Source organism: Budorcas taxicolor, chromosome 19 (genome assembly GCF_023091745.1).
Source record: "Budorcas taxicolor isolate Tak-1 chromosome 19, Takin1.1, whole genome shotgun sequence".
NCBI lineage: Eukaryota > Metazoa > Chordata > Mammalia > Artiodactyla > Bovidae > Budorcas > Budorcas taxicolor.
The window spans coordinates 14,470,677-14,758,037 of record NC_068928.1 but is presented as its reverse complement, the minus strand read 5'-3'; the positions used below and the strand labels follow the sequence as shown (position 1 = coordinate 14,758,037).

Here is a 287,361-nt window from a genome sequence, read left to right as displayed (position 1 = left end):
TAGGAGAAAATATTTCCAAATGATATGACTGATAAAGTGTTACTATCCAAAATATTAAGATAGCTCATACAACTTCACATCAAAAAGCAAGCAACATGATTTAAAAATGTGCAGAAGACCTGAATAGACATTTTTCAAATAAAAAAAAAAACAAAACAGATGGCCAACAGGCACATGGAAAGAGGTTCAACACTGTTAATCATTAGAGAAACACAATTTAAAACCACAATGAGATATCACCTTATACTGCCAGAGTGGCTACCATGAAAAAGAACACAAATAAAAAATGTTGGCAAGCATGTGAAAAACAGTAAGGAGCTTTCTCAAAAGACTAACAAGAGAACTCCCACATCACTAAAAAGAGAATCCACTCCTGGGGATATATCCAAAAAGTGAAAAACTAATTTGAAAAGACATATGAATCGCAATGTTCATAGCAGCATTATTTACAACTGCCAAAATACAGAAGCAACCTAAGTGTCCATCAACAATGACTGGATAAAGAAGATGTGCTATATATATACAATGGGATACTACTCAGGCATAAAAAATGAAACCTTGCCTTTTGGAACAACATGTATAAAATAAGTCAGACAGAAAGACAAACACTGTATGATATCACTTACATGTAGAATCTAAAATATAAAGCAAACTAATGAAAACTAGTAACAAACTAGTAACCAAAAAGGAACAGACCCACAGATACAGTGGGGAGAAGGAAGCGGGGGAAGGCAAAATAGAGTAGGGGATTAAGAGCTGGAGACTACTATGCATAAAATAAATAGGCTCCAGGGATATTACTGTACAACACAAGGAATACAGCCAATATTTTATAAAAACTATAAACGAGGTATAACCTCTAAAAACTGTGAATCATATACTTACCCAGCAGGGGAGATATCATGATCACGAAGGTGGTTTTCCCAGGGCAAGGCTCACCCATTGCACTCCGGGTGTGCTGACCCCTGCAATTTCCCCAAGCGTGGGGAACTTGGCTGCGTAATTTGTAGTAGGGAGGAGCTGCGTTCATGCTTCCTCCTGGTAGGTTTTGAAATACAAATGTTTGGGAATTTCCCAGTGGTTCAGCATTTAAGAATCTGTGCTTCCAGTGCAGGGGGCACAGGTTCAATCCTTGGTTCTGGAACTAAGACCCCATATGCCACGTGGTACAGCCGAAAAACAAAACAAAAACCAAGACACTGTGAATCACTGTGTTGTATAGTAAAACTTATATAATATTGTAAATCAACTATTTACATATATACATAAACATTTTAAAAAGGAAGTAATTACTGACAGGTTTGTATTTAGTACCATTTTGCCATTGCCTGCTGTTTTGTAGCTCATCTGTTTCTTTTTTCTGCTCTCACTCACTTGCTTTGATGACCTTCTGTAGTAGATGCTCAGATTCGTATCCCTTTGTCTTTTGGAGTGGAAATGGCAACCTACTCCAGTATTCTTGCCTGGAGAATTCCATGGACAGGGGAGCCTGGCAGGCTACAGTCCATGGGGTGGCAAAGAGTGAGACACGACTGAGCAGCTATCATTTATACTTTCATATGTTTTCCTATTACAGATCTTCCTTGACTTGTGATGGTTTTATGTCCCAATAAACTCATCAGAAGTTGAAAATATTTTAAGTCAAACCTGCATGTAATACAACTAACCTACTGAACATCATAGCTCAGTCTAGCCTACCTTAAATCAGCTCAGAACACTTACATTGGCCTACAGTTAGGCAAACTCATTTAACACAAAGCTTATTTTTAAATTAAAATGCTGAATATATCATTTAATGTATTGATCACTGTACTGAAAGTGAAAAACAAGATGGTTGTATGGATACTCACCATCAAAGCCACAGCTGAAAACGCAGCGGGCCTGAAGAATGTTTGAAACATTGAACTAAAATTAATTGCTGGATGATATTGATGCTACAGTGACAGGGTCATCAATTCTCTCTTGATGAGGCTGGAGGACAGCTGGCAGGAGGCACTGGGGCATCTGCACTAGCTGATGGTCTGGCAGGCACAATATTCTTTAGGGAGATTTCAAGCTGTGATTGTAGTCTGTTTGGCCTGCAACATTCTCTTGTGTGCAGAATAAGACAGTTCAAACACCAGTTTTCAAACAATGCTAATATCATCCAGGCTTCCCTGTTACGGCAACAATAAATGGCAAGTATATGCTTTTTTGAGCAGGCTCTGGGAGTTGGTGATGGACAGGGAAGCCTGGCGTGCCACAGTCCATGGGGTGGCAAAGAGTCGGACACGACTGAGTGACTGAACTGAACTGAACTGAACCTATAGGCTTTCTTATATTCCTGCGTGCTCTAGGGTTTTCCAAGTGGTAGGTTAAGAAAGGCTTTAACTTGAACCTTACAACATCTCTATCCCAAAGCAGCATTATACAGTCTTTGAAAGCCTTGAATCCTGGCATTGTCTTGGACTTTTGAGGAATGTACGTATGCTCTGGCATATGTTTTCGGAACAAGTTGATTTCATCAACATTACATACGTGTTCTGGCCAATACTTCTCCACAATTATTCCACGCAGCTCTTCCTTAAACACTTTGGTATCAGCAACCTGCTGCCTCACCACCAATCTTCACATTATGAAAATAACAACGCCGCTTGAAACATTGGACATTTACTCACTATAAACACTCGCGTATGTGTAAGATCGTCAGCACACTCTTTAAGTGTATAGAAAAAACTTGCCTCAGTAGACTACGTGGTGTGCACTTCTGTATCTGGTCTTCCACTCTAGTCTTGAGAAATTTTCCATATCATCGATTAGCCCAGGTAATCTCTTCGCGAAGACAGTGGATTTAACAAATGCTGACAATTTCACTGCATCACCGATTCACTTATCATTTAAGACGGTCGAGATCATCAATTGCGAAAGTCCTAACTCACACGTGATGGCCATTACTGACTTGCCACTTTCATGCGGGGAAATTGGGTTTCATCTCAAGAATAATTGCTTTCCTCTTCTTCACATCAGAAGCAGGGAGCGACACAGCACACTATAGAGCATTGGTTGTTTACCCTCCTGATCACACGGCTGACTGGGAGCTGTGGCTCACTGCCAGTGCCCGGCATCATATGAAAACAATATCGCATATGGCTAGCTCAAGAAAAGATCAAAATTCAAAATTCGAAGTATAGTTTCTACTGAATGCGAATTACTTCCGTACCACCGTAAAGTCAAGAAATCCTAAGTCGAACCATTTTAAGACAGATCATTTGTACTAATTAGCACCCTTTCATTTCCGCTTACGTCCCTGTCACATTTCTTGTACCACCAGTCTAGTGGTGATGAACTTCTTTACCTTTTGTTTGTCTGGAAGATTCTCCATATCATCTTCAATTCCGCATGTTAAAGTGACTATTCTGCTGAGTTCTTAAGGATGCCAGCTGGGCAACTAGAAAAGTCATAACTTCTCCAAGTGAACAGTGTGAAAGTAGTCCAAGAAGATTCAGAGAATTTTGTGGGGAGGGGGAACAAGTTTTGGATTCTTCATTTCCTTATAAAGACTGTAAACGTCATCAATTATAATCTTTTCTAAGTTATAAAGGTTTTCTGGGTACGTCTTGGAAATTTCCATTGTTGTGAAAATAAAAGTATTGAAATGTTTCGTATCTTAAAAGTGGAAGAAAACTTATCCATGAACTATGCACAGAGTAAATAAACTACTCTGTGCACAGAGTAATTAACAAATTAATTTTCCTAATAACTTTTCAAGGGGCTTCACAGAGGGCTCAGTGGTAAAGAATCTGCCTGCCAAGCAGGAGATGCAGGTTTCATCCCTGGATTGGGAAGATCCCCTGGAGAAGGAAATGGCAACCCACTCCAGTATTCTTGCCTGGGAAGTCCCACAGACAGAGGAGCCTGGTGGGCTACAGTTCATGGGGTTGCAGAAGTATCAGGCACAATTTAGAGACTCAACAACAACAAAAAGTCTTGAGTAACATCTATGAAAACCATTTAGAAAGAAATAAATTGAAAATTATTTTAGACTTTCCAAGATCCTATCAAGCTGTTTTCCTAGCAAAGTTTTTCAGAGGCATATTTTCACATTATTTGAGAACAACATTGACGACATAATGAAAAACATCTTTGTAGCCTGGTCTACTTTTCATGATTCAGATGAGCCTTGCACAAAATTTTCTTGGGCTCCAAAATCACTGCAGATAGTGACTGCAGCCATGAGATTAAAAGATGCTTGCTCCTTGGAAGAAAAGCTATAACAAACCAAGACAGCATATTAAAAAGCTTTGCCGACAAAGGTCCATCTAGTCAAAGCTATGGTTTTTCCAGTAGTCATGTATGGATGTGAGAATTGGACCATAAAGAAAGCTGAGCGCTGAAGAATTGATGCTCTTGAACTGCGGTGTTGGAGAAGACTCTTGAGTCCCTTGGACTGCAAGGAGATCCAACCAGTCCATCCTAAAGGAGATCAGTCCTGAATATTCTTTGGAAGGATTGGTGCTGAAGCTAAATACTTTGGTTGCCTGATGCAAAGAGCTGACTCATGAGAAAAGAACATGTTGCTGGGAAAGACTGAAGGCAGGACGAGAAGGGGACGACAGAGGATGAGATGATTGAATGGCATCACCAAGTCGACAGACATGAGTTTGAGCAAACTCCGAGAGATGGTAAAGGACAGGGAAGCCAGCATGCTGCAATCTGTGGGGCTGCAAAGAGTTGGAAATGACTGAGCGACTGAACTGAACTGGACGATATTTAAACAACCTTTTGTCATTCCTCAGAAAGTAATCCATGCTGATTGCTCAAGAGGTGTTGAAAAATCTCAGAATCAAATTTATCACTCAAAGTTCCAAGTCTCTTCAAGACTATAAAAAGGGCCTTCTTTAAGTCGTTCATTGTTTGACTGGTTATGAGGGTGTAGGACTTAGGGTAAATTGCAGATAAGCTTGAATCATGAAGAAGTCTGGCACTGCCTTCAGTTAATGTAGAAGATTCTTCACTCCAGTAGATCTTTGTCATGACACACAGTTTCCCAGTGTAGCCACCAATTTTTACCAGTTTCTTCTTTAAAGTTAAGGCAGTTTGTATAGAATAACCTTTTAGTTCCTCATTCAGTTCCCTGAGGAAGGTGTATAAGACAGGTGGCCGGTCCTGGGAAATTAGAAGTGCATCACAGATGATGCTCTGGTTCTCTTGCAAGTCCAGATCCAAAGACCAGCTCTTAGAAAAGATCAATGTACCTTGACGAACAGAGCCCATCTCTTTACGTATCATCTGTGCAAGTCCTTCATGTTGTGAGAACAGTCTCTTGCAGAGGATTTCTGGAATATACGTCACCTTTTCTGATGGCACTAGGAATGAAAATAATTATAATAAATTTTTCAACACTGGAAGCTTCCAATTCCAACCATGACAAAGTAGCTTGCCCCAGACCAACCCCTCCCACCAAACACAACTATAAAAGTTGTATAAAATATAAAAACAGAAATTTAAAGAACTAGAGAGCAACCAACACAAGCAGGGCTTAAAGGGTCACAATATTCGATGGAAGCACAGGAAGAAGCACCACATTCATCCCAGCTTTCTGCCCGAGGGTATTTTCCATATCATGTCATGGGTAAATACAGGCCAAGCACAAATCTCCAGTTTTACTAGGCTGAGGAAAAAGAGACTGGCATTCGGGGCTACCAGAGGAACTATAATTCGAGAGGGAAAATCTAAGATGAAACTGCAGAAAAGCAGCCAAACTCCACATACACATTCCCTTCAACTCACTTGGTAGATACAGGGTGAGATGCAGAAAACCCAGAAGAAAATGTCAACTGGGAGGATAAAAGGAGCTGAACCTGAGTTGTATCAACCTCATGGTGGTGGGGTGACTCAGACCGGAATTCAAGTCCCGGAAGGCCTGTGGTAAACACCTCAGACTTTGAGTTGAGACTCAAGAAGAGCCATGACCTAATAATGGTAAGGGCAAAATTTAAAGATATTCTTTCTAGAAAAGCATAAAACAGATCTTAAAACAAAAAATCAAGGTTATCACTGGTACTCTATCTACCTGCAGAAAGAAATAGAATCGCCTTTGGAGGAATGTAGCATCTTCCAAAGCCTCTATAGTTTTTTTTTTTAAATTTTAATTGGAGGATAATTGCTTTACAACGTTGTGTTGGTTTCTGCCATACAACAACATGAGTCAGCCATAAGTATATACATGTCCCCTCCCTCCTGAACCTCCCTGCCAGCTCCACCCCATCCCACCCCCCTGGGTTGCCACAGAGCACTGAGTTGAGCTCCCTGGGTTATACAGCAACTTCCTACTTGCTGTCTGTTGCACGTACGGTAATATACATGTTTCAGTGCTAGTCTCTCAATTTGTCCCACCCTCTCTTTCCCCTACTGTGTCTAGGAAGATGCCACGTACCACTGGGCAACTAAGCCGGTGTGCCACAACCACTGAGCCCAGCCGCACGCTGGAGCCCCTGCTGCAACTGAGCCTGTGCTCCACAACCAGAGAAGCCACTGCAACAAACAGCCCCTACACTGCAGCTAGAGAGCAGCCCCTGCTCGCAGCGACTAGAGAAAGCTCATGTGTAGCAAGAGAGACCCAGCACAGCCATAAATAAACAAAGAAAAATGAAAGAAAAATAAAAGAGCAGTCGGGGGATAAAAGCCCTCTATCAACTTCTCCCTAAGGAGAGGATGAACTGGGACACACATCTAGGGCCTCAACTTTTCTGGCTACACCTTGAGGCACTGGCTCCTCCCTTCCCTTAATCAGGGCACTGGCGGGACTCGGCTTACTCTAGTGTTCCGGGGAACACTAGGAACCAAGCGTTAGCGGCTTAAATGAGCACAGAGCTTTGAGAGGCACCCAGAATGTCTGGCTGAACGACTTAGTGAGTTCATCTCCTATTTGAGGTCAGTCTGTGAAAACGGTCACTTTATATAATGTGCAGAAACCAATACAGTCAAGAAAAAAGAAGAAACAGGGTTGATTATGCTCGAAATTAAAGAACAAAACTCATCTCCAGAAACCTTTTCCTAATGAAGTGGAGCCAAGTGATTTACCCAACAGGGAATTCAAAATAATGACCTTAATGATATTTTCTTAGGTCAGGAAAGCAATGTTATGAACAAATTATTTAAAATAAATTTTAACAAGGTGGTGTGAAATCAATATATAAAATCAGTTGCATTTCTACACACTAGTGACAAATAAGAAAAAAATGTAACTTTTAAAGTAAAACATTGAGAATTCCCTGGTGGTACAGTGGTTAGGACTTGGTACCTCCATTCATTCCTGAGGGCACAAATTCAGTTCTGGGTCAGAGAACTAAGAACCCGCAAGCTAAGCAGTGCAGCCAAACAAAAAGATACCATCAATTACAACAAGAAAACATTTTAAAAACCTATGTTCAATTGTACAAAGACCAATTGATATAAATAATGTCACTATGCCACTTCTGAAATCTATATATTCAGTGTAACTGCGATCAAAATCTTTAAAGGGCTTTTTGTGGCACTTAAACAGTTCTAAAATTTGTTTCATAGATTAAATGATTTAAATTGCCAAGACACTCTCAAAGAAAAAGAGTAATGGTAAGGAGGCTTGCCCTGCTAAGTACTTAGAACAATATTACAATATTAAGACAGTATAGTGTATATAAGGACAGACAAATTGACCAAATGAACATAATAGGGATTCTAGAAACATAGCTGTACATATACCAAGTAATATTGCTGGAGATGGCACGGCAAATTGGCGGGTGAAAATGGGAACAGTTCAGTAACTGGAGCTGGGTAATGTGGTTACTGGGCTTCCCTGGGGGCTCAGTGCTAAAGAACCTGCCGACCAAGCCAGGAGAACATTGGTTTGATCCCTAGGTTGGGAAGATCCCCCTGGAAAAGGAAATGGCAACCCACTCCAGTATTCTTGCCTAGGAAATCCCATGGACAGAGCAGCCTGGTGGGCTATAGTCCAGGGAGGTCACAAAGAGTTAGACATGACTTAGTGAATGAAAACCAACAATGCGGTTATCCACACGGAATAAAATGAAATACCACCTTTACATCACTACTGAGATAGACTGAGGCTTTAAATGTTAAACATAAAGTGCAAAACCCTAAAACTTTTAGAAGAAAATGAAAGGAAATACGGTTATACTGGTTAGAGAGGATCTCATACACAAGGCAGAAAGAGCAGTGAAACAGAAAATTTAAATATTGGTAACTTGGTAACTTTAAATATTGGTAACTTAATATTAAATTAAGTCATAATCAGCAAAAGTATCAAGCTGCTGATAATCATCATATGCCTCAAGGAGTCAGACACGACTGAAGCGACTTAGCAGCAGCAGCAGCCTCAAGCAAAGAGAAAACAAAAGCTACAAACTTGGAGAAGATTTCTGTAACCTGTAATACCTATGATCAGAAGAGGATCTGGATTCTAGAATCTCCTACATATCAATAGGAAAAAGACAAAAGCCTACAGCAAAATGGGCAACCGACAGAATAAGCAAGCATTTCATAGGCAATAAAATACATACAGACAGTAAGCACACGAAGAGATGCTCAACCAAATTAACAGCCAGGGAAATGCAGATGTTAACAGATATTGTTTTACACTTATTTGAGTGGGAAAAAGGAGGATGAAAAGAAAGATGAAGAGAAGCTGACAACTGGAGAAGACGTGCCATTTCTAACATGCTGGTGGGAGTAAAGTGACTCATCTACTTTGGAAAACAATCTGGCATAATCTCACTGCTTGGATATTCATCTACTTCCTGACCTAGCAATTCTACTCCTGGGTGTGCACCCGAGAATAACTTTCACAAATATGCAACAGAAGACTGAACAAAAATATTCACGGTAACACTGTGTATACAGCAGAAAACAACAAACATGTTGCCCATAAACAATAACAACAGAAACAGATAAATCAGAGATTCTGAGTATTGTTGATCTTTCTTCAATAATGGAATATAGCCATGTATGAAGCTGGGTCTCAATATAGACTTCCTACTGACATGATGGATTTCTTTTTTGTTTAAACTAAGTTGACTTGGGTTTCTCTTACTTCCAATGAAAGGAGTTCCTATTACATCAAGAAAAAGTCTAATCAAAATCTGAAATATTACATTTTAATATAGTCCATGCTAAAAACACCAAAGCATTCCCTGAATGCCAAAATATACTTTGACGATAAGTTTCAAGAAAGAGCTGATTTGAAGAAAAGGAGATTTGAAAAGACATACAAGTCCAAAGAAACCCTAATTAAATTACCTCTAAAGTGATATCTCTGCTGCTGACTTTCTAAATTCTTACCTTTATCAACAGACCAATCATGGGGAATTGGTGATAACATACTTCGTTGAAGGTTCATCTCTTCAAACAACCTGGAAAAATCTTAAAAAACAAAAACTACTTTATTCATTTGTCACAACTAAATGCTTAGTATGTCAACTAAATGCTTTGTATATCTAAAGTCTGCTTAGAAATGACCCCATTTTCCCAATAGAAATATTGTTAAATATTGTGGATAGATTCCCAGGTCAGACAAAAGTTATAAATTTATTCCTTGAGGCTGCTGAAACATACTATGTTGAATATTAATAAGAAAGTGCATGAATAGTAATCAAATATATTACCATATAACGGCGCTCATTTTTAAAGCAATTAAAATTAGAAGACATGATGGCTAGTGAAGGAGAGATTCTAAGAATGAGGCTTGCAATTTCAGAGATTTTTAAGTTGCTAGTGCTGGTCCAATTTCACTGGAGGCTTTTTTCTTTTCCAAAAATCAGATAAAACACCAACATTATCCTTTTCTTCTCAGTCCAATTTAGGGTTATATGTTGGTCCACACATGGAAGAAACAGGAGAGGAAGAGGGAAGAGGTTTTAAAGGAAAGTGTAAAGAAAGATGAAGAGCAAGTACATAAAAGAGGCAAGTGTTCCTGAGAGAAAGAAATGGTCAGTTACCGAAACTGAGCTCCACAGGAACAGGGAGAAGGAATTCATAGGCTTTCCTTGAAAGTGAGTAGACGTGATAGGGAAGAAAAATTACACTAGGTAGTGCTATGGAGAGGAGATACTGTACTTTTGTGGATGGAGTAACTACCTTCTAAACAGGTAGAGATAGCAAACTATTGCTTGTATCTACCAAAGATTAGTAAATTAGGTGTTGAAATCTGAGGACTATTGCTCTTGCCCCCAATCTCAGAGAACAAAAAATCTTGCTGCCGCAGCCAAATGCACCATTATTTCCAATCCCCCTTCCTCACCTGGTTCAGGATCCATCATTAATTGCACCCACTCCTCCACGGACAGCTGCGTCACCTGATTGTCTCTCACATGCCAGGAGTCCGGCTTTTTGGCAAACACTGCACAACAGAATGGCTCTATTTTGAGCATACAGACATATCCACAGAGACTTTCTTCATCGTATACCTCAAGGAATTTGCATAAATAATTTATCTTCTTCTTCTCCATACAGAAGTGGTAGACAGGCAACTTGCTGATGCATTTTTCTATTTCTCTTTCTAACTTGTCAAGGTCACTCTTCTCTGCTTTAAAGCCAATTACTTCTTGTTTTTCTTCACTTAAACCAATAAACAAATATCCCCCACGAGTATTTGCAAATGCTGAAACATTTTGAGGGAGAATCTCTTTAATCCGTTGCAACAGCTTTTGTGTGGAGAAGTCTTTAATCTCCACATATGTGGATTCGGTAAAGGTGAGTTTTTCTCTGTACCTGAGTTGCGTCCTATTAAAAAAGTCAGAAGCCAAGGCTTTTGTGCTACTTTCTTCTCTTTCTTCTCGGCACCTCTTTGAAGGTGACTTTAACGTTAAAGAAAATCTCTCTCTAGTTTCTATTTTATCTTTGAGGAATTCCAGTGCCACGATAGCATTCATGACATTTACAGAGGTTATATCTCTTTTATACAAATTGGAACTCAAGGTGGCAATCTTCATCCCAGGGATTTTGGAGCTCCACGATTTGACAAAAATCAGAAAATATTTACCTTGTTTCATAAAGTCAAAGTATTTATGAACAATTGGAACCATATCGGCTAAAGAATGTTCCAAATCTAACCCTATTCCATCTTTTTCATAACTATAATCTTCATTCTCAATTTCAATCTTGCTCATTCCCCCTCCAGAATTCAGCAAAGTAATCACACATTTTGAGAGGCTTTCATTCTGCTTTTTTCTCAGTTGAGAATCTCTCATTTTTTTTCTATTCTTCTCCCCCAAAGTGACTTTTCCCACATCTAGAACCAGCTCCGGGTAGTTAGTGTCCGAAACAATACAGACGGTCATTTTCTCAGGAGCCATTCAATTTCCAAGCAGAAATTCTTTCCTGTAAAACAGACAGCCATTTACAATAGGACCTGAACAGAAGAGATAGCAGATTCTGTATTGTGAGGCAAACCCAGCAAAATTCTTTCTTTTGCTTTATCCTATATCTCACTGAATAGCATGGTAAGGATACAAAGTATGTTTTTTTTTTTTAACATATTTTGAACTAAGGTGATAATTTCTACTCCTCTAAAATTTTTCAATATTTTACCATAGTTTTATATGACCCTCTTCTCATTGTTTGACTCTCATTTTTATCTGTTTATATTATATCCTTTCTAATTCCATATATATATATATATATATATATATATATAACTTATTTCGCTCTTCTTTTCTTAAATAAGGCCCTGAGGAGAGCCTATCCATATTTCTGATCTCAGTGAACCAAGTTTTAGCTTTATATATTATATATATTTTAATTTTTTAAATGATTTCAACTTTATCTTAATTATCTTATTGAGGAATCCTTTGGGGAAATTATCTCTGGGAATATAAAGACATGTAGCAATATACCATTTTTTTCTTTTTTTTTAGTCCTAAAGCGACATTGCTTTACAATGTTGCCTTGGTGCAATATGCCATTTTAGTAATTTTTCCTTCCTGCAAGGATGAATCAGATTCACAAATTTTGGCCATTGATCTTAAGCAAGGTGGGTCAAGATTTTCTATTTTCTATCCATTTTCTATCAGATATCACATAGCCACATATTTTCAATGAGGTAAAATTCTTATATAGAAAAACATTAGCTTTAGTATAACTATATACATAACACATAAGCTCTGTTCCTTTAAGGTCTGTTGGGATTACGGCTTTGCTATATGGCCTAGAGATAGCTGAATGTAAAGTTTATCACAGGTAGGAATCACGACACTGGGAAAGGATATAAAGGGTCCGAATACTCCTATCCATTGCTGGACCAATATCCTGAGGAGGCTCAGCTATAGGTTGTAGACACCACCTCAGTCTCCATAAACTTTTGATCATATGTAAATAAATGTATGGATTGAACATTTGTGTCCCTCCAAAATTCGTACGCTGAAACCCTGCCCTACCGTGCTGAAGGTATTAGAAAGTGGGGCCTTTGAAGGGTAATTAGGATCAGATGAGATCAAAAGGTTCGAGCACTCGTGAATAAAATTAATGCCTTTATAAGACTCCCAAAACAGCTTGCTTCTCTTCTCTGCTCTCTACCGTGTCATGAAAAGTCAGTAGTCTGCAACCAGAAAAGGACCCTCTTTTCAACAAGACTAGAGCCTGACCACACTGGCACCTTGATCCTGGACTTCTCAGCCTCCAGAACTGTGAGAAATAAATTTCGGTTGTTTATAGGCCACCCAGTCTAGGACAGTTTTGTTGTAGCAGCCAGAGCTGAGACATCGAAAATAACTCTGGGTCTGCTTTGGACACCGAAAATAACTGTTTGTGCTATGTGCTGAGTCGCTCAGTTGTGTCCAACTCTTTGCAACCCCATGGACCCCAACCTCTGTCCATGGGGATTCTCCAGGCAAGAATACTGGAGTGGGTTGCCATGCCTTCCTCCAGGAAGGATCTTCCCAACCCAGGGATGGAACCCAGGTCTCTCACATTGCAGGCAGATTCTTTACTGTTCGAGTCACCAGGGAGGCCACCAGGAAGTTTACAGTGGTTGTTTTCTAACGACAGGAAATCAGGTGGGGGCTCCTAATCAGAACACGAAGAGGAGAGGTCTGGGGCTGGTTCCTGCCGCGGACTCTGAACCTCCGGGGTGCAGAGCACTCTTCATGCTCTGGAATGTCTTCCATGAAATTTTCTGAGCCCTTCCAGTGCCTGGGACCAGCCAGGGCCAGCAGTGTCATCCTGGAAGGTTACCCAAGCTTGGACAACACTGTAAGGTTTCAGGCCCAACTTTCCTCCTTTTGGAGTTCTCAATGGCCTCTACCCAAGGAGCCCTGGGACTCATGCCAACTTGTTGTCCTGGGACCTCATGACTGGATCCTGGTTCCAGAGAATAGCCTGGTACTATAAACTGAATGTTTGTGTGCCCCTAAAATTCACAAGTTGAAACGTAATCCCCAGTATGATGATGTTTGGGGTGTGATGTGGTGCCTTCATAAATAAGATTAGTATCCTTACAAAAGGTTCCCCAGAGAGCTGCCTGACCCCTTATACCATGTAAAGACAGAGAAAGTGAAAGTGAAGTCACTCAGTCGTGTCCGACTCTTTGCAACCCCAAGGACTGTAGCCCACCAGGCTCCTCGTCCATGGGCTTCTCCATACAAGAGTACTGGAGTGGGTTGCCATTTCCTTCTCCAGGGGATCTTCCCGACCCAGGGATCTAACCCAGGTCTCCCGCATTGCAGACAGACGCTTTAACCTCTGAGCCACCAGGGAAGTCCAAGGACAGAGAAAGGACAGTCATTTAAGAACCAAGAAGCCGCCCTCATTAGACACCAAATCTGCTGCACCAACTTCCATAACTGTAAGAAATAAACTTCTATCGTTTATAAGCCACCCAGTCTATGACATTTTGTGATAGCAGCATGAACAAATTAAGATACCTGACAAGGGGATCACCTCACTGGTTGAAACAGTATTTCTTGCACAGGATTGAGACCGGACAGCCAGAATGGTGCTAATGTTCTGATTTTAGTTGAGAAATTATTTTTATTGGCAAGAATCCCCCCCACACAAAAAAAATTTAGCCAGGCAGAATTCACCAGTGAAGCCATCTTCATTTCATCTTTTTTTGACCCTCATTTCTTATTTTTTTTTTAGGAATATATTATGTCTTTATTGATTATTCTGTTGAAGCGTTGAATGAGATCCTTTAACTTACATTCCTCCAGTTATCCTTTTGCTTTTTTTTTTTTCCTACTTCCTTCCTTCCTTTCTTTTTAAATTGTAGTTGATTTACAATGTGATAGTTTCAGGTGTATAGCAAAGTAATTCAGTTATACATACATATGTGTGTGTGTGTGTGTGTGTGTGTGTGTGTGTGTGTGTGTGTGTGTGTAAATCTAGTCTTCTTCAGATTCTTTTTCACTGTGGGATATTAACAGATATTGAATACAGTTTCCTGTGCTATACAGTAAGCCCTTGTCGGCTATCTATTTTATATATAATAGTGTGTATATGTTAATCCTAATTTATCCCTCCCCCTGCCTTTTCCCTTTGGTAACCATAAGTTTGCTTTCTATGTCTATTTCTGCTTTGTAAATAAGTTCATTTGAATCGTTTTTTTTAAGACTTCACATATAAATGGTATTAGTCTTTCTCTCTCTGACTTACTTCACTTAGGATGATAATTTCTAAGTCCATCCATGTTTCTGCAAATGGCATTATTTCATTCCTTTTTATGGCTGAGTAATATCCCATTTTGTGTACAAGTGTATATATTATTATGACACATCTTGTTTATCCATTCACCTGTCAATGGACATTTAGGTCGCTACCACGCCTTGGTTATTGTAAGTAGAGTTGCTATGAACACTGAGGTGCATGTATCTTTTTGAATTCGTTTTCCCTAGAAAACTGCCTGGGAGTGGGACTGTGGATCATATGGATACTGCTCTCCATAGCTGCTGCCTTAATTTACATTCCCACCGTCAGTGTATGAGGGTTCCTTTTTCTCCATATCCTCCCCAGCATTTATTGTTTGTAGACTTTTTGATGATGGTCAGATCTGACCAGTGTGAGGTGATACCTCATTTTAGTTTTGATTTGCATTTTTCTCTTATAATTAGCAACGTTGAGCATCTTTTCATGTACCTATTGGCTATCTACCTTGGATAAATGTCTATTTAGGTCTCCTGACTACTTTTTGATTGTTTTGTTGTTGTTTTTTTTACATTTGGGTTATATAACCTGTTTGTATACTTGAAAATTAAACCCTTGTCAGTCACATTGCTTGCAAATATTTTCTCCCATTCTATGGGTTGTCTTTTCATTTTGTTTATGGTTTCCTTTGCTGTGCAAAGTATTTTAAGTTTAGTTAGGTCTATTTGTTTATTTTCCCTTTTATTTCCATAACCCTGAGACAGATCCAAAAACACGTTGCTGCAATTTATGTTGAAGATGTTCTGCCTATGTTTTCCTCATTTCCTATTTTAATGCTTTTCTTTGTGTTTTTTTCCCCATAGTTTACCTTAGGGTTCACTCTTGGTGTTGAATTTTCTATGAGTTTGAAAAAATGTATAATAACATGTATCCATCATTATACTATCATACAGAACATTTTCACTGCCCCCCAAATCCTCTGTGCTCCATCTGTTCTCCTCTCTGCAACCCTCAATCCCTGACAACTACTGATCTTTTTACTGTCTTAGGTTGCCATTCCCATAATGTCATATAATTGGAGTCACACAGTATACAGTCTTTTCAATTAACTTCATTCACTTGATAGTATGCATTTAAGGTTCTTTTGTGTCTTTTCATGGCTTGATAACTCACTTTTTAAAAAAAAATCTTTTAATTTTGTATTGTGGTATGGCCAATTAACAATGTTGTGATAGCTTCAGGTGAACAGCAAAGGGACTCAGCCATACACATACATGTATCTGTTCTTCCCTAAACTCCCCTCCCATCCAGGCTTACTTATTTTTAACACTGAATAATTTTCCATTGCCTGAACACACCACAGTTTATTTATCCATTCACCTACTGAAGGATGCTTTCCAGGTGGTGCTAGTGGTAAAGAACCTGCCGGCCAAAGCAGGAGACATGAAGAGATGTGGGTTTGATCCCTGGGTCAGGAACATCTACTGGAGAAGGAAGTGGCAACCCACTCCAGTATTCGTGCCTGGAGAATCCCATGGACGGAGGAGCATGGTGGGTTATAATCCATGGGGTCACAAAGAGTCAGACACGACTGAAGCGACTGAGCACTGAAGGGTATCTAACTGCTTCCCAGTTTGGGCAGTTATGAATAGGGCTGCTAAATCATCTATGTGCAGGTTTTTGTGGAGACATAAAATTTCCTTTGGAAAAATACCAAGGATCAAAATTGCTGGATTATACAGTAAGAGTACATGTAGTTTTGTAAGAAATTGCCAAGCTGTCTTCCAAAGTAGCTGTGCCATTTTACATTCCCATCAGCAATGAATATGCGTTCCTGTTATTTCACATCCTTGCCAACATTTGGTGTTCTCTGTGTTCTGGATTTTAGCCATTCTAATAGATAAGTGGTAGAATCTTGTTTTAATTGGCATTTCCCTGATGACATATGGTGTGGATCATTTTTTCATATGCTTATCTGCCATCTGTATATCTTCTTTGGTGAATGATTGTTAAGATTTTTTAGCTCATTTAAAAAATAGAGTTATTTTCTTATTGTTGAATTTTAAGAGTTCTTTGCATATTTTGGATAGCAATACAATAACTATGTCTCTTGGAAGTATTTTTTCTTAGTCTGTGCCTTGTCTTATTCTCTTGACATTTTCTTTTCAGAGCAGAAGTTTTTTTTAATGTTAATGAAGTCCAGTTTATCAATTCTTTACTTCGTGGACCATGTCCTTGGTGTTGTATCTAAAAAGTCATTGTCAGCCAAGGTGACTGAGGTTTCCTCCTAGATTATTTTCTAGGTTTTATCGTTTTGAATTCTACGTTTGTTAATACATCCCATGATCCACTTTGAGTTAATGTTTGTGAAGTGTATACGGTTACCTTGTCTACACGCTTTTTTAAAAATTTCCCATGTGGATGTTCAGTAGTTCTACCACCATTTGTTGAAAAGACTATCTTTACTCCATTGTATTGCCTTTGCTGTTTTGTCAAAGATCAGCTGGCCATATTGATGCAGGTCTATTTCTGAGTTCTCTATTCTGTTTCACTGATCTCTTTCTATTCTTTCATCAGTACCATGCTGCCTTAACCAGTGTAGCTTTATTGAAGTTAAAGTACCTTCTTGAAGTTGGGGAGTATCAGTCCTCCAACTTTGTTCTTCTCCTTTAATATCGTGTTGGCTCTTTGAGGTTCTGTTTTTCTCTCCATATAAACTATAGAATCAGTTTGTTGGTATCCACAAAGTAACTTGCTGCGATTTTGATTGGGATTGCATTGAATCTTATAGATCAAGTTAGGAAGAACTGAGATCATGACAATATGAAACCTATTTACAGATATGGAATCTCTATTTAGCTCTACTTTGATTTCTTTCATCACTGTTGTGTGGTTTCCCCTGGACATATCTTTTACATATTTTTAAAGATTTATACCTAAGCATTTCATTTTGGGTGGTGCTAATGTAGGTGGTATTGTGTTTTTAATTTAAAATTCCACTGTTCACTCCAAGTATATAGGAAAATGACTGACATTTGTATATTAACCTTGTGTCTAGTCAAGGCTATGGTTTTTCCAGTGGTCATGTATGGATGTGAGTTGGACTGTGAAGAAAGCTGAGTGCTGAACAATTGATGCTTTTGAACTGTGGTGTTGGAGAGGACCTCCTGAGAGTCCCTTGGACTGTAAGGAGATCCAACCAGTCCATTCTGAAAGAGATCAGCCCTGGGATTTCTTTGGAGGGAATGATGCTGAAGCTGAAACTTCAATACTTTGGCCACCTCATGCGAAGAGTTGACTCATTGGAAAGGACTCTGATGCTGGGAGGGATTGGGGGCAGGAGGAGAAGGGGACAACAGAGGATGAGATGGCTGGATGGCATTACGGACTTGATGGACGTAAGTCTGAGTGAACTCCAGGAGTTGGTGATGGACAGGGAGGCCTGATGTGCTGCGATTCATGGGGTCGCAAAGAGTCGGATACAACTGAGCGACTGAACTGAACTGATCCTGAAAACTTGCTATAACTGTTTATAGTTTCAGTAGTTTTTGTTTTATTATATATTCTTTTAATTTTAGGCATACATATGTCATCTGTGAACAAATACAATTTTATTTCTTTTTCCCAATCTGTATACCTTTATTCTTTCTTTAATTATTATTATTGTTTTAGTACCAAAGAATGCTCAAACTACTGCACAATTGCACTCATCTCACATGCTAGTAAAGTAATGCTCAAAATTCTCCAAGCCAGGCTTCAGCAATATGTGAACCATGAACTTCCTGATGTTCAGGCTGGCTTTAGAAAAGGCAGAGGAACCAGAGATCAAATTACCAACATCCGTTGGATCATGGAAAAAGCAAGAGAGTTCCAGAAAAACATCTATTTCTGCTTTATTGACTATGCCAAAGCCTTTGACTGTGTGGATCACAATAAACTGTGGAAAATTCTGAGAGATGGGAATAGCAGACCACCTGACCTGCCTCTTGGGAAATCTGTATGCAGGTCAGAAAGCAACAGTTAGAACTGGACGTGGAACAACAGACTGGTTCCAAATAGGAAAAGGAGTACGTCAAGGCTGTATATTGTCACCCTGCTTATTTAACTTCTATGCAGAGTACATCATGAGAAATGCTGGGCTGGAAGAAACACAAGTTGGAATCAAGATTGCTGGGAGAAATATCAATAACCTCAGATATGCAGATGACACCACCCTTATGGCAGAAAGTGAAGAGGAACTAAAAAAAGCCTCTTGATGAAAGTGAAAGAGGAGAGTGAAAAAGTTGGCTTAAAGCTCAACATTCAGAAAACGAAGATCATGGCATCCGGTCCCATCACTTCATGAGAAATAGATGGGGAAACAGTGGAAACAGTGTCAGACTTTATTTCTGGGGGCTCCAAAATCACTGCAGATGGTGACTGCAGCCATGAAATAAAAGACGCTTACTCCTTGGAAGGAAAGTTATGACCAACCTAGATAGCATATTCAAAAGCAGAGACATTACTTTGCTGACTAAGGTCCGTCTAGTCAAGCCTATGGTTTTTCCAGTAGTCATGTACGGATGTGAGAGTTGGACTGTGAAGAAGGCTGAGTGCCAAAGAATTGATGCTTTTGAACTGTGGTGTTGGAGAAGACTCTTGAGAGTCCCTTGGGCTGCAAGGAGATCCAACCAGTCCATTCTGAAGGAGATCAGCCCTGGGATTTCTTTGGAGGGAATGATGCTAAAGCTGACACTCCAGTACTTTGGCCATTTCATTCGAAGAGTTGACTCATTGGGAAAGACTGATGATGGGAGGGATTGGGGGCAGGAGGAGAAGGGGAGGACAGAGGATGAGATGGCTGGACGGTATCACTGACTCGATGGATGTGAGTCTGAGTGAACTCTGGGAGTTGGTGATGGACAGGGAGGCCTGGTGTGCTGCGATTCATGGGGTCGCAGAGTCGGACACGACTGAGCGACTGAACTGAACTGAAGGACCTCCAATATAATGTTGAAAAATGTAGTGAGAAGGGGTATCTTTACCTCAACTTAATTTTGGTGGGAAAATTTCAAATTTCTCACCATTAAGTAGGATGTTAGCTGTAGGTTTTTTTGCAGGTCTTCTTTATCAATTTGAGGTAGTTCCCCTCTATTCCTAGTTTGCAGAGAGTTTTTTTAATCATAAATGGGTGTTGGGACTTTAACTATGTGTCTCTAACCCAGAGGGTTTGATGAAGAGTTTATTTTTAAATAATGTTATTTATTTGGCGCTGTGCTGGGTCTTCATTGCTGTGTGGGCATTTCTCTAGTTGCGGCGAGCAGGGGCTACTCTTTAGTTGCAGTGTGCGTGCTTCTCATTGCAATGGCTTCTCTTGTTGCAGAGCACAGGTCCTAGGGCACTCAGGCTTCAGTAGTTGCAGCTCCCAGTTTCTAGAGCACAGGCTCAATAGTTGGGGTGCATGGGCTTAGCTCCTCTGCAGCATGTGGGATCTTCCCAGATCAGGGATCGAACCCGTGTCTCTTGCATTGGCAGGCAAATTCTTCTCCACTGGGAGCCACCAGGGAAACCCTTATATATAACATTTTTAAATGATGACAATCTGTCTTAAATTCATTCCAATTTAACTTCAGTCACATAGAAAAACTCTACCTCTTTATAACTCCTCCCTCCCTCACTTTATGTTACTGATGTCACAAACTGTATCTTTATATACTATGTACTGATAACTTAGATTTATATTACTTATGCATTTTTCTTTTAAATCCTGTAGAAAATAAAAAGTTACAAACCAAAATTATAATAATACTTTTGTAGTATTTGTCTATATATATATATATATATATATTTTTTTTTTTTTTACCAATAACTGTTATTAGAATTACTATCTGACATCCTTTCACTTTAACTTGAAGAATTCCCTTCAGCGTTCCCTTTATGGCCAGCGTAGTGGAAATAAATTCCTCTAGCTTTTGTTTGGGACTATCTTAATTTCTCCTTTATTTTCAAAAGACAGTTTTTCCAGAGATAGAATTTTCAGTTGACAGTGGTTTTTATAACATTTTAAATATATATCATCCCACTGCCTTCTAGCCTCCAAGGTTTTCTGCTGAGAAACTGGCTATTAATCTTACTGAAGATCCCTTGTGATATGACAAGTTGCTTCTCTCTTGCTACTTTCAAGATTCACTTTGCTTCGGCTTTGATAGCTTCATCATAAGATGTCTTGGTGTGAATCTCTTTGCGTTTATCCTACTTGGGAGTTTATTGAGTTTCTTCTGTAGATTCGCATATTTCACCAAATTTAGGAAGTTTTCAGTCATTATTTCTTCAAATAATCTCTCTTCTCCTTCTGGACTCCCATAATGTGTATTGCTGTGTGTGATAATATACCACAAGTCCCCAAAGCTTCGTTTGCTTCTCTTCATTCTTTTCTTTCTGCTCTTCGACTGGATAATCTCAATTGTCCTGTCTTAAAATTCATTGATTTTTTTTCATGCCTTCTCAAGTCTACTGTTGAATTCCTCTACTTTTTCAATTCAGTTATTGTATTTTTCAGCTCCAGATTTGTCTTCTTTTTATAATATCTATTATTTTTGTTGATATTCCTACTTCGTAAATATACTGTTTGCCTGACTTAATTAGTTCTTTGCCCATTTTTTCATTTAGCTCTTTGAGCATACTTAACCTAGCTGTTTTAAAGCCTTCATCTAGTATGTCTAATATCTGAGTTTCCTCAGGGAAAAGTTCTGCCATTCTACCTTGTTATTTTGCATGGGCCATGTTTTCCTGTTTCTCTGTATGCCTTACAAGTTTTTGTTGAAAATCAGATATCTGAAAAAACAGCCCCCTCTCCCAGTCTTTGCAGACTGCCTCCATGCCAGGGCAGTCTTTCACTGATCAGCTGAGCATGGTCTGAGCATAGTGAGTCTGTCTCACATGAGAGGTTAAGAAATTCTCAGGTCTTTTACTGATCACAAGTCCTACCTGAGCTTTATTCAATTTCTCCATATACATAGTTGCTTTGCAATACCTTCATTTCCCCAAAATCTCACCCCAGCTCCTTCTCCAGGCTTTAGATGGTTATTGTATGTCTTCAACTGTAATCTTTCATCCTAGACATCTATATGTTTATAATCTCCTTGAAGATTTCACAGAGTGGCTGCCACTTTTTCCCACCTGAGGTCTGAATGAGGTGATATGAACACCATTCCTCAGGCAGTCTTTAAGACAGGTTATAATATCACAAGTAGGGCCTGTTCTGGCACCACCATGTCAAGGAGGGCAGTGGGGTCTGAGTTGCTACCTCATCCAGACCAAGATCTTGCCAAGCCAGGGAGCGTTTGAGCCAAGGGCAAGCAAAAATGTCATGCAATTTCCTACAGTTTTGAATGTTGTGTTTTCTTGATATATCCACTTGACTACCTTTGACCACTTACTATTTTTCAGTTCAGTTCAGTTTAGTCGCTCAGTCATGTCTGACTCTTTGCGACCCCATGAACCACAGCACACCAGGCCTCCCTGTCCATCACCAACTCCTGGAGTCCACTCAAACCCATGTCCATTGAGTCAGTGATGCCATCCAACATCTCATCCTATGTCGTCCCCTTCTCCTCCCACCCTCAATCTTTCCCAGCATCAGAGTCTTTTCCAGTGAATCAGCTCTTTGCATCAGGTGGCCAAAGTACTGGAGTTTCAGCTTCAACATCAGTCATTCCAATGAACACCCAGGACTGATCTCCTTTAGGATGGAGTGGTTGGATCTCCCTGCAGTCCAAGGGACTCTCAAGGGTCTTCTCCAACACCACAGTTCAAAAGTATCAATTCTTCGGTGCTCAGCCTTCTTCACAGTCCAACTCTCACATCCATACATGACCACTGGAAAAACCATAGCCTTGATTAGACAGACCTTTGTTGGCAAAGTAATGTCTCTGCTTTTGAATATGTTGTCTAGGTTGGTCATAACTTTCCTTCCAAGGAGTAAGCGTCTTTTAATTTCATGGCTGCAATCACCAATGCAGTGATTTTGGAGCCCAGACTAGTGAGTCATCTGGTTTCTTGGTTTTTTAATTTTTTCCTATGTTTTCATGGGGAGTCAAAGCTTCCTTATCCACCTTTTTGCTAACATCATTCCTGTAATCATTTCTTTTTAAAAAAAAATTTTACTTATTCTATTTATTTGGTCATGCCAGATCTTAGTTGCAGCATGTGGCATCTTCCTTGTGGCATGTGGGATCTTTCAATTGTGGCATGCAAACTCTTAGTTGCAGCATGTGAGATTTTAGTTCCCTGACCAAGGATCAAATCTGGGCCCCCTGCATTAGGAACACTGAGTCTCAGTTACTGGAAAATCAGGGAAGTCCTTTCTCCTGCTATCATTTTTTAATACTGAATCTGACTTGTAATATTTTGTTTAAGATTTGTATTTATGATCATGAATGAGACTGTCCAAAAATTGTCCTTTCTCATATTATTGTTGACAGATGTTGGTGTCAAGGTTATAGTTCAGTTCAGTTGCTCAGTCATGTTCGACTCTTTGTCACCCCATGGACTGCAGCACGCTAGGCTTCCCTCTCCATCACCAACTCCTGGAGCTTGCTCAAACTCATGACCATTGAGTCAGTGATGCCATCCAATGATCTCATCCTCTGTTCCCTTCTCTTCCTGCCTTCTATCTTTCCTAGCATCAGGGTCTTTTCCATTGAGGCAGTTCTTCGCATCAGGTGGCCAAAGTATTGGAGTTTCAACTTCAGCATCCATCCTTCCAATGAATATTCAGGATTGATTTCCTTTAGGATTGTCTGGTTTGATCTCCTTGCAGTCCAAGGGACTCTCAAGAGGCGTCTCCAACACCACAGTTCGTAAATATCAATTCTTCAGTGCTCAGCTTTGTTTATGGTCCAGCTGTAGCATCCATACATGACTACTGGAAAAAATCATAGTTTTGACTATATGGACCATTGTCAATAAAATAATGTCTCTGCTTTTTAATATGCTGTCTGGGTTTGTCATAGCTTTTCTTCCAACAAGCAAGCATCTTTTAATTTCATGGCTGCAGTCACCATTTGCAGTGATTTTGGAGCCCAGGAAAATAAAGTCTGTCACTGTTTGCATTGTTTCCCCATCTATTTGCCATGAAGTGATCGGATTGGATGCCAAGATATTGGCTTTTTGAATGTTGAGTTTCAAGCCAGCTTTTTCACTCTCTTTCACTTTCTTCAAGAGGCTCTTTAATTCTTCTCTTTCTGCCATAAGGGTGGTGTCATCTGCATATCTGAGGTTATTGATATTTCTCCCAGCAATCTTGATTCCAGCTTGTGCTTCATCTAGCCCAGCGTTTCTCATGATGTACTCGGCATATAAGTTAAGTAAGCAGGGTGACAATATACAGCCTTGACGTACTCCTTTCCCAATTTGGAATCAGTTCATTGTTTCATGTCTGGTTCCAATTGTTGCTTCTTGATATGCATACAGATTTCTCTGGAGGCAGGTGTGGTGGTCTGATATTCCCAACTCTCGAAGAGTTTTCCACAATTTGTTGTGATCCACATGGTCAAAGGTTTTGGTGTAGTCAATAAAGCAGAAATAGCTGTTTTTCTGGAACTCTCTTGCTTTTTCGATGATCCAACGGATGATGGCAATTTCTCCGGTTCCTCTGCCTTTTCTAAATTCAGCTTGAGCATCTGGAAGTTCTTGGTTCACACACTGTTGAAGCCTCATTGGGAGAATTTTGAGCATTACATTGCTAGTGTGTGAGATAAGTGCAACTGTGTGGTAGTTTGAACATTCTTTGGCATTGCCTTTCTTAGGGATTGGAATGAAAACTATCCTTTTCCAGTCCTGTGGCCACAGCTGAGTTTTCCAAATTTGCTGGCATATTGAGTACAGTATTTTAACAGCATCATCTTTTAGTATTTGAAATAACTCAGCTGGAATTTCATCACCTCCACTAACTTTGTTCGTAGGGATGCTTCCTAAAGGTCCACTTGACTCTGTATCCCAAGATGTCTGGCTCTAGGTAGTGATCACACCATCGTGGTTTTCTGGGTCATAAAGAACTTTTTTGTATAGTTATAGTAGCTACATAATATAAATTAGAAGATGTAAGCTGTTTTTCTGTTCTTTTAACACTTTACCCAACATGATGAGCTTTTTCCAATGGAAGAGTTTGTATAGTCTGGTCCATACTAAACTTGACAAACAGTTTTGAATCTTGTTTTTCCAGTGTAATAATATGTTATATATAATCATTTTTGTAAAATAATGATTAGCTATTTTTAAAACCTTACTAACTGCTTCATAACTTCATATATATTATTACATATATTATATTATTAGCATAGTATTATTTATTTTTCTATAGCTGGGAATGGAAATAGCTTTTTTAAAGATTTTTTTGGGGGGCAGATGTGGAACATTTTTAAAGTCTTTATTGAATTTGTTACAATATTGCTTCTGTTTTATGTTTTGCTTTTTTTGGCCATGAGGCATTATCTTAGCTCTCTAACCAGAAATTGAACCTGAACCACCTGCATTAAAAGGCAAAGTCTTAACCACTGGGCCACTAAGGAAGTACCTTGAAGTTGCTTTTAATTGTTCAATAAATTATCCTAGGATCACAGATCAGTTATACTGAGGCTTGGATAGGCTAATTACATCTTCTACTTTGCAGTGAGTAATTACATCTTCTACTTTGCAGTGAGTCTAAGAGTCTCCTGACAAAGTACTTCAATTCAGTATACAAATATGGTTCAAACATATGTAAAGACTTTTTAGGATGGGGAATGGAGACCAGAACAGAAAATCAGCAATTTCTCTTCTGTGGTAGAAATGGAGGATTTTTCCTTAGGGGAAAAATCATGTTAAGTGAAGAAAGTGTCTAGATCTGTGGAAAGAAAGGTTGGCTCTAAAACATGAGGTTACACTTGGTCTTAGGTACATAAATAAGTGAAAATTATAAAACTCTATGTAAGTAGATGAAGTATATACAGACACAGAGATTTCTAAAAGTTGAATCAGTAGATCTAGTGATGAAACATTTAAAGATCTAAATATATATTGTCAAATGGTTTCCTGAAGAATGGTATGAGATTTTTTTTTAGTGAAAAAATATAGTGTTTATTAGGAGGAAAATAAACAGGCACATGCATGGGCAGACAGACTCAGAGAGTCACACCCTCATGGTAGTCTGAATCACTTATATGGAGATCTTTCGTGTGAACAAGTTGCAAAAGAAAAGCATAGTGGAGGGTTTTACATGGGACAGATTGAAAGACCCTTTGGGCTCTTGCACCGTTGGAAATCTTGTTTCCACCAGGCCCTAGTGGACAGCATCAGCTGTCACTCAAGCATTATTTGAACCTGAATGACCTGGGGGATCCTTAAGTTGAGGGTGGCCCTTGTCACTCAGTTTGAGGGGACCCATAAGGCAGTGAGCAGACTGAGTTTATGCTCTGCATGTCTTGAATAGAAAGCAAAGTAGAAAGCAAGAGGAAAAGGACAAGAGCAAAAGTCAGGGGCCTCAAGCCGCAGCTGGGCAAAGGCTGCGGTTTACCTTGAATTCCTGGGTTTCTGCACCGAATATGATCTTGGGTGGCCTTGGCCTACAGCAGCTTTGAGCAGGATTTCAGTTCCCAGCCAGAGACTGAAGTCACGCCATGGCAATGAGAGCACTGAAACCCAGCCACTAGACCACCAGGGACCAGTGGCTAGTGACGAGGCCCTGGTCCGTCAGCTGTGAATAAACGAATTTCCAAGAGAAATGGGAAGTAGTGAAACAAGTAAAGCATTTATTAGGGAGCAAAAGAGCGCATGGGAATAGGCACATACAGACAGACTCAGAGACAGAGAGTTATCCAGATTTTTCTTTAGCAACTTCATCTTCGGGAGGATTACTGGACTCTGCCCTGTACCTTTGGAGGGAGAAGGCTGTGGTTCCAAGTCTGCTGGAAGGCAGCATCATGTCCCAAAACTCAGAGCTGAAGCAGATGGAAGATGCCTTTCTAAGAGCTGAGGACCCAGTAATCCATTCAAATAGGACTCCTCAGCCCAGGTGCCGAGAAGAAAAGCTTTTGAACACGACCCTGAAGGAAGGAGGGAGTGTAAGTGAAAGTGACTCAGTCGTGTCCAACTCTGCCACCCCATGGACTATACAGTCCATGGCATTCTCCAGGCCAGAATGCAGCCCTTCCCTTCTCCAGGAGATCTTCCCAACCCAGGGATTGAACCCAGGTCTCTCGCATCACAGGTGGATTTTTCACCAGCTGAGCTACTGGGGAAGCCCTGAAGCAAGGAACATTTCCCCCAAAGAGACACTAACAGAGTAAGTATCCTCTCTTGGTAGATAAACAACGATAAAGCCAGCTAAACAAAGTCATTTAATTATAACCCTTAATAGAAGTCTTAATATTGCATAAACAGATAACCAGCAAAGACCTACTGTATTTGTACGTACAGGGAACTCTGCTCACTATTCTGTAATAACCTAAATGGGAAAAGAATTTGAAAAAGAATACATACATGTATAAGGGAGTCACTTTGCTGTACACCTGAAACTAACACAATATTGTCGATTAATTATACTCAAATACAGAAGAAAAATTTTTAAATAAAATCATTAAAATAAATTAATAAAAGAAAAAGAAAAGAGCAGAGAGAGAGATGTATGCCTGCCATCCTATGCTTTCTCCATACTATTGCAGTACAACGAGTATTCTTTAGACCCAGTTTCTTCGTATTTCTTAGACATGACGGCTGCCTCAAACACAGGTCCACATCTCCTGTGGACCTGCTGACCTGACAGAAAAGATTCTGCATCTCTATCCCAAAGGGAGAATCAGTTCTACTCATGCCCAAGAACAGAGTCCCAGTCCTAGCATCTTCTGTAATACAAGCCCTGCCAAGAAGTCCCTGCCTCCCAGTCTTCTTGTAGCTTCTGCATCTAGAGTCCTCTCACCTTTCCTCCCAACCTTAACACCCTCTGCATCAGGCCCTACCACTGGTGAACCCTTCTGGTTCACTCACCATAGGTACTGTCTCACCCCCAAAGTGCTTGAGGAGGATGCCTTCTCATCCTGCTGGGCAACCTGGAACCCACAGAAGCTGGAACTGAGACACCATATAGAGAAAGGACCCAGGGCTTGTGGGTGAGCATGACATCCTGGCCGTGCCAGTCCAACTCTGTAACTATGGAGAACTCTCTACAGTTCAAAACCACTGCCCTTAGGTGGTGGAACATAGTCCTTAAGTATGCTGGGAACTGAAACCTATCAAATCCTAAGAGCCTAAAAATCATTGACCTCACCTGGAACCTTGGATCTAGTTTTACAGGTGAGTTGTTTTAAAAATCTTCCACACTTCAGACTTTGGGGAAAATTCTACCTGACCTGGATTGAGGATTTAACCTGAGTTGATGGCTATTTTTAATGGGCAATGGGATGGCATTCACATCTCCTTAGTAATGCCAGAATGCAGGTTGGTGGTAACTGCACAGAAAGGTGGGCCAGAAGTGACAGGAACTAACTCCTGAGAAATAAAAACCAAGCTACCAAATACACACACATACACACACACACAAAGCACAGACCACAAGCATATGGTGCATTCTTTGGCCTTCTCCTTTAGCACTTTGCCTTTAGTTTAAAAGGGTGTGGTTCTTCTTCTCCCCACTCCCTTATAGATTATAAACTCTGGCAAAGCACTAAGGGCTTGGTTTCTCTTTCTAGATTTAGAAGACAGTTCACCAGTGACTGCCAGCCACATTTTTACCCACAGAACCCTAACTGCCCTTAGGCCTGACCTGTCCCTTGCCCTTCCCCCCTCCCTGTGATATGCTGCTGCTAAGACCCCAACTTTCTCTCCCTAGGCCCATGCAGGGGAAGACATCCAGCCCTGACCTCAAGCTCCCAAGTGTCCGGATCCCAAGTCCTCAACAATCTGTAGGGTTTTGGTAGATGTTGCTACCGAGGCGGAGAAGGCAATGGCAACCCACTCCGGTACTCTTGCCTGGAGAATCCCAGGGAGGGGGGAGCCTCGTAAGCTGCCGTCTATGGGGTCGCACAGAGTCGGACACGACTGAAGCGACTTAGCAGCCTCAGCAGCTACCGAGACAGGAGTCACGGAGCCAAGACTCAAACGCGAGGGAACAGCGGGCCGGGGTCTGCCCGGAAGCGGGCTGGGTGGGGTTGTGCCGCTTTGGGCAGAAATGAGAGTAACATGGAGCCCGTGTACCAGCGCAGGTACCTGCCGGAGGTCTGTTAGGCCCGGGGCGGTGGGGGTGGGGGCTGGGGGTGGAGTGGGGTGGGGTGGGGCACAGCAGGAAGTGAAATGCTGGCCAGCGAGGGAAGTTTCACGTGCTGCTCCCCATCACTCGAATTACTGCCAAAATCACACCCCCTCACCCCACCCCCACCCCCACCACGGTGGTGGTAAAAATTGTCTTTCTCTAAAAGAAAGGTGCCAAAAAGGGTTGGGGGCTGCTCGATTAGACTTAGGATAAGAAGGTGAGGTTCAAATATGTGGCAGTAATGAAAGTGAAAGTCATTCAGTCATGGACTGACGTTGCCACCCATGGACTACACAGTCCATGGAATTTTCTAGGCCAGAATACTGGAGTGGGTAGCCTATCCCTTCTCCAGGGGATCTTCCCAACCCAGATATCGAACCCAGGCCTCCACAGTGAAGTCGCTCAGTCGTATCTGACTCTTTGCGACCCCATGGACTGTAGCCTACCAGGCTTCTCAGTCCATGGTATTTTCCAGGCAAGAGTACTGGAGTGGGTTGCCATTTCCTTCTTCAGAGGATCTTCCCGACCCAAGGATAGGACCCAGGTCTCCTGCATTGTAGGCAGACGCTTTACCCTCTGAGCCACCAGGGAAGCCCAGCCTCCATAAGGGAAGCTCAAGAATACTGGAGTGGGTACCCTATCCCTTCTCCAGGGGATCTTCCCAACCCAAGGATCGAACCCAGGTCTCCACAGGGAAGCCCAAGAATACTGGAGGGGGTAGCCTATCCCTGCTCCTGGATCTTCCCAACCCAGGAATCGAATCGGGGTCTCCTGCATTGCAGGCGGATTCTTTACCAACTGAGCCACCACGGTAGCCCGTCTGGCAACTGCGGGGGCGGGGGAGGGCGTGGGAGGGGGCGACAAACTTACCCAGGTGCGCTGCTCAGAAGTTTCCAGGATCCTTGTTGTCCCCAGTTTGAAAGGCGAGCTGGTAAACGCTAGGCGAGCTGGCACATCCAGCCAATGGTCACGACGACGCCTCCGCCCCTCGAAACTTTGCGAGCGAAGCGCCTGGGCTTTAAACACGTGATTGTCTGAGTTGGGGCGGGAGATTTCTCCTTCTGTGCCTGCTTATCTGTACTTTCTAAGATACTCTGCACGATAGGGCTAAAAGAAGGAAGCTCACCTAAAACAAAGAAAACGAAACTGGCGAGGTGCCCTTTCTGGTCCCGGTCGCGGTTCTTCCGGGCTCGGCGCCCCATCCGCCAGCGGCCCTTCCCGCCTGTTAGCGCGGCAGCCAATCAGCTTGTCAGGCAGTGTCCCCCACGCGCCGAGAGCCACCCTGAGCGTTTTGCTCGACTGTCCTTTATTTGGCTCATTCATCACAGCCGAAGGGGTATCGGGCTTTCTACTCAGGACTCTCCAGCTGTACTCGCCTTGTTCCAACTGCACCGCTATCCCCTGGACTTAAAGCCCAGTCGCCGCTGGGAACCGGTTAAGAGCCCTCTGTGCACCTAAACGAGGGTGGCGCGAAGATCCGGAGGCAGATTCGGACACACTCCCGGATCATCTGGGATGGTCGGTCCGAAGCCGGAGCCATTGGCTTCTCTCAAAGGTATACGATTTTCTTGATACTTTTCTTAGGCCCGCTTTTTTATGGTAATTATGGTAATAGATGTTTCTGCAGCTCAGCCCGTCTAAGACCTGTGATCGGAACCCGGAGACCTTGAAACTCTTGGAAGCCGCGTTTTAAAACCGGGAGAGAGAAAGAAAGAGATGAAGGAGAGGGAGGGAAGAAGGGAGGGAGGTAGGAATGCCTAAGGAACCCCCGAGTTAGTGGCGTCTCCTACCATCAGCCGCAGACCGAACCTTCGGAGGATTCCACCCCCAACCTTCAAGCCAGTTGAAAATGAAGGGAACAACATATCCCCTGTCCGGATTCCAGGCTCTTAGGATCTGTGAGTATGGTTATTTTATGCAACTGAGTTTGGGGATAATTTGTTATGCACCTTAGTAAGGAACAATAGTATGTGTGTTCTCAGGCTTCTTTTCCCAGTTTTCTAAGGATTTTCCAACGTTTGCTATTTTCAGACTTTTTTTTCTTTTTTCATTTGTGCTGCAAATATCTGTAGATCAGTTTGGAGACAATGACATCTCTATGAGATTACATTTTCTGTAATCTGTAATCTATAATCCCCAACTTCCTCTCCCTATGCTCTTGAAGACGCTTCCCAGTCCAAGCAGGGGAAGACGTCCAGCCCTGACCTGATACATGACATATCCCATACTTAATTACATTTTCTTTAATGTCTCACAATAAAGTTATATACAATTTTCCTGAAGGATTTCGCACCTTTTGTCAGATAGTCCTATGTCCCCAATTTTTGAGGCAGTTTTAGATAGTATCTTTAAAAAATAATTTTGGGGGACATCCCTTGTGGCACAGTGGCTAAGAATCCACCTGCCAGTGCAGGGGACAATCCTTGGTCTGGGAAGTTCCCACATGCCACAGAGCAACTAAGCCTTTGGGCCACAACTGCGGAGCCTGCACTGTAGTCAGGGAGTTGCAACTACTGAGCCGGCTTGCCTAGAGCCCCGTGCTCTGCAACTAGAGAAGCCACCACAATGAGAAGACTGTGCATCCAATGAAAAGTAGCCCCCTACTTGCCTCAACTAGAGAAAAACCTGTGTGCAACAACAAAGACCCAGCTCAGTCAAAACTAAATTGAAAAATTTTTTCTATCTGTTTGATAATATAAGCACAAGTACTTTGCATGCATAGATTTCTGCAACCAGCCAATTGACACACTTCCTTATTATTCTAATGATTTTTCTGCACTTTTAAAAAACATAGGCTTCCCTGATGGCTCAGTGGTAGAGAATCCACCTTGCAATGCAATGGACGCAGGTTCAATCCCTGGTCTGGGAAGATCCCACATGCCTCAAAGCAAATAAGGCCACACGCCACAACTACTGAGCCTGTATTCCAGAGCCCACGAGCCGCAACTACTGAAGCCCGTGGATTCTGGAGCCTGTGTTCCACAACAAGAAAAGCCACTGCAACGAGAAGCCCTCGGCACTGCAATGAAAGAGTAACCCCTGCTCACTGCAACTAGAGAAAGTCCATGCAGCAACAAAGACCCGGTACAGCCAAAAAGAAATAAATAAAACATAGTTGATCAGGGAATTCCCTGGCGATCTAGTGGTTAGGACTCAGTGGTTTCATTTATTGCTAAGGCCCAGGTTCAATCCCTAGTTGGGAAACTAAGACCCTGCAAGCCAAGCAACTCAGCTAAAACACCAAAAGAACCCAGGAAACAAGTCATATCACCTTCTTTTCAGTACCTATTTTCTATTTTTCCTGCTCAACTGGATTAGCTAGAACCTCTTGGGAAGCAATGAATAAGTGTTGATAATAGGCACTCTTCCTGTGTTCACTGTTTTAAGGGGATATCTCAGTAGTTTCTCAGCATGAAAACTATTTGCTGTGTGTTTTCTCATAAACTCCTTTTATCACTTCCCAAAAGTTTGGTCATAGTTCTAATTGGCTAAGAGGCTTTATCACGAATGAATATCCAAAATTTATTATATATAAATTTATTATATATTTATTATATATTTATATATCAAGTGATTTTTCTCATTTGATCTTCTAATCTGTCAAGTTACAAACTGATTGATTTTCTAGTGCTAAAATGAACATTAAATTCCTCATTTAGATACAGTGCTGTGTGTCAATTATATCTCAGTAAAACTAGAAGAAAAAAATAAATGAATTCCTGATTCAAATCACCTTGGCCATGATGTTTTATCATTTTTAGATATTGTTGGATTTGGTTTGCTAAAATTTTATTTAGAATTTTTTTCATCTAGACATTGAGTGATGATGATCTGCAATTTTCCTCTCAGATTTTACTTGTCCAATTGATTATCAAGATTATGCTAGCCAGTGTTCATAGCAGCAATATGTACAATAGCCAAGAGGTAGAAGCAACCCAAGTATCCCATCGATAGATGGATGGATAAAGAAAATGTGGCATATATATGTATATATATGAATACTACTCACTCATTTTTTAAAAAGGATGAAATAATGCCATTTACAGCAACGCAGATGGACCTAGAGATTATCATGTTAAGTGAAGTAAGTCAGACAGAGAAAGACAAATATATGATATCACTTATATGTGGAATCTAAAAAGTTAACACATGTAAACTTGTCTACAAAACAGAAACGGGCTTATAGACATAGAAAGCAATGTTACAGTTTCCAAAGAGGAAATGGGTAGGAGAGGGATAAATTAGGAGTTGGAGATTAATTACACACTTCTATATATAAAGGGGCTTCCCTGATAGCTCAGTTGGTAAAGAATCTGCCTGCAATGCAGGAGACCCCAGTTCGATTCCTGGGTTGGGAAGACCCGCTGGAGAAGGGATAGGCTACCCACTCTAGTATTCTTTGGCTTCCCTTGTGGCTCAGCTGGCAAAGAATCTACCCCCAGTGAGGGAGATCTGGGTTTGATCCCTGGGTTGGGAAGATCCCCTGGAGAAGGGAAAGGCTACCTACTCCAGTATTCTGGCCTGGAGAATTCCATGGACTGTATAGTACATAGGGTTGCAAAGAGTGGGACATGACTGAGCGACTTTCACTTTCACTTTCTATATCTAAAATAGATAAACAACCTGGACCTACCGTATAAGCACAAGAAACTATATTCAATATATATAATAGAAAAGAATATATATATATATATACATATATAAATATACATCTTCAGTATTCTTGCCTGGAGTATCCCCATGGACAGAGGAGCCTGGAGAGCTACAGTCCATGGGGTCGCAAAGAGTCCAAATAAATTGGGAGTTGGGGATTAATTTCACATTCCTATAATAAAATAGATAAACAACATGACCGAGCGACTAAGCACAGCACAGCATACATGTACATATATAACTGAATCAATTTGCTGAACAGAAGAAACTAGCACAACATTGTAAACCAACTGTACTTCAATTAAAAGAAGAAAAATGTAAATCCAGGAAACTGCTAGAAGAAATATGCAAAATAAAGGGATTTAAAAACAAGAGTATGGTAGCATCATAAAGTTATTTAGGCAGTGTTTCCTCTTCTGTTCTTGTGAGTAGTTTGTGTAATACTGAAACTCCCTCTCCTTTAAACTTGTATTTTAGAACTTGCTGTGATAGTTACTAAGCTTTTCTGGATTTTTCCAATATATGCATGTGTGTGTGCTAAGTTGCTTCAGTTGTGTCTAACTCTTTGTGACTCCATGAACTGGGGAACTAGAAAACCATTCCAGATTAAAGGAGATTAAGAAACATAAATATAATGTGTGTTCCTAGATTGTATCCCAGACCAGATTTTTTTCTTTTGCCATAAAATTCAAATAAGGTCTATAGATTAGGTCATAGTAGTGTATCAGTTTTAATTTACTGGTTTTGATTATTGTACTGTGAATGTCCTTATTCTTAAGAAATACCCACCAAAGTACTAGTGAAAATGAAAGTGTTAGTCACTCAGTGTCTGACTTTGTGACCCCATGGACTGTAGCCTGCCAGGCTCCTCTGTCCATGGAATTCTCCAGGCAAGAATACTGGAGTGGGTTGCCATTCCCTTCTCCAAGGGATTTTCCAGACCCAGTGATCAAACTCAAGTCTCCTGCTTTGTAGGTGGATTCTTTACTGTTTGAGCCATGAGGGAAGGAGTATGATGTCTGCAACTTACTCTCAAATATTTCACGGGGAAAAAAATGGCAGTAGAAGGAGGATAAGGAGAAAAAAGCCATCAGGATAACCCGTGGTCAAAGGATTCTGGGCACAGTGCTATCTAATATGTAATTTAAAATATTTCCCTCTAACTCTAAGCGAGTCTTTACTATGTTTTGCTAAAATCGGGGTCTGATATTTCATGTAACTTGGGAAACAGAGGAAGAGATCTTTTTCTTCTTGGGATACAGAGCAGCATGGAAGGGGCAAAGCTTGCAAGAGTTGTTGGGTCAATCAAGGAGGTAACCAGCAGAGGTCTTGACATAGCAGTTCAGAGTAAAAAGTGAGAGGAGAGGACTTGAAGAGATCTGCGGAGCATGGAAGCATTTCTGGCACTCTCAGAAAACTTAATGCAAGGAAACTAGAGAAAAGACAACATTTTCTGTATTTACACATAATGAGAGCTCAGACAATATCAGATGGGTCTTAAAAATCTCAATGTCACTGATAACTAGAGAACTTATGGTCATTCAGATTGCAAATGGGTGGGGTTTTTCCTGCTAAAAAGAAAAGAAATTGAACAAAATATTTTGAGCCTCCCTCCATTCCTCTTGTGTTGACTGTAGAAGAAAGAAAAAGCGTGAAAACAGGTGCTATAGAATTTTTGGTTATATAGATTCTCCAGTGCAGAAAGGCAACTGTATCCTGGTCTTTAGAACTACGTGAAATACACTGTAAATGCGGTTGCTGCCGTGAACCACAGAATAGATCAGAAGTATATTTGGGTAAGGCCATTTGCAGCAACATGGATGGACCTAGAGAGTGTCATACTGAGTGAAATAAACCAGACAGAGAAGGAGAAATATCATATGACATCCCTTATATGTGGACTCTAAAAAAAAAAAAATGATACAAATGAACTTACTTACAAAACAGAGACTCACAGACTTAGAAAAGGAACTCATGGTTGCCGAGGGAAAGGGATAGTTAAGGACTTTGGGAAGGACATGTACACACTGCTATATTTAAAATGGATAACCAACAAAGACCTGTTGTATAACACATGGAACTCTGCTCAATGTAATTGAATGGGAGTGGGGTTTGGGGGAGAATGGATACATGCATATGTGTGGCTGAGTCCCTTCACGGTTCACCCGAAACTATCACAACATTGCCAATCAACTATAGCCCAACACAAAATGTTTTGGATGTTAAGAAAATAAAAATAAAATAACTATATTTAGGGAGTGAAATCATTACAGTCTTGTGCATAAGAGAATAAAAGGAAGTTGTAGGAAGGTGGAGTGTTGTGGACGTGGGGATGCACCACCCGTGTCCCCTTCCTGCCCAGACTTGGAAGAAGGCAGATGGCAGACCAGCCTCTAAATGTCAGCTCCTTCAGGGCTCACCTCAACTGCAATGAGCTGCCTTGCTTGGAGTCACAGACCACTCCCAGACCCACAGCTCACAACTGACAACTGGAAAAATGTTATAGACAGTATCAAACCTCAGCCATTCAGCTCAACGCAGGACAGCTCCGCTGGGCACAATTCACTGCACAGCATCCTGCCAAATGGCTGAGGTTCATGGAGGGCTACATCTCATTCAGCGTCCTTCTCTACCCGAGTCTACTTCCTCCTGTTCTTTTCAGGGGGTTTGCTCTGTTGTAAACATCTTGCACCTGATAGAGCAGCTCAGCATCTGCTTCCAGAGAACTTCAACCTGCAAGAGAGTGTGAGAGGATACAGCAGAGTCTGCTACATGGTGCAGCGGATGTAAGTTGATATATGAATAAAGACACTTCACTACCTAGGATGAGTAGGAGGGACAAGGAGATGAGAGTGAGGTTGGCATGTGTTTGGGTTCTGAGGGTGGTTCTGATGCTTTTACAGAAACCTCAAATTAACAATGGCTTAAATAATTTAGAAATTTATTTCTCATGAAAGTGAAAATGTTAGTTGCTCAGTCACGTCAGACCTTCTTTGTGACCTCACAGGCTGTAGCCCACCAGGCTTTTCTGAGAGTGGGATTCTCCAGGCAAGGATACTGGAGTGGGTTGACATTTCCTCCTTCAGGGGATCTTCCCAACCCAGGGATTGAACCCGGGTCTCCCACATTGCAGGCAGATTCTTTACCACGTGAGCCAGCAGGGAAGACCAACAAGAAGGAGGCAGAGCTGGGATTTGGACCCAGGAAGCTGGCCCCTGAGGCTTCGCTCTTACCAGTTTTGCTATACTGCCTCCTATTTCTCATAGAGAAGTAAAAAATGATGTGTTACTCCTCTGTTGTTTGTTGTTGTTCAGTTGCTAAGTTGTGTCTGACTCTTTTGCCACCCCATGGACTGTAGCCCACCAGGTTCCTCTGTCCATGGGATTCTCCAGGTGAGAATGCTGGCATGGGCTGCCATTTCCTTCTTCAGGGGATCTTCCCAATCCAGGGAGCAAGCCTGTGTCTCCAGCATTGGCAGGCAGATTCTTTACCACTGAGCCACCAGGGAAGCCCATTATTCCTCTGAGAAGGTCATCAAAGTCCAAGACCCCTTCCATTTCGTTGCTCTGCCTCACTTGACATGCTTCACATACTCATCAGTATAGGCCAGGTCATGGTGCAGAAAAAAACCCATTCCCAAACCTCAGTGGCTCACAACAAACATTTTCTCACTTACACTGTAGGTCTGTTGGGGATTCACCTTGGCTCTGCTCCATATTCTTCTCACATGGGGATCAGGCTGCTAGAAAACCCCCTATCTGAGACATCACCACAACGCAGAAGGGATCATGACAATTAAGCAAAACACAAGCAATAACGGTCTTCAGAGATAATACCACACCTGTCTGTGATTTTTGTCCCAGTCTGAAATACAGTTCAGAAAACTCAAGTTTTATAGCTAATCAATGAATATAGTAAAGTTGCAGGATATAAAATTAACACACAGAAATCCCTTGCATTCCTATACACTAACAATGAGAGAACAGAAAGAGAAATTAAGGAAACAATTCCACTGACCACTGCAACGAAAAGAATAAAATACTTAGGAATAAATCTACCTAAAGAAACAAAAGACCCACATATAGAAAACTATAAAACACTGATGAAAGATTTTCAAAGTGACACAAATAGATGGAGAAATATACCATGTTCATGGATTGGAAGAATCAATACAGTGAAAATGAGTATACTACCCAAAGCAATCTATAGATTCAATGCAATCCCTATCAAGCTACCAATAGCATTTTTCAGAGAACTAGAACAAATAACTTCACAATCTGTATGGAAATTTTTAAAAAAAGCCTCTAATAGACAAAGCAATTTGAGAAAGAAGAATGGAACTGGAGGAATCAACCTGCCTGACTTCAAACTATACTGCAAAGCTACAGTCATCAGGACAGTATGGTACTGGCACAAAGACAGAAAAATAGATCAATGGAACAAAATAGAAAGCCCATAGATAAATCCACATACCTATGGACACCTTATCTTTGACAAAGGAGGCAAGAATATACAATGGAGAAAAGACAATCTCTTTAACAAGTGGTGCTGGGAAAACTGGTCAACCACTTGTAAAAGAATGAAACTAGAACACTTTCTAACACCATATACAAAAATAAACTCAAAATGGATTAAAGATCTAAAGGTAAGACCAGAAACTATAAAACTCCTGGAGGAAAACATAGGCAAAATGCTCTCTGATATAAATCACAGCAGGCTCCTCTATGACCCACCTCCCAGAGTAATGGAAATAAGAGCAAAAATAAACAAATGGGACCTAATTAAAAGCTTTTGCACAATGAAGGAAACTATAAGCAAGGTGAAAAGACAGCCTTCAGAATGGGAGAAAATAATAGCAAACGAAGCTACTGACAAAGAATTAATCTCAAAAATATACGAGCAGCTCCTGCAGCTCAATTCCAGAAAAATAAACAACCCAATCACAAAATGGCCCAAAGAACTAAACAGACAATTCTCCAAGAAGACATACAGATGGCTAACAAACACATGAAAATATGCTCAACATCACTCATTATCAGAGAAATGCAAATCAAAACCACAATAAGGTGTCATCTCATGCCCGTCAGAATGGCTGCTATCAAAAGTCTACAAACAATAAATGCTGGAGAATAAATGGTGGGAATGCAAACAGTACAGCAACTATAGAGAATAGTGTGGAGATTCCTTAAAAAACTGGAAATAGAACTGCCATAAGACCCAGCAATCCCCCTGCTGGGCATACACACCAAGGAAACCAGAATTGAAAGAGACACATGTACCCCAATGTTCATCGCAGCACTGTTTATAATAGCCAGGACATGGAAGCAACCTAGAGGTCCATCAGCAGATGAATGGATAAGAAAGCTGCGGTACATATACACAATGGAGTATTACTCAGCCATTAAAAGAATGCATTTGAAACAGTTCTAATGAGGTGGATGAAACTGGAGCCTATCATACAGCATGAAGTAAGCCAGAAAGAAAAACACCAATACAGTATATTAACACATATATATGGAATTTAGAAAGATGGTAACAATCACCCTATATGCGAGACAGCAAAAGAGACACAGATATAAAGAACAGACTTTTGCACTCTGTGGGAGAAGGTGAGGGTGGGATGATTTGAGAGAATAACATTGAATCATGTATATTATCATATGTGAAACAGATTGCCAGTCCAGGTTCGATGCATGAGACAGGGTGCTCAGGGCCAGTGCACTGGGATGACCCTGAGGGATGGGATGGGGAGGGAGGTGGGAGGAGGGTTCAGGATGGGGAACACATGTACACCTGTGGCTGATTCATGTCAATGTATGGCAAAAACCACTACAATATTATAAAGTAATTAGACTCCAATTAAAATAAATAAATTTTTTAAAAATTCTTTTCAGTAATACAAGAGTATGTCCAAAAATTACATATACAGAGGCCAAATAGTTTTAATTTGGTTCTCTGAACCACAGCTACTCCCACTTGACTTTTGAGTTCATTCTCTTCCTCAGTGGCCAAAGCGATGTACAGTGCATGTCTGAAGGGCCATAAGTCGGGCTGCTCTGGTCAGTAAAATTTAAGTTCACCTTCTGACTTCCTCAATATGTGCAGATTCTTCCATCATTTCTCTTTTTAATTGCAAATCTTTCAATAGAAAGCACTGATGATTAAAATATCCAATCCTCGATGGGGTGTTGGCTCCTAGTCTAGATTCAGATTGTGTCCCTAGGCCTCCTTTATATTCACCTAATCATTCATGTTGAGGGAAAACTAATCAGATCTCATGAACAGACTCAGAGGTTATGTTAATGAGGAAACACACTATAGGCCATATATTTTACCCAGTTGTTACACAAGCATTATACATATGCTTTTTAAATTTTTTTTTTGGCCACACCATGCAGTATGTTGGAGAAGGCAACAGCGACCTACTCCAGTACTCTTGCCTGGAAAATCCCATGGATGGAGGAGCCTGGTAGGCTGCAGTACTTGGGGTGGTGAAGTCGGACACGACTTCGAGACTTCACTTTCACTTTTCACTTTCATGCATTGGAGAAGGAAATGGCAACCCACTCCAGTGTTCTTGCCTGGAGAATCCCAGGGATGGGGGAGCCTGGTGGGCTGCCATCTATGGGGTCGCACAGAGTCGGACACGACTGAAGCGACTTAGCAGCAGCAGTAGCAGCATGCAGTATGTGGAACTTCCTGATCAGGAATCAGACTCAAGCCCCCGGTAATAGAAGCACAGAGTTTTAACCACTAGACCATCAGGGGCTTCCCAGGTGGTTTAGCGGGTTAAGAACCCACCTGCCAATGCAGGAGATGTAAGAGATACAGGTTCAATCCCTGGGTCAGGAAGATCCCCTGGAGGACAGCATGGCAATCCACTCAGGTATTCTGGCCTGGAGAATACCAATGAATAGAGGAGTTTCGTGGGCTACAGTTCATAGGGTCACAAAGAACTGGACACGACTGAGCAACTGACACACACACACCATCAAGGAAGCCCCTATGTGTGCTTTTTTCTTTTTAAAATTTATTTATGTGTGTGCTTCTTTATAGCTTTTTAAAAAAGAAAAAAAATTTTTTTGATTGCACTGGGTCTTGGTTGCCGTGTGCAGCTATCTCTGGTTGTGGTGAGCAGGGGCTACTTTCTGTTGCAGAGCATGGGCTTCTCATTGCGGTGGCTTCTCTTGTGGAGCATGGGCTCTAGGGCACGTGGGGCTCAGTAGCTGTGGCACTCGAGCTTAGTTTTCTGCACACCATGTGGGATCGTCCAAACCAGGAATTGAACCTGTGCCCCCTACAGATTCTTAGCCACTGGACCCCCAGGGAAGTCCCCCTACATGTGCTTTTAGTCATAGATTTAAAGCAAACAGTGTCACACTTCATGAGTAGTTTTACTCTGTGACAATTTCACTAGATAATTTTCTCTTTCCATCCAGAACATCAGGGCAGAAGTATGGCTAGCACAATAACTTTCATAAATACAGAGCTCAGTTAACAGAACTGGAACATTGTTCTCTCTAAAATTACCCTGATTCTACCAAACACAGCCCATCGAAAGTAATTTGTTTGCAAAATAAGCCTGGTCAATTGACCACACTCAGAGTCTCACCACGCAATGCTGCTGCTGCTGCTAAGTTGCTTCAGTCGTGTCTGACTCTGTGCAGCCCCATGGACTGCAGCCTACCAGGCTCCTCCATCCATGGGATTTTCTAGGCAAGAGTACTGGAGTGGGTTGCCATTGCCTTCTCCTAACACCACGCAATGAGACTCCTCCAAACTGACTGAGGGAGAACTCCTTGGGAGTGTCAGACAGAATTCCCCAAAGCCCCCTGGAAGCCAGCAAAGCCATGCCAAAGGCGTGCTCTCAGGCTATACTTGGTGGGTCTCTCAGTTCAGTTCAGTTCAGTCCAGTCAGTCGTGTCTGACTCTTTGCGACCCCATGAATCGCAGCACGCCAGGCCTCCCTGTCCATCACCATCTCCCAGAGTTCCCCAAAATATTAAGATTCCTACACATGCCCAGAGATAGTCTCTATCACCACCTGAGAAGGCTGCTCAGAACTTAAGGGTCTCTAACTTCCGGAGGGACCAGGTAGAGATGAAAAATGCTTTAATTCTACCCACAGATGTAGTTTACCAAATGGCTATAAATCATACCCAACTTGAGCAAAAAGGCGTCTTCATATCTGAAAAACACAGATCGAAAAGAGTAACATTCCAGACAAAACCCATAAATTATAATCATATTTACCAGGTCATTCAGTAACCAGTCTTTCTGTTAACTTTTTAGGAAGCCATCAGGTCTTCTATTAGGATTCTTCAAGTTCTTACCCAGTTCAGCAGTATCCCGTGAAAGTCGCTTAGTTGTGCCCGACTCTTTGCAACCCCATAGTCCATGGAATTCTCCAGACCAGAATACTGGAGTGGGTAGCCTATCCCTTCTCCAGGGGATCTTCCCAACCCAGGGACTGAACCCAGGTCTCCCGCATTGCAGGCGGATTCTTTACCAGCTGAGCCACAAGGGAAGCCCAAGAATACTGGAGTGAGTAGCCTATCCCTTCTCCACTGGATCTTCCCAACCCAGGAATCGAACCAGGGTCTCCTGCATTGAAGGTGGATTCTTTACCAACTGAGCTATCAGTTCAGCAGTGTAAGATGAAATTTATCAGAGACCAGTTATGGTCAAGAGGCCCTTCCTACGAATCTTCTTGAAGATGAAGCACTTAAGCTAAAACATCAGAGTGAAGTGAAGTCACTCGGTCGTGTCCGACTCTTGGCAACCCCGTGAACTGTAGCCCACCAGGCTCCTCCGTCCTTGGGATTCTCCAGGCAAGAATACTGGAGTGGGTTGCCATTTCCTTCTCCAGGGGAACTTCCCAACCCAGGGATCAAACCCAGGTCTCCCGCATTGCAGGCAGACGCTTTAACCTCTGAGCTACCAGGGAAGCCAAACATCAGAGTACAGCAATAATAAGTGTCAAAAATCTTTTAAAAAGGCACAAACACTTGATTACAATGCGATGGATTAAGAAACTTCATTATAAGAATTATGACTGATTATAATCTTAACCCTTGAGAATCTTAATCTCTGGCAAAAAAAACAAACAAACCAAGAACCAAGTAATCTGCATTTCCTGATTGGAAAACTTAATGTTTAGTCTTCCTCTCCTAAGCAAACAAAGGTAGATAAACTTAGACTTGCCCAGCAATTAATATTTCAATATTTTATCCTGTTTGAAATGACTCATGAATTCTCTTCTTTCAACTTCATTTTCAAAGTCACCAAAATCTAGGGAGACTATTTCAGATAGACATTCCCCAAACATAATTATTTCTACAGAGTTTACCTAAAAGCTCTTTTTCTCTCCTTTACCCTTCAGTTCCGTTCCGTTCAGTTCAGTTCAGTCGCTCAGTCGTGCCCAACTCTTTGCGACCCCATGAATCGCAGCACACCAGGCCTCCCTATCCATCACCAACTCCCGGAGTTTACCCAAGCTCATGTGTATCGAGTCAGTGATGCCATCCAGCCATCTCATCCTCTGTTGTCCCCTTCTCCTCCTGCCCCCAATCCCTCCCAGCATCAGAGTCTTTTCCAATGAGTCAACTCTTCACATGAGGTGGCCAAAGTATTGGAGTTTCAGCTTCAGCATCAGTCATTCCAATGAACACCAGGACTGATATCCTTTAGAATGAACTGGTTGGATCTCCTTGCAGTCCAAGGGACTCTCAAGAGTCTTCTCCAACACCACAGTTCAAAAGCATCAATTCTTCGGCACTCAGGTTTCTTCACAGTCCAGCTCTCACATCCATACATGACCACAGAAAAAACCATAGCCTTGACTAGACAGACATTTGTTGGCAAAGTAATGTCTCTGCTTTTGAATATGCTATCTAGGTTGGTCGTAACTTTCCTTCCAAGGAGTAAGTGTCTTTTTAATTTCATGGCTGCAATCACCATCTGCAGTGATTTTGGAGCCCCCAAAAAATAAAGTCTGACACTGTTTCCACTGTTTCCCCATCTATTTCCCATTAGAGGTCATGTAAGATTAAAGTTCCAGAGAGCCCAGATAGATTATTTACATCTCAGAGGCACAAGAGTAATACCAAATCCTTCTTGAAAGATAGCTTTGCCAATTACAAAAGGCTCACTCTGATACAATAGCAGAGCCATTAGAGGCCATTGCTCTCCAGATTGCTTGGTGGCCCCCCTTCAGCAAGGACCAACACCCCAGGATTACCACTACAACTTCCAGGCCCCACAGTCTCATGGACAGTCCCTGCAGCTTTCCATTCCCCATCCTGTCTTTTCCAACATCTTGGCACTAGTGGGAGTTTCTTCGGTTCCTTGGTTGGCTCCACCAGTTACTGGACTGCACCCTCAGGCCTACAATGCCTGTGCTTGCCCAGCTTCAAGACTGAAGAAACAGCCTGGAGTCAGCAACAGAGACACCAATGGTTTAATGGATGGGGAAGTTTACAGGTCTGAAGCAAGTTTCTGGAGAGATATCCCACTGTGTGGTGCAGTGGACAGTGGGCAGGACATGGTGACAGGCTTTGCTCCAGAATTAGATTTTTAAAGAGTTACTTTCTCAGACATTGCAACTCAAATCCAAGGACCTTACAAAACCAATTTTATTAGAAACAGCATTTACAAGGATAACTATTTGGTGCAGTGTTGTAGGTGATTTCACGCAGTCGGAAAGAAAGAACATTTTTTCCTTATTTTGCTGAAGTTAGAAGAGCCCACAGTTTCAAGTCAAGAGGGTGGAATTTCATGTGCGAGCACAGACAGGAGAAAGAAAAATTCACAACTTATAATATGGGAGAAGGGGAGTAGTATAGGACTAGTAATAAGTGGAATATTAGTCATGTAATGTTTTAAATTTCCATTAGTTGTGCAAATATTTTGTGGTTATTTTTGGACCAGAAACATTTTTCAAATGTTTTGTATAGACAGAAAATAAGAAATGCATTAGCGTTATTAAGTGGCAGGGCTTCCCTGGTGGCTTAGGTGGTGAAGAATCTGCCTGTGATGCGGGAGGCCTGGGTTCGATCCCTGGGTCGGAAAGATCCCCTGGAGAAGGGAATAGCTACCCACTCCAGTATTCTTGCCTGGAGAATTCCATGGTTAGAGGAGCCTAGTGAGCTATAGTCCATGGGATTGCAAAGAGTCGGACATGACTGAGCCAGCTAATACTAACACTATTAAGTATCAGTGTTTTAGTTAGAAGAATAATTTTGTGGCTATGTTAGTCTGCCCAGGATGTAATAAGAAAATGCCACAGACTGGGTGGCTTAAAGAACAGAAATTTATTTCACAAAGTTCTAGATGCTGAGAATCGAAGATCATGGTGTCAGTAGGAGTTGTTTCATCCTGGAGCCTCTTCTCTTGACTTGGAAGTGGCCACCATCTCTCTCTGTGTTCACATGACCTCATGTTTGTGTATGGACAGAGAAAGAGACAGAAAGAGCTCTTGGGTGTCTCTTCCCATAAGGTCTCCAATTGTAGGAGATCAAGACCCCCTCCTATGACCTCATTTAACCTTAATGACTTCCTTACAAATCTACAAATACATCCACACTAAACGTTAGGGCTTCAACCTATGAATTTTGGAGGGACACAAACATTCAGTCCATAAGACTGGCCCACCAAAATATAAAAGTAAAGGGGGAAATTACAGTTCAAGAGTATACTTGATTTAAAATTTAAGTTGAGATGTTATAGAACATTAAGTAGAGCAGAGTTGAGAAGTTGATATGTAAAGACTGTATTTTCCCTAGTTCTGTTTACTTAATGACCTGTGTGCACATTTAGAAGCAGATTTTGGTCTCTAATGCTCTCACTTAAAGAGAAAATGGCATTAGTTTTGTTTTGTATTGGCTTATAATTTCTTTGTAAAGTGACAATCAATGCTTACTATCATGATTAAAGCTTGATCTGGGATATTCTGAGGACAAAAAAAGTGGAACTTACAATTTTAAAAGATTAAATAATTGTACAGTGCTCTCTGTTCTGCCAAAAATTATTAAGACCCACTCGGTTACTGTCTGAACTATCTTGGGAATCTCCCAAATCCTGGATCAATGTGACATACAGAAATGTCAAGAATTCTGGAAACAAGAATTCTGCTTCTAATTTGGCCAAGTAGTCCCAACCAGACCACCCTTCTGCAGATTAACTATAGATCCTGGACAAATTTTTTTTAATACATTATAAGGGTCCAGACTTGGAAGAAACAATGGCCACAGGACGAATGTATTATTTTTATGGCTTTTAGCCATAGGGTAGGTCACAGTCTGTGCTGTGCAGGGTGATTAAAGCTCCTTTAGAAAACCACTATCCTTCTGGTTGGAAGTATCAGGGGCAGAGTTTGGGACAATAGCTGCCAGAAGGAATTTGGGGAGGAATCCCTAAAAGGAGAGAGCCAGAGAGGGAAGTTCCAGATTCTGTATGTCAGCTCTGCCCAAATCTCTAGCTGACCCGTGAACGGAAAAGCCAAGTTTCTTCCAATACCAATCAGATTGCCACCCATGGATACTGACAGAGCAAATCGCCTCATCCTGTTTTGGTTTGGAATTCTTCTTAAACATTATGCTGCCACAGAATATGTAGCTCTTGATTCGCTCTTGATGCCAGACAGACAAGAATGTTGTGTAAGATAGCTGGCTTCATGGTGCTTGGATGGATCCCAAACACAATGCTCCTTTCCAGACCTGAGAATCTTCGGACACTGTCCAACACCATGTGATCACCCCCCAGGTCATTCGCATCGGTGAGACACACTATCCTTTTCTTCCTCATTGCTTGCAAGAGCTTCTGCCGGTATTCCTCCACATCTTCTGTGGTGCTGACAAGCACAGCAACATCCTTGGGAGAATAGCCCCTTTCAAAGAGAAGCTTGCACGTGTCTGCCACATGAGTCACTATTGCATTCGGAGTTAAGATCCTCTTAATATTTAAGGTTCCCTGCACATCCCTAGCCCATTTAGCTTCAAGACACATCTTCAGGGGCTCATGGGGGATGTTACATGGAGGATTTTTCCTGACCTTCTGCAATACATGTTGTAGGTATTCAGCTATTTGACCTGCATTGCGTACCACTCTGGTGAGCTCTTCCCTTGGATACTGGGCTGAGAGAGCAGGGAGGCCAATGCACTCCACGTGGCTGGTCTGAAAGTAGTCCAGAAAGATCCAGAGAATTCGTGGGCAATCCACGTCTCTCTGAGTGATGGTTTTCGCCTTTCTATACCAATCCCCATCTTCAGTGCGGAAATTCTGAGCTTCATCGATGATGATGTGTTGAATGTGTCTAAAGTCTTGTTTCATGAAGCTCTTCCGGGTCACTGCCTGGCAGATATTTTTGCCCCTGTGAAAATTAAAAAGACACATCCCGGTTTTCTTTTGAGTCAGTAAAGGAGGAAAATGATCATACTCCTACAAACATGTGGAGAGGAAATGGCAACCCGCTCCAGTGTTCTTTCCTGGAGAATCCCAGGAACGGGGGAGCCTGGTGGGCTGCCATCTATAGGGTTACTTCAGTTGTCTCCGACTCTGTGCAACACCATAGACGGCAGCCCACCAGGCACCCCCGTCCCTGGGATTCTCCAGGCAAGAACACTGGAGTGGGTTGCCATTTCCTTCTCCAATGCATGAAAGTGAAAAGTGAAAGTGAAGTTGCTCAGTCGTGTCCAACTCAGCTACCCCATGGACTGCAGCCTACCAGGCTCCTCTGTCCATGGGATTTTCCAGGCAAGAGTACTGGAGTGGGGTGCCATTGCCTTCTCTGTAACTTAGCAGCAGCAGCTAAAAACATGGTATTGTTGCCACAGATCATTTTACCATCTTACTCTCAAGAAACAAGGTGATTCAGGTTGTCTGGGATGTGGAGTGAATTTAGATAGAACCTTATTTGCTGACAATAAGACCCAGCTGCTTGAACTTCACTGGCCGTCCAATGGTTAGAACTCGGCCCTTTTGATGTGATGGGCCTGGGTTCAATCCCCTTAAGCCGTGTGATACAGCCAAAAAAAAAAAAAGATCCAACTGGTTACCTGATAAAATTCCTCAATGGCTGGTTCTCACAAATGTAGAGAATTTCATTTGTCTCACAGTGAAACGTGTGCCTGATCTTCTCCATGATCTTTATGGCCATGATCGTCTTCCCTGAGCCAGGTAAGCCATGGATAAACAACTCTTTGCTCTTGCGGAGGTTTTTTGAGAAGATCTTATACTGCTTGGCTGTGAGCAAATTTAAAACCTCACAGCCGAGCTGGTCACTCAAGAGAGACCGGAAGCCAAGCAAAACGATCACAAGGGACTGCAGCAAAGCTTCCATTTGCTGAATGTCTGCGAGGTGATAGGAACTGGGGTAATCAATCACAGAGCCTGAACCCGCCGAGGACTGTGCACTGCTCTCGGGACTCAGGTGGAGGACCTTGGTCGTGATACACAGATTTCCAGTGTAGCCTCCCATGTTCACCAGCTTCTGCTTCAGAGTGAAGGCGGTGCGAGTGCAATAGGACTGCCCCTCTGCGTCTTGCTCCCTGAGGATGGTGTAGAGAATGGGCGACTTGTTCTGCGCTATCAGCAGAGCATCACAGATGACTCCTTGCTTCTCTTCCAAGTTCAGGTCCACAGCCCAGCTTGTAGAAAGGATTAAAATTCCCTGGGAGACTGGGTCTATTTGCTTATTTATTAATTCCTCCAAACCTTCATTCTGCAAGAACAGTTCCTCCTGGAGAGATTCAGGGGTGTATTTCAGACGTTCTGATGTCACTAGATATGGAAAAGATTATACGTTTAAGGGCAAAGGTCACACTTTTATGATTAACTGTAATTAATCAAAATTGCTAAATACTTATACTTAAGTTGTAATCTTATTATTATAAATCACATATTTTATATACATTCTTTTGCCAATATTATTATATTACAGTGAAGAAAAAGAAGCCTTGACAGTCTGGCACACTTCATCTGAGCCTATGTGCTTATTATGTTTATGACCCTGGTAAATTTCTTAACCTAAGACTGTTCCCTCATCTGTAAAACAAACAGAAATCCACATTTACAAAAACAGCACATCTCTTACAGTGAGGAATGAATGAAATGGCATAGTGTGCTCACTGTAGCTGGTTGAGAAGTTATTCTTTCCCTTGCTACTCTTAAAGCACCTGAATCTCAAAATGCCCCTGAACAGTCCCCACTGATGGAAGTAGGAAGAGCCCTTCCAAGAAGAAGGTGGTCATTAAATATCAGTGGAGAAGATGGAGCCATGAGAACTTTGCTAGCAGAAAACTCCATGCAGCTCTGCACTGGGAGACCCTGAGATTAGACTCTGAGATAACTCTGCTGAAGCATCACTCACCCACAGATCCATATAAGACTGCATCCATAGCAAAGAGTCTTCCTTTGACATAAGGGAGCAAGGAGCAATGTTGTGACATGACAATAAACTTTGCCTGGTAGGGTTTTAAACTTATGTTGATAATCATCTGTTCCAAAGAGGTGGGGGGAGGAATGAAGAGACTGTTGTTATTTTGTGGTGGTGGCATCAGATCACATTCTAGAACCTGGATCTGTAGTGTTGATTTCCAGTGAAATTACCCATATTTCATTGGTGGTTGTTTATTGTTCCTTGCCACAACTAAAGAAAAGCCTAAACAGCAACAAGACCCATCACAGCTAAAACTAAATAAATAGAAATTTAAAAGATGGGGGGAAACATGCATCTTTGGATGCATTTAAGAAGGATATAAGGATACATTTTAACATGCAGCTTTAGAAACCAAACCAAAAGAAGTATAAAATAAGAAAACACATCATTTGTTGATTATACCCGGGAATTGACATGCATCTATGGTTCTCACAATTTTGCAAAGCAGATATACTGATTGTTCTCTTTTTCATATGAGTAAATGGGAACTCAAACAGGTCAAGTGCCTGGCCCATGGTCACATCACTGGGAAGTGGCAGAGCCAAAGGCTGGACCCAGGGGTGTCTCAGACACCAGACTCTCTCGCTGTCTCTACTGCACAGCCCTACAAGCCACTCAGACTACCCCTGCTGCTAAGTGGAGCATGTCACTAAAGCATTTGATGTTCATAGCACCTCCTCATCAAATAGCTCTTATTTTTCTTTAATTACATAAAGGGATATGCTTCCCAAGGAAATTATGTGGAGACAATGTGTCCCTTCCATTTCTTTGATATTCTACATGGCACTTAATGATAGGGGCCAGACTAGGTACCAATAAAATGTCAACCACTCCGTGTGCACCAGAGTAGTTACCACTCTCCATGTGACTTGGGGCCTCTGTGCCTTTGTGTAGGTGTGCCCTGAGACTCGAATGCCCTCCTCTACTTTTGAAAGTGAAAGTGAAAGTGAAAGTCGCTCAGTCGTGTCCAACTCTGCAACCCCATGGACTGTACTGTCCATAGAATTCTCCAGGCCAGAATACTGGAGTGGGTAGCTGTTCCCTGCTGGGGGCCAGCGTGAGGAACTCCGCCCATGGCAAAGGTCATGAGGAAGGAGGCTTGGCATATGCAAAGGCGTGATCAAGCCTCAGGATACCCCCTGTTCCTGAGCATCTACCCCAAAACCAGAGTCTGTTTTATGCTCTCACCTACACCTCTGACTTTACGGGGGGCTCTCCCCCATAACCATTTCTCTCGGAGAAGGAGTAAACGTGCAGCTCCAAGGCAATAAAAATTCCTGGGCGTGACAAGAGTGTTTCAGCTTACAGACACCTCTGAAGGTTATCTAGCCAGCCTGTATAGGTTCGTCAGGCCACATGTGATTGTTTACAGCCTCCCAACCTGAGAGGCAAGAGATGTTTTAGACTTACTAAAGGCAAATTCTTTTGGGGAGTTAGAAATTATTAGTATAGTGGGTTGGTTAGGAATTATATTGGTGAAGGGTTTTTCATTTGTTGTGTCAATAATTGCTGCTAATTCCCTGCTCTGGGTGGGACAAGGGTGTCTCATGTCAAACCTCTCTGCTGACAGACTAGCTTGTGTGACAGGATTATCCATACTCCTGCCACATGATTGTTTACTACCTCTTAACCATAAACAGCACAGAGAGTTTTGGAGTATTTTGAGAGTCTTAATTAGCATAGGGCTTTTTCTTCTTGTTGAGTCAATGATTGCCGCCAGGCCTCCATATCCTTAGGCACCTGGGAATATATTAATCAGTGTATTTGGAATATAGAAAAGGAAATATAGTAGTTTTTGATGTTAGCAATACTAGACTTTTTGAATTAATGGATTTTCTCTTTTGTAATAGATCACTGTGCTTTGTTATAAATCACTGTGTCCTTGTTATGTAAAAATGTAACTTTATCACTATCTTAAGACTAAATAGATCTTAAGGGGAACATTGGTGAAAGGATTTTCATTTGTTGGGCTGATGTTTGCTGCTAAATCTCCATGTTCCCTACCCTTTTAATGAATATAACTAACATATAGGAGAAATAAATATTAACCTTTAAGATTAATCATGTTAACCTTGGGTTAAATAGATTCCTTTCTTGATTGTAACTCACTACACCCTCACCCTGTAGGAATGTAACTTTATTTGGAGGGTGGTGCCTGGCTTAAGAAAAAACACCCTTGGAAGAAATAAGTTTTTTGGTTATCAGAAAGAAAGGATCATAAAATGTCAGCAGGTCTCTCTCATGGCCAGAAGATGATGTAATATTCCTAAGACCTTTTTTATACCTTTATGTGAAGCACCTGATTTTGATAAAGGTCAGGACTGCTGACCTCCGTGTGACTCTGTATTCATCCCTATGTGTAACAAAAGGTATATAAGCAAACCCAAAAATAAAGAAATCGGATCAGTTTCCGGAAAGACTGATTCCCCCATGTCGCTTCCTTCTTGCTCCCGTTTCTCTGGCTGAATTCCCATCTGGATTCAGCCTCCTTTTCTCCACTATCTCCTACTACACTATCCGTTTCTAATCTCTCTCTATATCTGTAATTAAATATATACTTTTCCAAAGACGCAGACGCTGTCCCCAACTTTGAATTCCCTGGATCCACCAGGGCTGGACCCCGGCAGTTCCCTTCTCCAAGGGATCTTCCCAACCCAGGGATCGAACCCAGGTCTCCCATATTGCAGGTGGATTCCTCGGTGGGGGCGCTAGATCCCACATGGTACAACAAAGGTGGAAGAATCTGTGTGCCACATCTAAGACCTGGCTGGATCTTAGAAAAAGCAAGGGAATTCCAAAAAAAACCTCTACTTTTGACATTTTAGTCCTTCCAGTCCTTCCAGAACCCCCATGTTTGTTCTCTCCTCAGGGTTCTTACAGAACTTCATATCCATACTAAGCACTAATCTCACCATGGATCTAGGGAAATCTTTTGTGTTTGTGTATGTGTGTGAATGTGTTTTTTTTTAGTTTATATTAGGGAGTCCCTAGTGGCCCGGTGGGTAAGACTGGGCACTCCCAATGTAGGAGGCCCAGGTTCAATCCCTGGTTGGGGAACTAGATCCTGCAAGCAAGCATAAGACAACTAAAAGTCCACATGCTGCAACCCAGTGCAGCTTAAATAAATAAAATTTAAAACTAAATGTATTAATTTATTTTTGATTGCATTGGGTCTTCATTGCTGTGCACAGGTTTTTCCTAGTTGCAGAGGCTACTCTCTAGCTGTGGTATGCTGGCTTCTTATCTTGATGGCGTCTCTAGTTGCAGAGCACAGGCTCTAGGCACACGGGCTTCAGCAATTGTGCCAGGCTCAGTTGCTCCGTGGCATGTGGAATCTTCCCAGACAAGGGATCGAACCCAAGTCCTCTGTGTCATCGGTGAATTCTTAATCACTGCACCACTGGGAAGTCCAATAAGTAAATATTTTTAAGAGTACTTTATATTAGAGTTGATTAACAATGTGTTAGCTTCAGGTACACAGCAAAGTGATTCTTTTACACAAATATACACATGTCTAGTGTCTATTCTTTTTCAAAACCTTCTCCCATTTAGGCTGTTGCACAATATTAAGCAGAGTTCCCTGTGCTGTGCAGTAGATGGTCTAGGGAAATCGTTAAACACGGATCCCTGAAGTGTCTGGACTGATGGTTTTTCCAACTACAAGAAATCAGGTGAGGGCACCTAACAGTTTCAAGACACCAGGATGGAGATTGTTCGGGGCTGGCCGGATCTGATCCAGTACTCTAACCCCTGACTTTCTCAGTACCCATAACGCCAGGCACAGACAAAATTCCAGACAGTCATTACATTTCTTTCAAGAGACATTTATAGTGTTTAATCTGAAGCTAAACTATTGTCAATCAGTAGTGGATTTCCCTATCCATAGTATCTGGACTCCCACTGCAAAACTGAAACTGAACTGATTATTTACCACGTTGAGATCAGAATCTAATAATAGCAGACTCTGAAAATGAAATTTTGCTTTAAAAAATAGTTCTAACTAGGTGATGCATCCCCGTAGTCCAAATACCAAAACACTTCTACTCCTGTTTGCTCTTTTCCTCCCTCTTCAACTCCATCCTGCTCCCCTAACACAGACCTTTTTTTTTTGCTGGTTCCTCACCTATTCTTCCAAAACTTCTTCATGCAAATACAAGTAAATATTTCCCCCTTTTGTTCAGCCCTCACGTCTTTTTGCCCAGCAATATGTGTGGGAGATCTTTCTATACAAGTGCCAAGAACTTCCTTATTTTTTTTCCACATTTGTCTAACGTGCCATCTTATGAATGTGACATAAGTCCCTGTTGATGGGTTCTTGCGTGTTTGCTCCAACTTTTTAAAAATAAATATTTATTTACCTAGCTGTGAAGGGTCCTAGATGCAGAATGTGGGACCTTTCATTGCAAACCATGGATTCTCCAATTGCTCCGTGGCATGTGAAATCCTGGTTCCCGGACCAGAGATGGAACTTGCAACCCCAGTGCTACAAGGCAGGCTCTCAACCACTGGACCACCAAGGAAATCCCTGTCTCAACTTTTTGCTATTACAAGAATATTATAATGAGTGCACTCTCATTCACTCGATCCTTAGTCATGTCTGACTCTCTGAGACCCTGTGGACTGTAGTCCGCCAGGCTCCTCTGTCTATGGGATTTCCCAGGCAAGAATTCTGGAGTGTGTTGCCATTTCCTCCTACAGGGGATCTTCCCTACACAGAGATCAAACCACGTCTTCTGCATTGGTAGGCAGATTCTTTACCACTGAGCCACCTGGGAAGCCCATTACAATGAGTAACCTTGTACATAGACTTGGACATTTAGTGTGCACACAGGTATACATAAAGTATAAACTCCCAGGAACTCCCTGGCAGTCCAGTGATTAAGACTCAGCACTTTTCACTGCCGAGGGCCTGGATTTGATCCCCTAGTCAGGGAACTAAGATCCCACAAGCCATGTGGTATGGCCATAATAATAATAATTTAAAAAGTCCCAGCAGTGGGATTACTAGGTAAATGGGTAAATACATCCATCCTTCTGGTAGATGTTGCCAAATTGTCCTCCATAGTTGTACCAATAGGTATTCCTGCCAGTAATGAATGGGAAGACTTGCATAGCATAGCATAGCATACAAATGCTGTGTAATAGCAGTATAGCATACAAGTGATAATATCAGATTTTTTTTTTACAATCCAGTAGATACAAATGATAGCTTGTTTAAATTTACATCTCTTATTTTGATTACTGTTAGGCATCTTTTCAAATGTTTGAAAGCCATTTGAATTTTATTTGTTCTGAACTACGTTGATTTTTCTGTTAAGTTGTTCTTTATCCTTATCAACTTTTGGAAGCTCTTTATATATGAGAGACACTGGCCCTCTGTAATATCAGTTGCAAATATTTTTCCTAGCTGGTCAATGGCCCTTTGACTTTGTACTTGGTTGTTTTAGCCATGCACACTGCTTATTTTTTTAATGTAATCATTTGTATCAGTATATTTTCATGGCTTCTGGATTTTGAATCTTGATTGTTCTAGTCCTCATGCCAAGAGCATAAAGGCATTTACAAATGTATTCTTCTAGAACACTTATGGCTTTGATTTTTTTTTTAAATTCTTCATTGATTTAGAGTTTATGTTGGTATATAGTATAAATCGTGAATATATCTTTTTAAAAATAAATCACCACCCAGTTATCCCAATGTCTCTATTGAAGCATCCCCATTCTTCTCCCTTAGTTGAGAGACCAGTTCCATCACGAACTAAATTCTGATATGTGTTTACATCTATTTTCAGATCTTCTATTCTGTACCCTTGATCTAATTATATGCCAGTATAACTCTGTTTCTATTTGAGACTTTATAGTGATTTCATATCAGGAGTGCCCTTCTTTATTCTCTTCTTTTTCAGATTTTTATTTCCTGGGTCTTCTTACTCATTTTTTCACTGGAACTTTAAGTTCCAGTGAAGTTAAGTTAACCTCTTGGTTATTTTAAAATTGATATCTCACTAAGTTTATAAAATAACAGAGAAAATTGACAGCTTTCTTCCCTTCAAAAATATAACATGTGTTTCCATTTTATTTTTCTTCTGTGTCCTTTAATATTGTTTAAAATTTTTTCTCAGATCAGCTTATCTTAGATATTTGAACTTTTTGTTGCTATTGAAAATTGGGCATTTTCTTTGATTGTTTGTTATATTAGGAAACTGAATTTTTGCATATTAATTTTGACATGTGCTTCATATAATGCTATTAATATAACTATTGGTATTCAGTCCAAATTCTTCTATTGTTTATAACAGTTTTTCATTGGATTCTCTTGAATATGGTCCTATGTTCCTCAGTTTTTATCCCTTTAATTTCTTTCTCTTATTTAATGGCACTGGCTAATTAATACTGCACAAAAATTGCAGTAGTGCACATGATGCTTTTGTTCCCAAATTTAATGGAATGCTTCTCATATCTCCCTATTAACATAATGGTCTTTGGGGGATATTGATAGATATAGATATCAATACAATGTTAAAGAAATATCTATGGGTTCCTATTTTATTGTCTTCTAAAAATTAAAATGTATATTCATGCTTTTCAAATGCTTTTTCAGTATATAAGAGGACAATCGTAAAATTTTCTGTATGAAGAAATGGTGGATTATAATAATTACTCTCTTAATGTTGATCCATCGTTTCATTTCTGGAGTTCTGTCTTTGCATTTTCATTCATAAGGAAGATTAGTCTGAGTTTTCCTTTTGTATGCTATCTCTGTCAAGTTTTGCAATTACTGTTACTCCAATTTAAAATAACCTGGGAATTTTCCTCTTTTACATGACTCTGGAATAATTTGAATAGTGTCTGTTCTTCAAATGTTTGGTATGATTCCCGGAAAACTTATTTTTTATACCAGAATAATAGGTTATCACTCTATGAGCATAAAGCCCAGTGTTTTGTTTTTAGATATGGTTTATTCGATGTTAATAAGCTCTACTAAAATAGAATTTATTGAATTTTTAAAAAATAATTATCAATGCTTATGTTTATTCTTAGTTTAGTACTGTTTATTGTGGACGATTAGTAAAATATAAATTAATATGCAAATGAATACAAAGAGCTCAATTAGGTAAGGTGAAAAAGAAATCTTAATTGGAACGTCATTATCTATTAACTTAATGGTCCTCGATAGACATTTCCACATACATAGGATGCTTCCCTGGTGGCTCAGTGGTAAAGAATCTGCCAGCCAATGCAAGAGACTCAGGTTCTATCCCTGGGTCAGGAAGATTCCCTGGAAGAGGAAATGACAACCCATTCTAGTATTCTTGCCTGGAGAATCCCATGGACAGAGGAGCCTGGCAGGCTACTGTCTGTGAAGTGGCAAAAAAGTTGGACACGACTTAGCGACTAAACAACAAAAGGACATTTATGTATCAGATTCTAATGCCAGATAAGCCATTAACTTTCTGCATATAGCTGATCAAGTGGTTTTTCCTCTCCAGAAGTATAGAAAGAGGACAGCAATGGACTCGCAGGTAAAGCCTAACGTGTTGGGAGCGAGGAATAAGAACAGATGCTATCCTTGGTCCTGAAACACGATTTTGCGCTGTTCTAAACCCAAACATTTGCCTGGAAAATCCCATGGATGGGAGGAACCTGGTAGGCTGCAGTCCATGGGGTCGCTAAGAGTCGGACACCACTGAGCCATTTCATTTCCACTTTTCCTTTCATGCATTGGAGAAAGCACTGGCAACCCACTCCAGTGTTCTTGCCTGGAGAATCCCAGGGACAGGGGAGCCTGGTGGGCTGCACAGAGTCGGACACAGCAGCAGCAGCAAACCCAAACATGCTTATGCATGTTGTAATTGATCTTCATTGTATTTGTTTTGTGTTCCATCTTGATTTAAATCTTATATGTTCATATTCATAACTGGCACTCCTCTGGTAAATTTGGTAGAGGAGGGTGGTTTTTTTGCTGTTAGTTCAATGTGTACCTCTAATTCAACCAGATCAAAAGTTCCCAGTATGGATGAGGGTCAGAATACTGTGAATAGCTTGAAAAAATGAACATTATAAGGTTCTGTCTTCAGATATTTTAATTTATGAAATCTGGAGTGTGGAACCAGGTATCCGTACTTTTAAAATTAACCAGAAATACTGATGATCAGTCCTATTTCAGAAAAAGACCAAAATGTCTTTAAGGGTAATAATGTTCCTGGATTCTATACGTGATACTGCCTCAGTGCAGTATCATGAGGGTTCATCTCTAAACTACTTATCATCAATATGTTTGTAGCACTATTACCTTGTACACATGGGCTTTGCAGAGTGTACTTCCAGGACTTTAACAAACATAACAGTTTATCTCCCTTCTACTAACACAGAAACTGGCTGATGTCAAGTAGGCAAACCATTGTTGCTACCTGGAAATAAGAGTTGTTGGAGCTCCTTCTTATGTTCCAGACCTTTCTTGGAGTACACTGGTCTGCTCTGAGGAGGGCTGTTAGACAGACTCAGCTGAGATTCAAAGTCTTTGCACAGCTGTGTAAGATCTTAACAAAGAAAGGAAATTCATGTTATTCTGACATAGTTCATCTCTTCACCACTGAAAAAGACTTTATATGAGTGGGTGTATCGTATGGCTCTCTAGGCATGACTTGAGACATAATAGCAAGATAACACCCCATTCACCCTGTATGGACAAGTGCCTTTATTGAATATGAAAGTTCCCAAATCTATCATAGAGAGATGTTATCTGGAAGTTTGAATGTGTATCCATTCAATATAAGTCTCCACTCTCTGTATCTCAATAGCATTTTGTTTTTATTTCTTCTATGGTACATAGCACATTCTTTTAGTACACTTTTCTGTGGTGTAAATATTCCCACCATGGACAATTTTAAGCTACCAATATGATGTCACTAAATGGAGAGTCGGGGAAACATGCATCATAACATATCATTTTAGAGTAATTCTATCATGCAGACAGAGAAGGCAATGGCACCCCACTCCAGTACTCTCGCCTGGAAAATCCCATGGACAGAGGAGCCTGGTAGGCTGCATTCCATGGAGTTGCTAACAGTCAGACATGACTGAGCGACTTCACTTTCACTTTTCACTTTCATGCATTGGGGAAGGAAATAGCAACCCACTCCAGTGTTCTTGCCTGGAGAATCCCAGGCACAGGGGTGCCTGGTGGACTGCCGTCTATGGGGTCGCACAGAGTCGGACACAATTGAAGTGACTTAGCAGCAGCAGCAGCAGCAGCATGCAGATACAATAGATGTAAATAGCCTTGCACGCATCATCTTAAAATGTAGTGTTATAAGTAATTGGGTTTTTTATTTACTACATTTGTTTTAAATATAATTGATGGAACTGTATAACTTGATTTTTAATAATGACTGTTTAACAACTGGCTCACAACAATCCTGAAAATTTAATAAATCTTAATAAACAGAAAGAGTCAGTTCCAATACACCACTGCAAGGCAATCATACCCCCCCCCCCAAATTTTCTTTTCATCTGATGTGGGAAATTGCCCATTATAAGACACTGGACTCAGGTTTCTCATCACCCTGCCAAATTTTCTCCTGTTTGGAAAGTAGGATACTTGAAGATTAAAAAAACACAGAGTTTAATGGATGTGAGAAGTCAAAGTCATGGCAAATATTTTTAATTGGAGTTTCTGAAGAGGCAGAAAAGACAGGAAGGGAGTTTTTTTCATCTTACCTGGATCTGTATCCATCATCATGCTTAGCCATTCCTCAGCTGTCAGGCTGCAAACATCCTTACCCTTCACCATCCAGGAACTGGGAACGCCCGAGAACACTGCACCACAGAATCGCTTCACTCCGATTACACAAGCATAGCCATATAGCTCTCCCTTGGCTAACACATCCAAGATTTTGACTGTGAAATCTATCTGGCATTGAGATTGGCAAAAATGGACACAAGATAATTTTTGTATTGCTTCTTCTATTTTCTTTTTCAAAGAGTCACGGTCAACATTTTCTTTAGCACATCCTAGAACTTTCCTACTTTTATCTTCCACGCCAATAACAAGATAGCCTCCTTCAGTGTTCGCAAATGCAGGGATATACTCTAAAATTGTGTCTTTCGTATATTGTTCAATGTGTTTTGTAGCGAACTGCTTAAACTCTATGAATTGAGACTCGGGAAAAGGCATGACTTCACCATGTTCAAAATGGTCTTTTTGAAAAACACAGTACGTAGGATCCACGTCACGGAGGTCTGGATGTATAACCTTGAAAATTTCACCAAAAGGTTCTTTCCCTGAGGTTCTTTTTGCATTTGTTTTCTTGGTTTTCAGGAAATGGAATGCTTTTCCTGAATCCATGAGAAACACAGAAGTGCCGGATCTACAGTATAACGAAGAACTCAGGCTACAAATGCGGGGCTTAACAGAAGTGTTTTCAAGAAAAGTGTCGCTGCTCCAAGACTTCACAAAAATGTAGTAACAACTCCCTTGTTGCTTTGTCTCGAAGAAAGCTTGCAGATTTGAAAACAGAATAAGTGTTCTCAAAGCTTCTTCTAAATCCAGTCCCATCTCCACAAGATTTTCATCGTTGTTTGCCATTTCCAGTTGAATCACTCCTCCTCCTGAGTTTAATAAAGCACATGCAGCCTGGCTCACTTTCATCTTCTCTTTCTCTCTCTGAGCTTTCTGCAGCCTTTTTCTGTTACTTTCACCAAGAGTTACTCTTCCCACATTGATGACCAAGTCTGAGTAAGATGATTCTACCACCAAACGTGAATAATGTCTCTCCATGTTTATTCTGCAACTGAAAACATTAAAACACATATCTCATATTGGTGAAGAATTAGATTGCATAGTACACAAAAATGCATTTAATAATTTATTTTAAAGTATGTATAACAGACAGAGAAGGCAATGGCACCCCACTCCAGTACTCTTGCTTGGAAAATTTCATAGACGGAGGAGCCTGGTAGGCTGCAGTCCATGGGGTTGCTAAGAGTCGGACATGACTGAGCGACTTCACTTTCACTTTTCCCTTTCATGCATTGGAGAAGGAAATGGCAACCCACTCCAGTGTTCTTGCCTGGAGAATCCCAGGGAAGTGGGAGTCTGGTGGGCTGCCGTCTATGGGGTCACACAGAATCGGACACGACTGAAGCGACTTGGCAGCAACAGCAGCAGCATGTATAACGGAATCACTTTGTGAAGCATCTATACTTCAATAAAATAAAACTTTTTTAAAGTTTACACTGAGCTGAAAAAGAAAAAAAGAGTGACAGAGAATGGGAGATGAGAAGCGGTGAGAGGAGACTTGAGAGTTAGGAAAGGGCTTACGACAGTAGAAAGCCCGAGAAGGCTTTTGAGGAAGGGAGTGACATGAGCACACAGACATTGTAAAAGACACATTTCTGAGGAACAGATCCATGGTTTCCAAGGGTTATGGGGAGGGAAGGGGCCACTACAAGGGATAACACAGTGGAGTTTGTTGGGGTGATGAAACTGTTCTGTATCCTGATTGCGGTTCTAATTATATGAATCCATGTGCTAAAAATCATAGAACTGCACACCCCAGAAGTAAATTTTATTGCATGATTAATTTTTAAGAGCAGAGGGCACATTATTTACAGATGGAGAACTAGTTAGAGAGGAGTAAACCAGTAGGGACAGTTTCACAGTAACCTGAATGAGAGAGAGAGATGATGGTAGCCTGCGCCACAGTAGGTAGGGCCTGTGAGAATGAAGAAGTGTAAATTCTGAGAGACATTTAGAAAGTATTGATAAAAATTAACACGTCTCTGTATTGACCAGCTAGAGATCAGGAGAAAGGATTAAAATTTAGTAACTGGATTTTTGGCTTGGGCAATTGAGTGGTTAGCAGTACCACTTATTGGCAAAAAAAAAAAAAAAAAATCAATGATTATTGAAGGTGGGTGATTGATAAATGGAGATTCACTCTCCTATTCTCGCATTCTCGCCACCTCTGTGTATATTTGAAAAGTGTCTAAATAAGTTTTAAAATTGATTTCATCCATTAGCTGGGTGGTGGACAAGCTGGTGTTCATTATATTGTTCTCTATTTTTTTCCTGTAAATTTGAAATTACTCATGACATAAAAAAGAAAACTTTTACCTCCAAAAATTTTTAAAGGAGAGTAGGGCATATGAAGGCAATGGCACCCCACTCCAGTCCTCTTGCCTGGAAAATCCCATGGACGGAGGAGCCGGGTGGGCTGCAGTCCATGCTAAGGGTTGGACATGACTGAGCGACTTCACTTTCACTTTTCACTTTCATGCATTGGAGAAGGAAATGGCAACCCACTTCAGTGTTCTTGCCTGGAGAATCCCAAGGACCGGGGAGCCTGGTGGGCTGCCATCTGTGGGGTCGCACAGAGTTGGACACGACTGAAGTGACTTAACAGCAGCAGCAGCAGGGCATATGAATTTGAAGTAACAGAGTAGTTGAACTTTTGGACTATGCATTCTAAGAAAACAAAGATGGCCAGGGCAAAGGGTGGATCTGAGAAATGGGGGAAAAGAAGGATAATGGATTCTAAGACTTTATGATGCCAAAAAACGTATATTTGGGAGTGATTGAGCAAATCAACAAAACTCAACACTACCATAGTGAGGAGAGAGCTCTTAAGACTCAGGGTTGTGTTGCAACCTAGACAGTAATTTTTTTTCTTTTGCTTGATTATCTACTGAAGCATGACATTGAAATATTTCATTTATTAATTTTTTTAGCACAGGAAACATTTAATGGGCACTCACCAAGGGCACACTAACTGCTGTGAAAGACACATATGACTATTGGAGATTTATGGTTTAGGGTCCATCAAATTACCATGATGTGGTTTAAATGGTATGTGGAGAAAAATTCATAGCCTTAAATGTCTGTCATGGTAAGAGAGAATTTAAATAAAATGATTTGCATCAACATTTAAAGAATTTAGGAAAAAGAACCAGGTCACAAAAGAACAGGAATAACAGATGGACAGGCAGAAGAAAGTTGGAAAATTAAAAAGTAATTATTTGATTAATTAACAAGATTGAGAGTTTTTTTTATTTGTTTTGCTTTTTGCTTGTTTGATTTTTGTTTTTTAGATAAACCACTAGCATCTTGTTTATTTAAATTTTATTCAAGTATAGTTGATTTACAATGTTGTGTAAGTTTCAGGTGTACAGCAAAGTGACTCACTTATACATATACAGATATTATTCTTTTTCAGATTCTTTTCCCATATAGGGTATTACAGAATATTGAGTAGAGTTCCCTGTGCTAAACACTAGGTCCTTGTCAATTATCTATTCTATATATAGTAGCGTGTATATGTTAATTCCAAGCTCCTAGCATCTTTATTATTTAAAAAGTTCTCTGAACAAATAGAAGGGTTGTTGATACAGGTGTGGCAAGGAAATAGAATTCTGAGCAGTAAATTATTGGAAGGCCAGGTCATTCACAATCTTACTCATTTGTCTGATAGGTTCCTTGTGATATATTTTATATTTATAAATATCTTATTCTATATTTTATAACCTTTAAGGTGTTCTTGTCAGGTTATTTACACAAAATGCTACTGGAGGCATTTGGACTTCAAAGTTTTAATGTTTATTCATATGGATATTTGCTCTCAAGTATTGTGTTTGTATGTGTGCTCAGTTGGGTCCAATTCTTTGTGACCCCATGGACTGCAGCCAGGCTCCTCTGTCCATGGAGTTTTCCAGGCAAGAATACTGGAGTGAGTTGCCATGTCCTACTCCAGGGGATCTTCCACACTCGGGGAAATTGAACCCGTGTCTCCTGCATTGGCAGGCAGATTCGTCACCACTGAGCCACCTGGGAAGCCTACTAATATCAGCAACTGATATCATATCAGCAACTGCCTTCTATTATCTAGTAAGCCTGGATTATTTTATATGCAATAGAAAGCTTGAGAACTCCTTATATTTTCTTCTCCCTTTAAGACCCGAAAGAAAAGCAATAACAGGAAATGTCTGGTAGATTTCTTTTTAAATAGGCAGAAAAGCAAAATTGGTTTGATTTAAAAATTGAGAGCTCAGAAAAGTCAATAACAGAACAAAAGCATCAGAGGAGTTATAACAAGGAAAAATTTTAAGTGCCTGGCTCCACTGTGGGCTTCCCTTGTGGCTCAGACGGGCCTGGCTCCATTGTGTTTACTGGTGAGCTTTTTTAAATTTCAAAATCATATAATTTCTACATTATTAGATATAAAGTGTTTGACACATGAAAAACTATGGCCTGCTACAAAATTCAGTATTGTCATATTTCATGAACATTATGACACTCAATAATTCTTTCACCTATTTTTCCTTTATCTCTTATGATCTTAATGATATTAAAGATTTTTTTAAACATTGTAAGCATGAGATGAAGAGTTTTGCATTCTGCTTTTATCATTAACACGTCTGTAAACCTTTGAAGTCATTATATTTCTAATTATATGTTTTAAAGACAACAAAACTTTCCATCAAGTACATACAATATTAATGAACTGGACATTTTTCTATTGTTAAACATTTCTCTTACTTCCAATTCTTAATAATAAGCAATACTGCATTTACTTAACAGCTGTTTAGTGGACATCTCTTATTTGCCAGTCACTGTGCTAAATCCAGAGTAGACAGTGGTGAACAAAACAAACCTGGTCCCTGCTCTCAAGATGCCCATTGCTTACAGAAGCTCACTGTTGAATTAGTGACAGTTCAGAATGCTGGGGATGCTTAGAATGGAAACTGTCCTTATATGGCAGTTGGAAGGGGGGTGGGTTCAGAGAAGGCTTTCTAGAAAAAGTAATATTTTGAATTAAGATCTGAAGAATGTAAATGAGGTGAAGAGTTAATTAGGTGAAGAAGGGTGGAAAAAACTTTCGAGAAGGAAGTAGGAAGGAATATATCAGGTTAAAGGACGGACTGTCTGAAACACTAAGATTGAGGGACAGAGAGGGAGGAAATGAGACTAGACAGGTGACCAAGAGTCACCTGTATATTGGCTGGCAGGCCCCTTTAAGGATTCAGACTTGATCCTGAAGGTAATGGGAAGCCACTGGAGGATTTTAAGCAGGAAGGCATAGCATCAGATGTACTGTGTGTGTGTATATATATATACTTTTTTTTTTTTTTTTACAAAGTTCCTTCTAGCTTCAGTGTGGAGAATGAATTAGAAGAGACTAGAGTAATTGTGGAAGAGAACTTTGGGGATGCTATTTCAATAGTCCAATGAGAAAAGATGGTGGTGTGTACCACTAGTGACTGTGGATATGAAGAGAAATAAACAGAGTTGAGAGATATTTAGAAATAAATTGAAGGACCTGGTATTTGATGGAAACTCAAGTCCATTATTTGAACTGTTTTTCTTCCTCCCTAACCCAATAGATAGAAACCAAAACTAGCCACTCACTGTGAGTTTATGACAAATTGCTTCTCAACCTAGATTAAAACAGGGAGCAACATGCAAAAACCTGCACACAGATGTTTTTAGCAGCTTTATTCATAACTTCCCAAACTTGGAACCAGTCAACATCCTTTAGCACATGAATGAGTAAACAAACTCTAGTATACCCAGACAGTGGTATATTATCTACGCTAAAAAGAAATGAGCCATCAAGTCAGGAAAGACAAAAAGGAAATTCAAATGCATATTACAAAGTGACGGAAGACAATGTGAAAGGACATACTGTATGATTTTAACTATATGACATTCTGGAAAAGGCAAAACTGTAGAGACAGTGAAAATATCAGTGGTTGTCAGGAGTTGTGGGAAGGGAAGGATAAGCAGGTGGAGAACAGAGGATTTCTGAGGCAGTGGGAATACTGTATAACAGTATAGTTGTGGCTGCGTGTCATGTCATTATACATTTGTCCAAACCACAGAATGTACACCAAGGGTGAACCATAAAGTAAGCTATGGACTTTGAGTGATCATGATCTTTCAATATAAGTTCATCAATTGTAACAAATGTACCACTGTGTTGCCGGGGGGTGGGTGTTGATGATGCGAAGGTAATGCCAGTGTAGGGGCAAGGGATATATGGGAAATGTCTGTACTTTCCTCTCAATTTTGCTGTGAGCGATGGATTTCCATGGAAGTCCAGTGGTGGTGAAGACTCCATGCTTCCAATACCCAAAAAAGTTGAGTACCTGTCCTCAAAAACCTGCACATGAATGTTCATAGTAGCTTTGCTCATGATTACAAAAATTTAGAAGCAACCAAGATGTTTTTCAACTGATGAATGGGTAAACAATGTATGTAAGGAGGTAAGAACAGTCTTTTTTTTTTTTTAAGCACTATTTGTAACACCAAGTTTTGGAAGTAGCCTGTCTATCAAAAATAGAATAAGGAAATAAAACATGGTAATTTTACTGAAAATAATGTTGTGAACCACTTTAAGAGAATAAACTAAAACACACAGAATGACATAGATGTCAGAAACAAAATACAGAGTTTAAAAAAGCAAGTTGCAGGGGGGCGGTCCTAAGATGGCGGAGAAACAGGACGGGAAGACCACTTTCTTCCCCACAAATTCATCAAAAGAACATTTAAACGCTGAGTAAATGCCAGAAAACAACTTCTGAATGCCGGCAGAGGACATCAGGCACCCAGAAAAGCAGCCCAGGGTCTTCGAAAGGAGGTAGGAAAAAATATAAAAGACAAAAAAAGAGACAAAAAGGGTAGGGATGGAGCTCCTTCCCGGGAAGGGAGTCTTAAAAAGAGAGAAGTTTCCAAACACCAGGAAACACTCTCACGGCTGAGTCTGTGGCGAGCCTTGGAAGCACAGACGGCAACATAACTGGGAGGGAAAATAAATAAATAATTAAAACCAACAGATTACGTGCCCAACGGTAACTCCCCCAGCGGAAAACCAGCGCAAATGGCCGCACCCGCCACTAGCAAGCGGGGGCTGGGCAGGGAGGCGCGGGCTGCCATGCTTAGATAAGGACCGGCCGGAATGCCGCAGGGCAATCAGAGCGAACTAACTTGGGCTAGCAAACCAGGCTGGGGGATAGCTACCACGCGAAAAGCCCTAACCTAAGATACCGCCAGGCCCAGGCACAGAACAAAGGACTGAACAGAGCTAGCCTGCTGCAGACCGTCCCGTTTTAGCACTTTCGTTTCAGCTCCTCCACCCTCCCCTCCTCACCACTCTACGTGTTCTTCGAGTGCGCGCGCATTTGTGTGTGTGTGTGTGTGTGCGTGCATGTAGATTTGAAAATTATAGTCTAGGAAGGGAAGTAGAGCCTCTGCATGTGGGCCCAAGGGGAAGAATAGAAGGGGGAAGGTTGTGAGCACCCGGGGCTGAGAAAATTGCACCCTACAAAACAAAACAGACCCTAGAGAGAGGAGACCCACAACCCCAGGCATTATGATATCTTGTATTTCCCAGGGCGAGACTCAACGCAGAGAACCATAAAGCCCACATCCTGTTCATGATTCAGTTACTTCCTTTGACTTCTTCTTTCCATCGTGTCAGTACTGTAGGCACAGTCTCTGGTAATTTGTCCTTATTTAATTGGGGTCTAAAAAATCATGTTAGGGCTTCCCTCATGGCTCAGTGGTAAAGAATCTGCCGGCCAGTGCAGAAGACACGGGTTAAATCCCTGATCCAGAAAGTTCACACGTGCCACAGAGCAGCTAAACCCATGTGCCAAAACTACTGAGCCTATGTTCTAGAACCCAGGAGGTGCAACCACTGAGCCCACACTGCAACAGATAGGGACAGAATGAAGGGACAAAATAGGTGATTAACTAGTCAATTCCACTAGGGGGTTGTAAATGAAAGAATATGGGAGACTCATAAGTTGATGATTACTCAAGAGAGCAGGTGAGTTTAACCATAAGACCAAGCAGGTTTGCTTAACAATGAACTCATGCAAGAGAAGCAAGGGACATGCCCCCAAACAATAAAACAGCGGTGGCAAGGAGACCCACATCCTGCCCTGTGAGTTCAGGACACTAATGATCCCTAGCACATTCTTTCTGCACACATGAAAAACCAGGAATGTGTAGACCTAGCCTGACCAGGCAGGAACAAGGAAACTCCCCTGCTCAACCTGGAGAAGGAACTAATGATAAAAATATGACGCCTACTCAGGAAAGACAGAGAAGGTGTTCTGTCCTTCCCCACTTTTCCTTTGATTATAAAACTGTAGCCCAGTAAGTTCTCAGGGTGCGGCATTTATTGCTCCCCCTCTTCTGAGCCTCCAAAGCGCCTTTCTAATAAATCACTTCTTATGTACCACTTTGCTCTCCCTGAACTCTTCTCTGCACTGAGAACATAAAGGAGTGTGGTATGGGAGCTCTTCAGCGCCCCGCCTAAAATGTTTCACCGATCAGTTTCACAACTCCTGAAACCTGCATGCCCTAGGGTCCATGCTGTACACCAAAGAGAAGCCACCGCCACGGAGAAGCCTGCGCACTGCAAGGACGAGTAGCGCCCGCCCGCTGCAACTAGAGAAAGCCCTCACAGCACAGCCAAAAATTAAATAAATACGTAAATTCTAAGAGATCACCTACGACTGCAGTGATAAAAGCATATTTATATTGTAAAGATGAGTGCGGCAACTGATTTCTAGGAAACACTCAGAACATCTGTAGGTGTTGCCTATGTCTAGTAAAATATAAACCTACTATCACAGGTGACTTTTTTCCTATTACAGATTGGCAAATATTTTTCAAACATCCACTTGCTGTATTATTCATAATCATACATTCGTTTGTTCCCCATCTCCAAAAAAGATTAGAAAAAGCAATTTGTTAAAGTTGGGCAAGTTAATTTCCCAGTGCTTTTGATAAATGTTGGTAAACAAAATAATCAAACTTTTGAACACACTTGCAAAAAATAACCTGGAAAATTCAATGAGGTCCGAGCTTCTGGGCTAATACATTTAAGTTTTTCCTGAAAACAAAAGTGTGTATATATCATGAAAAACAAAACCCTTTTCGTAGAGATCAACCAATTGGGTACCTGACAGAAAATCCTGACAGTCACCCCTTCCCGCCAAAGCTCTAGCTCCTCCCTGATCTATCTGAGAGTTTGCTTCCAGATAGTTGGTTATCTGTCCACCCCACAATCCTCTCCACCACTGTCTCAGACCTCAGGGTGTCTGGCTGGAATCCTGCATCCCATATCCCAGGCCGGAGCTAGAAGGTAAGTCCCATCAAAGGACCAGTTCTCTTCACTGTCTATTTCACTTAAGAAAAAGGTGGGCATAACATGTTCACCACAGTTTCTCTTGTCTAAAGTAGATCTGAAAGGGTCTCTAGCCACAGGGTGAATTTATATATGTGTGTGTGTGTGTGTGTGTGTATATATATATATATATATATTTTTTTTTTTTTTTTGAAAAGGAAATGGCAACCCACTCCAGTATTCTTGCCTGGAGAATCCCACGGACAGAGGAGCCTGGTGGGCTACAGTCCATGGGGTCGCAAAGAGTCAGACACGACTGAGCAACTAACACACACATACATTTATTAATTGTAGGACAATTACTTTACAATATTGTGATGGCTTTTGCCATACACCAACATGAATGAGCCATACGTATACATATGTCCCCTTCTTCTTATAGCCTCTTCCCACAGCCCTCCCCTTCCCATCCCTCTATGTTATCACAGAGCACTGGCTTTGGGTTCCACAGGGTGGATTTTTATCTTAGCATTCTTTGGTCTTTTTTCCAGCCCATCTTTTCTGTTGAACAGGCATGGCTCCAGTCTCTCCAGGTAGTCTCAGGGTTGGGGTGCTGAAGAGAAAAATATCTGAGTTCTGACCTGTTCATGGATCCTCAGCTTCACAAAAGCAAGCCCAGGAGAAATGCCAAGCTTTTATTTTCTTAAAAAAGGAAACTAGAATGTTCTCATCATTTTAAAGTTCCCACTATTTTAATGTTCCCGCCATTTTAAAGTTTCAGTTTCCTGAAACCTGTCTTTTAGGTTTCGATTTCTCAAAAAACTAATTAGATGGCATTTGACTCTTTATGGCTGCCTTCCCAACCTCAAGAAAGAGAGCCGACTGTTGGCTGTCAGTCAACAGGACTTTGTCTTTTTAATAAGTAAGAGAAAGTGTGTTACTTCTGCGTTGAAACTTTAAACATCTAGGAGAGCAATGCTACAGAAAAATCTGTTGGATACAGATCAAACTATTATTAAGGATTTCACCCTAGGGAATGGAATCAGAAAGGAAGAGGGAGAGGGAGGGAGGAAATGTTATTTTGTACACTATGCCTGTATTATTTGAGAAATGTTTAATGCAATAGAAAAGAAAACAGTGCTAGAGCCAGACAGAGAATTAAGCAGTACACCTCATTGACTTTCTTACTTAATTTTTCTAGTAGCCTCTATAAGTAAGCTCAACAATTGCAGTTGAAACCAGTTGAAATTGTTGCTGGATTTCCTGTTCCTGAATTGACTAATACTGTTAGTTTTGTATTGAGTAAGTTGTAAGTTTCTCCTACTTAGCACATTGATCGGCAACCTCTCCCATAGCTTACGGAAATCAGAGTCCCCTGGGATTATTTTTTTGGTTTCTTTTGGGTAGCCATCTTTACAGGTTGCAAAAATTATTACAATATGAATTTAGCGATCACTCCTAATATTCAGAAAAAGTGTTGTGCACTAGAGGGAACTGAGTTTAGGATGTGAGGAGGCAGTGTTCTCTGACCATCTCAGTCTATCAATAACCAATGTAGTTCTTCAGCAATAATCATCAGGAACCTCTGAAAAAAAAATTAAAAGTGATTACTTACAGACTCTGGACGTTACACAACAGGCCGGGGCGCACAGCGAGATCAGGAGTAGAAATGAGCACACTGGCCTGGTGTTCGGCTCTCTCTGGGGGTGGAAGATGAGGGTTTAGGGTTTGGCAGGTTCCCAATTGGTGAACTTGAAACATGGGGGCGGAATTTAAAGTGTGGGGAGTAGGGGGCGGAGAAAAAAAATAAAACAACCGGAAACCCAGGGGGAATTCCCTGGCAGTCTAGAGGTTGGGACTTGGCACTTTCCCGGCTGAGGATGCAGGTTTAATCCCTGGTGTGGAAACTAAAATCCCACAAGCTGCTTGGGCACAGCACCCAAAGACAAAAAAAACAAACAAAAAAGCCTAGCAATGCTTCAAACTGTCGCTAATGAAATCAACTAAAATCTCAAAAGCAGAAGAACCTGACTGGCAATTGTGTTTATTCAAGCTAATCATCCTTGAAGTAAGGAAAGAAAAAAAAATGTTTCAGCTGTCAGGTTCTACACTACAACAAAATTAGTTCCCAATCTTGGCTTCTCATCAGAATCTTTCAGCACATTTTTTTTAAAAATGCAGATTCCAACAATTTACAAATAAAATAATTTTTTTATTTTAAAAAGAAAGAGGGGGATATAAAAAACAAACAAACAAAAATAAAGCAGATTCATGGAGAATTAAATAGTCAGTCAGTCAGTTCAGTTGCTCAGTCGTGTCCGACTCTTTGTGACCCCATGAATCACAGCACGCCAGGCCTCCCTGTCCATCACCAACTCCCAGAGTTCACCCAACTCACGTCCATCAAGTCGGTGAAGCCATCCAGCCATCTCATCCTCTGTCGTCCCCTTCTCCTCCTGCCCTCAATCCCTCCCAGCATCAGGGTCTTTTCCAATGAGTCAACTCTTCTGATGAGGTGGCCAAAGCATTGGAATTTCAGCCTCAGCAAGTCCTTCCAATGAACACCCAGGACTGGTCTCCTTTAGGATGGACTGGTTGGACCTCCTTGCAGTCCAAGGGACTCTCAAGAGTCTTCTCCAACACCACAGTTCAAAAGCATCAATTCTTTGGTGCTCAGCTTTCTTCACAGTCCAACTCTCACATCCATACATGACCATTGGAAAAACCATAGCCTTGACTAGATGGACCTTTGTTAGCAAAGTAATGTCTCTGCTTTTGAATATGCTATCTAGGTTGGTCATAACTTTTCTTCCAAGGAGTAAGCGTCTTTTAATTTCATGGCTGCAGTCACCATCTGCAGTGATTTTGGAGCCCAAAACAATAAAGTCTCACAGTTTCCACTGTTTCCCCATCTCTTTCCCAGGAAGTGATGGGACCAGAATTCCATGATCTTTGTTTTCTGAATGTTGAGCTTTAAGCCAACTTTTTCACTCTCCTCTCTCACTTTTATCAAGAGGCTTTTTAGTTCCTCTTCACTTTCTGCCATAAGGGTGGTGTCATCTGCATATCTGAGGTGATTGATATTTCTCCCAGCAATCTTGATTCCAACTTGTGCTTCTTCCAGCCCAGCGTTTTTCATGATGTACTCTGCATATCAGTTAAATAAGCAGTTTTAAGATCCCCAGGTAATTCTATGGTCTGCAAGGTTCAGGAACTCCTGGACTGCCATATTTCCTGTCTCTTGTCACAATCTCTTGGCTCACTATTGATGGTGAATTGTCCTAGAAATTGCTAGTGTTATAGATTGCCACACAAAGCCAGTTGGTACCAAATCTAGTTGAATGTGGTGAGCATCATCACTTCAGGACATTGCCTACATGTGGCAGAGGAGGTAATGATCTGATTGTAAAAAACCAATGCAACCTACCAAGTACCCCAGAAACAGCAAGCATCACTAAAATATTAAAATAAATACTTAAGAAGCATCCAGTGAGAAAAACTCAGCAATGACCAGGAGATGTCTTAATAGCTTCCATAGGGGCTTGCTAGGTGGCTCAGACAGTAAAGAATCCACCTGCAATGCAGGAGACCTGGGTTCCATCCCTGGGTCGGGAAGACCCCCTGGAGGAGGAAATGGCTACCCACTCCAGTAATCTTGCCTGGAGAATCCCATGAACAGAGGAGTCTGATGGGCTACAGTCCATGGGGTCACAAAGAGTTGGACACGACTGAGCAACTAACACTTTTCACAGAGGATTTAGCATTGTGCCTGCATTTCATAGTACCTCTGTGTTGAGGCTTGGAGCAGGCTGCCCCATGACATGCCACAGTGGTATACTGATTGTTTGGGGTTAAAGTTACTAGAGAAAGAGCTGGTGAGGGAAAGATTGATATTAAAACAATAACACTCTGACCTCCCCTTCATTCCCCCCAAAAGTAGAAAATAAATCACCCATGTGAAACGATCCCCCTATGCCAGGAGTATAGAGAGTATGCTTATCACCAGCTAAGGAATTCAAGGCTAAGAAAGCCAAATAAACAGACTCTCTTCCCTCATGAGTCTACTACCCCAAGCACAAACCCCTTTCTAAAATCTTCATAAATAATTCTGTATCTAAGAATGTTATATGAACAGACTGCTTTGGTCACTTGGTCTGGGTAGGGTTAGGGCATAGGGGTAGAATTTCTATGACCTCTGTGTATATTAATTTTTTCCTTTTTTTGATTTAAAAATATTTATTTATTTATCTAACTGTGCAGTGTGTTAGCTGGGTATGCAGGATCTTCTATTCTTTTAACAGCTGTGCTGGGTCTTCATTGCTTCCTGGGCTTTCCTCTAGTTGTGGCGAGCAGGGGCTGCTCTCGTCACGGTGTGCAGGCCTCTCGTTGCAGCGGCTTCTCGTGTTGCACAGCACAGGCTCAATAGTTGTAGCACGTGGGCATGGTTGTTTCATGGCATGCAGGATCTTCCTGGATCGGGGCTCAAACCCTTGTCCCTGGCATTGACAGGCAGATTCTTTACCACTGAGCCACCAAAGAAGTCCCGGCACGCAGGATCTCTAGTCACAGCATTTGAGCTCTTAGTTGCTGCATGAGGGATCTAGTTCCCTGACCTGGGCTTGGACATGGGGCCCTGCCTTGGAAGGGTAGAGTCTTAGCCACTGGACCACCAAGGAAGTCCCTGCCTTGTTAATTTGTCTTGTGTTAATCTACAGCTAAAATAACTGAAGACAGGTAGTGGGGGGATATTTCACACCCTTCAACTTCCCTTCCCTAGGAGGAAACTAAGCTTCGGAAAGATGAAGCAACAGTGCTTGATCATATGCCAGGCACTGAGAATTTACTAGTGGTTTAATAGCTACTGCTTGCTGACACTTAGATTGTGTACCAAACACATGCAACACAGCATCTAATCTTTACAACCACCATTGAGAGATGGATATAATAATGGTTATTTCCATTTCATACAAGAAAGAGCAATTAAACTGCCCAAATCATATTTAAGTGCCTGAGCCTTGTCGAATTTGGCTCTGAAACCCACACAAGTACATGGGCATCTCCTCAAAGCTCAGTCTGATAGACGTAATGGTCATTTCTGGATAGCATTTTAAGAAATGGGTGAGTGCTCTTCCTGTAATCCAATCACAGTCTCCACCCATTTCCAGGCAAGAGCACTGGAGTGGGTTGCCATTCCCTTCTCCAGTGCATGAAAGTGAAAAGTGAAAGTGAAGTCGCTCAGTCGTGTCCAACTCTTAGCGACCCCATGGACTGCAGGCCACCAGGCTCCTCCGCCCATGGGATTTTCCAGGCAAGAGTACTGGAGTGGGTTGCCATTGCCTTCTGGCAACATTTAACAGGTTTCCTAAATGATTTCCAAATTCCCTAGAGCTGAGAGGGGCCTAGGTTCTGGAATTTTAACAACCACACCAGGTGATTCCTCTCGGGAAAATTTGGACAACACTGTTTAGGTATCTTTGGATCAACAAAGGTTTGTTTTACAGACCTCTTGAGTTGTGTGCCTGCCAACATCCATCCTTCAGGGAAGGCACAAGCCCCAATGCCAGCTTCTCAGCGTGACCTGTGAGGAAATGAGGGAAGAAGAATGCTTCTGTCCTAATCACGTTCCTCTGTTCTGAGTTCACTAAAATGTCTACCCCCCACGTCCACCTCCATATTTTATGGAGTTTGGGAAAGAGCTTCTTTTTGGTTGTCACCGTTTTGCTCTACTTGATAAGATGTTTTCATTTATTTATAAATAAAAAATATATAAATATTTACTTATGTGCTCTGGGCTTTCTCTAGCTGTGGTGAGTAGGGAGTACTCTTCCTTGCAGTGTGCAGGCTTCTCATTGCTGTGTCTTCTCTTACCACGGAACACAGGCTGTAGCACAGGCTTCAGTACTTCTCGTGCATGGGCTTAGTTGCTCTGAGGCCTGAGAAATCTTCCTGAACCCGTGTACCCTGCATTGGTAGGCAGATCCTTATCCAGGGAAGTCCTGGTGAAGAGTTCCTGTATTTTTTACATCATCTTCTTCCCCTATAGGGGTAAATTCAGGCAGATTTGGCCAAGGAATCAACTGGAACATCAGAGACTCTGCTACACCAAGAGTCGCTCCTTCCTAGGCTGTAAGTGCGGACAAGGTCTCAATGGGAGACTGCGGAGTGGAAAGAGACCTCCAGAACAACCAACCCCAACAGGATGCGAAATGCAGTGTATACTATGATTACAACTCTGCTGAAATATATCTGCCGATGGACTAACACTGGAAATGAATAAGCAAGAATGAAAGCAACTGTGTGATACGGTGGTCGGAACAGAGACGAGTTTTCTTTTGTTATTCTCTGCTTTTCGATCTTTCTGTAATGTCATTAGTGAGGGCTTCCCAGATGGCATTAAAGGTAAAGAACCTGCCTGCCAATGCAGGAGACAAAAAAGAGGTGGGTTCAAACCCTGGACAGAGAAGCCTGGCAGCTACAGCCCATAGGGTCATACAGAGTCAGACACGACTGAAGAGACTTCGCATGCACGCACACATGCATGCAAGATATATACATGGGGCTTCCCAGGGGGTGCAGTGGTAAAAGAACCCACCTGCCAATGCAGGAGACATAGAAAACATGGGTTCGATCCCTGGGTTGGGAAGATCTCCTCGAGGAGGAAATGGCACCCCACACCAGTAATCTTGCCCGAAATTTTCTGTGGACAGAGGAGCCTGGCAGGATACATGGAGTCACAAAGAGCCGGACATGACTGAGCACTCGAGCACAGTGTATATATATATATACACATCCTTCCCCCTCCCCCCGATCAAGGGACTCGAAAGAAGACGGATTGGAATTTTACATAAAGTCACCAGGAAGCCCCTCTAAGTTTGCAGTATGAGAAGCCAAGATGTAGCCGTCTCAGAGGGGATTTGCCATTTCATGTTAGGAGCCCCTGATCTTGGACAGGTCAGGAATATGGCCTGAGTCTGATCCTGAGCTTTGCAGAAAAAGAAATTCAGGTTTCTCCAGAATGATCAGGAGGCTCTGGGAGAGCTGACAGATATTGAATATAGGAAACAGTAGAGACTACTCAGCTGTTTTTCCTTTCAGCGGCGGCCAATGCTTTCTAGAGATGACAGCTTGACAGAGGATCCTGATAGCAAACTTGAGTATTCTCACCTCTAGGGAGTATCTTCAGAGTATTTCTATGCTCTCAGAGTTGAGATGATTAAATCAAGGATTCTCTTTAAATGCTTTATTTATTCAGCTTGGATACCTTGACATGTGCTTTTAAGAAAATTAAATTCTCTGTGCCTCAGTTGTACCATCTATGAAACTGGAATAATGTGTATATGATATACCTCATAGAGTTGTAAGAAAGTATGCCAAGCCTTAGCAAATAGTAGCTGGTTGTATCAATAATAACATCTCAGTAAACAGTAACAAATGGTTATTGTAAATCTTGTGCTTATTTCAAATTGAAGCCTCTTGAAGATAATTTGATGTTCAACCTCTCCAAAACCTTGGGCAAAACTGGGGCAGCTCAGCTTCATAAGAAATCTAGTTTACCGCTCTACTCTTCCTCTTTCCTTACATGGGTTTCTCCATGGCAGAGTCTCTCTTCAAAAAAAAAAAAAAAAAAAAATTCATATCTGTAATTCCCTGGCAGTCCAGTGGTTAGGAGTCCATTGCACATGACATGAGTGCAATCCCTGGTCAGGGAACTAAGATCCCACAAGCCACACAGCATGGCCAAAAAAAAATTTTTTTAAGAGTCCTATTGATGTGAAAAGAAGAGAAGCAAAAAACAAAGGAGAAAAGGAAAGATATAAGCATCTGAATGCAGAGTTCCCAAGAATAGCAAGGAGAGATGAGAAAGCCTTCCTCAGCGATCAATGCAAAGAAATAGAGTAAAAGAACAGAATGGGAAAGACTAGAGATCTCTTCAAGAAAATTAGAGATACCAAGGGAACATTTCATACAAAGATGGGCTCAATAAAGGACAGAAATGGTAGGGACCTAACAGAAGCAGAAGATATTAAGAAGAGGCGGCAAGAATACACAGAAGAACTATACAAAAAAGATCTTCATGACCAAGATAATCAAGATGGTGTGATCACTCACCTGGAGCCAGAGATCCTGGAATGTGAAGTCAAGTGGGCCTTAGGAAGCATCACTGCGAACAAAGCTAGTGGAGGTGATGGAATTCCAGTTGCGTTATTTCAAATCCTTGAAGATGATGCTGTGAAAGTGCTACACTCAATATGCCAGCAAATTTGGAAAACTCAGCAGTGGCCACAGCACTGGAAAAGGTCAGTTTTCATTCCAATCCTAAAGAAAGGCAATGCCAAAGAATGCTCAAACTACCACACAATTGCACTCATCTCACATGCTAGTAAAGTAATGCTCAAAATTCTCCAAGCCAGGCTTCAGCAATACATGAACTGTGAACTTCCAGATGTTCAAGCTGGTTTTAGAAAAGGCAGAGGAACCAGAGATCAAATTGCCAACATGTGATGGATCATGGAAAAAGGAAGAGAGTTCCAGAAAAACATCTATTTCTGCTTTACTGACTATGCCAAAGCCTTTGACTGTGTGGATCACAATAAACTGTGGAAAATTCTGAGAGAGATGGGAATACCAGACCACCTCTTGAGAAATCTGTATGCAGTTCAGGAAGCAACAGTTAGAACTGGACATGGAACAACAGACTGGTTCCAAATAGGAAAAGGGGTACGTCAAGGCTATATATTGTCACCCTGCTTATTTAACTTACATGCAGAGTACATCATGAGAAACGCTGGGCTGGAAGAAGCACAAGTTGGAATCAAGATTGCTGGGAGAAATATCAATAACCTCAGATATGCAGATGACACCACCCTTATGGCAGAAAGTGAAGAGGAACTAAAAAGCCTCTTGATAAAAGTGAGAGAGGAGAGTGAAAAAGTTGGCTTAAAGCTCAACATTCAGAAAACAAAGATCATGGCATCTGGTCCCATCACTTCCTGGGAAAGAGATGGAGAAACAGTGGAAACAGTGTCAGACTTTATTGTTTTGGGCTCCAAAATCACTGCAGATGGTGATTGCAGCCATGAAACTAAAAAACGCTTACTCCTTGGAAGAAAAGTTATGACCAACCTAGATAGCATATTCAAAAGCAGAGACATTACTTTGCTAACAAAGGTCCATCTAGTCAAGGCTATGGTTTTTCCAATGGTCATGTATGGATGTGAGAGTTGGACTGTGAAGAAAGCTGAGCACCAAAGAATTGATGCTTTTGAACTGTGGTGTTGGAGAAGACTCTTGAGAGTCCCTTGGACTGCTAGGAGATCCAGCCAGTCCATTCTAAAGGAGATCAGTCCTGGGTGTTCTTTGGAAGGACTGATACTAAAGCTGAAACTCCAATAGTTTGGCCATCTCACGCGAAAAGTTGACTCATTGGAAAAGACCCTGATGCTGGGAGGGATTGGGGGCAGGAGGAGAAGGGGACGACAGAGGATGAGATGGCTGGATGGCATCACCGACTCGATGGACATGAGTGTGAGTGAACTCTGGGAGTTGGTGATGGACAGGGAGGCCTTGTGTGTTGCAATTCATGAGGTAGCAAAGAGTTGGACACGACTGAGCGACTGAACTGAATTGAACTGAACTGATTGATGTTTAGAAGTATCCTGTCTTTTCTTTTCTCTGGGATAGTACCCAACATCAATTTCAAGTGACCAGAATATTTTTTATTTATATATAATGTTAAGGTTGCATAATTCATTTTCCTATCTGTAATTCTCCAAGTTACATTCTCCCTCTGAGGTTCTGGGTTAGGGTGACGGATCCTGGTTTTACTCTGCATACAGTCAGCATAATCTGAGCCACCTGTTTCTGAGAGGCCAACACCTCTTTTGTCATCAAAACCTGATGTCAGCATTTTGTTCTCTTGTTTAAGGCAACAGATCTGTATGTGTTTACATACAATGATCTGGGGATTTTCTAAGCACTCACCGGCTTCCCCAGCGGCTCAGATGGTGAAGAATCAGTGTGCAATGCAGGAGACCTGGGTTCGATCCCTGGGTCCAAAAGACCTCCTAGAGAAGGTAATAGCAACCCGCTCCAGTATTCTTGCCTGGAGAATTCCACGGACAAAGGTACCTGGTTGGGCTGTAGTCCATAGGGCCACAAAGAATTGGACATGGCTGAGCAACTATAACACCCTCACTTCACTTTGGCAAAGATGGACACTTCTTTGTCCATCAGAACCAGTATAAATAAAGTGAATCTTTTATCGAGGGCTTTTTGATCCAGTCATCTCATATCTGGGGACCCATACATACACCAAGGAAAGAAAAGGTCATATGCCTGAGTAGAATATATGCTTGGCTTGATTTTAAAGTGTAAGACTGCTAGTCACCCAAATCATTAGGAGGATGATTATTGTATAATCTGAGATATCACACGACCATGGAAAATGATCATTGTGAAGATGGTGCTGCAACACGGGGAAATGCCAGCATTAGTCAGCTACTGCTGCCAAGCAAACAAACTTAGAATCCAGTCATACAGGAAATCTTTATTTCTTCTGCATTTGCAGGTCAGTTGGATTTTGGCTGATCCAGGCCAGATCAGTGGAACTTGGCTAATCAGTTGAGTCGACATCGCTCATTCCTCCATGACTGGTGGGCTGCTCAAGACATCGTCTTTACAAGATGGTAGCAGAAGCTCAGGAGAGTAGGCCTAATGCTGAAATGGGTAGAGCCTCTGTACACGTCACAACTACTAACATCTCATTGGCCGAATAAAGCCCTATGGACAAGTCCACATCAAGGGGGTGGAAAACACACTCCACCTCTGGTGTCAGGAACTATACGTGGTATAGATCTAGGGAGTGAGGAAGCCTTGAGACGAATAATACAAGCTACAACAGTGCCTCACAAAAAGTTTATATGGAAAACACGCACACACATGATATGAAGTTGATTGTCTAACTTCATAGTAACTATGTAAAAATATTTTTTGCAAGTCAACAAAGAATAGAGATAAATGAGCAAAATTGAAAAAAAAATTGCCTAGATAACAAATTGATAAGAACCTTTTATTTTGCATTTCTCCAGTTCTCAAAGTTACATAATAGAATTACCTTTTTTTAATTGGAGTATAGTCGACTTACAATGTGTGTTTGTTACTTTTCTCTATTAAAGTAAGTTTTAGAAGCTTCTCATAGCAGGCATATTATTTGACCAAATGAACTGTTTTATCTATTATATTAAGGGTCTGTAGAAAAAAGTAGACTTCTAAGTACATTCAAGTTAGCCATTTATTCTTTGTCCCGTCAATTCCTAATCTCAAACTCAAAATCTAACAAACTTCCATCAACATGGACCTTTGCCTAAAAACAGTTTAAATTCCTTTATTCTCTTAAATTCTTCACTATGGCAGTGTTAATTATTCTCCACACTGACCTCTTTGAAGTCTCCAAAATCAGATATTCATTCTATTGACTAGAAGCATTGTTCCAGTAGATTCTGATTTTCTGAAAGGAGCAAGTCCATTCAGTAAATAATTAATGAGCACCTGCCATATTCAAGGCACTCTACTAGTTACTTTTGGGGGAACTAAAGAGGTGTAAGTGCCATCCTTACTCTCAAGGGGCTCACAATCTAATGGGAAGAGAAAAGTGTACCTATACATTTAGGGACAGAAAGAACAGACCAGAAGAAGGAAGCGTGCATGAGTCCTCAGCCCTGGCGGCATAGTGGAGTCATTTGGACAACTTTTATGAAGTGTCCAAGCCCATGCCTGGAGATGCTGATGTAATTGGTCTGATGTCTGACTTGATGACTGTTTTGGCTTATTTTTAATATTTATCTATTTCTATGTTTTTATTTAGTTGGCTGCACCTTGTCTCACTTGTGGCGTGCAGTATCTTTAGTTGCAGCATGTGAACTCTTAGTTTCAGCATGTAGTAGGATCTAGTTCCCTGACCAGGGATGATCGAACCTGGGCTCCCTGCATCGGGAGCGCTTGAGTCTTATCCACTGGACCACCAAGGAAGTACCTGATATTTTTAAAAACTCCTCAGAGGGTTATAAAGAGCAGCCAGGATTGAGAACCCCTGGATTAGGCCTTCTACGTTAAGTTTGACCGAACTCTCTGCATAGTACTGACAAAGACTCTCAAATGCAATCCTTAAAGCAATTGATTCGTTTTTAAAAATAAATTATTTTATCAAAAATTATACAGTGTATGCAAATAGTTTAAAGTCCAGAAAGTCAAATGGCCCTGAGGCTTACGACTAAAATTTAGCAGTCCCCATTCTCTCCACCCCCCAGTTCTTCCTGCATTTTTGACTCTTTAAATTATTTGTAGAGAATTCACACACCTTCAGTTCTCCAAATGTTAACATACTGGTATCTTTTGCTTCATCAAAAATGAATTAACTGGGACTTCCCTGGTGGTTCAGTAGTTAAGAACCTGCCTTTCAGGAAATGTGGGTTCGATCCCTGGTTTGGGAACTAAGATCACACATTCTTTGGGGCAACTAAGTCTTCGCCCTGCAACTACTGAGCCCGTGGGCCACAACTAGAGAGTCCATTGCGCTGCAGTGAAGGATTCTGCATGACGCAACTAAGAACCGATGCAGCCAAAAATAAACCCAAAAAACGAAAACAGAAAACTAACTAATTGTGGAATTTTTTTTTCTCCCACTTAAAAGTACCCTGAAGCCCCCAAGGAAAGGCAAACAGAGGTAGGTAGTTGGAGCAACAGGAGGCAGAGGAAGCTTCTGTTCAATCCAGGGAAAGGAGAGCTGACGACTGTCAGGTTCAGACAGGCTGCCTTGGTGACCCAAGCAGTTCAGAGAGGCAGCTAAGAGCACTTTTCTAAGCCCCACCCACCTGCTCTCCCGCCTCTTGGAAAGCTGATGGGCTTTATCTGAAATAATAGCCAAAAGCATATATCCACACTTCCTCCTGGACTTATGCTTGGAGAGCACCCTACTCCACCTCCAAAATAAGCCAGTGAGGCGGGGGTGGGTTAGAAACACTGGAAGATGGACTTAAAACGAAGGATGCATTAGACGAGTAAGTTAGAGTGTTATCCTGGGAAGCCCTTAAAATTAGTTTGGCTTGAAGACTTCAGGGACACCCTGGAGATACATTAGCAGGGATGTCACAAAATCAGTTCTGTATTTAAGGAGCACCTCTGTGACTGGTGGCTTCCCTGGTGGCTCAGGTGATAAAAGCGTTTGCTTGCAATGCGGGAGAAACGGTTTCGATCCCTGGGTTGGGAAGATCCCCTGGAGAAAGAAGCGGCAAGCCAGTTCAGTTCTCTTGCCTGGAAAATTCCATGGATGGAGGAGTCTCGTAGGCTACAGTCCATGGGGTCGCAAAGAGTCGGACACGACTGAGCGACTTCACTTTCACTTTCACCTTTCTGTGGCTGGACAAGATGAAACCCGGATTGGATTAGAAAACTCAGAGGCAAAGGACCCATCATAAGTCCCAGGGAAGAGGTGGAGGGGAGTGGGGAAGACCAGTGACCCCGCAAATGGAGGCCCAGTGCCAGGAGACAGTTCTGTGGCTCCATGCAATTCTGACCGAGCCTTGACGTCCTCGCTTGTGACAGATGAAAGGGCGAAGCTGCCACCTGCTGGGGAGCAGGGAGACTCTGCTCTCTGTCCCTTCCTATACTGTTTGAAATAATTTTCAGAAGGTTGCCCTCTTTTCATAAAGCAGGTAGAGGTGTTTGATGGCTTTCGAGGCAAAACAGAGCTTATGAACTTCCTCTGACAGGGCATACTCTGGACTGAGCCCAAACACAATATTCCTCTCCAGGCCTGAAAACTGCTGAATACTGTCTAAAACAATGTGACCATCCAGAACACCAGAGGCCTGGCTGAACACAACCTTTGTGGGTCCACAGGTCTCAAATAATTCCATTGCTCTTAGCAGTGCAAGCTCATAGCGTCCTCTGTCCTCTGCTCTCCTGCACAGAATTGCTATGTCTCTGGGCAGATAGCCACACTGGAACAGGTGGTGACATCTTTCTGCCACGTGTCTCACGATTTCTTCTGTGGTCAAGTTAGTCTCTGTCTCACACACCCCAGGCAAAGCCTGGGCACGCATTGCTTCCTCATACGAAGCTTCCCTGAACGACGCCAGTGTGTCTGGAGACACGCTGGGGTGAGGATTTTCCTTGATCCTCTTCATTTCTTCTTTCATGAGCATTGCTATTTCCAGAGCACAGTGGATCCCGCTGGTGATTGTTTTCCGAGGAAACTGAGCAGATGGAGGCGGAAGGCCGTTGCCATCTCCATGTTGGACTTGGAAAGGGTCCAGAAAAAGCCAGAGAATCCCGTGGTGTGGGTTTTCACTTCCAGCACCCCTCACCTTTGGGTGGGTGATGCTCTTGGCCTTCATGTACCAGTCACCATATTTACTGCAGAAATGCTCAGTTTCATCCATCACTATGTGCTTGATCTTCGGGAACTCCCCTCCCATGAAGGTTTTCCGGGTCACAGCTCGGCAGGTCGTTTGCTGGCTGTAAGGAGGAAGGAGAGAATAGGGCTTCAGGCATAAAAATAGAAGGAACGCCATTAATTTATGACTCTCTGGATTGGCATTAGAGACTGGCTCTCATCCAGAAGCTGATTCACTGATTCAGCAGTGTCCTGAATACTACAAAAATGCTCTACTTACAAGGCTCCTGACACCAGGCTTCCCAGGTGGCGCTAGTGGTAAAGAACCTGCCTGCCAATACAGGAGATGTAAGAGACGGGGGTTCCATCCCTGGGTGGGGAAAGATCCCCTGGAGGAGGGCATGGCAATCCCCTCCAGTATTCTTGCCTGGAGAATCCTCTGGACAGAGGAGCCTAGTGGGCTATAGTCCATAGGGTCTCATGGAGTTGGACACGACTGAAGTAACTTAGCATGCACACACAGTCGCTAAGTCACGTCCAACTCTTTTGTGACCCCATGGACTATAGCCTGCTGGGCTCCTCTGTCCATGGGATTTCCAGGCCTGAATACTGGAGTAGGTTGCCATTTCCTTTTTCAGGGGATCTTCCTGACCCAGGAATCAAACTCGTGTCTCCTGCTTGGCAGACAGATTCTTTACCACTGAGCTACCTAGAAACCCTGCCTGACAGAATGCATATTGCAAAACTAATCCTTGGAGCTATCAAGTTAAATCAGCATGTGAGACTTTTAAAATGAACTCAGGTAGAAGATTTTGTTATTTCTACTACCGTCCATTTCTACTGCTTAACAATCCCTAAAGATAAATTCCTTATATCTAAGGGAAATCTCAAAATGAATTTACACTTGTTACTACTATTTCTTTACTTTCTATCTTTTTTAGAGCTGGTAAGCAGTCGCCTAGAGGCATATCATAATTTTCATATGAAAAAGAAATATGGGCTCCTATAAGTTCCTCTAAAGAAAATCCTCCTTTCCCACTTATTTTTAGTACAATGCCAGAAGCCGCTCTAGATTTTGGTTAGGAAAGCATCGAGAGGTTTCTGAGTTCCATGACGTGTCAGGATGTTAGGTAGGGTACCAAGTCTACAGGGCTATGCCTCCATGGAGCTACCATCCTACTTACTTAGCTCATTTTCATTTATAGTATATTTTAGCATATAAATATATATACATGCATATATGTACTTAAAATTTTTTAGTTGTTTATCGCCTCCTCCAATTTAGATTCAAGTCATATCACCCATCCCTACAGACTTCCTGATTTTGCACATGTAGTCCCTGGGGCTTTAATCCCTTTGTCCAGAATCACAAACCCCTGAGTCACAACTATTCAAGTTCTTTTCTTTCAGTTTGCACAGTGTAGACTTCTTGAAGAAAAGCGCTGATTCTTAGCCATCTCTGTATCCCCCTCACATTGTGCTCATCGATACTTGTTGAATTTAACTTGGCTTTTGCCTGGGGTTCTCTTAAAACTTACCTATAAAGCATAAGAAAGAACATAGTTCAGCACAGTTTAGAAGATCCTTCATTATCTGGCATCTGCCTCCTTTCCAACTTCATCGTTTGCCACACACCCACAGCTCCTCACTGCTCCAGGCAGACCTACCATTCTGATTCATCTCCATGCCTTTCTATTTGCTGTGTCCTTTGCCCAAAGAGCCCCCAATTAACGCACTCCTCCTACTGACTTCTTAAAAAAGAAGTCAGGATGTCCTTCATTGGAGAGTATTTGTTGACCAAACTATAGCCTAAGCTAAGTTTAAGCACATCTTTACTATCACACTAATTATACAACATTCCCATTGCTTATTTTTCTCTTTGTCTCTCTTACTGGGCTTTACGGCAAGGTCTTCAACATATTTTCCTCCTCTAACACTAAATGTACACTGCATCTAGCATATAAATGGTGCTCAAAAAAGATTAGCTTGATAAATAAGTCAAACAAACCACAAACGAAAAGCCCTCACGCGCTGGATTGAATAACAGCCAATTTCTTTTACTAAACTGAAAGCTAAAATTTTACATCAGAAGCAAATGTGCATGGTTTCTAAAATGATTGAATCAGAATAAGTCAAACACATAAAAATATTTTATAAATGAAATCAAACGGCATTTAAAATCAAGTTCGTGTTAGGTAGAATGTCTAATTGACTGAAATACCCTATGAAAGCATATAAGTACCCTGTTAAAACATTAAATATCAAGCAGAAAGCATATGTGAAGCAAGATGGATTCGTGTCAGCCTTTCTTAAGTTTAAGGCCGTAGACTGTGGGGAAAACTGTTTCTAGTTCTATAAATTGAAAATTATGCCTATGTGGCTAATTGATAATGAGATGTTTAAGCGTGAACACTGCAAAGTGCTCTTTTCTAGCTCAGTTGCTTGATCACTTGCAAATATACACATAGTTTGGGCTCTCGCCTGTATGCAGCAAAGGCAGTACACAATCTTACACTAAAGACACAGATTACTGGTGCAATGCTGTTGAGAGACTGACTAAATACATTTATTGTGTTTAGTTAGTGAGGTTCTTACGTCACAAAATCCTTTAAGGCGTCACTTTCGCAAACATAGAGGATCTCCTTGGGCTTGCAGTGGAATACGTCCTTAATTTTCTCCATGATCTTTATAGCCAGCACTGTCTTTCTGGTTCCTGGAAAGCAGTGGACGAACAGTTCTCGTGTCTCCTGAAGGCTCTGTGAAAGCAACTCACACTGCTCCACTACGAGCAAATTGGAAAATTCACAGCCCACTTGGTCGCTCAGAAGGGATCGAGAGCACAGCGAGACCATGATAAGTGCCTGCAACAATTTTTCCATTTCGTCCTCACCAGCAACCCTGTAGGGTTGGGGATAGCGCAAGGCGATTTCTCTGGGTTTGCACTGTGTGCCGGGCAGGTGCACCAGCCTCGGAATGACACACACTTTCCCCGTGTAACCACCAACAGTTCCCAGTTTCTGCTTTAACTGACGAGCAGTGTTCTGGGCATACCCCAGACCCCCAGTCCACGTGGGGTCTGTTAAGACTGTATAGAGTACCGGGGGGCTATTCACCGCTATTAGGAGAGCATCACACAGGACATACTGCTCCTTCCTTAAGCCGACATCACTCGCCCAGCTTCTAGAAACTATCACAAACCCATGAGAACAAGGATCTATCTGTGTCTTCATTAATTCCTCCAGTCCTTTATGATCTGAGAAGAGCTTCTTACAGAGGGATTCTGGTTTAAATTGAATCTTTTCCCGTGTCACTGAAAATTCAAGGAATAGAGGTTACTAACATTTATAAAAGGACATTTAAGTATTCCCACGACCTCATAATGAAGTAAGCCTAGCCATGGAACTGTGACTGGGATAAGTTTCCTTATCTGCAAATAAAGCACCTCCTCTTCACAGGCCAGGGCTGTGAAGTCCCTGTTTCTGACAGCTCTCATGCAGGAAAGGGCAATCAGGGAGGGGTCTTCACAGAGCAGCCTTCTAGCACTCTGTCCTCAACCCTAACGACCCAGTAACTCTAGGAAGGTACTTCTTGTTAAGGGTGTGTGTGAGAGAGAGAGAGGGAGAAAGAAAACTGATGCTTTGGGGAAACTAAGAACTTTCCTTTTGGAACAGTGATTCTTAACCTGTGGCAAGTTTGACCCCAGTAGGGTATTTGGGACTGTCTGGAAATGGTTTGACTTTTTGTAGCTGGAGAGGTGCTACTGTCATCTAGTGGCTAGAGGCCAGAAATGCAGCTAAACTTGCTACAATTCTCAGGGCGGCGGCGGCTGCTGCTGCTGCTGCTGCTGCTGCTGCGTCGCTTCAGTCGTGTCCGACTCTGCGCGACCCCATAGACGGCAGCCCACCAGGCTCCCCTGTCCCTGGGATTCTCCAGGCAAGAATACTGGAGTGGGTTGCCATTTCCTTCTCCAATGCATGAAAGTGAAAAGTGAAAGTGAAGTCGCACGGTTGTGTCCGACTCCCAGCGACTGCAGCCTACCAGGCTCCTCCAACCATGGGATTTTCCAGGCAAGACTACTGGAGTGGGGTGCCATCGCCTTCTCCAATTCTCAGGGCAGCCTCCCTCAAACCAGATGTAAAATAGAGAGCCAGCGGGAATTTTCTGAGGGAAATTTGAGCAGAGAGCTCAAACCCTGTGCTCTGTGACAACCTAGAGGGGTGGGATGGGGTGGAGGTGGGAGGGAGGTTCAAGAGGGAGGGGACATGTGTATACCTATGGCTGATTCATGTTCACGTATGGCGGAAACTAACACAATATTGTAAAGCAATTATCCTCCGATTAAAAATAAAATCTTGATTTAAAAAAGAATTATCTAATCCAAATGTCAACAGGGTCGAGGTTGAGAAACTCTGCCTTAGACTCTGCCTGGACTCTTCCCTGGAAGCGTCCAGGTGACCCCATGGCTCACTTCCTTTTGCCTTGGAAAGCCAGGGGGGCAGTTCTCTCAAATTTATTCTCTCATATTCGGAGGGGAAAAAAAGCTATCTGTGATTGGAAGCCCAAAGGTATACAGAAGTATAGGGTGGATTTAATGACTGAAAACAAGAGTTCACCATGTGTATTGGTTCAGGACCATCATGTCTGCTGAGCCTACATCTGACCTTCTCCGAGGAGGAAGTCTGGGATGAATTGCTACCAACCACCCCCCACCGGCGACTTAATTTTAGGGAATAAATTGTCCCCTCAATTGAAATCAAGAAGGAATACCTGGAAACAGGTGCTGTTGGAGAGCCTCCTTAAATTCTAGGACTTTGATGGGATATGACAGGCTTCTTAGGGGAGATGAAGCTGATGAAATCAGGTGAAGGCTGTGGTCAGCCTCCAAATTGGAAGGAACTAAAAAAAAAAAACAAACCCACAAAGCATCATTTTAGATGATAAAGAACCTTTCTATTGCTCTTCCTACAGTTGACGTATGATATGTGCCATGCCTGGGCTGCCCGCCCTCTTCCTATGCTGTCAGTAGTTCATGCCTGTTAGGAAGGAGGTCCGGGACTCCTACAGGGCCATGCACCTTCTAAGTCACCTGTGACTCATCTCAGACAAGTCATTTCTCCTCTCTATCCTGTAAGGGTGAGCAGGTGGTCCCTGCGGTTCCTTCCAATTCTAATACTCTGGTTCCAGGTCACCCCTAAACAGAAAAGGTTTCTAGTGGTGGTGGTGGGATGGCAGAAAAGGATTTCCTTGGTAGTCCAGTGGTGAGGACTCTGCCTCCAATGCTGGGGATATGGGTTCAATCTCTGGCCAGGGAACTAAGGTCCAATATAGGAACTAAGGTCCAGCATGCCTAAAAAATTTTTTTAAGTAAGCACAGTAATTTTTTTTATATTGTGATAGTTGTTAAAGGTCCCCGCCCACCGCACCCCTGCCAAGTTTAGAAAAATAAAAAGTGGTAGAATCTCTAGCTTGGTGTGTGTGTCTGTGAAGTAAACTCTAATCTAAGATAAGAGAAAGCATAGTCCAATACAATCACTCAAGTCTTGATCCAAGCTTCTTTTTACAAAATCTGGAACTAAATGACGCTGGAGGCAAACTGATAAATTTCATTCAGCCGATAAGTCTTTTATGGGCTGATCTGAAATCACCAGGGCTGATGCTTAGCAAAACTGAAAAGAAGTGAAAACACAAAGTCCTCTTCCCACACCCCCTTCCCTAGCACCTCCTTTTGCATAAGTTTTTAGTTTTTCTCCACTTGGTGGTGCCCCCAACCCCGAGAGTGGTTCAAGGTATGGGCTAATGTTACTGAAGCAATTCAAATTTGTCAACAAGGTTCCCTTGAAAGGATTAGTGGAGAGCTATTCTTAAACAGCATTTCTCTAAAATATCACCTTTAGAGAGACTAAAGATGAATGTTTTAGAGTAGGAATATCAGCCTGCAAATTTGTTTCAGCAGACCTTTACAGTGTGTAAAAATGAGACCAAAAAGGATACATCAAATGGTAAACTGCTTGTGATTATGAATGACTTTGGCTTTTGCTTCTTGTATTTTTTGGTTTCCTATTACATACATGTTAACTTTTAAGAAAAGAATGTTATTTTTAAAAGCTTAAAGGAAAAATTAAAAAGGAACTTTCATAAATTCATGGCTGATGACATACAGGCTTTTCTTGACTTCACACAGTTCATATTCTGAGTCTTTGGAACTAAAAATATAGAAAATCACCCTTAAAGAGGAGAAGATTTGTAAGCAAAAGCAGATTTCTGTTCTTTTTTTCTTGTTTAGTTGCTGTTATTTCCAACTCTTCTGCCACCCCATGGCATGAATGGTAGCCCGCCAGGCTCCTCTGTCCATGGGATTCCCAGGCAAGAATACTGGAGTGGGCTGCCATTTCCTTCTCCAGGGGATCTTCCCAACCCAGGGATCGAACCTGCGTTTCCTGCATTGGCAGGCAGATTCTTTACGGCTGATCCACCAGGGAAGCCCCATTCTTTACCTGGACAAATAACCAAATGAAGACAGAAGTTTCTGCCTCCTGATTGAACAATGGCTTCTCTTCTGCTTTACCTGATTGAATATCCAGCATCATGGTTACCCACTGCTCAGCTGACAGCCTCGTGACAGAATTGTCCCTGATGATCCAGGAATCCGGGGCTTCTGTGAATACGACACAGCAGAAGGGCTCCACGTGGACCACACAGACATAACCATACTGGACATCTTTTTGGTATACATTTAAGATTTTGGTAGTGAAGTTCACCTTCGGCTTCTCACAGCAGAAGTGGAATGTAGGCAATTTTTCTATGCAGTTTTCTATTTCTTTTTTTAGCAAGTCAGGGTTCACTTTTTCTCCCTGACATCCAAACACTTCTTTGCTCTTATCATCCACCCCGATAATTAGGTATCCCCCATGGGTGTTGGCAAATGCAGAGACATAATGAGGCAGCATTTCTTTAGTCCGAGGAATGATCTTTCTGGTGGTGAACCTTTTAAACTCGACGTGTGTGGACTCAGTGAAGCTGAGCTTCTCCTTATACACAAGCTTATCCTTTTTAACAAATTCTGAGGCACTCATCCTCATGTCTTCCTCTTCCTGCATATATCTATCCAGAGCTTTCTGAGAATGTAGCTCCTGCATCTTCGATCTTCCTCTCTGGGTTCTAGACTGTTTCTCTCGGAGGAGCTCCAGGGCGCTGTGGGCACTCAAATTGATGGTGGAAGTCACAGCTCTCTGATATAAATTGGAGCGCAAGCTGCAGATCCTTAGGCTGAAAACATCTGGGCACCATGACTTCACAAAAATCATAAGATTGTGTCCCTGCTGCACATAGTCAAGGTATTTCTGTGAACCTGAAGGGAGGAGCTTCTGAAAAGAAGTTTCCAGATCATGTCCCAGTCCGTGGCATCGGTAACTGTAAGTTTTATCCTCAATCTCCGCTTTGATCACACCCCCTCCAGAATTTAACAGTGCACACGTCGCTTGGATGATTCTAGAATTCTCAGTTCTTTTCAAATAGCTATTGGTCATCCTCTTCCTGTTTTCCTCTCCGAAAGTGACTCTGCCCACTTCTACGGTTATCTCGGGATAAAGCATTTCCGTCTCCATCTTGAGGCTTTCCACCTCAGCAGCTCTTCTGCGTCACAAACAATGACAGAAAGAGAATAAATAATTAGGACAGAAATGTTGTTTCAATATTAACATGAATTCCAGAGATTATAAAATGTTCTTCACAGCTGTAAATCCTTGGAGATAGGTTTTAGTATTGGAAATCATCTTTGATATCACTGTTTTTTTAATTGGAGTATAATTGCTTTACAATGTTGTATTAGTTTCTGCTGTACAACCACGTGAATCAGCTACCTGTATACAGTCATTCCCTCCCTCTCGAGCCTCCTTCCCATCCCCCTATCCCACCCTTCCAGGTCAGATTCCACTGTTTTCTCCCAACTTCGTCAAGACCTTAGGCTTCCCAGCATGAATGAGCATAAACTAAATGCTTAATATTCAACCATAGAGGAAAAAATTGTATCGTTGAAAATTTTAGCTGTTTTTCATTTAAAATCAGGAAGCATCAACAGTGAGCCCAGATATAAAGGGCATGGATTGTTACAGGAGCTACACGAATTTTACAGAAATGGTTGCCATCAGAAGATGCTCCTATTTACCATTCAAAGGGGAAGGAAGACAATAGAGAGCCAAGAGAGTGTAGCTTTGAAGTTTATGTGGTGTACAAGGTCTAGTTATGAAAACAAACATAAAACTTGGTGTTCTCTATGAGCTATTTTATTCATTTAAAAAAGCTTTATTCTGCTCCTGAAAGAATGCCAACTGACACCAAGTGCAGAAATCTTTCAAGCTCTTCAGACATTCTTCTAAAAGTACATTTCGTATACAGTGTGATGTAGGAACAGTTTTCCTTGCTTTCTAGTAGTTCTGCCTGTGGGAACCTCTAAGACCTGGGAATGGGCATGAGCCTTTGAGACATAGTTACTAAATTGTGGTCAACCTCCTTTTGCTTCCCAGATCAGAAAACAGCCATCTAAATTTAAGTTGGCACCCCAGAAGCAGATGTTACAGAAATGTCCCCTCCTTTGTTTTTGTTAATTGCAAAATAAAATATTTACCAACCCAAACCAAAATTCTTCCTCTAGAAGAAGAGAGCCCAGTGGTGTTTCTTCTCCCCACCCCCCCACCCCCCATAATCTCTGCTAAGCAGAGGCCATGTGGGTATTGTTTGTATCCACCAAGAGGAAAAGAAAGCAGGCATCCAGCAGGCTGGGTCCCCTCCTCTGCCATTAGTTTACTCTTGGTTGCTTTCTCACTTCCTCCAAGCAAACCGGAATCAACCCGATGAGTTGTTTTTTTCATAGGTATACATTTACATTTGTGAATACATATGTAAATGTCTGGCTCTTAGAGAAATTTCTGGTAAGATTCTATTCATATCGTAGAACCACAGTAGTGTTGGAAGGGACTTTAAAAATCATTTTCACCATCAATCTGGTTCTTAAATACTCTCTACAATATTCACAACTCCCAACAAATTGCTTTCCAGTAACTGCTTGAACACCTCCAATAACAACTCATTGTCTCTCAAATTAGTCCCCTTCGATTTTCTGACAGCTCTGTTATATATAGCTTGCTTATTTTTAGCTATAATCTGTCTTCCTATAACTTCTGCATGCTGGGACTAAAACAAATCTACTTGCTTTTAAACTAGAAGAACTATACTCTCACGGATGTTACTTGAATGCTGATAACAACCGTGACAGATACAAAGTGGTCTGAGAGTCTAGCTCCAGATGAACATCTATGTGCTCCACATGTCCCCAGATTTCTCACTCATCTTCCTTTACCAGATTCTCCTGAGCTATAATTTTATTCGGTTCTTCATGCCCTCAGACAAAAGCTGAGAAGAGATGGATGAGATTAAAAAAAAATTTTTTTTTTTTTACCTGATGCCCTTGCTTTTCCTCTTGCTGTTTCAGTTCCACATCTGGGTTTGGTCTGAATGTTTGCCTTCTCTCACAGTCGCTGTTGCCTTCTGATATCAGCCTGGGAGGAGCAGGAACGCTGCCAGACTCCCCAAGACTTCGCAACATTGACCCACTGAGAAAGGCTGATAAGGAGTCAAGAGAAGTCCATGACAGGGCAGATTGGCAGGCCACAGTCTGACCTCTGGGAGTAAATGAAGGAGTAATGGGAAAATTAAGGGGTTTTCAAGTGCAGGGCCAAAGCTAAAACTTTCCACCTCTGAAAGGCTAAATGTCTTTTTTCATACACCCTACAAGCATCTTCTGTTATAGTTAATTTTATTTCAAAGCTCTATATCTATTTTAAATTAAGCTGCCCTGTACATATCCATTATGAACAATATTAACCTATTTTATCACCTTCCAAATTGCTTGTCTGTTCTTCAGTTCAGTTCAGTTCAGTCGCTCAGTCATGTCTGACTCTGCGACCCCATGAATCGCAGCACACCAGGCCTCCCTGTCCATCACCAACTCCCAGAATTCACTCAGACCTACGTCCATCGAGTCAGTGATGCCATCCAGCCATCTCATCCTCGGTCGTCCCCTTCTCCTCCTGCCCCCAATCCCTCCCAGGATCAGAGTCTTTTCCAATGAGTCAACTCTTCGCATGAGGTGGCCAAAGTACTGGAGCTTCAGCTTTAGCATCATTCCTTCCAAGGAAATCCCAGGGCTGATCTTCAGAATGGACTGGTTGGATCTCCTTGCAGTCCAAGGGACTCTCAAGAGTCTTCTCCAACACCACAGTTCAAACACGTCAATTCTTCGGCAGTCAGCCTTCTTCACTGTCCAACTCTGTGTCTGTTCTTACTTATATTCTTTTTTTCCTATTCTTCCTTTTCTAGACCCTTTCTAGAAAAATGCTCATTGATGAAGGTTTGGCTATCATGGATGAGAGGATTACAGATGACTTCTCATCAAATTTCTTTTCCTTTCCTTCTTTTTTTAAACTTTTCTGTATTTTCTAAATGGTCTACAATAAATGTCCATCATTTGTATAATTTACGAAACAATTAAATGAAAAAAATAAAACAGATAAGAGATGGTTATCTCATTTGGGGATGCTAGTTAAACTGAATCAAGTTTCTTATAGAGGGCTGACCGATGGCCACCATTTATTGATGGTGATGATGGGGATGGACCTATAAATGTTAACTTACAAGGGCTTCCCTGACAGCTCAGTGGGTAAAGAATGCAGGAGACCCTGGTTCGATTTCTGGGTCGGGAAGATCTGCTGGAGAAGGGATAGGCTACCCACCGCAGTATTCTTGGGCTTCCCTTGTGGCTCAGCTGGGAAAGAATCTGCCTGCAATGAGGGAGACCTGGGTTCGATCCTGGGTTGGGAAGATCCCCTGGAGAAGGGAAAGGCTACCCATTCCAGTATTCTGGCCTGGAGAATTCCATGGACTGTATAGTCCATGGGGTCTCAAAGAGTCAGGCAGGACTGAGCAACTTTCACTTTCACTTACAAGGAAAAAGGATGTTTACAGGTGTGATTAAGTACTGATGTTGAGATGAGGAGATTATCCATGTGGGCCCTAAATCTAAACCAGAAGTGTTCTCATAAGAGCACCAGCAGCGAGAGGTTTGATATGTACGAAAGAGAAGGCAAAAGACTGCAGAGGCAGAGACTGGAGTGATGTGGCCACATGTGGGGGGTGTCAGCAAGCATGGGGAACAGCCAAATAGACTGCCCCCTAGAGCTTCTGAGGAAAGGGAGCACAGCCCCTGCTGATACCCTGATTTCTGCCCACTTGTGTCAAACTCCTGGCAGTGACAGAATAAACTTTTGTTCTTTTAAACAACCAAAGTTGTGGTAATTTGTTGCAGCAGCCCCAGAAAACTAACACAGTTCTTTCCCCCTAAGTCAAACTATCAAACATCTACCATCTACTTCAACTTGTTCATGACGAAATGACAATAGTAAATAGGTTTCTGAATACCCCTCGTATTTCATTAACTAAGGTTACTGTTCCTATAAAGTTCTGCTTTGCTGGCAGACCCTTTGTACCTGTTATGCTGAAAAGAGTTTCCAGGACAGGAGGCAGAATGGATACTATGATGAATAATCAGCACACTTCAGTTCAGTCGCTCAGTCGTGTCGGACTCTTTGCAACCCCATGAATCGCAGCACGCCAGGCCTCCCTGTCCATCACCAACAAACTAATAAAGTGCAAGCGTCGGCTCTCAGCTTCAACTTTAACCCTTTTCACTCATGTCATTTTCAAATCCAGTCTCATTTATTTTATTTTTTAATTTCTTGGCCACACTGAGTGCTGATCCTAATTCCCTAACCAGGGCACCACTGGACCACCAGGGAAGTCCTCAGTCTCATTTTTTTTTTTTTACCTTTAGTCCTCACTGTGCAGCACGTAGGATCTTAGTTCCCTGACCAGGAATCGAACCTGTGCCCCTTCATTGGAAGTGCAGAGTGTTAACCACTGGACTTCCAGGGAAATCCCCAAAGTCTCACTTTTAGTTCTACCGTCTACCTTAATTCTCAGCCTCACTGAAATCCTTCTGATATTACTTACTTTTAGAAAGATAGAAAAGACCATCATTTACTGGACATGTGCCTTTGGGCACAAGGGACCAAGCTGGGAGTGTGGCACACCACATGGAAACTGAGATTACTTGCCCAGGATTCCCTGGTGGCTCAGATGGTTAAGAGTCTGCCTGCAATGGGGGAGACCCGAGTTCCATCCCTGGGTCGGGAAGATCCCCTGGAGAAAGAAGGAAATGGCAACCCCCTCCAGTAATCTTGCCTGGAAAAGCCCAAGGCCAGAGGAGCCTGGCAGGCTACAGTCCATGGAGTCAGACACGACTGAGTGACTTCACTTTCACTTTTCAAGTGGAAGAGCTGGAGTGTGGTCAGGTCTGTTTAATACAAATGCTCCTACTCCTTCCATTGCCTCTCAAATTTAGGATTCTGGATTGCTTTGGAGTCTTCAAAATCAGAAATTTACCTAAGTACTTCCTTTTTTCTTCCCAGTCAAGAGGAAAGACATTTTATGGGGCAGGAGAACTAGGAACTGGATTGCTTTCTCCTTCTTGTTCTTTTCGTGTGTGTGTGTGCTGGGTCTTTGTTGCTGCACGCAGGCTTTCTCTAGCGGTGGCATCAGGGCTTCTCGCCTTGCGAAGCACAGGCTCTAGAACCCAGGCTCATTATTTGCAGTGCAGTGGCTTTGTTGCCCCATGGCATGTGGAATCTTCCTGGACCAGAGATCAAACTCAGGTCCCATGCTTTGGAAGGCAGATTCTTAACCACTGGACAACCAGGGAAGTTCTCCTTCTTATTCTTTAATGAACTATTGGGAACCAAATCAGGAGAAGAAAGGAAAATGTGAAAGATGAGCAAAGAGAGTTTCTCGTCTTCAAAGTTCCTTAGTCAAGTCCCCTGGCTATGAATAGTAGGTTATCAGAACAGGGAGGAGTTCTCATTTTGGCTCTGATAGCTAGAAGCAAATGTCTGCGATATGAAGCAACTTGAAATCAGTAGCTTGGACAGTGATTCTCTCTAGGTCTTGGGACAGTAATCTGGCCATGCTGTTGACAGTTAGCTAAGAACTAGAGCCCCCCACTTATTTAAGATGTGTTTATTCACTCTGCATTTCAGTTTATCCTCAGAGATAATTACAGCACAGCCTTCAAGCTCAAAAGCACAAACAGCTGAATACCAGCCTTCATCTCACTCTAAATTCATTTGTCAGTATGACTTGACTAGCATAGCAGACTTGATAACATAGTGACGGACAGCAACAGTGCTGTTTTTACCACACCACCATCTGACTCTGAGTAAGTCTTTCATTCATTCTCTCATTCAGTCAACCACTTTTTTTTTTTTTTTGAGCCCCAAGGGCACTGCAATTCCATCACTTTTTAGCTCTGAAGCTATGGTTAAGATAATCCAAGCCAAGGGTTCCTTCTGTATAAATTGGAGGTAATAATAGTGCCTTCTTCATATAGTTCTTGTGAGAATGAAGTGAAATGATGTATACAAAGAGTTTAGCATGGTGCCTGGGATAGAATGTCAGCTTTTCATTTAATAATCAATTATCAAGCACTTACTGTGTTCCAAACATAGTACTGTGCTCTGGGGCTACTGGTCATTTTCACCATTTAGTGACTGCCTTCTTTGGGCCAGATCTGTAACTTTGATGATCTCAAATTGTCCTCATAGTAACTTGTAAGACATGCATTATTTTCACGATCTTATAAATGAAGAAGCTGAGTTAAGAAAATTAAAGCTCAACACTACACACATAGTAGTTAGCAGAGCTGAGATCCGAACCCTTGGAGTCCAGCTGATTTCAAAACTCACTATCATTCTGCCGTGCAGCCTTTCCTGTTAGCAAGAATAAGACACGTGTCCTGTTCACAATCCAGAGGGGGAAAACATGTATTAAAGAACTCATGGCAATACAACATATGTGGTAACACCAGGTGAGAACTTTATGTACTATGCATTGTTCTCAATTCTCACAATAGCTCCATGAGGTAGGTACTCTCATTATTCCCACTTTTACAGATAGAGAAACTGAGGAACAGAGAGTTTGTGATGCTTGCAAATACTATAACCCGTACAAATGACCATAACACTCTAGTGCCATTCTGGCAAGCTAGACTCATATGAACAGTGTGCTTTGGGTGTTCTAACAAGTGAAAATGACTAAGCTTGTGAGAACAAGATAAGATCTCATAAATGAGATGGTATATGAGCTTAATCCTGCAAGTAAGTGTGCACCAGGTTGAGAAAGGGTGATGGGGAAGGAAGGGGAATACCAGGAAAAGGAAACAGCACTTGCAAAGGCCGGTTCTCTTCACTGTCTAAACTCTCTTATTTTTAAAGTACAATGAGAGTGATGAAAGTGAAAGTCACTCAGTCATGTCCAACTTCTTGTGACCCCATGGACTATGCACTCCATGGAATCCTCTAGGCCAGAATACTGGAGTGGGTAGTCTTTCTCTTCTCCAGGGGATCTTCCCAACTCAGGGATTAAACCCAGGTCTCCCGCATTGCAGGAGGATTCTTTACCAGCTGAGCCACCAGGGAAGCCCAAGAATACTGGATTGGAAAGCCTGTCCCTCCTCCAGCGGATCTTCCTGAGTCAGGAATCCAACCTGGGGCTCCTGCATTGCAGGTGGATTCTTTACCAACTGAGGTATCAGGGAAGCCCCTACAGTACAATGAAGATCCTTAATAGGTCTCTAAAGAAGGCATTCCATTTTTCTCCACACTTTCCTTTTATTTCTTCATGTCTTTCTCCCCATCCCTATCCTCTTGCCACCCTTCACATGCCACCTGTCCATTTCTTACTAGCTGTCACCTGGACACTTGCCATCACTTGAAATAGCTTCCCCTTCTTTCACTCTGCCTTCCTTCCATCTATTTAAAAACATGGGTTTTCATATCTAATCACCTATCTCCTCAGACTCTGAAATCTTCACATTGCCCACTTTGTCCAGAATAGTCTAAACTGCACAGGCTGTAAGCCGCCATCTCGGCCTGTTTTCAATTCGTGCCACCCCCTTTCATCACGAGTGACACTGGTCCTCAACTTTGGTGTGAATCAGAATCTCCCCTGGCATGCGTGTGTGTGTGTGTGTGTGTGTGTGTGTGTGTGTGTGTGTGTGCTCAGTAGCTTCAGTCGTGTGCAACTCTTTGTGGCCCTATAGACTGTAGCCCACCAGGCTCCTCTGTCCATGGGATTCCCCAGGCAAGAATACTGGAGTGGGTTGCCATGCCCTCCTCCAGAGGATCTTCCTGACCTGGGGATCCTGGGGATCGAACTTGCATCTGCCTGCGTCTCCTGCGTTGCAGGTGGATTCTTTACCCACTGAGCCACCTGGGAAGCCTACTCCCTTAACATACTTATTAAAAATATACACACCTGGGGGCTCCACCTCCAGATTCAACCTTACTGATTCTGGAAAACTGAATTGTGCAGTTTTGTCCTTTGTTTTTGATGTTTTAGGACGTCTATGTTAACTTTCCTTCTGGTGTTTCTAACTCACTGACTTTTGAGAAACACTACACCGTTTCAACCTTACCTAAATTTGGAGGGGAATGGCAACCCACTCCAATATTCGTGCCTGGAGAATTTCATGGACAGAGGAGCCTGGTGGACTCCAGTCCATGGGGTTGCAAAGAGTCGGACACGACGGAACGATTCTCACTCACTCACCTATACTTTCTTATTTAATTCAAGAGTTAAATTATCTGCTCCCAGAATCTCCTAATCCTCAAATCCCATGCATCTTTCAAGACTCAGATCAAAGGCCACATCTTCCATGACGTTTTTCCCGCACTCCTTTGCAGTTCTTTGATATTTAATGCCCTCTCTTTGTTGTTGAGTGAAAAGTGAAGTTGCTCAGTCATGTCCGACTCTTTGCAACCCATGGACTGTAGCCCACTAAGCTCCTCCATCCATGGGATTCTCCAGGCAAGAATACTGGAGTGGGTTGCCGTTCCCTTTGTTATTTAGGAAGAGCCCAAACCTCTGACCAGCCAATAAGTTTCCCCTGGGTGGGGAAGAAGGGACACATTCATCAAAGTTCACCCCAACCTCTCTAGCGCTCAGGTGGAAGTTTGGCACAAGCGCAGTATTGCTGGATCACTGTCTGAACCGATAGCTCTTCCTGTCAACTACAAATTGGCACTTACGGGTTAAAGCATCTGCCTGCAATGTGGGAGACCTGGGTTCAATCCCCGGGTCAGGAAGATCCCCTGGAGAAGGAAATGGCAACCCACTCCAGTATTCTTGTCGGGAGAATCCCATGGACTGAGAAGCTTGGTGGGCTACAGTCCACCGGTCCCAAAGAGTTGGACACGACTGAGCGACTTCACTTTCACTTTCAAGAGCATTGCCAACAACTGAACAACAAAGGGGTTTGACATCTGCCTAGAGATGAATAGATGTTGACCTTCAACAGCCCCTGAGGGAGTTCAGGGTGGAGTGAGGCACTCTGTGCTCCAGGGAATCTGGTAGGACAGGTCTTTAGATAGTTGGATATTTTTAGGAACAGATTTTATGATCTCAAACCTTCCATCACCTCATACCTAGAGAAGCACTAAGTCCCTTCATGGTGATATCAGATCCTCAGGACTAACAAAAAGCCTTTTGTAAAATGAGTGCTTCAGGGTATTGAACTCCGCCTTTCAGTTCAGTTCAGTCGCTCAGTCGTGGCCGACTCCTTGCGACCCCAAGAATCGCAGCACGCCAGGCCTCCCTGTCCATCACCATCTCCCGGAGTTCACTCAGACACGTTCATCGAGTCCATGATACCATCCAGCCATCTCATCCTCTGTAGTCCCCTTCTCCTCTTGCCCCCAATCATTCCCAGCATCAGAGTCTTTTCCAATGAGTCAACTCTTCGCATGAGGTGGCCTAAGTACTGGAGTTTCAGCTTTAGCATCATTCCTTCCAAAGAAATCCCAGGGCTGATCTCCTTCAGAATGGACTGGTTGAATCTCCTTGCAGTCCAAGGGACCCTCAAGAGTCTTCTCCAACACCACAGTTCAAAAGCATCAATTCTTCGGCACTCAGCCTTCTTCACAGTCCAACTCTCACATCCATACATGACCACTGGAAAAACCACAGCCTTGACTAGATGGACCTTAGTCGGCAAAGTACTGTCTCTGCTTTTGAATATGCTGTCTAGGTTGGTCATAACCTTTCTTCCAAGGAGTAAGCGTCTTTTAATTTCATGGCTGCAATCACCATCTGCAGTGATTTTGGAGCCCCCCAAAATAAAGTCTGACACTGTTTCCACTGTTTCCCCATCTATTTCTCATGAAGTGATGGGACCGGATGCCATGATCTTCGTTTTCTGAATGTTGAGCGTTAAGCCAACTTTTTCACTCTCCTCTTTCACTTTCATCAAGAGGCTTTTTAGTTCCTCTTCACTTTCTGCCATAAGGGTGGTGTTATCTGCATATCTGAGGTTATTGATATTTCTCCCAGCAATGAATTGATTCCAACTTGTGCTTCTTCCAGCCCAGCGTTTCTCATGATGTACTCTGCATAGAAGTTAAATAAGCAGGGTGACAATATACAGCCTTGACATACTCCTTTTCCTATTAGGAACCAGTCTGTTGTTCCATGTCCAGTTCTAACTGTTGCTTCCTGACCTGCATGCAGATTTCTCAAGAGGCAGGTTAGGTGGTCTGGTATTCCCATCTCTTTCAGAATTTTCCACAGTTTATTGTGATCCACACAGTCAAAGGCTTTGGCATAGTCAATAAAGCAGAAGTAGATGTTTTTTTGGAACTCTCTTGCTTTTTTGATGATCCAGCGGATGTTGGCAATTTGATCTCTGGTTCCCCTGCCTTTTTTTAAAACCAGCTTGAACATCAGGAAGTTCACATTTCACATATTGCTGAAGCCTGGCTTGGAGAATTTTGAGCATTACTTTACTAGTGTGTGAGATGAGTGCAATTGTGCAGTAGTTTGAGCATTCTTTGGCATTGTCTTTCTTTGGGATTGGAATGAAAACTGAACTTTTCCAGTCCTGTGGCCACTGCTGAGTTTTCCAAATTTGCTGGCATATTAAGTACAGCACTTTCACAGCTTCATCTTCAAGGATTTGAAACAGCTCAACTGGAATTCCATCACCTCCACTAGCTTTGTTCGTAGTGATACTTTCTATGGCCCACTTGACTTCAAATTCCAAGGTGTCTGGCTCTAGATTAGTGATCACATCATCATCATTATCTGGGTCGTGAAGATCTTTTTTGTACAGTTCTTCCATGTATTCTTGCCACCTCTTTTTAATATCTTCTGCTTCTGTTAGGTCCATACCATTTCTGTCCTTTATTGAGCCCATCTTTGCATGAAATGTTCCCTTGGTATCTCTAATTTTCTTGAAGAGATCTCTCGTCTTTCCCATTCTGTTGTTTTCCTCTCTTTCTTTGCATTGATCGCTGAAGAAGGCTTTCTTATCTCTTCTTGCTATTCTTTGGAACTCTGCATTCAGACGCTTATATCTTTCCTTTTCTCCTTGGCTTTTCGCTTCTCTTCTTTTCACAGCTATTTGTAAGGCTTCCCCAGACAGCCATTTTGCTTTTTTGCATTTCTTTTCCATGGGGATGGTCTTGATCCCTGTCTCCCATGCAAAGGAGAAAACCTTATATCTTGTCTTTCACCCACTGCTGCGTTGGAAGTCTCTCAGAGCTATTTGAGATGCTGCCTCCCGGGCTGCAGTCCTCATTTTGCCCCAAATAAAACTTAACCCACAACTCTCATGTTGTACATCTTTTTTAGCCGACATTCCCAAAAGTCCAGAGCACACACACTCTACAACCCTGCCTCAGATGCTTTTCCCTAGTGAAACAAGGCACTCTAGGTAACAGCCTCTCCAACGTGGGAAATTAAGGAATTGAAGGGAGGGCAGAAACTACCCAAAGTCTAACTTCCAACTCAGGCTTCAGAACCCGCCCAGCCACAGAGCGACTGCAAATGCGCTTGCGCTCTCTGGCCTGCTCCATCCCCAAAGTTCGCCTCGCGCTCCGATTGGCTGCTCTCCGCACCAGCCCCGCCTCAAAGCTGGGCGCCACGTGATCCGCTGGCCACCGCGTGATTGGTTGTTCCTCTCGCTAGGGCTGCCGGCCCTGCCGCGAGGACCAGGAGTGTGGAAAGCGGCAAGTGGGTGCCTTCCGCAGGGTACAGCACAGGGTGGGCTGCCGTCAGCCTCAGCAGGCTCGGGCAGGCCTCGTGAGAATGTAGGACGTAAGCGTTTTGGGAGGTTCGGAAAGCGGACTGCAGAGCCCCTTGCCTGCAGCTTTGGTTTGCGTCCTGGCTCCGGCCTTACTCGTGTTTCCCCCACAAGAATGGCTTCCCTCAGTCTTTCCTGAAGTTGGTGAGGTTTGGACATATTAGTAGTATTGTTATTTTTCTTATCATCATTTTGAGAGTCCACTGCGTGTAAGCATTGGTGGTCCTGCGCAGGGGGCCATGCAGAAAGCCTTGAGTTAGAAGCTGGAGGAAGGAGGGCTTATAGATGCTTGCGGAACGTCCTTAAACCAGCATGAAATGTTGGAGGTAAGTCAGCTTTATAAATTGTGCTGATGCTTTTATAATCTAGGAGCTTAGGGTTTAGTAGGGAGGGTCATTCATTGATTAAATTAAACGCTCGTTTATTGAGCCGCCTTCTGTTGCCCCAGGTTCTCTGCTGAGTGTAATGGTTGCAAAGGCCAGTGAGACCCAGTCCTGGTTCTTCAGGAGCTCTGTCTGTGTGATGGGACTGGTGGATGAGACAAGGAGGTGGAGGATGGGAATGAGTGAATATTTGGCATGTGACGCCTACTATGGTCGGAAGAAGTGCTGTGAGAGTCAGAGGAGGGGGTAACTGAGGGAGTTAGGGACCAGTTAACCGAGAAGGGGTTTTCCCTGATAGCTGAGCTGGTGAAGAATCCGCCTGCAATTTAGGAGACTCCGGTTGGATTCCTGGGTCAGGAAGATCCACTGGAGAAAGGAAGGACTACCCCCTCCTGGAGAATTTCGTGGACTGTATAGTCCATGAGGTCGCAAACAGTCCGCACGACTGAGCGACTTTCGCTAAACAGAGGTGACATTTGAACAAGGCTTTAGAACTATAATTAGACTTTCTCCAGATTGAAAGGGGCAGGGAAGGCATGCCAGACAGAGAAGTTTACTGAGGAAGAGAACTAGGAAAGTGTGCCCACTGTAAGTGACTGGAGCACACTTGGAGCTCTGCTCAAGTTTCCTGCTTTGAGACAGTTATTTAAATTAAGTTCTGTTAGCTCTTTGTTTTTTTGTAACACGTACTCCTGCAAAGGCTGGTGGGATCAAGGCTCAAGCCTCTAAAAAGGCACTTTGTTTTTAGTAGTTTCGCTCTCTTTGTGGAGTTTAGTTGCTGAATGGAGAACACAGGCCATATGTAGCTGTCCAGTTTTAACTAGGGAGTATCAGTCTTCATAAGTGGCTGACTGAAGCATGTTGTGTGTCCAAAATTGCTACTTATATATTGACAGTACTCTGCTGAAAAGCTGGAGAGGTTGACATTGTTTGCAAACCATGAGAAAGTGTCACTTAGAATAAATAAAATGTAGTCAACTTTCTCATTCAGAAATTGATTATCCAGGTTGTGAATTACTCAGGCTTTGCATTGTTTCCTTTACCTTGCCCATCCTCTGGAGAAAAATGAAATTAAACCTTATATTTAGCTGGTAATGGAAAAATATAAATCTGGTAACCAGACCTGTTTCTCTTCCAACCCTGTTGTTAATTTGCTATGGACCTTTGTCAAATCATATTCCCCTCGGGTTTTGGACTCTTTAGAAGACTTCTATAAAATTTTTATGGCTAATACTTTTCATCTTTATTGGCAGTAGAATTGTAAATCAAATTATACGTTAAATGAATTGGAGTTTATAAAGGCTTTTTAGTAGAAAATCTTTCCTGAAGGTTTTCCTTTAGAACTAGACTATAAATCCCTTCACAGACAATCCCTAAGATTTTATCAGGCATGGTGTTTGGGCTCACTAAAACCAGAAATTATTTTGAACTGTAAATGCTTCTCTATTCTGTATTTTAAAAGCAAACAACAAAAAAAAACCACATACCCCAAAACAAAACTTGTTCATGTTAACATTTTGTACAGCAGAGTTGCTTAAGGTGCATAGTGGAAGATGCAATATTGAAAGCCCATGCTTGACATTTGTCTGAAAAGAAGCCTTTATTTTCCATGGGTAAACCCAAGTTTTCTCTGATGTGAAAATAGGGTTTGGGGCTGCTCTTATGAAATACAAGGAGGTGAAAGCAATGATGCGATGATGAGTGAAGCATAGTCTGACCTGGTATTGCCACTGCTTCAGTGTTGGCTTTGACCAGGGTATGACCCCTTAATCTTCTCTCTGAGCTGATTCTGGTTGTGGTTTTTCTACACTGGTATGTTCTAGTCTATTTGGATACTGGCTTTATTATGTGTTAGAGCGTTTCTTTAGTATGCTTTTGTATTACTGATACTTTCATGTTTTCTTTGTAGGTTGAGGTGAAAAAGACAGCTTTGATATCTTCATGGAAGACTGCATTATTTCATCCCTGAATCTGGTTCAGTTCCCTTATTGACTTATTACTGTGTTAAAATGCTTGTTTAGCAGTGATTGTAAAATAAAAGTAATTAACAGGTACATGCTCTCTTGGGGCATACTAAGGGAAAACAGGTGTTCAGCCTGGAAAAATGTTGCTCATTGGATTTCCTATTAAGTCAGTATGTCTTGGGTTTAACTTTGAAACAAATTAAAAAATTTAAGTATCTTAAAATCTGTAGGATATTGTTTCAATATTTCTGTTACCTTTGTGGTGTCATAAAATGTGCTTTGAATTGCTAAAATGAGTTGTATTAGAAAACACCTGTCTCAGCAGAGGCACTTACAAATCATTTTCATTCTTCCTCTCCTAATAATGATTAAAAAAAATAATAAACCTGTATATTTTCACCAACCTGCCAATCCAGTGGCTTGCATTTTTCTACATAGGTAACTTAAGTGTTTCTGTAGAATAAGGAATTTCACGCAAGACTAATTTCTTGCTGTTGGAGTACAGGATTTCTCTCCAAGTACTGGATTAGCGAAAAAAGCAAAATAATACAAAATGCCTCAGAAAGTCCAAAGTGGTCTAAATGAAAATTTACTATAAGTACCTCAACGAGGAAATTCCCTGGCGGTCCAGTGCTTAGGCTTTCACTGCCAAAGGTCTCGGTTCGATCCCTGGTCAGGGAACTAAGATCCCACAGGCCTTGAGGTGTGCCCAAAAATAAATAAATACCTCATCTAATCTTTCAGTTTCCACATAATCATGACATGGAACAGCTCTTTGCCAAAAACATTTATTCTTAAAATTTATTTAAGCGTTTCATAGAAACTTCAGTAATAGCCAGAATAATTCATGTCAGTTTAGCAAACTTAACAAGCAGAAAGAGCTTATTGAAAGGTGCTTTATGTACACAGTCATAGTTAGGTCAGTATTTTACTCCATCTCTTCATTAGTCACTTTGCTTTCACATTGAAATCTTCAGACTATTCTGTATATACATTCAACCTCTGTTTTCCTTTAACCAGTTTCCCAAGGAAGACATGTGTGGTTCACAAAGGGAACTTTAAAAGTTGATAAACCGTAGCAGGTGTTATTTAACCAGAGGGCCACAGCAGATGGGAGGAGCTGTTGTTTTCCTAAAGTGTTTCTAAGTATGTCTATAAAGAGCAAGTCCATATTTCATACTGTTTGCAAGCCAATAAAACCTATTCTTCAGAGGCAGGTTTCCTAGGTGGCTCAGTGGTAAAGAATCTATCTGCCTGCCAATGCAGGAGCTACAAGAGAGGCAGGTTCGATCCCTGGGTTGGGAAGCTCTCCTAGAGGAGGAAATGGCAACCCATTCCAGTGTTTTTGCCGGGATAGTCCCATGGACAGAAGAGCCTTTGGGCTACAGTCTATGGGATTTCAAAGACTCGGATGTGACCGAGCCACTGAGCACACAAGGATGCACAGAAGCATCCACCCATTTAATGAGGTCTAACCTGGGTTTTCCCTGAGAGCTTTTATACTTCTTGTCCTTTAACAAAGGGGAGAGAAGATCTTCTGTGTCAAGTATTCTCTTTTATCCCTTCCTCTTTGCTGACCCTCACATCCCTTGCCAGTCCTGATTCTCTCTAACCAGTTCAGTCCACTCTAAGTAGGGGTGTCTAGGGAGCAAGCTAAAACGTTAAGATCAATGAGTAAATCCTTTTAAAGAAATCCATGTGGTTGTCTGAAGTTCACACAATTATTGAGAATGAGAAGTATCAAAAATGCTATTTACCCTGCGGAAAACCAGCCCTGTGGCCTTACAGTGCAATCATTTTGTTGTGAGGTAAGGTGCTAATCCCTCTCAGTTCTCAGGGGAGTACAGTTTAATGAGATGCTGTACCTCTGTTGGATAACCTGTGATAGGACAAGCCTGGTGACTCCTCACGTAATTAAACACACAGCGATAACAAAACACATAGCCGGAGGTGGCGAGAACTGTGTCATTCACCCGGTTTTTCCGACACAGTGGGCACACAGTCTTCATTTTGGGTAACAAGGGAGAATCAGAATTGTAGTCTAGGTGTACAGGTGGTGGTGGAGTAGGCAGAGCAGTCAGGGTCTTGATGGTTTCTTGGTTTTCCGATGAATACCACCACTCAAGGAACTGCAGGAAGAATACACCCACCGAAAGGCCAGTAGAGAGGGACAAGGCAACACCCCCGACGGCCTTCTTCAGAGCTGACTTTATCTTCTCACCAATGCTGTTTGGAGAATATAATAAGGAGGCAAAAAGAAAGTGTTTATTTAGGTATAATCACAGAATGACTAATAGAAATGTAGTTCTTGTATTTTTCATTGGAATCTGATTTAGCTTGGGGATTGAAAATTGTACCCTTAATGGTCCCTTCTAAACAATTCCCTCTTTCTGATTTACAATATTTTAGGAGTATAGGAGCTAAGATTTGTTTTTAATGAGCTTGTGTTTTGAGAAAGAAATTAGTGAGATTATATAGACTATATAATCAACTTGTATATTGATTATATAGATCTTTTGGGGCAGGGGGTGAAGGACAGTAATATCCAGGGGAAAAAACAACTCAGCGGTGTTGAGGAATATATTTGAACTTGTAGGAGAACACAAACACTAACTAGAAGTGGGATGTGTGTCCACATTCAGTCCTGTCCAACTCTTGGTGATCCCATGGACTGTGGCCCACCAGTCTCTGTCCATGGGCTCTTCCAGGCAAGAATACTGGAGTGGGTTGCTATTTCCTACTCCAGAGGATCTTCCCAACCTAGGAACTCAACCCTAGTCTCTGTATCTCTTGCAGCAGGCAGATTCTTTACCACTAGCACCAAATGGAAGGGGGAGAGCACCACGGTAAGAGCAGTCTTTAGAACTGTATTGATCAGGCTGGAATCTCAGCTCTGCCACCTTCGAGCTATGTGGCCTTGGCAAGGTACCTAACTATCAGAACTTAGTTTCTTCAACTGTTAAATGGTGCTTATGCATTATTTCATTGAGTTGTGATAAGGATTGAGGTGATATACATAAACATCTATGTACCAGCACAGGGCCTGGTACATAGCAAGTGTGCACAAAAATGTAGGAAGTATGAGGAGGAAAGTTAACAGGATGGCAATCCTTATTTTACGGACACATGAATTTTTCAATGATTTTATGAAGTGACCTCAGAGTGGACTGAGGGAGGTGAATTATGAAATTGGGATCAGATTTTAGGATTTACTAATCAAAGACTTTGGGGAAATGTTAAGGCCTTACCTCCCAGCTGGTAGTTGCATCATGCTGGCCTCAGCTGGTTTGTGCTCCAGAGCTTGTATATCCTGAACTGTAAGCCGACCTAGCCGAACTCCAGCCAGCCTCAGCAGTGGTGAGTGATGTTGAACCTTTCCTAGAATGTATCGAAGCTGCTGTACCAGGAACCAGCCTTCCCAGGCCATGTTAACAAATGGGTAGGCTGCTAGGAAGGCTCTGTAAAATCGTTTCCAGCGGGAAGAAGGGGGATGGATGGAATATTCGTCCTCTTCTCTCAGGCTAGAAACCAGCTTCTCCAGTTTCACTTTCAGATAGGGAAGAAGAACCAGGAACATAACTGATTTCATAAACTGCTTCTTTGGGAGACCAGCACTGGCCAATCTCTGGAGCTTGTGTTGGTCTCCCATTACAATCCTCTTTAAGCCATAAAAGTTTTCAGAAAAGGAGGCGCTGGTTTTCGACAGATAATGCTGCTGGAGCAGAAGATCTAGCAGGGTGAAGATTTCATCAAACCACCTCCAAAAGAAGCCAAAGTGGGCAGGATTTGATTCTGCAAGAACCTACAGCAAAATAAATGAAATTCATTCCATTACAACAGCTACTGTGCCTTGTTATTTATATTTCCTTTTTTCCCCTCTAAATTCTACATTTTTCTTTCTACACCTTAACCTCCCTGAAGGGCTGGGTATGTAGTGCTCACAACACTCTACACAGAAGAGAGACTCCATAACTGTTAAATCATAGGATATGAATTATATACTAATTGATTATTTCGAAACCGAGGCCAACAAATTCAAATTCTTGGTTGTTTTTTTTTTTTTTACCCCAGACATCCCTAAAACTTTCCAGAGAATTAAATCCTTACCTTGACCACATGCTGAAGAGCAGGTCTCACTGCTGACATTAAACTGTCCTGTGCTACCACCTCAAAGATGGATGGCTGGTCATCCACGACAGAGGCAGTCGTGATGTGAGCCCCATGCTCAGCCATAGTTTGGTGTGTGCACTGGATTTTACTTTGTCCACAAGCTCTTTAGTAAGCATGAACTTTTGGGGGGCGCCAGATGGGTGCTCAGTCTCAACGGTAACTTTTATCTCAAAGGACAGCCCCTCAATTTTACTGGAACTGGGCAAAAAAAAAAGACCTCCGGTGAAGGGGAGGGTTCGAGTGAAGGGAGGTGAAGGACGAAATTAACACGGACGTGGGTAGAAATAGTGTGTAAGAGGGGTGACTTGACTAACGCTGCGCCTCATGGGACAAAGCGTGACTACGGGGAAGACAGCATGGCGCTGGGCGCTGGCCTGTCGAGCGGCAGTCCTGGAGGCTGCCAGTCAGGGACTCTAACTCAGGAGGGTTCAAAAGCCAGGCGGATCTGCGGGATCGGATGTGCACCAGTACGGCCAGCCCTCCGCGGCCTGGCTCAGCTGTGGCCTGAGCAGTACCCCCACCGTGACCGTCCTAGCGCGCTGACCCTGGGCGAGGCGCGAGGGACCCGCGACACCGCGATTGAAAGGAGGTCTCCGCTTTATGACAGAATCCGCAGCCGGAAATAGAAGCCGCGGGAGCTTGGAGAGGGCCTGCGGAGGAGAGGCGCTCTAGCCCGGAATGCGGCCTGGAAACCGGAACTAGGGAACTCTATGACCTCATCGGGACTTCCGCTTCCGCTTCCGCCTCCGCTGAAGGTAAAGGAGGCACTAGCGGCGATCGGCTGGAGGAGAGGTCTCTCTGCTGATTGGTTTTACTTTTCTTAACTGGGTTTGCGTCGCTGTCTTGTTGGAAAGCCACAGCTCTGATCTCTTTCTGCGGAGACTGTTTGGCAAGGTGTTGGGGGCGCTGCATCGACATCTGGAGCCTGAGCTCGGCCCGTAGCTGAGGCGTTTGTTCCCTGGGGCGAACCAGATAGGGGCGAGGTACCCAAGGGAAGGTGGAGATGGAAGCCTCACTTTGCTTGCGGCGGGGTCGTGGTTCACTATTATCTGCAGCCTTAGGGAAGGATTTAAAGCGACATAGGCAGAGATAGCGGAGAAGGCAATGGCAACCCACTCCAGTACCCGCCTGGAAAATCCCATGAATGGAGGGGCCTGGTAGGCTGCAGTCCATGGGGTCGCAGGGAGTCGGACACGACTGAGCGACTTCACTTTGACTTTTCACTTTCATGCATTGGAGAAGGAAATGGCAACCCACTCCAGTATTCTTGCCTGGAGAATCCCAGGGACGTGGGAGCCTGATGGGCTGCCGTCTATGGGGTCGCACAGAGTCGGACACGTCTGAAGCGATTTAGCAGCAGCAGCCACTCCCTGTTTCACTGTTAGTCAATTAATAGTTCTTTGAGAATATTTTAAAAGTAAACTGACATTATTACATGAGAAAAAAAGGCAGTCAAATAACAATGTCAGTTATTACAGCCAATAAATAATACACACCTCATCACAAACCCCACTCAGGTTTATGGTATAATGAGATAGGGCACACAAAAATTGATTGTGCTTATGTTAAAAGGTATGAAGAGCCATCAGATAGGTTAATATGGTGAGATTCAAATGGTAATAACAGCTGGGAGAAATGAGGCTGTTCAAACCAGCTCCGACAGAAGCCCTGTATTGGCCTTTGTAACCAAAGGGAAGATTGTTTCTAACCTCACGTTTATCTCAGCTTCTCTCTGCCAGTTGCTTTCTACTAGAGTGATGTAACCTGGAATCTCCTTGTATCGCATGTCAGGACCAGAAGTCCGCTGAGAAATTACTACTACTACTAAGTCGCTTCAGTCGTGTCCGACTTTGTGCAACCCCATAGATGGCAGCCCACCAGGGCTCCACCGTCCCTGCGATTCTCCAGGCAAGAACGTGGGAGTGGGTTGCCATTTCCTTCTCCAACGCATGAAAGGAAAAAGTCAAAGTGAAGTCGCTCAGTCGTCTCTGACTCTTAGCAACCCCATGGACTGTAGCCCACCAGGCTCCCCCGTCCATGGGATTTTCCAGGCAAAAGTACTGGAGTGGGGTGCCATTGCCTTCTCCACTGAGAAATTAGGTAGACCTCAAACGGTTGAGTACATTTGGGAAAAGTCATAGTCATGGTGAATCTGCCCGAAATTTGGGAGACCTGGGTCAGGAAGGAAGCTACTGGAGAAGGAATTGGCAACCCACTCAGGTATTCTTGCCTGGAAAATTCCATGGACAGAGGAGCCTGGCAGGCTACGGCCATGAGATCGCAAAGAGTCGGACACGACTGAGCGACTTCACTGGCTCACTCACTACCAAATGGAATAAGAGGGCTAGGAAGGGGGTGGCAGTGGGGACTGGGAGGGAAGAACCTTTTAGATAGGGTAATCAGGGAGTGCTTTTATGAGATTACAGTTAAAACAAGACCTAAATTATGAGCCAGTCATAACTCAACCCTGTATAGAGTTAGGGAAGACGAATAGGTAAGGAGGAGTGGTTATAAAGCCCCTAGGATGGGAAACAACTTCGAGTATTTGAGGGCTGCAAAACCTAGCAAGGAGTGAAATGAAGAGGAACTGAGAGACGAAAAAATAAAATGTTAGAGAGGTGGACAGGAACTAGAGCGCTCCTAAGTCATGGGAAGAAGACTGGCTTTTAGTCAAAGTGTAATGGGAAGCTTTTGAAGGATTTATACACCAGAGTCATGACCAGGTTTATATTTTTAAGATAACCCTGTAATGGTTATGTAGTTAGCTTTACTTTGTGTATGTTTGTCAAGCCTTACATTTGTGATGTATGCTCTTTTTGAAATGTTTGTTATATTTCAAAAAAAGTTAAATATCTGGCTATATGGAAAATGGAGGAGAGTTGAGTTTTCCAGTAGTTCATATAAGAGGTCATGGTGGATTGGACTAATGAGGTGAACAGAGGGAACTGAACAAAGTTGAGATACTTTTTGAAGGTAGAACTGACAACTTGGAATGAATGTGGCAGTTAAGGGAAAGAGAGAAATCAAGAATGATGCCCAGGTTTCTGGCTAGTAATGTTTGTCAGTGTAACTCATTGAGATAATTGCAATCTTAGCAAATATTTACACACTCCAAAGGCTTCCCAGGTAGCTCAGTGGGTAAAGAATCTGCCTACAATGCAGGAGACCTCAGTTGATCCCTCGGTCGGGAAGATCTGGAGAAGGGCATGACAACCCACTCCAGTATTCTTACCTGGAGAAGCCCAAGGACAGATGAGCCTGGGGGGCTACAGTCCATAGGGTTGAAAAGAGTCAGATAGGACTAAAACAACTGAGCTCAAGCACAGCATGGACTACTCAGAACAAGTCCTGGTCAACAACAGGACCATATATTGCCTCATATTCCTCATATATATACTATGTGCAGGCATAGTTAAGTAACTTATGTAGCCTAATTCATGTCATCCTTATAATAATATCATGATTGGATATTACTGTTTCTTCGGCTCAGACGGTTAAGCGTCTGTCTACAATGAGGGAGACCCGGGTTCGATCCCTGGGTCAGGAAGATCCCCTGGAGAAGGAAATGGCAATCCACTCCAGTACTATTGCCTGGAAAATCCCATGGACAGAGGCGCCTGGTAGGCTACAGTCCATGGGGTCGCAAAGAGTTGGACACGACTGAGCGACTTCACTTTCACTTTCCATTTTGTAGATAAGAAAACTAAAGAACAAGAAATGGGGAAAACTGGGAGAAGGACAGTTCTGTTCAGTTCAGTCTCTCGGTCATGTCTGACTGTGACTCCATGGACTGCAGCACTCCAGGCTTCCCTGTCCATCACCAACTCCCGGAGCTTGCTCAAACTCAAGTCCATCGAGTCAGTGATGCCATCCAACCATCTCATCCGCTGTCCCCTTCTCCTCCTGCCTTCAACCTTTCCCAGCATCAGGGTATTTTCCAAGGAGTCAGTTCTTTGCATCAGGTGGCCAAAGTACTGGAGCTTCGGCTTCAGCATCAGTCCTTCCAATGAATGTTCGGGACTGATTTCCCATAGGATTGACTGCAGTCAATCCCTTGCAGTCCAGGGACTCTCAAGCGTCTTCTCCAATACCACAATTCAAAAGCAACTATTCTTCAGTGCTCAGCTTTCTTTATAGTTTTAAGTGTCACATCCATACATGACTACTGGAGGAGGACAGGGTCTATACAAATTAGGAAAATGAGAAACTTGGAAGTTTTTGAATGGGGGAAGAGGTATGAATCAAAGATTTTTCTGGTGGCATCTTCTTTACAAAATACAACTCTGTCTTCTGTGAATTGTACCTGGAATCAGGTTTGTGTTTTTTTTTTTTTTAAATCCCCACCCTACCCCGTACTTTTATGACTTGGCATATATATAGAATTACTCAAAAGTGTTGTTAGCAATTTGGTGGTGAAGTTTGGGTAATAGGTCAAGGCTAGAGATAGGCTTTTTAGGAGTCATATGAGTAGGAAAAATAGTTGAACCCATGGTATTGCTAAAGGGACAGTGTAAAGAAAATGTATAAGTCTAGAACATAAATCCTTGCTACTCCCTCAGACACCGTCTTATATCTTTCTTTTCAGTCATACTTTTTTATGGAGTTATGTTTTCATTCCTTTCCTCCCATTTATCTTCCAGCTTCTGCAGCGTGACTTATGCCTTCAATGTCTCTATGGATGGTCTCGGCAATGACATAAAGACCTTTGTGTTGCTAAATTCTTGGACACTTTTTGGCTCCTCCTTTTCTCTATAGCAACTGTTCTTCTTGACCACTCACTCATACATTTAGTCATTCAACAAATTTGGGGGAGGCGGGGGTAGGCCTCAGAGATACAGTTTTGATATTCAGTTCTATACTTTCACAGAACTCTAAAAACATTCTAAATCATTATGACTGCCTTCTTTTCCTTCTACCTCTCTGACTGCTTCTCAGTCCCCTTTGGATTTTGGCTTCCCAGCTTCTGCCTTAGGCTCTTCACATTCTTCTTCTTTCTTGATTAAAGACTTTTTATTATTTTTACTTAGAGCAGTTTTATGTGGGAAGTTTTGGTTTTGAGGGGAAGATACAGAGATTTCTAGGTCTTGGTTTCTGAAAGGGACTTCTTTTGTGTAAGCAAACTCCTAGGTTTTCCTGGTGGCTCATTGGTAAAGAACTCGCCTGCCAATGCAATACATATGGTTCAATCCCTGGGTGGGGAAGATCCCTTGGAGAAGGAAATGACAAACCACCCCAGTATCCTTGCCTAGGAAATCACATGGACAAAGGAGCCTGGTGGGCTACAGTCCATAAGGTCACAAGAGTCAGCTGTGACTTAACAACTAAAACAATTAACAAAGCATACCTATTACATGCTAGGCTTCTTACCAACCTAATCCGGTTTAAGCTTCATAAACTGGTAAGAGTTATTATCGTCTTTATTTCACAAGTAAGAAGACTGAAGTTGAAGAGACAAGTAACTTTCCTAGTCACATTCAGGGCAGGGATTCGGATTCAAATGGATTCACACATAAATTTGAGACCGTCTCAACCTTTTTTCCTTGCACCAGTCTCCTCCAGTTCCACTGCCCTTGTATAATCCCGGGCTGGATCACCACTGTCCGTGTATTTTAACTGCCCAAGGAATTAGCTGGGTTTTGTTGTTTGTTTTTAAAGAAAGCAACAGGCATTTCACTGACTCTGTGTAAGTTTTTAGAGAGGTCTTGTGTGAGGAAACAAATCCAGAGAATGTCCGCTTGTTTACTAGATTCTTTCGGATGAATTTCCTCCGAAGCCTAGATCTCAGACCTCTTCCCCACCGCGCAAAATTTTTCCGTCTCCAAGGCGACAGAGAGTGGTCCCTCCTTTCTCGTTCTCTCGCGCGTCTGGATGACATCACACGGCGAGGCTCTCTGACGTAAGAGTTTCCTGTCCACCATCTTTGTACCGGGCAAAGTGGGTTTTGCGCAGTGGCTTAGACCTGGAGAAGGAGTCGTGACGTGCAGGAAACCATTACAACATCGCTCGGGCCGTGCTCTCTGGCCGCTGCTGCCACCCCCGCCCTTGCCTACGGTGAGTTGTAGGCGGCTACCTCTGGGGTGTGCCCCTTTTTGATGGGGATGGGGGATCCCCAGACTTGGTTGGAGACAGGGGGAGGAGAGGAAATCCGAGGACCGTGACCGTTGAAGATGGAGTGAGCCGTCGGGTGTGACCGTTGTGAGGAAGAGGGTTGGAGAAAAGGACTCCACCGCTGGGGCGGGGCGAGGGAATCCTCGGGGTGGGAATTAGGGGGTACTGGGGGAAAGATATGTTCGAAGTCGGGGGGTTAAGAGGGTCAGAGGCCAGGGGTGTGGCTGGCGGAGACCGGAGGCCGAGGAGAGAACCTTGCTTCTTCCCGGTTTGGCGTCGTTCTCTGAGAGGCTAGGTAGGACATGCTCAGCTCAGGAAAGGGAAAAGGGGTTCCCCAGAGCTTTGCTCCTAGATGGGTAAACCTCGCCGTCGCCCGTCGTTTGAGGCTAAGAGACGCCTCTCTGCTTCGTAATGGAGGAACATAGCCGTAGAATTTTTACCACCTCGGGAAAGAAGAGGAATTCCTGACTCCGAAGAAAGGGAAGAAAAACCCAGAGAATTGACCCGATATGAGAGAGGGGGAAGCTCTTGAGAATAACTGTTAGCCCGGAGTTTTTTCTTCTGGGTCTTAGAAGGAACGGTCTGGTTTGAGAAAGGCTGTGGATTAAGACAGAGGTAAAGAAACTGGAACTTCCTGTTAATTCCATTTTTTTTTAATCCAAAGAGTTTATTCATGCTGTTAGTTTTTAACAGCACTCTTCTATTTGGGGGCAGACTTTTTTTTAAACTCCATTATGAAGCGGTGTGAATAAAGTGTGGCTGCTTCATTAAACTTTTTACTTTTAAAGGTTTTAAAAATGCCAAACACTGTTAACAATCCTTGTAGTTTAAAGAGAAAGTAAAAAAAAACGCAGTAAGTTTAGAAAAGATAGAATGACCAAGAAAGTGGTCTCAGTGAGGAACAATTTAAATTATTAATCACCTTCCTGGTATACTTCTGTTGCTTAGCTTCAGGGTACACTTACAAAGTAATAATAGAAAGCAGCAGATGAAGGAGATGCAGCTGTACAAGAAAACGTGTAACACTTTGCCAGTGGTGACTAAGCCTGGTGGGAACGTGAGAACTGTTTACAGGTATTTGACAGTTTAAACTCCCAAAGAAGCAGAAAGTAGAGGGTGTTCTGCAGATAGCTTCACTGAAAGCTGGGTGGTAAAATTAGTATAAAGCTAACATTCTGTGAGGGCTTCCCTGGTGGATCGCCTGCAGTAGGCGTGGGTTTGGTCCCTGGCTTGGGAAGATCCCCTGCAGAAGGAAATGGCAGTCCACTGCAGTGTCCCTTCCTGGGAAATCCTATGGACAGAGAAACCTAGCAGGCTTCAGTCCATGGAGTTGCAAAACAGTAGGATGTGACTTAACCACTAAACGACATTCTGTGACTTAGAGACTCAAGAAAACCTGGTTCTTCCATCTTTTTTTTTTCCTTCTTTAAACACACCTGTATTTTTAGTCAGTTCAGTTACTCAGTCGTGTCTGACTCTTTGCCACCCCATGGACTGCAGCACTCCAGGCCTCCCTGTCCATCACCAACTCCCGAAGTTTACTCAAACTCATGTCCGTTGAGTCAGTGCTGCCATCCAGCTATCTCATCCTCTGTTGTCCCCTTCTCCTCCTGCCTTCAGTCTTTCCCAGCATCAGGGTCTTTTCCAGTGAGTCAGCTCTTTGCATCAGGTGGCCAAAGTATTGGAGTTTCAGCTTCACCATCAGTCCTTCTAGTGAATATTCAGGACTAATCTCCTTTAGAATGGACTGGTTGGATCTCCTTGTAGTTCAAGCGACTCTCAAGAGTCTTCTCCAACACCACAATTCAAAAGCATCAATTCTTCGGTGCTCAGCTTTCTACCTGTGTTTTAAAATATTACATTTAAGGCACAGTTCTGAATCAAGCTGAACAAGGAACGAATTAGGAAGGACACATTTTCTTTTCTTCTTTCTCTCTCTCCAGGCGTAAGTTTTCCAGAGTTTATTTCAATTAAGAATTGGATGTAAAACTTAAGACCTTTTTTCTTACTGTATGATATTAGCAGAGTACTGTGTAGTTAAATGGGAATGATAGGTATGTCTGTTGTAATGAGTTATCTGTTGTAATTTTGTATGCAATAAATGATACATGAAGATGTGTTTTGAAATGTGTAATTAGCACTTCTCATCCTTATGCTTGTAATGAAAGATTACTAAAATGACCTGTCCACTTTATAATTTGGTTTAATTCTGTTCACTTTTTCCCTACGGGCACCAGCTGTGTAAAATCCAACTTCATGTGAAGAGAGTGGATTTAGTGGCCTCACCAACTCTAAATTAGCTGCTATTTCCCAGAGAGCCGTTTGGAGTTAAGACCCCTATTAATTTTTTTCTGGCCTTATTCTCTTTAGGGGCACCAGAAGGAAGGAGGAATAGTTGAGAAGGGAAAACTGTCACAGCCTATATTTAGTAGAAACTAGGTTATGTTAAATCTAGATGTGTAATCCTGTACAGAGAGGCCTTTTCTGAAATGCAGTGACATCACACTCTGGGCTAGGAAAGTTAGAGAAATTGTGCTGACTCTTGTCAGCCTCATTTATGTTAACAGTGTCCTGAGGCCATACCTCAAGCCGGTAGGGCAGCCGATGGGTGACTTGTCTAGTTTGACCTGGTAAAAAGGTAGTGTGAGTCCAATTCCATGTTGGCTTCGCTTTGCTCTGGATCTCTCCTGAGGAATAACTTCTCTCCCACTCCCCAGAAGAACTTGATTTTTTTTTTTTTTTAATTAGAGTATAGTCAATTAACAATATTAGTTTCAGTCAGCAGAGCCACTCAGCCATACACATCCATGTATCCATTCTCCCCCAAACTCCACTCCCATCCAGGCTAGATTTTTGAGGCTTTTCAGCAAATACTTTATTTATTCTTTGAGCTCTGTCTTTATCTTGGCTGCGTTTTTGGCGGGGGGCGGGTGGTGCTTCTAAAACAGACAGCAGTTTTCACCGTCCTGTGTTTTAGAGAAATTGTGTTCCTCTCTGGCATCTGATTGTCTCATTTAAAAATAGATGCATATGCATCTTTTGAGATGCAGTTCACAGGAAATTAACCATTTTTGCGTGAACAGTTTGGTGCCATTTAGTACATTTACAGTATTGTACAAGTCCGCCTCTTTTTTTTTTTTTTAGTTTTAATTTTATTTTTTTGGAGTTTCTTTGTTAGCAGGAGCTAACATGATAAAATGTTTCTCTGCTGGTAGCTGTAAGGGATATTACATCACTCTTGTGTAGGACAGAGTGAAGGAAGAGAGTGGTAAGTTTCTCCCTTCTCTTTAAAAGCAGGAATTTTAATTTAGTATGTAAGATTATGTACTTGACTTTCTCCTCTTCGCTGAAGTTTTGTGGTTGAGTACATTATTCCCTAGTTAAGAACACTTGGTGCTCACAATGGATAGGACAGAAATCTCTTCCTCAGTGATAAAGATTGTTAGGGGAGGTAATGAAATTGTGTGAGTCACTATTAAAGGTAGGACTTAAGACTAGGTTAATTTAGTGTGTAGTAGATTGTGCTGAAAATTTCTGTTAGAAATTTAATAGGCGTGAATGTGTCAGAGCTTTAAGAAACAAAACAATTTGGGGGCCCTTTTTCAAAGAAACAATGAAAAATTCCAAGCAGCTTTTGTTTTTAAATCTTGAGGAAGTTTTAAGCTTTGATAACCCCATAGGATTTAGAGTGGCATAATCACATCCTGGAGAGACCATAATGGCCTTGAGCTATGGCCCTCCTGTCAGGCTTTAGCAATCATTTCTGTATACTGGTTTTCCTCTTTGTGTATGTAAGTTCTTGGGCTTTCCAGGTGGCTGAGTGTGGTAAAGAATCTACCTGCCAGTGCAGGAGACACAGGTTCGGTCCCTGTGTGAGCAAGATCCCCTGAGGAGGAAATAGCAGCCTGCTCCAATATTGCAGGGAAAATCCCGTGAACAAAGGAGCCTGAAGGGCTACAGTCCATGGGATTTCAGAGTCAAACAGAGCACACAGTGCAATGCCATGTGTAAGTCCTTAGATAATAACTTCAGATCTATTCCGAGTCTTCTATGTGAGAGACTCCTTTCTTCAGTTTGCCCACTTCACATTTAGTTTACATTGTGAACGGATTAAATGATTATAACATTCTTTGAATTTTTGCTAGAAAGGCATTATGAAAATATTACATAAGGCAAGTCTTTGTTACAGTCATTTTAAATTGTAACAAATATGCTGAAAACAGAAATTTTTGTTTTCTATAATGATTTATGTGAGTTCTAGCTCACTTTTAACAGTAAATTCAGTGAAATTCTGGTATAACCTAAAGCACTATTGTATATAAGGATCAGGATTATAAATATTAAGTAGCTGCTTGGAAAGATAGCAAATGAGTCTAATTTCTCTTAAATTACCCAAGTAGTACATTTTAGAGAACAAAGTTGAGCCAAGCTCTTGTCACTACTTCATGATTTTGTGGCTCTTTTTTCCTTAATTACATTGACTTGTTTAGTGCTTAGGTCTTTTTTCTCATATTCATAAGTACCATTGTTTGCAAAGGTGTGGTCACTCAAATTTGCCAAATGTATTATCACTGATGTTGTTTTGACCTGAAAGTAATGAGCAGGTACTGAGGCATCTGTCGTAAATTTGGTGATAAGTAATAGTGATAATGGTGGTAAGAAAGAAGATACCTTTTTTAAGTGCAGAAGGAATATTATTAAAAGAAAAATTTAACGTATTTGAAGATGTCAAGTACATTGGACAAAGTCTTTAGAATTTCTCAAATCAGAGAACACTGTTTCATAATTTGGGGAGAAATGTGATTAGTCCATGCTGGTTTTGTTTTACCAGTGGAGTCTTATGTAAGCTGAAGTTGTTCTGGAAATTGGAAGGGAAAAGGTAAAGTTCAAGCTGGCACCCATGTTCTTTTTAGTATCAGTTCTGATTCTTTTTTGTACTCAATGTGACTAAACAGATATCTCAGTTCTTTGCATTGTTTTTAAGTGTAAACTAATCATTTCTTTTGGGGGTAATTGTAGGTTGTTGGAAATATGAAAAACAATTTTTAAGGCCTCTCTAGATGTTTGTCATGAAAGAATATTGTCCTACTAATTTAGACTTTCCTTTTTCTTTTTTTCTGAAAGAGATTCCTTTTATTGGTACATGTGATGGTGAATAGATTGATACAATTATTTTCTCTGTCAGTTTTTCTATGCTTCTAAGAGACTCTGGGAGTAAGTCAGATTTGCCTTAATAGAAAGTAATAGGGAGATCTTTCAACACAAACTTTGTCTTAAATATTGGAGTGGCTAATTGAGATGCATTTACAGAAAGATCTAGCATTAGGTCTAAGAGGCTCTGAGGAGATAATTGTGGATAAAATCATAAAGCCATGATAGGTTCAGATTTTCACTGTCTTCCATTAAGCCTTTGGAGTTTGCTCCAATTAACTTTTTGACACAGAAGTTTCATTCTTAACTATCCTTGCATCCCTTTGGATCACCCATGATGGTAAGGATGAAGAGACTCATTGTGGAATTTAGATATTCTCATATATAAATGTTCTTAAAATTAGTTGAATCCCTTGTTGGACCCAAATAACTCAGATAAGGGTATTCTTTTCTCATGCTCTAGGTGCACATTAAAGATCCAAAACCATGACTGACTCCAAGTACTTCACAACCAATAAAAAGGGTAAGTATGAGAACTTGATAAAAGCCTTTTTTGAAGATTCTTCAAAAGTGATGGTGTAGGATTGCTTCAGGTGGAAAGCTCCTGATCTCTTCGGAGATGCAGGTCTTGGACCATCTCATTGGGAATCTGCTGCTTCTACAGAAAGGTGTATTGAACAGATTTTTAGAGTATAGGTTTTGAAAGATATAACTGTAATGCAGATCATTTTGACTTGAAGGTTTTAGTGAAAGGAAGAGATCCAAGATGGATCCACTGAAGATTGATAGGTCTGAGGAGGGTGAAAGAGGAAGAAGCACATTTATTCTCTTTTTTTAAAAAAATTGAAGTGTAGTTGGTTTACAATGTTGTGTTTGTTTCTGGTGTACCGCAAGAGTAATTCAGTCATGTGTGTTTGTGTGTGTGTATTCTCGTTCAGATTCTTTCCTATTATAGGTTATTAGAAGATATTGAAGATATTGAATATAGTTCCCTGTGCTGCTCAGAGGAACCTTGTTATTTGTCTGTTTAATATATAGTAGTGTGTATCTCATAATCCCAAGGTCCTAATTTATCTCCTCCCACTCTTCCCCCTGCTTTGTTAACCATAAGTTTGTTTTCTGTTTTGTAAATAAGTCCATTTGTATCTTTCTTTTTTTAGATTCCATGTATATCATATATTTAGATTCCATGTATATCATATATTTAGATTCCATGTATATCATATATTTAGATTCCATGTATATCATATTTTTAGATTCCATGTATATCATATATTTAGATTCCATGTATATCTTTTTTTAGATTCCATGTATATCATATATTTAGATTCCATGTATATCATATATTTAGATTCCATGTATATCATATACTTAGATTCCATGTATATCTTTTTTTAGATTCCATGTATATCATATATTTAGATTCCATGTATATCATATATTTAGATTCCATGTATATCATATATTTAGATTCCATGTATATCATATATTTAGATTCCATGTATATCTTTTTTTAGATTCCATGTATATCATATATTTGTCTTTCTCTGTGTGATTTAACTTCACTTCGTATGCTGATCTCTAGGTCTATCCATGTTTCTGCAAATGGCGGTATTTCATTCCTTTTTATGGCTGAATGACATTCCATAGTGTATATAAATCACATCTTCTCTATCCTTTCATCTGTCGATGGACACTTAGGTTGCTGCCATGTCTTGGCTGTTGTAAATAGTGCTACTGTGACCATTGGGGTGCATGTATCTTTTCAAATTAGAATTTTCTCTGGATATATACCCAGGAGTGGAATTGTTGCATCATATGGTGACTCTAGTTTTTTAAGGAACTCGTACAGTGTTTTTCATAGTGGCTGCACCAAATTCTTTTATTTTTTCCTTGGAAATAAACATTTTATAACAAGGGGTATTATTAAAGCAATATAGCAATTAAAAGTAAAAATAAAGTTCTCTTCCTCTCTATTCCTGTTCCTGATGGGAACTTGATGTGTATCCTTAATCTTTTCTGTGCATATATTAATACATATGATTGAAAAAAATTTTAACCACAAAAAAGAGATGATACAGAACAGTGCATGGAAACTTTTATCCTTGCACTCATGCGTTGTTTTGCATGACGTCATTTTTGTTAAAGATAAAAATGATATGATGCACTGAGAAGCACATACCATTATTTATGAATTACAGCTGCCAAAATGCATAACCTCAGTGTAATTATGAGAAAATACCCATGACAACTGAGAGTGTTCTTTAAAATGACTGTCCCGTGCTTTTTAAAAATGTCATTATAATGAAAGACAAAGGCTGACCAGCTGTTTCAGATTAAAGGATACTGAGACATGACAGTAAATGTAACGCATGATCCTGAATAGGATTCTGCCCCAAGGGGATAGGGGTACAATTACTATAGAGGACATTATCAAGATCACTAAGTCTATATAGATTAGATAATGTATTAGTGTTAAATTTCCTGATTTTCATCATTGTATTATGGTTATGTAATATAATTCCTTGTTCTTAGAAATTACACACTGATATAATTAGGGCTAAAGAGACGTGATGTCTACAGTTTGTTGAATGAATCAGAAAAATGTTTTACATATATATATAAAGAAGTATGATAAAGCAAATGTGGTATAACATTAGAAACTGGGGAGTTTTACAGATTTTCTGTGAGATTAAAATGCTTTCCAAAGAAAAAGAAAATGGGAGGGCAGGTACAGTGCCTGGAGCACCAGAAAGTTATCTAGAAAGCCCAAGCATATTTGTCATTTGTTCTGTCATTTGGAGTTAATTAAGGGTAAACAAGGATACAGCCTGGTGGCTGAGGTTAAGGCGTCTGCCTGGAATGCGGGAGACCTGGGTTCGATCCCTGGGTCAGGAAGATCCCCTGGAGAAGGAAATGGCAACCCACTCCAGTACTCTTGCCTGGAGAATCCCATGGAGGGAGGAGCCTCGTAGGTTACAGTCCATGGGGTCACAAAGAGTCGGACACGACTGAGCGACTTCACTTTCTTTTAAACAGGCTCTTCCACTGTAATACAGAAAACACCATAGAGCACCGCTTATTACGTCAGCTGCTAGTCCATGGTTTTCAACCTTGCTGACACATTGAAATGGCCCAGTGAAAGAGAGGAGGTGATGTCCAGTCTTCCCCTGCACATGTCCTTATTTCTTTGGTCTGGGATATGACTTTGATGGGATTTTTAAAAGCTCCCCAGATTTTTCCAGTGTTTAGCTGAGATTGCGAGCTATTGCTAGCTGCTTGGTAGAGTTGATGAAGGGAAGAAAAGAAGGGGGAAAGGTAAGAGTTTAATAAAGCGGTAGGATGTATGAGATACCTTGCCTCACTTAGTGCCTCTCGCCTCCACCCAGCTTCTTCCTGTTTATATTGCTTACACCTTAGAAAATCCTTTAGCCCCAGTCATTCATTTTCAGCTTTATTTCTGATTCTCTTATCATTCTGAAATGTATTTATTTCTTCTGTAAACATTTTGTGTGCTTTGATGACCTAGATGTTGTATGAAAGTCAAAGTGAAAGTCGCTTAGTCATGTTGACTCTTTGCGACCCCTCAGTGCATGGAATTCTCCAGACCAGAATACTGGAGAGGGTAACCTTTCCCTTCTCCAGGGGCTCTTCCCAGCTCAGGGATCAAACCCAGGTCTCCCACGTTGCAGGCAGATTCTTTACCAGCTGAGCCACAAGGGGAGCCCAGATGTTGTGTATAATGATACAAAAAGATGTAATTTTAAAACTCACCTAATTCTTCAAACCTTCTCTTATAATGGGTCCTGGTAACCTTTTTTTAAATTCAGGGATTTTTGTACAAGTTTGAGACTTACAGATGAATCACGACTGAGTAAATACCACATTTTAAAAAATGGATAGACTGTGTTCCTTTTACTTCCTGTAACACCCACCAGAACTGCCATGGAACATACTCTTTAAATTTATGCTATTGGAGTTGGAATAATTTCAGTTACATCCTGTTTTGATTCTTCTACTCCTGCTGCTATTCACAATTCAGATTTTCTGAAACCCTGCTGCTTGTTCTTTACTTTTCCCAGAAGTAAATGATGGGAACCCTGAGAGCTGGATTTGCCAGCAGAGGACTTGGAGAAGAGGATGACTCTTTCAAGGGCCCAGCTTTTCTGTCTGTGCTATTTTTATAGCAGCTGTCAAATAAAGGGGTGATAGTTTTCAAAATTTGTTTGCTTTGTTGGCAGTAGATCTTGATATAACAAGCTTTTTTAGTGCTTATCTTCTGTGCTTCTTACTGGTTTCATCCTTCTCATTTAGAGGCTTCAGCAGATCACATTGTTGGCTGCCCCCACTATTTCTATACTGGTGAGCGAGGCTGAAATGAACGTCAAGAACAGTGGAAGAAAATGAGGCAGTACTCTAGATGGGAAGTGGAAGTGGCAGTAGTCACCTTCTTTTTCATAGTGTTACAGTATATTTTCTTTCTTTTAAAACCAGAGTTGTTATCTTCTTATTTCGGCTCCAGCTTTCTTAAGGTAGGTGAACCTCGGCCTTAAAATAGTAGTGACAGTCCTGGCATTTCACAGTGCAGAGCTTGAGCAGCCACTGAAGAGTGTACATTTAGAAATGACTGGTTTGTACCATTCTTGAAGCTTCTGTTGTTAGCTTGATTGAACAGGATAGGGCTTTAAATCCCGTTGACATCTTAAAGTGCTGATTAGAGCAGTGATTGTCAACTGTGTACAATTAGAATCACTTGGGGAAACTTTAAAAAATATGAACATAGGAGTTTCACTGTCTGAAAGTCTGATTTACTTGGTTCAGAATGGAGCCTGAGCATTGGTATTTTTAGATCCCTCCCAGGTAAGAATTTGTAGACAATGTTCGAAAATTCTTAAGTTAAAAAAGTTGGGAGAAACCATTCTAAGGCCAGTTCTGTTACTCGCTAGCTCTGTGACCTTGGATCCTCACTTTGTGGAGTTGAGAGTAGTGAATGAAAAGACTCTTCTGGTTTGAAAACATTGATTTGTGAACTTGTTTCCTGTCTACATTTATTTTTTCCTCAGGACTTGGAAATTCTGATGGGAGATCATCCCTCAGATGCCATTCTCTCCCCATTGCAGAAAGATACCATGTCTTTGCTGTTTTTAAAATCTTGTTTCCGTTGCAGCCTTGCCTCTGGTTAGCTGCTGTGGTGTTTACTTTACATAGTGCAGTGTTGTGCTCTAATTTTCTGACCCTGGGACCTCATCTGTTTGTTCTCTTCTAGGAGAAATCTTTGAATTAAAGGCTGAACTCAACAATGAAAAGAAAGAAAAGAGGAAGGAGGCTGTGAAGAAAGTGATTGCTGCTATGACTGTGGGGAAAGATGTTAGGTAAGGGTGACCTCTCCTGTCTTGCTCACTTTAGACTCTTACTCCAGTGGCTTTTACTGCTTTTCATTTAAGGCTATTACAATAAGAATGTATAAGAATTAGTTTGTCCCACTGAAAACATTAGAAAGTGTAGTTAATTTTATATGAACGCTGTGACCAAGTGTGGTGTTTTTAAAAGAGTGAAACCAGTTTGATTTCGTTTGCATACAGATCTAGCATAAAACCTCCTGAGAGCTGGCAAAATCACAAATCTGTTGCTAAGGTAGTTTTAGATGATAAAAATATACAGAGGAACAGAAGCCCATGTGTAGTTTAATTGGCTCACGCCAGTGCCTCAACTGTACAACTCTGCATTGAGTTGCAGAATTCAAGATGAAAATCAATGGTAACAAAATCCAAATGGTCTATTTTTTTTTCTCCCTCTCTTTTCCCTGTAATTTAGCAGGACCATTTGGAAATAAGTAAGGATAGTCTGCAGGCCCCTGAGAATTCCTGATATCCTTTCCATGAATTCCATGAGGTCAAAGCTATTATTGTAATAATACTTAGGTCTTATTTGCCCTTTTCAATGTGTTGATATTTGCACGGCTGGTGCTATATTCTGAATTAAAGGAGTGTGCCAGACCATAACAGTAGTCACTGTATCCTTTACCAGCATGTGCTTCCAGGAAAAAGGGCAGTTTCACTTAGGACTGTCCTTCATGAAGCACTACAAATTTATTTCAGTAAACCTTGAATCTGAGTTCAGGTCTTTTTAATATTCCGTGTGATGAAACAGGAATTTGCATAAAGTACTTCCGCATAGCAGAGTGTGACGGTTGATTTGAAAAAAAGCCCTTGTATAATTGTTTGACTTGGGAATACCATTCTATTCGAAAGAATGATTGACAGACAAAATTATGGTTAATCAGACTTAATATTTGGGAGACATTTTATAAAAAATGAACAAAGTGAACCTGTCACTTCAAAGGGAAAAATCTGACAGTAGATACATTTCGACTTTAAAAATTAGAGTGTTGGAAAATTTGTGTCTCCCATCATGAGCTTCATAGTTTCCAATACTTAGAGATTTTTCTGATGAGATTGGTGGTGAAATTAATGAATGTGATTATTTGGTGCTGGGCAGAAAATGAGGAACTAAAAAGCCTCTTGATGAAAGTGAAAGAGAAGAGAGAAAAAGTTGGCTTAAAGCCCACCATTCAGAAAACTAAGATCATGGCATCTGGTCCCATCACTTCATGGCAAATAGATGGGGAAACAGTGTCAGACTTTATTTTTTGGGGCTCCAAAATCACTGCAGATGGTGATTGCAGCCATGAAACTAAAAGACGCTTACTCCTTGGAAGAAAAGTTATGACCAACCTAGATAGCATATTCAAAAGCAGAGACATTACTTTGCCAACAAAGGTCCATCTAGTCAAGGCTATGGTTTATCTGGTGGTCATGTATGGATGTGAGAGTTGAACTGTGAAGAAAGCTGAGTGCTGAAGAATTGATGCTTTTGAACTGTGGTTCTGGAGAAGACTATTGAGAGTCCCTTAGACTGTAAGGAGATCCAACCAGTCCATCCTAAAGGAGACCAGTCCTGGGTGTTCATTGGAAGGACTGTTGCTGAGGCTGAAACTCCAATACTTTGACCACCTCATGCAAAGAGTTGACTCATTGGAAAAGACCCTGATGCTGGGAGGGATTGGGGGCAGAAGGAGAAGGGGACAACAGAGGATGAGATGGCTGGATGGCATCACCAACTTGCTGGTCATGAGTTTGAGTAAACTCCAGGAGTTGGTGATGGACAGGGAGACCTGGCATGCTGCAATTCATGGGTTCACAAAGAGTCAGACATGACTGAGCAACTGAACTGAACTGAATGAAATATGACAACCTAGAGATGAACTGCATAACTCATTGAACCAATGTTTTCCAAATAACCAGTACATATATCATAAAATTATGCATGGGTAAAAGAGCCATTCAAAATAAATGATAAATGAATGGATTTTAATTCAATCAAGTAAAGAAAGTTTATCAGTATGGTTTCAGATTCCATATTGCACCTAACTTTTAAGAAACTATGATTTGTGGATTAAAAAAAAACAAAAGAAAAATGATCATTTGTCTGACTTTAATGTGTCAAAGCAGAGACATTACTTTGCCAACAAAGGTCTGTCTAGTCAAGGCTATGGTTTTTCCAGTGGTCCTGTATGGATATGAGAGTTGGACTATAAAGAAAGCTGAGTGCAGAAGAATTGATGCTTTTGAACTGTGGTGTTGGGGAAGACTCTCGAGAGTCCCTTGGACTGCAAGGAGATCCAACCAGTCCATCCTAAAGGAGAGCAGTCCTGGGTGTTCATTGGTAGGACTGATGCTGAAGCTGAAACTCCAAAACTTTGGCCACCTGATGCAAAGAGCTGACTCATTTGAAAAGACCCTGATGCTGGAAAAGACTGAGGGCAGGAGGAGAAGGGGACAACAGAGGATGAGATGATTGGATGGCATCACCGACTCAGTGGACATGGATTTGGGTGGATTCTGGGAGTTGGTGATGGACAGGGAGGCCTGGTGTGCTGCAGTTCACGGGGTCACAAAGAGTCAGACATGACTGAGCAACTGAACTGAATAAATGAACTGAACTGACTGAATGTGTCAAAGAAGAACACCCAGTTATATGAAAAAGCTATTAAAATACTCCATTTTGCAGTTTATATATGTGTGTGAAGATGTGTTTTCTTCTTTATACTTCAGTTAAAACAATATTCTGCAACGGGTTGAATGCAGGAGCAGATGTGAGAATACAGCTGTTTTTGCATAAGTGAAAGTGAAAAGTGAGTGAAAGTGTTAGTCACTCAGTTGTGTTTGACTCTTTGCAACCCCATGGACTGTAGCTCTCTGTCCATAGGATTTCCTGGGCAAGAAGACTGGAGTGGGTTGCCATTGCCTTCTCTAGGGGATCTTCCCGACCCAGGGATCTCCTGTATTACAGGCAGATTCTTTACTGTCTGAGTCACCAGGGAAGCCCAAAGCCACACCCAACATGGGGCTTGAACCCATGACCCTGAGATTGGGACTCAATTTTTGCTTAAACTAGACATTAAAGAGATTTGCAGAAACTAAAACAATGTCATTTTAATTTTTTTAGAAAAGTGAAATAGGTTTTTACCTTATAAAATATTTATGTTAATATGAAGCCCATTTATTTTCTTTTTATCAGTTGAGTCAAACGCTGCTGATAAGAAATGGATGAGTGCAAGAAGTAAATTCCAGCATCTCGTGTTGGAATGTTCTAACACAAACATCTGAGAAAGTTCTAAGGCTCCTGATGACCTTCTAATGTCATTAAGAAAAGGGAGAATCAAATTTAAGTGCATTGTGTCAGGCACGGTGATAGATGTTTTAACAGTGTTTTTGTTTTTTTTAATAGTTCTCATATCTTCTGAACTAGAGGTTATTCTGAATTATAAGTTATTCCATGTTAGAGGTCAAGAAAGGTATGCTCAGAGGGCTAAAGACTAATCCCAAACTCATACAGCTAGTGGTGATGTAGCCAGGGTTCTAACCTAGTTCTGGGTTCCAGTACCCATTACTGGTCACTGCCTTCATGGTGTATGTATATAATAGAGTTTAAATCTGTAGGTGCATACACATGGGCTTCCCTCGTGGCTCATCTGGTACAGAATCCACCTGTCAATGCAGGAGATGCAAAAGATTCAGGTTCAATCCCTGGGTTGGGAAGATTCCCTGGAGAAGGAAATGGCTAGCCATTCCAGTATTCTTGCCTGCAGAATCCCATGGACAGAGGAGCCTGGTGGGCTATAGTCATAGGGTCGCAAAGAGTTGGACATGACTGGGAGACTAAACATGCATACACACACATGTTCAGGACTGTTTTGTTTTCTGAAAATGGTTAAAATTTTGAACAAAGGCCCTATCTGACAACTGTTTTAATAAGGACACCAACCAAATAAGTTCCCACTGGTTAGAGATGGAAGAATATGCACATTGAGAAGCATAGCAACTGTAGTGCTTTGAAACTGCAAAGAATTGGTATGAAGAATACTGTCAACTTTTTTGTGTGACATAGTGATTTTTTAAAAAATTTGTAAAGAAATACGCTAAGATGTATGTCTAGGATTTGTTTAGAAACGGTTTAGAGCAGTTAGATGGGGTAGGGACTGGGGGAGGGAAAGTGGGTTGAGGTTGTATATGAAACAAGATCAGATATGTATCAATATTTACAGTTGGGTGATGGTTGCATCAGGTTCATTAAACTGCTGTTTCCACTTCGAAAATTTTCAAAGTAAAAGGTTTTTAAAAAATCTAGTTTTCAGTGTCTTCTTGAGACCATTACTGTAGTTTCTTTAGTAATTCATTTCTGTGATATTATCACTGCATTCGTCCTCTCATCAGATTACTTTTTAAATTAAGGCTTTTTCTTTGTGTTCTATCCAACATCTTGGCACCAATATCAATTCACCTTCCCTTTCTCTCTCCTCAGTTCTCTCTTTCCAGATGTAGTGAACTGTATGCAGACGGACAATCTGGAACTGAAGAAGCTGGTGTATCTCTACTTGATGAACTATGCCAAGAGTCAGCCAGACATGGCCATCATGGCTGTCAACAGCTTTGTGAAGGTAACTTTTTCTTAGGGACTCAAGAACAGTTTCTTCTATCTCAGAAAGCCTTTTAAGAAGTGTCTCTTGATATGGTTAGCGTCTGCATTGCACATAAGCAACCTCTGTTCCAAAAGAGGGCTTCTGGAGAAGTACTGGTGACAAGTAGGAATGTTCATGATTTAAGCATTCTGTATGCTGGCATTTGTCATCCAGTTTAGACCATATGGTGAGCCTTCTGTCAGCTGGACTTGGTATATCCTTGCCAGATGGGAGAAGAAAGCCAGGTGAAATGGCACTCTTAACCCTCCATGGCAGACAAAGGTTGGGCATTCATTTTAGTGTCAGTAACCTGGGGCCTTACCTATTTCTTTGTAGAAAGTATGCTTATGTTTCAGAAGTAGTGGGAACTATAGAAGCTGCCTTTTAATTTTGTTTTAATAAGTATTAGAGCAGTTGATTGACTTTTTTTGTTGTTGTTATGGAAATTTTCAAGCATACTCAAGTAGAGGAAATAGTATAGCAAGTTCCTAAACATCCACCTTGTAGTTTCAGTAGTTACCAGCCTATGACCAGTCTTGTTTAACTTATACTCTCCATACATGCTTTCCTGACCCCCACCTCCTCTCCTGCTGGATGATTTTAAAGCAAATTCCAAACATTCTAAGGATGAAAACTCATTTAATCAACTGACCATCAAAGACAGTCCTTAATACTATTGTATATACAGTTAAATTTCTCATATGATTAGATATGATGAACATAATAAGGTTGTTTCTATTAGAAATTGGGATTTTTTGTTTTGTTTGCTTCTTGTTTTCTTCCTCTGTCTGGAATTCAGTGTACATTAGAAGCAAAAATCAGATAGCATTTCTAAAATTAGCTGCTATTAAATTGTTTTGAAAAAATACACATTATGCTTTCTTCTCATGGAATTTTTTTTTTGTATGTTTAGCTAAAAAATGTACAGAATCAAAATAACATTCTGTCTGGTGATTCATAGATGTATGATATCATTGGAAAGAATTTAGGTTACATTTTTTGAAAGTTAGCTTGTACATAGGTTTACAAGGTTTAAAGAAATTTTTTAATACAGGGCAATTTAAGGGGTATTCCTTCACGGTAAGTGTTCTCTTAATATTTGTACTGTATTTGGAGGCACTTGCTAGGAAAGGAGAATGTACGTTAATCAGGATTTCAGCGGACCTCTCTGCTGCTTCATTTAAGGAACTTCTGGGCAGCCCAGACCAGCTTCTGGAATCTCCTTTGTTTTCTTGGCTGTAGGCCCCAGATATATCCAGCCCTCTTTTCTCCTTGCTTGATACTTGTGGAATGGGACACATCTTTCCAGTTTCTGATCTTTACCTGTGGCAGAATACAAGCCCAAAGCCCTTTTCTCTTTTTAGGGCAGGTCACTAACGGCCATGAGGATAGTAATACCAGCTGTCTGAGTTTCTGCCCAGCTCTGGAACGGATCCTACAGGGCGTGTTAAAACAGTTAAATGAATTCCTAGCCTAATCTCTTTGAATAGGCAACTAAATTTTGTACTTGGAAAATGTGGGTTCTGATGTAGAATATAACTGGAAATGTACATTAATTAAATATTCTTTTGTGGCTTATGGAAATCAGTCTGTTAGGTTTTAGACACCATGTACACCAATAGTTGTCAATGATTGTTGTCTGTAGGACTGTGAAGATCCCAATCCTCTGATTCGAGCCTTGGCAGTCAGAACCATGGGGTGCATCCGGGTGGACAAGATTACAGAGTATCTCTGTGAGCCCCTCCGCAAGTGCTTAAAGGATGAAGATCCCTATGTCCGGAAGACAGCAGCAGTCTGTGTGGCAAAACTCCATGACATCAATGCCCAGATGGTGGAAGATCAGGGATTTCTGGATTCTCTGCGGGATCTCATAGCAGATTCAAATCCAATGGTAATGTGTTTCCACTTTTGTATGAGACAGCAGTATTTAAGATGGGACTCTTTAAAATGCGTGTTTAAAATAAATCTTTGGGACATTGAGCCATAGATTAGCTATGTGAAGCATGATTTCCAGGGGACCCAAAGATTGTCTCTCTCGTACCCTACTGAGCTGAAAACCAAGTCCTAATATACAAATAGTATATGCATGCCATTTATTTATTTATATTTTCCATTATAGGAATTCTCAAACATCTTGATAATTAGAGTTACTATATGAGTAAATAAAGTGAACTCAGTTACCATCACCAGATTCAATAATTATTAATACATGCTAGTTTGTTTTACCTGTTTTCTTCTGCTACCCCCTGCTTATATATGGGTAACTTAAAGATGTCACACATGAATGGGTCTCTGTTTGAATTTAATGTGTCATTATAATTAACAATAACCTTTAATAATCTTAACACGTTTTTATGCAACAAATCGAGATGATTTGAGGAGATTTTCACAAGTATCTTTGAGAAAACTTTTAGAGAAAATTTAAGGCTACTTAGAATTGTGAGAAACTCTTTCAGGAATGCCTTATGTTTTACTGTATCTTGAAGATTTTCCTAGAACAGGTGTTAGCATTAGGGATTATTAAATTGGTGGACCCTGCTGCCCTCTAAATGGGAAATTTTTCTTATTTCCTTCATTCGACATCTTGTTAAGAAGGTGCCCAGGAGGCAGAATTTAAGAAGGCATTCAAAAAAAAAAAAAAGAAGGCATTCATTCTCAGATGCCCACTCTACCTGCACAAGCTTGAGAGTGGAATACCTCTCTCCCCACCTTATTCTCAGTTGAGTTCAGTCTCTCAGTCGTGTCTAACTCTTCGAGATCCCATGTACTGCAGCACACCAGGCCTCCCTGTCCATCACCAACTCCCGGAGTTTACTCAGACTCACGTCCATTGATTCGATGATGCCATCTAACCATCTCATCCTCTGTTCCCTTCTCCTGCCCTCAATCTTTCCCAGCATCAGGGTCTTCTCAGATAAGTCAGTTCTTTGCATCAGGCCAATACTTTGGCCAAAGTACTGGAGTTTCACCTTCAGCATCAGTCCTTCCAATGAATATTCTGGACTGATTTCCTTTACAGTGGACTGGTTGGATCTCCTTGGCCTTATTTTACAAATATTTAAATCATTTGTTTGAGCTCTTCATTCTTGTTATTTTAGTGAAGAACCGAAAAGCTTGAACTAAGAGATAAACACATATATACTCACATGCCTGCTTTTGTTCTTGAACCCATACTTTTCATCTCAACTGTATGTCCTGCTTTTTTTTTGCCAGAAGTATTGCTGTTTTTAGACTGCTGGTTCTCCTTTTTATCAGTTGGGTCAAATGCTGCTGATAAGAAATGAATGAGTGTAAGAATGTGAAGTAAATTCCAGTATCTAGTGGTGGAATGGAAGGTATAGTAAATGAAACATCTGAGAAGGTCCTAAGGCTAATGATGACCTTCCTAATACCATTAAGAAAAAAAGGCTTCTCGGATGGTCCAGCGGTTGGGAATCTGCCTAGCAATGCAGGGGTTCGATATCTGGTCTGAGAAAATCCCATTTGCCGCGGAGCAGCTAAGCCCTTGCGCCACAACTGAGCCCTCATGCCTAGAGCCTGTGCTCCACAATGAGAGAAGCCACCACGACTATGTGCACCGCAGCTGGAGAGGAGCCCCCACTTCACTCGCAGCCCTCATGCGCAGCGACAGAAGACCCGGGGCAGCCAATAAATGAGTAATTTTAAAAAGATGAAAGTGCATTCCATGTCAGGCATAGTGATAGGTGCTTTTACTTAAGGTTTTTTTTTTAAGTAGTTCTCCCATCTTCTGAACTAGAAGTTATTCTATGATAGAGGTCAAGCAGCGTATACTTCAGTTCAGTTCAGTTGCTCGGTTGTGTCCGACTCTTTGCGACCCCATGAACCGCAGCACACCAGGCCTCCCTGTCCATCACCAACTCCCGGAGTTCACCCAAACCCATGTCTATCGAGTTGGTGATCCCATCCAGCCATCTCTTCCTCTGTCGTCCCCTTCTCCTGCCCTCAGTCTTTCCCAGCATCAGGGTCTTTTCAGATGAGTCAGTTCTTCGCATCAGGTGGCCAAAGTATTGGAGTTTCAGCTTCAACATCAGGCCTTCCAATGAATACCCAGGGCTGATCTCCTTTAGGATGGACTGGTTGGATCTCCTTGTAGTCCAAGGGACTCTCACTTGGAGAAGCTAAAGAATAATCCCAGCGTCACTCAGCTAGTGGTACTGTGGCCAGAATTCTAACCTGGTTCTGAGCCCTAGTACCCATCAGTGGTTACTGCCTCCATGGGTGTGTATATACATGATATAATTTAAATAGATATATGCACATACATATTTAGGACTGTTTGGTTTTCTGAAAATAGTTGAAATTTTGAACAAATAAAGGCCTTAATTATCTGATGACTGTTTTAAAAGGAAATCCCCTGAACCCTTTTATTCCCATGATATGTATGAGTCCAATTTTCTGCTCTTGAGGGGGAATTTTGTTCCACTTTTTCAGAAGTTGCCCCACATGGTGGCAGCACTGCACCAGCAGCTATCAGAGCCACTTGCAGAAGGAGTTGATGCTCCCTGGTTCTACCCAAGTAGTTTTCTCATAGCTCGCTTTAGAAGGGCATCCTAAATGTGAAAGCACCAGAGCATCTGGAGAAATGACTTTGAAATCGGAGGGTAAAATGTCAATTAAAATCTGATTACTTTTTTGGTGGACAGAGCCTTGCTTGTAGATCTTAGTTCCCTGACCAGGAAGGTAGCTATGTGCATCACTGTACCATCACCATGTACTTAGTTCCCTAACCAGGGATTGCACACCGGCCCTTGGCAGTGAGAGCATGGAGTCCAAACCACTAGACCTCCAGGAATTTCCACTATAATATTAATTTAAGAGGTGCTAATCCCTTTGATACCTGTCCAGATTCATATGGTAAAACCTTTTCTGAGGAATTAGAGCTAAACTTACCTTTAGAGGCCAATTTTATTAGTCCATTTTGTTGAAAGTAAATATGTATTTAGAATGAGGAAGCACTTTGCTGCAAGAGGAGGGTAACTCCCATGATTTCTTCACACATATCAGAATTTTGAAAGTTCCAGTCTCTGTAAATTGATACTTGCAAGAAAGATGCACTTTTTGGTGATAGAGACTTTTCTCTAGCTTTTTGTCCACAGATTAGGATTTTCCCTTCTTACTACAATTTTTCTTTTCTCTCTCTGAGGCATTTTGAGATACTCCGATTTCTGTTAATGTTTGCACTGGAATCTGCTCCCCGAGAGATTTTTGTTTGTGAATTTAAGTTTTCTGAATCCTTTGGCTCCGTGCCTTAGCCCCTTTGATCTTGTCTTGGAAGCCTTCTCAGTTCTGTCATCATTCTGAGAACTGCCCCGGGAATGTCCCTCTTCCGTTGCTCTGTTCTCTCAGCCAAAGTACAAACTACTGGATTAGTTAAAACAACAATACCCCCAGAATCATGTTTTTCATTTGTTGAGGGTTTTTCTGTACAAGCAGCATGCTATCAGAACTTGGCCCCAGTATGGCCTTTAGCAAAGGCTCTAGTTAAACTGCCAGCTCCTTTTTTTTTTTTTTTTCCTCAGCTTCTTTTAATTTAAACTTATTCTGGAAAGCTCGCTTATGAAAAGTAGCACTTTCCTTCTTAGAAAAAGTATGTATTTTAACCATGTGCTAGCCAGCAGTTAGAAGCCATGTAAGATTATGACAGTGGTTCTCAACTGGTCACGGTATTCTCCCATGAGGGTATGCAGCCATGTCGGGAAACACTTTCGTTGTCTCTGCTGATGGGAAGATTGCTACTGACATCTGGTAAGTAGGGTTCAGGGATACATTAAACATCCTGCAGTGCACAGGGAGTCTTCTGCAGCCAAGAATTATCCATCCCCAAACGTCAGTGGTGCTAAGGTTGTAAAAATTTGGGTTATGGAAATAGCACACAGCATTTAGGGCCCAGAGTGTTTGCTGTTTGGCGTCCTGGCATGGCTGCTTACTAGAAGCGTGGCCTTGAGCCTGTTATTTAAAATGAACTTCAGTGTCCTCATCTGGAAAAATAAAAATAAAAGCAGGTAATAATGCCTGTTTTACTGGATTATTTTGAACATGAAGGAATAATTTATTTAAAAATTTAAATAATGCCTAACAGAGTAAATGCTTAATAAACAGTAGCTGCTATTCTGGGGAAATTTTTAAAAATTTATTTATTTTTAATTGGAGGATAATTGCTTTACAATGTTGTGTTGGTTTCTGCGAACATCAATATCAGTCAGCCATAGATATACACATGGCCCCTGCCTCTCGAACCTCCTTCTCGTCTCCCACCCCGTCCCACTCCTCTTATGTTGTCACAGAGCACCAAGCTGAGCACTTGTGCTACACAGCAACTTTCCGGTCGCTGTTTTGCACATGGTAATGTACATATTTCGGTGCTCTTCTCTCAGCCTGTCCCACCCTCTTTTTCCCCTGCTGTGTCCATGAGTCTGATCTCTGTGTCTGAGTCTCTATTCCCACTCTGCAAAGGGGTACACATCAGTACCATTTTTCTAGATTTCATATATGTGCGTTAATATATGATACTTGTTTTTTCTCTTTTTGATTTACTTCCCTCTGTATAAGGGTCTAGGTTGATCCACCTCACTAGAACTGACTCAGATTCATTCCTTCTTATGAATAGCAGCTATTCTTGAGGAATAGACCTAACATGACATGCTTTCCAATTACTGTAATTTTTATTTAGGCCTTTAGTTTGTGGTGGTTTGCTGTCAGTCTGAGATGGTAAATAATGAAAAACTCAAGTCTCTCTAGATCACTTTGTAAATTTGAGAAGGATTTTTGTCAATATATTTGTTGTCCTTGTGGGCTGTGTAAAATTGTTTATTAATAACCTCAATTTAGTACTTTAATTACATTATTTCTTTTATTCCTAGACATAGATTAATAAATAGAGTTGTAAACTTAGACTACTATACAGAAGTGAAATTTGAAATGCGTAATGCTCTTCATACCCAGTGTCCATGGAGGAGTTTCAGAGCTGGTCAAGTTTTAGGCATGTGGGAGAGTATCAGTATGTGTGGTAGGCAGTGGGTAAGAGTGATGTAGCAGGTTGCATGTTCAGTCTTTGTCTGGATGCCCCTGGTAAGTAATGTTGTATGTGGTTGAGTTAAGTGGAATCATTGGCAGCTGCCTAGTTAGAAGCGTGCCTGCCCACTGGTTGATCTTAGTACTTTTCTGTCTTTCTGTACAGAGGAAGGAAACGATGTTTGTTTTCCTTTATGATAAACTTTGTGAAGATCTTTTTATGTGTATTCTCACCTTAGAGATTTTAATCATAATCAGTTTTTATTTTAGAAATTATATCTAACTTAGGGTGTTTTCTTTTTAATCTCATTTTTTGGGGTAGATTTTTAGACTTAAAGTTTCAAAAACCATACAGAAACTTCTCATATGCTTGTCTTCACACAGGTTTACTCAATATTAAAATATAATTATGGTACCTTTGTCAAATTAAGAAATTAACTTTGGTACATTATTATAAACTGAAGTACAGACTTTATTTCACCTGTTTCAAAACAGATGTCCTTTTACTATTGCAGCATTCAATTCAGCATACCAAATTGCATTCAGTCACTTCCTCTTATAAAGAGTTGACTCACTCTTTTTGTTTTGGCTTAAACAGTGTAAGTTTATTTTCTCCCGGTTCTGAAGGCTAGAAGTCCAAGTCCAAGGTGTCAGTAGGCTTAGTTTCTTCTGAGGCCCCTCTTCCTGGCCTATAGATGGGCGTCTCCCTTCTCTTCATATGATCCTCCCTCCTTAGGTGTCTATTCAAATTTATTCTTCTTATAATGACGCCAGTTATATTGGATTAAGGTCCACTGTAATGACCTCATTTTAACTTAATTTCCTCTCTAAAGACCCGATCCCCAAACACAGTCACATGAGGTTTCTGGAGGTTAGGACTTCAAATCTTCAAATGTGAATTTTGGGGAGATGCAACTCAGCTCTTGGAGGAGGAGGATAGTAGAATTTACTTCACAGACTTGTGAGAATTAATTGAATTAGAACATGTAAAGTGCTTAGAACAGTGATGAAAAATGTTTTGTATTGCTAAAGATGACATTTGAAATGACATGAAAGTGAGACAGCCACTTCACAGATGTCCAAAGCTCTTGCCTTCTCTGGAAGTGGCTCCTTTGAGTCCTTAGAGTTCTCAGAGCCTAGTACCTTCAGAAGTGCTCCCCACTAACTTTGGATAAGAGTTGACTCACTGTTTACCAAGGTGTATCAAAACAGAAAAGTGCTTTGTGACTGTGAAATGATTTTTTTTTCTTTCCCAGTATTATAGCGTGGGGGTTAAAACTCAGGCTCTGGAATCATTCAGACTTGGGTTTGTCTGCCTTTCTTAGCTTGATGGTCTTCCTGAACATCTCAGTAGCCTCATCTACAAAATGGAGATTATAAACAGTGTTTCTATCATAGGATCATTGTGAAAGATAAAGGACAGAGGGCTTGCAAAGCATTTCACCGTCAATCTGATATAGAGTAAGCCCTTAATATAAGAAACTTTTCCTTACTGTGTAGCAATCGTGATGATTTTAGAAAGGTTAATGTTTCAGTGGAAATTTTATTTAAAAAAAGTGTTTTTTTGTATACATTATTTAAAGCCAGACATTATTTTTTAGGGGGTTCTGAGGGCAGCATATCTACAAATGGAAGCTTAAGTCTATCTACAGTATTAGTTAACACACCATCGCAGAATTACTCTTAAAAGAATTGTTCAGAGATATAACTAGAGCAGTTTTTGTTGGCAGCTTCTGGATCTGTTGTATATTGTAATTCAATTTGTACTAAAAGATCCCAGCTTGTTTGTTTCTTAGTGTCCCTTTTAAAATGATCTCAAGGCTCTAATTTGGCAGAGGATTACTTATTCTCAAAAAGAAGAGAAGATAAATGGTATGATAATAAACTTTTTGTTTTATTCAGTTGCAGCATTCTTTTGTGTGATTTTAGGGCCTGTGGACCAAGTAACTCTCTGCCTTTTAACTCTTAGGAGTGCCTCTTGTACGTATGTAGACATTTATTTGTAGTGTTTGGCTTTGTGCTTATTTACATTTCATCAGAACACATCTTAAGCCACTCAAGTAAGTAATGAGTTTCCTTGAGTCTAATTTTTTAACCTTTCTTGTTACTATGTATTCAGACTTTGTTGCTGTAATAGGATGTGTTGACTCTACTAGGTAGATGTATTCATTCACCTTTCTCATTCTGGAGAAGATGGGAAAACAGAACATAAGAATGTCATATAATCAGCGTATTATTAGTTGACAGTCTGGACAGTGTCTTTGGATTAAAGCATGAGCTCTAAAATTAGCTGGTACCATATAGTCATATCCTTGGATATGATAATGTCTGAAACCTGTTTAGAATAAATGCTCTGTGCTTTAACATGTTATTTCAGGCAGCTCCATAAAGAAGAGAGTGAGGTTTTGAATTGTTGATTTTCCGGAGGATAAAAATACACAAATCACCTGTATATTTCATTATAATAGATTTGCTTAGCTGTTCTACTGCTCTCAATTCAAATCTTCAAGGGGCAGCAGCCAAAAGGATTGTAAATTGAATATGAGAATTGAAGCATTTTTTTCACTGTGTGACCTTGAAGGTCATTGCTAGGAATGAAAGTCTTCTAAATAGTAATTTAGTTAACAGGAGGAAGTCACTGTACCGAGAAGTGCGGTCTTTCTTGGGTTCTGGAACAAGGAAAGTGAGTGAAATTAGAGAAATCATTCAAAGGGACAAGGAAATGTGTGAGAGATTCCTCCTGAAAAACCTGTATCTGTGATACTCCACTCCCAGTGAGTATCTAGATTTCCTTCTAACATTCTTTTTTTCTTTACAGGATCATTTTTATTTTATTCATATCCACCACTCCAGCTTGCTACTTTTTAAAACAAGAAAAAATAAGGTCAAATTTATGCCCTCAGAATTTCTGTGTATACGGTAGGGGTAGCTTATAAATCAGGTTTTATAGCCGGATGGTAAATCTTGCCGTTAAGTGCTGCTAGGATGTGATTATCTCTGAAATTTATAAGTAAGAGAGTACCTTTTTCTCCTTGTATAAATCTGCCAGGAAATAATGTTTTGATTATATCATCCTGCCCAACTTTGGTTTTTCTTTCACAGCTCTTGGGACTTCTGTAAATACAGTCAGCAGAGTGATGAGTACTCAGACACTAGAATCAGATATGGGGCATGCGTTCATATTCAAGCATTTTCTCTCTTTGGGCTGTGTTGATTAAGCAAGTCACTGAGTTTCTCTAACTCTGTTTATAAATTCATTTTTAAAACCTGTTTCCTTATCTGTAATAGGTAGATTTTGATAGCAACTACATTAGAGTTGCATGAGGGTAAATGGCATAGTAAGTGTTCAATAAATTGTAGCAATTGCTGTCTTTTATTTCTTTGTCCAGTGCTATTACGTATAGTATAAGGTAAGTCAAAACACAAGTTGCTTATGTTAAAAAGAATTCAGCAGACTTCAAGGGTTCACATGGAGCTGTCAAATTGAAGGGAAGTGTGCAGTTAGGGCAGAGAAAGATTTGTTTAGTATTGAGTGTGATTTTATTTATACACATACATGTGTGTGCATGCTTTTTCATGTATGTATATATTTGTGTTTAGTGTCTATTAAGGATACGTATTACATTAGGTCTCCAGGGATGGAGGTGAGATAGAAGGTGAAATGTTTAGTTGCAGTCTCCCAAAGAACAGAATTAACTGTAATTGGGAGGTAAGATGAACTAACAACAGGTTGGTTTGTTTGTTTTGATGTTATGGGATGTGTTCCTTTGTAGCATAGATGCAAGGACAAGTGAGTTGTCCTATATAATCCAGCTATACTGTCTTGAAGTTAATGTTTGCCTCCTTGAGATTCAGTGTGACTAGCTCATTTTAAGTTTTTCTTAGTGTAGGAGAAGCATGGCTTACTGACCAGGAGAACTCTAAGCAACCCTTTATGGATCCACCTCAGTATGTTTCTAAAAATCTAGCAGTCTGAATGTGAAGATTAGGAGATGAAAATGGAAAGGTATTAATAGACTAGAAGGGATTTAGAGGAACAGCGGTACAGTTTTGTTCAGTTCAGTCGCTCAGTTGTGTCCAACTCTTTGTGACCCCATGAACCACAGCACGCCAGGCCTCCCTATCCATCACCAACTTCTGGAGTTTACCCAAACTCATGTCCATTGAGTCAGTGATGCCATCCAACCATCTCATCCTGTCATCCCCTTCTCCTCCTGCCCTCAATCTTTTCCCAGCATCAGAGTTTTGTTATTGGGGTGCATCTCCTCTGGTCAGCCATTGGCTCCCATGACCATTTGGCAATGACCTCTTTTCCCAGTACAGACTTTTCTAAACATAATCCTGTAATCTGATCTCTGGATCTTTTAATCAGGTTAGGTTTCCCTGTTTCTTTTCTTATTTTAATGTGATAAGTGAAAGTTGCCTATTTTACCACCAGACCATACACTTCATTAGCTGCATTTATACTTGGTTTAATTTCCAATTATGTATGATGATAGCAGAGGAATTCTAAATTGTTCATCCTGTTCAGTATCCTTCTGTTCTCTTTCCTCTCCATTGCTTTTCGTAATTCCCCCAATTCTCCCCTTTCCTTTTACGTTTCCTGTTAACAGACCTTATATTTAAATTTTTTTAACAAGAAAAAGAAACTGGCAGAAAGTCAGTGACAGGACATTTGTTTTGGACCAACTGGTCAAGAGTGGGCATGTGTTGACAGCAAGAAAGGAAAACAGGTATTTGGTCTTTCAGTGTGACATTTTGATCCTTTATCCTGTCATCCTATATATGAGGCTTACTATACGGGGAAAATATGTCTTTTCCTTGCATGTAAAGCACTGAGATGATGGAGATTGTTATTTCACTCTTCATGCCTTTTAATTTTCATGAAAGCTTTGCTTAATGGTGTGGTTGGTAAACAAAAATTGTCAGAAAAGAACCTCATGCATGCTGTCATGTGATAGATAGATCAACTAGATAATCCTTCATGGTTTGTCTTAATAACAAGAAAATATTATACCCATAACCATACTTACCAAGTGAACCATTGGTTTTTTCATCTTGGAATTTTTTGACCTGATCACTAGATTATAGCTGAAGGTGATTTCTGTTTGTGGCATCGTTATCTTTTACATAATAATGGGTACTGTCAGAAGTATATTATTTGATTTAAAAAATCATATTCTCTAGAATTTAATCTTCTAGGTAAAATGCTGGGATAATCTGCAGACCACTCAAGTGATGTGGATGTTAAAATCAGTAGCTTGGGACTTCCCTGGTGGTCCAGTGGTTAAACGCCTCGCTTCCAATGCAAGGGACATGGGTTCAGTCCCAGGCCGGGAAACTTAAGATCCCATATGCCGCTACCACCTTAACTTTGCTTAAAGCTTTGTAGAAAGCACTTACATGTCATCTGATTTTAACCTCAAACTAAAGCTCCTCTCTGAGATGGATTAAATTATCTCTAGTTTTTAGTTGAGGAAATGGAACTTCACAGAGTTTATGTGATTTCCCAACATCATGTTACAGTGAACTAGGATTTCAAGGTCACACTTTCTTATTCTGACACTTAAGGGGAGTTGGACTATAAAGAAAGCTGAGTGCCAAAGAATTGATGCTTTTGAACTGTGGTGTCGGAGAAGACTCTTGAAAGTCTGTTGGTGCAAGGAGAACAAACCAGTCAATCCTAAAGGAAATCAGTCCAGAATATTCATTGGAAGGACTGATGTTGAAGCTGAAACTCCAATACTTTGGCCATCTGATGCAAAGAACTGACTCATTGGAAAAGACCCTGATTCTGGGAAAGGTTGAAGGCAGGAGGAGCAGGGGATGACAGAGGAAGAGATGGTTGGATGGCATCACCGACTCAATGGACATGAGTTTGAGTAAGCTCCGGGAGTTAATGATGGACAGGGAAGCCTGGAGTGCTGCAGTCCATGGGGTCACAAAGAGTTGGACACAACTGGAGGGTCTGAACTGAACTGATCACCTCCCTATCTGCCATATACCTATAAAATTATTTGGCCTAGATTCTTCTTTCTGTTGCCTAATGTATGTTTCAAAATTAAAATTCACTGCTTTTTTGTTGTGGCCACGAGGCATGCAGAATCTTAGTTCCCCAACAGGGATTAAACCCATGCCCCTTGCATTGGAAGTGTGGAATTCTAACCATTGGACTGCCAGGGAAGTCCCTAAACTTGACTCCTTCTATAGCTGTTCATTTGTCTTAGTTTTACTGATGGTTTGAGTACTATTGAAATTAATGTTTTAATAGTAAACCATGAGTGACTCTCTGCTAATATGTGAATTGTTTTAATTCTGGGTTGCCCGACCACGCGGAAGCTGTATGAGCCATCATTAGTGGTATAATACATGTTTTTTTTTTTTTTTATAATGTGAAAGCAGTTTATCTGTTTGTATATGACAAGGTAAAATGTTCAGGAACAGTTATGAATTAAGATCTATGAAGTGATTCAGAGAAATTATTGTACTGTTCTTGATAAATCAAGGTCGTATCTGCTTCTTTTCCCAGGTGGTGGCTAATGCTGTAGCAGCACTATCTGAAATCAGTGAATCTCACCCCAACAGCAACTTACTCGATCTGAATCCACAGAACATTAATAAGCTACTGACAGCCCTGAATGAGTGCACCGAATGGGGCCAGATTTTCATCCTGGACTGCTTATCTAATTACAATCCTAAAGATGACCGGGAGGCTCAGAGGTCAGTCTGTTTTCCTGGGTAGCATCTAGGAGTCTTGCCTGGTTCAGTAAGTTCTAGTGTGTCTGTATTAGAATAAGGATCTGTTATGTTAGGAATAAGGAAAACAGTGACTTATGGGATAGATATTGCTATCCCTGTGGTATTGTCTCTTTGTAATTAGGAACATTTTAGGTAGCAGAGTAAGCCATGCAAAAATAGTTCTTGCTAAGAGGAGATGCCATTTCTTTTCTGAGCAGTACACTTAAAACAGTCTGCAAAAATCTCCTTTATCACCTTCTCACATCTCCCATACAGCACTTGGCAGAGGTTTGTGTGTGTCTTTCATTATAGTGACCATTCTCATTCTTTAAGATACTTAGTATGTGGCTTGATACTAGTTAGTGAGTTGCCTTATACCTGTAATTTAGTACTAAAGAAAGTGGATTGGAGCCTGTAGTATGTATGATGTCTTCCATTAGGTATGGAAATTACACATTTGGAGAAGATTTGACAGGCACACCTGAATTGTTCTGCTTAGCTCTCTACCACTTCAGTATTGCAAGTTTTTTTTGGCTAGCAGATGCTGACTACTAAATTTCGTGTACACATACATACATTTTGGTGTACAGAATTGGAGTTACATCAATTTTTATTGAGCATTTTGTGCATATAGGCACTGTGATTCTGGCAAAGTAATTCTGAAGAATTGTTGGCTCATTTTAACTATGGTAGGTAGTAAGTACCCTTCCTTGCCTGGCTGAAGCTCGAGCTGTTAACAATATAAATGTTCTTCACTTGTCTGGGAAATTGTTCCCTCTGGATTTAACCGAAACTCACCCTGATAGTTTCTTTCCATCACTGAAAGTACAAATGTCTCCTGGAAAGAATTTTACATACAACTTTATTTCTCTTGGTCATTGACATCTCACACTTCCTCACTTAGCAAATGTTTTTTTTTGAGCCCATGCTGTGTGCCAGGCATTGTTCTAGGCTCTGAGAATACAGCACTGGACAGACTAAAATCATAGCTCTTATGGAAAATCTATTCTGAGGCATAGAGCAGAAATATATGTGTATATAATCCAACATATAATAGGTCAGATAATGATGAATGCTAACAAGGAAAGTAAAGTTAGGGAAGAGATCTAAGAAATATTGGGTGGTTCGGGAAGGCCTCCTTGAGAAGGTGGTATTTGTATAAAGACCTAAAGAAGGGCAGGAAGTCTGCTGAGTAGATATAGGAAGAAGGGAGAAAAACACAGCTTCACTTAATCTTGTATCCTTAACTGAGTCAGCTAGCCAACCATGTTGCCCAAGAGCTATCAAAATTAGGTTAATTTCGGGAGAACCCTCAACAGATAAATATCCTATATTTTATAAAACATTTAAGTATAGGTGACTGGGAGGAGGAGGAGAAGGGGATGAAGTTGGGTAAATATTGCAGTGGTATTGTTGTTAAAAAATCAAAAACCCTCTCCAAGATTTGGTTGTTGTTAACAACCAAAAACCCTCTTCAAGATTCCCTTATATCCTGAAGACAACAGCTTGGGTAGTTTCCCCTGTCAGTCCATCTCCTCCTCCATCTTATAATGAAACTTCAGCCACAATTGGTTGATATCTTTCATTGTGAAATAACTCTCAGAATGCTTAATTTGACTTCCTGTAGGTTGAGGAGAAATGGGCTATGAGTCAGGGAGCCCTTACATAATATGGGGAGACAGAAAGAACTATAAAACAGGAAGGTAAATGGTGTGAGCTTCAAGTGTTTGGGGTATTGGCTATTTTCCTTCCAGTTTGAACGTCCCTATTGCTGGTTTCCTAAAGTCTTCTCGTATCCCTGCTCTGCCTGTAGTTTGCTGGGAATGAGGCGTCTGCAGTGTTGAATCCCAAATTTACCTACGCATGGAGTTTTGACTTTTCTAACTGATTCTCTAATTTCTTGATACTTGGGCCATGGGGCCTCTGACAGCACTACCTTATATATTGGATTGAGCGCAGAAATCGTAATTTAAGATACTAATTTTCATTTTCTGCCCTCAGCATCTGTGAGCGGGTAACTCCCCGGTTATCTCATGCCAACTCAGCAGTGGTGCTCTCAGCAGTAAAAGTCCTAATGAAATTTTTAGAGTTGCTACCCAAGGACTCTGACTACTACAATATGCTGCTGAAGAAGTTGGCCCCTCCGCTTGTCACTTTGCTGTCTGGGGAGCCAGAGGTGCAATACGTCGCCCTGAGGAACATCAACCTAATTGTTCAGAAAAGGTTGGGAAAAAAATGAATTGGTGGTTAAAGTGTTTGTATTTTTGAATTAAGCTTAATGATATCAGTATTTAAAAGGACTGTGTTAAGCTTTGTTTAATGTGTAGAAAAAAAAAAAATTGTATGGTAGAGCAACTTGCCCAGGGTCAGGAGGCTGACAATTGATTTTAGAGTGTTCCTACAGTGAATGAATACAGTGAATGCCTAGTATTGCTGTATAATTTAGTTTCTTTTCTGAAGGACCTGCTCGTGTCTGTTTAATATGGTTCAGGCCATAGTTTAGATCAGGTGGTTGTTCTTCCACTGATTCTTCTTGGCAGTATATACTTTGCCCCTTAAAAAACATAAAAATAGTCTGCTTAACGGATCTGGTAAGAGGGGTGTAGAGGAAGATTCTGAGTTTTTTTTCCCCTGAGTGGGGTGTGTGGATGGAGAGGATAGAAGCACAGGTTGGGTATTAATGCAAACTCAGAAAGATACATCAGTATATACATCATGTTCCTTACCTGTATTTCTATACATCACAGGCCTGAAATCTTGAAGCAGGAAATAAAAGTTTTCTTTGTGAAATACAATGATCCCATCTATGTGAAACTAGAGAAATTGGACATCATGATTCGTTTGGCATCCCAAGCCAACATTGCTCAGGTCAGACTTAAAGTAGATTCAAGTTAAGATCTAGTATCTTAAAACCTGTTCTTCAGAAAAACCGAGACCTGAAAATTGTTGTTGGAGAATCCTTAATGGTTGTTCACTTCATGGATTTTTAACAGGTTCTGGCTGAACTGAAAGAGTATGCCACAGAGGTGGATGTTGACTTTGTGCGCAAAGCTGTGCGAGCCATTGGGCGGTGTGCCATCAAGGTGGAGGTGAGTGTTCCTTGGTAGTATAGGATTCTGGGGATTCTCTTTACTCTTTGCTTAAAATACATTTTTAACTTTATCAGACTAATAAAGCACATTGTTAAAATATTAAGGAATTGTTAATGAAAAACAGCTATTCCTCATCTCTTTCTTTCCTAAGGGAATCGTTTTTAACTCTGTTCATAGTTACAGTTATTTAATTACTTCCATATCTCTATTATTCTTACACTTTTATTTATTGATTTGCCATTTGTAGACATTGTCTATTAACTTTTTCTGCTGTGAGATAAATTAGTTCTTATGCTCCATCACTCCTGTTTCTCCCCGCTGTTCTCCCGTGTACTTAAATCATGAGGTTTTTGTTCCTATATTATCTTTATAAGTTGAGATACCTTGATTTCTAGTTCTATCAACTAGAGTCTTACAAAACTTACTATGCATATTATGCCTATAAATAAGTAGAAACTACACAATACAAGTGATTGTATTTTCTTCTTATAGAGACTTGGTTTTTTTCCAGAAGTTTATAATGGCCTTTTTTTTTTTTTTTAATTTCATTATGTCTTCATTGCATTCCTATCTTTTTCCAGTTTTTCAAGCATAATACCAAATTTATAAAACTTTTCCTTTGTTCTAGGCCCTTCTGTCTTCCAGTCCTCTGTCTTTCAAGTGCTTGTTCCAGTCTGACTGGCTGCTCTCTTATTTTCTGCACAACTTTTTCCATACAGCCTCCCTTCATTGCTCTTTCTTGTTGTCAGTACTTTTTCATAGCATTCTTTTTTTGTGGTTGCAATAGTTCCTTAAATCTGTAGGAATGGGGATTATAGTTTTGGTTTTGTTTCTACAGTTTGAATTTAATTATCTCAAATATTTTACAGTGATGGTTGCATGTCCATATATGGTTTTTTAATTAAGATTTATAAGGTGGTGCTAGTAGTAAAGAACAGCTTACCAGTGCAGGAGATGTAAGAGACGCAGGTTCGATCCCTGAGTTGGGAAAATCCCCTGGAGGAGGGCATGGCAGCCAACTCCAGTATTCTTGCCTTGAGAATCCCATGGACAGAGCAGCCTGGTGGGCTACAGTCCAGAGTTGCACAGAGTCAGACATGACTGAAGTGACTTAGCACACACATACCATGTATATAGTAAACGGCTGCCCACTGACATTAAGAATGAGATAACAGGAAAGTTATCAGGATTTCTGTGCATGTAGGTAGGGCTGTTGACTAGCAAGTTTCTGCTTTGGGACAGGGAGTTAATTGTTACTTGTTAAGTCCTCTGGAAGGGTGTCTCTGTAGTCTTAGAGGGCAGATTTTTTCTAGCTTGATTGAAATCTTCCAGTAGATATTAAGGATTGCAACTTATATTACTCTGCTTCATCACCCTTCCATTTATTTTTCTTCACTCAAAAATTTGTTGAAATTAATGATGGCTTCTGTTCACGGTGATATTGTAGATTCAGAGTTCCATATTTGTTCTTATTACTGGACTGTGTGTAATGCTTTGAGTCAGATTGGACCATATGATTTCACAAGGATAGTTCTAAAATATTTTGTACAGTACAACCAGTGCTTCCTAGGATCAGAAGGAAACAGATGCTGTGTCAGTGAAAAGTGTCTCTGAAAGCCAAGTTCCTAATTGGCCTTGCTTATTTTTATTTTTGTCAGTGCTATTTCATATAGTTACCACAGATAAGTCATATAGTAGACTAGTTGTTATAACAAGAAGTTAATTCATCCTGGTTTCTGCTCCTGGTTCTGCCAGTTCAGAGGCTTCAGATATTTAATATACATGCTTCTGTTGTTCCATCTGAGAAATGGAAAAGTCTGTTTATTGGATCTTAGTGTGTTCCATCTTTTTTTTTTTACCACCACACTCCACATACTTAACTTTTGTCTTTTTCTTTTCTTACTGAGCAGTAGCTGCCTACTTATGGTAGTAATATAGACAATTTTCAGAACTTTTCTGATGGTAGAAGAGTCATTTTGTGCTTTTCACTTCCTGAATGTCATTGCCTTATTAACCTCTCCGACAATGCTCTCTAAAAAGTCTCATTCCAGTGTTAAAAGAGATTTTTTTTTTTTAATCCCTGGAATTACTGGAACGTGTTCGTAAAGCCTCTAGGTTCTTAGAGGCTGTTAGTACTGTTTACTGTAACTAATGGGAGAGTTATCCATCATTTTCTGAAAGAGATGAGCTGCTGGTGACTCTTAGTTCTCCCTTTGACTCAGGATGCCCTGGTGGGAATATGAGAGTGTGTGAGGAATGAACTTCCTCTGGAAGCTTTAGATCAACCTTCAAGAATCCTGCCTTTTTGCTAGTGTTCCCTTATCTCAAGTTACTTGGATTTGCTTGAGAACTTTTCCTAAAACTGTTTTAACATGAAAGTTATTAGTTGGAGAGTTGCCTAGTCCAGACAAAGTTACTGGGGCAGGAGAGGTCATGACTGCTTGTTTTTAACTGGCTTATCTGTGGGACAAGGGCAAGAACCAGCGACACAATTGTAATAGACTTTCTCTGTAACTTACAAACTGAGCTGCTGCTTCCTCTCAGGGCACCTGACCGTTTTTTAATGTGTAGCTGGTTTCAAGGATATGACAGATGAGAAAAAAAGAATTTTGGTTTGGTGTTTAGCTAAGAGAACAGGGCCTATTGTAAACTTTGGGTATTGTTAAGAGTTGGAGTGGTTTTTTTTTTTTCAATCATGACTGTAGGTACAGATATCTCTCTGTTGCTTTAAGTAGCCTGAGGTGAAAAAACTATAATTTTGTCATATTAAGTTGTTTAGGTTAAAGGTTAAGCATAAGTTGTTGAGTCAATAAAGAGCACTGAAAAAGAAATCTCCTAGTACTGTTTTTTTTAAATGCTTTTTGTCTATACTTTTTTAATTGCCTTTTTAATAGATTGTACTCCATACCCCACCCTTCTCAGTTTTATTGAAGTATGATTGACAAATCATAGCTGTATATATTTACAGTATACACTTGTTTCTTTAAGGAGGAAATAAACACTGGCCCTCCTTTTCTTACAAATAAAATAATTTTGTTTGAGAGAGATTTATTTATTTGATTTTGTTTGTGAGAGATTAAGTCACTAAGTCATAAAGACACCACCCTTATGGCAGAAAGCGAAGCACTAAAGAGCCTCTTGAAAGTGAAAGAGGAGAGTGAAAAAGTTGGCTTAAAACTCAACATTCAGGAAACTAAGATCATTGGGTCTGGTCCCATTACTTCATGGCAGATAGATGGGGACGCAATGGAAACAGTGGCAGACTTTATTTTTTGGGCACCAAAATCACTGCAGGTGATAACTGCAGCTGTGAAATTAAAAGACACTTGCTCCTGGAAGAAAAGCAATGACCAACCTAGACAGCATATTGAAAAGCAGAGAGATTACTTTGCCAACAAAGGTCCATCTAGTCAAAAGTATGGTTTTTCCAATGGTCATGTATGGATATGAGCGTTGGACTATAAAGAAAACTGAGTGCCGAAGAATTGATGCTTTTGAACTGTGGTATTGGAGAAGACTCTTGAGAGTCCCTTGGACTGCAAGGAGATCCAACCAGTCCATCCTAAAGGAAATCAGTCCTGAATATTCATTGGAAGGATTGATGCTGAAGTTGAAGCTCCAATACTTTGGCCACCTGATGTGAAGAACTGACTCCTTGGAAAAGACCCTGATGTTGGGAAAGATTGAAGGCAAGAGGAGAAGGGGATGACAGAGGATGAGATGGTTGGATGACATCACCTACTCGATGGACATGAGTTTGAGCAAGCTCCGGGAATTGGTGATGGGTCAGGGAAGCCTGGCGTGCTGCGGTCCTTGCGGTCGCAAAGAGTCAGACACGACTGAGTGACAACTGAACCAATCTGAAGTCGCTAAGATTAAGGTGTTTCTCGCTTCCTTGTCTTTACTTTTGGCTGCAGTGGGTCTTTGTTGCTGTGTGTAGGCTTCCTCTAGTTGCAGCGAGTAGTGGCCACTCTGTATTTAGAGTACTTGGGCTTCTCCTTGCAGTGGCTTCTTTTGTTGTGGAGTACAAGCTCTAGGGCGTGCGAATCATTTCTGATTTGTGTAGGTCAAGATAAGGTACTAACTTATGTCCTGTAGAAACAAAAACCATGTATTTACTCCATCAAATAATAGAAGTTAAAAGTAGAACACTGCTTTCTCCTATGCCTATTCCCTCCCAGAGGTGACGTGGACATAATTTTAAGTTCCCCTGAATCTCCAGTTGTCTTGAAGAGATCGCTAGTCTTAACCATTCTTTTGTTTTTCTTTGTTTGCATTGTTCATTTAAGGCCTTTTTCTCTCTCCTCCCTATGCCCTGGAAGTCTGCTTTCAGTTGCATATATCTTTCCCTTGCCTTTTGCTTCACTTCTTTCCTCAGCTTGATGCATGGAAGTTCGCACTTCCTTGTGAGTTCTTCCATTTTCTCTCAATAATATCTTCAGTGGCACACCCAGAAATTTATGGTTCACCTCAAAGTTATGAAAAATTCACCATTATTTTCTACTTTAATGGAAATGGTTTGGTTAAAGATAAAGAGTATGGGGATCAAACACCAGAACATTTGATCCTTTCCTTACAGCTATGATTGTTGCCTTTTTTTAAAATCATATACCAAATTGCATGTATCTGAATGCCTTTGTTTCTGGACTTGTTTTTTATGTACAGCGACTGGATATTTACTTTTGTTCCCCTGCCATACCACTTTTTTTTTTGGCTACTTTAGATCTTAGTTGTGGCATGAAAGCTCTAGTTGTGGCACGCAGGCTTAGTTGCCCTTCGGCATGTGGGATCTTAGTTCCCCTACCAGGGATTGAACCTGCATCAGAAAGTAGATTCTTCAACTACTGGACCACCAGGAAAATACCTGCCATACTGCTTTAATGGTAGTTCTAAAAATTTTATCAAAAGCAACATAAGTGAGATGATAATTTGCTTGAAAATTACTATCCTAGACTTAAATATTTTTGAATGTTGATGCATCCTAGGAGATAGCCTTTATCTTTATTATAATATTAAAACTAAAGGCTTAGTAAATGTTTGCTTTGTATCAAGTCCTATGCTGAGCAGTTAATTTGTACTATCTAACTTGATAATTCAGCCCTTATGTGCTCTATAATTTATCATGACTTACATATTTAAAATTTCCTACTTCCTAGTCTTCCATTCCTTGGTGTTTACCACTTCTAATTTCTTTTCTTTTCTTTATTTCTTTCAAATTTCCCAACTGTTTTGCTCTTGTAATAATAGCACAGGAATTACTAGCTGAAAATGAATTAAGATGTAATTCAAAAAGAGAAAAACTACATAGAAGAATACAGAATCATCATATATGACCTGGTATACATAACCTCAAGATGCAGTTTTGCTTTCCTTATATTACTCAGAATGTTGAAATTTTTAGGCATGTACTTGATTTATGAGCTCTCATGTACCCACCATCTGTCTTTAATAAATATCAATACATTGCTGTTTCCAATTGATCTACTTCCTCTCCCTTCTTCAAGGAAGTGGGTTACTGTTGTGTTTTAATGGATATTTCAGATATGGTCTTACTTGTAGACCAGGGTATATATTTAATAAGTCCTCTAAAAAGTCCTACTGTACTTAACAACTAACACTAATTCTTTTTTTTTTCCTAACACTAATTCTTAATCTCATTAAATATCCAATCCGCTTTCAGTTTTCCATAATTATGTCTAAATACAGTTGCCATGTTCAAATCAAAATCTCAAAAGAACTACACATTGAATTTGGTTAATATGTCTCTTAAGTCTTTGCTTATTTATTTGGGTGCCATTTATTGAAGGAACTAGATCGATAGGCTTGTAGAATTTTCCAGAGTCTAGATTTGGCTGGTTGTATTTTAGTGATGTTTATCTCATTGCTTCATCCCCTTTAGACAGTTAAATCTAGAGGTTTGGTAATATTCATGTTCATTGTTTTTGGTAAGGATTCCTCTTAGGTCATGCTGTGTACTTCCTGTTGTATCTTATCAGGAGGCATATAATGGAATTACTCATCATGGTATATAATACATGAAAAATCAGTTCTTGGATTTTAGGATCTCTCTTCTGCTACCTTTCTTCTTTTAAAAACTATCATTTATTGTTTCAATACATTAATAAAAGACTAATATATAGATTAAATTCTGTTTTATAACTGAACCATAGGCTATGGAAAATTGCAATTTATCTAAGTCCATAAACTTTCAGTTACATAGCCCAAAAGATGGCAAATTTTCCTTAACAGTTTTTTGAGTCACAGATAACTGAAAATACAGTGAAAACTGTGGACTCTCTTCCTGGGAAATATGCTTGTCTGCACAAATGAAATTTGGCAGTTTCATTTCAAGAAGTTTAAAGATGCCCTCTGTCTTGCTCATTCATGAACTGCAGATAAAGACCTCCTACTCCGGTGTATTCTGTCATTCTTACTCTTTCCTCATACCTTGACTTATGCTATCTTCTCTTTTCTGTCATCCTGGCTATCCAAGATGATTTTGTTCACTTGAACTGACTCTTTTGTAATGAGTAAAATTTGGGGTGTATCTTGAACTTCTGTACATCTCCATCAGATAACCCTGTGTCTTTTTTTTTTTAACCCTGTGTCTAATACAGTATGATCAAATTAAGTGCCTCATCTTTTAATCTAGTTTAGTTGATGTACCTGGATGTTCTCTCCCCCCACCCCCATTTTTTTTTGTTGAGGTTGTGTTATTGGGTAGATATCTGACTTCTCATTATGTTCTTCATTGTAGCAATCTGCAGAGCGCTGTGTGAGCACGTTGCTTGATCTCATCCAAACCAAAGTAAATTATGTGGTCCAAGAGGCGATTGTTGTCATCAGGGACATCTTCCGCAAATACCCCAACAAGTATGTCCAAATACTTCTGCCCCTCTTCCTCAGTTCATTTAGGAAATGTTTAAGTAAAGCACTTTGAGACTGGCTAGGTAAGAATTATTTGGTCATAATTAAATGCTCTATTAAAAATCAGAAACGTGTAAGTTTGTGAGCACGAGGATTAAAATCTCATTTTTACTGTTTTATCACTTTTAGAAGAATTGAAGCTCTGTCTGAATATGCATTGTCAGTTGACATATTTTTGAAGTTAACCAGGTTCTTTGGTGATGAAGTTACTATTAAATAGGATACTCATGTCTAGGCATAATCCATTTTATGCTTCTTACCAAACGTAATTAATAAATGTGCCCCCTTTTCACTCTCAGAAATGTCTCAGTTTGAATAATATGGCCACCCTATTGTAAAATCCAGGAAGGTGACAGCTTCACTATTCACTTTGTATGTTACCTAGTACTTTTAGAAAATTATAGAACATGTAACAATAAATTATCAGAGTTTTAGACCTTTTCTCAAGTATGGTAGCTGCTTCCATTAAGATATGCAAAATCTACATTTTCACTCCACAGAAAATTTTCATGTTGAGGTCTTAGTTTGTGAAACATATACTTTTTCAGATTTGCTTTTGAAGGCAAGCAATTAAAGAATCTGAAAGAGTGAAATAAGCAGATTCAAGGGGGAGGAGATATATGTATAATTTAAGACTGATTCGCGTTGTTGTGTGGCAGAAATCACAACACTGTAATGCAGTTACCCTCCAATTGAAAAAAAGAGCAGATCATATAAGCACCCTAAATGTCATTTTATCTTATAATCATAGAGATAGGTTGTGCTGAGGCTTCTGACTAATCTTTAAAGATCATATGAAATGAAGTGACTTACAATTAAGTTAGTTTAATGGTGGACTCAAAATTAGAAGAAATATTTTAACAAGGTAGTGGTTTATTAAGTGTTTTATATATATATATATTTTAATTTTAGAAATGGTATTTTTGGGAAAAGGATATGCTTTTACCACTCTGTCAGGAAAGAGGGGTTGGGTTTCTAAATTTCTTGATTAAGTGTGGATACCTTGTCCATGGTTTTGCTTTTAGTCTTCATTGTTAAATACAGTTCTCAGTTCTGCTCTCAGTAACCATAGTCCATTTTGTTACATCAGATACGAAAGTATCATTGCCACACTGTGTGAAAACTTAGATTCACTGGATGAGCCAGACGCTCGAGCAGCTATGATTTGGATTGTGGGAGAATATGCTGAAAGAATTGACAATGCTGATGAGTTACTAGAGAGCTTCCTGGAGGGTTTTCATGATGAAAGCACCCAAGTAAGTTCTCTTCTACACCTAATGAAATAGATGTTTGGGGGAGGATTTCAGGAAAGGTAAAGGTTAGGCAGTTTTGTGTGTCTGAACTTATATATATATGTGTATATATATATAGTCTGTAGTGTATATATAGTGTGTATATGTGTGGTATGTATATATGTGTGTATATGTTCATTTTTTTCCCGAAAGCAAAAGGGGTGAGCTTTTTCAGTTGTGCTGACGTCTGTTGGAACAAGCCTATTTAGCTTACACTAGTGGTTCTCAAACTTTAATGAGCTGTAGAAACACCTAAGCACTGGTATTTAATCTCTGTTAAAGCTACAGGTTGCTGGAACCCACACTAGAGTTTCTGACTCAGTAGGCCTGAGATGGTTCATTTTTACAAGGTTCAGAGTGGTGATGCTTCTGCTGCTGTTGCTGTTCCAGAACCATGCTTTGACAACTACTGGCTTAGAACAATACTGCTGTTCCAGAACCATGCTTTGACAACTACTGTCTTAGAGCGATAGTTAATTATAATTTTCTGTCACCTAAAGATGATTCCCCATTACTGTCAATAATGGTTGTGGCTCGGTTACAGCTGGAGTTTTTGTCGGGGTGAAGGCTGGCATGTGCATTTTGAAAGAATCTTCCTTCCCACCTTCTATCTGTCCTCTACCAAAATTGAGAGACCTTGAGAGACCTTTGAGTCAGGCCCAGAGAAGCAGATAAATTATTAAACCTTTTCCCCTTGGTGTTCATACTCACTGCAAATTGAAGTTCATAAATGTATTCTATCATAGTAATTTTAATAGGCCCTGACAAGGAATACATACAAGCCAGTAATTTCATGGTTCAGCAAGCCACTCTTAATTGACTGTGATCTAGTATAATTCTATGGTCTTGGCTCTTGCCTCAGTATGATAAACGATTCTTCAGTTCCCCCAAAAGTTGCAGCTTTCGGTGGAAGTAAATAATAAAGAATTTGGTCAGGAACCAGTTTTATTGCCATCCGCATGTTAGCATATACTTTAAGAAATATAGATGATTATCTGAGGCATAAACAAACAGGCAGTTTTTGATGCGAAAAATGCAATTTGGAGGTAGGAGTCTAGTGAGTTTTCAGTTGATGAAAACCTTTGACTGCTATTGTTGATACTGGCGGAGTTTTCAACCTTTGTCTATTAATCAAAACCAGAAAGGCCTTGTAGTAAGTCAGTCAGTCATGTTTGGGGAAACACCACTTTGGAATTGGTGGTGTGGAATAATACGGATATCTTTCACTTCATCTATTAAATTTGTTTAGGTACAGCTCACTCTGCTCACTGCCATAGTGAAGCTGTTTCTCAAGAAACCATCGGAAACACAGGAGCTGGTGCAGCAGGTCTTGAGTTTGGCAACACAGGTAAGAAATCTGGAAAAAGCATGGAGTTGATTTGTCTTGTTTTAAATTCTTGGAAAGTGTAAATTGTTTTAAATTCTTGGAAAGTGTAAAACTTCTCCCAAGAAGGTTCATTTGGGGAGGTTTTGAATGTAAAGAGTACAGTCTTTAGATTCTGTTAAAAAAACTGGAAGCAGTACTTCTTTTACATATTCTGCTGAATTAGAGGAGAAGGCAGTGGCACCCCACTCCAGTACTCTTGCCTGGAAAATCCCATGGACAGAGGAGCCTGGTGGGCTGCAGTCCATGGGGTCGCTAAAGAGTCGGACATGACTGAGCAACTTCACTTTCACTTTTCACTTTCATGCGTTGGAGAAGGAAATGGCAACCCACTCCAGTGTTCTTGCCTGGAGAATCCCAGGGACGGGGGAGGCTTGTGGGCTGCCGTCTATGGGGTCGCATAGAGTCGGACGCGACTGAAGCAATTTAGCAGCAGCAGCAGCTGAATTAGAACTGGTTGTATGGCTTTTAAATGAGTTGACTGACTTTTGTTTTAATGGTAATTCATGAAAATTGAACTTAGATTAGACTCTTCAGTGTGAATGAAGGACATGCCTCTCTGAAAGTGACATTGAGTCTCACAGTACTTCCTTCTGAGGGACTTAATTTCAGCTTTCAAATGGAAGTACCCTGTAGAGATCGTAGATGCTTTGACAAAGATCCTTATGTGTGCTGTTCTGCCTTCTAGATTGGTTGCTTTCTCTTAAAGTAATTTTAAAGTGCTAAAGCTACTTCCTTAATTATATAATATTTTTGGTCTTCGTCGGGAGGGTTCTCATTTCAGGAATGTGGCCCCAAGCTGGATACACAGAAATCGAAGTACAAAAATCGAAGTACTTTTTCTGATGTGACTAGTATAATGATAATCAATCCATCATGATCCAGTGATGTTCTTAATTGAATTTGAAAACAGGCTGATTTTAGCAGACTATTCAGATATTCAATTTACCATTTCCTCTTTCATCTCTTTACAGTTGTATATTTCAAAATTTGAAACTCTTTTATTTTGCCTAGTTCTGAGTTGTCATCTTTATTTATATTTTTATTTTTTACTTTTTGTTCTGGTGAACTTTATTTCATGTCAAAAACAAGCACAATTGGAGGATTAGATATGGTAAATATTGTAATTAGTACAGTTGAGGTATGTACCTAGTACACTCCTTGAATCCCAGTTCTAAATTGAGACCACAAATGTGAACCTAGAGTAGTTGCCAGTACATTACCTGTTAAGTGATCAGAGCACATAATTTACTACATGTTAAATGCAAAGTTCTTCTTTCCTCTGACAGTAGTTAATTTTAGAAATGTCAGGAATCCATTTTAAGGACAAGAAGTTTGATGGATAGATAAGGCATTTGAATAACTTAATGGAATACTGTAAAGCAGACAGCATTACCAAATAAGTTGTTTTTAGACTATACTACACAACTCTGAAAAAAATACAGCCAAGAAAACAGCTAGAGTCAGGCTACTTTCTGACACTTGATTCAAACACAGATGTTTTACAGTCGGTGAACTCAAACATGAAGAAGGCCTGAAGCTAAAAATTAAGATAATTTTCTTATCTGATTATTGATTCATGTAAACATTATTGAGAATTATCTGCTTGATTATCTTTTAATGGAGCAGTTGACCAGCAGTAGTTGAGTTAAAGGATATTGTAAAATTCATTTCGCAGAAAACAGAGGTGTCTTGTCCTACCCCTTGTACCCCAGTTTTCTTCATTTCTCCAATGAGCATGCTGTTTTCCCAAGTCTCTAAGCTTTCACTTGACCCCATTACAGTTAGTCTGAAGAAGCATTCATATGATCATGTGGAGCTAAGGGCAGGCCGTGGCTCACCATCTGTCCATGAAAAGTGAATGGGAGGTTGTCCATCACTGATCAGGCATGTCTTGGTACTAAGGGCAGAAATTGGTCATCTTTTTGAATCAAAGCATTTAGGTTGGACACAGGAAGTCATTTTCACATTAATGTATAATAGGTCATCTACAGGGGGCCATTTTGAGTAGAAATTGCCACTTCTTAATCATGTAGGGCTAATTACAGACACTGCAGGGTGACTGCCATTAAATTAGTGATGTCTTTGACTTCATCTTAGGGCCTTGAAGCTCATTTCTGCCTTTTGTTACAGGCTTTGGAGCCTCTCTGCTTTGTACAAAAGAAAGAGCTTTATATAAATTAACCAAATCCAAAGATGTCTGGTGTTTATTCGAGATGGTAAAATAGTAAACTTGACATTAACAATGCCTGTGTAATACTTGAGAAAACCTCCTAAATACAGATAAATTCACATTTATACAGTCTTTCAGCTTTCTCAGAAATATCATTTTCCAAGAACCATAGGATTTCTGTTTATTACAATGTTTACTTTGTATTCAAGTTTTAACTCTCCCTTGAGGGCTACATTTCAAAGCATCAGCAGTATTTGGCCCCTTGTGAAACGTAAGCACAGTGAGTAGAAAAGAAAGAGAATAGGTAGAGATGAGAGTGCTGTGTCACTCAGCACCTAGAATTACTCAGAAGGTAAGGGACTGTCTCAGCTCATATTGTGTGACATCATTCCTCAGCCAAATTAAAGATGGCTGTGTTTAGCTATGTGTGGAATAGTCAGAGTCATCTTAACTGCTGAGACTCCACTTGACATTCATACCCATTGGAAATAGAGACGTCTTTTGCAATTCATTTGTAAGAGCTCTTCAGAGAGTTTTTAACTTTTATGCATCTTCCTTTGCCTGAAGCAGAATAATTTACAGAATCATCAAGGCAGTGAATATTATCTGTATTGAGCATTCTAGCTTTCCTAGCCTAGACCCATGACCACCCATTTGTATCTCTGTTAAGATGGAATCAGAACGGTTTTCTAAAAAGACTTTTTGCCTTGGTCCTTTTCAGTCACCTCTGGATAGATAAGGCTAGTCTCATAATCAAGTGAATGTCCTTGGTAGATTCCGTTGTGTTCACAAGTTCTGAACCCTGACTTCATCTCCATTTTCTCTTAAGTCCTCTGTATTTGTATTTTAACAGGCAGCATGGGAGAGCTGTATTTTAGGTTCTTGTCAGAGTTCAGACTCACTCTTACTATTTACCTGAGATAAAGTGTTAGGGAGAATTTCCTGTGTTCTTACAGTTGTTGGAATGTACCACCAAATCAAGCCAAATTAGTGGAGAACTGGTGATCTAACAAGATTTTGACCCTTATTAGAATTGTTTTTACTAAATTACATTGGTATCATCATCCTGTAGTAAGGGTTGTATATGAGAAACTATCCTGTTTGGGTTTGTTATCTAAGTAATTATTTATTTAATCATATATTTTCTTCTCTTGGAGACCCTGTAAAAAATTCCTAACCAGTCTTGGGTTCTCTTATGCATAAGTATGTAGTTAACTGCCCCTCTGAATGGCTTATCTGATTAGATTTCTTTCCCATATCAGATGTTTGAAACGTCTGTCTATGGGATTCTCTAGGTAAGAATACTGGAGCGGGTTGTCATTTCCTTCTCCAGGGGATCTTCCTGACCTAGGAATCAAACCCGTGTCTCTTGTGTCTCCTGCATTGGCAGGTGGATTCTTTACCACTGCGCCTCTATCTTCATAGTAGACTTAATCCTGTTCTTTATCTATGCTGAAGATTCATGAAAGTATGTATGAAATCTTTGTGTTTCTAATTTTAAGTAAAATGGTGGTATAATTAGAAATACTATTGGTTATGAAAAAAGAACAACCCTTGAATCCATGCCTTTAATAAGATCTCTTTTTCACTTTGATGGTTTTAAAGGAAATACAAAGAATACACAGAGAAGTGTCCAAACTTTAGTAATTACCCTTTTTAGTACATGGAAAAAAGTCTTCACCTTGGCATTTCCATATGTGAGCTAGAAACCACCATCATCAAAATCACCTGTGCTTCTTGTTGAACATAAAAATTCCTGGACCCCGCTTCTGACATAATGAGTCACAAATCCTGGGCCCCCCTTCTGACATAATGAATCGGAAACTCTGGTTTAGCCCTGGAATCTGCACTTTAAATGGCTTTCTTGATGTGTTAAAATGTTGATGCATGTTATAGTTTTAGGAATTACTGTTTTAGGGCTTGCCTGGTAAGAATTGTTTTGGAAGCTCTCAAATTTGGGGCAATACATTATTTTCTTGAGATCCTCATGAGGGCCTATCGGAGTAGCAGTACAGTAGATCCCAAACAAAATTTTCTGAGTCGCCAAACACATAATGACTCTGTAAAATCATAAAAGGTTCTGTTTTTTTGTCATTAGCCTTGACTGGCCCTGATTTATCGTGGCTTCCATGTGAATAGTGAGGCAGTGAAGGACGGCTGATAGTAGGCCTATCAGATCAGCCCTCAGGATAATCGAGTTTGGACAGTGGAGATACTTGTCCACTCTTGACTTCTGGTCATGAAAAACTTGCACTCATTTTCTCATTTCTCATAGGACTAAGTTTTTAAGTCAGTGTTAAGATTTATAGCATGTACCCCCTGTAATCCATTGACTCTATCTCTAGAAATTATCCTGTTGTAGTGTTTTGAATTTGTGGGAGGACTCAAGCTTTTTTCAAAGAAGTATGTATTTTGTGAATCTCGACAGGAATTTTTTTTTTTTTTGGTTAAATATGTAGCTGATATATGAGAAAAATAATTTGAAGTAAAAAAATTTTACTTTGATTATATTATTAAGCTGTGTTGTATAGTTTAATACGTTTAACAACTTACTAGACAAATTAAAAATTTTCCCAATTAAGTGATGTGTAGTATTCATTTTCATTGTGTAATAAAAAACATAGTCTACAGATATTAAATGACGTGCTTTGGGGACGGACTGAGTGTACAGATTAAAACTTTCAATTTAAATATCAATAAAAGCTGGGATGGGGATTGCTTTCCTGATGTGATACTCAGAGAAACTTGTATTCTTTAAAAAAAAATCAACTTATGTTTTATAATATTTAAGTTTTGTTTCCAAATGAAAATCTAAGGAGATTTCAGTCAGCTGTTTATAAACACTTCCTCAGGAGCAAACTTCCTGCTGCAACATGCAGCAAAACAAATGCATCTAATTTGGATAGTGTCGGTTTCTTTTTTTTTTATGGCTTTTCAAATACGACAAATAGTTTGATATAAGTAAAAATGTGCGTTTCTTTTAGAATAATGCAACCTATGAATATGATAAAGATTATCTTGAGATTAAAATTTACCATTTTTATGCTGTATTAGCTTGTATCTCAGTTTTCTTTATACTTTTTTGTTTTTAACCAGCAATCCATTTTGAGTGCAAATAAACACTCAACACTCAAATAAACACTCAGAAACATATGATAAAGAAAATCTATGTGAAGCAATCTGGGTCACTTCTGGTATTGAGCTGTATGGCAAGTGCCTTAAGTGGCTAAGTTATGAACCAGTTCATCTGCTTATATACAGACTCATGGGAAAACCCTGGCCTACTTTAAAGAAATACTTTTGTATGTGTGTTTTAGGTACAGAAATTGAAATGGGGCTGATTGTTGCCTTTAATAACATAATACCACTGAAACAGTTCATGGGTAGATGAATGCCACCACATAGACAGACTCTTGGAGGTAGATACCAGGATATTTACTGCCACTTTGTAATGACCACAAAACTGAATAGGATAAAGGAGGGAGAAGGAGGCCGCGATTTAAATCTTCATCAATAGGACACTAGTAAATAATGGTGCAGTGCTGTGTATATGGTGGAAAAATGACAGCTGTGTGTGCCGCTGCGGAAAGCAGCGTGAGTATAGGACGAAACTGGTTTTGTGTAAAATGAATATATGTGTGTGTGTAAGCTCATAGTGCACTATTCATATGGATGGGTACTTGGGGGATGGGGGAGTTAAGGTAGGGGAGGGCTGGGTGATTGGGGGAGACTTTTATATTATTCATTTCTAAATTGTGATGTGACATTGATAATAAATTTTCCTTAGCCACAGTCATGTATAAAATTATTTTAACCACCACACAAAGAAACGAGGACACTAAATTTGTTACCCTTTTTAGAAGCACTTAGTTTTATATGCTCTCTTAAACAGTTTTTTTTTTAATTATTTAGCTAATAGCACCTCTCATATTTTAATAAATAATTAATGTTCTTTGAGCTCTTTGAAGCCAGGCACCATGTGTTGTCTCTATTGCCAGGGCCTAGCCAGTGTCTCCACAGGAGATACTTAATATTTGAATAAAGAAAGAAGGTATGGGTGAAATATATGTAAGATGTGTTTCATGAATAATTCTGCTAATATTTATAGCAGTGAAAAACATTTTTATGTCCCAAGGCCATTTGAAGCAATTGATTTTTCTTGGGTTAAACTTTATTTTCTTCTTCCCAACTTCCTTTCTGAATTTGAGTCTTAGAACTAACCTCAATTTATATTTAAATTCTTTGAAACATTAGAGATTTCAGAATTATGAGTATATTAACAACATATTGAGTCTAAATATCTTCTAACAGCCAACCCTGCATAAATTGGTGCAGCATTACCTTGATAATAAATCAGCAATTTGAGTTTCTGTATGGAAAATAATTACATTTAAACCTTCTCGTGTTTGCCTTTTCATTAGGATTCTGATAATCCTGACCTCCGAGACCGGGGCTATATTTATTGGCGCCTTCTCTCAACTGATCCTGTCACAGCTAAAGAAGTAGTCCTGTCTGAAAAGCCGCTGATTTCCGAGGAGACAGACCTCATTGAGCCGACTCTGCTAGACGAGCTGATCTGCCACATTGGCTCCCTGGCCTCCGTGTACCATAAGCCACCCAATGCTTTTGTGGAAGGAAGTCATGGGATCCATCGCAAACACTTGCCGATACATCATGGGAGGTAAGCGGGTAGACTTGGTTTGATTGAGAAGTGATTCTTTGTATAGATGAAGTTGGTGTTCCTTAAGCTTTGCTATGCATTTGGCAAACCTGTTGTGCTGCCTTGGGGGCTTCATCTGAATTCTAGTAGCTACACACATGTAATGGATAAAAGACCTTTTTGAGTTCTAATCTCAGGGTTGGTAAGATTATGCCTTTAGAAAACTGTGGTAAAAACTTTCTGAATGGATAAAGTTCGAAAGTTGCTTAAGACTCTGAAAGATGAGGCTAGAAATGTTCCCATAGTTGAAAACTTGGTAAAAAACATACGTAGGCATACCATAGAGATTGTGGGCTTTGGATCCAGAACACTGCAATAAAGTGAGTCACGAATTTTTTTGTTATTTCTGAGTGCATACAAAAGTTACATCTGCTCTATAGTATAGTCTATTAAATGTCCAGTAGTATTACGTCTAAAAAAAAGTCTTGTTGTTCAGTCGCTAAGTCATGTCCGACTCTTTGTGACCCTGTGGACTGCAGCACACTGGGTTTCCCTGTCCTTCACTGTCTCCTGGAATTTGCTCAAATTCATGTCCATTGAGTTAGTGGTGCCATCCAGCCATCTCATCCTCTGTCACCCCCTTCTCTTCCTGCCCTCAGTCTTCCCCACCATCAGGTTCTTTTCCAGTGAGTTGACTTTTTGCGTCAGGTGGCCAAAGTACTAGAGCTTCCACTTCAGCAACAGTCCTTCCAGTGAATATTCAGGATTGATTTCCTTTAGAATTGACTGGTTTGATCTTCTTGCAGTCCAAGGGACTCTAAAGAGTCTTCACCAGCACCATAGTTCAAAAGCATCAATTCTTCAGCAATCAGCCTGCTTTATGGTCTAGCTCGCTCATCCGCACATGACTACTGGAAAAGCCATAGTTTTGATTATATGGACCTTTGTTGTCAAAGTGATGTCTCTACTTTTTAATACACTATCTAGGTTTGTCATAGTTTTCCTTCCAAGGAACAAGCATCTTTTAATTTCATGGCTGCAGTCATATGGATCACAGTCCGCAGTGATTTTGGAGCCCAAGAAGATAAAATCTGCCACTGTTTCCATTTAATCCCCATCTATTTGCCATGAAGTGATGGAACCAGATGCCATGATCCTAGTTTTTTGAATGTTGAATTTTAAGCCAGCTCTTTCACCTTCATCAAGCAAGAGGCTCTTTAGTTCCTTTCTGCCATTAGTGTGGTATCATCTGCATATCTGAGGTTGTTGATATTTCTCCTGGCAATCTTGATTCCAGCTTGTGCTTCATCCAGCCCGGCATTTCACATGATATACTCTGCATATAAGTGAAATAAGCAGGTTGACAATAAACAGCCTTGACATACTCCTTTCCTAATCTGGAATCAGTTTGTTGTTCCATGTCCAGTTCTAACTGTTGCTTCTTGACCCACATACAGGTTTCTCAGGAGGCCGGTAAGGTGGTCTGGTATTCTCATCTCTCTTAAGACTCTTCCACAGTTTAATCTGTTCCACATAGTCAAAGACTTACGTGTAGTCAGTGAAGCAGAAGTAGATATTTTTCTAGAATTCCCTTGCTTTCTCTATGATCTAGTGATGTTGGCAATTTGATCTCTGGTTCCTCTGCCTTTTCTAAATCCAGCTTGTACATCTGGAAGTTCTTGCTTCACTGAGCCTAAAGCTAGCTTGAAGGATTTTGAGCATAACCTTACTAGCATGCAAAATGAGCGCAATTGTGCCATAGTTTGAACATTCTTTGGCACTGCCCTTCCTTGAGATTGGAATGAAAACTAACCTTTTCCAGTCCTGTGGCCACAGCTGAGTTTTCCAAATTTGCTGACATATTGAGTGCAGTTCTTTAGTAGCATCATCTTTTTGGATTTTAAATAGCTCAACTGGGTTACCACTGATATATTACAAAACTTACAGTTTATACCATGTTTTCATTTGGAGCTTCCCTGGTAGCTCAGCTGGTAAACCACCAGCAATGCAAGAAACTCTGGTTTGATTCCTGAGTCAGAAAGATCCCCTGGAGAAGGGATAGGCTACCCACTCCAGTATTCTTGGGTTTCCCTGGTGGCTCAGCTAGTAAAGAATCCACCTGCAATGTAGGAGACCTGGGTTCGATCCTTGAGTTGGGAAGATCCCATGAAGAAGGGAAAGGCTACCCACTTCAATATTCTGGCCTGGAGAAATTTGGACAGGACTAAGCGACTTTCACTCACTTCATTTGATCCTTCCTAAAATAGAGTGCTTTATTTTATTGGTGAGGAAGCTTTGTCTCAGAGAGGTGGTCACTTGCCCAAGACAATGCATGCAACTAGTGGAGCCAAAGCTTGGTCCTGGTCATCTTATTCTAATCGCCCCATTCTTAGGGTGACCAGGAATCGCCCCATTCTTAGGGTGACCAGAAGTCGCCCCATTCCTCGTCATCTTACTCTAATTGCCCCATTCTTAGGGTGACCAGGAATTGCCCCATTCCTGGTCATCTTACTCTGATCGCCCCAGCAGAGTAACAACACCCCCAGTGTTACTCTGGTTATTTCACCGGAAGTGTGTGCATGAATTTCTTCCCAGGTTTACTTCTGTAACTCTTCCAATTCCTTGGCTTTAGCTGTCTATTGAACTTCCCTATTTGTTTTTCTTCCTTGAAACTTAACAGAATTGAAAGCAACATATAATTGCCCTGTTATCCCTACAGATTCCTCTTATAAGGAGCATCACTAGTCTTTTGCTTCTTTGTTTGTGTTTGTTTTTTTCTGTGAGTTTGAGTCTTCATTCTTCTTTGTTCAAGCATTATCAAAACTAACTAGGAAGAGGGGATATATGTAAATATACAGCTGATTCATTTTGCCTCTACAGCAGAAACTAAAATAACATTGTAAAGCAACTTTACGCCAATAAAAAATAATTTTTTAAAAAAACCTACCTAGGGTTTTTAGAGAAAGCATTTGTTTATTAATGGGATTTTTATAGAATATTTTTTGTTTTTAAAAAATTATTTTATGTCTTAGAAAACACACAAGATAGAATGTTAAAACATAATCAACACTCAGCTTCAATAGTCATCAGTATTTTGCCAATTTTATTTCATTTATCACCCCCACAATTTTTTTTTTTTTTAGGCAACTGGAGTATTTTAAATTTCAGGCCTCATATCACTTCATTCATAAGTACTTTAATTGGTATCTCTAAAAAATAAGCAGTTTTTAGAAAAATCACAATATATTATCAAGCCAAAGTTAGGAATAATTCCTTAATCAAAACTGAACTTCTTTCAGATTTTTTCAATTGCCATTGTCTATTCTGTTTTATTAAAGTTTATCTAAAATTGGTTTTACTTTTCGCATAAATTTTTAGAATACTTCACAGTGAAGCCAACTGAGCTGGAAATTTTCTTTTGAGTTTTTTTTTTTTTTCCCCACTTGGTAAGATTTAGGGGACATGAAGATGAGGAATACACAACTCTGAAAACAGGTCTAGAACATTACTCTAGCAGGTGTGTGTATAGTGGACTGAAGCTGGGAGAGTGGACATGAAGATGAGCTAAGAGTAATCAATTTAACTGCTACTGCCACCACACTGTGAAAAAGGGAGTAGTGAGTTTTACGAAATGTTAAAAGGACTAGTCCTTTCTTAAAGCTCACTATTCCCTTTTTAAACAATTACTCTTAGCTCATCTTCATGTCCATTCTCCCAACTTCAGTCCACTATACACACACCTGCTAGAATAGCGTTCCTCTAAATGTTATTTTTAGTTTTGTTCAACAAATAAAAGTGATTCAGCATTGCCTAACATATAAAAATTAACTCTCCAGACCTGTTTTCAGAGTTGTATTTTTCTCAACCTTATTTCCCCTTAATCTTACAGTGTCTGCTCCTGCCAATATAATTTTTTCACTGGCCCTAAAAGTTAAATTGTTTATTTCTATGCCTTTGCACAAACTATCCCTTCGTTTTTGGAAGGTCTCTCCCTGGTGGTTCCATATAACTATGCTATTCTTAAAAAATCTAGCCTTAAAACTATCCTCAGAAGCTTTTGGGAGTTAGCCCCACCTGCATCTCATCTGTAGTCTGTCATTGTGCAGACAGACACACAATACTCATTTCTGCTGTTCCCCAGTGAATGTGCTTTTCACTTGTTTTGTCAATACTGGTGTTGGGGTTGGTTTGTTCGAGTATAAGTTATTTGAAGACAGGAAATATATTTCTCTCTTTATTTTTTTTAGCTGTTTCTCCAGAGTTCTCATTACAGTGTTCTCTTATAGAGTAGGTGCTCAGTTAAAATTGATTGATGAGGTCATTGTACATATAGCATAATATAAAATTGATTGAAGAGCTTATATTGTATAAGAGCATATGACATTGGCTCGTTGCCTTGTTTCCAGGTCTCTGCTAAAACTGACTTTTCTCTGTTCCCCTCTTTCTGTTTGTGCCTTGCAGCACTGATGCAGGTGACAGCCCTGTTGGCACCGCCACTGCCACCAGCCTGGAGCAGCCTCAGGTTATTCCCTCCCAAGGTGACCTTCTGGGGGATCTTTTAAACCTTGACCTTGGTCCCCCAGTCAATGTGCCACAGGTGTCTTCCATGCAGATGGGAGCAGTGGATCTCTTGGGAGGAGGACTAGATAGTCTGGTAAGCATCTTTCTTCTTTCTTGTAGTTCTTTTAAATTCTTTTTGTTTTTAAATTTTGGGAGTTATTTTTAATTCTTGATATGCTGAAGAACGTTAAATCTTTCCCCTTTTTAGAACTAGATGACAAGCAGAGCAATGTCCTTTGATAAAGGACAGGATTATGTCTCCAGAGAATTAAATGATACTGTATGGGATGTGTTTGCATGTATACAGGATTATTTTGTTGTCCTGCCTTTAAATAGAACTTTTGGTGTTTAACCAACCTAGTTGCCTTTCCAGAGCTTATTATTGCTCCTGCTGCTTAACTCTGGATAGCCGCTGTAATTCCCCTTTTGACCTGAACATCATTTAAATGATCTCATAGTGATCATCCTGCTTTGAGGCTTTCAAGCTTTTGCCTTTTTTTATTTCAATAGTTTATTGGCTTATACCTTATCTGATTCTGAAAGATTCTGAGGCAGACATTTGAGCCATTGGTGGTTGGTTTTTTTTCTAATGTATCTTTCTTACAGTTGGAAAGTGCTTCTTGATTGGTTGTTCTTTCCTCTTCTCCATCCACATCTCCCACTCCACACTGCCATACTTCCAATTTAATTAGCTTCCAGGATTCTAATACTAAAAGGCTCAAAGTCCAAAGTGTCTGTGAGTATGTGCCAATTAGTTACTGTTGCTGTGCAGGATACATGAGAATATTAAGGATGACCTTCCATCTGGGTAGAGAGGCAGGCCAGAGAAATAAGAGGTCTTATCGCATGGCTCCCTACAAATTAGATACTTAAGTGTGGTGGAATTAAGGGAAGCTTTTTTAGCAGGACACTTCCAAATAAGATGTTTGTCAACCTGTTGACTATATATATGCCCAACTGATTTATTTCCCAGCATTAGAAATTGAAAGTCAGTGCCTTAGATACAAAAATATTATGTCCTCAGAGATTATATAAACAAAATAACCTTGCTTTCTGCTTCATACACTGGCATTTTCTCTTCTCCTTTATGAACAGTGTTATTATGTCTGGGATTTATACCAGTCAGTACAGATGCATTAACTTTCGACTGACAGAGAGTCTAAGGAGATAGGGTTACTATCATATCTCTATGGATGATACATTTTACTAATGGAAATCACTGCTTCCAGGGTCTATATACTGACCAAGCTCTGGACTGTAGCTAATGGTGACACAGATGAGCATTCCTTTTGTCTTTCTTGGGAATATAAGCATTGCTTTTCAAATTCAGATCTCTTTAATGAACAGAGTTGACTGAATGGCTTCCTCATGTGATAATTCTGCATTGCTCTATAGCCTCTTTTCTAGACTCAGGAGACTGACAAATGAATACTGAAATATTCATGCAGACTCCCAGATCCTTTCTAAACATTGAAACAGCTCTTCGTATTCTGTTGACGTATGAACGACAAGTTAAATGTTAAATCCTCCTCACGTTTATGCCTGAACAACCCTGCTTATTTCTCTAGAAGTTTACAACATGGTGGACTCATTGAACCTAAGAAGACAAATTAAATTTGAAGGATAGAGGGGAGAAAGAGGCTCTGTATTTAGATGATGCCTGGCCCAGGATTCTGTCCTCTTGTTTCTTGACCCACTTTAGCATGGAAGGAAAGAGAATATTATTTCCATTTGGCTTAGTATCTTAACTCTTTTTATCTTAGCTCTTGCTGGTCTTTAACACCAGTGAGTTTTTTCTTTAAATTTTATGCAGCCAGTCCAGTCATCTGTTAGAATTCTGGAAAGTTTACATCAGGAAGAAAATTGATTAGAACTTTCTTAGATTGTAGTAGACTAAGTCACATGTGGGCTTTTTCTTGTTTGTTTTGCAAAAGATATTCTCTTTGGGGCAGAGAATAAACTGTTTTATCATTGGATATCTAAATATTATATAGGGGTTGCTGTGTAAGCCCAGTAATGTTCCTGTAACTCTAAATTTTAGCTTATTCTGACTTTGAGATTTAAAATGGCATACTTGGTGTTACAGCCCCAGAAAGTGTTTACATGCAGGTTTCTTCAGCTTCTTCTGTGATACAAATATATCCCAGAAATCAGAATGAGGAGGAAAGGCCTTCTTTTTGCTTTGAATCTGTCTGCAGTTAAATATATATTCATTCAAAGAACCAAGATTTCTTTTAAGAGAACATCACAAGGAAGAGACCTAAATGTGGTTGTGTGAAAGACGAGTTTCTGTGGCAGCAGTAGTCTGTGCCATTTTTAAAAAGCTTTTATTGTTCTTGCGTAAATTATCTAATTGAAAGACGAAAATAGTTCTCAGGCTTTTTATTTACTCTGTATAGATAGTGCTGTTTCTTGAATGAATCCTTACCTTTTTAACAGTGCTCCTCAAATTAATGTGTACATACATCAAATGGAGATCTTGAACAAGATAATTGTTGGTCTGGGGTATGACCTAGGAGTCTTCTTTTCTAACGAACACCCATGTCTGCGGACGACATTTTGCATCGTAAAGACATGGAATATCTGTAATCACTGTGAACCACTTCACTTTGGTGTTGGAATAGCTATTGATAAACCTCTGTGCCTTTTTCTTCTGACTTCAGTAGTAAACACATTCCTGGAAAGATGGCTCCTACTCTGCCTACATAGAGGGAGGGCATGAAACTCTTTAAATTATTTTGTTAAAAGTCTGTCTTTTATTCTCTAAGAAGAAGAATGTTGCTGGGTATGGTAGAATTTGACCCAGGTCCCCATTTAAAATGTAGCCTGGATCAGAATTATTAATACGTGGTTGTCTGGCAAGCAGCACTCAGGTTACGTCATCAGTTTTCATCTCAGAAAGCCTCTCCGAAAAGTTTCTGCTTGTTCTTATCATTGGTTTCTAACAGAACCTTACCCGTAGAGGTCAGTGCTGTGCTGCTAATGAGGCGTGGCAGCTACTTACCTTTTATTCCAAGCTTTGTGCTCTCAACTCTAGCTGCATAATTGGTATTTAAAAAATACATATACTGGGAGTGTTTGTACCTAGCTCTAGAACAATTAAACAGAATTTCTGAGAGATGGGGCCCTATTGTTGTTCAGTCGCTCAGTCTTGTCTAACTCTTTTGCGACCCCATGGACTGTAGCACACCAGGCTTCTCTCCTTGAGCATCTCCCAGAACTTGCTCAAACTCATGTCCCTTGACTCAGTGATACCATCCAACCATCTCATCCTCTGTTGTCCACTTCTCTTCAATGATGATTTTTTTTTTTAAATATCCAGGTTATTTTAATTTTGCAGCCAAGACTGAGAGTATTGGGCCAAGTGAAGTTCCAGATGAAGTTAGGTAGAGAGTTAAAAAATTGGTCTTTAAGCCAAGACAGTGATTTCCACAGAATTATATTCTGGTGAGTCTTGGCACCTCCTACAGAACAGTCCTCTCTGAATTTACCTTTGTTCTGTCCCGCCCCACCTCATCCCTGACCCCCAACTCTAGGACATTTTCTTACTGTGATTTGCTGTTAGGTGATCCAGCCTATCAGAAATTGGCCAAAGGTTGAATTTGACCAATTTAGATTTAGGGTTCTTTAACCCTTGCTCATGGTCCATAATTGGAGACTGAAAGTTGTCTTGTATTTTAGATTACCTATCCATTTTCTGTTCCTCTGTCTTAAAACTTGAAATTCACTAGAGGATAGTAGTAGTCTTCCATTTTCATATCTTGGTGAACCTCCCATTAGATTTTATTTGCCCTCTTTCATTATCACACTTACAGAATTTTGAGATTTAGTGAATTGTGACTTTTCCAGAGCTGTCATTCAGGAAATACTTGTCAATCCATTCATTCATTATTATTATTCATTACAACTTACCTGAAGGCTCTAGCCTTCGTCCATCAATAATAGTGACTCATATAATAGCTACTGTTCTTAAACCAGAGTGAGGTAGGTATGTAGCTGTGACATTAAAAAAAAAAACACACACGTGCACACCATTCCTCCCAAGTGATTCTTAACATGGTGTTTTTTTGTTGTTATTTGGTTTGTTTTCTTGGGTGTTTTTTGGTCTGTTTTTGTTTGGGTTTTTTTTTGTTTGTTTGTTTTGAAGGTAGGTCTTTGAAAACCGTTGAGTTTCCCTGGTAGCTCAGCTGGAAAAGAATCCACCTGCAGTGCAGGAGACCTGGGTTCAATACCTGGGTTGGGAAGATCTCTGGAGAAGGGAAAGGCTACCCACTCCAGTATTCTGGTCTGGAGAATTCCATGGACTGTATAGTCCATGGGGTTGCATAGAGTCGGACACAATGAGTGACTTTCACTTCACTTTACCTTTGAAAACCATTGATGTATACAGAGCTTCAGATTTTTAAAAATGTTTCTATATCACTGGACTTAAATGAAAATGGATTTCTGATATACTCTTCACTTTCCTCCTTAGTTTTTTCTTGTCCTTTAGCATATTCTTTTTTGCTTAAAACATAGTTTCCTCCTGTTAGTATAAACTTAACTGTCTGCTTGATGTGCAGTGAATTTCAGTTAATGAAACTTACGAGAGCAGTGAATTTCAGTTAATGAAACTTACGAGAGTGATCTGTTCTGTGTGTAGAGCAGTGTAGTATACTATCTCAGTGTTGTTGGGGTTTTGGCTTCTTTGTTTTAGAAGCTGTATGGGTGTCTTTTGATGTCCCAGCTACCAAGTCTAAGAAACTGCTCATCCTGGGGAGTGTGGCTTTTCTGACAGTGCAGACCCTTCTGGTTTGGTGTAGTGTGGGAGATGACCTGGCAGCCGTGTGTGTAAGCCTTGCATACACGCTATACAGATACAACATGTGCTGGTGAATGTGATATCTCTAAGGAGCACTGAAGTGATAATTGAATCTTGATTATTTGTTTCCATTATTTTCAGACTGTCAGCAAAGACCTTGGCTAAACTATGGCCTTTTTTTCATCCAAGGTGCTGTGTGTTACTCTGTTTAGAAAAATGGTGCTATTGTATATCAAGAATGGAAAAGAAACATCATCCAGAATCCCCTTTCTCTATGCTGACAGAGGGTTTCCTGCCAGAGAAATGTGCTAGCAGTGTGCCCCGCTAGAGCAGAATAGGAGAGAGGAGAAACTGCCTTTTCCAGACTCCAGTGTGTTTTTCAGAACATCCTACCTGTTTCTTACAGATTTTTACCTTTCAGATATTTTAACTGATGCACGATTATAGTAATGATTTTGAGGTTTCTTTAGCCCATGGGAAATCCATGCTACATCTTCATCTCTCTTCCTCTGGAAAAGATTTACTGTGATTTAAGAACTTAAGTTTTAGAGTTGGAAGTGTTGTGGAGAGAGCTTTATAAATTGTAGCCCAGTTTTGCCTGGTAAATTCTTAAGTGGCTTTTTGTAACCACTGTCTCTTTTATCAGTGCATAAGTTTCATGAAGGCTGGCCTCAGGCAGTTTGGGGAATAATTACCAAATACCGAGTGCGGATCTCTGTGCTAGAACTTTTATAATTTCTAATCCTCAAAATAAGTCTGCAGGGTAATTGGTATTGGGTCTCATTTGACAGATAACTGAAGGAAGCATAGCTAGCAAGTCTCAGTCAGGATTTTGAACCCAGGACTTTTTGAAAACTTTAAAGTTTATACACACCTTCAGTGTCCTGTAGTTCCTGCAGTTTGTTATTGTCATCTTCCATAATAGAGTCCAGTCTCACTTAACTTTGATCTTCTCATACTGGAGTACACAATCTCTGGAGTAAACAGCCGAGCATAGGGTGCATCTGAAGCTGCAGGATAAACCTGGTTCGTCATCTTGTAGTGTTAAGTTTTACTCTATGGCAAGCAACATAAACACACCATATTAAGGCTTAGAAAGTAAAACTGTATGAATGTTTTAAGATAAAACACAAGACTTGCTTGCCCTAGGCCTTTCCATGATATACTTCCTGCTGCTGCTGCTGCTGTGCCACTTCGGTCATGTCCAACTCTGTGCGACCCCATAGACGGGAGCCCACCAGGCTCCCCCTTCCCTGGGATTCTCCAGGCAAGAATACTGGAGTGGGTTGCCATTTCCTTCTCCAGTCCGTGAAAGTGAAAAGTGAAAGTGAAGTCGCTCAGTCATGGCCGACTCCTAGCAACCCCATGGACTGCAGCCCACCAGGCTCCTCCGTCCATGGGATTTGGTGCCCTCTATGTGAATATTCAAAAGCAAAGATATTACTTTGCCGACTAAGGTGCATCTGGTCAAGGCTATGGTTTTTCCAGTAGTCATGTATGGATGTGAGAGTTGGACTGTGAAGAAGGCTGAGCGCCGAAGAATTGATGCGTTTGAACTGTGGTGTTGGAGAAGACTCTTGAGAGTCCCTTGGGCTGCAAGGAGATCCAACCAGTCCATTCTGAAGGAGATCAGCCCTGGGATTTCTTTGGAAGGAATGATGCTAAAGCTGAAGCTCCAGTACTTTGGCCACCTCATGCGAAGAGTTGACTCATTGGAAAAGACTGATCCTGGGAGGGATTGGGGGCAAGAGGAGAAGGGGACGACAGAGGATGAGATGGCTGGGTGGCATCAGTGACTCAATGGACGTGAGTCTGAGTGAACTCTGGGAGTTGGGGATGGACAGGGAGGCCTGGCGTGCTGCGATTCATGGGGTCGCAGAGTCGGACACGACTGAGCGACTGAACTGAACTGAACTGAATGTGAATATGAGCTAGCTTACCACTAGGAGGCACTTCAAAGTTTGAGAAAGACAATAAAAATATTCATTAATGAGAAGAGGGATTGGATAAGTTTATACATCTGTCTTCCAGCAAAAGGACTGAGATTGCTTAATCTTACCCTCTTTCAAGTAGAGCCACAAAATCCTGTGTTCCCAGCTATTTGGTGGTGAGCTGTGATATAAAGCAAGTACTTTCAAGGCAATAAAATGATGTGTGGGGCATTCTTGTGATGAAAACTGACAGTCAAAACCACTCAGACAATACATTCAGATTCTAGAAAAAGCTTTGGCTTTGGTTGGGAATAGAGGGGATGGGGTCATTTTTTCCCCCTTAATTGGTTCTATTCATATGTTTTGGCAGTGTTGATGGAGATAACTGTGCTCTCGGCAGTTAGTGAAACAATTTTGTCAGCCTTCTATCCATTTTGTGATAATTTTCACCAGTGAAGTGATTGATTTCAAAATTATCTCCCCAAGAAATAATAGTGCTGCTTATATGGTTAGTGAAACATTCAGTCACTCAATAAATATTTAAGTGCTTATTCTGTGTCAGGCTCTATTCTGTGTATCGGGAATATAGTTGTGAACAAGTATATAATCAGGTAATTACTGCAAAGAAAGATGAAACCAGATACAGAGCTGCTCCTGTGGACTTTTACTACATTGAACATTGAGTTATATCTGACCTAAGAGACCAGTAATGGCCATTCTAGGAACTTCTCGTCACATTCTGTCCCCTGTCCCATCTCAGAAAATAATCTATTACATCACCCTCTTTTTCTGTTGATATAAGACTTTTTTTTTTCCTTCAAGTTAAGGAGTCTTCTGATGATTTTGTATAATCTCAACTCCTTTATGCTATTCCACATCAAGTCTGTTCTGTTCTCATCATGAGTTTGTCTAATAGCTTTGGCACAGTTACAGATTATTTTCACTGGTTCAATTAGTTATATTTTATGGTGCTTTTCTAAATAGCTTTGTGAAAAATCAAATTAAAATTTGCAGCCTAGCAGCTGAAAACCACACTTTACCTCGGAGATAGTGTGTGCCTACTAAGATCTAAAACTGATAGGAAAAACACAGATTGATATTTTTGATGCCAGTAAGATTTTGGTATAAGTTCTGTTTGTGATGGGAATCATTGTGTACTATTTTTACATCATTCTATTTTGATTCCTGCCTAACAGAGCTATTGGCAAACTATCTGCCCTGAAATATTTCTTAGACTCTCTTCAATTAAATCAGTTCTGGATAGTGTCACATAAGAGGTAATAATTCCAGAAAGGAGCAAAGAAATGTGTGAGCTTAAGATCTCTACCTCTAATTAAGAGAATGTCTTCAGATTCTCAGACAGCTCCATAGTTTCAGAAGCAGACAGGTATACTTTAGACTGGTCAGATGCACCTTGTCAAGGGGGCTAACCCAGATCAGTCTTTGTGAACATTTATGGGGTTTTGTGTTTTGTTTTATTTTCAGTCTACTTGGTGGCCATGTCAAGACTTACCCTTTTCTTAGAGTCTGACAGACTTGTTGCCTTACGGAACCTCAGTCTTGAATTCTTTTTTTTGTACTTCTGCTATTAAAGCATATTGCCATTGGATGAAGGAATTTCCTTTTGGTATGCAAACTCAACTCTCAAACTTTTGACTCAACCAGGTTCTGCAACAGAACTCATGTATCCATGCTGAAATCTCTTTAGCCCATAAATTAAAATAAGTCACCATGAAATCACTGCTTTGCATCCAATTACTGAATGAACAGTGAAGCAATACATTATTATGTAGTTCAACATGAACTGAGCTGTTTCAGCACTAATTCAGACATGCTGAAGCACCCCACTCTTCGGCAGTAGCCAATGTTAGTGTTACTGTTAATGTGCCATTTAATGTGATTTAGATTAGAGGCTGGGGAAGCTTTACCACTAGCAGAAATTTTAGACGTGGGTATCAACTAGGGACCTTTAGGAAAATTCTGTTTAATTTGCACCATTTAAAATATTCTTTTCTTGAAATTGTCACCCCTCCTTTCTTCATCTTCCTGTATACTGATTTAGTTGGTCTATAAAAAAATGTTAGTTGCTCAGTCATGTTCGATTCTTTGCAACCCTGTAGACTGTAGCTCGCCAGGCTCCTCTGTCCATGGAATCCTCCAGGCAAGAACACGAGTGGGTAGGAAGTGGTTCAGGAAGATTCCCTTCTCCGGGGGATCTTCCTGAACCAGGGATCAAACCTGGGCCTCCTTCACTGCAGGCAAGAACACGAGTGGGTAGGGGTGGTTCAGGAAGATTCCCTTCTCCGGGGGATCTTCCTGAACCAGGGATCAAACCCGGGCCTCCTTCACTGCAGGCAAATTCTTAACTGCCTGATCCACCAAGGAAGCAAGTTGACATTACTTCCTTCATGTAGAAAATAGCAGCCTCATTAAGGCAATCCTGGGAATAATGGGAAAGAGCTCCTAAAGACCACTTAAAACATATACAGCATTTGAGATTAAAGTCATAGCTTACTTTTCACTCACCTTCCCTAGCTCAGTGGATAACAGATATCACTAAATTTTTACAAGTGCAGTTTGATTGATTTTGTACCTGACCTGATTAGAAAGTATTACCAAACAGATGAATCTCATCTGACTCGGGTTAATACCAGCAACTGAACTGAAACATTAGTGGCTGGTTCAGGCTAACATGACAACATTGCTTTGTTTAGTTCGGACTTCTAGCCTCCCTGCCCCACCCCTGCCCACCCCGAACTAATACCTGCCTCAACCTGCCTGTCACTGTGGATGGGAGAGGCCCTCTCTCCTGTCCTTGCTGACAGCTTCTGTTACTCTTGTCTGTCCCTGTGCTGTCCCCTGTGTCATATTTTCAGAGGAAGATGACAGCCTCTCAGAAACTTTTCACTGAAAAGGAAGGCTGCCAAATGAAGTCTGAATAAGCTATAGTTTTGCTAGTTAGAAAGCATACTGAAATTGTCCTTTACTTGTGCTCTCTGGACATAGCCCAGTTAGGTGAACCTTTTTATTTGTGGGTATGTGTCTCTAATACCCCTTGCATTCTCTCTCTGTAAGATCAGAGATCTTGAGTCTGGGTTGCAGCTCAGGTGTATCTGATCAGCTGAACATACATGGAGAGTGTCAGAATTGCTTTTCAGTTTCTCTTACATGGTTTTGAATAAAATTGACGAGCAGCATGGGGGGCGGGGGAGAGTACATTTAGATCCTGTCCAGCTAAGATAATACTCATATAATGCTCAAATATAATGAAATCTAAGAAAGTAAGGCCTATAAATGGGCTTTTTTTCCCTTTGGAAAGAACACCGCTAGTGAGTGCCTTTTCTCAATACCTTTTATTGAATTTAGCATCTTTGATACTATTGCTGTTTCTCTTCCAGTGTGTTTTTTTCTTGCCATCAAGTCCCAACTAGGTCCATAAAGAATTCCATCTCTTTCAAACTTGAGTTGTGAGATAGCCCAGAAGGGAGGATAATGGCTGTGGGGAGAATGTGTAAGCCCATCAGAAAGTCATAAAACCAGATCAGAACCAGCACTGGGACAAATGAGACATTCTGCATCATTGCCTTCCTTAGAAAGGGCTTTTCTTTCTGCTCAAGTTCTAGCTTCCTTTTCAATTTAGGAGATAGCTCCAAAGTAATTTCTAAACTGATAACTCTTGTCTGACTCCAGATAATAGTTAATTCCCTAAGGCAGTGGTTTTCAACCTTGTCTGTACATTGGAATCACTAGGGCAACTTTTTAAAATTCTGATGCCCAGGCTATACCTCAGAACAATTAAATCACTATGACCGGAACTGAGACTCAGGCATCAGTGGTTTTAAAAGTCCGCTTACCCCGATGTACTGCAGCCCATGGGATCACAAAGAATCAGACATGACTTAGCAGCTGAACAACAACTCCCCACACTATACACACAAAGGTGGTTGATTCCACTTTGTTTTTAAGGTTGAAAGCCATAGTTGTTAGAACAAAATTGAGATAGTTATTAATACTCTTAGAAAGTTTGAATCTTACTCTAAGAAACCTCCAAGTTTCATAAGGAGAAATTGAAAACTAAAGACCTCCCATAAGCAGCTTGCTTTTGCAAAATTTGTTTTCTATGGCTTCTTTCTTTTTTTTTTACACCTATCTGCCCTGTGCTCCAATCTACTTAGACTGCTCTTTCTTCTTGATCATGCTTTTATTCCTACTTTTTTAACCTTTGTACATTCTGAGAAATAACCTCTCCCATTTTTGCTTTCTGTAGTTTCACAAACATCTTTTCATTATCCTTCAGCCAAAAGGAGGCTCTTCTCTCTAGAACTTTGCTTTTTTTGTGTTAGCATGTTCTGTATGGTTTTGCATTCGTGTTTTGTTTTTCTGCTAGTTTGCAAAGCCTAGATCTGGTTCGTCTGTGTATTCCCCCCATCACCTGGCATCTTTACATTCCCCATTGTACCTTTTCTCTAACAAACGTTATGTAAGTGTGTGTTTGAATAAAAGGGCTCTCGTCCTCTGGATGTGGGCTCTTCCAGGAACAGGGAGAAGGCAGATGTGTAATGCCCTTTCTGTTTGCCACCATGTTTCCAGTTACTCAGAGTCTTGGTTGTGATGACCTTTTCATCTGTCTGTGCCTGTGATTTCTCGTCCCAGGTCCAACCATTACATAGTCTTCAGAAACCAAATTTTGGAAGTGTTGACTCTGAGGTTTGGAGTGCTCTGTAGCTTAGTGCAGAGCAAGCTTACTTGTGCCAGTTAGGCAGCACCTGCCTGGGTGGGTTTTTTTTAAATTTTTTTCCCTGCTATGATGGAAACAGAATGTCATAAGTCCCATTATTTTTCAAGATATATATTATTTTTGAGATTTGACAACTCAGTTTTATGTATCTGTTCACTGAGAAGATAATGAATCCTCTGTCTCAAATGCTGAAGATAGTACAGTTGTTTTTTTTTAACACATCCATAGCATCGAGCTCTCCAAGTTTCTATCACTAAATGATAATAAAGGAAACTGTTTTGTAAAGCAGACAAGGCATTTGGTGATTCAGAGATGAATTTTAGATACACAGTGAGAACTAGGGAAGCAGCAGTGTGAAATTGTAACACAAAAAAAGTGGCGTTGGCCTTTTCAACAGCACCATTAGTTTCATATATGTGTGTTTTATGTTTCTTCACGCTAGCTGTTTTCAGCTTCAGTTCTTTTAAATACTTTTGGCCTGAAATTCAGGGTGAATTATATCAGAGCCCTGGCGGGGTTGGGGGGGCGGTGGGGCAGAGCTAAGACCATGTGGAATTATTTTCCTGTCACCAAGCTAATTACGTTAATCTAATTCTTTAGTAGCTAATCCTTTTAAATAATCTACTTCAGAGAAATCACAGCATTTCTCCTTAATTGTACTGGCTGTGAGAGACAGTTGAAAAATGGCAAGCCTTCCCACTTCCTCCCCAGGTAGGCTATCCTCCTAACCCAGCTGTTTGCTTTCTTAGCAGAGTTCTAAACTGAAAATCCCTCTGGTTCCAGCTGTAATTTTTGGAGCTTGAAATTGCAGTTCACTACTGGTTTGGCCCCCACTTTCTCAGTGAGGCAGCAAGTTTTGTAGTTCAAAGCACATTTTCATTATTTTCTTTTTTCCCCCTCACATTTCCTTTTAAAAAATAAGGCATATCCAAAACATTGCTACCTGGAGATAGAGCTTCTTGGAATATGTAAATTCTTTAAATGCTGTTTGGGTTTGTGTCTGTGTACCCCAGTGGAAAGATTGGATCTGAAACATCCCTGAGGTGTCCCAGCTCCATCTTCTTTCCAAGTTTTCTCACAACTTCCGCACATCATCATGTCCCCTACTTAGTTCCCCTAGGATGTATTTCTTTGTAATCTAGAATTTCTTTAGACTTTGGGAGTCAACTTGAATAGCATGTGTTCCCCGCAAACTTGGTAGAGCAATTTGCACATTCTGTTTGGGCATCTAGTACTTAGCTAAATGAACTCTACCTTTCTCTCCTCTCTCTCCTTCTCTCTTTCAGCTTGGCAGTGACCTTGGCGGGGGCATTGGAGGAAGTCCGGCAGTAAGTGCCATCGGTCTCTTTCACCATGGGATGCGCTGCCCCCGTTTGATGCCTTTCCTATGCGCACCTTCTCAGACCAGCCACCGCTGCTGTCTAGCCCTGTGCACCAGAACCTCTGTAGCAGCGTGAAGAGTAGATAGTAGTGTAGGGCTGCTTGGAGTCTTCGGCACCAAACACCACGTGTGCTGTAGGGCTGTCTTCAGGGGTTGGCGCTCTGGTGTCTACAGAGCTCTTTGTCTTCCTGATGGCAAAGAGCCAGAGGAAATGGAACCTCCCATCTTGATGAGAGAATACCCTTATTCTTTTCTGTCATCTAGAAAGAGCTTGAGAGACAGCTGGACTCCAAGTGAGACTCTCCTCGTAAAAGAATTGGGGAGTATGAGTGTCCGTCTCCCCCAGGAGAGTTTCCTGGGGATACTGTAGGCCTTTTGCACAGAATCATGGAAGCTAAAATTGGAAACAAATAGAAAAAACCTTGGGTTACTGTGTTCCTGATCCTGCTGATTACTCTCTTAATAGAACGTCTAAAGAGTGTGTGTATCTTTTCAATGATGAAAAAATAACCATGATGATTTAAAGGACAAAGAATATATGAATTAAACTCCTAAGAATATTGTAATTATGGTGTGTTCTTATTTATTTACCAGTAACTATTAAAATAGATCGCAACGTTTTAAGGACGATTAATCTGTTCTTCCTGATCTCCCTGCTCCCCTTCCCTTTCATTCCCTGCAGGTGGGACAGTCCTTCATCCCATCATCAGTGCCTGCAACCTTTGCTCCCTCCCCTACTCCTGCTGTGGTCAGCAGTGGTCTGAATGACCTGTTTGAACTCTCCACGGGGATAGGCATGGCACCTGGTGGATATGTGGCTCCTAAGGCTGTAAGTAACACAACACTTTCTTAGTGGACAGGACCTGAATTATTTCATGTTTAACATTTGCATTACTCCCACTGATAATAAGTTCAAGGTTGGGGCCCTTGTTCTAGAGAATTTATGAGGAAGATGAATGGTGGCCTCAAACCTAGCAATAAAAAGCACCATAGCACCCTTATTAACCATTTTTATAATTAGACTTAAAATTGGAAGTGTTAAGCGTTTACGTTTTGTTCTCCAGTTTAAAAATATTGCCTTACTTATCAGCACTGAAATCAATCTAGTGCTTTGAACTGTATATCAGTTCAGAGAGGGAAAGACATAACATTTTACTTCGTATTCTTTCTACGCTCCTTTCCACTGGAATTGCATGTGGATTCTAGAGTGCCATTGCTCAGACTTGGTTTTTATGCATCTTAGTGCACCTTTTCAGAGTTTTGATTTAGGTTAGTGTCGTTGATATCTTTCTAGTCTCAGCCTCTCTTGATGTCATGCTCAAAAGGAAATTCAGAAGACGAAGGGGAAACTCCTGTAAATGAAGCTTATTTCAGCACCTTAACTGCCTAACGAAGTGAAATCTTAATTTCATCCTTATTTACTCAAAAACAGCAGTGAGATGAGCTCTGCCTGATTTCATTGGGCTTTATGCTGTATTTTAGGTCTGGCTGCCTGCAGTAAAGGCTAAAGGCCTGGAGATTTCAGGAACATTTACTCATCGCCAAGGGCACATCTATATGGAAATGAACTTCACCAACAAAGCTCTGCAGCACATGACAGACTTTGCAATTCAGTTTAACAAGAATAGGTAAGAAATCTGAGTTCCCCAGCTTAATCCTGAGACCAGCAGTGTACTTTGTGTCTAGCAAGTGAGTGTTCCGTTTAGCAGTGGGTAACAACTCTTGTGTTGGCAGATGCTCAGTGTAGACTGAGCAAAGGCTCTTGTGTATCTCTTCAGTGGCCAGCTGTAACTCTGGAGGCCCTAGGGAGTTCTGCCGGGAAGGTGGTCCCTGTGGAGTAAGGAAACCAAGACTGACTTAACTGCCGTAAAGGATTCTAAAACTAGTATGTCTTTATTAACACAGTTTACCAAAAAAAAAAAAATGCTTTTAGTTGAAATCCATTTATACAGTTAATAATAATTGTTTTGCATCTGAGTGCCAGACATTTCTAGGTACTAAAGCATGTCTTAAATATGTGCCCAATGTTTGTAACTTGGGCTTCCCTGGTGGCTCAGCTGGTAAATAATCCTCCTGCAATGCGGGAAACCTGGGTTCGATCCCTGGAGAAGGGAAAGGCTACCCACTCCAGTATTCTGGCCTCGAGAATTCCATGGACTGTATAAACTTTTGTTTGACTGTCCAAGTCCAGTGATTTTTCTAGGATATTCCCAGTGTTGACCAATGTTAGTCAGTTTTTCTTGGAATAAGGTGTGCCCTTTCAGTGTGGCCACATTTTGGTGAGAAAAGTGAATGGACTTTGGCTGCTCTAAAGAATATGGAAGACAGTCTACCTGTTAACTGAATAATCACATGCAGGCAGGCAGTTTGCTCTTAGCAGTGAACTCTCTGCCGTAATAGGGAAGAGAGTTGCGACAGGTGAGAGCTTATTCTCCTTTCCACCTGCTTGTCTCCTTTTCCTTTCATTTTGGTCAGTTGTCGTTTTGTCATTTCTACATTTTATTCTTTCACTTTTATCCTCATCTTTGTTTCTTGTTGAGTTTGTGCTTGCTGCCAGTCCTTTTATTTACATTTCCATGATCATTTCTTGTATGTCTTCTAGTAGGTTCCTCAACAAAGCCTCAGCAATCCTAGGATTCTTACATGGTCAAAATCATAACTTACATGCTTGAAAATTCTTGACTCAAGATCTTTGTTTTACTTCAGAGTTGTTTGTCATTTAATATTCCTGAGGAAAAGTTCATTGCTAGCATGGTTTTTCCCTGTATGTGTAAGTAATTTGATCATTTTGTTTGACTGTCCAAAGTTTTGAAGTCCAGTAATTTTTCTAGGATACTCCCTGTGTTGATCAATGTTAGTCAGTTTTTCCTGGAATAAGGTGTGCCCTTTCAGTGTGTACCTTGAAGTCCTGTATCTCTGGGAGGTTTTTAGGGTTTATGTGTTTAACCTTTTGTCCTGTTCCATTGTTTATATTTTCTTCTTTGGAGAATTATGTATTTATTGACTTTGTCTGTTATATGTACTATTTTTCTCCCTAATATTTTCTTATCTATAAATATTGGAATATGTATCTCATGACCTTTTTTTAACCCATAACCACAGCACCATTATTAAACTCAAAAATTCTTTAATATTATCTAGTTCTTTAATATCATTAATATTATTAAGCTCTTTAACATCATTAGCAGATTATTGCAGTTCTCTATTGTTGTACAGCTTGTTTTATCTGAACAGGATCCCATTGGTCTCCATATATACTAATTAATTGATATGTGTCTTAAATCTCTTTTAACCTCCTCTCTCTTCCTTTTAACCTCCTCCTCTCTCTCCCTTGAAATTTATTTGTAGAAGAAATTAGATGTTTTATCTGTAGAGTTTCCCACAGTCTAGATTTTGCTGATTATATGTAAATTGGTCTACAGGCCTAATTACATTTAGACTTGATCTTCTGACTGGAATGCTTCATGAGTAGTGGTGATCTTTTTCTTCATTTCTGTTTTATTTGCTTTTTTTTATTTTATTCTCTGTGTCTGTTACTGTTTTTACTATGATATCTCTTCTCGTGTTCTTTGTAGCTCTGTCTTTGCCAATATAATCATACCTTTTCTATGTTTTGTAAATGAAATTACATAGTGTGGAGTCTTCTGCATTAGATTTCTTTCACTTAGCATAATACTTCGAGGTGTTTCACTAGTCTGTTTATTGTTGAGTAGTATCCAGTGATGCTTGTAGCACGATTTGTTGACCCTTTCACCAGTTGGTAGAAGTAGGGATTGTTTCCAGTTTTATCTTTCATGGCTAAAGCACCTATGAATATTCATGTACAAGTCTTTCTGTGGAACTGTATTTTCATTTTTTCTGGGTAAATACCTAGCAGTGGTATTGCTGGGTCATGTGGTAAGTGTGGATGTTCCGACTCCCATGTTCCCACCAGTGCTAGCCATTCTTGTAGATGGATAGTAATATCTCTCTACTAACTAACAATACTGAGCATTTTTTTCATAATCTTGTTGACTAATCTTATATCTTCTTTGGTGAAGTATCTTCTCAGATCATTCCTTTTTCTTTTTTAAAAAAAAATTATTTGTCCTATTATCAAGTAGTAAAGTTTTTTATATTTTCTAGCTATAAGTACTTTTCAGATATGCCTTGGAAATATCTTCCCCCAGTCTGTAGCTTACTTTTACTCTCTTAGTGTTTTTCAAGGAACAGGTTTTTTGTTTAAACACAGTTTATTTTACAATTTTTTCCTTTTTAAGTCTTTTGCTTTTTGTGTTCTGTTTATCAAATCTTTACCTGACCTACAGTTATTAATACAATTAAAAAAATTTTAATGGAAATGGCAATCAATAAAGCTCTTATGTTTACCTTTATAATTCACTCTGAGATAATTTTGGTATGATAATATGGTGTAATGTGCAGTGTCCAGTTGTGTCCGACTCTTCATGGCCCCGTGGATTGTAGCCCACCAGGCTTCTCTGTGGAATTTTCTAGGCAAGAGTACTGGAGTAGGTTGCCATGCTCTCCTTCAGGGGATCCGGAAATCCTCATCTCTTGAATTGGCAGGTGGATTCTTTACCATTAGCACCACCTGGGAAGCCCAGTATGGTGTAAAGTAAGAGTCAAAGCAAAGTCTTGCTGTAGTAAATCTAGAAGTCATGTAGTATAAACCCTCCAACTATGTTCTTTTTCAAAACTTGTTTTGGGCAATTCTAGGTCTTTTTTCTGCTTGGATTTTGATGGAAGGTATAGAGAATATATAGATCAGTTTGGGGAAGAACTGACAGCAAACAATACTAAGTCTTCCAATCTATCAGCATAGCGTATCTCTCCATTTATGTAAGACCTCTTTAACTTCCCTCTACAGTATTTTATAATTTTTCATGTACAGATCTTACACATCTTTTGTTGTATATAAGTGTTTCGTAGTTTTGATGTTTACAGTAAGTAGCATGTTTTAACTTTTGGTTGCTAGTTTATAGAAATATGGTTGATTTTTGTATATTGAACTTGTATCTTGCAACTTCAATAAACTTACTTACTAGTTCTGGTAGCCTTTTTTAAAGATTCCCTATGGTGTTCCACATAGATCAGTCATGAGATCAAGATCAAAAGGGCAGAATAGTTTTTGACCTATAAATGTTAATACCAAAATGATTTGATGTGTCTACTCAAAATCATTTATTACATTTGGGACTCTAAAGTATAGTTTATCTAGGAAAAGGAAAATGTTTCTCCTGCTGTTCTGAAATTGATACTGCTTAAAAAACTCTAGTTACTTTACATTATAATCTCATTTTTCTTCCTGAGGCTAATTAGAGCATAAGTTCAATGTAAATTTGTATCATTAAGTTGTTCATTTGTTATACCTGTGGCCCAACTTTTCCCTTTCCGTCTTCCTTCATACATTTTTGTTTTTATGTGACTTCTAACTCAGACTTTTCCCGCTCTTTACTATTTTATATTATTATCACGCAGGCTTCTGTGAGAAGTCTAACTGTAGTGGATATTCACTTCCTGCCGTAGGCTAAGAAAGTGGCCAGGTTTGAGTCTGCAGCATGTCTTTCGTCCTTTGGAGTATTGTTTTGAATGTTTAAACCAGTCAATTCTGCTTTACTTACAGTGGCTTTTTCCCAATGATTGTATCCTGTGTAAGTAAACAAAGAAAAAAGAAAGTGAGTTACCGTAAATCATCCTCTGGGCTGACTGGGCAGGCTATCAAGCTAGTGAAATAGTAGTAGTGTACTTTGCAGGGTGGGTATTCTCCCAAGGATTATCTAAAGACAGATGTATAAAAAAAGATGCTTATCAAATCTGCCCCTCTAGTGGCATGGTAAACATAAAACTTTAGAATCGGGGCATTAGCTAACCAGTTCTCTGCTGCTGAATGTTTTCTCCTTCCTCTAATCTATTTCATGGAAACCAGAGGTTATGTGGTTTCCTTGTATAAAAAGCCATGGAAACGTAAAGATGTGTCTAAATCCTGCCTCCTAATAACCTCTAGGACTTCTTCACCCTCTCTTCTAGCTTTGGTGTCATCCCCAGCACTCCTCTGGCCATCCATACACCACTGATGCCAAACCAGAGCATCGATGTCTCCCTGCCCCTCAACACCTTGGGCCCTGTCATGAAGATGGAGCCTCTGAACAACCTGCAGGTTAGACTCTTACTTCAGTCTGGGTGTACAGGTTGATATCTTGCCAATTTTATTTTATTTATATGTAAAGCAACTCCTCTCATATTAGATTTAGTCATGGAATAGGGTTTGAAATAACTCTGTGGAGAAGACTTATTTTTCATTAAAACACACACACACACAAATCATAACATTGACACAGAAAGTTACTAATTTTTTTTAACTCTACAAACAAAAACTTTTCAAGGTGTTATTTATAAACTTTTTTCTTAAGACTTTCATAAAAGGGAATTTGAACGTTGTAAGAGTAGATTTCCCAGAGAAGGCGATGGCACCCCACTCCAGTGCTGTTGCTTGGAAAATCCTATGGACGGCGGAGCCTGGTAGGCTGCAGTCCATGGAGTTGCAAAGAGTCGGACGCAACTGAGCGACTTCGCTTTCACTTTTCACTTTCATGCATTGGAGAAGGAATGGCAGCCCACTCCAGTGTTCTTGCCTGGAGAATCCCAGGCACAGGGGAGCTTGGTGGGCTGCCATCTATGGTGTCGCACAGAGTTGGACATGACTAAAGTGACTTAGCAGCTCCAGCAGCAAGAGTAGATTTCAGGAAAGCTATGTGGAGGTCATCTTTGAATACACTGCCATAAATAATTGGGCTCTGTATGATATGCATGTGGTAAGTGTAACATCAACTTAGAGGAGGTCAGAACTTTATCATGTCTAAAAGAGCCTCTCCATCTTGATAATACTGAATTTTTAGAATGCTTAAGTCCTAGCTTAGAGTTTCATTTCATTTGCATCACTTTGAATTTCTCTTTGAAATAAGCCTTCTGGGGTTTAAGCAACATGAAGGTAGAGTAGTAAGCATGTAAATTGAAGCCCCAGCAACCTGAAGGGATAACATACAGATGGAAGCCTGGAAGTTGAGGATTTTAATGTTCACAGGGACGGAAGAGACCACCTTGGGTCGACCTGAGATGGGGAACTGTAACTGAGCTTTGCATAAAGCTGACCCCCTGGAAGAGCAAGTCCCTCAGTGAAAAGGGAACTAGAAACACATTTCCACAGAGGCAAGTGATGGGAGAAAGTTCTCTCTGACCAGGGTTCTGATGGCCTCTTGTGAAAAATCCAGAGCCTGAATTTATACTGGGTAGGTACAGAATTCTCCAAACCAGTGTAAAGTTGGACTAGAACTGATAGAGCCTAGGATACCTGGCAGAAGCAAATAGAGAATTGGCCCTTTTACAACAATTTTGAACTTTAAGGCCATCAGGACTCCCATCTGAAAAGAAAATCTCTACTGAAAGTGAGCTCACATTTTAACAAAAGAAGAAAAAGGGAGTGATGTACTGTGACGGACACAAGACTCAACTAAGAGGATTGGGCATCCCCTTCTACCAAGAACTTGAGAGAACAGTCTGAATGAGACTGTAAAATATGCTGTAAATGATGAACAAAAAATAGCAACCTTCCACTTTGTGGTCAAGACAGGTAGGATCCCATTGCACGGTGTCTTGGAAATACCAGTGTGGGATCCTAGTACTCATGGTGAGACATCAACAGTAAAATTACTAAGAGTTGAAACTAATGTTCTCCAAAATAGTTAAAATACCAGCACACCAGGCCTGCTTGCCAGTTGACTAATTACCTTGCTGCCTCAGTAGTTGACTGCTTCTTTTTCAGCAAAGAGTTTGATGATATAGAGGGACAATGAATGAGTCACAATATAACTTGGCTCAGTCTAGGAGAGAGAACAAGGATTACGGTGTAGAAGGAATTGGCTGTGCTGCTATGATGAGACTAACGTGTTGAGGGGCTTTTCCAACATAGAATCCTAAAGTAAGTAACTAACTCAAATTTACATCTGCTCTCTTTTCATGGAAATCTAACCTCCTGTTGGCTCACAGAGCCTCAAGCCAGATATTTGAGGTCAGTCAGCATGGGTGCAAGAATGCTTTACTTTAGAAGTAGGAAAAGGAATTTGGGTCACAGAAATCAGGGCAAATTTCCTTCTCTTAAAACCAAAAGGGAACTGTGAATAAATGTCAGTTTACTTCCCTATTTGCATTTCCACTTGACATTCAGTAGAATGAACATCCCAGATGGGAACCCTCACATGAGTTGTTCTTTTTGTTTGTTTGTTTGGCTGCATGGCACGTGGGATCTTAGTTCCCCAACCGAGGATTGAACTGGTGTCTCTTGCATTGGAAGCCCAGAGTCTTAACTACTAGACCACCAGGGAAGTCCCAGGAACCCTCATAAAAGAGGGAATCTTAGTCCAAATCCTTCTCTCGCATTAGAACTAGCAAGTTTTCATTTTCACAAACCTGACATTAAAAAAAAACTTATAATTTTTCTATCTAAGCAGAATGTACTAAAGCAGTTCAACTTCTCTAGAGAAAACACAAATTTTCCATCTGTAGTCAACTACTGATTCTCCATGCTTTCCCATGGATTCTTTCCTTTCAAGGGTGTCATAATTATGGCTATTTTCTGATTTAATTGGCATTGCCCAATGGAGAAGATAAGCAAAAACTTGAAAACAGATGAAGTTTTCCCACCCCCCCCCCCCCCCGAGAGCAGCTTTATTTAATGTCTGCAAGTGGAAGTTGAAACTAATGATTAACGGAAGATGGTGGCTTACCTTAGTTTTCAGCTTCTATTCTGCTTTTGTCCCAGTATGAATAAAGAGTCAGAGCTTAACTTCAGTAGGCTTTGACCATAAAGATCCAGATAAAGCCAGGTAAAGATTGATTGACATTAACATTATAAACATATGTGTTTAAATTCAAGAGCTCATGCAGGAAAAATTAGTGCTTTTCTAGTACTGCAGACCATAAAATTAGAAAAGAAAAAAAGAGTTTTAGGAAATGAAATTTGGGAAGCAATGTGAGTTTTAGCTGTTTTGGCTAATTTGATATCTATATATAGGACAGACAAATCAAACTAGCCTCTGTAATATAGCATTTAGTACAAAAACTTTTCATTAAAAATATCATCAAACTGCTTACTGACCTATCGTCTTTTTGAACCATTATTGAAAAAAAGACACTATTCTCTCTTAAAATGTAAAATAGATTATACCTTAGAAAGAGCATTAAATACCTAGAAGAAATTTGAACCTAGAAAATCTACTGTACTGATAATGTTGGTTGTCAAAAGCCTTTGAGAATCCAACTTATAAATATTACACAAAGCAAAGTTTAACTTGTCTGCCCCCCCGAGCGTCTCTTGAGTTTAACATATTATATTCCGTAAAAAAAAAAGAGAATTGATCTCCTGTATTTAAATAAAACAAAAACCGTAACAAATGTCTAAATGAATTTTGTCTAAAAGAGCCTTCTCTGACTTTGATATCCTTTTCACTTCATCTATTTCATCTGTTGCTTAGAAACATTTTCCCAATATACTCCTTCAGACTTGACACCTGGCAAGTGACTGCTTCTTCAAGTCAGTGTCTTCAAAAGTACAATAGAATCGTGACATAACATGTTCATCCCAGTCTTTGTATGGATGCTGTGGAGTTCTCACATTTGCTTGGCCTCCTTTTTCACCAAGCTGTGAACTTTGGGGAGACAGTTGATACCCCTTTCTTTCAAGTTTTAATTTTATCAGGTCTGTGAATATACAGGTTAGAGTTAACTAGTTCTAGAGTTAGCTAAGAAAAACCAAGTTCCCAGCCTTCTCTTCCTACTTATTACCATTATCTGTGTACATATTCCCAATCCTCATATTTTCCTGATAGAACTGTCTTAGGATTTGCTTTAATTAGTATTCATTGTTCCTGTTACTATGATTATATATACTCCTCAGAGCTGAACTATATAGTGTGATTATTTTTCTCCATAAAACTTTTTATAAATAATTAGGTATTTACCCAGTAAGACTTGTCTCTATTTGTTTGCTTAATTTTTTGTGTTAACTGTCATTCGTTCCCAAATTCCAGTGAGATCAAACTCTTCAGAATAGTCCTGCCGACTTCACTCTTAAAGTCTCCTTTGGGAGCCGTTTGACTGCTTTAATCTAGAGTGATTTTCTTCCACACCTGAAACTGTCATCCTGTGAACTCCCTTCATCATAGCCCTGAGGATTCATTCTCTTCATCTATCTTATATGTTGGGTCTCCTCTTGTATTTTCCTTTCCTTGATTTACTCCTTTGTTTTGATGAAGAACATACTCCAGTAGCTGCCTAAAAACAGGTGTTCAGTTCAGTTTAGCTGTGCAGTCGTGTCCGACTCTTTGCGACCCCATGGACTGCAGCACGCCAGGCCTCCCTGTCCATCACCAATGCGTCGTTGATGCCATCCAACCATCTCATCCTCTGATCCTCTGTGGTCCCCTTGTCCTCCCGCCTTTAGTCTTTCCCAGCATCGGGGTGTTTTCAGTGAGTCAGTTCTTCACATCAGGTGGCGAAAGTATTGGATAGGTGTGTAAAGTTTTAAACAGGTAGCGACTTTACATGTTTTAGAACGTTTTTTTTTCACACTTATATGATGGTTTCTGTATATCTTTCTAGATGAGAAATAGTTTTCCTCCTAGTCTGAAGTCATTCTGATTCTTGATCCTTTTCTGTGCCGTGTTGTCTCTGAATGAAAGCTTGTAGAATCCTTTGGTTTTCCCTCTTCTGAAATTTCACAGTGATAATGCCTTGGTTTGTGTCTTTTTTCACCCACTGCTCTAGGTCCTTATTGTGCTTTTTCAGTGTGGAAACTTGTATCCTTCAATTCTGGGAACTTTTCTTTTTTATAGATCTCCTTTCATTTTCTTTGTCTCTCTTATTGGAAGTCTTGCTCTTTGAATGTTGACCTTCCTGGACCAATCTTCTGCTTTTTGTCCTATTTTCCGTCTCCTTCTGCTCTTTTTTTTTTTTGCCATAACCATGTGACATGCAGGCTCTTAGTTCCCTGAGCAGGGATTGAACCTGCACCCCCTGCAGTGGATGTGCAGAGTGTTAACCACTGGACCACCAGGGAAGTCCTTCTTTTTGCTCTATTTTCTAAAAAACTTTCTATGAAAAAATTTTAACTCTACGAAAGTAAGCAATCATGTAATGAATCCCTGTGTGCTCATCCCTCAGCTTCAATAATTAATCACTCCAGTGTTAGTAGCATTTCATCTTTGCTCCCTGTGCATATTCCTGCCCCATATTATTTTGAAGCAAATCTTAGACATATCCTTTCCTCTGTAAATATTTCAATGTATCTATTTAAAACGGTTTCTTTTTAAAAACATAACCACAACAACTATTGTGCGCATTAAAAATTAACAAGAATTCCTTAACATCAGACATCCAGTCAGTGCTCAAGTTTCTGATTATCTCTGTGTCTTAAACTTTTGTTTTTATTTATTTATTATTGTTTATTTGAATCACTAAAGTGCACATATTAATGATGGGTTGATATCTCATAAGGCTCCTTAACTACCCTGTTCAATAAAATAAACCCTTAGCCACATGCAGCTATCAAAATGGAAATTAATTAAAATCAAGTAAAATAAAAAGTTTTATTTCCTCAGCTGCATTAGCCACATTCAGATGTTCACATGGCTGGTGGTTACTGAATTGGTCAGTGCAGAAGTGGAACCTCTCTGTCATTATGGGAAGTTCTGTTGGGCAGTGCCAATCTATGGGCTCCTTCATTTTTATGTTTGGTTTTCAGTGGCTTGACTGTTATGTACCTTGGTGTTTTCATTACATTTATCTGGCTACAGGTTCACTGAACTTGGATCTGTAAATTGATAGCTTCTCCCAAATTTAGGAAAGTTTTTGTTTTTTTTTTTAATTATTTCTTCAGGTTTTTTTTCAGTCCCAGTATCTCACTTCCCTTCCTTCAGAATTCCACTTCTAAGGTGGCACAGGTGGTAAATCATCTACCTGTCTGTGCAGGAGCAGTAGAGATGTGGGTTTGATCCCTGGGTCGGAGGATCCCCTGGAGAAGGAAGATGGCAACCCACTCCAGTATTTCTTGCCTGAAAAATTCCATGGACCAAGGAGTTTGACAGGCTGCAGTCCATGGGTTTGCAAAGAGTCAGACACGACTGAGTATACACACGCCACTGTCACGTGTGACTATTGATTGTCCCTTGAGATTGTCCCCTCAACCCCTAAGGCTGGTTTTAGTTGTTTTTGTTTTCTTTCTTTGTTCTTCAGAATGGGTAATTCCTATTGATCTGTCTTCAAGTATACAGACTCTTCTTTTATAGGCTGCAACATTCTGGTATATCTGTCCAGTATAACTTTCATTTCAGATACTGTACTTTTCAATTCTAGGATTTCCACTTGGTTCTTTGTTAAAATTCCACCTCTGTTCACTCAGGAGTACAACTGGAGAACCGTGTTTCACAGCCTTTTCTTCTATTCCACTTCCACCCTTTGGCCATCCCTTGGGCCTGAGGATATGTTTACTGACCCTCAGAAAAAGTGACCAGTAGAAGTATCTCAGACAGGACCTGGAAACAGTGTTAAGGCTTTTTAGCTAGGAAATTCTGTGTTTTCTACCTGGGCATGTCTCTTTGGCCATATGGATTCTTGTGTAGAAGGGTTCTGTGGAGGCCAGAGGAAGATCAGAGTATGGCCCTCTAAACCATTAAGACCCAAGGTAGGACCTCCACCCACCCATCACTGAATGCATCTGGAATCCTCTGTGTCAGTACTTTTCATGTCTTTCTTTTGGGAGCTGGCTTAATTCTTCCAAAAATTATCCTTGACTCTCCTGATTAGAATTTAAAGGCTTTCTACCAGCCTCCTGGGAGCTAAACTGGGAAAGAGGACTGGAGAGTCTCAGCACTCAGTATGCATAAATTCGCTTATTCCACCACCCCTCAGCCATGTCTAGCATTCCCTTCAAAGTACTATCTATCTTATCTCCTCTGAAAGAATCAGTCTTTTAGTTTTGTTGAGGGGCTGAGGTAGCTCAGGGTGGTGTGAGGATCTCGGACTCAGCTTTTTCATCCTCTTTCTTTTAACGCCCCCTCCATCATTTCCCCTCCATACAGTTCCAGAGGTGCTCCCAGTCCTAAGACTTTGAGAATTGTGCAGTGTTATTTGCTAACAGCATTTGTTTTACACTTACCAAGATTTTGTTGCTACTGTGTTTTTTTCTTTCTCATCTTTGTGAACTTATACCCTTAATTCTTTTTTCCTTTTCATTATGGCTGAATTCTTCCAGGAGAAAGAAAATTTAAATGTGATTTGAAGTCTGCTATCTTTACCTGAAAGTCTCATGACACCTTCATAAAAGTCCTTCTTTCCTTCCTTCTGTATTTCTTTGTGGTTAGAGGTTAACCTGTAGATAAATAATTGATCCTTTAGTGTATATGGTTTTTTATTATTTATCTTTGTATCCTCTTTAAACCCTACTTAAGTGTTGTTTAATAAGAGGATGGATATTAATTACAGAAAAGAAATAATATCTCAGTTTTTTATTTGAATGTCCCTTCTAAAACAAGGCAGTATTCATCAACCCTATTCATTTAACCTTTGAATGATTAGGGCAGGAAATGCTAAGGATGGTAGCTGCAAAGGACAGAATCTTATAACCCCATTTATTCATGTCTTTAAGATCTTTGTTAACCAAAAAGGTTTTTTTTTTGGAGGGGTAGGGGGGTTGTTTTGTTTCTTTGGCAGTGTATGGCCCTGAGAAAATTCTGTCCCTTGCTACTCCCACATTGCAGTCCCAGCCTATGAGACCATCAGTTGCAGATGGTGCCTGTCCCTGATATTTCATCTCTTACATATGCCCGTTCACACTCAGAAGGCCCACAGCTCTAGCTATTGTACCAGAAAAACCGGTAAATGCTTCCAAACGGACCTTTTAAGCAGCTTCCATCAAAGGAAGCAAACCAGCTTGGCATTTACTGACTTTTCTTGACTGTTGTGCAAGCCAAACAAGTTCAGTATTAAAGCCTCTTTTGGTCTTCCAGGATCCACAGCTGAGGACGGCACACTCTGGTTGCTTTTATGGGACCACATGCTGCTTGAACAGACATTGAGTCCTTGAAGTGGTGGATCTTAGGAAAACTATAAGAGATTCCCAGGTCACAGATAGATCCAGTGCTGAAAATAACCCCTATAGACAGGACAGAATCTGAAATATTCCATTAACAACCTGTAGGAAATGGTTATGAAAGATCTTGGTTCTGAAAGATGAAAACATTTTACCACCAAAGAAGAGAAAGGAGAAAATTGCTTTTCATGATTGCTATTTCAATTTTGATGTATTTTTCATGTCACATCAGTACTATAAATGTGTCCTTTAATCTCATCTGAGAAGTACTGTATCTTATATACTAACTGTTCCTTTTTCACTCCGTTGGCCCTATAGAGAACCTCCTTATCCTTTATGTCAAGATAACCAAGATTCTGCTAAACAGCATCTTTTGTCTTTCTATAACCAGAACTCAACTACTGCTTCTGGTACCCTCTTCTACGAATATGTTTGTCAGTAGCAGCTGCCCTGCTTGAATAACCCCACACATAAGCAATAGATAAAAATCCTGTATCCTGATAGGCTGACATGGTCTAGCAAATAATAAATCTGGCTTCAGTGGTAGGAAACAGTTGTTCCTAAAACCCAGAATTCAGTTCTTAAAGCTTGAGAACTAGTCATCATTAAAAAGAGCCTGTGAGATGATTACCCAAGTAATAGAAGCACATGCTTGGCCACATGATACTAAATTTCACATAGTTCTGCAGGGTAATAGAAGTGATTTGTGGGTTTCATCTATTAAAATTTCAGCCATCTTTGTATCATGTTAGTAAGTTAGGAGTTGATAAAAATTGAATTAGTTTTGAATTTCTAGTTAGATAGATGATTGGGAAATAGTTCTTTATGCATTAGAGGACTTCAAATTCTGAATAAAAAGTAGGTACCTCTTTCTAGTCCTTATGTTCTCATTGTGGCACGTAATTTTTACACAAAGCCTTGGGGTACATTATAGGTTGGAATTAAAGGAAACACCCTGGGATTTTCCTAAACTGGATTGAAGCCCACTTGAGAGCCATATCTTGCCCTCATTCATGTTTAGCTCTCTTAATACTTTGTGGCATCACGTTCAGTGAGATTGGAAAAGTTTCTTTTATTCACAATTTTGTAAGGTGAGGTTATACATAGGTTTCATGGTATTGAGATCAGGTTTTATACAATAAGTTTCTTTCTGAATCAAGGCTCACAAGGCCTGAAAATCAGTCAGGTGGACCTATAATGAAAATATACCCAGTCTGAATTCATTTTCCCTTTTATTCTACTTCAGGAGAGCCTAAGTTTGTGGAAGGACTTATGTTTGTGTTCTGCAAATAAATGTCAGTTTTATTCTAATTTTAATGGAAAACAACTGTGGAGATACTAGTAAATGTGGTTAGACTCAGTTACATTGGAGACAAAGTAATCATTTAATCATTTTTGGAAAGTGTGTGAATTTGGTCTTGGGCTTAGTGGCAACATTCCACTGAAGGAGTGGGAAGGCAGATACTCCAAATATGAGAGCACAAAACTTCTCAAATCCATAGCTCATTCCATAGCTCATGTTGTGTTTCTGACAATAGTTTCTGCCCCTTCTTTATATGACTTGATTCCCTGGTAAAACTACCCAGAGATAGCGTGTCTGCACAATGGCCTACCCATGTGCCCAGTCATCTGACAGCCACCTGTGTCTGTTTTTTGTCTACACTGAGATTAAATAATACAGCAGACAGCACATAGGCACACCTGTGAACCCTCTTGATTTTTAACTTGCTAGAACCTAGATTAGATTCTAGATCAGTTTCATCTCAGGATTTTAAAATGATCTTCATCACTCTCATTACTGACGTTTATTCTTCTATTGAGTTTTCTTTGTGTCTTCAGTCCCATGACATACCAGACTGGGATGTGGACTATCTAATAACTGGAACTGATAGTTTATTAGTCCTTTCTTCACCATTCTGTGGTTCAGTACAGTATGTACAGAATGAATTTTAAAGTTTTAACAGTAAGCCCTACATAGCAGACAGACCATGATGCCTTTTAATGGTAAATAGTATTCAGTAGTGCAACAGCTGCAATCATGGGCACGTCAGCCCGTGATAGCAAGGTACACAGAGCTGTTAATAAAGGCTAAAAGAGATCATGCTTTTAGGGTTAGAGTCTATGTAGGTTGGGCAGAACCTGTTTAAGGTAAGACCTTGGGTTTGGGGAACTTACCTGTTGGAAAGACTGAAAGGCCTCTGAAAATACTGTTGGCTGTTTCTGGCAGCTGAAACTGTAGAGAGTAATCCTGTTGAAGACTGCTAGAGGAAGAGGGCATCTGGGGCTTGTGATAAAGGTTTCTGGGTGGTAACCACATTGATCAGTATAGCATGGCAGGTTGGTTCTGTATTGACAAAAAAGAGATCAAATTACCTTTGCTGTGAGTTTTCTGATTTATTTTGCCCAACATGTAAAAGTAATAATGAGGAAGCTATCTAGAGCAGGAACAGATGCAGTATATCTTAGCATCCTTTTCCCTTGACCCAGTGGTCCCTGTGAGGCACACAGCTGCCAGTGACCCTCTCCACAGGTCCTAGCAGAGTTGTAAGGTTGCTTAATTCTTGCTGTACCAGTGCCCTGTTAGACACGTGTTTGCATCACTAGTGTAGAAGAACTTGCATTGGTGTTCTTTCCAAGCAGGAAAGGCCAAGTCCTGGCAGTGGCCCCCAAGTCCCTGTATGACCCAGCCATGTCTTCCACCTGCCCCCACCTCACTGGCTTTACCTGCTACTGCTCCCTCACTCCACTTGGCCACGCTGGCTTCCCGTGGGCCCTCAGACTGACCGGATGCTGCCACCTCAGGGCCTTGGAAGTGGCTGTTTCCCACGTGTGGGATGCTCCTTCTCCCAGTTGCCATTATCTGCTTGACTCGTTGCCTCCTGCAGGCCTTTGGTAAAACAGGACCTTTGTGATGAAGCCACCTCACTCTGCTCCCAGTGTTCTTGATCCCCTTTATCCTTATTCTCCCCCCACCCCCAGAGCATTTATCCATTTTAAATACTGTTTATTGTACTTAATTCATTTTCTCCTCTCCCCCTCCCACCCCTCACCCCCCAACTCACCACTTCCCGACAGGAATGCAGACTTCAAAAGGGCAACAGTTTTTGTCTTAGTTTTTTTTTTTTTCCTCCATTGACTTATCCCCCAGTGCCTGGAACAATGCCTGGCATACAGTGGGTGTTTAATAAATATTTGTTGTTGAATGAATCTTTTTGCTTTCATTTAAGAAAGTGTTTACAAGTATTTGGTGCCTCCAGTTCTTGAACCAGACTTAGCAAGGCCATCTCCTCATCATAGCAAACAGTGTCCCTAAACACACTCTCTGCCTCTTGTTTCTTAGTGGCCTTGCAGTCTTCCCACTGCCCCTTTAATACCTTTTTACCTGGATGGGTCATGCCTTGGTTTAATCTAAGGGCTACAATCACAAATTCATTTTTCTCTCGAGTGGGCAGACAAACATTAGAAGCTACTGCTTTCTTTCCTCTGTTCACTGATATTTCAAAAGGCAAGATCACAGCACATTAATGGACCTTATTTCCAAGACTGGCGATAACTAGGGTAATAGAACATATGACTGTTCTAATGTTTAGGGAACTTTTTCTATTACTAACCTATGTTTTTGTGCCACTTCAAAATAAAAACAAACTGTCACCCTACAACTATTAAACCATTATCCTAATACCATCAAATTATTTGTGTAATATTCTCAGAATAACTTTGGAAACTCGAGGATGCTCTGTAAGTGTCTCAGAGCCCCAGGGAAAAGCAGAATCATTCAGATATCTGACAGAAAATGGAGCTGAGCAAACCTCTTTCTGGGAAACCAGAAAAAAGCCTATCTGTTTCCTAATTCTGATGGAAGTAAAGTGATAGGAGGCACACTTTGAAAGGAAGGGCAGAGAGGGATGTCTTTGGCCCATGGATGAATCTCATCGTTCATTCTTTGCTTTCAGAAAATAGTTCTTTTCAAGTAATACTCAAAACAGTCTAACTTTTGCCTTTAAAAGGGAAAAATTTTTTTAAATTTAAAAATTTTAAATGGTCTAGCACTTCCCAATTCCAGATTTTTCTGCATGTGCTATCAGAAGAATTTGCTCTTTTGGGAATGGGTGTGGTTGTTTATCAGTTCAGAGGTAAGCAGTAAAAAGATTGGAAATCCTAAACTGAAATTCACTTGGGGTGGATGAGGTGTCACATGCTGGCACTGGAGGCTGTCTTGAGAGTTGAAGGATTTGAGTTCAACCTGACTCTGTAGTTCAGCTGGCTTTAGTTAAGGTGGCTTGAGGTGGACTTCGAAAAGACGCTTCTTGAAAGAGTCCCTCCACAGAGGCAGTCTTTCATGAAAATTGTGACCTTTCTTCTTTTTTCCAAATGGCTTTGAAGGAGACAAGAATGCCTTTTTTTTTTTTTAAAGCAGTACTTGAGAGTCTAACTTAGGTTGCAGAGAATTACCGAATTTGATTCCAGTAGTTCTAACCCTACTGTGCTTTGGAGTTCTTCTAGTGTGTACAGCTTTTGGAGACCATCATTCTGATTTACTGCTGCCTAAATCAGTGGTTTTTAACAGCTTTTTGTTAGCTTGTTTTAATATATATTATTTCCTTATTTTCGGCTGTACTGGGTCTTCATTGCTTTGCACGGGCCTGTGGCAAGCAGGGGCTACTCTTTGTTGCCATGCATGGACTTTTCATTGTGGTGTCTTGTTTTGGAGCACGGACTCTAGGGCGCACAGGCTTCAGTGGCTGCAGCATGTGGGCTTAGGAGTTGCAGTTCCCGGGCTCTAGAGCTCAGACTCAATAGATGTGGCTTAGTTGCTCCATGGCCTGTGGGATCTTTCTGAACCAGGAATGCAGGAGAACCCGTCTCCTGCATTGGCAGGTGGATTCTTTACCACTGAGCCACCACGGAAGCCCGGTTTTTACCAGTTTAATCTGAGCGTCTTCTAAACTACCTCTTTGCATCTTAATCTTCTCTTTGGTGTTATGGCGATTTAATCTGCCTACACCCCAGTTCATGGTGTAAACTATGTGGGAGGTTTCTGAGACTGAGATGAAGCAGATCGCGTGACAGAATGGGGACTCCGGGAGGAGGCAGAGCTGCATCAGCTTTAGTAGCTTTTGGTTTCTCCTCACCTTTCAAAAGGAGAAGGAAATGGCAACGCACTCCAGTATTCTTGCCTGAGGGTCCTGTGGACAGAGGAGCCTGGTGGGCTGCCGTCTGTGGGGTCACACAGAGTTGGGCACGACTGAAGCAACTTAGCATGCATGCATTGGAGAAGGAAATGGCAACCCACTCCAGTATTCTTGCCTGGAGAATCCCAGGGACAGGGGAGCCTGGTGGGCTGCCGTCTGTGGAGTCACACAGAATTGGACACGACCGAAGCAACTTAGCAGCAGCAGCAGTAGCACCTTTCAAAAACAAAACTCGCTAAAAGAGGTTGTTTCTTAGATTTCAATACCATTCTAAAACCCGGTACTTATGAGTACCACTAGAAGATTTATAGTTTAAGAGATCATCCAGGGATCTTTTCAGAGCTTTCCTTTCTATTCTGAAAGCCTCTATTCTGTAAAGAGGTACAGATAGACATTAGTTAGCCTTGGAAATATCAAATGCTGAAGTGCAAGTTGTTGCCCAAAAAATTAGGGTTTTGAAGCTACTGCTTTTATTGGGACGACTGAACCTGTCAAATTTTCCCTATAAAGGACTCTTCTGGCCACATACTCTTAACAGTGAAAGTAAACAAGTATGGCTTTTATCTATCATAAACAGCAGACAGGCACTCTTTGAGGGCTGTTCAACTGCCAAATAATCCATCTGATCTATTGGGTGCACTAGGGAAAAAAAATAGAGGGTTCTTGGTTGAATCTTAGCCTTGGAAGTAAACTAAAGATGCTTCTTCAAGTTAAAATGTAATTAGCATTCGAGGACAGTAAATTGATATTTTCTGCGGTGGATGGTGGCACTAGTGGTAAAGAAGCCACCTGCAATTCAGGAGACGTAGGAGATGGCAGGTCCGATCCCTGAGTCGGGAAGATCCCCTGGAGAAGGGCATGGCAATGCACTCCAGTATTATTGCCTGGAGAATCCCCATGGGCAGAGGAGCCAGGAGGGCCACAGTCCATAGGGTCGCAAAGAGTTGATCACAAGTGAAGTGACTTAGTACACACGCATGGTGAGTTGCATGCCTATTCCTGCTATATTTTTAACCCTGTTCAGACACTGTCAAATATTATAGATAGACCTGTTTTGTCAGGATGTCTCTGAGAGGTCTCAGGTTGTTTATTGGTCAATAGGGTTTGAAGTGGAAGACCATATTTAAACTAAAAATGGTAGGTATTTTTTCACATTGACTGGGGATGCAGCAGTGCAGGTGGATTTAACTCCAGCAGCCAGCAGAGAGCCTCTTCTGCTTGAGTCTCAGATGACATATCACAGAGTTGGAGGCAGTGTCATTAAAAACCTGTCACTCAGAGCCGTTCCTCTAGGCTCTGTTGACTATATAGTGTGGTGCTTAAAACACATCTGAATCATCATTCCTCAGACCACTGGTGAAGGCTGGCGTCACTGCCTGGTCCTCGGTTGGACCAGCCTGCAGATAATCTTTCTCAAAGCTAAATAGAGAGGAAGAGAAAAGGGGGGAAAAATCCCTCAGAGACTGGGAAAGGTCACAAGTGACGTCACGGAAGAGTAGATGATATACTCTCAAAGGTGAGCTGTGTACCGCTTGCCTTGAGTTTTCTTGTGGCAATGCTTCCTGTGGTGATCTGTGGGGAGAGGTGTAGATAGAGGCCCCATTTGCCAGAGTTCAGACCGAGTTCATCTCGTACCTTTTTATAGTACTTGTGAGCACACTGGAACAAGGTTAGAATATGAATTCAGCCTGCTCATCTCCAGCTGTGCCGCCAGAAAGGGGCCACAGCCCCTGCAGCAGGCTTTTTATACTATGAGAAACTAATTGTTGGTTACAGGCTGAAGCTGACAGGCTGCTCTTTCCCCAGCAGCCACTGAAAGTAACTTGTAAAACTCATTATTATTATTAAGCATTTCTAGCCCGCTTTTGTGTTTTCCAAGTGCCTCATAATCATTTCTTTTTGCTCTTCCTATTGATGTCCCCGAGAAGCAAGTAAATATTGTTGTGTCCCCATGTTGCTCGTGGCAGACCGGAGGAACACAGGATTTAAGTAATTTGGTTCTTGGTACCATCTGGGATCTGCTTTAGGCATCCTCAGAGCAGAAACTGAGGTGTGCACCCTGTTCCTAAGCTCACTGAGCCCAGTTCCTCACTGCTTGCTTTATAATTTGGTGAGTGTTTAGGGCTTTTATAGTTTTTTGCTGCAGCTTATTACATAAGAGGTACATTTTGCATAGTGTATTTACATATATAATACATAAAACTGAAACAGTTTCAGGAGCCATTACTTACTCTTAGTGAGATACACTATGACATTTTCTATTCTATTACTTATTTGGCCACACTGTGCAGAATTTCTTCGACTAGGAATCGAACTCATGTCCCCTGAAGTGGAAACATGAGTCTTAACCACTGGCCCTCTAGGGAAGTCCCTTCTATTATATTTTTTTATGCCAGTTACATCCCACTAAACAAATTTTAAGAACCACCAATTGGTTGTGACCCACAATGTTTAAAACCACCTTGTTAAGAAGTACTTGAGGCTGAAGAATACACATGGTGTATTCTCCTGGAGCATCAGTTTTGTTTAAAGATAAGTGAAGAAGCACATTTCATATTAAAACACTTGGATTCATTATGGGATAGCACAGAAGTTCAAAGAAATTTTGTTCTTATGGGCTACTTCATACTGTGCCCCTAATCCTGATCCTTACCCCTACCTCTACCCCAGTATATATGTCCATTCTTTCTTCCTCTGTTAAAGGAAGTACACTGGGAAAAACTTGAGAAGTATTGTCCTTTTGGAAACTTTAGTCCAAGTTCATGTTTTGTCGAAGCCTAGTGGCTTGTCAGGAACTTAGAGCCGTGTATTTTACAGTCATTATTCTTACTGAGCCTTTACTCTATGCCAGTCACTGTTTCAGAAATGAGAATAGAGTAGTAAACAAGAGACAAAAATCCCCTACCTTGTGGAACTGGCATTTTCCTAGAGGTGCGTTATGTGGCACAGGGACAGGCAGTGCACCAGCAAATCAGCAAAAATGTGTGTCAGGTAAGAGCAACGGGAGAAGAAGCAGAGCCTGAGCTAGGGAGTCCTGGAGATGGAGATGGGGTGTGATTTCATAAATACGTTGGTCATGGAAGACCTCCATAAGAATATAATGCTTGATTAAAGCAAAGACCTAAAGGAGGCCAGAATAAACCTTGCAGATTTCTGGTGGGAGAGAATTTCAGACAGAAGAAACAACAAAAGGTTATGAGATAGGAGCGTGCCTGGTGTGTGCAAGGCACAGCAGCTGGCTCCCATGGCTGACGCGAGAGTCCCAGCATGTGACAGCAGAGAGGTAACAGGCATCTGACCATAGACAGTTATAACTTTGGGAAATCATTGGAGGCTCAGACCCGGAGATATCTATGAACTGACCTGCATGTTAAGATCACTCTGATGCTATGTTGAGACGAGGCTGGGAAGTTAGATGTTGGAGGTGGAGAAGACGAGTGCAGAAGCAGAGACACCATAGAAAGCTTGGCAGTATTTTTCGTTTACTGGGTTTGAAAAGTCAGCAGGAGGTTCCATTTAGGGATGAGGAGAGGAGATCAATAATTTGGTTTTGGACATGTTCATTTTGAGGTATCTGTTAGGTATCCAGGTGAAGATACTAAGTAGGCAATTGGATATGTATGTGATAATTGATTTGCCATAGGCAGGCTAGACATCACTGTGAAAGCTCTAAGAAGGTACTTCTTCAGCTTGTCTGGATTATGTCTTTCTGCTCTGTACCTGTTGGGATAGTGAATTTCAAAATAAGAAAACAAAGAACTCCCTTTTCTCCCTCTGAAGCAATCAATATCATACTATAAGGTTTACTCAGCTCTATTTCAGAGTAGCTGCCATCTGGGTTAAAATTGAACTGGCTTCATAGTGTGTTTTCCTTGATTCTTTTTTTGGCCTGGACTCCCGAAGAGTTACTGGCATATTCTTAGAGACTCTCGTATTCTTTGGGTTGTGATCTACCACCTGTGTTACTCTTCCCCCACATCTAGATGCTGTTTCAGTTCAGTGACTTGAAACCAGGTGAGCCCATGTGTCGTCCTGTTGCCCCACCCTTGCCCTGTCGTATATCCCTATGCCTCATGAGCCGTGTGAGTGGTGAAAGTATGTTTGCCTATGAGTGATAGGGAGGTTTAAAAAAAAAAAAGGTTAAGAAACCAGTGTTTCATTCCATTTGCTCAACTTCTTCCCTTTAATGAAAGGGAACAAATGTTTATTGAGTCACTGGGATGTGAGTGAAGATGAGAGCCCCTGCATGAGTGAGAGACCATTGTGTTTTGGGTGAGGCATAGATAAATGCTTGCTTATGCTACAGTGCAAGTGCATGGTGTGGGTGCGATGGAGAGGAGTTAGAACCTTCCTGAGAAATCCTTGTCAAGCTTGAACTAAATCTTCAGGTTAAATAGATATTTTCCAGACAGATGAAGCTTTAGGAAAAGAACATATTAAGCAGAAAGAACAACATTAGTGTTTGGAGAGCAGGAAGTTATTTTGATATGCTTGACGTTAAGGAAATGGACTAGAGAGATAGGTAGGGGCCACATCCAAGAGAACCATATACATTTGAAATAAATGCAGTTCTAGCCTGCATTTTACAGGCTACGTTTTACTCTACAAAAGAGTAAAAGTTTGAGCAGCAAAATGCAGATTTTGAAGAGCTAATGTAATAGAGATGAACCACTTCTTCCAAGGAGTGCTCTGTGCAGTTGATCCTATAAGGAGATGACGTTTGACCAGGAGCACAGTCACAAGAAGAATCATTAAACTAACAGTTTCCCAGTAAGCCTTTCTTTAAAAATCTCCCCTGATATCTCTCATTAGCATAGTTGTAATACTACATTTGAGCATTTGTAAGATTTCAGAGAAGTCTAATGTGGTTATCCTTAATTATGAAAAACTCTGAGTAAAGTGTACAGCAGAAAATGGTGAAAGAAAACGGAACTTTTCTTTAGGAAACATTTGTTCACGGTACTTAACTCTAAGTCAGGCACCGTTCTAAGTGCTCTGCAAATATTAACTTGCCTCATAACGACCCCATGCGTTTAGTGCTGTGGTTACCTCTGTTCTTCAGGCAAGAGACTGAGCTGAGTGCTCCTGCCTCAGGTCACACAGCTAATAAGGAGCAGTCAGCAAGGTCAGGTGGTCTGGTCTGGTCCCTGCGTCCATGTTCAGAACCACTGTCTGCTGCCACCAATTTGGGTGTGCCAGCTTCTCAGAGAATTTATCTAGAGCAGAAACCCAGGGATAGGCTTTAGGGTCTCCTGAAACCCCTAAAGTTTGGGTGGAAACATTGCATGTACAACTTATAAAAAGAAGGTCCCTGACTTTCATGTGTTTGTCAGAAGGGTCCTCAGGGCAGAATGGTTTAGCACTGCTGACCTAGAAGAGCTTTTCACATCGTTTCCATGGTTAAAGGGCTCCAGTTGGTTTAAGGATACCCTGAGGAGCACAGGCTATTTATAAGCCCAAGCGGACTTCTAGGTAACATTGTTCTAAATTAATTACTTGTCTGGTTGATCTTCTTAGAAACTTTTCAAAAAATAGGTGTGCCAGATCCCAGATTTAGGAATTTGTTTGTTTGTTTTTTAAATACAGGATGGAGTCAAAGATCCTGTTTTGAAAAATCTCTCCAGATGATTCTAATATAAGTCTTTGGTTAAGAATCATTGATATTATCTCCTGGAGGACATATAACCCACATGAGCCCACTTGTACCTCCTCCAGTTTTCACTTCTGAATGCCCTTTTCAGAGCCTGGCACTCCCTCAAGGTGTTCTTGGTTCCCTTATTTGCAATAGAGTTCCCCTCCTCTTAACTGCTGAGTACCAGATGAATTAGAAAATACCTGTTTCCCGGAGACGTGCAGCTGGTATAATCTTTTGAAGTGATGCTCTAGTACATCTTAAAGAATGTCTAAGGTCCCTCTTTCCTGCGGTTAGTTACTCTGCTTGCATTCACCAGACTCAAGTTTTTGGGGACTCCTGCTGTCTCAGTATTTTGGGCATCAGATTATGTGATAGAGATTAGAAACTCCTAGGGGTTGGTAACTGAAAGTTTCAATGCCCAAGTTTCAAGGAAAGTAACTTGATGAATTCTTCTGGGAAGGAGTAGAAACCCGAACCAAATTATGAAGGATGAAATAAAGTTACTGTTTAAGGTGGAGAAGATGAGCTGAAAAGTGTAGACATTTGTCCCCAAGAAGGTGGGAGGAGAATGGTGGTGCTAGATAAGCACTTTTTACCTTCATTTTTTTTTAAGAGAAATAGTCATGGTTTCTGCAGACTGGTTCCAAATAGGAAAAGGAGTACGGCAAGGCTATATTGCCGTGTATATTGTCACCCTGCTTATTTAACTTGTATGCAGAATACATCATGAGAAACGGTGGGCTGGAAGAAGCACAAGCTGGAATCAAGATTGCCAGGAGAAATATCAATAACATCAGATATGCAGATGACACCACCCCTATGGCAGAAAGTGAAGAGGAAGTAAAAAGCCTCTTGATGAAAGTGAAAGAGGAGAGTGAAAAAGTTGGCTTAAAGCTCAACATTCAGGAAACTAAGATCATGGCATCTGGTCCCATCACTTCATGGGAAATGGATGGGGAAACAGTGTCAGACTTTATTTTGGGGGGCTCCAGAATCACTGCAGATGGTGATTGCAGCCATGAAATTAAAAGACGCTTACTCCTTGGAAGGAAAGTTATGACCAACCTAGATAGCATATTGAAAAGCAAAGACATTACTTTGCCAACAAAGGTCCGTCTAGTCAAGGCTATGGTTATTCCAGTGGTCATGTATGGATGTGAGAGTTGGACTATGAAGAAGGCTGAGTGCCAAAGAATTGATGCTTTTGAACTGTGGTGTTGGAGAAGACTCTTGAGAGTCCCTTGGACTGCAAGGAGATCCAACCAGTCCATTCTGAAGGAGATCAGCCCTGGGATTTCTTTGGAAGGAATGATGCTAAAGCTGAAACTCCAATACTTTGGCCACCTCATGTGAAGAGTTGACTCATTGGAAAAGACTCTGATGCTGGGAGGGATTGGGGACAGGAGGAGAAGAGGACGACAGAGGATGAGATGGCTGGATGGCATCACCAACTCGAAGGACGTGAGTTTGAGTGAACTCCAGGAGTTGGTGATGGACAGGGAGGCCTGGCGTGTTGCAATTCACGGGGTCGCAAAGAGTCAGACACGACTGAGTGACTGAACTGAACTGAACTGATAGTAAAACTCACCCAGAGAAATATTGTTTTGTGGCACCAAGAGCATAGATAGGAAAGCCACAAGTGACAGAAACCAGTGGGAAGCATGGTTTCAAGCAGTTTTTCTCCTGTGTCTCCCCTCATACATACTTGCTTCTTACAATCTGCCCCAGCATAGTCTGTTTCTGAATGGAGACACCAGCAATATTGCCCCAACACAAGTATTATACATATTGTAGCTTTTAAAAATATATATAAACAGCTTCCTCTGGATTGAGCAGGCCACAGTAGAGTCACAGCCTGTGCACATCCAGAAGTTTGTGTTGGGAGAAGAAAACTCATTTCTTCATTCACTCAAAGGCTTTTCCTTAGAGTCATCAAATTTACGAGTGTTTGACCCAAACTTTTCTAGCCATATGACTTAGGAAGTAAGAAAGCACTTTAAAACTCACGTCAGAAAAAAAGGTAAGGGCATTATGACACCAGTTATTGTGGAGAGAGAAAAATCAAAAGTGTAGAGTCACATTTGCATTTGAATCCTGGTTTTTCTGTGTGCTTACAGTGTGGCCTTGAATGTTACTTAATCTTTCAGTTCTTCATCAGGAATATGAGAGGGGAGTACCAGTTACTACTTTGTTTGAGATAGTTATAATGAGGATATAATGAGTTATAATGAGGATTAGAAATATCTGTTAATACAGGTACTTAGTGATAGCAACAGCAACTACTAAAATAACTGAGTAGATTATTACAGACATAGAATTTATGCCTTGAATTCATCCCTCCTGGAGTGAGGCAGAGTTGCAGGTTGTCGATGGTGCTCTGACAGTGGAGTAGGTAGGGGCATGCTTTCCAGTATATGGGCTGGTGTGTCTTGATTTGGGGTTTTCTGCACTGCCTAAAAGAGGAAGGAAATTGGATGATATATTTCTAGGCAGTAACTGTTCTTTCCCTCCTACCTGCCTTCTTATGATGTCCTAATTTTCCCTTCCTACTTTCCTGGCAGGTGGCTGTGAAAAACAATATTGATGTCTTCTACTTCAGCTGCCTCATCCCACTCAACGTGCTTTTTGTAGAAGATGGCAAAATGGGTAAGTATGTCCTCCTGTCCTGCCAAATATACCTTTGCCCTTCCTCTGAACGTCAGGTAGAGCATATCCCCAGAAGTTCAGTTTATCTTGAGGTTTAAAAAAACGGGGGATGGCTATTCTAAAGCTCCAATAACTGCTAATTCTGTATTCGCCTGGGTCACAGTCGATCTTGCTGTGCTGCTGGTCTTTAAATCACAATGCCCACTGTCTGCATAAACCAGTCAGCACAGCAGATAGTAAACGGCTTGGTGACAAGTAGATGTGGATTGAAATCTCAGCTTGGCTGTTTGTTAGCTTTGTGACTATAGCGAGATGCTTAATTTTTTTGAGTTTCAGTTTTCACGTTTACAAAGCAGAAATAATTTTTTGTAATGACTTGAGATAATACGTGCAGGTTTTAGCACTTAGCCCTGTCCTGAGTTCTTACTGTCTCAAGATAACGAATTCAGTAATTTATAATAAATTGTTAGTACTCCCCATGTGGTGGTTGATATTTCTCTCTTCCCTTACTTAGGAAACCACCAGCTAATAAAACTAGCTTACATTGATACATATTAAGTTGTATTGGCATTTTATTGGTTTGATTCTTACAATAACTCTTTGGGTAGTGTAGCAGGTATAATGTATGATGAGATTAAGGATTGGAAAGGTCACAAGACCTACCTAAAGTCACCTAAATAGGAAAACTGTGGAGCCAAAACAACCCTAGATGTAAAGTCTCTCCCAGTGTGTCTTAGTGCGACTCATGAGGGATTAATTGACCTGGAGTGCAGCACTTCCGCATAGCTAAGCCTTGGCTCGTCTCAGACTGCCACTGGCCGTACTGCTGGAGCCAGCACTCCAAAGGAGAAATGGTTCAAGGGCTTAGACGTCAGACTGTTGCCAGACTGTGCACATCCAGCCTTTACCTCTGCTTCCCCCGAACAGAGCGCCAGGTCTTCCTTGCAACATGGAAGGATATTCCCAATGAAAATGAACTTCAGTTTCAGATTAAGGAATGTCATTTAAATGCTGGTGAGTGATAACTCTAAATTTCATTTTCATCTTAGTATATTCAGTTAAATAGTTGAAAATTCTGTCTTCTCTTTACCTCTTTTTTTCACAGCTACCTATTTCTAGTGAGTAAAGAGTATATTTGCAGGCTTCTCATTAAAAGCTTGGGATGTTTTGATGGTAGGCACTAGATTAGCTACAAGCTGACAGATTTAAGAACTAGAATGGATCCACATGCCCAATTGTCTAGTAGTTGAACATGGGTCAGTCATGTTACTTGAACATTCTAAGCATCAGGTAATTGAGTGGCACTTGAAGATATGTGCTCTCCCAAGAATTGAAAGGACTGTTTGTCCTCTTACATCAGCCTTCAGTAGTGACTCTGAGATCCTTGTTTGGAATCCTGTGTTTATTATTAAATAAGACTATGTCATAGTTGTTTAAAGCCTAATTGGTGGCCTTTTTCTTTCTTTCCTTGTGTCAGCTGTCATATGATGATATGACCACCTTAATCACCATTAAAAAGTTATAGCCCCCTTAGTAGTTCGTTTTATTATTACACTCGAACTTCAGTCTGGGAACCGGAGAGGAGAAACAATACCCGCTGGCAGTGCCTCAGGCTTTGTTTCACTGAAACATCCTCAGGCATGGAGGGGAGCCCTAAGCTGTTCAGGGTCTTGCCTTTGTACCAGTCTCTCCTTGAGGTTAATATAACTTTATGAGTTTGAATGAGAGTGAGCCCTGATGCTGGTCAGTGCCACCTCCCTTCATTCCCCGTCACTTCCTCCTTCTGGCATGCTGCCCTCCCACTGTGGCTAGAGTGTTGCCCTGGGAGAAGGAGGCAGACCGAAGGAAAAACAACTCACTGGCTTCACATTTCAACTTGTTCTTTAAAAACTTTTTGCTAAAAATTTTTTTTGCAGAGAGTGGGTGTGCTCTGTGACATGTCCATCCTCTGTGTTCCAGGCAGATGTTTTTCTTACAGGGCTTCTCCTTAGCCCTTGGAGAGATGTTTGAGGAAGACAGTCTTCTGTAATGCCCACTGTCATGACAGTTTGTTGATTCTCTTCACGAATACCACATGCCTTCTAGGTTTCTCAGCCTGACTGGTTATGTAGCTATTAAACAAAACCAGATTTTTGCCGAGTTAAAAAAAAAAATTCTTATTTAATTTGAGCTGCTTTTTATGCCATGTTCTAGGTAGGTGACAGTGTTTGCTGTCTCTCCTAGGCTCACTGGTTAGTTACCACAAGCCTCATTTGATGAGTTGGGAAGTTGGACAGTTTTACATTTTTTAACCTCTTTTTCAGGAAACTTCCGCTGCAAAACCCACAGTGGCTGATAGCTAGGGTTATAGTCACCCTTGTGTGGTCAGTCCCAAGTCATTTCATATGTTACACTCCTGAGAACACTTGTCCCTCAGAAAAGGGTTCTGTGGTCATAAGATTGGGAAGTACAGTCTTAGAAGTTGCCATTGCACATAAGCACACTAGAAGCTGAGGCCTCCTGCACTGAGGAAACCACTGTAACTCAGTATCAACTGAATGTTTTCCCTATGGAATTTAAAATCACAAAATGCTTATTACTAACATCTTACAGAGAACCAGTGTTCCTTGAACACATATGATCAGGAGAACTCTGGCCTACAGACAGCAGAGAAAGGCCAGAGTCCTGGGAAAGCAGATTTGGTCTCAGAGATCTGGTGTGAAGGGGACATGATTTTTCAAAAAAGAAAATGAAAGTTAGGATGATTGAGGGTTTTAGTCTGGCCTGTCAGGTTAATAAAGAAAATCCCCCTGCTTCCAGATGGGGGCTCCGAACCTTGGTGTACATTTGTGATCTTGCCAAAGAAAAGGTATCTGGCCTTTCTCCCAGTGGAGCTATGTCTTCTGATGTAAACAGAAACAGTTTCCCAGAACAAGTTCAGTTTTGAACAGTTCAGCCGTGGCCTCACACCAGTTCCTCCCTGCCTTGGGTGCTCCAAATACCAGTGAATCAGTTCTCCAGTGGCACCCTGCTCTGTGGTGGTGCAGCACACGGAGCCCAGGGAAAATTCCCAGCCACGTCCTCTTCTCCGGGAGCCTGAGGCCATCCATCGTTTGCCACTGAATCACTGCTGATCTCTTAAAAGATCATTTCTGCAGCTAATCCTTTCTAGCTTTTCCTCTGCCTCCACCCCGAGGTCTGGAGTACCTACCCCGACCTTTTCTTTTCCTTCCAGTCTGAGGGCTCAATTAACAGGAACGTTTTCGGGTTTAGTGCCTTCTGATTCAACACCCTGGGTTGAGAGCTAAAAATACCTTCTTTCCAGCTGATCTGTCCTAATCACAATAGCACCAACCCTTTAAATAGCTTTTCTGTGCCAGAGTAGACATTTGACAGATGGCGCTAACACTCTGAAGGCTACAGGAAGTCTCAGGCTTAAAGTACTGACCAGCCTAGCATTGAGCTTTTACTTCTGCTCTTGCATTTCTTCTAGAGAAGAAAGAAGAAAAGAAACCCTCTTACTAAGCCTCAGTAATTTATCAGTTCTTAATAGAAAGGTGTATATGATAGTGTGCTTATGCTGTGTCACTAGTGGTGTGAATACTGGAAAATACTGGTTCAGAAAAGGCACCGAATTGTATGGGTCTCCTTGCTTCCTGGCACTGGTCATATCTGGGACCACTTTATTAAGTACATAAGAAATAGCTGCATCTCCAGCCATATCCAGAAAAGAATCTTTCGGGCAAGTGGTTTGCAAACCTATTTTTCAAATTAAGTGCTTGTTTTGCTTTGAAAAACTCAGAGACATGTTACATCTGTATTTTCTAGTTAGGCTCTCTAATAAGGCACAGATATTTCTTCAGGCACAGGGACTAGGTGAGGGTGAGTTCTGTTTCTTTGTTTGGTCATGGTTCTCCCCATTTCCTAAATACAAGTGCATTGCTAGTCAGTACTTAAATACAATTTGGTTGTTCAAATGATTTTTTTAAAAAGGTGTTCTTTTTAGCAGGCACAGTGGTTTGCAACTTGCTAATGACTGTGTCCCACAGCTGGGTCCCATGTGCAGGTTCCCCCTTCCCGCTCTCCGAGTACCTTCTTCACTCTTAGGCCTGCTGGAGGAGGTGCGCCCTTAAGCTAAAGTAGGAAGATGAAGGAGGGAAGACCACATTCCCATCTTCTAAGATTTTAGGCCTCAGACCCAAAGCCAGATTTGAGGTAGGAGACAAGTGAACCCAGAGAAATATCTTAATGCATGTGTAACCGTATTTGACTGTCTTTTAATAGAAACTCTTGTCCTGTAGGGCAGATCTCAGTGTCTTGACATTACATTCTCATTCTCCAAGTCTCACAGCTATAAGATTCCATCGTATTTCCCCAGGAGTTCAGATATGTTTAAAAAACAAACATACACAAAGAACTGTGACATTTTGTCAAGAAGTCTGTCCCAGTCTGGCTGGGAAGCTTCTTTACATTGGCTCCCATTGCCATTGTTTCTGTTTTGTTTTTTTCTGATTTGGCTGTGCAGCATCTTCATTGCTGTGTGTAGGCTTCTCTGGTTGTGGCAGGCAGGAAATACTCCTCATGGCATTGCATGGGCCGTTCTTGCGATGGCTTCTCTTGTGGAGCACAGACTCTGGGGCGTGCATGGGCTTCACTAGTTGCTGCACATGGGCTCCGTAGTTGTGGCTCACAGGTTCGAGAGCGTGGTCTCGGTAGTTGTGGCGCACAGGCTTAGTTACTTTGCAGCATGTGGAATCCTTCCAGAGCAGGGATTGAACCCGTGTTCCCTGAATTGGCAAGCAGATTCTTATCCACTCTGCCACCAGGGAAGTCCCATTGCCATTCTTAGTGAGTTCACTTAACAGAGTCTGGTTATCCTACCACCTTCAAGCCCTCCAGCTCAAACCTACAATCGAAGGTTTATAAAAATTGACTCACAGAGACTTCCCTGGCCATCCAGTGGTTAAGACTCCACACTTCCAGTGCAGGGGTGTGGGTTCAGTCCCTGGTCAGGGAACTAAGATCTCACAGGCTGTGTGATGCAGCCAGAAAAATTGACTCACACATAGTTAAGTTATAGAACCCTCTTCCCTCCATGCAGTATTCTGATAGAAATCACGCTAACAGCCATTCAGTAGGAGTAGAGCCAGGTTCCTAACCAGAATGCTTCCAAACACATTAAAGTTACATCCATTCAACTTGCTTACTCCGTCTGGCTGTTGGCCATGTTTTTTAATTCTGGAGTGGGTGAGTGTGTGTGTGTGTTTGGGTGCTTCCATTTCTTAGCCTGTCATCTCTTTTTTAGCCTATCACCACTTACTTAGCCTGTCACCTCTTACTTAAAACCATGACATATCTGTAGGCATCTGGGCCTTGCTCTATATATTGTCTAGAACATGTGCCTGTGCAGCACTGTAGAACTTAAACAAAAGATCCTGTCCTGTGTATTTTCTGTTTCCTTGGAAATGGGCAAGAGCCTTGAAACTTGGGAATGCCTTTTACAACTTAAAGCAATCCTCCTCATGTTAAAGACAGTCCTGTCAAAAGATGTAAGCCAAACTCCAGCTGGTGATGTTGCCTAGCAACTCAGTCTGAGCTGCGAGAGCCTTTCATTGTGGGAACCAAGGTGACAGCCAGAACTGCCTGACCCCCTAGAAGGTGATGAAAAAGTATATTGAGGCTCCCTCCTCCTTTAGTCTTGTGCGTAACGACGTTGAGATAAACGTTTTGGCTTCTCAAAGAGAACCCATTCTTGAGTTATAACTACTCTGCTTGGTGTTAGTGGAAACTGGAAATAAAAGGAGGGAAATTAAGCCATAACTAAGCGTGATGCAGTTGTTTAATGGATGGGCTTTAGTACCTCCCGCCCTGAGTGCTTGCTGGGATGAATGTGGAAGAGAGGCATCAGGGCAAGAATTACCTCCAAAATTAGACCACATCTAAATAGATGTTTTTTACACTCACAAACATAGAAAGCAAAATTATGGTTATCAAAGGGGAAAAGGGAAGGAGGAGAGATAAATTAGGAGTATGGGATTAACAGATACATCAGTTCAGTTCAGTTCAGTCACTCAGTCGTGTCCAACTCTTTGCGACCCCATGGACTGCGGCACTCCAGGCTTCCCTGTCCATCACCAACTGCCAGAGCTTGCTCAAACTCATGTCCATCGAGTCAGTGATGCCATCCAGCTGTCTCTTCCTCTGTCATCCCCTTTTCCTCCCACCTTCAATCTTTCCCAGCATCAGGGTCTTTACAAATGAGTCAACTCAGGTGGCCACAGTATTAGAGTTTCAGCTTCAGCTCTTCCAGTGAATATTCAGGACTGATCTCCTTTAGGATGGACTGTTTGGATCTCCTTGCAGTCTGAGGGACTCTCAAGAGTCTTCTCTAACACCACAGTTCAAAAGCATCAATTCGTTGGTGCTCAGCTTTCTTTATAGTCCAACTCTCACATCCATACATGTGATACATACTACTATATATAAAACAGATAAAAAGGATTTAATGTATAGCACAGGGAACTATATTCAATATCTTAGAATAACCTATCATGGGAAAGAATAAAAAGTACACACACATACACATACACACACACACACACACACATATATATATGTTTATAAGTATCTGAATCATTTTGCTGAACACCTGAAACACAGTTTTGTAAATCAACTGCACTTCAGATAACAAACAGATGTGAGGTTTTCCTGGCAGACTTTTTTTTTTTTTGGCAGCCTAACAGCTTATGGCTGACCAGGGATTGAACCTGGGCCACAGCAGTGAAAGCTCCAAATCCTAACCACTAGACCGCCAAAGAACTCCCCAGAGAAAGTTGGCTTTGTTTGTTTGTTTTAATTGAAGTGTAGTTGATTTAAATACTGTATTAGTTTCTGCTACACAACAAAGTGATTCAGTTGTGTGTGTATATATGCGCGCACACACACGTTTTTGCATTTTTTCCACCATGGTTTATCACAGGATATTGAGTATAGCTCGCTGTACTCTACAGTAGGTCCTTGTTGTCTACCCATTCTGTCTACCCATTCTGTATACATCCACTAACCCAAACCTCCCACTCCATTCCTCCCCCTACCTACCTCGCCCATGGCAACCACAGATCTGTTCTGTGTGTCTGTGAATCTGTTTCTGCTTCATAGGTAAGTTCATTTGTGTCATATGTTGGATTCCACACGTATGTCACTTAGGATATAATACGGTATTTATCTTCCTGACTTACTTCACTTCGTATGATCAGCTTTAGTTCCCTCTGTGTTGTGGCAGATAGCATTGCTCTGCTCTTGTTTATGGCTGAGTAGTCATTCCATTGTATATATGTACCACATCTTCTTTGTCCATTCATCTATAGATGGACATTTAGGTTGTTTGCCGATCTTGGCTATTGTGGATAGCACTGCTATGGACATAGGAATGCATGTATCTTTTTTAATTATAATTTCGTCTGGATATTTGTCCAGAAGTAGGATTGCTGGATCATATGGTAATTCTGTTTTTAGTTTTTTGAGGAACCTCCATATTGTTTTCCATAGTAGCTACACCAATTTACATTCCCAACAGCGTAGGAGAGTTTTCTTTTCTCCACATCCTCTCCAGCATTTGTTATTTGTAGACTTTTAAATAATGGCTGTTCTGACTAGTGTGAGGTGGTGCCTCATTCTAGTTTTGATTTGCATTGATCTGTTATCACTGTCTGTCAGTGAGGTTGAGCATCTTTTCATGTGTCTGTTGGCCGTTTGTATTTCTTTGGGGAAATGTCTAAAATAATGTTTTAACGCCCATGGTATTATGCACACATTGGCATCTCCAACACCTGAGTCAGAGGCTTATTCACAAGTATTGATGGCAGGCACTCATTGTGTCCCAGATACTGTGAGAAGCACAGTGACGAAAAACTCTAGGATCCCTGTGCTCAGAGGGTTTACCGTCTAGGAGAATAGAGAGACCGTCCATCACAGCAGCCTTCTCCCATAGAGTATGACTGGTTTTTATTTGGAGAGAATTTAGTTCCTGAGTAATTTAGTTCTTATTAGAAACAAATGTAATAAACTATCAACAAAGAAATGGTGTTTATCACCTCTGTTCTTAAAGTTTCTCTTTCTCTGGTGCTGCAGCATCTCATGTTAGCAGTCAGAGAACAGGGAGAGAGAAATGACCTTTAATTCTAGAATGTCATGTCTCTGGTGCTGTACGTAGTCACAAGGAAGACCCCAAACACCAACCTGTTCTTCTCCTGTGTTGATGACTACAAAGGCCTCCATTCTAACCAGAAATGGCAGTCGAGGTTACAGGCCTTGGAATAATCATCTTTGCACAACTTCAGTCTTTCTCAAAAACTTTTGTTCAGGGACTTTGTTTCGTTATTAATTTGGGGTATGATAGTCCCCAGAAGCTTAAGAAATCATTTGCCTGCTTTAAAAAACAAAAACAAAAACACCTAAACGTCAAGGTTAACAAATTTGATTTGCAGGATTTCTGCAACTGGCACTTTTCTGATCCTGGCACGTGAGGCCAGAGTGGCTCGTGGTAGAGTAGTAGTGACTTGGGAAATATTGTTGTAGATTCAGTTGTCAGTCTTTGTATCCCTGTGGATCTGGGACCAATGTTCCAGAAGTGAACCCCAACATGGCAGTCAGACATTCACCCATTTCTGTCTCTGTCCACTTCAGTGCATTTTTACCTGTCTAGCTCCTAGTAATAGTTTAAGGGTACCAATGGCTTAGACCCTCCATAAGCTCCACAGGTAGTTCTCACACACTGGTGCCTAGTCGCGCCTTATTCCGTTTTCTGGCCTGGAACGTGGTGCACAGGCACTTGGAGAGCTTCCTCACACTTGGCTCTGGTGGGGGAAGGGCTTTCTGAAATGTGCACATATGCATGTGACGGTGCTTATCAGGGGCTAATTGAGCGAACGTGGCTCATGGCATCCTTGTTGGGTATTTTAACTGAAGGTGTTGCATTTTGAATCTGTGTTTCTAGACACTGTTTCCAGCAAGCTGCAAAACAACAATGTTTATACTATTGCCAAGAGGAATGTGGAAGGGCAGGACATGCTGTACCAATCCCTGAAGCTCACTAACGGCATTTGGATTTTGGCCGAGCTACGTATCCAACCAGGAAACCCCAATTACACGGTAAGGCCTTTTTTAGAATGGGTGAGATGGGTTCATGGAGGGAGGTAAGAGCCCTTTCATTCTTTTTCTTAGCATTTTTTAATTGGCCAGGAAAGACCTGGTAGAGTTGCTGCACTTCCCAGATATCCAAAACAAGCAGTCAAAAAAGTCCCCAGTTGCATTCTTAGAAGACCTTGTTCTGCCCCCATTCACCAGGAAGGGGCCTCTGGCGACTGGAGTACCTTAGACTCCTCCAGGTATATACAGAGCTGCTCACAGAGCCTACAGCTTCATCAGTGTTGGTTAATGCTCATCTAGCGTATCTGTGCATGTGGTACTGTAGCAGGCCACTAAGAGGATTGTTTCCATAGCTCATTTCAAGCTCCTTCCTGCTTTTGGACGTAAGGATGTCAAAATCCCTGTACATATGAGCCTCTTTAGTGATAACTGTATGTCCTAAATGCTTGTTGAAAAATAAAGGCAAAATGGGACACGTCTTTTATAGCCTGAAAGGGAACTTTAGAAAACTTCTTCAGTGCCACGCTGGACTAAAATTGAAATCCTGGCCTTATTTTTAGGGGAGGAGTCAGTTGCTTTGTTAATCTGCACAGCCGTAATACCCTGGGCACTGGCCATTTGTTTACTATTGTAAAATACCGTCTCCCAGTAAGATGCTTGTCATCTGCATTTTGTAAAGTATAAGAAAACCCCCTTGGGACAGGGGAAATATCATACTCTTCTGTTATGTTCAAGGCTTTTGTGCACTGTTTTGAAAGAGGGGAAAGGAAAGTGATGAGAAAAGTAAGGTTCAATAATTGAATAACTGATAAAGCTTTATATTCAGTAGATTAAGTGAGCTTTTTGGCCATTTAGCCGAGAAAAGTCTGTGACTCCATTCCTTAGTTTGAAGGCAAGCATGTGTTCATTAGCATATATCAAGGAAGTAGTACCACCCTATACTGAAAATTCTTGGTTTCCTCTTGAAATAAGCTGGACAAGTGTGTGTGTGTGAGTGATACTACGTCCCAGCTAACTAGATTGTTTTGCCCAAGCATTTGTGAGCTGAGAAACTTCAGGCTTCTCCCATAAACTGTGCACTCCTCCCACCCACCTCCGCCACCGCCAGTCCTTTGTCTTTTTTTGTAGGAAACTGTCCTGTCATTTTCCTTGAGTTCCCCAAGAAAGGGAAAGCCCTGTCTGGTCTTCTGGAGGGACAGGTTTTTACTGTAAAATCAGGTCTTGTAAAATAACTCCATTTACTTCCCTAGAAATTTTCTGAAAGTATGTGTATTTGTGTGTGTGTGTTTTTGTTTTTTATCATTCATTATTTAATTGCAGTATTCCATCTCAGGTAGATTAGAGTAGCGTGATTACCCCTAGATTGCAGATAAGGAAACCAAGGTTCAGAATAATTAATAACTTATTCAGGATCACAGAAGTTGTTGGTAGGTAAGTTGTGCTAAGAATTCACATATCTGAACACTTGCTAACTGTCTTCTTTGTGTTCATTAAGGATAGTGAGAATTTTGACAAAGACCTTTTAGTAGTCGCATAGTTGATTTAAAATGTTTAAAACCTTTTTATTTGGAGCTAATTTAAGACTCACGTGAAGTTTTAAAACTGGTACATAGAGTTCCCATATATCTTGCACTGAATTTTCCTTATTGAGAACGTCTTACACCCATAGTACAGTTCTCCAGTTTTTACATGATTATTTTTAGTTTATTTGGTTAAGGCGTGTACAGTACTATGAAATCTTACCACATTTGTGATAATCACCACCATGATCAGGAACAGAACTGTTCTGTCACCATGGAAAACCTCCTCCTTGCTATCTCTTTATAGTTACAGACTCACCCCATGCCTAACCCATGGGAATCACTGATATGTTTGTTTCCCATTACTATAATTTTGTCATTTTGAGAGGGTTGTTAAATTCAGTTCCTATCCTTTTCAGACTTTTTTTCCCACTTAGCATAATACCCTTGACATCTGTCTTAAGTCATTGCATATATTAATAATTTGGTGTTTGGTTGTTTTTTTTTTTTTTTGATGACCAAGTAGTAGTACCACTGCTGCTGCTACTGCTAAGTCACTTCAGTCGTGTCCGACTCTGTGCGACCCCATAGATGGCAGCCCACCAGGCACCCCCATCCCTGGGATTCTCCAGGCAAGAACACTGGAGTGGGTTGCCATGTCCTTCTCCAAAGCATGAAAGTGAAAAGTGAAAATGAAGTCGTGTCCGACTCTTAGCAACCCCATGGACTGAAGCCTCCCAGGCTCCCCCGTCCATGGGATTTTCCACACAAGAGTACTGGAGTGGGGTGCCATCGCCTTCTCCAGAGTAGTAGTACACTACATGATAAATCACTTCCTTCATCCCCTTACTGTATGTCATTAAGAAGGTTTGTTTGTCCCAGGGGGAAGAGCCCTCATAATCTCCAAGTAGCTCTGTCTCACCTGGAAAGAGAACTTGTCCCAGGTGAAGAAGTATGTGTTCCCGGCCGTAAACCTGGAGTAGATGTTTAAGCCCTTGGCTTATTGCCTAGGCAAGGGAGGTGAGTCTAGGTGGGTGGCACTCCTCAGAGGCTGGTGGTAAAGATGTGGCACATAAGCAGGTTAGTGCTTTGAAAGCTAAAATCCTGGCAAGACCTCTCTTCCCATATGAAATGAGACCAGAGTCCTAAATCAGATTTTTTTTTTTCCCTAAATCAGATTTTTTAGCTTCTTTTTTTATGTACATTTTCTTCTTGCTTTCTTTAGGAATTAGCCAAAAAAAAATTTTTTTTTAATGTGTTCCAGCTTTTTTTTTTTTTTTTAATATATTCCAGCTTGTCTTAACTGTATTTGTTGGAAAGCAAGGAATGGATTTAACCCTAAACTTAACCTATTGTTAAAGGCTGGGGTATCTGGGGGAGGGAGGTGATAGAACAGTCCAGAGAAAGAGATTCTTCCTTCTCTTCTTACCCTCCCTCCCCTCCCTCTCCTCCCCCCTCCAAAGAGCAGCTCTAACTTTCTGTGTCTAGACTCCTGCCAATGCCCACCTTGGGCTTTTATTGAGGAAGACAACATTCTCTTATCACTAGTGAACCAGAAGTGGATCTCCCAACTGGTTGGAAGTTCCAGTACTGCTACAAAGATATGAAAAATACAGAGCTGTATTTGAGGGAGGAGGAACTACCCCCCTTTAGTCTGGGAGTTAACTCCCTTAGCTGTTCTTACTCTTTTTAGCTTCCTCTCCTCCTCCTCTTCTGAAGCCACATACTTTCCCATGAGAGCTGTCTACAACACTGAGAGTGGAGAGGCTGGAAGAGGGGCAGGAAGGCAGGGAGGGGCCTAGAGCTGCAACTCTGACCAAAGTAGGGGGATGTTTTCTATTTATATTTGTATTCTAAAATTAGTCATACATTTTGTTTTACGTGTATCAGAACTGTCTTCCTGATGTATGTCGAGCAGCAGTTCTGGAAATGCCTTAGAGAATGCATATTAAAGCTGTAAATTTTAAATAGAGCCTCTTGTGATGTTCTTTTTGTTTGGCTTGGTTTTGCATTTTTAAAATCTCACTCAGTTCGGAGGATGTGAGTTTTCTCAAGAAGTTTGGGGTTGACCAATCATCTTCCTGACATTTTTGCCAAAAATATTCTCACCTCTTTGAACTTAGTTAAATTGTTTAGTCTCTAATAAGACAGTAAAGAGGTAAGATAATGTAAAATCTTATGGTGATATATCATTAAAGACAGCTTTTGTTCATCTGCTTTAATAAACGAGCAATGATGTCAGTAATACAAAAAACAGGGATTAATTTTTTTGGTTCTTAATGCAATTTATATGCTTCTTTTGTTAACATTATTGTGAATCTGGTGAATTTGCCTAATCTGGTACGATTCAGGAGTCCGAATCTAGGTTTAAATTTTGCGCTTGTTGACCCACAATGTGAAAGTCTCAGTGTTTAGCATTGGAATCTTTTTACTATTTTAATTTGGTAATTGTTAGACTAGACAGAGGCGGTAATAGAGTGGTATGAGGAGTGTCTGACCAGCCTGGGTAAGAGGCAGAAGCTGAAAGAGAGCACTGTTGGCATGAATGGCACACACTCGGTAAATGTCTCTTTAGTGTTAATTAGTGTTAGTCGCTCAGTCGTGCTTGACTCTTTGCGACCCCATAGACTGCAGCCCACCAGACTCCTCTGTCCATGGGATTTTCCAGGCAAAGGATACTGGAGTGGGTTGTCCATTTCCTTCTCCAGGGGAGCCTCCCAACCCAGGGATCGAACCCGGGTCTCCTGCACTGCAGGCAGATTCTTTACCAGCTGAGCCACGAGGGAAGCCCGTGTTGGTCCTTAACTTTGTTTCCTAGCAGTGTATGCTCTCTTCTGTATAGTACTGGGAAGACTAGTTCCTTGGAGCTGTGCAGCTCCTGGTTTTATTTTACTTAGTTATCCATCCTCCTGAGTTGGGACTGAGATAACCGTCCTTGTGAAGACAGAAACTGGAACAGAGAGATGAAATGACCACCAAGTTACGGGTTTTAGCCCTTCCTTTTCACTTGGTTATAGTCCCTGTGACTCCTAGCAAAGCAAGAAAGCATCTGTCCCCTGCAGTGTTTCCTGTGAATTATTTCCTAACTTTGCAGACCCACGTACAATGTGGGTGGAAACACAGACAGCTTGACATTGATTAAATTGAAATTCTAAAGCCCACAGAACCTCCTATCAGCAGGGTCTCTTTGGCTGCTCAACGATAGAAACCCTTCTCCCCTTGTATCAGAAAGATCTTTCCTTGAACTGAACACTTGGATACCTTTTGAGCGAATGCCAGCCTCCGTGCTAATAATCTTCCTTCTCCTTTTCCTCCGCACAGCTGTCGCTGAAGTGTAGAGCTCCCGAGGTCTCCCAGTACATCTATCAGGTCTACGACAGCATTTTGAAAAACTAATAGACTGGTACGGTGCCCTCCCGCCACCCTGTGATCGGTGCAGGCCAAGAACTCTTTAACTGGAAGAAATTGTTATCGCCATGTAGAATCTGAACCTGAACACACTGAGGCTACCCGCCAGGGTAGTGACTAGTCTAACCTGTGCTAATGTTAGGGCACCGCCTGTTGGATAGCTTAGCTTCCTGTGACCGTCTGTAACCACTGCTTCAGTCGCTTCCCGCCTCGTGCCACCCGCTGCTCTCTGTCCTTACTTGTGGGCTTCTCCGTGCTGTCCTTACAGTGGCTGCAGTTTCGAGTGTAGTTTGATATTTTGTAATCGAGACCTCGTTTCAAAAGCAGAAAAAGACAAAAAAAATATTAAAGCAAGGAAAAGTGTCACTGAAACGTAAACTGCACTTTATTGTTTTATATTTTTGTACATAGGAGAAATTGAGGGAATAGTGTGTAACTGAGAGAAGTGTTAAGACAACCGCACAGTCCTGGAGGGAAGAGACACAGTTTGTTGCCACCCCGTGGCAGCCTTGTTCCTGATCACTTTCTTTTCTCTCCAAACTCCTTTTCCTATGATTCCTGCTGCCCTGTATTTTCATCTCCTTTGATGCGCTGCAGCTAGGAATGGTGGTCTTCCTTGAATGGTGCTGTAGGGCGTAGGAAATGGGGCCTTGAGGCACCCAGGCTGAGAAGAACTTATACAGTCCTTACCCCAGGTCGAATCCGAGAATGACACTGATGAAAAAATTTCAGGAATCAAACCCCACCCCACCCCCAATCTCCCACTCTGGGTTTAATTTAATCTCAGGTCCAGCTCACATCTAAAATGTTGGTTTCAGAGTTGCAACAGACTTACTTGAAATAATAACTCATCCAACCTTGTTTTTCTAAGAAGGAGAAAGATAAAAGACAAACAGGATGTTACCGCCTGAGGACTGTTGACTGTTCGGTAGCAGAGGTGGGGGGCTGGGTCTCCGAATCCCTGTCAGAGTTCTCACTGCACGACCCTCTCGTTGACTTTCTTTCCTCGATGCCTTTCTCTTACCTTTCTGGTGCCTGCTTCCTTATGGCTCTCCTCACACTCCACGCAGATTCTGGCGCTCCATTCATTGGCATCCGGTGGCGGCAGAGTCTCTATCCAGGGTCTTGAAGGTAAACCCTGATGCCAGAACGGAGGACCCTCAGTGCTGGAGGCCAGCAGGGCGGGTGTGGGGAGGAAGTGAGCTTCTGGTGCCACACAGTCATCCCTCGGCTCTCTGATGCTCGGCACTTGGGTTGCTTAGGCTCGCAGGCAGGTGAGATCACCTCAGAGGGCCAAGTTGTCCTTTTCTTCTCTCAAAAGATCGGGAAACATGAGAACCCCTGCCCCCCTGGACGCCTGGGGTGTGGCTGTCAAAGAGTGCTCTGTGCCCGGAACACCAGTCTGTCCAGCAGGGTTGTCTGTTTCACCTGTGGGAACTCCTGCTGCCCGGCACCGGGGATTCAGCGTCCATGACTGAGACTGCTTCTCAGATGCCCCCACTTGGGTCCAAGACCTCACGTGGGACTTGGCACTGAAAGTGAGTCCAAGAGGAGGAACCCTAGAAAACAGCGGAAACTACCCTGCAACTGTGTTGCAAGTGAAATGACCCTGACTCATACTACTTGGAAAGCTACCGGGAGCAGGTCCCCCAAAGCAGTTTCTTAAGCCTTGACACTCTCCATGAGAAGAATTCCTAGGGTGAGGGACAGGAACCCCTCAGGCACGTGAAGAACAGGAAGTGGCACAGGATGGTGGGTGGGGGTGGGTGCCAGGTGAGGTAGAAAAACAGGTGGGTGAAGCTCTGTGGTTGGGAGATTGCTCGTGGAGTCAGTGCGATGCGAGCTGTGAAGAAGGGCCCCACTCCACATGCAGTGTTCTCGCCTCAAATCAGACTGCCATTCCAGGCGGCAGAGCTTGTGGCAGGATAAGCAGACAAGACAGTGTCCCTCCGCCCCTGAAACCCAGCTTCTCAGCCTCCCCGGCAGCCATGGGCAACAGCTGGACTTAGCTGACCCGGCCTGTCTGCCAGCCCTCCGCTCCTTGGAGAGGCTCCCTCCCGGTTTGTCCCTGAGCAGCTGGAGAGGGATTCTGCTCCACAAGAAGGACCCCTCTCCTGAAGAGGCAGAGCCTGTCGCCTCCACCGCAGTGACCCTCGGGGCCCATTTGGAGCTTGGTCGAACGGGGGACGAGCGAAGGTTGCCCTGCAGTCCCCTGTCCGCCGCTGCAGCCTGTCTCTAACATCCCGGCGTCTCACGAAGGGCACGGCAAGCGCGCACACACACCCAGGACTCTTGCTGGTCAGAGATTGCCTGAGTGTCTGCCCTCGCCCGAGCCTGTTTTGTGTGTCTGCGTTGCGAACCTTGGGACTGGAGAGGAGGGGGAAGGGGGGTAAGTGTTGCCCTAAGAAAACTTACCATTCTTTTGTTGTTGGGATCTGTTCTGGGGGAGGGTGGAGGGCGGGGGAAGCTTGACTTTGTCTTCGTCAATAAACTCTCATTTACACAAAATGGAGTTTGTGCTGTGCACTTTGTTACCAGAACTGACACTGGAGGACAGAACACAGCGGGCCAGGGGAAGGGTGGGGTATTAATAACCATGCTATTAGAACTTGCCTTTTGGCTGCCCGGCCCTCCCGGGGGTTTAGCCAGATGAAATGTGGAGATGGGCCTGAGGAAGCACCACATGCCTCAGAGGCTCCTGTCTCCCCGGTGCCCGCTGCTGTCCCCACCAACATCACCACTCAGGCATCTCACTGCAGGCAGTGCTCCGAGGAACCAGTTCATCTTCCCTGGCAGGTCCCCTCCAGGACTCAAGTGGATGGGCCAGGGGCAGCCAGCCAGCCAGCCAGGCACGGGCAGAAGGAGCCCAGCAGAGCCTCTCGTCGGTGTCCTCTTACCCAGGACGTTTCACTAATCCATTTATAAAAAGCGTCTCGGATCTGCACTGGGGGCCTTCATGTTCCCAAGTGGATAGAATTAATGCGCTTTCAATCAAGCTTCCCAAGGAGTTCAGATCAAATCCCCTGCATTTGTGTGGCTGGGGACTCGCGAGCCAGGTGTGGTCAGGCTGGAGGCCCTGGCCCTGCTTCTGATGAGTGGACAGCCTCTGAAGTCCCCCACAGCCTGGCGTGGGGGAGCGAGGCTGAGGGGTCCCGTGCCCAGATGCCCTGAGCCTCAGACAGCGTAGGGAAGGTGCACAGGGCTCTGCACAGTAACTGCTTCGACTACGTGGCTGTTCGGACACCATGAAAACTATCCTTCAGCAGCTAGGAACTCGGGGTGTCACCACATGCTGGCCACAGTTGGCCTGAGTTCCAACTGGAGTAACTGGCAGGGAAGTGGGGTCAGGGTGGACTTTGTGGAGGTTCCGAGTCAGAGATGAGAAGAGGGTAGGCCTTGCTGAGATCTGATTGGATTCACCAGCTAAGAATGTCAGTTTTGGCCAAGAAAATCCTTAGGGCAGAAGCTCTTAACTCTTGGGTCCACATTGATCACACTCCAGAGATTTCATGAAAGGCTGACAATTCTTACCAATTGGGTAGGGCCTGGGACAACCTGCATTTCAAAACATTACCCAAGTGTTTCTAAAACTCTGGCAGAGTTGACACTCCCTGCCAGAGAAAGACACCTGTTTGCCTACTGCCTCTTCTGGAGTAACGGGATTCTTGTGGCAGCTGAAAAATGGCAAAGCACTCTGATGCACAAGTTGCCTGCCTGTCCCGTGAGTTTGAGAGTATCATCCCCATTTTTCAGCTGAGAGGAGGTAAAGCCACAGCTTCCCTTCATCCCACTCCTCTGAGCCACCAGGCCGAGGGCCAGCCTTGCTAAGCCCCTACATCCCAGTGCAGTTCAGTCTCCAGAAGCAGGGCACACTGGCGAGAGACCTCCACTTGAGATCGCCTGAGATCCTCCTCCTCCCGCCAAATGCCAAGTTAGGAAACACTGAGCTCTCAGGTGCATTGTTTCTGAGGCCACAGAAGAGCTGAGGACTCCAGGTTGGAGCCTTCCTACTCCCACCCCAGGCATTGATGCTTTTTCTGGTTTTGCTTGGACCCAGATTTCTTTTCCCTGCCACCCCCAGCTCCAGGAGGCAAGAGAGCCTGTTTATTTTAATACCTGGTGTGGCACTTGGGAAAGATCACACCTCCCCCGTTGTTACCCATTTCTATCTCCTGAACACTAATCCTAGAATCCCCACCAGCCCCCAGACATGTTATTAGCAACAAGGATGTTTCTTGAAAAGTTTCCGAGTTGGCTCCAAACTTGCTATCTCAGTTTCTCATTTAGCTTTTGCCCTGCCGTTCTTGATGCCGCCAACAAGGGAAAGGCTAATTCAGGGATTGTTTAGACCCAGATGGACTTAATTTCCAGAAGTATCCTTTGAGACAGCACTGCCCCAACACTCTGGGGCTGAGAGAACTCCACTCCCCACCTTCTCCCACTGGGTAGGTGTTAGAGGAGAATGAGCAAGTCTAGCCTGTGGGTTCCCCTCTCTTGATTCATTCACTCTCCACTTACTGTTAAAGGGCCCAGGATCTGGCCAGACAGCCTCTGAAAGCCAGGGGGATCCTCGGCTCTGAGGGAGCAAGGGCGGAGTCCCAGGTTCAGATCTTTGTCCTCTGGGCTTCAGATGCTGTAGGTGGGTTCACACGTCCCATCCCTTGGAGTCTTCACCTCAGGCGTCTTCAGCTGAACCAGAGCCACAGACTATGGACAGAGCCTCTCGGGTTTTTTTCACCAAGGTAATCCTAACCATAGAGAAGAGTGAACAGGCTCCTAGGAGCGTACAATCCTTAGCCCAAAGTGACTCAGCGGACCAAAATGACTTTACCAACCAAATCTTAAATTCAGGCAAATTTTACATTTTATATTAATTGAATGGGTTGGGATTTAAGATATAATGCTTTAGGAACTTCTCTGGCCATCCAATGAATAAGACTCCATGCTCCCACTGCATGGGGCATAGGTTCAATTCCTAGACAGGGAACTAAGATCTTGCATCTGCGTGGTAAAAACTCTCTCTCTCTCTCTCTCTCTCTCTATATATATATATATATATATAGATATATATAGATATAGACATAGATACAATATATATGTTGTTTAGTCGCTCAGTCATGTCTCTGCGACCCCACGGACTGTAGCATGCCAGGCTTCCCTGTCCATCACCAACTCCCCGAGCTTGCTCAAACTCATGTCCATTGAGTCGGTGATGCCATCCAACCATCTCCTCCTCTGTTGTCCCCTTCTCCTCCTGCCCTCAGTCTTTCCCAGCATCAGGGTCTTTTCCAATGAGTCGTCTTTTCGCATCAGGTGGCCAAAGTGCTGGAGCTTCAGCTTCAGCATCAGTCTTTCCAATGAATATTCAGGACTGATCTCCTTTAGGATGGACTGGTTGGATCTCCTTGCATTTCAAGGGGCTCTCAAGAGTCTTCTCCAACACCACAGTTCAAAAGCATCAATTCTTCGGCATTCAGCTTTCTTTATAGTCCAACTCACACATCCATATGTGACTACTGGAAAAACCATAGCCTTAACTAGACGGACCTTTGTAGGCAAAGTAACGTCTCTGCTTTTTAATATTGCTGTCTAGATTGGTCATAACTTTTCTTCCAAGGAGTAAACATTTTTTAATTTAATGGCTGTAGTCACCATCTGCAGTGATTTTGGAGCCCCCAAAAATCAAGCCTGCCACTATTTCCGCTGTTTCTCCATTTGCCATGAAGTGATGGGACCGGATGCCATGATCTTTTTTTTCTGAATGTTGAGCTTTAACTTTTCACTCTCCTCTTTCACTTTCATCAAGAGGCTCTTTAGTTCTTCACTTTCTGCCATAAAGGTGGTGTCCTCTGCATATCTGAGGTTCTTGATATTTCTCCCAGCAATCTTGATTCCAGCTTTCATATAAAGCAATCCATACATTGTTTTAAATGACTTATCACTGCAAGCCAGTGTGAGGCCCCGTAATGAACCTGTGGCTCTGTGTTCCCCTAGGGGAGCTAAGCTGAGAATTCTGAGAAGCCTGGCTGCAAAGTGTGTGTGAGCATTGAATGATTTTTTGTTTCTAGGTTTCCCTGGGCTGAAACAGAACTAGAATGGACTTGGGGGAGTAGACAAATTCTGAGATCCTTGGGCAGAGTAAGGATGAAATATGTTCAGAAATGGTGGGGGGACTGGTGGTGCCCTGGACAATTTAATCAAATTAAGAGTCTGTTGGTTGACCCCATTGCAATCCCATAGGGCCAGGGAACCTGCCGTCACCAGAACAAAAGTGGCACTAGAAGAGGGGATCCGTGCTCTTCTTGCCCCTGAATTTGCTTCTAGCTGCTGCCCTGACCCCTCTCAAAGCCCTACCCCAGAACCTGGGAGCCATCCTAGCATAAATAGAAATGCTTTCCCAGGGGGTGGTTCAGCCTCCCTTTTAGTGGCTGTATCTGTAAAACAAAAGACAAACAAAAGGTCACACAGTGAGACCCCATGCCAGGCACTGCGTTGAGGACTACACACCACAGGCTCATTTGTGCCTTGGGGACAACTCCACTTTATAAATAAGGCAGAGTTCAGAGAGGTCAAGTAATTTGCCTTCAGTGGCAGAGTAAGTGGTAGGGCCAAGATCTAAATCTAGACCTGCTTGATCTGAAGCCCAGGCTTGTAACCACTGTGCTCTTTGTCTGGACAGGAGGGGGAAGGGCAGCAACAGGGAGGGTGCTCAGCCCTCAGGGCAGAAGCTGGGGCCCACGTGCATACCAGAAAGTATAGAAAGTCACACAGTGGGAGATGTTGGGTCCAAGGGTAAAAACACTTGAGAGATTTCTCCCAGCTTCCTCCTCCTCCCTGCACCTGCATCGCTGACCAGGTTGCTGGCCTGCTTCAAAACTGTTCCATGTACCCCAGTGAGACAGGTCTAGATCCAAACTCCCTACCAGGCAACCAAGGCCTTTGTGACTTCACATCAACCAGCCTCTCAGCCTCCTTTTGTATTTCCAGGCCCCTCTGTCTGGTTCCTGTACTCCCTTCTCAAAGCCCTGGAATCGCCCCTAGATTCTCTGATCTGAAGCCTTCCTCATCCATGCCCTCCCTGCCCTGGCAGCCCAGTTCTGCTTCTTTCAAGGCTCCTTCCTTGAATGTCGCCTCCCCTGAAGCCTCCGTGGACTCTTCTCACTGCTTGGCCGGTTCCCTCTGCCCTGCCCTCGGGACTTGACTTTGCACACAGGGCACACATGAACGCCTTGTGTCTGCCTCTGGTCTCGGGGTTAAACTGTGAGCATCGGCCAAGTTCCTCAGTGGCTACCCGGCTACAGACTCCCAATCTTTGATTCCGCATTTTACACTTCAGTAAGACCAGTCCACTCAGCCTCTCTCAGCCTCAACTATCTCACCTATAAAACGGAGGAAACAGAATCTACCTCGTAGTATTGAGAGGGTCAACTTGGAACACACAGGCAAAGATGGGAGCCCACGGTTTGGCACATAGTACCTGATCTTAATTGTTAGCTGCCTGTGATCAATGACCCTGACCACGATTTCTTTAGAATAAATATACAGGCGATTCTGCCCTGGACGTGGGCAAACGCCGGCATCTCCCCGTCTGCAGAGGAGAGAGGAGCAGTCGTTTCAGGGCATGGAGGTCACGCAATGGCTGAGGATGAGCTTTGTTTTGCTGGCCTCTCTGCTCTTCTCTCACTGAGGCAGCGAAGGGTGAAAGTGACCACCCTTGGCGGTGACTATCTGCGGGGTGGAGGAGAGGAGGCTCGATGCCCTCTAGCACGCGGTGGGCGCCCATCCAGAACTGAACCGAGAAGGGTTAGAGGAGACCTACACCTGGGGTGTGTGGCGGGGGTGGGACGGTGGGGTGGGGCGGGATATGGAGAGAAGCAAGAGGAAGCAAGAGTCTTTAGGGCTTCTCCAGTCCCTTTTTTCCGCCCCTCCAGGTTGGAGTTAAACACATCGCAGGGAGAGTCAGAAGGGGTGAAGGTCGAGGCTCGGGATGAAGAATTGGTCCCGGGCCGCCCCGGTGCAGACGGCGGGCTCAGGGACCCAGCGGAAGGCCGGCCGGGCACGCCCCCCCGCCCCCCGCTCCGCGCCCGCCGCCGCCTCCTCCTGCCGGCGCGAGCGGGCGGCGCGCTCCGGAGGGAGAGCGGGGCCGGAGGAGGTTCGCTACCCCCTCGGCGACCAGCATCTGCCCCGCGCCGCCCCGCGCCCGCCCTGACTGGGCATCCGGGGGCGCCCGCACCTTTCTCCCCCCGGGCCGGGGAGCCAGCCAGGGGGCAGCGCCGGAGCCCGGGGGGAGCGCGGCCCCGCCGGCCGGCCGGCCCGCCCGGGCTGGGGGCAGCTAGGACGGCCCCGGGTAAGCGGCGGGAGGCTGGCGGGCCGGGCCCGGCTGGGTCGGTGGGGGTGTGGAGGGGGGCCGGCCGGGCCGACGGGGGCCAGGGACGCGGAGGGAGGAGGGGGCCGGCAGGCTGGCAGGGAAGCGGCGCGGGGCGGCCACGTGAGCGCTGGTGCGGGGGGTGGGGGGTGCCTGCGAGGTGCTGGAGGCGGAGAGCCGGCAGGGCTCCGGCCTCCCCCCGCCCCTCCGCTCCTACCAATCAGGTCGTAGGGAACCCAGCATCCTCCGACGCCCCCACGCACCCACCCACCCACTCCCACAGGAATGTGATGGGCACCAACAGCGGGCCGACGTGGTGCCTCGGTCCACAGGACTTGCAAACCCCCACCCCCCAACACGCCCTCAGCTTGGGGCTGGGACTCAGGTGTCCGGGCCCCCGGCAGGGGAACCAGAAGCAGGCTTTGGCCCCAGTGTCTGTCCCTGGGCGCCGTCTGCAGACTCACTGCAGAGCTCAGGCCTTGGGGAGGGAGGCTGAGGGGTGCCTGGGCCCTGCTTCTCTGGACAGTCCTCTTCCACCACCCCCTCCACACCTCGCTGCTGGGGATGTTGGATTAATAAACACTCAGACCCAGGACCCCTGCCTGGGAAGCGGGAGGGGGGCCTGGGTCACGTTTGAGTCAGGGATGGGACTACACTTGGGCCTGCTGGGCTCCAGGAGGCTGTCCCCAACCCAGGGCCCTCTCTCTGCACCCTGCTCCTTGGCTCCAGCACTGTTGTTCCGCTTTTATTCCCTAGCTCTTCCCCCAGAAAGGGTTGATTTCAGGGCAAGGGAGTATGTTGTCCAGGAGAATCTGCAGGTAGGGTACAGCCTAGAGACCTCATAAGTTGCCACACCCAGGGGGAGGCCGGAAGTCTTCTTGCATCCTTTGCCCTCTCTTCTTCCCTTAAGATGCCCCCCTCCCCAGCATGTGCTGGTTATGTAATTAACCCAGCTGAGGCTCTCTGCCAAGCTGACAGGGTCCAGGGATGCCTGAGGGGCCCAGGGCCCTGGAGGAGTTTAGGGGGAGGAGGGGCTGGGACTTCCCCATGTTGGGAGCTCACAGAAGTAGAGAAGCCCTTGTTGGGAAAAGGACACTGCATGGGGCAGGAAAGAGATGAGGGTCCTAGGCTTAACTGATAGCTCAACGGGCTACCTGGTCTTCACATCCCTGAATTTGTTTGTTTTCACCTTCAATAAAATGGGGGAGGATTGCACACACACTACATATATGTGAGCAGCAGTGAACAGTGACCCATTGGGGATGGCTAGGAGGCCCCCCTGGGATCGTGGAAAGCCTTTGATGAACGAAGGGCCCCTCGTCCCTGTTTAGTGAGCACCTCCTCTGTGCAGGCACCGTGCATGCTCAACCTCACAACACCGTGTAAAGTTTCTTGCCCAAGATCACACTGTAGGTGAGGGGCAGAGCCGGGGATCCAAAGCTGGTGGGTCTCACCCCAAATCCGGCCCTTGGTTTACTCTGCTGTGTGTGCACATCCATGCCCAATGGATGGGGTCCTCTGAGCCAGGCCAGACTGAGGGACGTTCAGCTGTGAGCTGCGCACGTGGGGAAAGGGTACGCACCGACAGAGCATGCGTGTGTGCTGGAGGCTGTGGCCCTATCAGAGCCCAGCACACCCATCTCCCCCAGACCCATTTAGCAGACGGGAAGTCCCAGGCATATATACCTGCTTCCCTGGTCAGCATCCTCCACAGAAAGAGAGGGCACCTGGCTAAGAGGTTTACTTGAATTATTTCAGAAGTAGGGGCTCAGGACCCTACTTTATATGTGTGCAGAACATGGCTCAGATTGGACAGGCCATCTGCCCTCTGCCCTGCAGCTAGGAAACATCAGAGCTGGGATTTATTCCCACACTAAACTCACTGGAAACTGAACAACAAGGAGCTTGCTTGAAGCCATGGCAAGGTTCAACCCCAAAGCAGCCCTTTCCTGGCTACCTGCTGTGTGCCAGGCCCGCTGATCTCAAAGGTTGCCAGAAAATTAGACCCAGCCCTTGGCCTGTGGCCTTCGCCAACTAGAAACATTAAATTTGGAAGCTGGGAGTACTCCGACATTGTAGAAAGGAGTACATTGTAGAAAGCCTTTCTCAGCTGTGTGCCTTGGGCTCATGTCTTCTTCCCTCTGAGCCTTCTCTCTGAAGTGGGAATAACTACCACCTGGGAATATTGTATTGACTATGGATAACACTGGAAAAGACCCGGATGCTGGGAAGGCTTGAAGGCAAAAGGAGAAGGGGGTGGCAGAGGAGGAGATGGTTAGACAGCATCACTGACTCAATGGACATGAATTTGAGTAAACTCCAGGAGATAGTAGAGGACAGGGAAGCCTGGCGTGCTGCAGTCCATGGGGTTGCAGAGTCGGACATGACTTAGCCACTGAACAACACAGCAAAGATAACCACATGGGCGTGCTGACTTAGAGTAACCGCTCAACAAGTGTCACGCTCCAGAGCCAAAGCCATCCTTTAGTCCAGGGGTTCTCAGCAGGGGTTGAAGGTGGCAGATGGTGGGGAACACACTTTGGGTCGTCATAGTCCCGAGAGCCTGCTGCTGGCAAGTACCTCCTGGCAGCCAGGCACGTAAAATGTCCTGCTCAGTAAAGAATTCTCTCTCCCCGAAAATGGCAGGAGCACCTCCACTGAGACACACTGGCCCAGTCTCACCCCTGAGGACGAGGAGACTGCAAGGTGTCGTCTTATCCTGGGCTCCGTGGGAAAGCTGGGGCTTGAAACAAGGCTAGTGCTCTTTCCACTCCCCTCTGCAGCCTTGCCTGGGGTTTGGGAGTCAGACCGGCCAAAAGTTAGGTCATAACACAGGTCAAGAAAGCTGATTCCCACTGATGGGATGGATGGCAGGGAGAATGGAGAAGGGAGGAGGGGAGGTTCTGGATAAGTGGGATAGGAGTTCTGGAAAAAGGAGGGTGGGACATCCCAAGTGGCAGGAACAGCTCCAGCATGGTCCCCAAGATGGAAAAATGCAGGAAATCTGTCCCAGGAGAAGCCAGCCCACCAAAGCCCGCCTTTCGTCCCCACAGGCCAGGTGGAGTCCACAGAGGGCCCTGGGCAAGCAGGGGGCAGCGGTGATGGGTCCTGACGGTGGCTGAGCCCCCAGCCCCTGGAATATGCAGCCCGGGGGAGCCCCAGGCAGCGGCGAGGACGCGGTGGCGGAGCCGGGCGGGAGGCATGGTCTCCACCTACCGGGTGGCCGTGCTGGGGGCGCGAGGCGTGGGCAAGAGTGCCATCGTGCGCCAGTTCCTGTACAACGAGTTCAGCGAGGTCTGCGTGCCCACCACCGCCCGCCGCCTCTACCTGCCTGCTGTCGTCATGAACGGCCACGTGCACGACCTCCAGATCCTCGACTTCCCGCCCATCAGCGCCTTCCCGGTCAACACACTGCAGGTAGGGGGGCATGGCGCGGGGCCCGGGCGGAGGAGGGGCTGGGCGCTGACCCTGCTGCCAGCTTTGAGAGCTCCGCACTTCACCACCCGCCACTCTGCTAAGAGCTTTGCCGGGATCCCATTCATTTGTGCACCGGTTCATCCAACAGATATTTGAGGAATGTGGCTCAGGTGGTAAAGAATCTGCCTGCAACACAGGAGACCCGGGTTCGATCCCTGGGTCGGGAGGATCCCCTGGAGAAGGGAATGGCGACCCACTCCAGTTATTTTTGCCTGGAGAGTCCCATGGACGGAGGAGCCTGACGGGCTACAGTGGAGTCGCAAAGAGTTGGACAAGACTGAGCGACTAACACCTTCAATGTGTGCCTGGCCCTGTGGTGGGCACTAGGGTCGAATAGGGCTCAAAACAGAGAGCACTTTGCTCTCAGGGAACTCGTAGTCTGGTGAGAAGACAAACAGGCAATTATGTTGATGACTGTCATGACTGGAGGGACACAGGGAACTAAGACAACCCTTATGGGGGCATCCATCCCACCAGGTGTGTCAGGCTGGGGGTCCTGGGAGGTGATGTCTCAGCTGGGTGGGATCTCGGCAGGTGAGGGCCAGTGGAGAGAAAGACAGAGAGCACCAGACGCCTATTAATATTCTGGGCTCTGCCTCCCATGGCCTCAGACCCACATCATCTATAGAAGAAAAGGCTGGGGCCTGGGAAAGGTGTGTACTCAGAGGCCGGAGACCCCCACCAGGTCTCTTGCTCTGTTCTTTCAGGTGATGCTCTGTCCCCTGAACTCAGAACTGGCCCCCGGGGCAGCCTTTCCTGCTGGGGTTGGATTCAGATGACCCCAGGGCCCCGGCTCACAGGGTCCCACCTGCAGGCCTGGGTCCTCCTTCCCTCTCTCTAGGTCTGGCTTGAGAGGGGGTTGGGTTGGCTCACTGAAAAAGCCCCTGACCGGAATGCAGAGTTTCTCCAGGAAAGACAAACAGAGGAGGCCCCGAAGGCAGGGGCTGTAGCTTGGCCACTTGTCACTATGCAAATACAGTAATTTCTCAGATGGGGCTGGTGGGGGCAGGGGGAGGGGGAATCATACTTGGCATTGTCTCAGCAACTCCAGGCAGGAGGGCCTTGGCCCAACCTCTGGGACACCTATCTTTCCCAGGTCCAGGGGTGTCTGCATCAAAGACAAAAGCCTGGTCCACGCCTCAGCCCTGGGGGACACTGTGGTCAGGGCAGTGGGTTCAAGGCCAGATGTTCGTGTTCTCCTCCAAAGGAGGCTAACTGTAGCCCGAGTGAAAGCTTAGCTTCCACCCTAGTCCTGTGCATTGAGCTGAGTTTATTTTTTTCACATTTTGTTGTGTGTTTTCATTTAATTTCAATTTCAGAATTGGTAAGATCCAATTTAAAAGCCCAAACCTTATGTTTAAAATACAAAAAGCACACTCAGAAATCTCAGCCCCATTGCTGCCCTCCACCCTGATTCTGGCTCCACTCTCTAGAGCCATTCTCATTGGCTTTTTAATTCATACTTCCAGTATTTCTTTATGCAAATAAGAAAACGCATTCTTATTCCACTCCCCTTCTTGCATTAAAAAAAAAAAACTATCCTGCACCTTGTTGTTGTTGTTTGGCTTGACATTATAACCTGGAGGTCTTTCCACATCCATACTTAGAGATCTTTTCTTCATTTTTTTTTTAAATTTTTTAAAGTATTTGTTTTCACTTGTCTTAGTGTTTTTAGCTGTACTTTTTCATGTTGTGTGTTGTTATTTTTTATTAATTTATTTTAACTGGAGGCTAATTACTTTACAATATTGTAGTGGTTTTTTCTTCTTCATCCTTTTTTCACGGCTACACTGTATTCCATTGGAGACATATTAGTGGAATCCCCTCTTGCTGGACAGGTGGGCTGTTTCAAAATTTTTGCTTCAAAACAATGCCACAGTGAATAGGCTTGTAATAGTCATGTTATACATGTGTGTGTGTGTCACTCAGTCGTGTCCGACTCTTTGCAGTGCTGTGGACTGTAGCCCACCGGGCCCCTTGGTCCATGAAATTCTGCAGGCAAGAATACTGGAGTGGGTTGCCATTTCCTTCTCCAGGGGATCTTCCCAACCCGAGGATCAAACCCAGGTCTCCTGCATTGCAGGCAGATTCTTTACTGTCTGAGCCACCAGGGAAGCCCCCATGTTGTACCTAGGAAGGTATTCGCGTGGAATCGATTTCTAGAAATGGCATTGCTAGGTCAAATAATAAATGCAGTTGGAGTTTGAAAGGTGCCACATTCCCCTCCCCTTCTGTTGGGTTAGCCAAAGTTTGTCCATGTTTTTCCTTAAAATAGACAGATAACTCTAAGGTATTACGGAAAAACCCAAACAAACTTTTTGGCCAACCTAATACAAAAGTGCATATTTTGTGCTCCTTTGAGAGACGTTACATGAGCACTTGTTTCCCTAACGCCACCAGAGAGTGTATTGTCAAACTTTTGTATTTCTGATAGTCTGAAAAATGAGCTAGGATAATCTCGGTGTACTTTTTATTTACATCTCTGATTATGAGCGAAGTTGAGCATCATCTCTCCATATGTTTGAGGGCCTTTGCTTTCCTTTATCTGAAAATTATCAATGCCTTCACCCATCTTTCTGTTGGATCACTGGCCTTTTTCTTCTTGGTGGACCCTGAGTTTTGGACTCTCCAAGGATGTCTAAGACTTCACCCCTAGAGCACAAGAAAGGGACATGGTACCAAGAAATGCTGAGACAGGATCCGGCATGCCCCAAGGAACAAATAGTAGAAATCCCAGGGGCTACTGTCTGAAAGTAAGAACACGTTCTTCTGCAATGCCAGATGAGAACCAGCCTAGGAGGGCGGCGTTTCTAGGGCCTGAGCCTCAGCTGTTGCTTCTGTGGTCCCTCTCCTCCTATCAGAGAAGGGAGTGGAGGTTAGAGGGTATGTGCAACGCACCAAAGGAGTGAGCAGCAAATGCATGGCTGGCACCCAGGTGGCTCCCTCAGCTCCCATGTCCTTGGAACTGGACTCAGTTTCCATAGCTCCTTCTCTGTCTTGACACAGCCCCAAGATGGCCCTTTACCATCTGGAATGATTCATGGAGCTAGCTGGAAGGCAGGCTGAGCTTTCTTGCTTGCTCCCTTCAATCAAGGGTGAAGGGACAACCCAGCCAATCAGGAGGCTTCTTCCCCTGCCTCTTTGGACCCCCAGAGAGGAGTGGGTGGGAGGCAGCCTGGAAGGTCCCCTTGAGGAGGTAGCAGGTTGGGGGGAGCAGTGGGACTATCACCCTCGAAGGCTGGCAGCTGTTCCCTCTCCCCAGCAGAGAGCTGTTCCCTCTCTGCCTGTTTCCCCACCCCTCCCACTTCCCACTGATTACTACTCCTTGCAGTGGGATGGCGGAGGAATGGCAAACACGCAGGGTCCCAACCTCCCAGAGGTCCCCATGTCCAGTGGACTACAGTCTGTCCTGGCCTGAGAAGCGAGTTCCTGGTTTCCTGTGGTTTCAGATTTGTCCTCAGCATCTTCCCCCCACTCCCCCACCCCCCCGCACCAAAGTTAAAACTCAGCACAAACAAAAGATGCCACATCATCCCCCTGGAGAAATCCACTGCAGCAGCTTCTAAGCCTTTGAGTTGGGAAGCACTTGTCTGGAGTCAGACTTAACTCTCCCCCACTGTCGCTCAAGCCTCTCCCCTTTTCATCCTTCTCTGCAGTGTAGAGCCTACTGCAGTCCTCCAAGCCTGGTCCCTACCCCAGTTCAGCTCATAAGCTGGTGCCAGAGACAGGCCTGCGCCTCCCTCTCGTTTTTTCCTGGGCTCTGGTTCCTAGAGAAAACCCTCATCCTCCTTGTCCTGGGAGGTCTCTGCCTTGCCAAGCTTCCAGGAGCCCCTCCTTTCCACACATTGGCTGCCTTCTGCTGCCCTTGCAGTTCTCATGTGCTGGCAGGTTAATTGGCTAATTAATCTCTTAAAGGAATCTTCCCTTTAGTGCACTCAGCCTTGCCAGGGGCCTGTTCAACTTGAGTTGCAGCCCTTTCCAGGAGAATTTGCCACTGGTGTTCAGGAAGTTCCATCTCCCTGGAGCTGCCCTGTGGCCCTGGTCTAAATCAGCCCCCAGTAGGCATCCGGTCTCAACCTTTTTCACCTCAGAGCTGCTTCTTCTCAACCTTGAAGCCAGAGTGAAGCAAACAGAAGGGGCACCTCAGGCAGCAACCTATGGGCAGCATTACAGGCAGGAATTGGGTCCAGGTGGGGTTCAGGACCATGGAGAGTTCTCCAGCCTAGGCTGTGGCATCCAAGAGCCCGCTAAGAGCCTACAGGTGTGAGGCCCTGATGGGAAGGGGGAGGAGGTATGTAAAAATGAGGAAGGCTGGGTTCTGGTCCTCTCAGGAGCTCACAACAGAATGGGGGACTTAGGGATGGAGAAGGTATAGAGCTGTTGCTCTGACCAAGGTATCATGCAGCTGTTCTAAGAACACAGAAGATGAAAAGAATAGTCCCTTACTTGCAGGAAGGGTTCTTGGAGGAGGAGGAGGCATCTGTTCTGAGGCCTGGGGAGACAGGATTTCAACAGGTCCAACAACTAGCTCAAGGCTGTGCTCTTGGAGGCATTTAATAAATGTAATCGAATAAAGGACTGGATGGACAGATTGGGGCACAAAATGGGACCAGAGAGAACTCAGCTCCAGGCATGCATGGGACAGACAGTGGCCCTGGAAGTCAGACAGTGTGAGCTGACCTATCCTGGCTTTGAGGTGGGGAAGGTGTAGCACTGAGCACTTGGATTCTGCCCTGGCCCTGGCCTGGAGACAGGTGAGTGTGGAAGGTTTAGGGTGCAGTGGCAGCTGAGAGTGCTGCATATTGCTGGAGGTGGCAGGGGGCACAGGGGGCCCTCATGACTGCTCTGACCTTGCTGTGGTTGGGGGTGTTGCAGGAATGGGCAGACACCTGCTGCAGGGGACTCCGGAGTGTCCACGCCTACATCCTGGTCTACGACATCTGCTGCTTTGACAGCTTTGAGTACGTCAAGACCATCCGCCAGCAGATCCTAGAGACAAGGTGAGGGGCTGAGATACACTCCACTGCCACTTAAGTGGATGCCCCCGTGCCAGCCACTTCCTGTGAAAAGGGTGCAGGAATGTCTGGTTCCCACACATATAGTTAAACACGCACTCACTCCATTTTGCTGTCCCTGTTTCTGTTAACCCCTTTTGGGACCCATACCATGGGCTGGCTAGTTAAGATCAGAGGCTCCAGGAAGGAGACTTCCAGGGCTGCATAACTAAGCCAGCCTCAGTTTCCTCATCTGTACAATGGGGAGAACATTATTATTACGAATGCTCCACAGCATGCTGGATGTAAGTTTCCCCACCAGGGATCGAACCCATGCCCCTGCATTGGGAGTGGGAGTCTTAACCACTGGGCCACCAGGGAAGTCCCGGGAGAACATAAATAACCTATCTTTTTTATGCCAGTCATAGCGCCGCGCCTGGAACAGAGGGATGGTAGCAGTTAACAGGGATCAGGCACAGCCCACCCTACCTTAGGTCCGGGGCTTGTGAGACGAGAGACGGTGGGGTGCTGAGCGGGCTTCCCACCTCACCCTGCAGGGTGATAGGCACCTCAGAGACACCCATCATCATCGTGGGCAACAAGCGGGACCTGCAGCGTGGACGCGTGATCCCGCGCTGGAACGTGTCCCACCTGGTGCGCAAGACCTGGAAGTGCGGCTACGTGGAGTGCTCGGCCAAGTACAACTGGCACATCCTCCTGCTCTTCAGCGAGCTGCTCAAGAGCGTGGGCTGCGCGCGCTGCAAGCACGTGCATGCCGCCCTGCGCTTCCAGGGCGCGCTGCGCCGCAACCGCTGCGCCGTCATGTGACGCGGCTGGGCGTGGGGCGGGAAGAGAACTCCGACGGCCGGCCGGAGCTTGGGGCCTGCGACACCCCGCAGCCACGCACCTCCCCCGGGGAGGGGGAAGAGGCCGAGGGCGGCGAGAGGGCGTGTCCCCGTCACCACCCGGTCCCGCTCCTCTCCGCCCCGGGACGGCCGCCTCTAGTGCTGTAGTTCCTGCGGTTCCCGGCCCGGCCCCAGGGGCGCCCCGTCCTCCGGGATCGGGGTGTGCGCGCGGGACACGCAGGGTGGGGGTGGGGTGGTGCTGCCTTGGCCGGACCCCCCCACCCCCACACACACCCGTCTTCTCCAGAGAGTGTGTGTGGTGTCTTGTCATCGCTCCGCGTCGTCTTTCCCCGTGTCTGTATGTCTGTCTGTCCGCCCACGCGTCTATTGGTTCCCCACCCTCTCCACCTTCCAGCTTCGTTCACAGGGCTCTCATTTCTTCCATCCCCTTGTCGCGGATCCTGGCAGCTTCTTGGTGAGGCCAGCCTTCTGACCGTCAGCATCACCGGCACAGGGCAGAGAGATGCGGGTGGCCCACGGACCACAACTGGGGTCCGAGGGTTGAGGTCCTAAGGTCCGTCAGGGGGAGAAGGCTGAGCTCTCCCCCTTCCAGGGAGACCTCCCCGCCCAACAGCCCCCCCAGAGACACAACAACCTACCTTCCAGCCTTAACTTGATGGTCCGTCCCTGCCGGGTGCCCCTCACCCTCTTCCTGACCCTAAAGCCAGCTCACCCCCTGGGTTAAAAAAAAAAAAAAATTTTTTTTTTTTCTTCTTGACAGAATGTGGAGAGGGAATGCCCCAAATGATAGATTTATTTACATGATGCCAGCTTCCAGCCCTCTATTCCCTTCTGGGTTGGGTGGTCTGCCAGATGGGGGGTGTGGGGGGAGGGGCTGGTGGTGGGCGGATTGAGGGAGCAGTCAGGTTATTTCAGCGAAGACTCTTGTTTATTTCTGCATCTGACCCCAAGCTGACTGCCCCAGACCCTGCCTGCCTTGAATCTCAGACTACCCTGATTAATCTGGGAAGGGGCAGAGCCACCGAACGAATTATGCACCCCCCCTGCTCCCGTGCTTGGGGGCGATAATGCCGGCATCCCTAACCCCAGACGGAGGCCCTTGGGATCTGATGCCACCTTGTCCCAACACCTGATGATATTATGCCCTGACCCGCTCCGCCCTGTTTTCTCCAGCTGCCTGGCCAGTTTCTACCTCTCGTCACCAGAGCTGATCACTGTCAGTTTTGTACCGACTTAGAAATAACAAAAGAAATGAAGACCTGAGTGGCCTGAGGAGATTACTGGGGGACTTGGAGGGCGGGAGAAATGGTGTGAGGCCCCCTGCCTCCGGGCCAAGGTCTTGAGGCTGAGCCCTCAGCCCTGCTCTGGTGGGAAGATAGCAAGGTCCCTTGTTAGGAGAGAGACAGAACAAACTAGCTCCGAGGTAGCAGAGCTGTGGCATACAGACCAGGACACCAGGCAGCCCAGGGTGATGATGAAGAGGAGTCTGGGGACCGGGTCATGGGTGGCGAACTTACCATCCAGATCCAGTGTGAGAGGGAAGCTTTGATTCTTTCTTCCACTTCCCCAGGTGATGCCCCCTCCGCTCTCTGGGGCTAACGCAGCTCCACTGTGACTGCCCTGACTTTGGGCGGTCCAGTATCAGGGTTCCAGTCCCTGCTGTGCTGCGTGACTTTGGGCAAGTGACTCTCCCTCTCTGAGCCTCCCTCTGAAGCAGAGGAGGTGGCTCCCCTCCCCCACACCTTGGAGTGGCCGGGAGGGTAAAGAAGAGGGACTGCCCCCTTTCTCCCCTACATCCTTGCCCTCTGACTCACCAGGGGCATGGGTGAGGGAGGGCAGCATCTCACCTGTCCTGCTGCCATTACCCCCAGCTCTGGGGCACCTAAAGTAAGGGTGAGGGACCCAGGCCTCTGGCTGGCCCCCATTGGAGCAGTTGGAATGTATCGCCTGGCCGGCCCCCCCTTACCCACCCTCCCATCCCTCACTACACCCCCAGATCTTTGATTTTGATTCCTTCTGCTCCCATGCTGAGTCTCTGTCCTCCTCCCTGCCCCCTCCCTCCCCAGGGTTTCCCACCACAGGGTCTGGAAGTGTGTGACGCCCATTGCGCTGTGATCGGAAGTCAGATTAAAAATCAGGGAGTGTTTTCCCTCGTTTCTGTACCAAAGTGTCGGCTCAGTTCCTGCCGTGGGGACGAAGGGGCTCCCTACGGCGTCTGCCTTCTGAGCTCTAGGTGATGAGGTGGCCTCAATCCTAAAGCCCAGGTCAACCAGGAGAACAAAGGGAAAGGGGGAGTTGGGATGCATCTCTCTCCATCTACCCCGCCTTGGAACCCTCCAACTGATCAAAACCATTCAGAGGATAACATTCTTTCTGCCACCTTCTTGGGCAAACTTTCATAAGTGGACTCAGGCCTAGCTTCTGGTTTTGTGTCTTCCTCCCACTCAGGGGTGAGGTGCTAACTCCATGGGTGTAGTTGTGTTAAAGAATGCTCTCAACCATCCCTCTTGACTCGGTGATCTCAGCTCCCAACCACCAGGGTAGAGTTTTGAAGTCACACATGCTAAGTGCTAAGTTGCTTCTGTCATGTCGGACTGCGACCCTGTGGACCATAGCCCGCCAGGTTCTTCTGTCTGTAGGATTCTCCAGGCAAGGATACTGGACTGGGTTGCCATTCCCTATTCCAAGGGATCTTCCAGACCCAGGGGTTGAACCTGTGTCCCTTAGTCTCCTGCGTTGTCAGGTGGATTCTTTACCACTAGCGCCAAGCCCCATAGGAGCCTGTATGGGGCAAGCTTGTCCCTGTCCATGGTGCTGATGCAACAGCTGCTCTGGGGAAGAAGGGCTGTCTGGCAAGGTTGGCTGAACCTCCAAAGGCGAAGCATTTCTCACCCTCTAGCTCCCTGTTCCTCGTCCCACCCCCGCCCCCACAGTGGGAAAAATGATGCCACACCTTTCTGCATCACCACAGTCATAGAGTAGACTCAAGAGCTGGGGGTTCAGGGGCAGACCCTCTCATGTTTAATAACATAAGAGTTGTGGAAGTGAGTCTGGCCAGAGAAGAGGGCGCAGGAACTGGGGGAGCTGTTTTGGGAGAGGGTAGCCCCACCATCCTGGAGTTGGACTGAGACTCATGGATTGCCTTTCTGCTCAACTGAGCAGATGAAGTCTCTATTTGCTTTCTAACCTCTCCTGGCCAAGGCCCTGTATTGAGGGGAGGGAGCTTCCCTTTTGTTCCTGCAGTTGGGAGTGCATGGGCATCTTTTCACTTCCCTCCTCGGGGTCAGGGAGAAGCATCTTCTCAGACCCAGGACTCCTCCTCAGGTGAGAGGGGGACTGGATCGAGCTGCCAGGGCCCCTGGCCCTCCAAAGGCGGGGAGCCGCTCTCCAGTGGGGTGGCTGGCTGTCTCCTCTCCTTCCGTCCTCCTCCTCCCCTGCCGAGGCTGCGTCCACCAGGGTTGCCTCCCCTCCCTTACTGCCCAGTGCTGCCCTCACCAGCCTGCCTTTGGGGGGTGCCCTGACTGGACCCTGGCGCAGGTAGGTCAACGGCTTGGGGATCCGTGATGGCCGCTTCTCAGGCCTGTGATCTCTCCGGGGCCGAATCCTGGGCCTCAGCTTCAGCTTGTAGATGGATGGGATTCTCTGGGGCTTCCGGAGTGTTCTCTTGCCCTTGCTTGGACATGCCTTGGCTCTCTCGGAACTGGGGTCAGAGGGTGAAGGTGTGAGGGACTCTGGGCTGGCAGACAGCGTAGGGGCTGAGCAGTCCTGTCCCCCTTGGACCTTCGTCCTGATGCCCTTGGCACTTGGGTTTGCCATTGTCAGCCCACTCTCACGGGCTCTCAGTTTCCCTTTGAGGCTTCCTGGGCCTGCAGTTACAGCTGGCACAGGGGAGCCTGGAGGAGCTGCCTTCCAGGCTCCCAGGTCCACTTTAAGGAGGGGTGGGGGGCCCTGAATCAGCTCTTGGATGACTTTGTCATAAAGACCCCCAGGATCAGGCCACCACCCACCCAGACTGGGCATGTAGACACCACTGCGAGGAATGACTACAGACCCAGCACCCTGGGGGTGGGCACCTGCCATTCCTAACAGCTTCATGTTGGTTGAAAGCTCCTCCTCAAGGCTGTGATGGATGCCTTGTTCCTTGGTTCTGCCCGATGGCAAGGGGGTGCACCTCCTCTCCCGGTGCTGTGGGCCCAGGCCCCAAGGCCCTCCAGCCTCCGCTGTCACCTGGACATCCAGCTTCAGGTCCTCCTGCCCCTCTTCCACAGAACAGTGCTCATGTCTGGACCCAGATAGGTCTCCAGTGATGGCCCTTAATGGAAGGGGGCCTCTCTCCAGTTCTTTGCTGGGACCTCCACTTGCAGTTCCTGCAAAGCCTCTTCCCGGAGTGGGGGGGCGTGCTGGGGGCAACTGGATGGGGATCTTGGTGGATCCTTTGACAGGGGATGGAGAGCAGACAGGCTCTGGCTCCTTGAGCTGCGAGGAAGTGCCCTCAACCTCACCCCAAGGTGGTCGCCTGGGGCCCACGGACATGGCTGGGCTGGGAGAACGGGGCAAGGGGGACAGTCCTCTTGCTGGCGTCCCTTTGGCAGTGGCCTCGGGGGCTCGGAGTCTCTGGGGGGTCGGGGTCCTGGCATAAGTTCCCCGGCTGTCTGTCCTCTCATGAACCGAAGATGTGGGAGTCCTCCCCCGGGGGGATTCAGGGGGGTGTCTCTCCTCCCTCTTCCCTGAGGAGGTACACGGTGGGTCTAGGCCCCTGGGAGTGGGTGAGGACTGGGGGCTGAGGAGGTTGTCCCCAGCTGGCAGCTGCCTCTGAGATGGGGCGAGCGACTTCTCCTGGCACCTGAAAGAATGAATCATATACTGCAGGGTCATGTAATCCAGTCCCCTGGCTCTGGGAAGGGATGGCCTTCTCCCAGCCAGAACTCCCGGGGGGTTAGACTTTATGTGGAATGTAGACACTCCCTCTCCCCCATGACTGCCAGAGATGCTTCCTTAGAGCAGATACTGTTTAAACCTGTTCCTCCCACCCCGTTCCTTGAGGAACAGGTAGAAAGCAGCCTGGTCTGGGCCCCAGGTTGCTTAAGATCCCATGAGTATAGGTGAGCAGTTTTGGGTGGAGAGGGTCTTCGTTTCTGCTGTACCATGAAATGGACAGACAGGCCTTGGGTAAGTCTCTTCCCTTTACGGCCCTCAGCCTCCTCATCTGTGAAATGGGATGACGTATGACGTAACTAGATGATCCTAAAGGTACTGGGTGCTTCTTTTTTGGTTCTGAACACCTGAGCTCCTGCTGGGATGGCACACTGCTGGGAGTCCTGCTCCCCTTTTCTTGGGTTGGGGTGGCCTCTGGGCATGTTGACTCCAAATCAGGAAAGGGCTCTGCCCTGTCCCTCCCCAGTACCTCAGCAATGGTGCTGTCTCTCTGTGGACCCCTGGGCCAGCTCTCTGTTCACGCTGGGGTCTGGGGGAGGAGACGGCAGGGGGCCTCAGCTGTCGACCTGAAGAAGTATATGTCTTCCAGTCCACGGGGGGCAGTGGGCTCTGGGAGCGGCTGATGGTCATCGTAGGCTGGGGCTGCGAGGGCCCGTCCTGCACCCTCACTTCATGCTGCACAAGGTGGGCAGGGGGCTGCAAGAAGCTGCCTGTCTTGTGTGCTACCAACCAAGCCCCCAGAGAGAGGAGAGGAGGAAAGGGTTAAACTCCTGCTGATGGGGTCCACAGTTCCCTCCCCCAGCTGCTCCCCACCCTGAATCCCACATTAGAGACACTGGGACCCACTGGGACAGTGATAACATCAGAATTTCCTCACAGGAGGAGTTTAGGGCATGAAATCTGGTTGGAGGGCCCAGGTGGGGGACTTGCTTAAAGCTGCATTTGTATCGCAAGTTCCCATCCTTTACTGAGATCGCATGCTTATTTGGGATGTCTTGAAGTGCTGATGGAGATTAAGGGAAGACTAAAGACCCTTCCAAGTCATGCTTGGTGCCTCCATCAGAGCCAAACCTAAACCCAGCTGACACGCTGCTGCTGCTGCTGCTAAGTCATTTCGGTCGTGTCTGACTCTGTGCGACCCCATAGACGGCAGGGTCCCCCGTCCCTGGGATTCTCCAGGCAAACAAATGCTGATTCTGAGTGTTTGGCTTTGGCGTCATCTTGTGGTGTAAACTGGTACTACACTATGGCTGCCCACACCGGTACCTTCCACGGTGTCTTTCTCCATTGCCTCGCACACCTCTTGCCCCTGGAGATCAGACCTACCTCCCGCCTCTGCTCCTGGCCTCCCAACCCAGAGTCACAGAGAAGGGGCTCCCCGGGGACTCACAGAGGGACGTGCACCGGCAGGGGTCATGTTTGTCCAGATAGTGACCGAGTGTGTCCCAGCCGCCCCCCACACGCACCATCACGTGGTTCCGGAGGATCTGCAGAGGGCAAGGGTGAGGTGGAGGGCAGGGTGAGTTTTCCCCTCTCCCTGGACCAGCCTGCGGGCCTTCAGCCCTAGCTCGCATCCGTGTACACACACACATGTGTGTGGTTGCAGCCCAAGACCCTCCTGTGACTCGCATCAAATCATACATGTTGTCAAGGGTGGAGGCCAAGCTGACGAACGGCAGGTTGCCCCACAGAGAGACACAGGACCTCACGAGCATTGGGTCGTCTGGCCCCGGACTCCCGTCTCTCTCTTCACGGTGAAGGGGTTCAGACCTGCACCCGTTTGTATCAGAAACGGGCCCTGGCTTGGCTCTGTGGTGTGTGTGTTTAAAGAGTTCGCGGGAGTCCAAGCCTCCACTTCCTCAGCGGAGACAGGGCGCCGCACTCCTTCCCCACCTACTTCACAGGGCTCTCGGCTCAGGCTGCGGGGCAAGGGCCGGGGAGCTGGCTCTGCCCCCAGGGGCGGCCTGGCCCAGCGAGAGGACCTAGCCGCGCCCCTGGGCACAGGCTCTTACTGGTGAGGGGGCCAGGTATGGGCGGGGGGCTCGCGGGGGGCACAGGTCAGACCCGTACTAGCGTCAGAACCACGTGCTCAGAAGCTGCGTGTGAGCGGCGGCCCGCAGCTGAGCCATACAGGGAACACAGACTTGGGCCGGGGCGGCGAGTCTCAGGCCCCTTGCGGGACCAAGCCTGTGCGTGGAAAAGTGGGCGTACCTTTCAGCCCCGCTTCTGCCTGAAGACCCCCGCCCCGAACTAGGCTGAGGCAGAGGTAGATGGGGGTGGGGGCTGTTTCTAACTGCCCTAATGGGAGCGGGCAACATGCTTGCCAGCTTTGCCAGGAATCTTCTGGAATTCCCAGAGGGAGAGAGGGAAAGCCTTCTGATGGATAGCTAGAGGTGGATGGTGATCTCCTTTCTTCACCTTCAGGCCTAGGTGAAGTCCCACAACAGGATGCCGGACCCTGCTGACCCCCCGGGCTCCCTCCACCCCCGTCTCCCAAAATTTACCCGGATGAAGATAAGGGTGTTGGAATCTCCCACGCGGTACTTCCCCTCCGACACCTTGATCATGGAAAATTGAACTGGGCAGGTGCAGTGGCTCACCAGGCTCTGAACCTGCGGGCGGCGGGCACTGGGTTCAGCCCTCCCCTCTGCCCAGGGACCCAAGCGCCCCTTGCACTCCAGGTCAAGCTCAATGGGCCGCCTGCCTACCCCCCCCCCGACCCCAGCCCCAAGGCTTCTGCAGAGCCAGGACTGGGGGCTGACAAGCGAGCAGAGAAGGCACTTAATGACTCAAGGAGAACAAGACCTTGAGTGGTGACCTAGGGCTCAGCGCTCTCCTGGGTCAGCCGACAGGGGCCGAGGAGTGTGACGGTTAAGGTGGACCTTGGGATCTGACTGCCTCCCCTGCACTGTAGACCTTGGGCAGGTGAAGAAACCTCCCTGAGCTCGATTCCTTGGTGGTGGAAGTGGGTAATCGCTCCCAGGTCGCTTCCACCCCAGGACCCGCTGTGCGGGACGCAGGCCGAGCGCTTCACGTGCGCTGGCTCACCTAAGACCCACAGCGGTCATGGAAGGTAGGCATGGGAAAGGTACATCCCCACGGTACAGAAAAGGGAACCGAGGCACAGAGAGGGCAAATAGTCTGCCCCAAAGTCACAGAGCCGCAAAGCATTGAACTAAGACTTGAACCCAGCCGTCAGAGAGGGTGCTGGCGTCTGCCTTTGTGACCACCGGCCCACGGGGTTTAAATGAAAGAGGTGTAGGGTGCTGGATTCCTAATGAAAACGACGGTGGCGGCTCAGAGTGGACACGACCTAACTAAAAACCACGGGATCGGGGAGTGTCGGGGTGGGGCCTGGAGCTCGAGAAGTGGGTGGCTGGCCGGCTGGCTGGCTGGCTTGCGGGGGGGGGGGGGGGGGGGGCGCGGGGGGCGGGGCCTGGGGCGTGCCCCAGTCCTCACCAGCTGGTCCAGGTCGCGGGAGTGGCAGGACCGGCGCGCAGGGGGCGCTGGCGGCGGGGGGTCGGGCGGGGGCAGGGCCCGCTCCAGCCGCAGCTCCTCCTCGATCTCCTCCTCCAGCCGCACCAGGGTGGGCGCCGCGACGCCGAAGCGCCAGGCCCGGCGGCCCAGCTCCAGCAGGCACAGCACCACGTTCTTCACGTTCTTGCGCGACACCAGATCCTCCGTCTCGAACATCAGCACCTCTGGCCCGGGGCGAGAGGAGAGCAGGCAGCCTGAGCCCCCTGCTGGCGCCCCTGGAGAGAGCGCAGCGCGTGGGAGAGCCCTGGGGCCACCCTGGACCCGGGGGAAGGGGAAGCAAGCTTGGGATGGGGGTTAGCGTCTCAGGATCTTGGCGTCAGGCCAGCCCCTCGGAGGGGTCGGGGCAGAATTGCTCGGGTACAGAGTGCACAGCAGGCGGCCGCCTAATAGGAGAGGTGGGGGCAGGAAGAGGGAAGGCAGCCAAGACAAGGAGCCCAGTTCCACCGGCCCTTCTCTCTGCTCTGTATGCCAGGATGGATTCAGCAGGAAGAAGCACTCAGGTCTCTCACTTCCGGTAACCACCAGGCACCCCAGACTCAACCTTAAGCCCATGCATAACCTGGCAGGGTGGAGTACAGGCTCCAGAGTCTGGCTCCCACCCACCGGCTGTATAACCTTGGGCTAGTCCCAGCCTCAGTCTCCTTTTCTGTAAAATGGGAATGCTGTCTGTTTCATGGGGTTGTGGTGGGGATAGCTATATGTCTGCAGGCAATGTCTGGCCTGTGGTAAGTGCCCGATAAAACACTAGCCTTTATCAAGGCTGCAAGCCTGCTCCATACTGTTGAGGCCAGCAACTGGTGGCGGGGCCTGACACCCCCCGCCCCTCCTGCCTCTGCCCCATCCCTACCACCAAAGGCTGGAGGGTGGTGAGCATTCAGGTTCATCCCTGCCACTGGGTTCAGGGCCAAGGTAATGAGGAAGGCTGATATGTCATTCCCTGAGTCCCACAAGCCCCAGCAAGACTGGCTGGGGTCCACTTGCCTCCTCCCCACTCCACCGCAGCCCAAACTCCCGCCTTCTCCATGCCCCCTCTGCCTAGAACTCCCTGCCCCCCAAACTTCTATTTATTCCCAAAGACTGAGCTCAAATCTCCATCTTCAACTGGGTCTTTCTAGGCCTCATCGGGTGGCTGTTTCCTCCCATCTCCCCAGCACAGAAGCTCTACTTGAATTTCTATCAGTTGGGCTGTAATTTATGCATCTTCTCAGCTCTCTCTCTCGGGCGATAACTTCTTTTAGCTCTGATAGGTTCTCAGTCCTCTCAGCACTCACTGCCCAACCCTGTGTGTGACCCCAAAGAGACAGGTGCTCGAATCATTCATTCAGCACATTAATTTATTTGGGATTTACTATGGGATGGGGGAAACTGAAGCATGAAAAGGAATCAGGAGCTGGCCCAAGGCAAATCTGGAAGGAGGACCCCTGACCCCTGACAGCTTGAGCCTCAGAGAGGAGATGGATGCCTGGCAGGAGAAGGGTCTTAGAGGGGTGGGGGAATCAAGGGGGATTACCTTGGATGCCCATCTCCTTGCGACACCACTGGATGAAGTTGGAGATGTTGTCCCGGGCCTGGAAAGTGCAAGGCTGGGCAGCCTCATTACAGGAAACCCCGGCCCGGGGCAGAGGAAGCCTCTGGGCTTGGGCAGGTGTCTCAGCCAGGAAGGCCAGGGCAGCCTCAGTGATGGCGTTGGCATGCTGGCACAGCACCAGGCCTGTCTCCAGCACCTGCAGGAAGTTGGCTGCACTGATGTCCAGTCCGTAGAGATCCCGAAGCCACTCGGCCAGGTCCTCCTTCATGGCTTCTAGGTACTGCTCGCTGGACTTAAAGGGCTGGATGCTGCACACCCGAGGCTCCGGGGTCCCAGGTCTTCTCCTGCCGGCCCGGGGCTGGGGCATGGCCAGGCCGGGCACCTCCACTCTGCTGCAGCTGCGTCTTCACTCCTGCCACCTGTGGGGTCTTGGCAGGTTCCCCCTGACTCAGGGGTCCTGTTCCACCCTCTGAGAGTCTGGGACGGCTCTGCTACTCGCCTCTGCCTTTGGCCACCGACACCATCGCCAGTGGGCTGGGCCAGGCCAGGCCCCCACTCCCCCCCATTCTTCAGTCCCTGCTAGAACTTTCCTACTTGCTAGCCCTGCAGAGGCCTCACGCCCCAGCTGCCCAGTCTGCTCAGAGGTCGCGGGTTCCCAGGACAGATGGAGGGGAAGACACTCCTCTCTCCCCCACAGGGCCAGACAGGCCACACTAGCTGCCTCCCACCCCTCACCAGCCTGCCGGGAGTCTGGCTGTCTGTCGGCCTGGCCTCTCCACTTTGCTTTCCTCTCCTTGGAGACCAGCGGCTGCTACAAACACTCCTTGTTAACCCTTCCCAGCATCGGCTGCCCTGGGGCCCAAGGAGCCAAGAAGAGGCTGGGGCTGGCTTATCGCTCACTTGGTCAACCCCAGGAGAGGCTTTTGGGAAATGGGAGGAGGGGAGCAGGGCCAGAGGGTGCTGTGCCCTTCGGAGTTCAGTGAGCACTGTCGATTAGGGGTGAAATAGACGCAGCCCAAGAGTCCAGAGCCACGAGTATGGGCTTGGACTCTCCTGAATCCCCCTGTGACCTTCACATACTGTCTTCTCTGTGCCTTTGTTTGCCTCAACTGTAAAATGGGAATAACAATATCTCCCTCTCTGGGGCATTGTGAGGAAGAGAGGATTCGAGGATGTGAGAAGTCTCCGACTGTCAGGACTGAGGGGTCCCAGCTTCATCGATTCTCCCAGCAGCTCCGGCTGTGTGCCACGATCCCCGCCTTCTCTGGAGAGCCGGCTCCGTCCCCCCACTCTACCCACACGATTCCTCCAGAGCGGGCTGTCAATCATAGTTCCTCCTCCCTGGCCACAGGGATGCATGCATTCAACAAATACTTCCTGCAGACCTGCTGTGTGCCATGCGCTATTAGAGTGCGTGAGGATGTAGCTGTAGGGGCTTCCCTTGTGGCTCAAACAGTAAAGAATCTGCCTGCAATGCGGGAGACTCGGGTTCGGTCCCTGGGTCAGGAAGATCCCCTAGAGAAGGGAACGGCTACCCATTCCAGTATTCCTATCTGGAGACTGAGGAGCCTGGTGGGCTATAGTCCATGGGGTCTCAAAGAGTCAGACTGAGCCACTCACAATTTCACTTTTCATGTAGCTGTAAATGAAGCCCCTGTCCTCACGGAGGCTGCTTACATGATGGTGGGTGATGGATGATAGATAAACATATGAATCGGTAGTGAGTCAGATGGTGATAAATACCAGGGAGAAAACTGAAGGACTACAGGAGATGGGTTGGGGCTGGGGGATTTTCTATAAGGTGGCTAAGAAAGACTTCACTGATATGGTGATATTTGAGCAGGGACCTGAGAGAAGTGAGGAAGCAAGCCCTGCAGATGTCTGCTGGAAGGGTACCCTGGCAGAAGGAACAGCCAGGACAAAGGCTCCAGGCGGGGGAATTCCCTGGTGGTGCAGTGGTTAGAACTCAGCACTTTCTCTGCGGGGGCCCAGGATTCAAGCCCTGCTTGGGGAACTAAGATCCTGAAGCCTTGCGCTGTGACAAACAACCAAAAAAAACTCCAGGCAGGTGGATATTTGGTATATCCCAGGAATAGCAATGACAGGTAGAATATGAGAAACAGGGGAAATAGGGTCTCTATGTAGGGCTTTGCTTTACCTTTTGGAAAGTAATTTTCTTTCAGTTACTTTCTAAAGGCATCAAGATAATGATTGTTGTACCCATTTTACGGATGAGGAAACAAGAAAACTGAAGCTGGCAGGAGGGATGGACCTTTCCGTGGGGATGACTGAGTGTCCTCATGACATGGCAGTGGGCTTTCTCCAGAGAGACAGAGCAAGACAGGAGCCACAGGGTGTTTTATTACATAGCCTTGAAAGTCACACTCTGTCAATTCCCACGACATCCTATCAATGACCGAGGTCAGCCTTGTTTCATATGGGAAGGGGCTACATCAGAGTGAATACCAGGCAACAAGGGTCATTGGGAGCCATCCTAGAGGCTGGTTACCCCCAAGACAGAGGAGCTGTTTCTTTTCCTTTCTTGTTAATAGGATCCTATCTTGTTTAGGTATTATTCATGGATAGAGTTTTCTTGAAGGGAAGATGGGCCCAGCCCCAAAGAGAGAAACTGTCAAGTCTTCCAGTCATTCTGTGAGCTCTCACTGCTCTTTAAATTAGACAGAGTAAGCTTTTGAAATTTCCAGTCAAGATCCAAAGTGGCTAGGGGCTTCCCTGGAGGTCCAGTGGTTAGGAATCTTTCTGCCAATGCCAATGCAGGAGACATAAGTTCAATCCCTGGTCTGTGAACTAAGATCCTCCATGCTGCGGGGCAACTAAGCCAGCATGCCAAACTACCAAAGCCCGTGCTTCCTTGAGTCTGTGCTCTGCAACGAGAGAAGTCACTGCAATGAGAAGCTCCTGCTCTGCAAGGAAGAGTAGCCCCCCACTTGCTGCAACTAAAGAAAGCCTGGGTGTAGCAACGAAGACCCAGCGCAGCCATAAATAATAAAATTTAAAAAGAGAACCAAGGTGGCTATAAGCTCCTTTAGTAAACGTAAGGATATTCAGGTTTGGGGAGGAGACTGTTCTCCATAGGTCTTCCCTATTTTTTGCATGTCTTACAAGCAGAGGTGTTTCAAAGGTGTTTATATAGTGAAAAATCTTGGAAGATACAGTGTCTTTTTCTGGAGCAAAAAACAGGTTTGGTTACTACCCAGTATAAAAAAAATTAGGGTTCCCTAAGCTCAGGGTTCCTCTTACAATGCAAACCACTGCATATGCAGGTCCTACCTAGCACCCATGGGACAGTGGGCCAAGAGAAGATGACACCGTATGCCGATGCTGCTGTGTCATCAGTAATGAGGCCTTTTCTCTCTAACCCAAGAGTCTCATGTGTTTTGGCAGCACCTAGGAAAATACAGTCGGAGAAGGCAATGGCAACCCACTCCAGTATACTCTTGCCTAGAAAATCCCATGGACGGAGGAGCCTGGTAGGCTGCAGTCCATGGGGTTGCTAAGAGTCGGACACGACTGAGTGACTTCACTTTCACTTTTCACTTTCATGCACTGGAGAAGGAAATGGCACCCACTCCAGTATTCTTGCCTTGAGAATCCCAGGGACGGGGGAGCCTGGTGGGCTGCCATCTATGGGGTCGCACAGAGTTGGACACGACTGAAGCGACTTAGCTGCAGCAGCAGCAGGGAAATACAGTGGGCTAACTTGCTAGCTTGCACGTAGGGTAAAATTTTAGATTCTTTACAGTTCTTCACAATGTCACCCCCACGAGATTCTTGGAGGCTGGTCTGCCCTCTTGGTTCTACATCTCACCAAACTGGGAGATGCCTGAAGGAAGAGACCCATGCCCCCACTTCCGACCTGGATGGAGCACCATGTCATGTTCCCCTAACAGACTGGGATCTCCTTGACTCCAGCAACTGTATCACATCAGATGGAGGCTCTCCAGACCTGGGTTTGCATCCTCTGCCCCTCTGAATACCACTGACTCTGCCCAAACACCCCACTGTCAGGCCAAGCAATGAAGGAGTTTCCCCAAGTTTCTACGATTTTATTCCTTTCCTGAGCCCCAGCTGTCACACACATACCGAATATCCAGAAGCTACCCCTGGCTTTTACCTGAGCTCTGCTTCCTATAACTTGACACCATGTCCTCTTCTCCTTGGAGCTAAGGCAGTGAGCTGGAGGTGGGTGGGGTGGGAAGCAGGGATGAGGAAGGATGGGGACTGAACTGAAAGGGAAGGGGAGAAAATAGTGATGTCAACAGACATAATGCTTTGCGTGTCTTCAGTGGGCCAGGTAAAGTTTGGTACTGCACGGCCCTGACACACAGAAAGAGAGACAGAGGGTCAGAAAGATAACTAACTAACACTCAGATAGAGTTTCATTTATGTGGTAGAGTTGGGAATTGACCCCAGTCTATGGGGGGGGGCCAAAGTCACTCTGTGCCTGTGTGTGCTAAGTCACTTCAGTTGTGTCCGACTCTTTGTGACCCTATGGACTGTATGTAGCCCACCAGGCTCCCCTGTCCATGGGATTCTCCAGGCAAGAATACTGGAGTGGGTTGCCGTGCCCTCCTCCAGGGGATCTTCCCGACCCAGGGATCAAACCCATTATGTCTCCTGCATTGGCAGGTGGGTCCTCTACCACTAGTGGCACTTGGGAAGCCCCAAGGTTACTCTCTGTCCCCTTTAATACCTTCCCAAGAGAGAAGGCAGGGTTTGGGATGGGAGTTCTAGAGAAGGCAGTTATTCTTCGGGTGGAATCCTATGGACAGGTGAGATTCTAGCCCCGCCCCCTTGTAATCCAGCAGAGGCCCTGGAGACCAGACAAGCTCTGTGGAAACTCTGCCCCATCCCTCTGCCTGATCAGGGGAAGAGGGCAGCACGACTTTGGGGAGAATGGATAAACACGGTGAGTGGGGCTGGAGGAGGGGTCTCTCGACCCCAGGGCGGACCAACAAGCTCATCACCATGGCAACCCCAGAGTAGAAGTCCAGCCTTTTCTCAGTTACCCATCCATATAGAAGGCCTCGCCTCTCTCGCTTCTGAATATTCCTGACATCTGCTCTCTCATCTTCAGCTGCTGCTGTTCGGATCTTTGTCTTCTCTGGCCTGGACCACTGTAATGACTCCCACGTAGGTCTCTGCTTCCTTCTGTCAGAGGAAACATCCTGAAGGATGTTCTGAGCACTTCCCTGTGTCAAAATGTCAGAGGCGTCCCAACTGCTGAAGGACAGAGTTCAAACCCCACAGCCTGGCCCCCAAAGCCCCAAACTCCCTCTCCAATTCCTCATCCTTCCCACATGTCCCCAGCACCCCTTCCTGGCTGTGCCCTAGGTCTGGCCTTTCACAGCCAGAAGTCTAAATGTGTTTTCCTAAATAAAGGTACAGCGGAACTTGGGGACTGCCTGGCAGGCCAGTGGTTAGGACTCTGTATTTCCACTGCAGGGGGCACAGGTTTGATCCCTGATCTGGGAACTAAGATCCCACAAGCCATGTGGCTTGGACAGAAAAAAAAAAAAATACAGTGGATCTTGTTTCTCCACCTATAGCAATACCAAGAACTGATAGAATCTCTGAAAAAACTTTCTTTTTGGAAAGCTTTCAAAAGTCTTGGTTGAAATTCAAAGCCACCTACCAGGCAGTGTCGGGAAGCAGCAGGACATGTGATATAGTTAGCCAGGTCGTGCAGCTGGTATTCAGTACGTGTGGGCTGGAACACTAACTTTATTATCATTCCCCTTTGTTTCCAACCTCTTTAAACAAGATGGGCAGGGATCAATGGAAAATTTTCTAGACCTTTCTAGGGAAAACGCCAGGAGCTGAGTCTTCCCTGCCCTCCTCCTTTTTTTCCTTGCAAGTCTAGCTCCCCAGATCCAGAAGACCACAGGGCACACGGTGGGGCTGGGCCTGTGTCTGCTGAATGAGTGGTGGACACCTCCTGGTAGGTTACTTCCAGGTCAGCCCAGCAACTTCCTGCCGGCCAGGACTGCTGCTTGGGATTGTGGAATTTGTGCCCTGAACATCAGCAAGGGGGGATCATGGGTGGCTGAAATCCAACTGGTAAGGTTGGGGTCAAGCCTGGAAGGACAAATAGAGGCCTTTTCCTAATTGGCCTTCCCGGCATGTGTGTGGGGGGGTAAGGGTGGATTTGCACTTAGTCCGCCCATAACGGGCGCTTTTCTGGATTGTTCTGCGCATCGGAGGCGCCCTTTCCTAATCGTGCAGAGGCGCTGTGTGCTCTCCTGCCTGCCTACCCCGTCGCAAGTGACGCTGGGCTTTCTTAAGGCAAGGCCCATTTTGAAGAAGGAAATCCCGTTTCGTGCAGAAAACAAAATATAGACAACCACCTATTAAAATTCCAATCGGGGCACTTCCTGACTATTGACAGCTGCACAGACATCAGTCCCCACCCCGGGGCCAATTAGAAGGAAGCGGATGATGAGCCACTATTCCAGGGCTCAAGCCTCACTGCACCTGCTTGTTGCTGGCTTCCCCGCCGGGTCCCAGCCCTGGGCCAGGCGCTTCACACAGACTCCATCTGATACCTGCTTTTCAGTAACCCTTGAGATGGGCAGTTTCCTCTCCATTTTACAGATGGGGAAACGGAGCTTGACAGAAGCCACCAGACCTGCCCTGAACCTTCTTCAGCTGGGAAGTTCAGGGACCTAGGAAATCAGGCCCCTCTTTGCCCAGTAAATCCTGCACACTTTGGAAACCCTCTCTTGAAATTTTGCTGGCCCCGCGCATCTCATGCACGTCCTTCGGGCGCCTGCCTTTTTGGTGGGGATCGGGTTAGGCGCCACAGTCAGGGCCCTTCACTGATTTACGGCCACCCCCCAACACTCGTGCAGGCGTGAAGGCCCCCTTGTGGAAGAAGGAGCTGGAGGAGCCCCGGGCCAGGGAGGCAGAGGCGGAGGCCGAAGCCGCGGAGGAGGAGTCGGAGTCGGAGTCGGAGGAGGACGAGGAGAGGCCGCCAGAGGAGAGCGCGGCCGAGGGCGAGGCCAAGGCCGGCGGGGAGGCGGAGGGCGGCGAGGGCCGTGAGCGGGGCTCGGTGTCTTACTACCCGCTGCGCCAGGAGTCCAGCACCCAGCAGGTGGCGCTGCTGCGGCGCGCGGACAGCGGCTTCTGGGGTTGGTTCAGCCCCTTGGCGCTGCTCGGAGGCCTAGCCGCGCCGGCCGACAGGTGAGGGCGCGCCGCGCGGCCGGGGCGGGAGGCCTGGGGCGCCCGGTGCGAGCGAGCGGCGCGGTGCCCTGAGCCCCGGTCCTCGCCCGCAGGAAGCGGAGCCCTCCCGAGGAGCCGTGCGTGCTGGAGACGCGGCGGCGGCGGCCGCGCGGCGGGGGCTGCGCGCGCTGCGAGATCCTTTTCTGCAAGAAGTGCGGGAACTTGCACAGCTCGCCGAGCTACGTGGCGCATTGCGTTCTGGAGCACCCGGATCTCGGGAAGGCGCGGCCTGCCCACGACGGCCCCTGAGCGCCACCACCCCCACCACCACTCCCTGCCTCTGTAGCCCTTCATCCTCGCCTCCACCCCAACTGCCCGCAACCCTCCTCTCTCTTCCCCGACTTCGATCACGTGCCGCAGAGCCGCCCTTCCGGGGCGCCCCCCTCTCGGAGCAGACCAGCAGGCACATCCCCGTTGGGGCGGCCCCACCTGTTATCAGTGCGGAGCCCAACATCATCACCTGGAGGTCTGTTCCTGCAACAGCGCCTCGCCGGTCAGCACGCGGTGCCCATCGCCTACCTGACTCCCGTCCCCTGCCCACAACCCTATCACTTATTTCTTGGGTATTTCAGGTTCCTTCTGGCCCGGTGGGCAGAGGCATCGCCTAAAATAAATAACCCCTCTGGGAAACTTGCCCCTCCCCTCAAATCCTCCAATAAAGCCTCGGTTCCAAGTGTCAGTGCCTAAAGGAGGGGCGAGCACCCCGGTGAGAGTGATAAAGATCAACCCTCCTTGCCCTTTCCCCGGGTTCAAGCCGGAGGGAAAAGGGCAGGCGGAGAGCCTCCTCCCAGCAGCTCCGGGCTGAACCAAGCCCTTGCAGCCAAGGGCAGTTAAAGGCCATTCTCCCCACCGCTCGCCGAGAAGAAAAAAGGCAGGCTCCGCGCCAGGAATGCCCACTGGGAGCTGAGGGCTGAAGCTGGTCGGACCTTCCTCCCCTCCAACGGGAAGGCCGCTCTGACCGCGGTCAGTGTGTGTGCCGACAAGCCCCTGGCAGGTGTGGAGTGCGCTGGACTAGAGAGTTAGCCCAGAAGCCTGCTGAGACTGAAGACAGGGAGGCTGGGGAGCTGGGTCCTTCTCCAGGAATCCCAGCTATTCTTGGCCGGCCAGTGGGAGCTCCTGGAATGCTTCGTGTGTGGCCAGGACAACGAGGCCATTGTGAGCACCGGGGCTCTCCCAGTCTGCAGAGGCCCCCGGCGCCTGCAGCAGCCAGACCTCCAGAGAGGCCCCTGTCATCCTGCGGCCGCAGAGGGTTCTCCATCTGGCCTGGAGGGTGAGTGAGCGAAGGACATTTTGCTTTTTGAAGAGAGCAGTGGGCCCCCTCTCCCCATCTCGACTATACACACCCACAGCTCACTGGGCCCAGCTAGGACAAAGAAGAACATGGTTGCCCCTCCCTAGCATCCATGCCCACCTGCTCTCACTGGACACTGGTCCAAGGAAGCTGCTCCCCTGCTCACTTGCTGGGAGCACCTCTTTATTCCAACACCCCCTCCCCCCCAAAAAAAACAGGGCCCAGCAGGTCTGCACTGGTCTCCTTGTTCTGGGTCCTGACTCTCCTGAGGTTTGAGACTCTGGTACCCAAACCATACAAGCTTCCTGCAGGCAGGGCCTCTGATTAAATAAGACACAACTCTCTAGGGACCAAGTCAGGAGGTCCTGAGGGGAAGGGACAGTCTGGGAAAGTGTCCCAACTTCTCTGCTGAGTTTGGCAGCCTTCCTGGTTGTCCAGTGCTGTGGCCTTGGGGACAGGAAGTGCACCTTTGGGGCAGAGACAAAATCCCCAAGGCCTGGGGAGGAATGAGTCCCTGGGGAAAGGGCCATGGGGTCTGGGACCCTTTTTAGCTTCTCGTTGAGTTGATCCCACAACGGTCAATGTCTCGGGACTTCCCTGGTGGTCCAGTGGTTAAGACTCTGCGCTTCCCCTGCAGGGGGAAAGGGGTTTGAGCCCTGGTTGGGAAATGAGATCCTGAATGCAACATCTTGACAGTGCAAACACATCCTCCAGGGAACAAACGCAGACCACCTTTCTTGCCTGGGCTTCTGTGGGGAGGCTCAGAGGCTTGTCTGCCCTTGGGGCAGGGGACACACAGTGGCTATGAAGGCACTCACTAAGAGGTGGGAGGCATCTTCAGAACAGGGCGCCCCCTGAGTTGGCGTGCCAGCAGCCCATCCAGGGCAGCTCTGTGGCCCAGCGGCCCGAGGTGATTGTCTGGAGTTTGGCCTGGTCGAGGCGCCAGTAGCTGTCGTCTCTGAAGAAGATGATGGAGCCGTCGGGCCTGGGTAGGACGCCACTGACCTCCTCGGGGACACCACCCCAGTCCTGCAGGCCTCGGGGGTAGTAGGGCTCCACCTGCAGCCCTCCTCGGGCCAGCACGTAGTAGTGAGTGCCTTTGAAGAGGATGAGGCGGTGCAGAGGAGGGAAGAAGAAGGCAGCATCGGGGTGGCGGGGCAGGCCCCCCTCCCGGCACAGCTGTGGGGAGCCCCACACCGGCTTGGGGCCCTGGAACCTCCAGCATCGACTCCCTGTGGGATGTTGGAAGAGCCAGGGTGAGTTTGTTGCTCTCGCCCTCTGTCTCTGTACCCCATCCCTATCCCCCCACACCCCTATTCCCCATCAAGTTGAAGCCCCAGCTGGTTAGTATTCATGATAACCAAAACGGATCAGTGATAAACCGCAGAGGAGGAACTGCTGTGGCCTCAACTTCCAGCAGGTGTCAGCAGAGGGCGGGGAGCGCTGAAGGACCCTCCCCATCCCTGGCAGGAAGCACGGCCCCTCCCAGGTGAGTAAGGACTTCCTGCAAGGCCAAGGTCTTCCTCCAAGGCCATTACTACCAACAGTTCTGTGAGGGTGGGGATTTTTGTTTCGATCACTACTGTATCCCCACACCTCCAACCCAGGGTGCAGAAGGCACTCAGGATTGGTCGAATCAATAAACTGTATTTTCTCACGTCACATACTACACAGTCCTCAGACATTATGTCCTTTTAATCCTCCTTTCCCAACAAGGCTTCCCCATTCAACAAATTCAAACTCCAAGAGTGGTGCTGGAGAAGACTCTTGAGAGTCCTTTGGACTGCAAGGAGGTCCATCCAGTCCATCCGAAAGGAAATCAGTCCTGAATATTCATTGGAAGGACTGATGCTGAAACTGAAGCTCCAATAGTTTGGCCACCTGATGCGAGGAGCTGACTCATAGGAAAAGACTCTGATGCTGGGAAATATTGAGAGCAGGAGGAGAAGGGGACGACAGAAGAGGAGATGGTTGGATGGCATCACCGACTCAATGGACATGAGTTTGAGCAAACTCTGGGGGATACTGAAGGACAGGGAGGCCTGGCGGGCTGCAGTCTGTGGGTTCACAAACAGTTGGACATGACTTGGCAACTGAACAACAACAACGAGTTAAGTGACATGCCCAGCCTCACACAGCTAGGGTTCTAAAAAAAGTTCATTCTTCCGCTGTATTGCAGAGCTCAGAGCTGTCCTCTGCCTCCCTCGTCTCTGAAACGCTTCCACTCTCTCTCCTGGGACAACCTTGGCACCTGTGCCTCCCAATCCATCACTAGAGGAATCTCCTGGGAGAGTTCCTGGGGCCGCTGGTTCAAATTGCAATCGAGATTCCTTCCCTCTTTTGACCTTGGGTAGATTCCTCCCCCGCTAGGACTTAATTTTCTCCTCTGCCTCAGGGCTGGTACCTTTGAAGAAGTAGAAGTCTCCATCCTCCAATGACACGGCGGCAGCCTCGATGTGGGGGGGCAGCCCCGCCCACCTTTCCCGCAGTGGGCGGGGCTCTGAGACATTGCCGTCAGCTGTCACCTCCCAGAATTGGTTCCCTTGAAAAACGTACAGGCGCTGTTGTCCGTCTGCTCGGAGCCAAGAGAGAGTTGAGGAGTGACCGTCAGCCTCCTGCCTTCCTTCCAGGGGAGGTGCTTCCCTAGGGCCCAGCTTCCCAAACTGATGAGACAGGACCCAGCAGAGAGGATGCCGTGTGCACAGCTGGGACGGAAGGGAAAATGCAGGAGGGAGCAGGGTTTTGCTCGGCGTGGGCTTGCTACCCTGTGGAATGCTTGTGACTTGGGATTTCTGGATTTTATAACTGCCACCCTCCCAACCTTGTACTTCAGTTCCGGAGACCCCTGGAGATGCTGCAGGGAGGAAAGAAGAAAGCGAGGCACCGGTGGGACCATCTTACCTACAGTGATGGCATCGAAGGAAGAATGGCAATATTTAGGACCTCGGGTTTCCGGGCGCCTTCCCTGGAGTCTGAGGGGGTCCCAGGCCTCAAAGTCAGTGAACAGCTTTCCCGGCAGCTGGGTGGCCACTGAGCCCCCCTGGGGCTTCCCTTGGTAGGGGAAGGAGGAGGAGGGAAGCAGGAAAGAACACACTGGTTGGCGGGGAGGTGTTGAGAGCTCAAGGCCTCCCCCGTGGTTTATTTCATTATCTGACAGGTGCAGGGAAGGAGAGCAGGGGTGGGTGCTGCAGGTTAAGAGTTATCCTTGGTTGTTGGTGTTAACTATAGCATCAAACACTTAAGTCCTCTTTCCTACCCCACAGTCTGTGAAAGAGTAAAATTGGAGTGGGGAAACAAATAAGGGTTTGGAACTAAGAAGGGCAGAGGGTCCTCTTTCCTGAGTCCTGAACAATGCAGATAGCAGGAGCGCAGAGTTCAGGGGCCCACGCTGTGATGATGACCACAGTGATAATTACATCACTGCACTTGTGAGAAGGCGGCAGAGTCCAACAAGCTTAGAATTTGGCTTTAGTTCCTGAATCCTGGTCTGCACCTTCCTAGCTATGTGACCTTGGACAAGTTATCTAACCTTTCTGAGCCCTATTCTCTTCATTTGTGGATAAAAAGATACTTACTTCTTGGGTGTGTTAAGTGCCTGGCCCATGGTAGACACTCATGAAATATCAGCTGCTATTATTATGTTTGTGTAGATTTCTTGGGCTACAAAGCATGTTCATAGGCACTAGAACAACAGCCCTGTGGGGGTAAGCAGGGCCGAAATTATTCCCCCCTTCCTTTTTTTTAAGGTAAAATTGAGGATTCTGACAGAGGAAATGCTTTGCCCATGAGCAACTGCTAGTCTGATATGAAATGGAGACTTGATCCCAGGGATCCTGGCCCTGTCCACGGCCCCCACGTACTCAGGGACGCAGCCCCCCAGGCCGAAGCAGGCCTTGGGTCCAGATAGTCTCCGGGCAGCAGCACCGGTCAGTTCATTCTGGGGAAGACCTTGCCTAAGTCCACCGCCAGGCAGACCCAGGCTCAGGGGCGAGGGGCCGGGGGTTGGGTGGGAAGAGTGGGCATCAACGTCATGGAGGAGAAAGTTTCGAAGAGAGCCACTGGAGCTGGGAGCAGGAATAACGGGGTGAGGGTGGGAGTGCTGGTGGAGGCGTATGAGAGGAACTGCGTGGCCGGGGGTTGGGCAGGAACAGACAATTGGAACGCAGAGGAGCGCTGTGCCCAGGAATGGGTCGAGATGCTAGAGACCAGGCGTAGGGAAGCAGCAGAGCGGGAGATGAGGTTTTTCTTCGAGGCGAGCCTGAAGCTGCAGATCGGGAAGGACCAGCGATGGGGAAACCAGTTTCCTGCGCTTAGGAGGGAGTAATCCTATTTGAAGAGCCGGCGTCAGAGCCTTGGGGGTCCCGGGCGGGTGGGGGGGAGGGGCTCAGGGGGCGGGTAAGGGAGCAGGGGCTTGCACGCCGGAGGGTCTCACCATACAGGCTCTGCACGGCCAGCACGTCGTCCCAACTGAGCAGCGCGTCGCGGCCCAGCCTCTTGTAGTAGGGCGCCATGAGCGCGCGCGGCGCGGCCGAGTGGGTCAGGCCGAGCGTGTGGCCGATCTCGTGCGCCAGCACCACAAACAGGTTGCGGCCGCGCCGGCGGCTCAGGGACCAGCGCTCGTCTCGGTCGAAGTGCGCTTCCCCGCGGCGGGGCAGGAAGGCGTGCGCCAGGGCGCCTCCTGCAGGCGGCGCGGAGAGTCAGGGGCAGCCGGCTCCTCTGACACCCCCCTCTACCCTGAGCAAACGCTGTTGGCGTGGGTGTGGGGGCTTTTCTGATGGGTGATTTCCCTTCTAATTGAGTCTGGCAGAGGCGGAAGTGTGGAGCAACGAACAGATGACTAGGCTGTGGGTCTGGACGCCTCGGAGGCAGCGTGGTGTGCAAAGAGCATGGGGCCAAACTGCCTGGCTTGCAGTCCTGGTTTTAACCACTTATCCTACCTGCCGTGACCTGGGCAGAGAGCTTAAGGCCTTTGTGTCTTAGCTTTTAGATCCGAGAAATGAGAATGTTGACTAAGAGAGTCGATCCTCGCGGGGCTGTTCTGAAGATTAAAAAAGGATGTGCGCACAGCCCATAGGGCTTCCCAGGTGGTGCTAAAGTACCCGCCTGCCAATGCGGGAGACATAAAAGACGGGTTGATTCCTGGGCGGGGAAGATCCCCTGGAGAAGGGCATGGCAACCCACTCCAGTATTCTTGCCTGGAGAATCCCCATGGACAGAGGAGCCTGGCGGGCTACAAAGAGTCAGACACGGCTGAGCCCACCACACAGTGCACGCGTATGTCACATGTAACACTTGGAGCCTGCTGTGGGTAATAACTACTACTTACTTTTGAAGAGATGTAGGGTTAGGGATCAGTGGTTACCCCAGAAGGGGCATAATGAGACTTCTGGGGTATTGCTAATGTTGTTTCTTCATCTGGGTGCTGGGTTTGTTTATGGGGAGGTATAGGCTTCTTTATTAAGAAGTATATATAGGGGAATTCCCCGGAAGTCCAGTGGTTAGGATTTGATTCCTGTCAGAGAACTAAGGTAACTAAGAGCCTGCATGCCTCTGAGTGCAGCCAAAAAAGAAAAAAAAAATACTTGCATTCATTTATTCTTGCCTTCCCTCTGCGGGTCTCTGCTTCCCTGTTTCTAACAGGCGTGAGCAGAGGGAGATGGGCTGGATCAGTCATTCTCAAGCTTATAGCAGGGCCCTTATGCAGTTTTGTACTTTCTAGAGCCCTATCCCCTCAGAATTCACTTTCCCCAAGGGTCAGCAATCAGCACTGCAATGATGCTGGCTTAGAAGCCCATTGAAAGTCCTTCTGACATGGCCTTCTTAGAACCCAGGCCAGCAGGGACTCCCAACAATGAGTTAAGGGAGGCCTCCCAGCAGGCCTCCCAACAAAAGTTGGGAGGTTGCCATTACAGGGAGCCTCCAGGGGCATGGAGAGCTGGCCTTGAGGAGGAATGTGTGTGTGTGTGTGTGTGTGTGTGTGTGTGTGTGTGTGTGTGCACTCCCGCTAAGTCATGTCTGATTCTTTGTGACCCTATGGACTGTAGCCCGCGAGGCTCCTGTGTCCATGGGATTCTCTAGGCAAGAACACTGGAGTGGGTTGCCATGCCCTCCTCCAGGGAATCTTCCTGGCCAGGGATCAAACCTACGTCTCTTACGTCTCCTGGATTGGCAGGTGGATTCTTTACCTCTTTGCCAACTGGTAAGCCAGCGTAGGAGGCATACTTGCTTCTAATTTTGAACATGCCTCAAGTTGTTCTGGGCCATGTAAGCCCTTACTGTGTAACCCTCACCGTGATCCTGGAAGACAGATGGGCGGGTTTCAAAGGGAGAAGACATAATCTCGAACGAACACCAGTTTCAAATCAGAGAGCTGACTCCCAGTCCAGTGCTGTCTTAGCAACCAGACTCCACCTGGGTACGGCTATCAGCGTCTCATGGCGATATTGTGGGTGAAGGGAGTTACACGGAAGCACATGTGAGTGGTACATGTGGATTCTTGTAAAGCCGGGATTTCTCCCAGTCCTCCCTGAGTCCCAGGAGCAGGGCTTGGAAGTGGGTTTTGCTGAGTGGGCTTAATGGAAAGTAGGAGGGTACGGGGGAGGTGGGGGCCCAAGTTCCCAGGCCACACAGGGTTTAAGTCCTGAAGGGGTCTAATGAGGTCTCCTTGCCTCCCTAGCAGAGAGGAGATACATAGACAACCTGTATTCAGGTCATGAAGGCCAGTACTGGGCAGACCCGGATAAGGGCAGTTTACGTTATAACTAAAGGGTAGTAAGCCTTTAGTTTGGGGGCCAAACAGAAGAGTCTGGGCTGTGACTGTGTGAAGCAGGCAGCATGGAGGGGACAGAATGTCCCTTGCCCTGCATCAGTGACTGTACAGTGCACGGTGGGAGAGTAGGGATGGAGCTGTGGTGGCCTCCAGGTGTTTTTAGAGCCTTGGTCTAAGGGAACATCCACTCCTGGAGAACGAGAGAGGCACCGGCCTGACAGGACGCAGGGTATGGAGGACAGGACCCCAGGAGGTTCTCCCAGTAGAGATAATACTCCTTAGAGCTTGCAAAACACTTTCCATGCAGAACCTCATGTGGCCAACCCTTCAGCCATGTGGTACCTAAGAGAGTAGGGACCACTGTTCCCATTCTACAGGTGGGAAGACTGAGGGTTCTCTGGAGGGGACTGCAGCCTGGCCACGCCTAAAGGAGGAGCAAACCCTCCACTGCCTTCTCTCCAGACTGCCTCTCCTAGTTGGGGGTCTCCCTCCTGCCCTGTAGGAGAGAGGCTCAGCGTCAGCACCTGGGCCATCAAAGGCGTTGCTCAGCCCGTCGTTGTGGTCCCCTTGGAAGAAGGCGAGGCGGATGTCAGCAGGGCCTGTGACCGGGGCCTCCCAGAACTCCAGCGCCGAGACGTTGCTCCACAGCTGGAAGGCGGCTCGCACGGCCCCCCGGACTGCGGGCTCTGGCAGGTGCTGGGGCCAGTTCACCAGGCGGTAGGCGAGATGCCGTTTGTACCACTTGTTGCCTGCCACCCAGAGAGGCTGCGTCAGCCACAGCTGCTGCAGAGTCTGGGGCTGGCCCCATGGGCCCTTTGGATGGGGAGATGGGCCCTCCTCCAGGAAGTCCCTGAAGTGATGAAGGAGACACAGCCTTGGCCCTGGGAAGCCCCCCGCTGGTGGAGACACTGCGCTCAGACTGACAAAGCGACCCTTATCCTGCACAGTCCCTAGTCCAGTGGCTTGGCATGGGGAGGTTCCCATGTGATGGGGGATGTGGAGCCTCGACTCAGGAAGGGTCCCCAACCTCAAGGACTCTCGAGTCTGGGGTCACCTTCCCCAGCATCTAGACTAAGCTTGAATACTGAGCCACACCTCTTGCTGGTGGCAGATCCCAGCCCCTGCCTACCGTAGAGGGCGGAGGAAGGGGGGCCATAGGGGCCACAACCGCGACTCCCCTCTGCCCCTCCTCTTCCCCACCCCTCTCACTCTCCTGCTGTCTCCCCTTTCCCGTGCCCCCGGGCCTGCCGCTGACAAGGCACCACAAGGCCCATTTATTTGAGGTCCTTCTCTGACCCCCGGCCCTTCCCCCTCACTTCCTCAGGGACTCTGCAGAGCTCTGAGGTGAAAACAAATAAGAACAAAGAGTGTGTTCTGTCACTGACCCAGACAAATTTTTCCATTTCCACTCAGTGAAGAGTTCTTATTCCTTTGCCCCAAACTGCAGTTCCTCCCTGAGGCCGGAGACTCTGACCTCTCGCCTGAGTCCCAAGTCAACCAAGTCCCTCTGCAGCTCATCGGGCATCCAGGAACAGGGTGCTCAGAAGGTCCAGCTCCCAGAGTTTGCCATGGGCTATTTCTAAGCCCTGCAAGCTCAGGGACTGAGATTGTGACTCCCAAGTGGAAGACTCGTGGCTCAGACGCAGGACTCCTGGGAGTGCACGAGAATCACGTTGTCTTTTGGGTCTCAGTGTCCTGCATTAGTGGTAAAGAACCCGCCTGCCAATGCAGGAGACACAAGAGATGCAGATTTGATCCCTGGGTCGGGAAGATTCCCTGGAGGAGGGCACAGAAAGCCACTCCAGTACTCTCGCCTGGAGAATCCCATGGACAGAGGAGCCTGGGCGGGCTATAGTCGCAAAGAGTTGGACACGACTGAAGCGACTTAGCACTCACACCTGTCCCAAATGGACCAGAGCATGGGTGATGAGTGGGCAGGGCATGCCTGACTGTGGTGGAGGACAGCCCCCTCTCTCCTTGGAGGGGGGACCAGGTGAGGGTTCAGACCTCCTGTCCTCTTGTCCTGGGGCTGTCCTTGCCTGAACCAGGCAGAAGGTGGGAAGTCATGGGTGTTTGGCCATCTCCTTGTCCATCTCTCTGCTCTGTTTTACAGACTGAGACCAGGAGGAAGGGACTCAGAATGAGTGAGTAGGGACTTCCCTATTCATCCAGGAATCAAGACTCTGCCCTCCCCACAAAGGGGGCATGGGTTCGATCCCTGGTTGGGGAACTAAGATCCTGAATGTGGCATGGCATGGCCAAAAAAACAACAAACAAAAACAGAAAAAAATAAAGATAAAACCTCTTAAGAAAAAAAGAAACTTGAGTAGCTTGGCCCTGAGCCCAGGCCCCAGCACTGATAAGCAGGCACATTGGCTAAGACTCAAGGCTTATAAATTTGCCTCAACATCACTTCTTTGCATCACAGCAGGGGCCCTGCAACAGCTGAAATTCTCCTGACTTCTTGGGAGAGCAGAAGAGCTCAACGCCCTCTCCCGCCTCTCCACCCCTCCACACCCCACTGTCCCTTCTCCCACCCCGGAGCCAAGCTCCATGCAAGGCCGCCTCCTGGGCCTGTAGGGCCTGGCGGCCACCCAACCTCTCCCAGCCAGTGAGCAACCCTCAGGGAGGGAAGAGGGAAGGATCTAAGGAAGGGAGGGGACCCAGGAGGGCAGAGGAAGGCCTGGAGTCCAGAGGCGCCGCCTGAGGCTTCACTCTATGCCAGGAACGCTTCCCTTTGACACTTTCACTGGGCACCGGATAGGCTGGCGTTGGGCTCCTCCCTACCCTGCTATGCGTGAGCCGCTCTCAGACTCTCCCCTGCCACCTTCAAGCTTCTAGAAAAGTATGAGGCAAATCCTCCTGCCTTTTTGCAGCGAGGGGAGCCCCTCACTCCGTGGGCAAGAAGTGGGGAGGCTAGGGAGGACAAACAGAAATGGGAATTGAGAGAAAATGACCAATTGTCCTGAGGAGCAGAGCTGGGTGAGGGGCAGGGGAGCAAGGAGCCACCGGGCCAGCAGCCTGAGCCTTTACCCACTGTCTTCTTCTAGGTGTGTATCCTTGAAGCAGGTTGGCCACTTGGGATCCCCATCCCAAACTCCTGGCCAGGCAGGGCTGGTTTCCATGGTGACCCTCAGGCCACCAGTCGCACCTGGCATCGCAGCCCCTACACCTTTGCCCCAAAATCCAAAAAGGAGGAGGGAGGGAAAAAGAGATGGGGAAGGGCAGAGAACAAGACTCCTTGCTTGGGAGGACCTTGAAGTTCTGATTCCCAACAGGGAACTGATATTATGGAGAGAACATGGGTTAACATCCCAGAGCTTCTACTTACAACCTCAAATATCAAATTATTTGAATCTTTCCAAGCCTAAGTTTCTTTACTTGCAAAGTGGGGTTGGTAAGATTCACCTCCTGGTAAAAGTGAAATAGCAAATGGAAAAGCAACACGAAGCTGCCTGGTATGTGATGGGCGCTCAATCAGTATCCCCGCTCCTTCCTTTTATATCCCCGATACATCCCCCGGGGCCTTCACCTGCATCAGCTCTGGGCGGTTTCGGGAGCATTGAAAATCAGGCCTGTAGGCACAGGGGGGACTGGGTGCTTGGAATGAGGTTGCTGGATTCAGCAAAATGAAAATATGGAACATCTAGATCCATGTGAACTTTGGATAAACAGCAAATACGTTTTTTTTTTTAGTATCAGTATGTGAAAACAAAACAATTACTTGTTGTTCATCTGAAATTCAAATTTAAATGGGCATCCTGTGTTTTATCTGGCAACCCTGGAGCCCAACTTCATCAGTACAGCACTCATCCATACCATGGAAAGTCACGGGCCTAGAAACCCACATCATTTTTTATGCACCTACCCATGTTCTGGGGTTTTTCACATCTGGTGATCATTTAATCCTCCCAATGACAAGAAGGCTTGGCTACTGTGTGGCCCTGGGAGAGTTGCCCAAGCTCTTGGTCCCTCATTTTCCCCATCTGTAAACTGAGGGTGATAAGGGGACCCATCTCATACAGTTGTTATTGAATAAAATGAGTTAATCCATGTAGAACCATCCTTGGCACATCATCAAAGCTCAGTAGCCCACCAGGCTCCTCTTTCCATGGAATTCTCCAGGCAAGAATACTGGAGTGGTTTGCCGTCTCCTTCTCCAGGGTAACTGCCCAACAAGGATGTACTGTACAGCAAAGGCAACTCTGCTTAGTGTTATGTGGCACCCTGGGTGGGAGGGGAGTTTGGAGGAGGATGGATACATGTACATGTACGTCTGGCTCCCTTTGTATGTATGGCGGAGTCCCTTCTCTGTTCACCTGAAGCTGTCACAACATTGTTAATCCACTATACTCCAATACAAGATAAAAAGGTAAAAAAAAAAAGAATGCTTCAAATTGGATAGTGATAAACGAACTCCATCAGCTCCTCCCTTGGGGCATGAGAAGATGAGATGCTTGCCTAGAGGCAGCCTCCCTGCGCCCAGGTCTGTCCTGAGTGCCCCGGAGGCATCACTTCAATTCTCTGGCACACCAGCTCTAGCCTGGGCGTGTCACTATTGAGACTGTCTGGGGCCCCATTTTCCACTGTAGTCTCACGACAAGTCCCTTCCCCTTGGTAATCAGGGCCTCTCCTTCACAGGTGTTCCAGGTGAGGAAACAGAGCCAAGTGACACAGCCCAGGTCACACAAGTAAACTCAGAGCCCCAGATCCATCCAGGGATGCTGCTCCAGCTCACACTGCTCCTCCATTCTGCCTCATCCTTCCCCTCCGCTGTCCAGAAGCGCGGGGGGCTGCAGAACATGCTGACTCCGAGGACGTCTTGACTGCAGAGTCCGGACCCCCCACTGCTCCTCTCTGTTCTACCAGGAATGCGTTCGGGCAGCACTGGGCACCGAGAGGGGCCACACGTGTGGACACAGTGGAAGCGGATTGGCAAACATCTGGAAACACCCATCCTCTGACAGCTGAGGGGAACGGCCCACAATTTCCTTACAAATCAGCTAAGAAAAAAAAAAAAAAGCATGCCTTCTGTTCTGTTCCTAATAGATATTGTCAGTCAAAGTTGTTCACGCAAATTAAAAGAGGCAATGCCCCTAAGTGCTCATAGTAAAATTAATAATAGATGAGAACCTGACTGAGCAACCTCGTCTTGTTAGAAGTCTTGAAAACTGCAAAAAACTGATCAGAGAAAATTAGACTTAGTACAGACAAGACGTTACAATTACACACTGTCAAACTTGTTATTGACGAAGAATTGACAAGAACCAAATCTTCTTCATAAATCTTAGATCTGTAACATCTGATCCTGGAAGACTGGATTTGGACAAAGAAGGAGAAAGTGGAGGAGGAAAAAGAAGGGAAGAAAAATCCCCAAGACTACACAAAGAGAAGCACAGTGGCAAAAACTGTGACGTGAAAATGTGTAAAATAGACAAATTCGAAGAGTCAGGAAGGAGGTTGATCAGTGTTGCCAACACAGCTGGGGGGCAGGGGAATGTTACAGACTGTTTCCTTGTTGGGATGGGGTTTCTTCTTGAAGGGATGGAAATATTCTGAAATGAGATTGTGGCGACGGTTGCACAATGCTGTGAATATAATAAAAATCACTGAATTGTTCACTTTAAGTGGGTAAATTGTATGGTATGTGAACTGTATTTCCATAATGCTGTAAAAAAAAAAAAAAAGTGCCGTGGCCAACATAAAACTGATCGATGAATCACACCTTTTGTTGAATAATTCTTAAGAAAAAAGAATCGATTTGGATGAAAACGACTTTAGTCAAATATAAATATGGCGATGGTTTAACTGCCATACATAGCATATTGATGAAGGAATTAAGTGGGCTTGATGTGGTTTGCTCTGGAAAATACCTGCACAATGAAAGTTCATCAATGTAGGCATCATTCTGGTTTAAATGTCTGTGTTCACAAACATGAGCTTTGGGTTGAGAGGTCCCAGTTGCCCTCCTTAAGGAAGAGAGGTTATTGACAGAGCCTGGTCCAAGGTTGAGAAGTATTTTGCTGACTACCAGGGAATTCCAAGCCACCTAGGTTTTAACAGTACTTACCTTGCCTTGCAAAGCGTTTCTTACGCCTCATTTTGGCCCGGCGTCCAGCAAAGAGGGCGCTGACTCTCTCGGTCCAAGGCATCTGGCTGTCAGTATCTGCCACCCCGCAACGGGGCTGCATCATCTGACGCAGGGTGGGGGGGTCCAGCACCCCGCTGACGGGCAGCTGGGACACCCACTGGAACTCCCTGTTAGGAAGAACTGAGATAAAGGACCACAGCGGGAGGCTGGCTGGTGCAGGGGAAGGCAAGGAGCTTCCCTGGAGATAGCAGGTGGTGGGGGACGGGGGAGGGAGCCATGAGCATGACCTCCTGGGCACAGGTGGGAGACCAGCCTTCCAGGAGGAAAGCAGAGGTGACCCAAACTTTGCATGCCAGCATCACTGAGTCCTCCACATCCCTCTGTCTTACCTGATGGCATTACTGAACCGCGTGGAGGAAGGTCTACTGGGGCCCTGGTCGCTGAGATATCCGTACTTCTCCAGGAATGCCTGGGGGAGAGACGAACATCAGCTTTCCCCACAATGTAGCATCCTTTCCCCTTCCTGAGTCTCCCAGGGTCCATGGCAGAAACTTCACGTCCAGGCTCATCCTATTCCCAACCGGGTCTATCAGCAATAGGAGAAAGAATCCTGGCATCAGAGTCAGAACCTGGACTCAGTTCCTGGCCACCACTGATGAGCTGGATATAGTTCTTTTTCTAATTAATTTATTAAAACAATTTACTGTTTATTTATTTGGCGGCACTGGGTGTCAGTTGCAACACACAGGATCTTTAGTTGCCACCTATGAACTCTTCAGCATGTGGGATCTAGTTCCCTGACCAGGGTTCAAACCCAGGCCCCCTGCACTGGAGCACAGAGTCTTACCCACTGGACCACCAGGGATGTCCATGGATATAATTCTTGGAGGCCAGTAGAGAGAAGTGTGTGACTCACTGCCCATACCTATCACCAGTCCAGCCCCTCAGGCAAATGAGGCACTGGGCTTCCTGTTTGCCCTTCTCATGGATAAAGTCCCATCAGTGGATTAAAAAAAAAAAAAAAGCCACCTCAGCTCCTGAATTCTTATATAGACACATCGACTCTTCATTTTATCCCTCTTTGCTATGTTACCTATCCAGAAACAATTTTTTGTCTCTCTTGTTCTCTTTGCTGTATTTCTTAACTCAGATCAACTCCGGTCATAGCCGTTGCTTCCAGGAAAAGGTACAAGTTGGGAACAAAATCACACTAAGTAAGCAGCCCCTAAACCTTTGCAGGTATCCTGCCTCCTTTTTGAGGATTTCATTACCTCGATCTCCAGCAACCTCTACATCCTCTTCTCAATACAGCCCTGCTCCATAAGGAGCCCTCGTTCCAGACAAACTCTTTCCAAGTCCATTTTATTGTTTTTCTGTGCTAATTTATCGGTATTTCAGCACTACCGTTTCCCTCTTTCTCTTTGCATGCTGGTGGTGGTTTAGTCGCTAATTTGTGTCTGAGTGACCTCATGGACTGTAGCCCGCCAGGCTCCTCTGTCCATGGGATTTCCCAGGCAAGAATACCAGAGTGGGTTGCCATTCCATTCTCCAGTCTTTGCATAAGTACACTGTTCGGGGTTGCACCTTGGATTAAAGGAGCTCTAGGGGCTTAATCTGGAAGACTATGGCTTAAACTAGTGTGGCATTATAGAACAGCCGCTAGGCTTAGAATCAAGAATCTGTTCCCCACCATGATTCTGCTGGGTGGCCAGGGACCTCTCTGAGCTTCCATTTCTTCACCCACAACGTGAGAACAGAAATAACCCCACCGGATTCTCAGAAGGATTAAACACAGTACTGTCCATCTAGCATAGTTGTCTGGTATATAGTGAACACGCAATACACAGTTGATCTGGCTGATCGACCTTAGTGGGGAAATCAACAAGAGACTTTTGGAAGGCAACCCCTCTACGAGACAGGAAGTGCTTTGAACAAGGCAGTTGTGCCTCTGTTAATCAGGCCCTCCATCTCAGACTTGCCTCACTCCAGCCAGGTGCCCGGTTCTCTTCCGTGCCTCTTCCCCCTCCCTCGGGGAGGGTGGAAAGAGTGGCTTTCTACAGGAAGCCAGGGAGGAATTAATGTTTCCTTAGAAGTGGTTTTGCTGGGTGAGTGACCTGGGAGAGACTGAGTCACAGGCCAACAGGGTGGCACTCCTTGTGTTCTTCCCCCTAAACCCACCCAGCCCTTATCAGGGAGTTGGCTCTGGTTCTGGAACTATGAAGCCTTGGACAGAGCGGGGGGGAGAGAGAGGAAGTGCACTAGCGGCGTCTCCTGTTTCCTGGCTGGGCTGCCAGCGCCTGGTACTTCCGGCAGGCAAGGTGGGTGGAGGGCAGGATGGGGCTGGAGGCTTTTTCAGGGGTCTATCAGAGGGGAAGCCCTGGGCTGCCTGCTCTTTGGGAATCTGTGGGTTTCAAGGCAGAGCTGAATTTCCAGCAGGCAGAGCGCGCAAGTATCCAGGACACCAGCCAAGAGACACCAAAAGAATGAGTAAAAGAAATGTTAAGAATCTGACACTTTATATTTCCATAAAAGCACCGAAATGTTATAATGGGGATTATCAGGACTTCAGAACTCCCTTATAGTTATTCTATGTTTAGTATAAATGCGTGCTCAGTCGTGTCCCACTCTTTGCAACCCCATGGATGGTAGCCCGCCAGGCTCCTCTGTCTGTGGGATTCTCCAGGCAAGACTGCAGGAGTGGGTTGCCATTTCCTCCTCCAGGGGTGTTTAATATGCACATATTTTAAAATATTTCAGTTACAGGCAGGGGCCCCTTTATACTGAGTGTCCTCAAGTTCTATCGAGTGGAGGGAGCCCCACATCTCAGGGTGAGGAGGAGGCAGGGCTGAGATGCCCTCTGCTCCTGCAGGTCTCCCTCACCCCCTTCTGTGTGCCCCTTTTGCCATGCCTCAGTTTTCCTCCTGCAAAGCTGAGAGAAACTCCCCTCTCTGCCTGGGAGAAAGAGTAGGGGTGCAGGGCCGGAGGGGCTTCCCAGGTGGCACTAAAGAACCCGCCTGTCGATGCAGGAGACATAAGAGAAGCAGCTTCCATCCCTGGCTTGAAAGATGTCCTGGAGGAAGGCATGGCAACCTGATCCAGTATCCCTGCCTGGAGAATTCCACGGACAGAGGAGCCTGGCAGGCTACAGTCCATGGGGTCACAAAGAGTCAGACACAACTGAAGTGACTTAGCATGCATGCACGCAGGTGACAGCGTGGCCAAGAGACGCCAGGAGAAAACGTAGGCTTGGGGGGCTGTGCTGTGCGCTCTCAGGGGCTCCCTGAGCTGCCCCTGGGATCACCCCTGTCCCCCTTCACGGAGGCCATGCCCCAGAGCTCCTCTCTGCCTCGCAGTTCAAACATCAGGTTTTCTCTCTGCCCTGTCCTCACCCTATCATGTCCCCCATGGAGCCCAGGGCTGGAGCTGCAAGAAGAGGAAGCTGGAGGGCTGTGTGCCTCCATGATTCACCCTCTCAGGTCTCAAAGTTTGTGCCAACCTGCCTCACCCACTCACTCAGGGCTGGGGCCGCTTGCCTGGGGAGTTGCCTCCATAAAGCCCTGGGAGTGACTGTGGTGTCTGAGAAAAAGGAAAATGGTTCTCCCCAGACCCAGAAAGCTGAGAGGGATCAGAATTTCAGGGGTTCGAGTCCTTCATCTGTCCTGACTTGTCCTAGGAGGGTGTGTCGAGCCCAGTCCACCCAGTGCCTGAAGGCAGGGAAAGTTCTGGCCACTTCTGAGCAGGGCAAGACTAGCGGTAAGGTGTAGCAAATGAATCCCAGAGCTCTGAGTCATGAGCCGGGCAGGGCAAGGGCCGTGGACTGAGCACTTGAACTTTATTCTTGGTGCTGCGGGGAACTGTGTGTCCTTAAGCAAGTCCTGTGCCTCTCTGGTTTCAGTTTCCTCTTCTATAAAACGAGGGGGTTGCAAGACCTCCCTGGTGGTCCAGTGACTAAGATTCCATGCTCCCAAAGCAGGGGGCCTGGGTTGGATCCCTGGTCAGGAAACTAGATCCCACACAATGCAGCAAAGACCCAGTGCAGCCAAATAAATAAATATTAAAAGAAATAAAGTGAGGGGATTGGATTAGAGCTAAGAACTATGCCAGTTCCTTCTATTATTGTAGTCTTGCTTCTGCAACTGATTAGCTGTGTGAACTATCTGACAGTTACTCAACCTTTCTGTGCCCCCAAAATATGAAATGGGGTTAGGAATACTGCCTTCTGTTTTTCACAGGAGCATTGTGAAAATCCAGTAAGAGGAAGCTTTGGGAAGGTTTTATGATAGTTGTGTCATTAAAAATGTTATTTTCCCCTTTACAGACACAGAATTTTATTGCTGGAAGGGTCCTTTGGTAGATGAGTTGAGGAGGGACCAGCTCACAGTCTCATGTCCACACAGTGGCCGGGACATCTTCCATATCAAAGAATTGCAAGGACTTCTCTGGTGGCCCACTGGTTAAGAATCTGGCTGACAATGCAGGGGACACTTGTTTGATCCCTGGTCAAGGAACTAAGATCCCACATGCCGCGGAGCAACTAAGCCTGTGAGCCACAACTACTGAGCCTGAATGCCACAACTAAAGAAAAGTCTGTGCACCGCAGCAAAAGACCCTGCACGCTGCAACGGAGACCCGATACTGCCAAAGAAAGAAATAATTTAAAAAAGAACTGCAGCAGCAAATATGAAACAAAGAACTTGGAAAATTGCAAAATGGCAAGCTCATGCAGAAACCACATTGCTTTACCTATGATCTTTTCCTTCCCATATTGTGTTTCCTCTTGATTTTAATCTTTCTATAGTGACTGTGCGTGATTCTTGCTTATCATCCAATACATCTGTAGCCCTATTAGCTAAGTCAAGATGCAGGGGGTGATAGCTGTCTTTCTGTCTTGGCCTGCATGCTAAGGCGCTTCAGTCGCGTCTGTTTGTGACCTTACAGACTATAGCCTGCCAGGCTCCTCTGTCCATGGGATTCTCCAGGCAAGAATACTGCAGGGGGTTGCCATGCCCCTCTCCCGTGGATCTTCCCAACCCAAGGATCAAGCCTGTGTCTCTTATGTCTCCTGCACTGGCAGGCGGGTTCTTTACCGCTAGAGCCATCTGGGAAGCCCAAGCCCTCTCTTGGCACATTCCATGAATAAACATATTTTCTGGTCATCAGGAGCACAGGGAGCTCTTGCCTATTGCAAAGTTTTCAGGGCACCTGATTTTCCTTGAGCGTCACAATTACCTCGCAAGAACATAGGCAGGACAGGTGTTGTTATTCCCATTCTAAACATGAGAAAAGTAAGTTTCAAGGGAGTACAGCGTCTCACATGCTGTGCTGTGCTTAGTCATTCAGTCGTGTCTGACTCTTTGAAACCCCTGGACTGTGGCCCTCCAGGCTCCTCTGTCCACAGGGATTCTCCAGGCAAGAATACTGGAGTGGCTTGCCATGCCCTTCTCCAGGGGATCTTTCCAACTCAGGGACTGAACCCGGGTCTCCCGCATTGCAGGCGGATTCTTTACCAGCTGAGCCACCAGGGAAGTCCACAGGGTCTCATACTTGAATCGAAATTCTCGAAAACCTATCCCAGGAAGTCTTATTTCACATTTAAACAAGTGACTCAGATGCTTTAAAACTGAAGGATCCGAGTCCAGCCTGCTCTGGCTCCTGGGAGACGGCCCTCAGATTTAAAAAGGTAAAACTGGGGGCGTTTCTAGCTAGATTCCTTCTGTCTCCTCTGCAAGCAGGAGCAGAGGGAAGAGGCTGCTTAGGCAGGGAACTCTGGCTTTCAAGAAAAAGGCTGGGATCACATCTCCCATGACATCCAAAGGGGCCATCTGACAAGCCACAAGCATTCTACAGCACTCAAGTATGTTCTTCACAAAGGCAAACATCTGCTTCCAGAATTCACTGCTTTTGCTCTGACTTCTGGAACCTACTGAAGGCCTCAGGGCAGTGGGACCAGCTTGGCCCTTTTCCTTTATTTTGGGGGAAGACCTCCCCTTCTCTTCTGACTCCCTTCCTCTGCTCCTCCTTTCCCTTGTTCCTGGTTCAATATTCACAGAGTTCTGTCTAGGTATAACCTAGATACCTCTTACCGTAATCCCCATGCTTTCTTTCACTTTCCATCCTTAAGGAAGTTGGAAAACATTAACTGCCCACTCTCCAGCCACATCCCATCTTGTTATTTTTTTCTAATGTCAAATAACCAGACTGTATGGAGCCATAGTCCTCACTGGATGTGGGGTTAAGTTTAAGGCATAAAATAATGTCCCAATTTGGGGACCTCCCCGGTGTCCAGTGGCTAAGACTCCACTCTCCCAGTGCACAAGGCCTGGGTTCAATCCCTGGACAAGGAATTAAGATGCTGAATGCTGCAACTAAGACGTGGCACAGCCAAATAGATATAAAAATATTAAAACAAAGAAGGCACCAAGGAAGGTTGTGTTTAGGGAGAGTTATCCAATAGTCTCTCTCTTCCGTGTCCCTGCTTCCAACATCCAGCTTTCACTAGACGTCTTGTTTTTTTCAGGCTGGCTCGACAACTGCTTTTCCATCAACTCTTGGTCCTCTGAGACCCTTCAGAGCCTCTTGTGCACCCTGTGAGTCACAGAGCGGAGGTCTTGGGAACGGCTTCCACACCCAGGCTTCTGGGTTTCTGACTCACATGAAGTCAGGCGAATGGCTCTAGGGTATGAGAAACAGACACTGCATCTGGGGGAGGATATTCCACAGAAGCTCCAAAGTCTCCCCGGAGAGACAAATTACCCAGCTCCCTGTTGCACCCGCGCACTGGGAGTAGCTACACAGATATGGAAGGCAGGTCCTGGACACACTGCCTGGTTGTTCTAAAGAAAGTCCAAGCAATGCATGGTAGACAGACAGATCCCTTGGGACAGTCTGTGCTGCCCGAGAACAGGACAGGGCCTGGCTGGGAATGGGAGGGGGGCCGGGGTGGTGATGTCATTCATTAACTCTCTGTCTGGCAACTCAGCAATGGAGGCACTTCCTATTCATTAACGCTGTGAGCAGTCCTGGTTTTCCTAAGTGGGCAACAATAACCTCGTTCACAATGCAGCTTTGTAAGCAGTCAGACCCCTCCCAGGCAAAGCCCACTCCGGAAAACCCTTGATTTTATTTCTTTGTGTGCACACAGGGGACACACAGAGCCATGCGTGCAGGGCACAGGAATATACATAGGACTTCCCCGGTGGGCCAGTGGTTAAGAATCTGCCTGCCAGTGCAGCAGACCCGGGTTCCATCCCTGGCCAAGGATGAACCCCCCTGCTGCGGGGCACCTAAGACTGTGCCCACGAACACTGAAGCCTGGATGCCCTAGAGCCTGTGTTCTAGAACAAGAGAAGCCACTACAATGAGAGGCTCTAGCACTGCACACAGAGAGCAGTCCCCAGTCACCGAAACTAGAGAAAGCCCACATGCAGCAAGGGAGACGCAGCGGAGCCAAAATAAATATAAAGTCTTTAAAAAAAAAGAAGCGATGCCATGCAACTTCTTAGTCTAGGTCATAAAGACACACACCTTCTGCTTCCTTTACTCTCCTCTCTCTCAACACTCAGCCTGGAGACCCCACTACCATGTTTGGAGGTAGCCCAAACTAGCCCACAGACAGAGACCACGGGGATAGGCCCACATGGAGAGGAACGGAGGCCCCCAGCTGACAGCAAGCAGCAACTGCCAGACAGGTGAGTAAGCAGCCTTCAGATGGTTCCATCTCCGGATGCTGCAGAGCACACACAAGCTGCCCTCATGGGCCTTGTTTGAAATTCTAACCCACAGTAGCTATGAACACAATAAATGGTTCTTTTACTTCACTGAAATTTGAAGTAATCTGTAACGTAGCTATAGTAACTGCAATACCATCTCTTAGGGATCACAGCCTTGCTGTCAAATGCTGAAAATAGTTGCCTTACATATTATGTCCTGTGTTACTGCTCTAGGAAAACTAGTCACCAAACCAGGACTTTACTCTGAAGCTCTGTTCCCCTGGTGGCTCAGATGGTAAAGAATCTGCTTGCAGGGCAGGAGATCTGAGTTTGATCCCTGGGTCAGGAATATCCCCTGGAGAAGGGAGTGGCAACCCACTTCAGTATTCTTGTCTGGATAGAGGAGCCTAGAATAGAGAAGCCTGGCAGGCTACGGTCCAGGGGGTCACAACTTTCTACAATAACACCAACAAGAACAACATTGAGAGCAATTTTCTTTGATAAACTGTTTTCTACATACTAGGCACCGTGCTGAGCCTAGAACGCATTTCACATACATTATCTCATGAAACCACACCAAAATCTTGTGGAATAGGCATTACTAACCCCATTATACAGAAAAGAAAACCAAGGCTTAATAGAGGTTAAATAATTAAATAATTAAATTAATAGAGGTTAAATAATTTACATGTGGTTTTTTTGTACATAGGTCTGTCTGACACTGAAGCCCATGCAATTGATCATATACAGAAACACATATAGACATACGAACACAACGCACTTTGCATACATATTTATGCATATAGGGACCACACCTATTGCACATTTCCAGAGTTCTTCATGCTTTTAAAAATATCTCTTGTTCTCAGAGGTAACAAAAAAAGTCTCTTTCATTCAATTATGTTAAATAGATGGAAAGAGACTCAGTCTGCTAGATATTATGTTTCCCAAGCACACCCCAAGATGAAATTCTCTCCATCTGGGGCCACCACAGGCATGGGCGGCAGTGAGACAGTCTCTATTCTCCTGCCAAGGATTGCCTGGGACCTGGACTTGGGAGGAGATGGGGTGGGACTCTTAACAAGACTTGGCTTGGTCCGCGGAAGCCTTCTCCTGGGGCCAGAAGGACTCGGCACTTGATATTGTAAGACACGTCAGAGAAACAAAGTGATTCTTCAATGTGCAAAAGCAGAGAGCACAGAGCAAGAGACCAGTGCTTAGAAGGGGAGGGAGTGAAGGAGTTGGAGGACCCTCATGGATGTGGGGCCATTTCCAAATATTTCAGAGCAGTGATGGGAGCCGGCTGGTGGAAGGCAGAGCGGTTCGGAGGTGGCCCTCCTCATTCTGCAGAGTTCTTACTTTTGGAGATTCTCCCTCTTCTAGGGGAGGGGAGTGAGGATACTGAGAAGCTTGCATCTGGCAGTTTCTGGGCAGGAATGATGCTATTAGAGGAGTAAGAGTCTCAGGGCAGAGTGCTGGGCTCAGTCATTTGAAACTAACTTGGATCCCTACTCCTTAAAAATAGCAGAGACTTCAGTTCTAATCCAGGGAAGAGATAAAAACACAGAGATGCTTCTATGGGGAAGAAAGAAATGAAACTGGTATATATTATTACAATCATCTTAATCTAGACGATAGATGCCCCAAATTCATCTCTACCTCCACTTCACAAAAGGTTCCCCTTGTGCCACCTACACCAAGCAGTTGAGTCCAAGGGAGGAAAAATGAGATGCGAAATCTTTAAGGGTCACTTCCACCTCCCCACCCACCTTTCTCAAGTTCAGTCCTGAAGCATTGTTTAAAGCTCCTTAGAAACAACTCAAGAGTATGCTACTCTTGGGGCGTCCCTGGTGGCTCAGGGGTAAAGAATCTGCCTGCCAAGGCAGGAGGCATGGGTTCCATCACTGATCCCAGAAGAGCCCTCATGCATGGGAGCAACTGAAGCCCCTGCGCCGCAACTACTAGCGCCTGGGAACCGCGCAACTACTGGAGGGAGCCCTCCGCACCCCTCCGCTCTCTAGATCCTGTGCTCAGCGACAGAAGCCAACGCAATGAGGAGAAGCCGGCACGCGACAACTAGAGAGTAGCCCCCCGCTCCCCAAAACTAGAGAAAAGCCCGGCTCAGCAAGGAAAACCCAGGGAAAGAAGACCCAGCCACAAACAAACAAATAAAAAATTAGTGTTATTATTTTAAAAGAGAATATGCTGCTTTGGGGAATTCAGCCATGGTCCAGTGGTTACGACTCCATGCTTTCACTGTCAAGGGCCGAGGTTCAACCCTTAGTTAAGGAACTTAGATCCCACATGCCCGACAAAGAAAAAAAAAAGAGAGTGCTCCTCTTACCCATTTTAGAGATGGGAAACTAGTTCTGAGCTTGGGCGCTCACCTGTCTCAGCTGGTCAGCGGCAGCACCAGCTCAGGGAGCCAGAGCCTTTCCCAGTGTCGGGGCCCCCCAGCGGTACCCTCTCCCCACCAGTCTGGGAGTCTCAGGAGCGTCTGACTCGGGGAGGGCTCTGGGCGTCGGATGAATGAACTGCTAAATCTCCCCAGCCTAGGCAGTGAGAGACAGTGGCTGCGCCCCAAACTAGGGTGTGGGAGTCCCCTCTTCCTCAGTTCTTGCCTGTCCATCCCATTTTATCGCTGACCCGCTCCCCGTCTCCTGCGAACCCGGTGCGGATCCGCGTGTCCGTGTGGTTTCAGCCCCGGCTTGGGGGCTCGGGATGGGAGGGGAGAGAACGCCGCCCTTCGCGTGCAGGTGTGAAGGGTGAGGAGGACGAGGGAGGGTCACGCCGACGGTCAGCGCAGATGGGGCGGCTGGGTGGCCTGACTGCAAAGTTCGGGCCGGCCCCCAGCGCGCGGACCCTCTCCGCCCGGCTCTCAGCGCGTACCTCCGCCTCCCGGCGCAGCTCCCGGCCTGCGCGCTGGGCGTCCAGGCCGCCCCACAGCAGCAGCGGCAGGACGCGGAGCAGCAGGCCGACCCGCGCGGCCATGTAGCCGCCGCCCCTGCGCGGGGCACCGGGCACGCGGCGCGGGGCAGCCGGCCGTCGGTCCGCCGCGCCCGGGCCCCCGCGGACGCTCCAGCGCGGCGCCGGCCCAGCGCTGAGGGGAAGGTCGCAGGGGCTCGCCTGTGTCCCGGCTCCGAGCGCCGGGCGGTTCCTCCGCGGCGCTTCGTCGCGAGCCGGCTTCGAGGTCTTCCAGCCCTGCAGTGCCTGCCCACGGATCCGAGGGCTCCGGACCTGGAGGCGAGGGAGGGGGGAAGAGGGGGCGGGCAAGAGGGGGCGGGACCCCGGCACTCAGGCTCCACCCACCCGGCTCGCCTGCTGGAACGCGTTGTTGTGTTAACAGGCGCCTCTTCCGCAGGCTGCTTGGCCTCGCCCCGCGCGGATCCGGATCTCCCTGCGCAGGGCAGGGGAGGAAACGTCTTCTCCTGGCGGTTGTGGCTACCTAAGACTTCGAGGAAGAGGGATTCTGGCCTACTCGAGGGTCATCGATTGTTTCAGCTGAGCCGACGGGGACGGAGGCCCTGGGGTATGAGAGAAGGAGCCCTGGGCTGTGATCAGTTCAGTTCAGTCGCTCAGTCGTGTCCGACTCTTTGTGACCCCGTGGACTGCAGCACGCCAGGCCTCCCTGTCCATCACCAACTCCCGGAGTTTAAGACTTGAATTTGAGCTCCAGATGGGAATCCTGCCTCAGCCACCACCAGCTCGCTGTGTGGTCTTGGGCAAGTCACTCACCCTCTCTGAACCTATTTTTTTCTCAGCAGTAAATGAAGATAATAAGAATAGCGACGTCATGTGATAATAAGGAGCATTTAATGAGAGAACAATGCCTGTAGATGACGGAGCAGCGTACCTGGCATCATGAAGCCCACGTTTTATAAATGGGAGGCTGCAGCTTACGAATTTGTGACTGCAGAGGTCCGTTTTCTCCTTAGTAAGATGAGAGTGAATGATATTTAGTTTGCAAAGTCGCCTGAAGATCTAGAAAATGTGTAAAGTGCCTAGCTGAATATATCCCACACAATCGCAGTAAGGGTTGAGAGATGATTTACGTGAAAAGCTTAGTCAAACTCGTAGGAGGCCGGAGTAAACTGGTTTTATTATCTGCCTTAGTGACTGCGGACAGGTTACTGTCTCTCTTCCAGGTTCAGTTTGCTAACCTATAAAAGAAAAAAGTCTAGTCAAAGCTATGGTTTTTCCAGTAGTCATATATGGATGTGAGAGTTGAACCATAAAGAAGGCTGAGGGCGGAAGAATTAATGCGTTTGAACTGTGGTGTTGGAGAAGACTCTTGGGAGTCCCTTGGACTGCAAGGAGATCAAATCAGTCAATCCTAAAGGAAATCAGTCCTGAATATTCATTGGAAGGACTGAAGCTCCGATACTTTGGCCACCTGATGCGAAGAACTGACTCACTGGAAAAGACCCTGATGCTGGGAAAGATTGAAGGCGGGAGGAGAAGGAGATGACAGAGGGTGAGATGATTGGATGGCATCACTGACTGGATGGACATGGTTTTGAGCAAGCCCCGGGAGTTGGTGAAGGACAAGGAAGCCTGGCCTGTTGCAGTCCATGGGGTCGCAAAGAGTCGGACATGACTGAGCGACTGAACTGAACTGAAAAAGCAAATGGCACAATGATACCACTGGGGGGTCGATATGGGGTTTTGATGAGTTAATGTGTGTAAAGGTAATTTGGAATCTCTTAAGATCTAAGGCAATGTAACGCAAGTGTTCTTATCCTAAGGTTTAGGGACTCAGCACACAAGATATTTTTGTATCGTTTAGAAAGAGGTGGGGAGGTGCAGGGGTGGAGGGGTGGGAGGGGGTGGGAATTCCCTGGTGGCTCAGCCGGTAAAGAATCTGCTTGCAATGCAGGAGACTCAGGTTTGATCCCTGGGTTGAGAAGATCCCATGAAGGGAATGGCTACCCACTCCAGTAAAAATTCTTGCTTGGAGAATTCCATGGGCAGAGGAGTCTGGTAAGCTACGGTCCAGGCAATTACAAAGAGTCGGACCCGACTGAGCAATTAACACTTTGAATTTAGAAAAAGAGGCCACTTGGATGGAAGGATTCTTGAATTTCCTTCAGTAGACTTAGAAACAGGAGTTCTTACGGGCGGACTATTTGGAAATTGGCCCCGCCCACCTCCCAACCAGCCAATGAAGAAGGGGCACTGATTCTGGGCGAACCAATTAGAAGCAAGAGTTCCTCTGGGTAGATCAGTAAGAAAAAAGTGCCCTTCAATGACTCACAGTTCGGTGAGAGGGCCCTGTGGGGCAAAGAGTTGAGGGTGGATTTCTTTGCTCACTCTTGGCCCGTGCCCTTGTGCACATCTGTAGGGAGCATATCTACCTGGAACGGAGATGGTGGACAAAGGCCTGGGTCTTACCCTCCGAGAGCAGGCAGCCTGACGCCAATGTCCTCTGCTAAGGAAAGAACAGAGAATGGATTCAGGCAAAGGCCTGGGGTGAACCTGGGGGAGGAAGATTCTGAAGGGTTCACAATTTAGAAGGGTTGTTAAATCTAGAAGGGTAGCTTGAATATCAGATTAACAAGTCATTTTTGTTTCTTTTTTTAAATATTTATTTTTAATAGAAGGATAATTGGTTTACAATATTGTGTTGGTTTCTGCCATACATTAATATGAATCGGCCATTGGTATATATGTGTCCCCTCCCTCTTGAACCTCCCTCCCACTTCCCATCCCATCCTATTCCTCTGGGTTGTCACAGAGCACCGATTTGAGCTCCCTCAGTCATATAGCAAATTCCCACTGGCTACCTATTTTACATATGGTAATATATATGTTTCCATGCTACTCTCTCTGTTCATCTCATCCTCACTTTCCTCCACTGTGTCCACAAGTCTTTTTTCTATGTCTGCATCTTCATTGCTGCCCTGAAAATGGATTCATCAGTACCATTGTTCTAGATTCCATACACACACACACACACACACACACACACACACACATATATTAATATACGATATTTGAGCGCTTCCCCAGTGGCTCATTGGTAAAGAAACCACCTACAATGTAGGAGATGGGGTTTCAATCTGTGGGTCAGGAAGATCCCCTGGAGAAGGAAATGGCAATCTGCTTCAGTATTCTTGCCTGGGAAATGCTATGGACAGAGGAGCTTGGTGGGCTAGAGTCCATGGGGTCACAAAAGTGTTGGACAGGACTAAGTGACTAAACAAAAACCACAATGATGTGTCAATGCAATATTTGGGACATATTTATACTAAAAAAGTATTAGTCGTCATTTATGTGAAATTCAGGTTTCACTGGGCATCCTCTATTTTATCTGGCAATCCTAGAGTGTGTGGGGGAGGCAATGTCAGAAGGTTGCAGTTATGACATGGCATATGGTGTCCTTGACCAACAAATGGACTTTGATAGACCAGATGTAGCTTTGCTTTGGGACAGGAAGCTCTGAGGGGTGTCAGTTGGTAAGGACACCAAGGGCCAAGCTGGAATCAACACCAGGTTTGCTAATTCTTTCTCCAGGCAGAATATTTGCCATCCCTGCCTCCAGCACATCCCTGGGGTTCTCCATTCAGCTGCACTGGCAGGAGAGCGGAAGGCAGAAGCAGCAGTTCTCTGGAGTCTGAAGGTCTGGAAGGAGACAGGCTCAGCCACAGGGAGAGCTGACCCTGCTTTCTCTGCATCCCAGGTTAGCCTTGGTCCAGAGACCTGAACACTAAGCATTTCTGCATTTGGAAGTTGACTTCCTCTGCTTTCCCTTTGTGTCCTTCAAAAAATTTTTTAAAAATATTTTTACTTACCTGGCTGCGTCAGGTCTTAGTTGCCACATGTGGGATCTATCTTCATTGTGGCATGTAGGATCTTTAGATGTGGGATTTGAACCCCAGTTGTGGCATGTGGATCTAGTTCCCCCGACCAGGGATTGAACATGGGCCCCCTGCATTGGGAGCATGGAGTCTTAGCCACTGGATCACCAGGGAAATCTCTCCCTTGGTGTCCTTTGTTGGATTATTTCATCTCATCCTCACCTCTCCCCACTCCACTTCTGCTTCTGGTCACTTGGAGATGCCTGCCATCAGACTTGGCAATGTCTACAAGAGTTTGTGCAGAAGCTTCCTCTCACCCCTACCCCCACATCCACCCTGGGCTTCAACCATGCCTTTGGGCCGGATATGTCTGTTTCCCAGAAAGACAGTGTGTTTCCATGGTTAGTACCTGGGTGCAGGAAGTTCCGTTCCCCATTTGCCTCTGAAGCCTACTCATAGACCTCAGAGCACCAAATTCTATGATCTTCAGGAATCCAGGGGCCTGTGCACCTCCACAGTGAACTTGCTGTATGTTTTTACTTTCCAGGACACATCTTGAGGACACTTTGAATGCTGTGAAGGTGGGCGGTTTGCCATGTGAGAGGGAGACTGAGGGGGAAAGGAAAATGAGAAAGGCAGGGCAGTTTATCAGAAAGAGAGTATCCACAGCAGGGGTGTCAGAAGAGTGAGGGCAGGAGAGTGGCTTTGGAGGGGGGATCCCTGAAGCATGAGCCAAAATCACCTACATCCAAAATGATACTCTGGGGACAAGTCCATTTATTTATCCGATACCATTATTTCTTCCTCTGGTGGGAGTGGGTGTGGAGGTGGGAAGGAGTATTTGGAACAAATAATAATGGCTTGTGCTTGCTGAGAAACTAACATGTACCATGCATGTGCTATGTGCCTTACATAAATCATCTTATTGTAACTTTTCAGCTTCCTTATGAGATAGCTACTCGCACAAGTATCTTTATTTTACAGATGAGGAAGGTGAGACACAGAGAGATTATATCACTTGTCCACGATCACAAATCTAACAATGGAGCCAGAGTTCAAATCTGGATAGTATAGCTCCAGATCTTGGGCCCTAAACTCTATATTATCCTGCCTCAAGTTCAAATTTATAAAATGGAATTCTTGGGAATTCCCTGGCAGTCCAGTGGTTAGTTCCATTTCAAAGGGCACACTTTGGTCTCGGGTCAGGGAACTAAGATCCTGCATGCCAAGTGGCCAAAAAAAAAAAAAAAAACTTACTTAGGTATATACATTAAAGTCGATTGTAGATGTTGGTTTTTTTAAATAGAGTTCTTGAACACCTGCATTAAATCATCTGGAGACACTTGTTAAAAACTCAGATTCCTGAGCCCTACTCCAGACCTACTGGATCACTAAATAAATGCTAGAATCCAATGTTTACGAGGAAAACAGAGAAACTTTCCTGGTGGTCCAGTAGTTAAGAATCTGCCTTGCAAAGCAGGGGAGGAACTAAGATTCCGCATGCCTCATGGCAACTAAGCCCGCGCACCATAATTAGAGAATCCAGGCACCACAACGAAAGATCCCCCATGACTTCAGGAAGATCCCGTGTGTCACAACTAAGACGCACACAACCAAATATAAAAAAAAAAAAAAAAAAAAAAAGGAGGAAAACAGCTCTAGGCTTTCCCAGATTCTGGCTCTCTCATTCCCTCCCTGCCCATCTTGGTTGAGCAGGTTCCTGACCCAACAAGTTCTTTCTATAGCTCCTCTTCAAAGAGAGCTACATCCCCTCTCCCTGGACTGGGGCTCATTTCAGGTCCACAGTGCCTCCTAGCCCTCCCAGAGTAGACAGGACTTCTGAGGAACCCAT

General features: G+C 43.9%; 8 protein-coding genes, 1 long non-coding RNA gene and 2 other non-coding genes across 12 annotated transcripts; 6 read left to right on the top strand and 5 right to left on the bottom strand.

The window, feature by feature from the left end:
• Positions 1–877: 877 nt before the first annotated feature.
• On the top strand, positions 878–1,040 carry LOC128065736 (U1 spliceosomal RNA). The gene has a single exon (XR_008201113.1). It is a non-coding gene; the product is annotated as a U1 spliceosomal RNA (small nuclear RNA).
• Positions 1,041–46,114: 45,074 nt separating this feature from the next.
• SLFN11 (schlafen family member 11) lies at positions 46,115–59,744 on the bottom strand. Its single transcript, XM_052658393.1, has 4 exons — positions 58,685–59,744; positions 57,376–57,504; positions 47,584–48,307; positions 46,115–46,898 (listed from the first exon to the last, which is right to left on the bottom strand). The coding sequence occupies exons 1-4, from the start codon at positions 59,742–59,744 to the stop codon at positions 46,115–46,117; spliced, it is 2,697 nt and encodes an 898-aa protein (XP_052514353.1).
• A 22,035-nt stretch (positions 59,745–81,779) lies between these two features.
• LOC128065631 (protein SLFN14-like) lies at positions 81,780–90,105 on the bottom strand. Its single transcript, XM_052658846.1, has 4 exons — positions 89,058–90,105; positions 87,260–87,388; positions 85,088–85,802; positions 81,780–82,614 (listed from the first exon to the last, which is right to left on the bottom strand). Exons 1-4 carry the CDS (start codon positions 90,094–90,096, stop codon positions 81,780–81,782), a joined length of 2,718 nt encoding a protein of 905 aa, XP_052514806.1. The 5' UTR covers positions 90,097–90,105.
• An 11,544-nt stretch (positions 90,106–101,649) lies between these two features.
• LOC128065523 (uncharacterized) lies at positions 101,650–104,172 on the top strand. Its single transcript, XR_008201066.1, has 2 exons — positions 101,650–102,061; positions 104,028–104,172. It is a non-coding gene; the product is annotated as an uncharacterized LOC128065523 (long non-coding RNA).
• Positions 103,808–103,904, top strand: LOC128065731 (Z30 small nucleolar RNA). The gene has a single exon (XR_008201109.1). It is a non-coding gene; the product is annotated as a Z30 small nucleolar RNA (small nucleolar RNA).
• Positions 104,173–104,922: 750 nt separating the features above from the next.
• PEX12 (peroxisomal biogenesis factor 12) lies at positions 104,923–108,888 on the bottom strand. The gene is made up of 3 exons (XM_052658214.1): positions 108,190–108,888; positions 107,331–107,884; positions 104,923–106,308 (listed from the first exon to the last, which is right to left on the bottom strand). The coding sequence occupies exons 1-3, from the start codon at positions 108,313–108,315 to the stop codon at positions 105,909–105,911; spliced, it is 1,080 nt and encodes a 359-aa protein (XP_052514174.1). The 5' UTR covers positions 108,316–108,888; the 3' UTR covers positions 104,923–105,908.
• A 5,208-nt stretch (positions 108,889–114,096) lies between these two features.
• Positions 114,097–224,287, top strand: AP2B1 (adaptor related protein complex 2 subunit beta 1). Its single transcript, XM_052657030.1, has 22 exons — positions 114,097–114,303; positions 119,975–120,034; positions 124,778–124,883; positions 129,376–129,511; positions 131,178–131,423; positions 143,094–143,284; positions 145,304–145,525; positions 146,050–146,170; positions 146,296–146,391; positions 153,152–153,267; positions 154,412–154,577; positions 155,863–155,961; positions 162,592–162,851; positions 167,292–167,484; positions 180,147–180,188; positions 180,924–181,070; positions 181,724–181,869; positions 186,269–186,398; positions 207,770–207,854; positions 208,782–208,868; positions 216,829–216,983; positions 221,822–224,287. The coding sequence occupies exons 2-22, from the start codon at positions 119,998–120,000 to the stop codon at positions 221,894–221,896; spliced, it is 2,856 nt and encodes a 951-aa protein (XP_052512990.1). The 5' UTR covers positions 114,097–114,303; positions 119,975–119,997; the 3' UTR covers positions 221,897–224,287.
• A 9,187-nt stretch (positions 224,288–233,474) lies between these two features.
• On the top strand, positions 233,475–239,572 carry RASL10B (RAS like family 10 member B). The gene is made up of 3 exons (XM_052658696.1): positions 233,475–233,690; positions 238,626–238,750; positions 239,302–239,572. The coding sequence occupies exons 1-3, from the start codon at positions 233,475–233,477 to the stop codon at positions 239,570–239,572; spliced, it is 612 nt and encodes a 203-aa protein (XP_052514656.1).
• A 3,339-nt stretch (positions 239,573–242,911) lies between these two features.
• Positions 242,912–249,977, bottom strand: GAS2L2 (growth arrest specific 2 like 2). The gene is given in 7 exon segments (XM_052658774.1): positions 242,912–243,030; positions 243,033–244,453; positions 245,015–245,267; positions 245,936–246,032; positions 247,050–247,157; positions 248,005–248,246; positions 249,593–249,977. Coding segments are annotated over 7 exon segments (2,625 nt in total).
• A 4,550-nt stretch (positions 249,978–254,527) lies between these two features.
• On the top strand, positions 254,528–257,101 carry C19H17orf50 (chromosome 19 C17orf50 homolog). The gene is made up of 4 exons (XM_052657798.1): positions 254,528–254,540; positions 254,709–254,764; positions 256,428–256,813; positions 256,906–257,101. Exons 1-4 carry the CDS (start codon positions 254,528–254,530, stop codon positions 257,099–257,101), a joined length of 651 nt encoding a protein of 216 aa, XP_052513758.1.
• A 1,208-nt stretch (positions 257,102–258,309) lies between these two features.
• On the bottom strand, positions 258,310–281,703 carry MMP28 (matrix metallopeptidase 28). 2 transcript variants are annotated; one of them, XM_052657914.1, is made up of 8 exons: positions 281,602–281,703; positions 271,393–271,472; positions 270,983–271,170; positions 265,437–265,661; positions 262,576–262,821; positions 261,045–261,194; positions 260,548–260,715; positions 258,310–259,375 (listed from the first exon to the last, which is right to left on the bottom strand). In XM_052657914.1, the coding sequence occupies exons 1-8, from the start codon at positions 281,701–281,703 to the stop codon at positions 258,981–258,983; spliced, it is 1,554 nt and encodes a 517-aa protein (XP_052513874.1). In that variant the 3' UTR covers positions 258,310–258,980. The 2 variants fall into 2 exon arrangements, with proteins under 2 accessions (XP_052513874.1, XP_052513875.1); XM_052657915.1 differs by lacking the exon at positions 281,602–281,703 and having other exon boundaries at positions 270,983–271,183; positions 271,393–271,450.
• Between the last annotated feature and the right edge of the window lie 5,658 nt (positions 281,704–287,361).

Bases quoted from the DNA above. Each gene is read 5' to 3' on its own strand.
- MMP28 (XM_052657914.1), bottom strand. From the start codon at position 281,703: ATGGCCGCGCGGGTCGGCCTGCTGCTCCGCGTCCTGCCGCTGCTGCTG. The intron at 260,716-261,044 runs GTAAGATGGTCC...GGCTCCGAGCAG, and splicing joins CTTCGATGCCATCACTGTAG to ACGGACAACAGCGCCTGTAC. The intron at 259,376-260,547 runs GTACCAGCCCTG...AACATCCCACAG, and splicing joins AGACTTCTACTTCTTCAAAG to GGAGTCGATGCTGGAGGTTC.
- C19H17orf50 (XM_052657798.1), top strand. The intron at 254,765-256,427 runs GTAGGTCTCTGC...GGATCGGGTTAG, and splicing joins ACCACTGTAATGACTCCCAC to GCGCCACAGTCAGGGCCCTT. The intron at 256,814-256,905 runs GTGAGGGCGCGC...CCTCGCCCGCAG, and splicing joins CTAGCCGCGCCGGCCGACAG to GAAGCGGAGCCCTCCCGAGG.
- RASL10B (XM_052658696.1), top strand. From the start codon at position 233,475: ATGGTCTCCACCTACCGGGTGGCCGTGCTGGGGGCGCGAGGCGTGGGC. The intron at 233,691-238,625 runs GTAGGGGGGCAT...GGGGTGTTGCAG, and splicing joins TCCCGGTCAACACACTGCAG to GAATGGGCAGACACCTGCTG. The intron at 238,751-239,301 runs GTGAGGGGCTGA...CTCACCCTGCAG, and splicing joins CAGCAGATCCTAGAGACAAG to GGTGATAGGCACCTCAGAGA.
- SLFN11 (XM_052658393.1), bottom strand. From the start codon at position 59,744: ATGGAGAGACATTATTCACGTTTGGTGGTAGAATCATCTTACTCAGAC. The intron at 57,505-58,684 runs GTAAGATGAAAA...TTCTTTGTTAAG, and splicing joins GATGATGGATACAGATCCAG to ATCTTACACAGCTGTGCAAA. The intron at 46,899-47,583 runs GTAACCAGTTGG...TAATTTTCACAG, and splicing joins CCATTGAGGAATTTTATCAG to GGGCAAAAATATCTGCCAGG.
- PEX12 (XM_052658214.1), bottom strand. From the start codon at position 108,315: ATGGCTGAGCATGGGGCTCACATCACGACTGCCTCTGTCGTGGATGAC. The intron at 107,885-108,189 runs GTAAGGATTTAA...ATTTTGCTGTAG, and splicing joins CTCTTCAGCATGTGGTCAAG to GTTCTTGCAGAATCAAATCC. The intron at 106,309-107,330 runs GTAAGGCCTTAA...TTCTCCAAACAG, and splicing joins ATGCAACTACCAGCTGGGAG to CATTGGTGAGAAGATAAAGT.
- LOC128065631 (XM_052658846.1), bottom strand. From the start codon at position 90,096: ATGGAGACGGAAATGCTTTATCCCGAGATAACCGTAGAAGTGGGCAGA. The intron at 87,389-89,057 runs GTAAAGCAGAAG...TTTTTTTTTTAG, and splicing joins GATGCTGGATATTCAATCAG to TTCCTTCCAATTTGGAGGCT. The intron at 85,803-87,259 runs GTATTCCTTCTT...TTGAATTTTCAG, and splicing joins CCAACAGCACCTGTTTCCAG to TGACACGGGAAAAGATTCAA.
- AP2B1 (XM_052657030.1), top strand. From the start codon at position 119,998: ATGACTGACTCCAAGTACTTCACAACCAATAAAAAGG. The intron at 180,189-180,923 runs GTAAGTGCCATC...CATTCCCTGCAG, and splicing joins GCATTGGAGGAAGTCCGGCA to GTGGGACAGTCCTTCATCCC. The intron at 181,071-181,723 runs GTAAGTAACACA...GCTGTATTTTAG, and splicing joins GATATGTGGCTCCTAAGGCT to GTCTGGCTGCCTGCAGTAAA.